The 254,048-nt window shown below is 38.5% G+C and overlaps 1 protein-coding gene across 1 annotated transcript; it reads left to right on the top strand.

Moving 5' to 3' along the window:
• Nucleotides 1-45,776: 45,776 nt before the first annotated feature.
• ret (ret proto-oncogene receptor tyrosine kinase) lies at nt 45,777-223,723 on the top strand. Its single transcript, XM_028794175.2, has 20 exons — nt 45,777-46,041; nt 139,909-140,145; nt 143,289-143,582; nt 149,720-149,955; nt 166,171-166,354; nt 170,077-170,276; nt 174,066-174,345; nt 177,196-177,327; nt 178,236-178,346; nt 187,784-187,900; nt 190,264-190,520; nt 194,711-194,858; nt 197,425-197,532; nt 197,725-197,939; nt 199,982-200,104; nt 200,748-200,818; nt 201,246-201,383; nt 211,397-211,496; nt 215,692-215,839; nt 223,424-223,723. The coding sequence occupies exons 1-20, from the start codon at nt 45,984-45,986 to the stop codon at nt 223,579-223,581; spliced, it is 3,315 nt and encodes a 1,104-aa protein (XP_028650008.2). The 5' UTR covers nt 45,777-45,983; the 3' UTR covers nt 223,582-223,723.
• Nucleotides 223,724-254,048: the final 30,325 nt, after the last annotated feature.

The following is a 254,048-nucleotide window of genomic DNA, read 5'->3' as shown; positions in this document are numbered from 1 at the left end:
AAATATTTAAGGTTCATTTCTATATATTCAATAATGTTTTTGTTTTAAATCTGGATTTTCTAGCACTTTTGAATTAGACTCTAATGGTTACTGGTAATTTGGTATGTGATTATTTGCTACACCTAGTGATTGAGTTCCAATACAATCTGGCTGGAATACAGTTATAACCTAATAAAACTAGATGAAAGGTTAATTAATGTTCAATGATCACAACATTTCAGGGAAGATAATAATTGAGTGCTCATTCTGTGTAGTTGTCTAACTGAATCATAGAGTTGGAGAATGGCTTTAGGGCTTAATCTGCAAAAAGCATCTAGAATATTTCCAACTCAATGATTCTGCTCTCTTGTGGCTTATTTAGAAATGAGAAACGATTGTTTTTAATACACCAGTTTTAACAATGACTCTTCAACCGTACACCCTTTATGAAATATTTCAGATTATGCCCTGAATGTATTTAAACTTAACTCTTATCAGTACTGTTTCCAATATTAAATCATTGTAAATAACATTATTTAACATTCTCAAATCCACTTAATCCAATTCAGGGTCACAGGGTGCTGAAGCCTGTCCCAGCAACACTGGCCAAAAGACAAGAACAAACTGTGGCAGAGCTCCAAAACTTCACAATACCTAATATTAAAATAGGTAAATACTAGCCAACCAGCAGCGTAGCATACGCCGCATAATTATGTATTGATGGGTCAACACTTCCTGAAAGACACAGTTGTCCAAATGGGGTTGGTTTTGAGGATATGACTGTAGGTGAATGAAAAGATGTAACTCTGGAGAGGGCAACAATACAGCATTTTACATGCTGCATACAGCAATTCACATCGAAGTATAGACACTGCTAAGACCATGGAATACCCCTCACAAACTGTTTTACACGCTGCATACAGCGATTCACATCCGCGACAAATATGATTTTTCTTAGATGGTCCTGTCGCGTCCACCCTAGCACTCGAAGCATACACACTGCCTGGTCATGTGCCCGGTAGCAAGAGCAACTGACAGAGACCCGCCCCACCAACTCTAAGACCATGGGATACCCCTCGGAAACTGCTTTACACGCTGCATACAGCGATTCACATCCGCGACAAACAAACTGTTTTACACGCCGCATACAGCGATTCACATCCGTGACAAACATGCCTCTTCTTAGATAGTCCTGCCGCGTCCACCCTCGTTCTCGAAGCATACACACCGCCTTGTCATGTGCCCGCTCGCAAGAGAAACTCACGGAGACCCGCCCACCAACTCTAAGACCATGGTGTGTAAAACAGTTTGCGATGGTGGACGCGGTCGTGCGTCATAACCGACAAAAATACAGTGGAACCTTGGTTCACGACCATAATTCGTTCCAAAACTCTGGTCGTAAACCGATTTGGTCGTGAACCGAAGCAATTTCTCCCATGGGATTGTATGTAAATACAATTAATCAGTTTCAGACTGTACGAACTGTATGTAAATATATATTTTAAGTTTTTAAGCACAAATATAGTTAATTAAACCATAGAATGCACAGCGTAATAGTAAACTAAATGTAAAAACATTGAATAACACTGAGAAAACCTTGAAAAACAGAGAAAACTAACACTGCAATAGTTTGCGCTACCAACCGCTGGCTAAAAACACTTTTTTTTTTAATGAGTTTTAAGCACAAGGAAAAAAATGAACATTTGAAAATATCCGTAATTTAATAAACCACCAAGAAAAGTAACATTGCAACAATGCACGCTACGAACCAATCTCTGTAAACAGAAGTGAAAACAAAATCAAGCCCAGTGCATTCTTTAATTGCCTTCCTACCTTATGAGTCCAGCCCCCTCTCTCTCGCGCTACCTGTGTGTGTGCGTCTGTCTCTCTCTGGCACACCCTGTGTGTGTGCACGTCTCTCTCTCGCGCTGCCTGTGTGTGTGCGTCTGTCTCTCTCTGGCGCTGCCTGTGTGTGTGTGCAGCTCTCTCTCTCGTACTGCCTGTGTGTGTGCGCAGCTCTCTGCCTGTGTGTGTGCCTCTGTCTCTCTCTGGCGCTGCCTGTGTGTGTGCGCGGCTCTCTCTCGCGCTGCCTGTGTGTGTGTGTCTGTCTCTCTCTGGCGCTGCCTGTGTGTGTGTGCGGCTCTCTCTCTGGCGCTGCCTGTGTGTGTGCACGGCTCTCTCTCTCACACTGCCTGTGTGTGTGCCTCTGTCTCTTTCTGGCACTGCCTGTGTGTGTGCGTGGCTCTCTCTCGCGCTGCCTCTGTGTGAACCGAGGTTCCACTGAGGTTAACTAATGAAAAGTCAACGTGGTCAGAGGTGCATGTGGAGTCTAGCAGAGACGAACGTGAATGACGCCCGGTGTTGTGAGTTGCTGCGTCCGAGTTGGTGGGCGTGGCTCTGCGAGTTGTCTTCGTATCCAATGGTCTTAGAGTTGGTGGGCGTGGCTGTCTTGCATGCTTTCCATGGGTGGCTACTTGTCGGCGGCTTAGTGAATTATATATGGTGGGCGTGGCTGTCTTGCGTGCTTTCCATGGGTGGCTACTTGTCAGTGCATGCTTTCCATGGGTGGCTACTTGTCGGCGGCTTAGTGAATTATATATATAGATTTTAATGACAATTATAAGATTTATTATTATTTCTTTTTTAATTGTGTAATATTACATTATAAAAATATAACTCACATCTTTAAGACATTCATTGTAAGTTAGCTGGTAACTCTAAAGTGTGGTCTGAGTGAATGTGCACTGTGATGGATTAGCACTCTATTCAAGGCTGTTTCCTGCCTTTCTGCAACTTTGTTATTACATTAGAACTGGGTTTAAAACTGTGTGAATGGAAACACTTTAAAACAGATTGTCACAAAAGCAGTCTTGGTACCATATCCAGGGCTGAATTTTACCTCGTTTCTAATGCTGTCAGGATATGTATTGTCTTTTTGAAGTTTTGGACTGAATAAAAGAATTTGAAAATAGATGAATGGATGGATGATTGATTGCCAAATAAAATGTATGCTCCTTAATCTCAGGGAACATTAAGCTGGAGAACCTTTAAGAGTGACCATAGTGACTTATCTGATAATTCAACCCAACACTGTAATTCTTTTCTAGCTCAGAGGACATAATGAGAACACTTGATTTATCACCCAGAAACTCTAAGAAAAACAACCTAGCAGGCCAGGTGAGTTTCATTATCAGGGAAATCATGTAAACTCTCACGTAGGTAAAAAAAAAAAAAAGAAGAAAGAGAATTGAAAGACAAAAGAAAAATTATTTAATTTCTTAACAATATATTAATATAAGTGATTTTTTTGTATGTATGGATTAGCAAATCCAATCAACTTCACCTTTCAAGTCATAAGTGACATATGGTGACCTCTGAAAAATTAAATAGATTCATTTATTTTTATATATTTGTGTTTAATTCATTCTTTCATTCATTAATTTTCTGAAACCCATTACAAGAAGCCAGGGTCAATCTCAGATTCAATGAATTGATATGGCAGTATTATGCAAGTCCATCACATGGCAAATAAACTTATACAGGATCAATCAAGCTAACCTGGATATCTTTGAAACGTGGAATATAACGTACCATAAACAAATTTTAAAAACCTGACACATACTTTGGAAGAACTTGAACTTCACACTGATAATGCTTGAGTTGAATCAAGGACTCTGGGGCTAGGATGCAGCAACACTGACCACTGTACTATATACTTAAGACAATCACATAAAGTGCCTAAAGTTAAATGGAGATACCTCTAAGATGTTTGACTGGTAGTGTTTTGCTGTCCTGCTGTTTGAGATGAACAGAACCTTTTTATTGCCTTGTATTGACCTGAGTTCTGCTTTTTTAACCATTAGGGAATTTTATCAGCCATTCTAACCCAAAGCACTAGAGATGAAGGATTTATATCTGTCAATAGGAACCTTTAGTAAGTGCTTTTTTGCTTTAATCCTATTGCTTGTCAATAGAAAAAAAAATTCAAAGTGGCACAAATCACTGACTGTTAAAACATGCATTTTACTTGTGTTAAGTGCTACATAATACTGTAAGTAATGTCTGAAGCTTCTGAGACCAGCTTCATACAAATGCATTAGACACTAATCCTAAAAGCTAACTTTAACTAGCACTTAAAGTTATAAAATTCATAATACAATGAAAATGTGTTAAATTATTATAAAAAATAGTCTGATTGGAAGATAGGCAATTATCTTGTACATTTTATCTACTGAAAGACTGTTACTATGAATAATCATCATACTTAAACACATTATTACATTAAAATAACATAAAACATTAATTCCTTCAACTGAAATGAAAATTAAATAATAAATGATATGTTCATTTAACTTATGGTGCTGTGAAAAGGTATTTGCCTCTGTCTGATCTGACTTACTACAATATAGTATTTTTTGAGGATTATAGCTGTCAGTATATGAAACAGAAAAAGTAACAAAGTATGTTATTTCACTTTTGCTTTGAATGCAAAGTAATCAATCACACATGAAGAAGTAAACTAAACCCAAGGAATAATTAATATCCACTGATTACATATTTAAGTTATTAGTTAATTTATTTAATTTATTTAACCCTGAATAACCCTGGAGCCTAACAGGGCAGATGAAAAGGTTTTGAGAAACATACTATCTAAATGGAGATATTTTTAGGACAAAGAGGAAGGTATAAAATATTATGTAATAAATGAATTTAGGTCAGAACATCTCTCACCATGGGTAGGCTCAGTGCTAATGACATTACCAATAGAATGACACTTGGAAAACATGTAAACCATGGCAGATAGGAAAGCAAAAAACAACTGCTCACTAATACACAGTACGTATGGGGCTGCATAACCACTGACTGGTCAGAGTGCCTATACTGATCCCTGTCTCCTGACGTAAGCACCTATAGTGGGAACATGAGTCTCAGAACTGGATCATGGAGCAATAGAAGAAGGTAACCTGGTCTGATTAATCATGTTTTTTTTTAGATCATGTTGAAGGCCGGGTGAGTATGAATTGTTTACCCGAGGAAGAGATGGCATCAGGATGCACTAAGGGAAGAAAGCAAGCCAGTGAAGGCAGTGTGATACTCTGGGCAATGTTCTGCTGGGAAACTTTGGGTCCCAGCATTCATGAGGGTGTTACTTTGACATGTACCAACCATCTAACAAATGTTACAGACCATATACACCCCTTCATGGCAACAGTCTTCCCTGATGGCAGTGACCTCTTCCAACAGGATAATGCAAAAATTGTTCAGGAATGGTTTGAGGAACATGGCAAAGAGTACTGTATAAGGTGTTGACTTTGCCTCCAAATTTCCCAGATCTCAAACTGTCGAGCATCTGTGGGATGTGCTAGAAAAACAAGTCAGATCCATAAAGACCCCATCTCACAGCTTACATCATTTAAAGAATCTGCTGCTAATGTCTTGATGGCAGATACCATAGGACACCTTCAGAGGTCTTGTGGAGTCCATGCCTCAATTGGTCAGAGCTGTTATGGAAGCACAAGTGGGGCCTACGCAAAATTAGGCAGGTGGTTTTAATGTTGTGTCTGATTGGTGTATTTACTTAATGCTTTTAGTAAACTGATAGTTTTTGTTGGCATCATTTACTAAGAATTTTAAAATTCATTAAAACAAATACTGGCATATACTCATAGTCCACATAAAATGCATACATGAATGTGAATATATAAAACAATTCATGACCATTTAAACTAACAGATTACAAACAAAATGTTCTACAGGTAATACTGTATCAAAGGGTAAAACAGCACTCCTATATTTATGAAACTCTTATCACATAGGAAGGGTCATATGATTGGCTTCTGGACACCATCTATAGCTTCTCCTAGGACAGCAAAAATTATTGAGCTGGTCCTCATAATAAGAATATGAGTGCTCAGCTCATATTTGTCAACATTTCCCTAAAAGTGAAAAGTGGAACTTTTTAGTGAACATGAATCTTTTTATGTTTGAAAAAAAGTTAACACTTGCATTGCAGAAAAGACCATCATACTAAAAGCCAAGAAAGGAGCTGGTAGTTTAATAGGTGAAGGCATGTTATGCAGTATCAAGACCAGAAAAAATTGGAATCATTAACAGAGCCATTAAGAGAATTTTTGACAATCTGTCTATGAGGTGAAATTAAAGCAAAGACAAGTGGCTCACAGGTATAAGGCACAAATTAAGCTGTGTACAGAATGTCAGTTCATTACAGGAAACAAACATATACCAATCAGGCCAATTTAGAGGCAGAATTTCACCAAAAAACATGTGGAGTGTGGGAGCTGAAATGCCGTAAGAAGTACCAGGTGAGCATGTAAAATATATACAGATGACACAGAAAGCAACATTCAAACCTGGATTCAAACACCATGCTACTTTTAATGACAATATTATAAAAATATTTTCCCAAGGGCATTCAATTTGTTTCACACTTTTTGAAAAAAATTTCACACAATTAGAACTAATTATGAACCTAATTTATTTAATAGTAACTACAAAATTAAGTGAAAGATGATGTGACAAACCTATAAACAGCTTTCATTTTTAAAAAAATGGAAAGCACAGCCATTAGAACTTAAAGGAAGCAATGAAGTAAAAACTGAGGGGAATTATTAAAGGCCAGATGAGAAGCACTATACCTCTTATTATGCTTTCAGCATATTGAGATGACAGGATATTATACCGACATTCTCAGTTCAGTTGACTGCTTTCATTAAATATGGTTCTGCATCTGAAACTTTGAAAGCAGTTTTGGCAGCATAAGAATCCATATTTTACATCTGTGCTTTTGATTGTTATTACTTTCAAAACTCTATTTAATTAAAAAGTTCTAAATTAATGACAAATTAAATATAAGAATGCAAATTTAACTTTGATGAGTGTGTCCTATTTTATGAAACTGTCGCATATACAGTATAGTTCTGAGAGTCTTGCAAATATCAGTTGTTCTTCTAAATTTAATTATTTTTTCAGAATAGTGATACTTTTTTCAATGATTTGGAATTTAATTAAGGAATTTTCAGTTTTTATGCATATAAATAAATGTTGAGTTGAATTTTTTAAACTACTGAGATACAAGAACATTTCCTTTCTACTTTTACTGTTTGCATTGCAAAAGCATAATAATTGCTTTAAGAGATGGTAGAAAGAGCTGCTCAATATTATTTATTTTTTCCATCATAAATAAGACCAAACAAAAATTATGGTGCATATGTAAGGAATACAGAAACCTCTTTCGTGATGGAAAATATCGTGTCTTTGCAGAATTTATTGAATAACACATGACAGTAGTCCTGAATACTTCAAGGACTGGAATCCATACATCCATCCAGTTTCCAAACCCACTTATCCAGAGCAGGGCTGTGGGGCAACTGGAACCTATCCCCCTTTCTTATAATTTTATATTTTATGAGGAAACTGTGGAAAGGGCAATGGGCACAGCTATAACAGTAATATAATACATATTAAATAAAATTATAATTCTTCATTAAAATGTCTATGAATTTGCTTATCATGTAATTCTGATAACTGAGACTCATAGCATCTGAGTAACTGAATGCTCAGGGGGTTGTTGACGTTTGAGTCTGTTACCCTTGTATTTGCTGACAAAGTAAAACTGCCAGTTTTACCAGGTGTAACAGAGAATTAGCTTAAAATACTGTCCATTGTATTTAATAAATAATTCTCTTTGTCAACAAAAGCAATGAATGCTGAAATGCACAAACTGCTTAAAGATTAGACCAGTTGTATATCATGCTCTGTAGCTCCCAAGGGAAACATTTCTACTCCCTGAAAAATCTATCTTAAAAGGGCAGCCTTCACTCAGCTTGCATAGCTCACTAAGGAGAGAAGCACAATTTGATTTGCCCAGCTTGACTTTTTTTTAACCCACTGGCGACACATTGTAAGCTTTCACTATCCTTTCAGCTGACATATGCAATTAGTAACGAATGCATCTAATCATTTCTGTTGGATCACCAATTTTAGATGCCATCCATCCATTCTTTTATTGAACTCATTAATCCAACTTGAGGGGTTCAACGAGATGGACTGTTTCAACAAAAACAGCAACGACACTTGTTTATATAGCACATTTTCATACAACAATTTGGCTCAATGTGCTTTACAAGAAGACAAAGAGAAAGTTACAAGAACAGAAAATCAATTATGATAAGGTAATAATATTAAAGAATAAGTAACGACAAAACAAAGTAAGGTCAGATGGCTGGGAGGACAGAAAGAAAAAAACAAACTTCAGTTAGGCTGGAGAAAAAAAGTAAAATCTACAGGGGTTCCAAGGCCAAAACACCACCCAGTCCCCACTGGGCAGTCTACCTAACATAAACGTTCCTAAATCAGACTACTTAGATTTCATGCTTCACATGATAGGATTTAATGAAGTTCATCGCATGGACAGATGAGACGCCAGCCTTCATTCCAAAATCTCAGGAGCTGCATGGTTCCTTGATAACGTGGTGATGGAGCAAAATTACCACCATAGAAGGACCAGAAAAGGCAGCAGAGAATAGCGGGGATTTGTACAGATTGTGGATCCCTGAAAAATATGATAATTCTATGCCCATATGGTTCATTAGGAATACACCTGAAATGTTGCTATGAAAAAGACATATTAACATAGTGGGTTTTTATCCGTTTTTTAAAATGTTCCATAGTATTAGCTTGGCAAATTTCTATAGGTTTAGATGCATAACAAAAGGCAAAAGACCACCTCACCACTTCTTTTAAGCTTGCTCTTGGAATTAGAAGCAGACCTCCAATCAAAGATCTAAGTTTACAACTTGGAGTATAGGGGGATAGGGCATTCCAAAGCATAAGATGGAGCAAGATTATTTAATGCTTTACAAACTATCACTAGTATTTTAAAGTCTAAATGACACAGGAAACCAATGTAGCAACATTAAAAGTGGTTGGATGTGATCACATTTTCTTTTTCTAGTTAAGATTCTGGCTGCAGCATTCTGCACTGATTGCAACCTATTAATGTCTTTCTTAGGTAGTCCTCTTTGGCGTGCATTACAGCATTCTAGTGTACTAAAAACAAAAGTGTGAACTAATTTTTCAGCATTATGAAAAATTGTAAAAGGTCTAACTTTTATATTCCTTAAGTTAAAAAAAATGCAGTCTGCATAATCTGAATAATATGCAATTTAAGGTTTAGCTCAGAGTCAAAGATTACCCCTAAATTCTTTACCTTCACCTTGAAGGTAAACCTAATGACCTCACTATATCCATGTTTTTCAATCATTAAGATTTATGTTTTTTCCTTATTTAGTTTGAGAAAGTTACTACTCATCCATTTGGAAATTCTGCTAAGCTTTGGATCAGAAAGCCAAGAGCATCAGAGTCATAAGGCTCTATCGATAAATAAAGCTGTGTGTTATTTGCATAGCTGTGGTAGCTCACCTTGTGCTTTGAGATAATTTGACCTAATGGAAGCATGTACATTGAAAAAAGCCACGGACCCAGAATAGATTCTTGTGGTACATCATATATAATACCATGGATGTCTGAGGTATAATCACCACAACTAACCACGGATTTTCTACCTATTAAGTAAGACTGAAACCAATTTAAGATACTGCCAGAGGCCCACCCATTGTCTAAAGTGATTTATAAGAATACTGTGGTCTACGGCGTCAAATGCTGCACTCAAGTCTAAGAAAACAAGAACAGATATACAGCCTCTGTCCACATTAACCCAGAAATCATTTACTACTTCAACCAGTGCAGCTTCTGTACTATGATTTGTTCTAAAACCTGACTGAAACTTGTCAAGAAAATAATGCTTATTCAAGTAATCATTAAACTGCTTAATAACTGCCTATTTTAAGAATTTTACTTAAGAATTGCAAGTTTGAAGTTGGTCTAAAATTAAGAAAGACAGAGGAGTTGAGATTATTTTTCTTGCACAGGGGTTTTTAGACAATCAGGGAAGACCCCCGTATCGAATGATGAGTTCACTATGTCAAGTACACTATCAATAAGGACATTGGAGACTTCTTTAAAAAAGCCTGTTGGTACTAGGTTGAGAAAGCAGGTGGAGGGTTTCAGCTGAAAAATTATTCTACAGGTATGTAGTTCGGGTCAATCTATTCCAGTGAAAGAATTTAACTTGCTTAAAAGGGCAAGCTGGAAATCAATTGGATTAACTTTGAGGGGATACACTATATTATTTCTAATATCATTTGTCTTGTGTTTACAAAATATTGAAAAAGATTCACAAGTTTTACTAGAAGTTTTTAGGTGGCATTCTATTGAGTGCGCTGGGTTTAAAAGACGATCAATAGTTGAAAATAAAACTCTTGAATTGCTACATTAATTTTAGAGAAATAAGACTGCCTCAAGGCAGACTGCAATGTTAGATTTGGTTATTTTTGCAGTCAATATTTCATAATGTTCTGGAGGATTTCTTAACTGTCTTAACAGGGGCCTCTAAGTCAACTGCAGCTCTCACCTTAGTATAAAAATTTTCTACTTTACTATTTATGCTATTAGCACTACTGAGGTAAGAACTACAATCGGACTGTTTAGAATATTAACAGACATTGAAGCTGCAGATGTATCAAAAAAACGTTTTTTAAAAATATATGTCCCATTAGATGTAGTTATCAGTACTTCTACTTTAAATAATATATAAAAATTAACAAGGAAAACCCCTGAATTTGTTAATTGGAATTATATCTGTAATTTAATACATTTGGAGCTACCCCAGAGTCTGGATCAATAATATCTACAATATACAATACAATACAATACAATTTATTTTTTGTATAGCCCAAAATCACACAGGAAGTGCCGCAATGGGCTTTAACAGGCCCTGCCTCTTGACAGCCCCCCAGCCTTGACCCTCTAAGACAACCAGAAAATCTCCCAAAAAAAACCCTTGTAGGAAAAAAATGGAAGAAATCTAGGGAAAGGCAGTTCAAAGAGAGACCCCTTTCCAGGTAGGTTGGGCGTGCAGTGGGTGTCAAAAGAAGGGGGTCAATACAATACAATACAAAACAAAGAACAGAATAAATTCTCCATACAGTATAAAATCCATCCATCCATCCATTTTCCAACCCGCTGAATCCGAACACAGGGTCACGGGGGTCTGCTGGAGCCAATCCCAGCCAACACAGGGCACGAGGTAGGAACCAATCCCGGGCAGGGTGCCAATCCACCGCAGGACACACACAAACTCACCCACACACACACCAAGCATACACTAGGTCCAATTTAGAATCGCCAATCCAACGAACCCAGGTCCCCAGGTCTCCCAACTGCGAGGCAACAGAGCTACCCACTGCGCCACCGTGCCACCCACAGTATAAAATAAAAAAATTTTTTTTTAGAAGTAAAAAAAAAAATAAAAAATTTTAGAAGTACAGAGCAGAATTTAACAGTAGATGATAAATTTGGATATTTTTAAAGTCCTGGAGACCTCATCCATCAAGCTGCCTCCCCCATTTGGCCATTCCACGGGTGAAACAGTGATGGGCCAGCCAATCCGATGAAAGAACCCCTCTTTCCCACGATTCCTGCGATCCTCCATCAGGGATGACTTTACCTTAGGCAGGCAAAACAACTTGGCAGGTGGGCCGTGGCACCAAGTGCCACATTTGAGTACCGAGAAGAGATGAACCTGTGTCCAATGAAGGCTTTCCTGATGTGACAGTGGTGCCGGCTGGTTTGAAATCTGAGGATACTGAACTCAAGTATGTACCACATCTACAGCTTGGAATGACTTCCTTAGACGGGGCTAAGGCGAAAGAGCTCTACAGAATATGTGTGTGGGCACATCACAAAGAACTACTGAGCACAACACCAGTGACATCCTTGAGGAGCACATTTGGGAAGGTAGATACATTAGGGCCAGCTTGGTGGAACTTATATATTTCACCATTGAACAAAAGAACTGGCAATTTGCCCTTGCGTGTGCTGCATGACATAATTGTTGTTAATTCTTATGTCTCACTGATTGATCCTTCAGTTAAAGAAAAATGTCCTTTCTGTGGAGAGACAGAGAGACCGTCTTCCATTGTTTTCTTTTCTGTAGTAGACTTAGACCTTTTTTAAATGTTTTTAACTCTGTTTTAAGTTTTCTTAACTTGCCTTTTAATGGGTGTGTATTTATTCATGATGTTACCGGCAATAAGAATAATAAGGAAGAATGTTGAATTGGGAATTTCCTCATTGGACAGGCCAAGCTGGATATGTATATGTCAAGAAAAGAGAAAGTCAAGTCATATAGGCAAACTGACATGATTAGAATTTAAATTTCACAAAATGACCACAAATGTAAATTCCTTTTTGGAAAGATGGTGTGTTCATGAGGCAATTTGTAGAGTTGAGGATAATGAGTTGTTTTTTCTTGTTTGAAATATGAATTAGATATTGGTTTCTTTTTGGGTTGAGTTGTGTTTTTCTTTGTTTGTTTTACTTAGGATAATGTAAATAATTTGTTGATTATTGATTAATAAAGTTCAATTTAAAACACTTTCTTTCTTTCTTTCTTACAAATTTCAAAGTACTGAGTAATCAGTATTTTTCAGTATTCTACAACCACCTTTTAATTTAATTTTTCATGTAATGCATGCTACTAGCATGCAAGTAATAACAGGAATTTAAAGAGTTTTGGAGTTATATTTTGAATAAATGCGTAGTTATAAATTCCTCAAGGAAAAATGCACAAGTCTATTAATTTTAAAGTTCCAACACACTTTTATCGTATCAGGCATCATGATATTAAATTGCTCCACATGTATCCTCTTTGCCTAAAGGTCATAGGTTCAGATCCTTACTACTGTTAATAAGGAAGAGGACCATTACCAGAAACAGTGACAACAAGCTTGCACTGTGTGTCAAGAAGCCCGGCGTTGTTAAAGGTGCTCATGTTGCAGGAGACATAAAACAGATGTGCCATCTGCTCTGGGGACGATTCAGCTCCCATGGCACTTATCAAATGATTTCCTTACAAGGGTTATCCACTTCCTTTATGCAGCAAACATCTTAAGTAGAACTGCATTTAATGCTAGCTGCACACATCAATAGTATTAAATAAAAACAGAATTTTAATTTATTACAATGTACCATTTTACAAATAAAAAAAAAAGATTGTTTGGATCAGCTAGAATACTTCTGTTGTTTAAAAATAAGTAATTAAAATTAAAAATATATCTTAAAATTGTATATTTTTAAAAATAAATACATTTGGATTCTGTCGGTTTCTTTATATTAAATAAATCCATCATACATTCTTAGTGAAAACAACTAATTACTGAATTCAGTCAACAAATTAAAAAACACATACATAATTGGAAAGTAAATAATTCTCACATTGGCCAAGATTAACATTTCAGGTCACAAAATAAAATCCGTCTTTATGCCAACACATTGATGTAGAAAAAATGATCTTTACTGGTGTCAGGATTTTCGATACAAAATAAATTTGTATAGCACTGCTTAACAAGTGAAAACACATAATTTAATTAAAGCCACCCACTCTTGAGAAATTAAATCATTTTTATGAGCTAAATGTATGTTAAGCCTGGATGCAACCCACTGATTTGTTCTGACAACACTCTGCTTCGTTCATGACATCAGCTCACAGTATAGAGAAGCAGTGCTAAATTAGAATAAGAAATAAATAATAATTATTATAAATTATTCAAATCTGGTTCCAGACCATACCATAAAAACTGTACTGCTGCTCAAGAATCTGTAAAATGTAGTAAACATGAATATTTTTACTGAAGTTGAGAGTTACTATATGCCTGCCTGTTTTCTTCATGGATTTAAGTGTTCTGTTTTAAAGCATAGCAGATTAGCTTAGTCACTGTCATTATAAGGTTATTTGAATGTCAACTGTTATTAATTCTTTATGATCTGTAAATACTCTCAAGAGAACAGAACATGCTAGAATAAATATTAACTTTTCCATCCTGTTTGTGGCATTAACTCATTTTTTCAATAATCATAAATAACAATAATTTATATTTTAAATAAATGTAAAATAATTATTTTATCTAGCAGCTAAAGTTTCAAAAGAGGACCTATCCATATGGTTCAATCTGTACTTTCACTGATTACCAAGCTTGACCACCTGCTCTTGTTTAGCTTCAGCAGTGTTCTACCCTGAAATTTAGTTTGCATAAGAGATAGTGAGACTGTAAAAGTGCAATTCTCTGTTGACACACCATTGACTTAAAGGCTTTCATTGAACCTATTGTTAAGAGGCAGAGAGACAGCAGCGAGGTCCTAATGCTCTTACCATTACGCATAAAGTGCATTCAGCAGGCCAATTATTCTTAGCACTCAACTCTTGTCACAGAGGAAATCATTCAAATGTAGTGTGGCCTGTACAGTATCACATATATTATTGCATTCTTCAAGTATTGTATTGTGGGCAAGACTTAAAATCTTCTTCATGTACTGCAATTAGCAAAATGCTGTCTCTTTACTCTAATGTCCCTAATAGTGTGATGCCCATGTAATGAAATTATATGGAAAATTATCCACTGAATGCTATATATGCAGCATTCAGCTACTGTATAGTGCATAAAGTCTGCAAATGCAGCATGAATACATTCTCAAACCCACTTAATCCAACTCAGGATTGCTGGGTATTACAGCCTACCTTGACAGCCTTGGGCAAAGGCAGGGTACAAAGTCTGGATGTGGTACAAGATCAATGCACGGCACACTTATGCATAAATCCTCAGAAAGGGACAATTCAAAGTCTCATATCTTTGAGAAAATGTGAGGAAACCTGGAATACCTGAAGCAAAACCTACACAGACAATGGGAGAATGGGCTGACTCCACAGAAATAAAACTCGGGTATCAGATTTTAAACCAGGATGTTAGATCTATTAGTGGGCAGTATTTATTAATAAATAAAGAATTCTGATTAATTGTTTTTGCATATTTTCATCCAAGGACAACATTTTTAAATGACTACTATGGCTGAGGACTCCATACTCCTGGTGTTAATGATTACAGGTCAATGTTAGATAAAACATTCATGTTTAGGTCCAGGCCTTGAAAATGTACTCAGTTCTCCTAGGGATGACTGCAAACCTCAAGATGCCCACAGCATTACCTGGAAAAGTAACTTTTGGTTAAATATTGTTAGTCCCAAGTAAACATGCAATGAGAGGTAGTACTCAGTTTCTTTGTTGCTACAGTAATATTCAATGGTGATTGTATTTTGGGATACAGTGTTTGCTGGTATGGAAGAAAGGTTGTACACTCTAGCTAATCTGGGTAATTTTGGTGATGCCTAAATGTCTGACATTTACAGAACCCCTTGGTTAAACTGTTTATGTTGGAGTTAATGGCGTAGTCACTGCTCTAGAGCTTTCTAGAGTAATGGAGAGAATGATGACTAAAATAACTGGTGATATTGTAGTTACTATACTCTAGTAGAATTAAATCAGAAAATTACCCAAATGAAAATAATATATTAAATAGCAGCCAGCATGGGTTTATGAGACGATGGTCCTGCCAAACCAATCTTTTAGATTTTTCTGAAGAAGGAAACAGAATAGTTGATAAAAACAAAGCATACAACATAATTTACCTAGACTTTCAAAAAGTATTTGATGCAGTCCCACACCAAAGATTAATTCCAAAACTAAAAGCTGTTGGCATCAGAGGTAACCTACAAAACTGTATCTAGTTGGCTAACTGGCAGGAGACAAACAGTACAGGTAAGTGGAGAATGCTTCACATGGAGTGAGGTCAGTAGTGGAATCCCCAGGAATCTGTCCTTGAACCATAATGTTTCTGATTTATATTTATGACACTGATTCTGCTATAATTAGTAAGCTTGTGAAATTCGCAGATGCCACTAAAATAGGAGGGATGGCAGACACCTAGGTGGCAGCAAAAATATTCAAAAACACCTGGACATATTTCAGAACTGGACAAATGCTAGGAAAATGCTGTTTAATTTAGAAAGGTGCAAAGTGCTATATATAAGCAAAAGGAACATCAACTATAAATACAAGATGAAAGACACTGTCATACAGGAAGCAACCTCTGAAAAGGATTTAGGGGTTTATGTTGACACAATATTTTCATCAAGTAAGCAATTGACAGAAGCAAATAAAATGGTAGGCTATTAAAAAAAACTTGAATTTATGTCAAGGGACTTTATGCTCAAAGTATATAATGCACTGGTATGGCCGCATCTGGATTATTGTGTGAAGTTCTGGTCACCACACTACAAGAAAGACAGCAGTACTTGAAGCTGTGCAGAGGAGAGCAACCAAGTGCACCCCAGGACTTAAGGAAATGTCCTACTCTGACAGACTCACAGAATTAAACCTGTTTAGTTTTGAGCAGGGGAGACTGTGTGGGGATCTAATCCAGGTATTTAAAATCCTCAAAGGCACTGATAAAGTAGATCCAGCACCATGTTTTCAGTTAAAGATGAATCGCATACTTGAGGACATCAGTGGAAAATAAGGGGAAGTGCATTTAAGGCTGCCATGAAGCAGTTCTTTATGCAAAGAGTTATGGAACTCTGAAACAAACTATAGAGTCGTGTAGTTGAATCAGAAACATTGACAAACTTTAAGAGGACTCTGGATGAGATAGATAGATAGATAGATAGATAGATAGATAGATAGATAGATAGATAGATAGATAGATAGATAGATAGATAGATAGATAGATAGATAGATAGATAGATAGATAGATAGATAGATAGATAGATAGATAGATAGATAGATAGATAGATAGATAGATAGATAGATAGATAGATGCACACTTTGGTCTGAAAAATGAATACAATTTTAAAAAAGAATGCAATATATCTGTTTTAGGCTTTGTAATGATAACCTTTTGTTTTTCTGTGTACCTGCCCCGAAAGGAATTTCACCTCAAGCAAAAGGGACATATTTGATTTGTAGCAGGGCATGCTGTATCAGCAGACTTTTGCTATACCATCATAAGTAACTGATTCTGCTCCCTACCCACTATAATAATAGCTAAACAAATATGCAAGAATAATATTGTTTTGTGTCATCATAAAAGGCACTATATGGGGATTGCCTTAATCTGTACAGCAGAATGCTGCATCTGGTTGTACACCAGCATGTGCTTCCATCCCTGTTAATGAAAATGCTTTACCAGAGTGTGACACCAGCATAGTTCATTGTTTAGTTCTGGCAGGAATTATTTAGCCAACAATTTTTTGTTACAGCGAAAGAGTAATAGAATCTACTTTCAGTTTTCTGTATTTTATTTTTTAAGGATATCTACTTTGTAAAAAAGTTTAACAGTAAGTATGGACATTCTCCTAAGGTAGCAATATGAATGCTTAATCCAGAAAATCTAAATTAAATAGAAAGACTAAATCACCTTTAAAATGTTGTGGTGGATTGCCGGCTTTCGATTCCGGCTCTCACCCCCAGGCCGCCAGGAGGAGCTCTCCCAACAGCGTGAACGTCCCCCGAGTTCCAGCAGGGCCTCATGGACTATGTAGTTTTTATACATAGCCCTGCTGGATACCTTGGGGGCCACCAGGCATCGCTGTAGGGGGGCTCGTAGGCTCGCATGTGCCCTATAACCCGGGAGTACGTCACGGTCACATGACAGGAAGGAACGACGTGCTCCCGGGGTGAAGAAAAGAACTGTTTACCCTGACCCGGAAGGAATACGGACTTGTGGGTAATGGAACAGAGGCACCTCCGGGTCAGGGTGTATAAAGGACTCATGGGGAAAGCCCAGAGACTGAGCTAAGCTGGGAGGTAGGGTGGCGAAGTGTCTGGGCGAGGAGGAGTATTGAGTATTTGTGGTGATTTATTGTAATTATATGAGTGTGGAGTGGAGGGTGCTTTGTGCACGGTACAAGAAAATAAAGAAGTCTTGGACTTTTATCCAGTGTCTGGAGTGGTACCTGAGGGTGTTAGAGGTGGCTCCACGCCTCTACTGCTACAATGTCTAAACTAAGACTTTCTATTTGCAGGCTTGAAGCAAAACAGTGTCTTTCTCACAGTCTATGAAAATAAAGCAAAAACTCACAGACCCACACAATGAACTATCAACAATCCCTTGTCAATTTTCCTTTAATTGTACCTAGTAAGAGTTCAGTTTTTAACAACTTAATATCAAAAAATGGTGTGACTTTTCATTTCAATTTCTGGAGGTGGAATACGTAGTAAAAAAGTTGAGTACCCCATCCTACAGCTATTATATGATATTTGACCACACATTTATCAATAGTCTGGTATACTTAAGCATTTGCTTTAAATAATAGGTCTGTTACTATCCAAAAGAATGTTGTGTTACTGATGTTAGCAGAAACTATATTCCAAGATCATGCCCAGATTCACAGCACTGGATTTAAATTAGTGAGGGACCTTGACCTGGTGGTATAACATTTTGTGGGCCTTGATTTTAAAAAGTTTGGAATACCCTATTTTAGGATTCTGGCAGATGAGGCCATGTTTAAGGCATACAGACTTTTAACAATGGCCTTAATCATTTTTTTTTTTTGTTTAAGCAGCATTTCCTGCCTAAGTGTTTCTTATTTGTGTTGTGCAGTTCTATTGCAATTGAAAAACAAGGCTATTAGAGATTCATATATATATATATATATACATACATATATATATATATATATATATATATATATATATATATATATATATATATATACATATATATATATATATATATACATATATATATATATTGTGGAACGAGCCCCGGACACAGACAGGTAGACATGTTTAAGTACCACCACACGTTTATTTACAGCTATTATTTACAATTAAAGTGCCACACAACCACCAAGACTCCCCCAAAGTCCAGGCCTCACATTCAAATGCCTCACTCTTCAGGCCGCCTCCACTCCTCTCCACCAAGCTCTGTCCTTCTCCTCACCCGACTCCAGCCTTGAATGAAGGGAGGCGGCCCCTTTTATAATCACCTGGATGTGCTCCAGGTGCTTCCCGGCAATCTTCCACCGGCACTCTCCAGTGTGGCGGAAATGCCGGCTGCATACCCGGAACACTCCGGGTGTCCCCGATCCTCTTCCCCCCAGCACTTCCGGGTGTGGCAGAAGTGCTGAGGTCCAGGGCTCCAAAGGCATTGGGGCACCCCCTGGTGGTGACCACGGGCCCCTACAGGCTTAAGCCACACAGCTCTGTACCCGTGTTCCCCAAAGCAACCAGGGCGGTCGCCCCTCATGGTCTGGAGGAGGCGCGAACCCTCCTCCGGTCCTCTTGGGCGTCCCGGCTGGGCACCACCCCCAGCCACGTGCCACAATATATACATACACACACACACACACACACACACACACACACACATATATATATATATATATATATATAAAATAAACATATACATATATACATATATATACACATATACACACATATATATATAAATATATATATATACATATACACACATATACATATACAGTATATATTGTAACAGATAGAGGCACTGTCGACCCCTTGAACCCTCAGACCAGACGTCAGACACCAGATAAAAGTCCAATAATAATATTTATTTGAACAAATAAGTGCACAAAGCACCACCACTCCACTATACTCAATAACAAATCAATAATCAATCACCAATACTTAATCCTCCACTCCCAGACACTTAGCCACCCTTCCTCCCAGCTCAGCGAACCCAGCAGGGTTCGGGGCACCTCCATGCTGCAAGGAGGGCTCCATCTGGCGGCTTGGAGGTGTTGGCCGGAATATATGGCCGGCAATCCCTCACATATCCCTCCCCTCAGCGAAGCACAGTGGGGCGGAGCGTCCAGCCCCACGAGGGACGTCATCCTCCAAGAGGATCCGTAAGACGGGCCTTGGCTACGTTGTCTAGCTTCCTCGGAGAGCCTAGGGGGAACGTTGTAACGGGTATCCCTCTGATCCCCTGTCCTCCGAGGACAACTTCACCATACGTGGCCCGGCCGACGACAGTTATAGCAGATTCTCCGTCCTCCTGGTTGTCTTCCTCCATGAGACTGGAAACACCTCAGGAACTCTGTCTTCGCCCTTTTCCCCACCGAGGGAGGTTCTATGGCCGCCTCTGTGCTCTCAGGTCTCTTTACTAATTTGTCAGGAGACCCGCATTTTATTTTTGGGAGCTCCTGCTTACTCTGGTGCTTTCCCACAGTCTGAGTCTCTCTATTAATAAAAGAGAGCCCCTTTACTATTTGCACCCCTCTCGATTTATTTATAATACGAGTCGGGGTCTTCAGGATTGAATCGCTCCGAGAGGCAGCACCATCCAACTGCTCCGGTTCGATCGGTCCTTCCCCCGACCACTCGGTCAACGTTCCGCACTCTCTTGTAGGGCATGCAGTGATTTGGCACCCGCTACTTATTAAATGCGGGCCCGGATCACACTGCGTCCCTGTATGCTGTACGGTACCGGTCACACTCACCTGTACCACCGCATCAATCATGACGGGAGACTCCCGACCAAATCGCTGTACGTAATCCTCTATCCTTTTCATCGGTGCTTCGGCCGTTGCTCCCAGCTCCTCCACCCGTTTCTTCACATCCGCCAATACCTGGAAGAAACTGTGTACGGGCTCGACCAACTTCTCGAGTTCCTGCAAGTCCAAAATGTTATTTACTTCAACCGGAGGTAAGCTTACTTCCTTGTTCGCCTTACCTACCTGCCGGGAGCCAATGAGCACGTCCGCTCCTGACACGTGCTCGGCTGGGTTGCGCACAGGTTCTTGGGAATTGGAGTCTCGCATTTTAGAGGGCCGGGGTGGCGCCACTGGCCGACTGTGATCTGCCTTTTCTAATTTAGCGGCGGATCATTCAGTCATATCCTGTTCCTCATTACCTTTATTTAAGGCTAGCGCTGCTTCGCTTGCCTCCCCCTTCCCCTTTTGGGAGCTCGATTCCGTCGGGGAAATGACAACCTCACCTATGGACAGTTGTTGACCTTCTCCTTCCCATAATCCGTCTGGGGAGATCACGTGCCCAGTTTCAGCGAATGGGAGGTGACCCTCATGGTCATATGATCGGCTATAGTCCTTTAGGTGTTCCCAGCCTGCTCCAGGATAGTCCACGTGACTATTCTAGTCGAATAAGATCCCCAGTTTTCAACTCCTAGATGGGCTAGATTCCTTGTCATCGCGGCCATCTTGCCTAGGTGGGAAGTATATCTTCGACTCGTCGTCAGAAATGAGAAGACAGGCCTCTGAAAAGTAATTAAAATAAGGTCCCGGAGAATCGGACGTTTTTGTCGCACATACATCTGGACTCCGATTGCGTCCTCTTATTTTATAGAGGTTGTCCTGTACGTACGAAGCCCGACAGCTATCCCGCTGCCGTAATGCCCGGGTCCTCTCGGCATCAATCATTGCTCTGTCTTCTTCGTTTCCCGTCAGGTATGTCCATAACCGCTCGGCGTCATTTAGGGTCTGTTCCTTTGGGCAATCCCCATTCTTTTTCCCAGACTTCTTCCCCATCACATACCGATGTTTACAGAGGCTTTCTATTATGCAGCGCAGCCTACTGAGTATGGTGGTTTTCTTGAGCATCCTGACGCTGTCTTTTTGGGGTTCTCTGTCCACAGAAATTTTTTAAATTCAGGTCCTCTGCCAAACTGACGGCCAGAGAATCCTGCCGAGACTACGCCACTGTAACAGATAGAGGCACTGTTGACCCCTTGAACCCTCAGACCAGACGTCAGGCACCAGATAAAAGTCCAATAATAATATTTATTTGAACAAATAAGTGCACAAAGCACCACCACTCCACTATACTCAATAACAAATCAATAATCAATCACCAATACTTAATCCTCCACTCCCAGACACTTAGCCACCCTTCCTCCCAGCTCAGCTCAACGTCTGGGATTTCCCACAATCCTTTTATAGTCCTTGACCCGGAAGTGGTTCTGTTCCTCAGTCCACGTGACTTTCTATCACTTCCGGGTCAGGTAAAAACTTCTCCTTTTCTTCAGCCCGGAAGTATATCATTTCTTCCGTTCCCGTGACTTGGAAATACTTCCGGGCTATACGGAAAGCATAAATCCCTGGGCCTCCCTGCAGCGACTCCTGGCAGCCCCCATTATATCCAGCAGGGCTGTGAAGAAAAACTCCAAGGTCCATGATTCCCTGCTGGCATTCGGAGCACCTCCATGCTGCAAGGAGGGCTCCATCTGTTGGCTTGGAGGTGTTGGCCGGAATATATGGCCGGCAATCCCTCACAATATATACACACATATACATATATATATGTATGGCACGGTGGCGCAGTGGGTAGTGCTGCTGCCTCGCAGTTAGAAGACCCGGGTTCGCTTCCCGGGTCCTCCTTGCATGGAGTTTGCATGTTCTCTTTGTGTCTGTGTGGGTTTCCTCCGGATGCTCCGGTTTCCTCCCACAGTCCAAAGACATGCAAGTTAGGTGGATTGGCGATCCTAAATTGTCCCTAGTGTGTGCTTGGTATGTGGGTGGGTGTGTGTGTGTGCCCTGTGGTGGGCTGGCGCCCTGCCCGGGGTTTGATTCCTGCCTTGAACCCTGTGTTGGCTGGGATTGGCTCCAGCAGACCCCTGTGACCCTGTAGTTTAGGATATAGTGGGTTGGATAATGGATGGATGGATATATATATATTGTGGAATATGACCCGGACACAGACAGGCAGACACGTTTAAGTTACCCCACACACGTTTATTGTGGTCTTCCATCTCTACACAACACTTCTCAACAAGCCCCAATACCCCAAAAGTCCTAGCCAATATACAATGGCTTTCTCTTCTTCTTCAGGCCGCCTCCTGCCTCCTCCCAGACCTCATCCGTCTTCCAAGTCATCCTCTGAAGGGAGGTGGCCCCTTTATATAAGCACCCGGATGTGCTCCAGGTGTGTTCCCGGTAATCTCCCACCGATACGCCGCAGTGTGGCGGAAGTGCCGGCTGTATCCCCGGAAGCACTCCGGGTGTCCCTGCTCATCTTCCCCCCAGCACTTCCGGGTGTGGCAGAAATGCTGAGGTCCAGGGTCCTGCAGGTATTGGGGTTCCCCCGGTAATGACCACGGGCCCCTACAGGGTCAAGCTTCCCAGCTCTGTACCCGTGGCCCCCAGGGTGGTCGCCCCCTCGTGGTCTGGAGGAGGCACAAGCCCTCCTCTGTTCTTCTTGGGCGTCTCGGCTGGGTACCACCACCACCCAGGTACCACAATATACACATATATATATATATATAATATATATATATATATATATATAGTAAGATGCCCCATTAACCCCATCAGACAGACATTCAGGGAACAAAGTAAAAGCAATAAGAAGAGTTTTAGATAGATAGATAGATAGATACTTTATTAATCCCAAGGGGAAATTCACATACTCCAGCGGCACCTTACTGATACAAAAAACAATATTAAATTAAAGATTGATAATAATGCAGGTAAAAACAAACAATAACTTTATATAATGTTAACGTTTACCCCCCTGGGTGGAATTGAAAAGTCGCATAGTTTGGGGGAGGAACGATCTTCTCAGTCTGTCAGTGGAGCAGGACAGTGACAGCAGTCTGTCGCTGAAGCTGCTCTTCTGTCTGGAGATGACACTGTTTAGTGGATGCAGTGGATTTTCAATAATTGATAGGAGCCTGCTGAGTGCCCGTCGCTCTGCCACAGATGTCAAACTGTCCAGCTCCATGCCAACAATAGAGCCTGCCTTCCTCACCAGTTTGTCCAGGCGTGAGGCGTCTTTCTTCTTAATGCTGCCTCCCCAGCACACCACCGCGTAGAAGAGGGTGCTCGCCACAACCTTCTGATAGAACATCTGCAGCATCTTATTGCAGATGTTGAAGGACGCCAGCCTTCTAAGGAAGTATAACCGGCTCTGTCCTTTCTTACACAGAGCATCAGTATTGGCAGTCAAGTCTAATTTATCATCCAGCTGCACTCCCAGGTATTTATAGGTCTGCACCATCTGCACACAGTCACCTCTGATGATCACGGGGTCCATGAGGGGTCTGGGCCTCCTAAAATCCACCACCAGCTCCTTGGTTTTGCTGGTGTTCAGGTATAGGTGGTTTGAGTCGCACCATTTAACAAAGTCCTTGATTAGGTCCCTATACTCCTCCTCCTGCCTACTCCTGATGCAGCCCACGACAGCAGTGTCATCAGTGAACTTTTGCATGTGGCAGGACTCCGAGTTGTGTTGGAAGTCCGATGTATATAGGCTGAACAGGATCGGAGAAAGTACAGTCCCTTGTGGCACTCCTGTGTTGCTGACCACAATGTCAGACGTGCAGTTCCCAAGACGCACATACTGAGGTCTGTCTTTAAGATAGTCCACAATCCATGCCACTAGGTATGAATCTACTCCCATCTCTGTCAGCTTGTCCCTAAGGAGCAGAGGTTGGATTGTGTTGAAGGCGCTAGAGAAGTCTAGAAACATAATTCTTACAGCACCACTGCCTCTGTCCAAGTGAGAGAGGGATTGATGTAGCATATAGATGATGGCATCCTCCGCTCCCACCTTCTCCTGATATGCAAACTGCAGAGGGTCGAGGGCGTGTTGAACCTGTGGCCTCAGGTGGTGAAGCAGCAGCCTCTCCATGGTCTTCATCACATGTGATGTCAGAGCAACAGGCCGGAAGTCATTCAGCTCACTAGGACGTGATACCTTTGGGACTGGGGTGATGCAAGATGTTTTCCAAAGCCTCGGGACTCTCCCCTGTTCCAGGCTCAGGTTGAAGATGCGCTGTAGAGGACCCCCCAGCTCCGATGCACAGACCTTCAGCAGTCGTGGCGATACTCCATCTGGACCCGCTGCTTTGCTGGCATGAAGTCTCCTCAGCTCTCTGCTCATTTGCGCTGTTGTAATTATGGGTGGGGATGTCTCTCCTATGCTGGTATCAGCAGAAGGATGTGTGGAGGGTGCAGTACTCCGAGGTGAGAGTGAGAGTGGGTTAGGGTGGTCAAACCTGTTAAAGAAGTTGTTTATTTGGTTTGCTCTCTTCATGTCTCTCTCGTTGGTGGTACCGTGCTTCGAGCTGCAGCCAGTGATGATCTTCATCCCATCCCACACTTCCTTCATGCTGTTATTCTGCAACTTCTGCTCCAGCTTTCTCCTGTACTGCTCCTTCGCCGCCCTGAGCTGGACTCGGAGTTCCTTCTGCACGTGCTTGAGCTCATGCTGATCACTGTCTTTAAAAGCCCTTTTCTTCTGGTTCAAAAGGCCCTTGATGTCACTTGTAATCCATGGTTTGTTGTTAGCATAGCAGCGTACAGTTCTTACTGGAACTACAATGTTCAACTACAATTGATTTTAATCGCTTTTCTTCTTCTTAACAGTATCCAAAACAAAACAGCCACAATATTACATACAAAAAAACACAATATTTCCAATTTTCTCTCTCTCACTCTCTTTACCTTCTCCTCCACACCTCCCAGCAAGCTTTGTCCACCTTCACTCAACTCTGGCTTGCTTGCTGGGTCTTCAGCAGTCCTTTATATTGTTCTTGACCCGAAAGTGCTTCTGTTCTTCCTCCCACGGGTTAGCTGGAGAATTCAAGTTCTTTTAATCAGCCCGGAAGTACTTTGGAGGTTTCTTCCTCGTGACTCGACAGTACTTCTGGGCTATAAGGGAAGCACGACTCCCCCAGTCCTTCCATAGCACCTCCTGGCAGTACCCACGGCACCCAACAGGGCTGAGATAGTGAACTCCAAGTCCCAGGATGCCCCGTGGGATTAGAATGCTGCATAGTTTACTGTCAAATAATGCAAAGAGTACGCGACATGTGTTTCACCCTAATTCTGGGCTCATCAGGCGTACACACTCACTGCATCCCCTCTCGGGGATTGAACCTCGGACGTCAATGCAGCATTCTATGATCTGCTTCTCGCAACTGAAGAGGGCACCGTGGCAGATGTTTGCCAACTTGCAGACCAACCACAAGCGTTACCTGGTAGGTAACCACCCATACAATCAGATTGTGATTCAGACTACGAATGTCATATATATATATATATACAGTATATATATATATAATACTATACAATAAGTACTATCATTTTAAGATCTCATGTAATGCCAATATGAAGTGGTTCAAAAGATATATAATGTACAGTAATTGCACAGGCATACAGTATAAGACAGATTTTTAGAAATTCAAGATACACATTTTAGTTTATGTATCATATCAAAACCAGGCATTTATCACACATGCTACATACTGTTATAAATGTTTTCACTTTGCTTACATAAATGAATCCAAAGTTTAATGCTTCAAAAAGCGCTGTATCTTCTACTTTTGCTATCTCAATGTAATTCTAAGTAAAATGATGTTAACAGAGTTGAGTTCAAGTTTTCATTCATCCTTATAATGCCAGTCTTCCAATGAGAAATTTTATGTTCTGGTTTTAACAGTTATGGTTTATAGGTGCAGCCCATTTAAAGTGAAGTAAAGACAAGCTGGGTTTGCATGCATTGCAGTGTGTTAATAAATGTAAAATCCATTTAAAATCCGTTTATCCGAGGGGCTACAGGAGGGAACTTGTCATCAATGTGAATGAGGAATAGTGTAAAATGGAGCATATTATAGTTAAAACTACAGTTTGCAATTCAGGCATTGAAATTGTGGCTTACAGAATTCATCCATGTTGTTTGCCCAGGGTGATAAATGACATCATCTGGAGGACGTACAGTGTGGGCTACAGAAAAAGCTGAGTGAAGGAAAGGATGCTTACAAAGCTAAAATCGAAAACAAACTCACTCAGAATGACATGAATCGTGTTTTAAATGGAATGGGTATAATCACGGGACTCAAGCAATCCAGGACTTAAGTGTTAGAAGGGGATGTGGACAAAGCTAACACCCTAAACCAATTTTTTAATAGATTTTCCCTCCCACTGCCACCTTCTTCCAATGACCAGTCTCCCCACACCATCCCTACTACATCAACAACTCCTATCACATCAACTGGAATGGCCAGTTGGCCTGTGACAAGTTCATCTCTGACCATCAGTATAGACTGTCCATAACTCAAGACCAAGTAAGGAGACAACTGAGGAAGCTACACACTGTAAAAGCAGCAGTAACTAGATGTCGAGTCAACACTTGAGTTCTTAAGGCCTGTGCTGACCAACTTTGTGGTATCCTCTGTCATCTGTTCAGTCTGTCCCTAAGGCATCAGAAAATGCTGCTGTTGTGGAAAACACCCTGTATTATTCCTGTTCCAAAGAAGGCAGACAGATGCCTCTTCACCTAATGACAACAAACAAATGACACATCTCACGACATGAAGACCTTTGAAAGATAGGTCATGGACCATATGAGTCCTCTTGTTGACGACCACTTGCACTCAGTATAGTTTGCCTGTTGGACAAAGATTGGAGTGGAGGACGCAATTATCTATCTGCTCCAGAAGGCTTATTCTCATCTGGAAAGCTGGCAACACATCTCTTTTTTATTTTTCCTGCACCTTCAGTACCATCCATGTTAAGGGGCAAACTCAGAGATATACAGGTGGACGAGCCTATGGTGTCCTGGATAAAGGGCTATCTGTTGGGCAGACCACATTTTAGAAGACTCAAGGACTGTGTTCCTGATACGGATGTGAGCAACACTGGAGAACCACAAGAAACAGTCCTGTCTCCTTTTCTCTTCACTTTGTATTCTGTTTCTTGGTGTAAAGAGAATTAACATCCACAAAACCAAGGAAATGGATATTGACATTTGCCACACCAAATAGCTACTATGTCCAGTCACTATTTAAGGAGTGGATATAGAGGTGATCCACTCCTACAAGTACTTGGGGGTCTGCGTTAATAACAGGTTGGACTAGTCTCGGAACACAGAGGAACTACACAAGAAAGGACAGAGCAACCACTTATTCCTTAGGAGACTGTGTTTCTTTAATGTGGGAAGTGACACCCTTCACTTCTTCTATATCTCTGTGTTGGCCAGTGTGATTTTCTACACTGTGGTGTGCTGGACTGGTAACATCACTTCAAGGGAGACCCAAAGAATCAACAAGTTAATTAAAAGGAGAAACTCGGTTACACCCCCTGGATGTAGTAACTAAGGAAAGAATTAAAACAAAACTGAGTGCCACTATGAACAATTCTGTACATCCTCTCTCTGACACACTAACACTGAGTACTTTCAGCCAACAAATTATTCAGCAGACGTGTGTCAAGAAGCATTATTGGGGCTCATTCATACCAACAGCAACACAACTGCATAAGGCTTCATCTTGAGTGTGACAGCCAAGTCAGAACTTTGCTTTCTTTTTAATTTTGTTTTGCTTTATAGTCATTCTGGTGTGTGTTCAGATCAAAGTATGTTTGTATATGTGTTTATTTATTTACTTACTTACTTTTTTAACTATATATGTATTTATTTAAACCGCTTTTGTAAAAAAAAACAAATTTCACATACACATAAAGAACACAAAGTTCCATCTATCTATTTTAATTAGTGTTTATAATATTCAAAAGTAGATGATTTGCAGGAATTTGGCTCAAATCCTATAGCATCTTACTTCCTACAGCTATAATAGCATAACTATCCCTTTTCTTACTTTCCTAACCACCCCATGGAGCGCACCACAATCCTGTTGTGAAAAGTAATGGAGAACAGCTGACTATCAAATATCTTTGATTTTTTTCAGATAATACGCAAACCCAAGTAATAATGAGAAAAATGTTTGATTTGCCAAATAAAACCTAAGGATGGACAGCCTGGTAGACCTCCATCTAACTATCCACTTGTGAGCTGCCAGTACATACCACCCTAAGGATGCTCTTTAGTGCCACAACAAATGGAAAAATGTAATAAAGAGTACTAGTCTACAAAAAGAGCACAGTTTACAGTTAACATTTAAACACTGACGTAAAACAGTCAAAGATGAGATTTTTCTAATTTAATTAATTTACTTGACAAATATTTTTACTCATGCCTGTATTATCCGTTGGCTAAATGGATATTACCCTGTAACACAGCAATTGTCCATTTCCGGAAGAAAAACATTTTCTAACGCTTTTTTTTGTTTTCTATTTTGTTCTCATCTTATCTTGCCATTTTTCAATGCAGACTTTTTACACAAGCTCATTTCATTATGATTCATTTTAACTGATGGTACAAATGTGATTTTCCTAGTCCTCCAGCTTGTGCCAGGATTTTAATGTAATCATGAAGGTACACAGAAGGGAACTGATGAGAGCTTGAGGTCACACAAAACAATATCTATTTAGTTTATTTCAAAATGTACCGCCTACAGTGCACTCAAAGCACATTGTTAAAAAATATGGTACAGAATAAATGGGTTAAAATGTATGCTGCTATCTGAAATTTTTTGTCATATATACATCACTAAAAATAGCCTTTATTCAAATGTTGATTTTCTAAATAATTTACTTTCCCAACTATAGCATGCTATTATTTTTAATTTTAATGTGGATTTCTGCTGCATTGATAATACAGTATACTATAGCTATAAGAAAATAAAAACAGAAAATCTATTTTGTATATGTATACAGTAAATGTTATCATGAATTTGTAGAAAGATTTTCTGTCTGTGTTTTGAGGGAACCCCTAGGTCATTATGAAACAGTAAGAAATTAAATTCCCTATGGTATGAGAAAAGTCTTTTATGTATGACAAAAGACATTTGTTTTGGGAATGGTGTAGTCTGCTTTGGAGGGTATTTATTTCAAATTTGTTTAATTGCCACATCACAGCACCATATTAATTAGTGTCATATACTTATGGTATGTGTTGAGCTTGAATATCTGACACACTAATTATAAGATACATGTTAACTGGGCTTGACAAAACTGAACAGCTGGCTGTTAAAAGTACTGAGAAACATCTCAAAACTCTAAAGAAAAACATCAGATGTACAGTTAAAAGAGTTTTATTTGGATCATGAACACTAATTCAAAACAGTATAAAAAACTACATCTATGAAAAGCTTTAGTGTTCCTGAAGAATGTGGTGTCTTTCAACTTCATTTATTTAATTCAAAGGAAGAGGTGAAATATTTGAATAAACAGTTAATGTGCTTATACCCCACTGAAACATATATTTGTTTACTGAAAAATTATTAGAACTGAAAGTGTCTACTGTTGTTCTGGGTTTCTATGTCTTAAAAAATTAGACCAGTCATTTCAGCTGATGAAGGCCACCACTGGATTTTTGACAGTAGAGATAGTAAGTCTCGGTAGTGTTTTGCTTATTTTCTCAGCCTCAGAATGATGAAGACGTTGTATGGAAAGCCACTTTAGTTTTTTCATTTGAGATATCTTGAATTACACTTAAAATTTTTAGAAATCTAAATGTCATTTTTAGAAATTTTCAAACAATGGCTATAAACATATACCAAAATAAATCCACTGTCTGTTTTAAGATGGATTAAAATGTAATACAATTTCCCAATAATGTAATGTAATGTAAAACAATGCAATTTGGTAATTAAACATTAAACAATTATATCTGATAAAACTTTTCCATCTATTTTGTTACATCCTAAACTGCATTTAATATCCATATTCAAATGAAGAAAATACATTTTTCAGATATAAGAATTTTTCAAAGCTTATTCACTGCAATTAAAGACATTATGTAAACATTTCATATTAATTTTCTCAACTGAATATTAAGATATCTCAGTATAACTTCCTTTTACATATTTCAGTTTAATTTAGTTTTATATTTCAGTTTTAAGACATTTTTAAATGGGCAAGATGTCCCTTACAAATGACAATATATTCAGAGAAAATCATTGTGGGGTATTGTAAAATGCATTTGAGAGTTCTTAAAATATTTTTTTTAGATAAAAAAATCAATTCTATACATTTGTGTGCACTTTATGATTATAATATAAGAAAATCAGGATTCCATATTGCTTTCATTAACTAACTTGCCATTAGGCGATATCATTTGGATTTATTTATTAATAACCCAAATGATATTTTTCTTAGTATGTCATGAATTAAAAGCTTGCATGAGGCAAAGCAGTAGACAAATGAAACTTACTTCTCCCTAGACTTAGATAAAATGAAAATTCAATTAATAGGCTGAAATTCTGCCAAAAGCAATACAATTATGACAACTCTACACTCCGATAGATTGAATTTCACCATGAATGTTTTATTTTTGTTGTGAATTTATGCATTACTTTTCAGAATTATCTATTAGTCCACCACTTTCCACATAAAGTATTGCGGGATAATGAAAAGCTACTTCATTCATTTATACTGAGCAATACTATCTCTTGAAATTATTTTTTGGCTGACTGTTTGAATTATGGCATTTCTATTCTGCAACAGGTGTTATAACTTGAAATAAAATAGGATGTATGTCTTCAGAACTCTATGTTTTTAAGTCTTGGTTTCCAGTTGTACTTTAAACCAATTTAAAAATATTTCTTCTAAGCTACAGAAACCATGTATGGTGCTCCTTTCACTCCAGCTTTACCTTAATGAAATTATTAATTAAAGCAAAGCACACTGTACATTGTAATCACCAAGACACATACCTTCTTATAACTACTGTATAAGAATAAATTAGCTACAATAGTACATAGTGCTCCAGCAATACAAGACGATCTGCTTGCCAACATTAGAGTTGCCCCATTGGCCTTTCCATTTAAATCAAGATTGAATACTCATATATGCATGTTACATTATTGCCTGACTACGTCCTGGTAATCTAGTAATGGAGAAGCACTTTCAGGATTGATAGAGTTTCTTTCCTTTATTATCTATAAGCCTCAGTCAGTTGCAGCACCTTACTTTGCTGGGTATTAAATTACCAATTTACTACTTTTCCATCATTAGAAGGCTTAAGAACCTGAAATAAAATTTTCAAAAAGAATTAGTTTTTATATGTTTTGAAGGAATACCCATACATTTTAAAAACAGGAAAGACAGCTGTACCAATGAACATTTTGAGAAAGACAAAATGAAATAATTAGAAGTGAGGAAGAGAAATAACTATTCAAGCAAACAGCATTAACTGAATAGTTTATGTCTGTATTCACAAACAAGTATTATACAGTATATTAATTTTCCTGTTTACAGTAAACATATTCCACAAATATTACTGAAATGGTAAAGACTGTATCTTAGAAACAGCCTGTTAGACAGTGACTTGAATAGTCTCTAAAACTCACATCCACATTCAAGAGGTAATAAGGAATATCTACAAAGCACCTGTCACAGTAAGTGGCTGTACAGAGGACATCCTCTCGATAAGACCTTTACAGTTTACACTTGTAACTTCTTGATGTGGATCGATCCCATTGCTAGAATTTACAAAATTTGAGTTATTTTAACCATATCAGTTTATATCAAGTGTCACACAAATGAGCCAGAAACATCAAAAAAAGTTTTGGGCAGACACCTGTATATTATTCCCTGGCTGCAAATGGGTAAATGGTTGAGCTTTCCACAGAACAGAGTCCAAAACAGAACTGATTTTAGGATGAGAATATGGCGGCTTTAAAGGCCGAGACTGGAAGTGAAGTCTTTGGGACCGGAATCGGAAGTGGCATCATCATAGGCGCCGGTAACAGAAGTGCCAAAACTGAGTGGGATTTCCAGTGGATGGTCTGCAGAGGATTGAGAGAAAAAGTCAGTGCAGCTCACCAGCCCCTGGTCTGAGATAGTACTACTATTATTCAGGCCCTTTAGCTGTCTCCCAATTGCACGTGTGTGACACATGCTGTGTGAGCAAGCCTCTGCAAAAGGAAAAAAAAAAACAGACGAAATTAAATTCCCCAAAAAATGTTTTTAATATATATTGTGTATTCATCAGGAACAAAAATAAAAGGTATATAAGTGAAAGTGTGGCAAAAAAGGTAAAACAAAGTTTAGAAAAAACAAGACTCCCGTGGAAAGAACTTTCACCTGTTTTCCAATATTAAATGTGCAAATAGTCAGCATTTACTACCGGTATTTAGAGATTAGATCACTAAGTGTGTGTTAAACCTTCAGAGGTTTTCATGTATTATTCATTTTGTTTCGTTTTATTACAGATAAGTACGATTTGATACTAATACCAAGTTCCAAATAACATAAATCATATTTTTCATTATTATGTCTACCTTTGTCAGTACAGAACTCGGGATCAGCATTCACTCTGGATTCAGAGGGGCTTGATATATAAATACAACTATTGAGCTTCATCCACCCTATGCCGTGTGTGCACTGTAATGAAAAGGGGTTCTAGTCAAGATGACTAGAAGCTCAGACATTGCTGATTTAGTAAATATTAAAAATTCCATGTTTTAAAAAAATGTTATCTGAAACGTGCACAACGTATAACCATTTATTTTTTAGGCATACTGAATACAGTATATAGATTCATTTTCTAAACAAACTTACTCAGGGCAGGGTCGTGAGGAAGCAGAAGCCTATTCCAGCAACCACTGATTTCAGAGTATGAACAATCCTTGTACTGGACACTAGCCCAGCACAGGTGAACATAGAAACACACCAGAGGCCAATTTAGTATCACAAATCCACCTAACCCAGGGGTAGGCAACGTCGGTCCTGGTGAGCCGCAGTATGTGCAGGTTTTTGTTCCAACCCAGTTCCTTAACGAGAACTCAATTATTGCTGATGAAGCACATATTGCTTAAGTGACATTTTGATGCTTCATTTTAGTGGTCTCGCTTGTTAAGGTTCTCCAACCTTAATTGCTTATTTCAATCTTAAACTGCTGCATTCAGTGTTTTAATTGCTCCTTATTAGCAATAAGATGTAAAAGACAAAGCAGCCAGCAGTTCTCCAGCTAGCTTTTTTCCAATACATCTGTGTGTGTTCATCATGCACTGTTTGATTTAATAAAACACTTAATAGAAAAATGTGACAGACTGAAAATGATCTGTTTTAGGCTTCATATCATTTGGATGATATCCTTGGAAAGGAAAAAAATCTACGATATAAGAGCCTTACATTGCACAGACTAACAAGCCATAAAATTAAATAAGGTCTGAGATTGGCAATGATTGGTTTCTAATTAAGCAATTGGGTTGGAATGAAAACCTGTAGCCACTGCGGCTCACCAGGACCGACGTTGCCTACCCCTGACCTAACCTTTCATCTTTGGACTTTGGGAGGAAACCACACAGACATGGGAAGGACAATCAAGCTCCCTGTCAGAAGCAACTAGACTTAAACTCCTGTCTCCTTGCTGCAAGGCAGCACTGCTAACAATGTTGCACCCACTGAATATACAGTACTTCAGTAATAGAAGTGTAAAGATTTCTTTTCCCTTTTGATTTACTGACAATAACACTAAGATTTACAGTATTTAAAAATGTTTATGGGTTGCATTTTAAATAATAATTAATGGCACTATAGGCTCTGCATCGGTCTGTCGTGATGAAAAAGGAGCTGAGCCGTAAGGCAAAGCTCTCAATTTATCAGTCGATCTATGTTCCTACCCTCACCTATGGTCATGAGCTATGGGTAGTGACCGAAAGAACGAGATCGCGAATTCAAGCAGCTGAAATGAGTTTCCTCCGCAGGGTGTCTGGGCTTTCCCTTAAAGATAGGGTGAGAAGCTCAGTCATTCGGGAGGGGCTCAGAGTAGAGCCGATGCTCCTCCGCATCGAGAGAAGTCAGATGAGGTGGCTCGGGCATCTGATCAGGATGCCTCCTGGACGCCTCCCTGGTGAGGTGTTCCGGGCACGTCCAACCGGGAGGAGGCCCCGGGGAAGACCCAGGACACGCTGGAGGGACTATGTCTCCCGGCTGGCCTGGAAACGCCTTGGGATTCTCCCGGAAGAGCTAGAAGAAGTGGCCGGGGAGAGGGAAGTCTGGGCATCTCTGCTCAAGCTGCTGCTCCCGCGAACCGACCACGGATAATCGGAAGAGGATGGATGGATAGATGGATGGATGGAACTATAGCGCTGGCTCACATTTGTATGTAGAAAAAAGAGCCAACTATAACAGGAGTGTTACATCCCAAAAATACAAAATGATTCTAACTGAGCAGAACTGCCTGGAAATGGCACAGCATAACGCAAATATGTTATTTTCCAGGAATATCCAGAATATTTTGATAGAAGGAGAAGGTGCACAAATCATTATGTGCAGGTGCTGACTGAGTGCTGTAAACAGGAGACAGCTATAAATACTGTAACAGTTACCAAGCACGTTCAACACTCTGTACATGACAACAATTTATTGTCATATTGTGAAACTACAATAATATAAAATCACATTATACTAACAGATATCTAATGATGTCTATAGTTCACTTTAATTTAATAATAACATAACAAAAATGTTAAAATACTAAGCATAATTTACACATATGTTAAGGAGAATAAAATGACATTCAAAATTAAAGTGAAACTAAATAAGCTTACTTGATAAGAATAGCATTAAAATTGCAATGCAGCTCTTCATTGCTTTACAGTAAATATTTTAAACAAAATGGCATCCTCTCTGGTGAATTACCTCTCTGAACACTTAAGGTATAGCTCTTAAAATGAAAATATTGCTTGATCAGTAGCTATCCATCATAACCCTTCATAAAAGCAATTTAGTCAGTAGGCAGCATGTTCTAAAAGCGCTACCCTGTCAGAAAGAGGTGATTCTGTCAGGAAACATTTACTCTAATACAGCTAATGATCTTTTTTTCTGTTTCTGTCTATTTATATTATCTCATTTTTTTCTTATACTGCATTTCTGTTGAAAGTAACCAAAATATGCTTGCAGCATTCTGTAAGACATTATTATTTGTAGAGTACCAGGAGCTAAAGCATGCCATATTTCACAGTACAGTTCTGTAGCTGCATTAAACGACCTAAATATTTGCTACCTATGAAACAAGGAAGAAAACAAGAGTCCAAAAACTCAAAATATCACAAATAATAATGTCAAGGATATTATAGAACTATGTGTAGGAGAAAGAAATAATCAAGAGAACAATGTAAAGTATGAAATCAATGAATAGAAAACTGCTTCTTCACTGCACCTGATTACATAGGTTAAAGTGGTGTGAAGACAGAATAATACCAGAGAAACACATAAAGGTTTGTGACTCAGTCCTGTATACTGTAGGTCTTGAGGATAGCTGTCTATTCAGAGTAACAAAGACTTCCATGAGACATTGCATGATACAGAGGATTTTTATATGTGATGGACAGGAAATGACAATGACAATTCACAGTGATGTTGAAATGGTGAGCCGGAGGTGATAAGATGGGTTGGAGGTGGAAGTGAGGTCATCTGGAGTGAGCCAGAAATGAGATCATCTAATGGTGTCGTATGTTCGGTACCCGCAAGGGGACTGTTTCTTGGATGGATTTTGAATGGAGTTTCGGAAGGTAAGTCTTCTAATCATCTGTGCTCCTGAAGGATAAGAGAGAGAAGCATTAGCGCTAAACATCAAATCCCCCTGGATGTTGTATTCACGCTGTGTCGGGCCCATTGGCTGCCCCTTTTTGTGCCCAACTGCTCATTATCTGTAATATTGCTGTAAGCACAAAGAAACATTCCCACTACACTTCTGAAACTCTCTCCCTCTCCCGCTCTGCTTCTCTCATTATTCGATGGACTACATCCTGGCCAGTCAAGCCTTTGGTCCTATTTAGTTTCTGACTCTAACTCAGTAAGTAATTGGCAGGCAGCAATGTTTAAAGTCCATGTTGGGCTTCTTTCAGGGCAATCTCCCATTCTAGTTGGAGTGATATGAACACTTACTAAAAGCTATAAACCATCTCCCCACTGGCAGCCCCAGACATCCCTGTATCCCCAAGCTTAAGTGCACAGTAAAAGGATCAGGCAACCCTGATAACACAAGTACTATTTGCCTTCCAAAACATCTAGCAGGACCTGTTCCATCATGTCATGCAGCTCTCTTTGCATTCAGTTCATCCCTTATGACTTCTCTCTGTCAGTTTAGCGCCAACACAATATTTACTTCTGTGGTCTTAAAGCCCATATGGCACACCAGGTGGATTACCCTTCAAAAGGGACTCTACAGTTAACTGTGTATGCTCTCCTTTGCCAATGTAAATTTTATCTGTCTCTGTGTGCTATCTAGTGTTTGCCTTGTGTTCCTTGCTTTTCCTTTCCAGTGCAGAAACCTGTTATTTGCACTGGTATTGTATGAGCATGTGTCTGTGTGTGTGTCTAAGAAAAATACATTTATATAACCAAACACATAATTTTAACTGGCAATAATTACTCTTGTCTGTCAAAACTTAAATGTTTCCACTATAATTTTAGAATTTAGTTTTACAAAGGCAGACAGCTCTTATTTTTAAAATACGCTATAAACTAATTCATTCTCACTACAAAAAAAATTGTTAACTACAAGAATTAATTTAATATATGTAATAGGCTGTGAGGCATCTGTTGGCGAAGAAAGGTTCACTGATCTTGACTTTGCCAACAATGCTATGATCTTCACGGAATCAATGGAGGCTCTGATAGGGGCTCTCAAGGGACTGAGCGAGGACTCTGTCAGGGCTTGCAAGTGTCTTGGATAAAAACCAAGATCCAGACCTTTAATGACATCTTAGGCACAGCCATCAGCAGTGTGTCTGTCTGTGGAGAGAGTGTCGACCTTGTCGGAAGGTTTACTTACCTTGGCAGTGACATTCATGTCTCTGGTTACTCTTCCTATTAAGTCAGTAGATGGAATGGGAGAGCATGGGGGTCAAGAAGTCACTGGAAAGGAGTATGTGGTGCTTCCTATTTCTATGGAAAAGGATGAAGGTCCAAATCTTTAGAGTCCTGGTGCTTCCTGTCTTGCTATATGGTGGTGAGACATGGATGCTATCCAGTAACCGGGAGACAAAGACTGGATTCCTTTGGTACTGTGTTTCTTCGGAGAATCCTTGAGTACCACTGGTTTGACTTTGTATCGAATGAAGGGTAGCTCATGGACTCCCAAATGAGGTACATTACCTGCATTGTGAGGGAGCATCAGTTACGGCACCACGGCCATGTGGCGCGATTCCCCAAGGGTGATCCAGCTGAATGGCTGGATCAGGCCAGGGGAACATCCATGTAACACCTGGCTATAGCAGATAGAAGGTCAATTCTGGAGTGTGGGACTGGACCATGTGTATTCATGGGGGGTTGCCAACCAGGATCCCAAGCTCTTTCACCATGTGGTGGTTGTGGCAACGCGTTATACCGATGAATGCTCTCCAACCAGACCTGACCTGAAATCCAAACATGAGAAATAATCAAAATACCATCTTTAAAAATCGCTCAGGAAATGGTTAACCCATAGCTCATAACAAGCTAACCGTAATATCCTGCAACTGTATTGAATCCCATTTTCTATTCTTTGCCTTTCTCTAATTCTAATTAAATTATAGATGACAATATGCAATCTTGTAAATATAGCAGGGCCAGTGACCTGATTAAGTAGATATGGACTGACAGGGAGAGGATAATGATTTCTGAGTGCTGTTTTTATAATTCTCTGTAGTCTATACAGAACCTTAAAGACACACACAAAAAAATTTGCTCCTACAGGACTGTTGGAAGGTATGATAAAATCATTTAAGAGATTGTCTTCAATATGATTATGCAAACTTTGGATTCTGGCATATACTATTCACTTAGCAAGAGCTGGAAGAAGTTCAGTTGAACAATCATAAGGTATATGAGGGTGCACTTTTAATTCTTTTCCTTGCCAAATATGTCTTGAAACGAATATACAGGGATTGAAAAGCATCAATACCACTACCTAAAATTGCAGGGGAAGTATTGGTCCTTAAAAGAGTGTCAAATCAAGACAACATCAGGATATTATTTCTTTTGTTAACCAGTTAATAATGAATGTGTTTTGTTAAGTCATAGAAATCCTAAAATTATTTTACAGTTGGAAGAATCATAGATACACCAGGTTATTTTTTTTCAGAATGAAGGTACCCAATTTGTATATTAAGTACTAGTGAAATTAATTCAACTAACTCCTTTCCCAATTAAACTAACATACACACTTAGAATTTGTAAGTTTATCTTTAATGGAATCTTATTAATGTCTAATTATTCATTTAAGCCAGATGAAATAAAGTTCTCCAGTGAACCAGAATCTATAAGAACAAATAGATCTGTCTGATTATAAACCCACTAAACTCAACCTCATTTTAATGTTTTCTGCTACTTTGATTTAACTAGCTATAAATTCGTCATCCTTCACTCATTATCCATTACTGAAGAGCAAATCTTACTCTGTCAGAACAAATATAGCCAGTGAAGCAATTATACTGTGTATCCAAATTACAAAACCAATAGTCGCAAAATTCAAAAATGTCTTTACAAAAAAAGTTCTGAAGTATAGAATTGGAAAACATATCAAAAACACAAATCATTTGAAAGTTAAAAAACCTCCCTAATTTAGTAGATAACAGTCTGTTTGTCGAATTGTACACAATTGAATCAGGTCATTCAAGAAAGCCATGGAGATGTTGGAGACAGGTGCTGCTGTATTACAACAATTCGGCTATCTTTCAGAAAAGAAAGAAAAACTGTGCAACGTGGTATCAGGATATAAAATACAGAAATTTAAAGGCAAAATACTTTAATTATAGAAATGAGAAAATGAATAATAGTATGCAGTTTTTTTTTTTTAATTTGCATTATTTCTCGCTTACAAAACAATGGTGCTGAGTTTAAAGAATTAATTTTGTCTGAAACCATTTTTTGAACCTTAGAACAATTTCTAAGTAAAGTCCGAAGCCTTCACAATTAAAACAAAGCCCCTTCTGAAAACCTATTTTTCTTTCTTTTTCTTACTACTTTTTGTTAATTGATGTTCTTTTTAAACATTTACTTTGTGAGCTGTCATTATCTATAATAAAGTGCTCTGGGAAGCTTTTCTTAATTCGACCACTAAGCCTTATATTTCTGCAAGCAGGTGCTGTACTAAACCAGAATGGTTTCCAATCTCTAAATTTGTTTAGTTTCTGACTGTACCAAAATCGTCTTGAAGCCACACATAATCCTACCATTCTGTTGTGGCAGACCCTGAAGGATTCGGATTGTTCATCTGTATTAAGAGAGGAAAAGGACCAGTAGAAAAAAGGTTAAAAGAGAAGACAAACTTACAAGCAAAGTGAAAGAAAGGGTTAAGTTAACTTTAAAGCATGAGATTATTTTAAATTGGACAAATTACTAGACATAGTCACAGCCAAAATAAGAAAATATAATTCTCTAATATAAACTAAAGTACAAGGCACACAAAGTTGTTTGATTTCTATATCCAAAAGCTACAATATCAAGCATGCTGTGCCACCATCTTAAATAGGAAATTGGAGAAGATGTCTCAGGTCAAAATCCACGTAACTAGCATCTACAAAATCGAAGCTATGGTTCACTTACTGTTTTCTACTGTTCAAGTGGAAACAGATGCTACATTTGGGAGCATCTTTTGCCTTGGGCCTTGGGGTTTTGCTCACAAGTGACAAAATCATGAGGGAAGTTTTAAAGCATAGGTAAACTAGGCTTATGCATATGTTATTATATCTGGGGGTCCATCACAGAAATATTTAATGATGGGTTTTATTTGGTACTAACACATTTCTGTAAATAAAGAGGATTATATACAATGTAATAATAAATATAAGATTAATTTGCCTCCTTGATCGGAATCTCTATAATTCAATAGATACCTTCATTAGCATTTTCACTCTTCATTAACCTCAGATGTACCAAACGGAAAGAGAAAGAATATTTATAAACATTATGTTAAACGGCAGAGGATGTTGTGGGACGGTTCATTTTTAAACATCAAGAAATAAATATTCTTATTTAAAAACAAAGGATTCCTTGTGTGAGCTAGCTTCGGATCTTGAGGAGCTTTGTGACCTTTTAATTTCAAATTGCTTTTGTCCTTAAAAGAGTCAAGAACTTCCTTTGAGCAACATTGAGTAAAAACATTTGCATTTCAGGCAACAGAAAATAGCCTTATAACTGCCATAGACTACAAGAATGTTATTGAGGGGTTTGCATGAAAGAAAAGTTGGAAGAAGGAAGTGAAAGGTCAGGGTGAGTTTTTCTGTCACTATTTGTTTAACAGGATATTATTTTTGAAAAGCAGAATGCCTGTTCATGGCCCATAATTCTTCAAATGCTTAATAATTACTGTAATAGTCAATTCATCCATTCATCCATCTATCTATTTTAAAAACAGCTTAATACAATTATAGAACTACAGGGTGCTGGAAACTAAACTGACAACATCAGGTACAAGTCTGTAGTCAACCCCAGACAAGACATCAATCCATTACAGAGAAATTTCATGGACATGACTATGCTAGCTCAAAAAAGGCCAGTTCAGAGTCAGCAGCCAATCTAATATGCATGGCTTCTGGGATGCAGAAGGAAAACCATAGTAATCTGGCAAAACCCGCACAGATCTAGAGTGTGTGACAATAAAAAAATATTTGTGCAATCCAAATTCACAACTGCAAAAGCAGTACATTTGTTACAGTTACTGTCATTACTGTCACATAAAACGAAAATCACTTAGTGATATGATCATCACATTACTTATGTGTAAAGGACTAGCCTTGTAACTGTTGTCAAGCACGTGCGCATGGGAGGCAGCTAAAAGGACCAATAGAAAGTAATTCCACGCCAGGCCAGGGAAAGAAAGAAACATTTCTATGCTATCCCTACAGGCCAAACAAGAGAAATTTTGTCTGATTCTGCCCCGAAGACGTCACTTCCGGTCCCGGGCCCGAAGATGTCAATTCTGGCTCCAGCTTCATTGACATCACTTTTGCCAACCAGCTATAAAAGCCAGACCAAATCCCACTTTTACTCAGTTCTGTTCTGGACTCAACTCTGTACACATCTATACTTAATATTTGCCTTTTTGCAGCCTGGATTCAAGCATACGGGTGGCTGCCCCAAACCTCATGTGTCAAGGCTATTTATTTCACACTGTATTATTTGAAAGATTTCAGAAAATTTGATGACTTTTAAAAATTCAGGTATATTATGTATTTTCCTGTACAAGTATTACAATCAATTTTTGGATTGGGCTCATTGAAATTCTGGTATATATTTTTAAATGTAATGATATAATTTTGGTTAAATATATATTTGTGTAAAAGTTTTCAAGAGCAGTTATTTTGTGAAATTTAGACATTTGCAAATCCACCTAATCCAATTCTGGGTCACAGAACACCAGAAAAAAACATCAGGCACAAGGCAAGAATGATGATTGACTGTGGTGACATTCCATAAATCCACACTCACATGGGACCAATTTGAAATTTTCAATTAATTCAACATGCACATTATGTGGAAGAAAAATCACATGTTGAAATTTATAAATAATATATGATATTTAATTTATGAATACAAAATTTTGTCTGAGTGTACTTAATGTATAATAATAAATGGAGTAACTAAAAAAGCAAATTTGTTTCCTTGCTATTTGTCATTGTATGAGAAACAGATGACCATGAGGTTTACCAATTGGTTGGTGCAGTAGTACCAGGAATCCAGGTGTTGTATCAGATAGTGGAAGTGAAAAGAGAACTAAAGAAAGTCCTCAGACAAAGCTCTTGTTTTTCCACTCAGCCTACATATCCATATTTATGCTTGTGCATTGTGGAAAGTGACTAAAAGAATGTGACAGCAACTACTGTACAAAGGCTGAAATGAGAATTTGCAGCTGTTACAGCACTGGAAAGGAGTCAGTTGAGTGGCTTTAGACATCTAGTGAAGATGCCCCAGGGGGCTTCTCACTGGAGATACAATATGCCAAGCATATCACACTGAGTGGAAACCTGGGGCGGGCCCTGGAATGATCTCTCTCACCTGGCCAGGGAGTGCTTCAAAATTTTCCTGGAACAACTAATAACTATTTCTGTAAAAAGGGAACTCTGATTTTGCCCGTCCAGCCTGTTAATGCCTAAAGCTTACCAGAATAAGTAGAGAGAAAATGAGAATTAGCTCTACAGAACACCGTCCAAAGATGGCATAAGCAAAACAGAAAATAAGCAAATCCTAAAAAAGAAATCACTAAGAATTTTAAAGAAGCTTCCGACTATATCAGGAAGAAGAAATCATCTGAATAAACACAAGAATAGTATCACATTGCTTGGTCAATATTGATTCCTATTGAGCAACATATGGTTGAGGATTCAAATCCGATAAAAAGGCTGATTAGTTTTAATGTCCCTAGAGAACAGAAGAGGGTGTAATTCTGTAGGCTCTGCGTAGCTGGTCACTGCTTTCATAATTAGCAGGCTCTTCTTATACAGTAGTACGAGTCAGAATATACAGCAAAATGTGACATGCAGTTTCTTTGTTTATTAACAATGGGGGTGATAACTTTTTTCCAGAACCATTGTAGCAATTTAATACAATATACAATTCATCTATTCCCTTCCTATATCTCTGGTCATAGCGAAGGTCATGGTCCCTCAAGGCATTTATTTAATTAAAGGAAAGCAGGGAAAAAGGAATGAACACCAAGCATAACAGACAAATAATAGATTGCTATCTGGGCTTAAATGAACTTGTGTCTGGATCCCTAACTGTTTCAGTTGGCAACTGGCCTGCTTTCCCTCATTTTTCCAAATTTAATCAATACTGTTTAGCCCCCTCTACTTTCTCTCTCTATTTTTTTTCTCAGCTTCAGTGTTCTAATCCCTCATTTTCCCTGCAAATGAGCACATAATTGCTACTTCTTATCTACTATATATACAAGCAGTGAACAGCTGTTTATCACATTTTGAAAAGTTTCTTTCTGGGTAACAATCAGTCACTTGTGGGTTCAGGGGTCTGCTGGAGTCAGCAGGTCTAAATCCCTACTGGTAGCATCACTTGCTAAAAAACTGAGTTTAAGAGGAATCCATCTCTGGCCAATGCATAGCACATTCTCAGAATTTAATTTGATGATCTGGGACTCCTTACTAAAAAGATGAAGAAGGCATTGCATTTATATAGCGCTTTTCAAGACACTCAAAGTACTTTACAAAGACAGCGGGTAGCTCCTACAACCACCACCAATATGCAGCATCCACCTGGATGATGCAATGTCAGTCATTTTGTGCCATTACACTCACCCCAGATTTGTTATTAGGTGGTGAAGGAGTGAGAGACACAGTAAGCCAATAAGGGACAGGAGATGATTAGGGGGCCAGAGTGACCAGGCCGTGATGGGCAATTTAGCTGGGATATTGGGAAGCACCCTACTCTTTACAAAAGATGCTCAGGGATCTTGTGTGACAGCAAAGAGTCAGGACCTCAGTTTTATGTCTCATCTAAAGAATGGCACAGATTTTTCCAGCGCAGTGTCTTCATCACTACACTGGGGTAGTGGGATCCACAACCACTGGCTGAACACACTGTCTCTCTAGCCAGGTTACAGGACTGTCCATTTTTCTCTCTTGTCTATTTTTTAAGGGCACTCCATCACTTGACATGACCACCAGGAAATATAAATCCAATCTAAAGAAATAATTACATCCAAGAAGGCTGGACAGTCAAAAAGACAATGCTATTTAAGTGAAAAGATGGTTTCCTGTCAACAGTCCCCCACCAATTTAGGTATGTATATAAATAACTTTGGCTGGCAACAACTGTCATTGTGGTATGTCAACATGATAATTACCATAAAATATACTGCATTTTTGAAAAAAAATTGACACTAGAAATGAGAAGTATCATGTAGGCTAAACAAGGTAAGAATACAAATATACATTAGTTTTATCAAAAGGCATCATAATTGGAAAAATAAATAGTTTTCATTGTCTCATTGACGTATTACATTGTTGACTTTTTAAAGGAGCCAATAAGCAAAATTATTTTTTATTGTAGCTTTCTAGACATTTTAAATCATTCAGTCTATTTCGGCCAGTGAGTAAATTCAATAAGTGACATTAATAATAACATATGCTCACAAATATGCAAAATTTATACAAATGTGTGTGGTTGTGGATGTGCAGGCAATTAGAATGGGACAGAGAGATTTGTACTTTGCTAATTAAAATAATCAAATGCTATGAAGTGAATATGACCCAATAAACCGTCGCTCTGCGAATATTTTAATTGCACATTGCAAGCAGTGGACTGTAAACTCAATGTCTTTGTAATCGGCTATTTCTGTAACCCCGTTACGACTTATTTGTTATCTAGCCCAATCAGGGCGATTAGCTTCAAAACAAAAACTTATTTATTGCTTCAGGCTACTGATAATCTGCAACGTTACCTGGCAGGGCGCTATTCACAGTGAACACTGTCTTCAAACTTAAAAAGTTCATAACGCCAGAATATATGCATCAGAAAATACAGATACATTAGCAAGCGTTTTAATAGTACGGCCAAAAGAAACTTTAAAAATCACACCATGTGATTTCTTCCTTCCTAAAAGTGACTGCTTATTAAACATGTGTATTAAAGCATTAGCAATGCAATGAACAAAATACATGAATCTATGTGTTTAAAAAACTTTGTTGAGTAAAAGCCACCGATACTTTTTACCAGGAAGTAGCCAAAACTGCATAGGAAAAAAACGATACCGCGGACAGTGTCACGTTTTATCAGTAGATAAATATCATCCACCTGTGCAGGGTGGGCTGCTGCTTTCTATTTGGTTGTTTTACTTTCTCTTCCCGTCAAGTTTCATGTTTCCTCCCTCGCTATACTATTTAGGAAAATAACCCCGTAACCAACAGGAAACCGAAAGCAACCCCATTCAAACAAGGGGCTGGCGCTGCACCTGTCAGTTCCTGTGAATCCCTCTGTCTTTCACTCCCACCTTCCTCCCGGTCAGACGATCATTTAGAGCTCCTCCAGCTGGACCGAATGGAAACACATCCTCGTGCAGCAAGGGGGGAGCACCTCCGCTCCCTGTCTACACCCCGCACACAGTGCGAAGAGCGCAGTCCGAGACGTGTGCATGGCGCTACTGGGCAGGAGGCACTGGTCACCCAAGTCAGTGGCACCCCTGGATGTGTGCCGCGCGCCTTTTCGCCCAATGGTCTAAAGAAGCCTGTGTTTCGTGTTGCTTTGATTTTTTTAACTTTTAAACAATGGGGACTGGATCACGTTTAAAACGTGCGGTGGCAATATTTCTGCTCATCTTCAAAGGTAGGCGTCATAATGAGATTATTAGTATTTGTTGAGATTTGACATATATTAGACGGTTTAATTTTATTAATTCGACTGATATACAGAAGTGCACCAAAATATATTTTTAAAAAGTAGAACCTGTTCACTTATCCTTTAAAACGTTGTTTATTTACATTTATTTACATGCCTGCATGCTTCTCCGTTTTTAATATGAATTAGACAAACGGTTGATTAATGAAACAACCAAAGATCTATATTGCTAAACTAAGTTTGGTCTGAAGCAATCATTTGTGATCTTAATAAGCGTTCTGGAGCTGCAGCATGTTAAGGAGTGTGCCATTACCGCATATAGAAGAGCGTGCGCTTGGGTCCGTTATTTTTTTACTTCGAAATACTGTAATTTTAAAGTATGAAATACTGTATGTTATGTACGCGAGTTAATTTCTCATGAGGTTACGTCAACAGGATATATTCTTGACAAGTTAATTTAAAAATGTCAATTAATTTGGATGTTGTTTTTTATCACGTGTTGCTAAGAACGTTTCACTCATTTTTTTACTCTGTTGTTTATATACAAAGGAGAACTTTTAAGATAAAAACGAATGAAATCCCAGGTTGTAACTACACTACACACCGACATTTTTTATGGTGTAAGGTTACAAGGGTCTTCCTATCCAGCCTTTATTGTGGCAGAAATGTGTATTTTTTATTGATTTTTCTGAAGTTAACATTGATTTAGAGTTCCCCCCTGTGCTGCTCTCTTTTGTTCTATAGCGCGCTGTCATAATCCTTTACATTTGTGGTTAACCTGTAAAAATACAGTCACTCATTAGCGTAATTTGTTGATTAAAAAAACATTTGTTTCATTGATAAAGAATCCATTTAAAATAATTTAAAAAAATTTCTTGACCAACAGGTAAGGTGTTTCTGTATACTTGTTATTTATCAGAGACACACACCATATTCTTATTAATGAACGTCACGAAATGTTAAATGGCTCTATTCAAAAACTTTTTAAAGTTCAACCCAGATTATCATATTCTAACCCCTCTGCAGGAGGTTAATTTTACTTGTGTACAATGTACCAGAGATAATGCTCCTAAGAAGTGAATTATTGCTGAAACAGAGCTGCAGTATTTAAGATACTGTGTAGGTCACAGTAAATCTAAAGTTTCCTCATCAAGAGACCCTACTTAATCAATCCTGCATGGCCTCATTGATTTAGTAGCAGTATGTGAACTGTCTGGTTGACACCCTTCAGCTCACTTGGGTTCTAGCTACTAATATGCTTCTCTTCATGGTCAAGTCTCTGTATCCAAACCCAAGTAAACTTGACGTAACCAATACTGTAACAGGAGCAACCTATCCAATCTGTAACCACCATCTTCCAGTCAATTGAATTTCATGTACAAAAAATGCATGGTTTGAAGTCTGCAGATAGACTGAATTAAATATACAGTTCCTTCCACAGTGGTCATTCTTATTTACATTTGAAATAATGTTTAAGGCTATTTCTTATACAAATTATATTGCATTAAGATTTCTTGTGCTGTTCCATTACTTTATTATCTATATTTACATGATTTTGCATGTGGCTAAAATTGATTCTTATAAGATGGAGTATTTTGCTTTTGGAACCCCATTCCTATGTTTCTCATTATGGGAAGTGCTATATGGAAATCAATTTTGATCTTTTGATTTGTAGATGGCAGGAACCAAAAAAATATTGTTTTATAGCAGCATAATTTGCAGTCACATCAAACATTGTTGAACAACTAATCAATGTTTATTCTGTAAATGTGTATTAGTGGTTTCTCCCTTACATTTTTAGTAGTATTTTCAGAGATTTATTTTCTGGATACACAATTCCAATTATGGTTCATACATGACTACCTTTTGGAATAAACCAAATGATAAAAAGACATACTGTATATACTAGAACTACTTTTTACTACTCTTTCAGAAATGAATAATATTCAGAAATGTGGTATTCTAGCTTTTAAACTTTAGCTTATGCTGAACTGTTAGATAATTTACTTTCTTTTCACTTTCATGTTTTCCACCAATTCACTGGCATTTTTCAGATTTGTTTTTTCCATAAACATAAATAATGTAATGTATTTGTCAGTTTTGTTTCTCTGATAATATCCCACAATTAACATATAAAAGTCATTGATCATAGATACTGTTTTTCCATGGCAATTTTGGACTCTTTCACATTATAAGGTTTTTCTATAAAAATGTGTTTGTTAACCTTTGCTTTATATTATTACTTTTACTTTTTTTACCAAGATAACAGTCTGAAATTGCATTATTTTAAATTTATAAGAACCTTGTTTTATTTTTATTAAAAACATATTACCCTATACTTGCTCTAAACAAAGAATTACAAATATCATTGTTTATGATATTCTTGCACATATTGTATTTATGTATGTAGCAGATGTCTCTAAAGTGCAAAATATCTATAATAAAATAACATTATCAAGCCAAGTTAATTCAATTTATATTTAAGGGGGCACAGCCTAATTATCTGTACTAGACAGATTCAGTTATCAAAAAGTAATATTATTCAAAAGTATCATGTGACAAGCATGATAGATTAATGTTAAAAAATATCGAAACTTTAGGGAGATATAAAACAAAAATATGCAATTGAATGAGCACATTATCATTGCAGAATGATGAAACATTAGTAATTTGCTGGGGGCATTATGGATTATGTTGTTTAATCATATTATTTGTTGAAAATATGTTGAGGTGCTCTTTTATTGCCTTAAAATGATTTTAAAGTGATGTTCAAAAAGCAGAGCAGTCCAGAATCAATTAAGACTTACTGTTTAAGTACTCCCACCAGCCCTAAACTCAATAACATACAAAATTGTTGTCTCAGTCTTGTGTAGCTATAAACTATTGTTGCTCTGGGATTTGAATAAAATGCTTTGAATCTGACACCCAGTAGTTGTTTCTCTATAGTCTGAACGTGTTTGTGGTATCTGCACTGGTTTCTCTATACAGTATGTGCTCCAGTTTTCCTTCCATTTCCCAAAGGCATGTAGGTCATTGTAACTGGTAATTCCAAACTGGTTCCCTGACTGCATGTGTTGGTGGGTTCTGAAGTGAACTGGAACCCAGGATGGGGATTTCTACCTTGCATCCTATGTTGCCATATTTAGCTGTGGCCATGTGGTGTCACAGAATTGGATTAAGCAGGTTTGGTATGTAATTCAAACATTCAAATATATTTTGTACATTGTTTGAGGGTACATACACTTCTAGGTGTATAAGAACTATTACTTTTTTTCCCTTTCCATTGATTCTAGCTTAGTCCTTAAGTATTCTATATCAGTTTATTTTTGCCCCTGATTGTACAGCCATAACAAACCTTTTCAACTCTATCAGCATTAGAAAAGAAATACCGTACACTGTAATGAAAAATAATTGAATACCGTGTGAAAATAAGTCCTGGGGTAAAATAAAGTGGCAATAGCTCAGTATTAAAGTGTAGATAATTTATATCGGCAAAAGGTAAATGTACCTAGAAGTAGAAGTACTGTAGTATGAATAAGTACCAGACACATTCATATGTGAAAAGTTTAAAAATTAAAGGAAATGTTCTAAAAAATTAAATGTTTTTAAAATATTCAAATTTGAACTCTGAAATCTACAGTATATGGAGACCTGCATGCTGTTAGCTGCTACCTTACCAGTGCTAAAGCAGAAGCTGTTACATTGCATTCGAAGTTTAAATGTTCACATGAATCTCAAACCAAGCCCTGAACTGGTACAATGATAGCAGAAATAACTTGACAACATCAGAAAATACATTAGTAGTTTTGCAGATTTTTCAGGATTTTTTTTGCAGTTATCAAGAGCTTCTTCCCTTGTTGCATACTCAAAAGTGGCAAAATAATTGTATCTTTTTAAAAAATATATGCAAATAGAAAACCTTTATTATTTAATTGTCTTAGTACTAGACAGAATTTTTTTGATATTTCAAAACTTAAGTACTTGCCAGTTTTACCACTATGTTAGATATATATGCATGTACTACTAAATAAATAGTGGTCCCATGTTTGACATTTAATTTTGGAATTAAGATATTTTTAACAATATAATAAAGAGTTGATAAAAGTTTGTTTCCTGTATTTCCTCACAGAGCTAATATACTGTACATTAGCATTTAAAGTTGACTAAAAATAGGTAAATATACTATCCTTGCATCCCACATCAGGACTCACAAAGCACACAGTGAATAATTGAAGTATCAATGCATGTCTTTAAATGTGCAATAATAGTGTTGTTTTCAAGCAGTATTATATGGAGATGTATAATTAAAGGCAAAGCAACCATTCATTGGCAATCTCCTCTGGAAAGGAAAGCAAAATACTATTTACTATACTGTTATGAGTAACTGAATGCAAGCAATAGAGAAGTACAATCCTACCGATGCAAACTCTGATAGTTGTATTCAGAATATTTCTTGTATAAATGACAAGCTTTAAAACCTCACTTATCTACCTTATTTTTTAAAATGTTTTTTTATTAATTTGTAAGTTTACAAAAATATTTAATACATTATAGAAAGTGCATCTCACTTTCAAAGCTGACAAATAAAATATGCATTCTACACTGTACCCCATTACCTGACTGATATTTGTTTCTGGTAGTATTTTGTTCTATTTTAATTTACTGTTGCTCTCCTCAGTTTTTTAATGAAATTAATACTGCTTTAAAAGTCAGTTTGAAGACAAATCCTGGCTATACTGTATACAGTGTGGCACATTTATACCATTTTTATGTTGGTTGCATAGAATTATGTACACATAAATAGCTCAAAAATGTCTTGGTGTGAACATGTTATAAATTGTTTTATAAAACAAGCCCTTTATGTTTATAAGAAACAGTTGTGCACTTTTGTAAGCAAGTTAGATTAAAACAGTAACACTCATCTAATTTTTCTATTTTGTCGTTAAATAACTAATGAAAACTTACTGGCAAATGTAGAAATAAAAATGACATCAATTTTTACTTTTTGTCATGTCAATGTGCATGGGGAGTTTAATGTCGAACACGCTACACCGGGCCTATTTAATTAATTCTGTGGGATAGACGCCACATGCTTGTGTCATAGGCCAGACAGTTGCTAAATGGTATGCTGACTGGTATCGCAAATACTGTACAATATACCCACAAAAAACAGCAGTGAAACAGCATTTAAGAATGATCAGCTCCAGCTTTAAACCATGAGCATTTACCTTCTAAAACTCATTCACAGCACTACCACTATATCCATAATAGTATCATAATGACACTAGACAATTGTTACAAAGTACAAAAGGGGAGAAAAAGTAATAAACAATGTTCGTTTGTTCTTGAAATTTAACTTTAATTAAACTGATTACAAAAAACAGCAGCTTATCTTCTTACTTAGTGTCAAAATTAAATTTAACAGTTTTATATGTTTAAAAGACATAATCCTGGAATTATCTTTACAAAACCAAACAGTTTAAATTCAATTACAATTTTCATGACTCACTGTTCTACACTGGTACTGTGTGATCAGTTATCTAAATCACAATTTATGTAATCAGTGTGCCACTATGAAAATGATATTTTAATAATTTCCTCACATTACAAAATGGTTTGAGATGCAGACACAGTAGATCCGATTGGTGACTACAGTTTACTATAACCCACAATAGATAAAATGGAAAGCAGTAACCAAAGTAATAACAGTAATAATAGAGTGTAATTACACATGTAAATAGTGTCCATTAAGTATGTTTTTCGTACCATTTTACAATACTATATGGCTAAAACTGAACATGGACAGTCTGTGGCTATTTGTAGTTCACATTTTAAACATTAAACATTTTGCAGAGAAGTATCTGATGGAGGTTTAAATTCTGTGCTGAAATCTCAAGCTAAAGTTGTTGGCTGCGTCCAAATATGACAGATAGCGGATCATAGTGGCTTTAGGTAATGAAGCCATGAGGTTGTTTTTAGCGTAATGGACATACTGAGAACATGTTTATTCACTGTAGCATATAGTGCCACTAAGTCATCTTTAATACATTTCTTTGTAAGCTAAGTTGCTTTTATTTTTTACATTTATGTGTGTGAACATCATGTGACTAACCCATTTTGAATTCAAGGAGTAGTCAAAGTAAATTGCTGCAACTAAGGTTCACGCAAAACATCCTGCAGACACAGAGACGAGCATAGGATGGGTCAGAAGCAGAAGCTGAATTGTTATGACATAACCTACTCTGCATTCTGGTACAGTAAGCGACAGGACTTTCTTTGTAATGTGATAAATAAACAATGTCATTATTACTGTATGAAATAAATAAAAATGCATAAACATCTAATGTCATACCTTCCTTATATGGTAACACTTGATTATCTAACTCTGCCTATGTCTGACCCCACCCCATTCTGTGTCCTGCAGTGAGGTATAGTTGCTTCAGTGCACAAGACTGCAGGTGTTTCACTATTTTGCTTTTGAGGTGGCTGTTGAATAAGTAAAAGAAAAAATTAAAAAATATACAAGCTGAGGTAACTGCTTTCTAGGTAAAATTGACACAGTAAATTAATTTGTAGTTGAAGTTTCACAGAACGTCTCTCTGTTTTGAAATAGATAAGTCTGCAAACTTCCAATGCTTTTTATTGGGAGATTTAGAAATTTCAGCAATGTGTACAAAATGCTATATTCGAGATATCTGAATGAAATTTTTTTTCTTGAAGAATAAGTGTGCCAAATTACAACCAAATTGATCCTCTTGAAGCCAAATTGTTTCACGTGGATGAACAGATGGATGGACACAGCTATCACAGTAGTTGCTTTTCACATTATATGCAAATGCACCCATAAATGCAATATTGAAATTAAAATTTGCCAATTTTGTATTAAGCATATTATACATATTATTCCCTGTTCAAATTACACATTTTCTTAGGATATTTTACTTTAAAAACAGATTATTTGGTTAATATTAAAGGATAAGTTTGCTATTCAATTTGAATTTATTTGTTCAGAATCACTGTATATACAGACTTAGTATATATTATTATATTCTTCTTCTTCTTTCGGCTGCTCCCGTTAGGGGTTGCCACAGTGGATCATCTTCTTCCATATATATTAGTATATTAGTATTAGTACAGTATATAGTGTATCATTGTATATACAGAATTAGTTTGCAGCATAAAATTATGTTCTAAAGTGAAGAATTTTTTTTATAAATTTTTAAAACACCTTGTATATTATTGAAGCTTACAATGGTGTGGAACAGTAATAGGATCCATAACAGAATGAAAAAGACTAAAACTTTTCAAATTCATTCACTTTGAAACAGCAAAGGTTTTGATTAAAGAAAACATGCCTTCCATGTTTATGAGGCATCCTTGATATAACAAAAGAAAACTAGAAATAATTATTTTAGGACAGTTTGTCTGAACTATTTTTCTTGTGCAAATAATACATTTCCTGTTCTTTTGTCTGCTGCATTGTAGGTGTACTTATGACATCCCCCAAAAGCCCCTGTGCAAAGCATATTCTTTTTATAATCCATCTGTTGCTTTTGAAATTCTGTTTTTTTCAGTGGTTGTGTTCTGCCATAGCTTGTATTAACAGATGGAAGTGCAGTCAAATCATATACTTTTTTCCTGAACTGCTTTTTTACACCCATTACAATCTGTAATGCAAACACATCACTTAGAGAACTTTGGACGTACCTCCCTGCTGGAGGAAAGAATGGCATATGGATGCCTCTGATCCCAGTTGAGAGGAGTGAGATGAAGCCGGGTGAGCCAGGTGAGCAGGCAAAAGGACAAAATAGGTGGAAGAGTGTTTCACTGCTGAATATCTGAGCATCCACATTCAATAATGTCAATAACAGCACTTGGCATTTATTTTCTGACTATGTTCACATTAATAGCCTCATTGCTAAGTTCCAATTTTTGCTCAAATCAGATATGCCTATCTTGACAGTTCATATTCTTAAGTACAAGTGACCTGTATCTAACTGTAATGTGAATGCATCAGTCCTCTAAAATGACACACGTGCTCATTGATATATTTGAGCATGCGTTATCTGCGTTACAATCAACAAAAACTTCATGTCTGTGAGACGATTTGTGATATTACAACCACAAAAATGAATGCACTAGCGGTCAGTGTATGCATTGCATTTTCATCTGGAGGATGGCATAATGTTTGTTATCTGTAAATGCTAAGGTTGAGAAGGTGAAAAAAAGCCAGATGGCTAGCTTTTGCTTGTTTCATAGCTATTGGTGACACAACTGCGCCAAGAGATGTGTGGATACATGAAAGCAATAGTGCTAGCAATAGTGGAACTGTGACTGTTGTCACAGCTATAGTTCTCCTCTGTTGTTGTTATTCTGTGTTGCTGGGGTTGCCTGATGACAGCGGTGCTCAGCCCATGCATAAAGGCAAAAAAACCACATGAATTCCAATCTGACCATTCTCATTCATGTCGCATGGCCACAAATCGGAACTATATCTAATCTAGGACCCACATATAGAAGTGACTCTAATCTGATTTGAAAAGATTTGATTCCTGTATCCACACATCCCTGAAAAAAATCACATTTGTGTTACACAAAAAATCAGATTTGAGTCAGCCTGGTTATATGAACGTAGCCTTTGAGGTAAATCCACAAACACTGGCCCTGAAATATCACCACAAAGGAAGTCGAGCGGTAGACTAAAGTGCACAGTCAGTCAATTTTTAAAATTGCTGAATGTTACAACATTTTGCATTTTGCTTTTTGCTTTTTATTTTCCTTCTTAAAACGACATGTACTGCGTTGTAATATGTATTGTCACAAAAACAACCAAAAGACATTGAGAAGGTTTGGGGCAGCCCCCTGTATAATTTTTCCCGGCTGCAAAATTGATTGAAAAGAACAGACAAGTTCACACGACTGAGAGCAAAACAGAACCGATTTACTAGAAACAAGATGGCAGCTTTAAAGGACAGTATGGGAAATTATGTCATCAGGACCGGAACCGGAAGTGATGTCATTGGCTGCCCCAAAGCCGGGCGGGATTTCCCTAGAATGGGTCTGTAAGGAATCGAGAAAGAGAATTAGTGCACTTTGCCACCCCCTGGTCTGGTGTGGAATTACATTTACTCAGGCCCTTTAGATAGATAGATAGATAGATACATACTTTATTAATCCCAAGGGGAAATTCACATAGTTGTCTCCTAAATACGCGTCTGTGACAGTATGTAATCTTGAAACAGGGTTTGATATTAAATAACATGGATTCATTTGATAAGTTTTAAGGCGTTTCTCAATAATAAGACTCTGATAATGTTCACCCTTTTTAAAAGGCAATAACAGGCTAGTTATTTTTAAAAACGTATAGAATAGACTTCACTTTAGAATGCAGTTTCATGTGGCAAATTAATATACAGTATACCATAATTGTGGAAAATAACTTTGATTTTTAAAAGACTGATTAACTGCAAAAATGTAAAGCTATTAGTGAAACTTGTGTGGTTGAATAATAGTTAATTTGCATCAATACCTAGACAATTTTACAGTTTCCTTTTTAGCTGCTCAGAAATTTAATCCTAATTCTTTGACCTTCTTTGACACCTTATTAATCCCGTGTCCTCCCTGTGTGGAGAGCGCTTTGAGTAGTGAGAAAAGCACTATATAAATGTCAAGAATTATTATAATGTTAGTGTCCTTGAGAACATGTTTCACATGATAGCTGAAAAGTCTTGGAAATCAACTTGACAGCTTTCGAATGTGACTTTTTTATAGCCTTCCTTATTTAATGAAATGGTACAGGTGATACACATTAGTCCATAATTTCATTTGGTTGATCTTCTTGGGATACAGCTTCTGGTTCCTGAATATGTTTTTTTTTTCATGATTATCACCACAACTAATCCTACAGTCATTTTAACTAGTACATTATAGAGTAAGGAGTATTACTTTCCATGTTTTGTATTGTTATATTTTTATGACATAATCTCACATTTCACATCAGAAGTGATTACAAAAATGTACTAGTTAGATGTAAATTGTCCCAGTAGTACTAGATGTTATTTTAAGTAGTAATGTGCCTTATAGTAGACTGTATTCTATCTTAAATTCATCACTGTCTTAAGCCGAGTACTGCTCGGATAAGCTCCTGTCACCATAGATCCTGTAAGAGAGTATGTGTGTTTAATGTATTTTGATCCCAAATTGTAATTTTCTATTTAAAAACTCCTTATATTGTACATCTTCTTTACACCTCTTTTGAGCCTGGTGACAAAATATTTTTTGATATATGGATCAATTCTTCATGGTTTAGTCCTTTTTGAGAAAGATGGTTTAAAAACTGTTTACATATTGCCAACTATTGTTACATATACTGTATTGTATTATAATATACCAGTAACAGCGGACTGCATGATAACGTGCAGTGAATACACTTGACTTGAGCATTCCTAGTTTTCATACTCTTTCTCTGTACATTTAGCATTCGTTTGCTCAGAGGTTGATACGCTTGCTGCTTCCTTAGCAGCTCTTCTTTACTCCTCCCTAGCGGCCCACTTCTTCTCTTCTTTCGTTGGCATCTTTTTGCATTAAAACTGATTAAGTCAGTGTTTGTGTTGCAATTACTTAGTACATTTTCTTTAATTTTTCACTTAAGCTGGTACTTAAGTCTTCAATCTGCCTCATGAATGATTTAAGATATGGAGGTGTATGGGAGGTGACGACAAAGGTGGTAGGGATGAGAATGGTGCCTGTACGCATGTGCTGCACAGCTGCCCTGCTGGCCATTGCTGAGAGTTAATTCTACAGTAAAATAAAATAAAAATGAAAAGAAGAATAACCTTGGAGGTCAATCATCATCCCGACAGCGGATAGTAGACGTCACGTAGTGAATGTGTACCAAATTTCAGGTCAATAGGTCAAACGGTTTGCGAGCTACAGGTGATTTAAAATCCTGGACAGACAAACGAACAGCCACAGTAGCGTATTATATGTAAAGAAAATGAAGTGAATATGGTTTTCTTTAGGTGCATTAATTAAACAGGACTCTTAAACCATATGAATGAAGGTGAGAGGCTGGTGTTCAATTCATAATCATTATCCCATGTAAATGAACTTCCTGTTTGTGGACAACTTTTACTTTCTGGAGGTATTTATTTAACATTTTAGCAAAAATATATGTTGTAAGCATAGGGCTTGATGTGTGGATTATGTAACAAGAGTAACATGATATTTTTTCATGGAAATGTTTGGTATGTTGGCTGTTGTTCAGCATTGGTAACCATAGGCTTGCATTCTTTTAGGAACATTTTGTCTGTTCTCAACAAAAACATGAAATTAAAAATGTTTCTTGTCTATTACTACAAACTACTTGAGGTAAGTAACATATAAAAAATATAATTTTTGGGTGAAGTATTCCTTTAAAATATGCTAGTATTATTTCTTGAGGAAAAATATGTTTATTATTGGTGTGTTTTGATGTTGAGATAATGAACACAGTTTAGCTGTCAGATATGTTGTGTATATGTACATTTTTGCTTAATGTCTGTTATGTGCAGCTGAAAAAAGGCCAGATAAATGCATTTAAATTAAATCTTCCTCATACAATAGCAGTCATACTCTATGAGACAGAGGATGGCCAGGTGTTCAGACAGGTGAAATAATCCCTATGCAAACAGTACAAGCTGGTCAATTAAAAAATGGAACAAAGAGTAAAATAATACTTCATTCAGTCTTGTTTAACATTTGCGAAGGTGTCATATTAACCCATGGACTGCCTGATCTCTTTTAAGCTTTTGTATAAGATGTTTTCTAAACTATTTTTGAAAATGGTTTATAGTAAAGATGTAACAATGTATAGTATTGTTTTGCTTCCATATTAAAATTCAATTTTTCCTATCACTATGTAATCAACCCTATTGATGCTCCCCTTGCACCTTATTAAAAAACAATTTTTCTATTCAAAGAATAATCAGACCATTTCAGATAAATAAACTAGTGTAGAAATCTATGTATTTTTTTCTTTATAGCATGGGTATGTTTGACCTACTTGGCTTTTAAGTTTTAGTGTTATAGACATGATTATCTGGCTAAAGGCAATAATTTTGAATCCTATTTAATGTCATGTCTGAACCTTCTCTATTTTATTACATTTTTTTTCCTTTTTTAAAATTTTATTGATTTGATTGTCATCATTCCATACAAATAGATCAATTTAAAAAAAAATAGGATTGAAAACAAATAAACCCCCACCCTTTGTTTTTTTTATTACTGTGTCATAGAGAGCCGAGTATGAGTCAGGAACTAACTCTGAATGGTTCATTATAGTGAACACATCAACTTCTTTATGTGGAGCCAATGGCCCAAAGAAAGTATACATTGACACAAGGAGGTCTTGCAAATTCAACACTGGTAGTAACTGAGCCATCATTTGAAGTCAAGATCCTGAAGTTAGGAGATACCAGTAGCAACCCACAAACCAATGTGCTTCATTCACTTTTTAGATATTCTCTTTAAATGTGTTTCATTGCTGCACTGCAAAGCATCTGTGTTTCTTTTTTTTTCCCGTCCCAAGTGCTGAAGTCTCTTAATAGCATCTCACTATTTGCTGTATCTCTATGGCTAGCCTGTCTCATTTTACCTAAGTGTACTCTCCTTATGTGTTCTAACCATGTCTGTTTTCCCCTTTTTTTGAGCCCAAGTGATTCAATCTGCATGCATAACATTGAGTGAATATAAAGCACTGGTCATTTATTGCCTACGCCTGGCACTTGCCCAAAAGATATTGCCTTTACAGTAACTGGGAATAGTTCCAACACTATAGAACTGAAATAAATACACATAGATTCAACAGATATACCTCACTTGACAAGGGGATTTGTTTTGCAACTTGCTAAACAAAAAAGAAACTCAATAACTTCACAATTGCATAATCAGATAATCCATTTCAGTACATTTCCATGAAATCTCAGATTCCCAGATTTGTTTGTGCAGAGCCTGCTCTCTGCAAAGCCATATGCCTATTTTATATAGAGTCCAAAATCTTACACATATGCAGTATTATCTTTTTTCTCGCTGTGTACAATATTATGAAATTTTAGAGGAAATAACAGGTTATTTTTTTTTTAAATCTACAGGATAGCTGAGAAGAAGCAGTCAATTAAAAAGAAAAGTTTTTTACAACCATTTTGTTTCATATCTCCGCTACTGACTTTCCACCATATATTTGTGCCAGTCACTGTCATGTCAGTAAACATTACTTGTTCTCTCTCTCTCTCTCTGTATCTCTCTGTCTCCATCTGTTTGATTTTTTTCATGTAAGAAACAAGAAGGCTATTGATTTATTATTGCACTAATCTCATCATAATACATATATATGTATATACTTGTAACGGATCTTAATTATTTATTACATAAATATGCGATTTTTATGTCTACAATAGTCTGTAGGATACATGCGGTATCTCTTATATATATTTCTCTTCTGGTTCGTCCTGCTTACACTTCAAAACCGGCCCCGCCCACACGCAGCTGACATGGCATTTCTCGATTCCTATTCGTCCTCTTCAAAACCCTTCCCCATGCTGCCTGCGGCTCCTGTGTCTTTACAACAGCTTCTTATACAGCAAACATCGGAAGCTAAAAATTATCGTGAACACATTCGAGAATACAACTCTTCTCTAGCGTTTGCTTCCATGGGTGCACAGATAACTCAACCTCCTGGCCACGCACCATACTGTTTTAAAATACACGGGCAAATTTATTACCAAATCCCTCCACTATACGCTAACACTTCTACCTCTCCAGGATATGGACAGTTGTATGTTTTTGACACAGCACAAGCAACTGAAGTACGCTTACAAAATAAAGCAAACTCTGCATGCAGCGAAAATTTACTTTTCCAGCTAGATTCCATGCTCAGAACCATCAACCAATTCGCTAAATCATACAAACATATGCATGAAATCGCTCAGTCCAATCCAACAGCATCTTACGAATGGTTTTCAAGGAAAACCCTAGGCAGGATTTACGACGATACAATGCCCCAACATGTCGCACCGATGTTGCAGTGATTTTCGTCAGAGAAGATGGCGAACCGCCTGCCGAAAGGGACATTTGCATCTATCCCATAGGCAACTCCTGTAAACAGATTTCCACACTCAATAGGAATTGCGATCCTATGGTTAACCCACTTTTATTCCTTTACGGAGACATTGGCTGGCACAAGGATTTACAGCATGTTCCCGATAAAAGAACAGCCAAGCGAATAAGGCTTACTCGATGGCAATTTTATACGTACAGATTAGCAATGAGGAGTACATTTAGTATTTTGCACTCCAGCGGCAAACTATTCCAACAGTACATCGTAGAAGCATATGTTAAAACAGAGGGCGCGCGTCTCAACTATCTCAGATTACATCAACAAGATCTGTGCGTGGAACAATACAATTCAAGGACTATCAGATGCACTGCAAGCAAACGCTGAAAATAACAATGTACGTGTAGGCAAGATGATCATATTACCATCCACATTTCCAGGAAGTCCAAGATACATGCAATAAAACTATCAGGATGCCATAGCCATAGTACATAAATTCGGAAAGTCTGATTTATTTATCACTTTCACATGTAATCCTGCTTGGCCGGAAATTCTACATGCACTGTTGGATACCCAAAGACCACAGCACACACCTGATACCAGTCTTCAGCCACAGTCAGTTGTACGTGGCTTTTTATAGGGTTAGATCTTTCGACTCATTATCTGTCCTCTCCACCAAAACACCTATGCACTACTGTGTCTTTCAAGAAGTATTTATTTCTTCCTGGTTTCTGAATTCCTATCTCACAGTTTTCCGTTCCTATTCTTACACCGCCGTATGGTACGGCGGGCTTCGGCTAGTTTATTTTATTACATTTACTGGACAACTCATATTTTACATCAAGTGTTCTTAACAAAATCTTGAATTTTTCTTTCTCTTCTGTATACAGTAGAGATGTACTTAACAGGACTGGCACCAGGGAAAAATCTGTAAAGGATACTTGAAATGCAGAGGAGGACGGAGATGTTTTGGTGGAAAGTAAAGCATTTCATTTTCAATCCCAATAAACAGTAAAGTAACATTTTTCGCTTAAAACTGCCATTGGTATTCCATTATCCTATGACTAACCTCTGCTCAAAAAGTAATATGATTGTATATTTGACTTCCTCCACCTTATAATAAACGTACCAGATTGAAAGAATTTATAATAAACGTACCAGATTGAAAAATAAAAAATACAATCTCATAACGAAAATAAAATGGCCAGTAATGCAGTTTTCCCCGTAACTGATACACGAACATTAAGTAATTCACACGAAAGAAAACTACAAGGGTTGCCGTATTTTATAAACACTTGCAGTGTTTCAATACAGAGTGGAGATGGTATGAAGAGGAGGGATAACAGCATGTTTCTTTTTGTGTGATTTTAGTGGTCAGTGTAATTATCTGACCACTGGCAAAATACAAATGTTTGTAAGTTGCAAATTAAGTACACAAAACTGAATTTTACAATATGCTGTCCCTGCATTTATCATCTCCATCCACCTGCTGATTGTCTGCTCATACCGTATGCAACATAACAGTGACAATTTCTGGAACTTTTCTAAGTGGAGTTGATGTAGTCACACTTATAAGAGTGGCAGAGATTTTATTATTTAACATTCAAAATAAGTTGTGGAAAATCAAATAAACACACTGAACATCGCGGTATTGGCTTTTGCATATTGATTTTTCAAAAAAAATATCAAATAAAAAATTCAATATATTGCCCAGACCTTTTCCAAGGCAGACCATGTACCACCTTGGACACTGAGAAAACTTAGTAATGGCAATATTAAAGAGCAATATGAAACTAACTACAAAAAGTGTATACATAGATTGTCTAAGAGTTTGGGTTCCCTGTAGCCAAAAGGTATAGCAATTTTTTAATCTTCATTAATGTTTTTGATATCTATACACCAATGGTTTGATTCACTTTGGAACAGAGCCACTCATAAGTTCTGTAAGGAGGATCTAATATGTTTACAAATTTACAGGAGGATTTTAAAATCAGTTATAAACTAAACTGCAAGCTATGATTATCTGAGTGTGGAAACGGGATAAATTCCTCTCAGGGCTTTTTTGCAGTCTCACATTACTCAGCTCAGAATGTAGAGGTTTAAATCATCCCAACACTGTGTTGAATCTTTGTTTTGGCACACAAAGAACCTGTTTATTTTGTTTTTGTGATGTTAATCTCACTGTAGTACCATACGGTATAGGTTTTTGTCTCTACAGTGATCCCTCGCTATATCGCGCTTCGCCTTTCGCGGCTTCACTCTATCGTGGATTTTATATGTAAGCATATTTAAATATATATCGCGGATTTTTTGCTGGTTCGTGGATTTCTGAGGACAATGGGTCTTTTAATTTCTGGTACATGCTTCCTCAGTTGGTTTGCCCAGTTGATTTCATACAAGGGACGCTATTGGCAGATGGCTGAGAAGCTACCCAACTTACTTTTGTTTCTCTCTCTCTCTCTCTCTCTCTCTTGTGCTGACTTTCTCTGATCCTGACGTAGGGGGTGTGAGCAGGGGGGCTGTTCGCACACCTAGACGCTACGGACGCTCGTCTAAAAATGCTGAAAGATTATCTTCACGTTGCTACCTTCTGTGTGCAGCTGCTTCCTGAAGCGACATGCTGCACGGTGCTTCGCATACTTAAAAGCTCAAAGGGCACGTATTGATTTTTCACTGTTTGTTTTCCTCTGTCTCTCTCTCTCTCTCTCTCTCCCTGCTCCTGACGGAGGGGGTGTGAGCTGCCGCCTTCAACAGCTTTGTACTGGCGGTGCTTCGCATACTTAAAAGCCAAACAGCCCTATTGATTTGTTTGGTTTTCTCTCACTTTCTGACATTCAGTGCTCCTGACGCGCACTCCTTTGAAGAGATATGTTTGCATTCTTTTAATTGTGAGACAGAACTGTCATCTCTGTCTTGTCATGGAGCACAGTTTAAACTTTTGAAAAAGAGACAAATGTTTGTTTGCAGTGTTTGAATAACGTTCCTGTCTCTCTACAACCACCTGTGTTTCTGCGCAAATCTGTGACCCAAGCATGACAATATAAAAATAACCATATAAACATATGGTTTCTACTTCGCGGATTTTCTTATTTCACGGGTGGTTCTGGAACGCAACCCCCGCGATGGAGGAGGGATTACTGTATCACCATCAGTCTGTAGAGTTTTCTGATGTTAGTGGCTTTCTTTTTTTACCACTAGTGTTACTGACCACATGATCAGATATGATCTTGCAACATAACATATTCCCATCACCCTATTTAAACAATCTTCTTGATTGTAAGAATTAAGAAACCAAGCTAGTGTGTGTTGACCATCTGCTTTTTTGACTTTGACTTTTGTGTTTTCAGCTTTGATGATCAGTTGGGGTTTGCTTCTTCCAGTTTCCTGATTCAAGTCTGTTAAAAGACGATGGATTTGCCAGCTCCTTGTCCCAAATCAATTTCCTGGTCATCCATTTTGACTGCAAATTAAAAACTTTTCACATCCTTCCTTGCCTGCTGTTCTCAACACTTGTAAGGACATTGAACTATGCTATTTGGCTCTCTGGTGTTTTGAAACTGCAGTTTTTGTTTTGCTTCTAAATAGTTTAGGTATTTAACAATAAAAATATCATGATGACATAAACATAAAGACATAAAAAAATCAAAATATTTTGTAGGCATAAACATATGGCACTTAGTTTCTTAACAGTGATGGGAGAAAAACATTAAAAGGAAACACAGCATGAAGTTGAAAGGTCTACTCCACCATTAGCCTGATAAATGGAGCTTTCACTTGAAAGTCTTACTGTAGACCCTGCAGGTATTTGCTTCATACAAGTGACCCTACATATCCAGAAGTGAATATTTATAGGCACTTCCCGCATTTGGGAATCTTTTCACTGGGTTCTTTTTACTGTAAATACACTTTCTGTACTTCTAGTATCTTGTGTATTTCAAATTTAGTACTGCATTTCTTCTGATATAAATTTAATATTCTCTGGTTGATTTATTGGACATAAACAAAGCAAGGATGAACATATTATGAAATTATTTTTTATAAATCAAAAACAGTGTTGTGAAGTAGTCTAATAAGAATAACCTCCCAATACTTTTTCCTTGGTGCTTAAAGTTTAGCTCCAAAAAACAATAGGCTACCAACATTCATTTACTTCAAGCGAAGTGATACATGCAATACAAACATTTTTGTTCCTAAAATACCTGCATATACCTAATAACTCCTAAAAAGCACAAAGACTCTACTGAAAAACTTTGATCAAAATAAAATGTTCATAGTGCAGTATTGTACAGAAGCAAAACCATAGTATGATCTCTTATCTGGTATGTTTTAATTCTTTTAATTCACATTTGGAAAGGTGCCCAGTCGGTCACAATTGCAAACTGATTGGAGTGACAAGTTTCTGTAATAAAATTTCTAAATGTAGCTTCACCATACAAAGCATGGCTCTCAGTCAGACTATAGCACATCACAATTGTGAAAATATAAGTTGAACATCAGAAATATGAAAAGAGTTGTTTAAGTATTGGCAGGAGAGACATATGAATAAATATGATACTCATATAGACAAAGGTATAACAAATCTGTTTGTCACAGAGGTAACCTTCTAGATAATAATAATGTATAAATCAATAAAGCAAACATGCAATTCTCCATAAAATGTGTAGATATTTTCTGTCCAGTACAAGGTTTATTCCAAAACTGATTTGCACCATTGGTAACACTTAGCTTAGGTACTGTAAAATGCAACTATTACTTTACTACAATGTAACAAGGCCTTAAAAAACACTTCCTTGGGTTTTCATAACACATACAAAGCAACAGTAAACTGTTTACTGGCCAGGCTGTACACTGGTACTGTGAATGCTGTGCAGAGTGGAAAAACCTCTGCATTTTTCCCAGTTGATTCTGGGGTTTTTCAGGGGTGTGTTCAATGCTCTGTTCAATGCTTGTATGGACTGGGTTTTGGGCAAGGTCATGGGTTCCAGCAGCTGTGGGGCATCTGTTGGTGAAGAAAGATTCACGGATGTTGACTTTGCTGACAATGCTGTGATCTTCACTGAGTCAATAGAGGCTCTGATTGGGGTGCTTGAGACACTGAGCGAGGAGTCTGAGTGTCTGAGCTTGCGAGTGTCCTGGATAAAAACCAAGATCCAGGCCTTTAATGGGCACAGCCATCAGCAGTGTGTCTGTTTGCGGAGAGAGTGTTGACCTTGTTGAGAAGTTTACTTACCTTGGCAGTGACATTCATGTCTCTGGTGACTTTTCCTATGAAGTCAGTAGACAGATTGGGAGAGCATGGGGGGCCATGAGGTCACTGGAAAGGGGTGTGTGGCGCTCCCGATATCTATGCAAAAGGACGAAGGTCCAAGTCTTTAGAGTCCTGGTGCTTCCTGTCTTGCTATATAGTTACAAGACATGGACTCTATCCAGTGACCTGAGATGAAGACTGGACTCCTTTGGTACTGTGTCTCTCCGGAAAATCCTTGGGTACTGTTGGTTTGACTTTGTGTCGAATGAGCGGTTGCTCATGGAGTCCCGAATGAGGCACATTACCTGCATTGTGAGAGGGAGCGTCAGTTATGACACTACGGCCATGTGGCACGTTTCACTGAGGGTGATCCGGCTTGTAAGATCCTCATTGTTGGGGACTCAAGTGTCTGGACCAGGCCAAGGTGTCGCCAACGTAACACCTGGCTGCAGCAGATGGAGGGTCATTTCATTATAGGGTGGGACTGGACCTTGTGTCTGCCTGGGGGGGTTGCAAACTGGGATCCCAAGTTGTTTCGTCGTGTAGTGGGTGCGGCAACGCACTCTACCAGTGCATGCTCCCCAACTTGACTTGACTTGATGTTTTATAAGTGTTATGAAGACTAAAAGAATCCTTATTACATGAGAATAAATGAGTAATGAGTATGTGTATCTAAACTAAACTAAAGTAGCCATTTCTGGACAGATTAGTTAAAACATTTCAGCACAGCTCTGTCGTGGTTAATCACAACAGCATATTTGGCTAATTGTATATTTGATAATTAGCCACCTGGAAACTAATATGCCACAGGAACAAACATGAAATGCTAGGTTTTATGCGTAGAAAGCAGATCAGTTTTTAAGCCCATCTCATAAAATCATTAGGAGAGAGTAAAATGGGCAGCCTAATGTTTATAACAGTCTCAGGAGACTTGTCCAAAGATTTCATGTGTGGATGTTACAATAAAGTGTCAATATTAGCATTTTGGTGTGCAGCCAGAATAAGATCCCAAAATGTGAATAGCTTAAAAAGAGAAATTTCCTAACCAGGCAAAGATTTATTCTCTTTGCATGTTACTTTTCTGTGTATTTAGCGCCAAGTGTTTTATGCTGTTGATTAATTGACGGTTCTATAGTTTATACCAGTCCAAATTAAGAAATAATACACTCTGATTCTGTGCAAAATAGAAATTAGTTAAGAGTTTTGTGTTTTTATGTATTTTCAATATTAAATAAATGTATGCATGTCAACCACATGTAGTAGCACATAAAACCATTGGGGGAAACTAGTATATAATTTTGGCTTGCAGCAAATACTATACTTTTTAGGTACTTATATTAGTAAATGTGTCATTTTACAATGACTGCTCATGTACAGTAATGATCAGATTCATGATTACAGATAAACCCACATCTATTGTACCGAGTGACAGATGAGGTCTCTAGACATTGACAGCAGCTGATACCAATCTGATGTCTATAACCCATCCTTGGCACTCTGGGGCCAATTTAAAGAGACATACGAACTACAGAGCAGGGAGACTCACAAACATTGTGCATAGAATATACATGATGACACCATTCTTGCTAATAGAAGAGGTACATTCCCCTTCGTAGCCTGGGAGTCTTGAACATAACACCTAGCTTAAAATGGTGGATATCAGTAATGTAAAGAAATAACTTTTAAAATCAAAGAGGCATATTGTTTATCAACAAACCGAATACAGCTAAATAGAGCTTATAAGCCAAACATTTTAGTAGCCTTTGTCTTTAACTGATGTTCACAACCTAGACTTTAGGCACAGACAGGGAATATTCAATTTGTGAAGTAATCGCTGCATTAAGGACTTATATTAAAGTCTTCATATATTCTTTTATTTTTATGGACGTGTGTTTGTTTAATTATATCATTCTAAGGTACAGAATAATAAATAGATTACTTAAAATGGGTGATAGGCTCAATTTTTAGAGAACATCTAATACTTTTTATAACTTTGTAACTTTTATGTAATAATCTGCTCTGTGTAGGCAATTATTGTAACCTAATGTTTTAAGCTGTATAAAGTGTTAGAATGGGACTAGAAGCCCAATTGGTAATACATCAAATAAAATAAACAATCCTTAAAAAATAAAAAAATAATTAAAATACTGGAGCAATCATCCATTCAAATGTGAGATAAATGAAAAGCATGTAATGTCCTGTATGCATATAGCTTTTTATAACTCTTTCAGGTGAAATATTCTGGTTGCTTTACGTTTTTTAATTAAGTGCAACACTTGTTCTAAGGATTTATTACAACTTTTTTTAAGATAATCAAATCCAATCTTATAAAACACCTTTCTAATATATAAGTAAATATTTTATTGAGGGGGAGTTTGAGCAAAGGGAATTCCCAAAGCAAGTGACCTAGTAAAACAGGTGTGACATCACTTAGAATTAGGGTTTTGACTCTGTGCACTTTGGATAGAAGAAATACCTGTGTGATTTACAATTTTGACTTTAGTTAGACAATATTCTTTGCAAATCAAGAAAGAGTGTTTTTCATCTAGAGCTAAATATTATCTAAATATCTAATTAGATGGTTGTGTTCCCAGTATTGTCTCTGATTGTTTAAAGATGCTTCTTTTGACAAAATACATAGTTTGGAAATGCTACCTATATCTTTGTAACAATCTGAAAAAAGATGTTATCTTTTATTAATAAAACTAACTATAACAGGCATCAGTTATAGTTATATAATAGTATGGCCTTATAGTCACATAGCGACTTTCCTTAGTGACTGATCTTGTGTTCTGCTGATGGTCAAGCAAAACACAATGTTATAGGAAACTGTAGTGTTTTGAATTAAAGCAGGTAATTAGTAGGAATAATAGGAATTTGTGATGTAGGGTATTCTGTACAAGTGGTAGCTTCAGTCAGATTTGAATGTAATGCTTTGATATGTAATTTTGTACTGTGTAAAAGGCGCTATATAGGCGCCTGACCTGACACAGACTCACACCTGGAGGCATGTATAAAAACAAAAGAACTTTTTATTTTCTTCACCTGTGGGGCATGTCTTCCCCGTGACCCCCACAGGCACAACGCAGCCCCCAGTACACAAATAAAGCACTAAAAACGCACTCTTCTCTGGCACCACCACTCCTCCTTAAAGCTTCATCCTCCTCCTCCCGACTCTGGCCATGAGTGGTGGCTGCTGGCCCCTTTTATAGTCCAACCGTTCCAGCTGCACTTCCGTGTGTGGTGAATACGCTGCCCATACGGGCTCAGGAGTCCCAGCTGCAGCACCCAACTCCAATTCCCATGGAGCCCTGCGGGAAACCGAGGCACCGCTCCAACCCAGGGGGGCGGCCATCTAGCGTCCAGGGGGAGGTATTGCACAGTCCATGGCTGTTCCCCCTGAACATATAGCAAAGGGCCATCTGCCACAATGGTTACAAAGATTTGGAGGCTTTAAATGAATAGTGATATACAAGTTGAAACAGGGCGACTGTATGCAAACAACAGTTTATTTCAGAGCAAGTAGGGAGGTAGAAATTGGATCCAACAAGAACTGAAATAAACCTCACATAAGCTTACAAAATTGAAAACTATGGAAAGTCAAATAAAAACTAGAGCAAAACACAAATGAAAACTTGCAAAATGCACTGTGTATGTATCACACAATGGTGGCAGCTGTCAAATGTCATCTGGGGACGCAGTACTTTCTTTTTCTTTATCTTCTTATTAGATGTTTACGATTTTTATTTGATATGTCATTCACTCAAGCATTTCTTTTGGTATTTTTTGTCAGCTTTATCAGTTGTATGCTTAAGCTTTGGTTTTTTTTTTTTTAATTGTTTAATTTTATTAATACGTGTTTACCCTTAAAGCCATAGCCAGATAATAAAGTTCTAACACTGAATCATGTTTTATTTAACTTATTAAAATCAGCAATAACATTTACAGGCTAAGAATTACGTGTCCCACGAGATAAATTGTGTTTTTAATTTTGCAATTGTTTCGTCCCTGTAAATACATATGTAAATTATAGTGACCTCTTCTCAACACCTGTTCTCATAGCCACAGTGACAGGTGCCGAGACTTGAGCTTTATAACGCTTACTTATTACATCTTACTTGAGCTTCAATGAACTTTCCTCCTACTCATTCTCAACACCACATACAATGCCAGGTCCCATCCTTCCACCCTATTGCTCAGTGCTGCTCTTTGTGTACTCCTGCTATCCCTGCTGGCAGCCTGCATTTGCATAAACCAAAAAGCCACAAACAGCTGAATGGCACTGTGTCTGTGTTGGCTTCATCTCTGCATCAATAAAGGATGCGGCAAGTTAATATAGCCTACGTAATACAGTATTATTAACAATAAACGTCAATAAATATTGACAAGTAAAAATGCATGTGCCAGCTAATTTGTTTTTCTATGTCACCAAATTCAAAGTAAACCAGGCAAAGCATTTTTTTTTTTTTTTTGATATATCGAAATGCCCTTAGCAGATACCTACTGCCCTAGATATACAACACTACCAAATTTCAGCTTTTTATCTAAATGGGAAATAGTGATTTGTTGATGAGTGAGTGAGTGAGCCATTCAGTCAGTCAAATCTGCAGGCTAAGCTCTGTAATGGTTTTAAAGTAATTTTTGACTTTTGACTTTGATCTTTGGTTTCACACATAAGTTTTCTTTGCCTGGTTACTATAGATCCAATTTTGAATATAAGTACTTATTCCTTGTCAGAACCTATCTCCCTGCCTTATCTTTCACTTTTTGCTGGAAACATTATGGGACATTTAATCTCTTGTCAGGTATCATAACACACTCTGGCAGTGGAGCAGCGGTCATGGCAAACTGGTAACCGGGCAGCGGTGCCCTTCTTGCTTTTTGGCAGCTGGGGCATGCCTTTGAACTCCAGCATGAAGACAGTAGGCCCCCTTTTGGTGACATGATGAAAGTCCTTATAGTGCACCAACTGGGCACTCAGACTGCAGTTCTGAAGTATCACCTCCTGGGAATGCCCATGACCCAAGCAGGACTATCTAAGATTCTTCTTTTGGCTGCTTCTGTTAGAGGTCACCACAGCAGATCATACATTTCCATATGTTCCTGTCCTCTGTATCTTGTTTAGTCACACCTACCACTTGAAAGTCCTCACTCACCAAAATCCATAAACGTCCTCTTACGCAGTGATGGCCAGCCTATGACATGTGTGTCAAAGGTAACACACCACGACATTTTGATACACCAGTGTTCACCAAGACCTGAGTTACCAAAGAAACTGAACGAACAAAAATATAAAAAATAACAAAAATATAAGACACCGTACCACCCACAACTTAAAATGGATTCTCACCAACCATATCAGCATATCATTTGTCATACAGTTCAGTTGACTTCTAACCCATTTTCATGTTGCAAGTGTGATATCTGCAACTGCAGTCTCCAAAATGGGCACACAATGAGCATTTGTGTGAAATCTGCTTTTACATTCGTTGCTAGTGTGAAGTGCATTGAATTATTTTGTGCCGGGAGACAATACAACTATAGAAGCTCTGAACTGCATAGTGAAAAAAAATTTATGGGATATCGCTTATCTTAAATGTATCCCGTATGTATGTGAAAATATCACATACGTACTACGTTTGTGATATTTTCACATACATATGGGATACGTACGAGATAATGGTTACCCCTTTTTTTCAGTTGTGCAGTTCAGAGCTTCCCTAAGCAACACAGATGCAGAGTTAAGGAGGTTATTAACCTCAAAGACTATTTCAGTATACTGTTTCCATAAGACAGTAGTGACATTGTTTTCTTTCCGTGGTTACACTTCTGCAAAGGGCAAGTAGTCTTCATTTCTAAGCGTGAGCTGTTTTACATTTCTCTCAGCTGTCCCTCTTGATCCATCCATCCATTATCCAACCCGCTATATCCTAACTACAGGGTCACAGGGGTCTGCTGGAGCCAATAACAGCCAACACAGGGCACAAGGCAGGAAACAAACCCTGGGCAGGGCGCCACCCCACCACAGTGATCCCTCTTAAAACTGGCTTATTTTCCATGTTATAATTTTGCAAGACATTATTCTAGGCGTTAAACAACATTAAAACAGACAAAAGAAACTGACTGATAGATGAAGTTAGTGCTGCATGCCTGGGCATGAAGTGCACACAATACCTACCTTCAATTTCAGATTTATCTACTAAAACTCAGCAACAAAAAAGCCATTAATTGATGTCAAATCAAATGCAAAGTGTTCCATATTTTTTCAGTTCAATTCAAAATTACTATTAAAAGTAGGGCAATTTTTAGTGCACTATTTTAAGTCCAATTATCAATACACATATAATATTCTCTATTGCAAGTCACTGATTTTTCTTTTACTTTTATAATGTATAGTACCACACATGATTGGGCTGAGATTTTTTTAAATAAATGAATATGTAAAGAATGGTTTCTCTTTTGTTTAAAGAGGGCAACACACTAGCAAAGCTTTTGACACGCTGAGCCCAAAAGGTTCACCATCACTGTCTTAAGCCTTCCTCTTTTCCTCTTGCCTGGGAGCTCTATCCCTAGCATCCTTCTCCCAATATACGTTCTCTGCACATGTCCAAACCAACACAATCTTGCCTCTCTGGCTTTGTCTCCAAAATATCCAACCTGAGCTGACCCTCTAATGTACTAATTCTTTATCCTGTCCATCCTCGTCACACCCAATGCAAATCTTAATATATTTAACCCTGACACCTCCAGCTCTGACTCCTGTCTTTTTGTCAATGCCCCATCTCCAACTCATATATCATAGCTGGTCTCACTATACAATACAATACAATATTTTTGTTTAGCCCAAATTCAAACAAGGAGTGTCGCCATAGGCTTTAACAAACCCTGTTTTTTGACAGCCCTCCAGCCTTGACTCTCTAAGAAGACAAGACAAAAATGGAAGAAATCTCAGGAAAGACAGTTCAGAGAGAGACCTCTTTCCAGGTAGGTTGGGCATACAGTGGGTGTCAAAAAATGGGGTAAACAGAATACAATACACAGAACAGAACACAAGAAATCCTGAATGCAATACAATAGTACAATAGTAATAGTACAAGTACAGAGCAAAATACAAGAATAGATTATATCACTTAATAGGATTCCGATTTTTCAGAGTGCTGGAGACCTTGGCCATCAAGCTGCCTCCCCCATACTGGTAATTCTAGAGCTGAGTCAGTGCTGGGCTGGCCAATCTGATGAGAAGACCCTGTTACCAGATGATTCCAGTGCTCCTCTATCAGAGATGACTTTTCCTTAGGCAGGAAAACAATTTGGCATTAGGGCAGGGGCACCAAGTGCCACATGTGAGTAATGAGAAGAGGAACAGAATGGGTTAGTAACAAATTGTAACTATCATATTGCTTATGTTTTAGTGCTAATGACTAACAACAGGCATGAAGGTGGCTTGCGCCACCACCATCTACTCAAAGCACTGTGATGTTCCAACAGTGATTGATTAAAAGCCAGAAGTCTGCATGACCATCATCATCAAGTCCTTCCGTTTCATCTATATTAGGTAGAATTCCCAGAGGGGACTGGGGGTCTCGTGGCCTGGAACCCCTGCAGATTTTATTTTTTTCTCCAGCTGTCTGGAGTTTTTTTTTTGTTTTTTTCTGTCCCCCCCTGGCCATCAGACCTTACTCTTTTTCTATGTTAACTAATGTTAACTTATTTTAATTTCTTATTTTGTCTTTTATTTTTCTTTTCTTCATTATGTAAAGCACTTTGAGCTACTTTTTGTATGCAAATGTGCTATATAAATAAATGGTGGTGGTGTTGTTGTTGAAGTATGCACAGTTAATTAGCAGTTCTACTCTTGCTATGCTAAACTGAAGTAGTGAGTCTTCAGCTGGGATTTGAAAGCTGTAACTAAAGGGGCATCTAATATAGTAGCAGGCAGACCTATCCCACAGCGTTGGGGCCCTGTACCTAAAATCTCAACCTTCCACTATTATTTTATTAATCCTTGGAATCATAAGCAGAGCGGCATATTGAGATCTTAATGTACGCCCTGGTTTGTAGGTAAAGATAAGTTCATATAAGTTCATATAAGTAAGCTGGACATTGGCCATTTAAGGCTTTATATGTTTAAAGTAGGATTTTGAAATCTGCCCTAAACTTAACTGGGAGCAAAGGAAAGGATTTAAGAACCTGACTTGATTCTTGCAAAAGCATTTTGGATTAACTGTAAACTGTATAAAGTATAATTTGAACATCCAGTGAACACCACATTGCAGTAGTCAATCCTACTAAAAATAAATGCATGAATTAATTTTTCAGTATCCTTTATAAGGCGGCACGGTGGCACAGTGGTAGTGCTGCTGCGTCACAGTTAGGAGACCCGGGTTTGCTTCCCGGGTCCACCCTGCGTGGAGTTTGCATGTTCTCCCCATGTCTGCGTGGGTTTCCTCCGGGCGCTCTGGTTTCCTCCCACAGTCCAAAGACATGCAGGTTAGGTGGATTGGTGATTCTAAATTGGCCCTAGTGTGTGCTTGGTGTGTGGGTGTGTTTGTGTGTGTCCTGCGGTGGATTGGCACCCTGCCCAGGATTGGTTCCTGCCTTGTGCCCAGTGTTGGCAGGGATTGGCTCCAGCAGACCCTCGTGACCCTGTGTACTGATTCAGTGGGTTGGAAAATGGATGGGTATCCTTTATATTTAGAAAATGCCTTAATTTCCCAACATTTTTTAGATGGAAGAAACATGTTTTGGACAATTTTATAATGTGCGCTTTAAATGACATGCTAGAGTCAAAGATAACTCCTAGATTGTTGACGGATTCAGTAAAACTAATGGAGATTCCAACTGAGTTAAATAATGACAAAATATTGTTGTGACCAGCATCATTGCATCCAATAATTAACATATCTATTTTATCTGTGTTTAAAGACAAGTAGTTCTCACCCATCTACTCCTTTAATTCAATAACACATCTAACTAAAGACAACTTTGGAGAAACTTAATTTGGTCTAAAAGAAATGTATAACTGGGTGTCATCTGCGTATGAGTGAAAGTTAACATTACGTTTTCTAATGACAGATCCCGGTGGAAACAGGTATTGTGAAAACAGTAAAAGTCCCAGTACTCCCAGTACTGAGCCTTGCTGGACACCATACTTCACTTCTGTGTATAATGATGGAGTACTGTCAACACAATTCTGTACGTACTGGAATCAATTTGCTAAATAAACCAAGCAACGACATTGCCTGTGAGCCCAATGTCTTTTTTCTGCCTGTGTAGTAAAACAGAATGATCATTGGTGCCAAATGCTGCACTTAAATCTAACAACATAATTACACTGAAGTTTCCTTCATCAGAGGATATCAGAATGTCATTTACAACATGTGTTACTGTTGTTTCTGTACTATGACCAGTGCGGAATCCATACTGGAATTTCTCAAATAAATTGTGATAAGTAAGGTGCGACTGAAGCTGATTGGTGACTACTTTCTCAGGTATTTCAGACAGAAAGAGTAAATTGGATATAGGTCTATAATTATTAAGTGTATCTGGGTCTAGGTCTGACTTTTTAAGTAATGGTTTGATGACTGACACTTTAACTGCATCAGGTACTGTGCCATGCAGTAATGAACTATTGATAATGCTAAGAACAGGTGCTGCAAGATCATACAGTTTTGTTGGCACTGGATCTAGGGAACAAGTATTAGGTTTCATTTTAGAAATAAAAGTTAAGACTTTGTGTTATGTTACAGGATTAATTTCTGTTACAGAATTAATTTTTAAAGCGTTGAATACAGTCTTCCATCTTCCAGACCTTCCCTTCACTCTTGCTGGTACTAGTTTGTCACAAGTCACTTTTCTCCAAAATCTGTATTGTTGTCCGTGTATTGATCTGGCATAATTTTATACCTGATGGCTTTCCTGATGTAACCCTCCCCAGTACCAGGCTGAAGAGCATACACACAAGTCAGAGACCCTCGCTGAGCGGCAAAGGTAAAAAATATACTGGAGACCCAGGAAGTATGACAAAGACAGGAACTGAAGGCTCGGATAGTTCACTCAATACAACATTAAAAAAATAGCTAGAAGTAAACATTTCACAAAACAGCAAGTAGAATGAGAGTGGGTAGGTCGACATAAACAACAGCACATACAGTATTTAAGAGGTTGGCTCAAAGGCTACAGAAGCATAAACTAAGTTTAGGTTTTCAAAAGTTTAGCAAACGAATTCCGGACTGGGGTGCTCAACAACAATGGAGACAGCACAAACAGGAGTGGGTGGCTTAACAGAGAAGCAACATATGAAAGAATAGGCAGCTCAACTGCATAAGAAGCTTGCCTGATAGAAGGTTATTTTAATGAAACAGTGAAAAAATGCTGGAGTAGGTGCCACAGTATTGTACCTGAGTGCAATAGCTGAATCCTTGAGTTTCTGATTGATTCACACCAAATTTATCCACAGTTCACACTAGCTCAGGAGATGCTGAATTTTTATTTGACTTAGATATAAAAAGCATCATCCTTTTCTAAACCAATTATTCAAGATAAAAAGGAAGTGGAACAACTCCTGACTGAAACATATCAATTCTTTTGAACACATAGAAAAAGCTGATAAGGTTATAGCTCAACAAATACATAGAAAATAATTTTAGAAACCATTTAAGTTAGTATGGGCCTTTGAGGCTAGTGTCAGTGAACTCTTAGAAATAACTGACATATTTAAGTAACATGATTTAATCATTTTGCAACACTTTCTCATATTGTTTTAGATACTCTGCCCAATGACGGTGAAGGTGCACTGAGGCATTACAACTTGCCAAAAACACAAAAGCTCATTAGGGGCTCTTTTATCCATCCAAGTCCAGGTTGAACAATACATGTAATGCAAGAAACAAGAGAACTGTTCTTAATGTGCACAATTATATTGCTGTTGTTTTTGTTGTATTTTATTTTTGTTTTTAGTTATTTGTACAGAATTTGGTTTTTGTTATTTCAGAAATTATTCTCAATTGTAGTCTAATAATGAGTGTTGTATTTCTTTTTCCATCAGTGAATCTGATGGAAAAAAACATCTGCTTTTTTTCAGATATAACTGGATTCAAAATTACTCCAGATTCTCTGTCAGTAGTAGAGTAATACCTTTATTAGTACATTAGGGATATCTTAAAGAGCATTGCTTGCTCATTGTTGTATCCTACTTAAAAATCCTAACCCACCCTCCTTAAATCAGTGGCATATTTTATTTAAAAATTTGAGAAACGTTTTAGGTATATTTTAAAGTTTGGAAATAATTTACTAATGCTGTTCTAAAATAAATAAATGGATCTCTGTTAGTCTGTGTGATGCCATTTATCTGTGAAGGATAACATAATACTGGAGTAGGTACTTGATGTTGTGCTGATTATATCCTTAATTGTGTGTCATGTGTACTGTAGTGTAATTTGTACAATAAGTAAAATAATAAGGAAAAATAAGAAATACAGTATTTTCATTTATCTTCTATTTGTTATAAGCATAGCTAAAACTGCCGGTCCATCCACTCATCCATTTTCTAACCCACTTTTCCAGTTCAGAGCCTAGGTATCCACTGGGTACACTCTTGAGCAGGATGTCACTCCACTGCAGAAAACACATACACACCTGCCCACTTTTGTAGCAGTTAAAAGTTGAGTTCCAAACCAGGTTACAATCCCAGCACCTGTAGCTTGTACTCAACAGTGACCAAATATATTGTTGTTTGATCCAAAATAAAATTTGAGGTTTTAAATTTTTCTTTTTGATGAGAGAGTTGTATGGCTTAGTTCACAATTCTGCTTTAAAGCACATTATATGTCATGTGTTAATGATTAAAGCAAGATCACATACATGTAAACAGACAGGCCTACTAAAACTGCTTACTTCACTACTTTAAACAAAAGCAGTGTTTGGAGTAATGAGGGCATTGTTAGGCCACGTGGCACTGTCATTTCAACATGGCTAAAAGGACCACAGTAAAGGCCTTTAGTATGTCTTAGCATAACTGGCTTCGGTAGAGTATAGTAGTTTACATTTATATTTATTTTCTTAGCAGACATTTTTTTCCAAAGTGACTTATAAAAGATGTCAACATAATCAAGTAAGCGTCAGTCTGAGGGACTATTGAGAATCAACAGGACTAGGTTACAAATTAATAATCACAAGTGAAGAGCTCAGAACAAAATTCAATGTAGGTACATCTCCTAGATTACAAAACTCCTAATATTAGTTAAAAAGAAATTCAGAAAACAAGAGACAAGTTGTTCTTAAACTTATCCTGTTATTATAATCCATTTGAAACCCTGTTGGTTCATTATAGCACATTTTTCTTATGTTTTTTAAATATTAGTATTGTTTTGGTGTTGTGATCTTAGGTGCAGGCATAATTGTTACTATTGCTGTGTATAGTTAACAGTCCCTTGAGCTGTATTGGCTGTATCTTACTTCACAGCTTCACATTGGCTTTCTGTGTTACTTTTGATCTAAAAATGCATTTGTCCGATCTTTTAACATTATTAAGTTAGTGATACCTTAAATGTTTTAGTTAATGTTTTGACAAAATTTCAACTATGGATTATTTGGGGTTAAGTGATTGGCTTAGTTTATTTCACAGATTGTGACCTCCTGCCTATCCCTGTCTCCATACTATAAGTCCTTATATTATACTCAGTTTAAAAGAGATAGTACACTATCTAATGAATTTCTTGATTTATAAAAAATTCTCAAACAAGTTAGCTCCCTTATTATTACCAACATTTATAGAAGCTAAAGACAAAAAAAAATTCTACCACAAAACTTTTTGCCAAGCATTAATTACCATCTTTCCTAAGAAGAACAAGGACTAACTACCATGTGATTCATACAGACCAATCTCTCTTCTGAATAACGATGTTAAGATACTCTCCAAAGTTCTAGTCAGAAGGATTGAGAAAGTGCTTCCCTTTGAAATATCACGAGAGCAAACAGGATTTATTAAAGTCAGACACTTAACTTCTAACCTTTGACATTTAACATAACATAGTCACCCATTATATCTAACACCCCACAGATCTTATTATCTTTAGATGCTGAAAAGGGATTTGATGTGGTTGAATAGGACTATCTGTTTACCATATTGCATAAATTTGGGTTTGGCCCAAACATATGTGCATGTGTGACAGGTGTCTGGTCACTCTCTCCGGTTATCTAACTTAGACACCATTAAAATATCCGACTGTGCCACCCAGTTTTATTAAGAGATTGGGAACTCTTGAGATTTACAGAAAATAGCACACATGGTTCTTTAAATTGGATGGTGAGTAAACACACAATGGAAGACTCGATAGTAATTTCAGGAAAAGCAACAGTACAGTAATCCCTCGCTATATCGTGCTTCGACTTTAGCGGCTTCACTCTATCGCGGATTTTATATGTAAGCATATTTAAATATATATCGCGGATTTTTTGCTGGGTCGCGGATTTCTGCAGACAATGGGTCTTTTAATTTCTGGTACATGCTTCCTCAGTTGGTTAGCCCAGTTGATTTCATACAAGGGACGCTATTGGCAGATGGCTGAGAAGCTACCCAACTTACTTTTCTCTCTCTCTCTCTTGCTCTGACATTCTCTGCTCCTGATGGAGGGGGTGGGAGCAGGGGGGCTGTTCGCACACCTAGACAATACGGACGCTCGTCTAAAAATGCTGAAAGATTACCTTCACGTTGCTCCCTTCTGTGCAGCTGCTTCGTGAAGCGACATGCAGCACGGTGCTTTGCATACTTAAAAGCTCGAAGGGCACGTATTGATTTTTGATTGTTTGTTTTTATCTGTCTCTCTCTCTCTCTCTCTGACATTCTCTGCTCCTGACGGAGGGGGTGTGAGCTGCTGCCTTCATTGCAACTGCTTTGTGCCACGGTGCTTCGCATACTTAAAAGCCAAACAGCCCTATTAATTTGTTTGCTTTTCTCTCTCTCTCTCTCTGACATTCTCTGCTTCTGATGCGCACTCCTTTAAAGAGGAAGATATGTTTGCATTCTTTTAATTGTGAGACGGAACTGTCATCTCTTTCTTGTCATGGAGCACAGTTTAAACTTTTGAAAAAGAGACAAATGTTAGTTTGCAGTGTTTGAATAAAGTTCCTGTCTCTCTACAACTTCCTGTGTTTCTGTGCAAATCTGTGACCCAAGCGTGACAATATAAAAATAACCATATAAACATATGGTTTCTACTTCGCGGATTTTCACCTTTCGCGGGGGGTTCTGGAACGCAACCCCCGTGATCGAGGAGGGATTACTGTACCTTCTATTACACAAGACAATAAAGTAAATTAAAAAAAAATAAACGAACATAACAAAAAAATCTAACAATATCAGGTATGAAATTCCTTTTTTTAAAAAGGAAAGCACACAGTCCACACTCTAAAAGTCCGTTAAAAACAAGAATTGGAGGATACAACCTTTAGTGGTGCAGAGTCCAGTTTGCGTACTGTTACCCCAACTGTCAACGGATGCACTCTGTTCACTGGACACTCCTTTCCCAACAGAAGTTTTGTCAAATTGTTGAATGCTTGTCAACGTCTCTTCATCGCTCCTTGTTTTGCTGTAACCTAGGCACACCTCATTTCTCGTCTGCCAACTTTGCTTGGTCCTTTCATGCATCTTTCCTCTCTCGCTGGACCCACAACTGGCGTCTCCTTGTGGAGCTGCCTCTTCCTCCCTAGAAGTAAGTGTTGCCGTCCTTGTGCCTCACGCCGTGGCAGCCAGGTACTCTTGTCTGCCTACGAGCCCCTGTGCTCTGTCCGAGTGTCTTGGCAGCCTTCTCAGTGGACCACCCCTCCTCTGCCTTCTCCTGCCCAGGAGTTTAAATCTCCTTCAGTCCCTGCCGTTGTCAGTCCTGGACAATCAGTTTAAACAATGGCACATCTAAATTTCCTGGGTTTAACAATTAATGAAAACACAAGTTAACAAAATATATTGTTACCAACCATTAATGAGTACAGATCTGCTGATTAGAAACCAATATTGTCAAACATGTTAATTTCCAAGTCAGGTAGATACAGACATCCTCCAAGGAAGGAGCAGTTCTGTTATCACAACTTGGTATTGTTTGTATACTCAACCAGCCAAAAACTTCAAAGCAGTGACTCCTTTGCAATACAGCAAATACCTACAACTGAGGCTTCCTTTGACTTTATGCTTGGTTTGTGCTCTGACATGAACTGTCAACTGTGAGACCTTATATAGACAGGTGTATGCCTTTCCAAATCATGTCCAGTCAACTGAATCTACCACAGGTGGACTCCAATTAAGCTGCAGAAACATCTCAAGGATGATCAGGGGAAACAGGATGCACCTGAGCTCAATTTCGAGCTTCACGGCAAAGGCTGTGAATACTTAAGTACATGTGATTTCTCAGTTTTTTTATTTTTAATAAATTTGCAAAAACCTCAAGTAAACATTTTTCACGTTGTCATTATGGGGTGTTGTGTGCAGAATTCTGAGGAAAAAAATGAAATTAATCCATTTTGGAATAAGGCTGTAACATAACAAAAGGTGGAAAAAGTGATGCGCTTTCTGGATGCACTGTAGATAATGTCTTTGTGTCCTACAAGCAATTATGCTTCAAATACAACTTCTCATCAACACAATTCCTCTACTACTTTCAAGCTAGAAACTTTGCTAAACAGATCGTGCACAATTTTCCTCACCTTCATCTTTGTTCTATTCCAGAAGAATTATTGATCAGTCTTGAAGACTCAGGCAGCATCTCTACAATTTATAAAAACATTATAAAGTCTCTTCCTTTCAAAGACCCCAGAGTACATTGGGGAAGGGATCTATCGCTTATTATTTCAGAAAAGGAGTCTATGGCAGCCACACACATAATGAACTCAAGAACTATATATGCAAAGCATTCAATCATTGATCTTAAAATCTTTTATCGAGAGCATTTATCTTGTTTAAAATTGTTCAAAATGTTTCCAGGGCAAGATTCAGTCCGTGAATGTTGCAGTCTAGCTCCAGCCTCATTGGGTCACATATTCTGGGTGTGCACCAAATTAACAACATTTTGGACAAAAATCTTTGCATGCCTATCAGACAGCTTTAGTGTCACAATCACTCCTAACCCATTAACAGCTGTGTTTGACGTACTCCCAGAAGGCCTTGTATTGGAGAAGGACAAACAAACTGTAATTTCCTTTACTACACTACTAGCATGTAGACCTACCTTGCTCAAGTGGAAGAAGCCTACCCCACCACTCTTAACTCAGTGGGTAACTGATGTTCTGTACTACTTGAAATTGGGGAAAATAAAAGTTTCACTTAGAGGATCTGTTCAAAACATTTTTTAAAATATGGTAGGATATAATCAATAACATTTTAGAATAAGCTTCCATTTTGGGGAAAAGGATTTTTTTGCTACATTTATAGAGTAGCTGCAATTGCTCCTGTCTCTTTCTCTTGAGTGGGGGTCGAATTTTGCTAAATTAGTCTTGTCTGTATGGAATGTTATCTGATTCTAATTAAAATCAATAAAATATTTTTAAAAAATGCACTGTATGAGTGGGTATGTGTGTTAGTTTAACCTGCAGTGGATTTGCTACTGAACATGACTGGGATTTGAAAATGAACTAAATGAATTGAATGAGCCATTTATATTAAAAAAAGGAAAATAAGCCTATTATCAACTGAATGCTCACAGTTGTAAACATTTACATTCTCATTAACCTAAGATCCAGAATTTTTACAATTTTGGTTTCTTTTATTCATATCAGTATATCCGTTAACACAGAAGTAATTTCAGATTATTAAAGAGGTAACCCAAAAGTCACAGTGTCCTCCATAATTTAATTATCATTCTGAGATGTAGTGTTTTAATTACCTCTTATTCATTTGTGCAGACTGATTGATATTAATGATCACTTCCAGGCACGTCTTTTGATGTATGACTGTGTGTCATACTATGTTTCCATGTTTTTGTCATATCTATTCAGGAAGATATATTTCAGTTCAATTTATTGTCATTATAACTTACAGTACAATGAAAGGGATGTAGTTATAGTAGAAATGGTAGCATTATCACGTTTGAATGAGTAAAGTATTTACCTATCCATCTAAAAAGTTTACTTACATTTCTATATGAGGGATTAATAAAGTATCTATCTATCTATCTATCTATCTATCTATCTATCTATCTATCTATCTATCTATCTATCTATCTATCTATCTATCTATCTATCTATCTATCTATCTATCTATCTATCTATCTATATTTTCACCCAGCATGCAACAAGTCACTACTCTCTGGAACCATAATAAACAAGAATGTTTTACTAGTGCAACTGGTACAGAGACATGTAGTGACAATACTCGTAATACAATTATGCTGCAGACTCAAAATTTCAAAGCAGAACAATAATAATTAAAAATAAATAAATATGCATACATTCCTAATTAAATGCACAGTAAATTAATAAGAAACTATTAGATATCAACATAAGGTAAGTACCAACCAGAATAACTAGCAATAAGGTAATAAAGATTGAAAAAGACATTCAGGTTCTTACATATCAGAATATTGGTCACAAGTCAAACAGATTATTTCAATGGGAAAAAGCAATTTAATTGTTTAGGAGAGAATGGCTTTTAATGCCACTGTATTGTTTGTTGGATAGTCAGGAAACCAACAGTTTATTGCCATGGTATTATTTGGATTTAGGGGGCTAAGATGATGGAAAGGGCTTTACTCTGGCATTTCTTGTCATACATTTCCTATTTGGATTGTAGTGTTGCTCTAGTAATAGACTGGGCCACCTGTTGGAGGTGCCACTTTCCAGCTATGATACACGATTGTGTTAGGGAAAGTTAGTATGCCCTCCACTATACTAATTTTAGCTATTTGGCATGACATTAAGTTCAAAACCTGCATACATACGACAAAAAAGGCAAAAATAAAAGTTTTCTTAAGTGTCAGACCTATAAAAATAGTTCCAATTTTTGACTAAACCATTGCAGAGCAGACGGCACCCACAGCAGAATTTAGATGTGCATGTTTTTCAGATGTGGGAGCAAAAAACCTTATAGAAACACAAAGAAAATAAGCAAACACCAAAAGGCAGCATCAAGATTTGTACCCTAGACCCAGGATCTGTATTGTAGCATCATTAACTACTGTTCCACCCCACATTCCATTCAAGTTGTATCTTAATTAAAACACAAACCTCCCAAAAGAATAGAATGCATAATTTGTCGTTCACTGCTTGATTTATCAATTTAAGGGGTCTGAGTCTTCAAGAGCAAGTCAATTAAAATTAATTCAAAATAAATTAATTAGCAGCAAAAACAGGTCACTAATTAAGAAAAGGGTTAGAATGAAAACTTGCAGCCACTGCGGCCCTCCAGGACCAGAGTTCGAGAACCCTGTTTAAAGCATATCGAGCAATGGCATATTTTAAGTTTAACATTTACAGATTTTAATCTCCAAATTCAGGAGCTACCTCTGTGAGCTACCGTTAAAATAAGATTACTGTCCTTTGTGCATGTCATAAAAGACAACCAAAGGAGGTTGGAATCAGGAAGGTTATCCATCCATAAAAATCTCTGCTCTAATACCCTCAAATTTAAGAGAAGGTTGTCTTGGTGAACCCCAAAATTGGCCATGTAAAATTCAAGCCATTGGTAATAGATACTGTATATTATTTGGGAGAAGATAGAAAATCTAAACCAGTACTGGAGTTTTAACAAAAAAGAACGAGTATGAAAGATTATTATGGCTGTTGGATAAAGGAACACTGCAAAAAGGACACTAGCATGCAGTCTGCAGTAAAATACAGTAAGTATATTCATTATTTTTATGTCAAATCCCAGTTAAAAAGAACAATATACAAAATGTAGTTAAAGCTTTAATAATGAAGCTACGACATTATTAGATCTGTTTAACTTACTGATACCTGTGTAAGGAAAGGATGTCTGTAAACATTTATATGCTTGTGAAATTCCTTATTGCAAAGCAGGGAAATGGGAAACTACAAACAGTTATTCTGTCATGAAGTGTGAGCACCACAACACTACCACAGAATGATACTTGGAATGGTCATTGTTAGATTAAAGTATAGGGTAGGATGTCCATACTGTCTGGAGAATCAGTTTGCGATGATGGTAGTGTCACTTCTGGTGTGGCAGGTTGGGCTAAGTAGCCCCAGATCTCATTTATTAGAGAGACAGTCTGCGCCAGTGACACAATGTATGTTACCCGACAGATGTGCACAATACAAAGAAAAGTCAAGGTGAAGCAACAGGATTTTACAAAGTCACTCAAAGGTTTAAACCTTTGCTTTTCATGAACAATTTCTAATTCATCAGGGTCCAATTCTGTGTTATTTACATTCTGTATAACTAGAAACAAAAAGAAAAATCAAATATAATCAGAATATGTTATTAAAACATGGAGGATGTGGGTGTCCCGTTTTGCTTAATACTCAAAAAATGTAATTAATTTCACAAGGATAAGTTGAAAGGTTTTTTTAGAATATGGTCAGTGTTGACCTCAGTTAATTCTAAATGCTGAGCCATTGCTAAACTTTTTAGAATTTCTGTATCTTTGAGTGATTACTTTTCATTAAAGTGTTGTATACAGTGTTTGCACATCTTAAAACATAAGAAATAGACAGAGGTAAACACTAAACAGTGTTAATATCTTAAATGTTTTAGAACTGTTTTTCTCAACAAGTGGGTTGCGAGTGGCTCTCAGTGGGTCGCAAGCAGACAAGGTTAAAAAAAAAAATTGAGTATCAGCTACTGAGATGCACTGAAACACTCCATATCAACCCAGTCCGCCAACAGTGCTGCATGATGTTTTCCTCTGTCTATAACCATGCTCATTTCAACAAGGGGAGTGATACTCCACCCTCCCTTCGCTCTTTGATTGCTGACTGTAGGTCACCATTAATCTTAAGAAATTAAGACTGGGTCCCAAGGCCATAAATGTAGAGAAACACTGTTTTACAAGAATGTGAAAGAAAGTACTTTTCTATGATGAGAGATAAATGTGTAATAATTATTTTTTGAGATTTGATGTCAGTTAAGTAACATTGATAATATTACTTACACATGTATTGTATACTGAAATAGCATGAAGAAAAAAAAAGTTTACAGGCTGGATATGAACCAGTAACTTGATGTCAGACATACTACCATTTGTGCTATTCTTAAATAACACTTGCTTACTTTGGTTGCTGTTAAGGTGTACTTGAAGCTGTTGTTCTCTGGGGAACCGATTATGTAAGCTGTTGACTCTTAGAAACTCCTGATTCTGTTGTGGCTTTGGGTCTGCCAGAGTTTTTGCTGTCAAAGTTTCCAGGTTCCTTTAGATGGTGTAGGAAACTGTACTCACTGACACCTTGGATTTCTTTGCAGTTTCTCTTAAGGAATGTCCTAAACATTTAAAGGTTATAATAATCTGTCTGTCTGTTTTCCTTTGTTAACTGCCCTTTTCTTTTCATTATGATAGTAATATATAGTGCAATATTGTCTAAATAATAATAATGCTATAAAATGTGGGTCCGATTAATAATGTCAAATTCACACAATGAATGATTCACAAATACAGTAATCCCTCCTCCATCGCGGGGGTTGCGTTCCAGAGCCACCCGCGAAATAAGAAAATCCGCGAAGTAGAAACCATATGTTTATATGGTTATTTTTATATTGTCATGCTTGGGTCACAGATTTGCGCAGAAACACAGGAGGTTGTAGAGAGACAGGAACGTTATTCAAACACTGCAAACAAACATTTGTCTCTTTTTCAAAAGTTTAAACTGTGCTCCATGACAAGACAGAGATGACAGCTCCGTCTCACAATTAAAAGAATGCAAACATATCTTCCTCTTCAAAGGAGTGCCTGTGAGGAGCACAGAATGTCACATAGATAGAGAAAACAATCTCTAACAAACAAATCAATACGCTGTTTGGCTTTTAAGTATGCGAAGCACCGCGGCACAAAGCTGTTGAAGGCGGCAGCTCACACCCCCTCCGTCAGGAGCAGGGAGAGAGAGAGGGAGAGAGAGAGAGTTTGTTTTTCAGTCAAAAATCAATACGTGCCCTTCGAGCTTTTAAGTATGCGAAGCACTGTGCAGCATGTCGTTTCAGGAAGCAGCTGCACAAAAAATAGAAACGTGAAGATAATCTTTCAGCATTTTTAGACGAGCGTCAGTATCGTCTAGGTGTGCGAACAGCCCCCCTGCTCAATCCCCATACGTCAGGATCACAGATAGTCAGCGCAAGAAAGAGAGAAAAGTAAGCAATCTAGCTTCTCAGCCATCTGCCAATAGCATCCCTTGTATGAAATCAACTGGGCAAACCAACTGAGGAAGCATGTACCAGAAATTAAAAGACCCATTGTCCGCAGAAATCCGCGAACCAGCAAAAAATCCGCGATATATATTTAAATATGCTTACATATAAAATCCGCGATGGAGTGAAGCCACGAAAGGCGAAGCGCGATATAGCAAGGGATCACTGTAGTGGGTAAAGGTATACTGTACCACTGTTTTTAATACACCACGGCTACAAGAATTTGCCTACTACTGAACAATACAGAGGAGCAAGCAATGCATTGTGCCTTTTTTACTGAAGTAAGTGGAGATATCCATCCTTCAATCTTCCAAATCCACTTTACCCTGAACAGGGTGACAGGGAAGCTGGAGCCAATCTCTGCAAGTATAGGGCACAAGGCAGGAACAATCCCTGGACAGGGAACCAGTCCATCACTGGGTGAGTGCACACACACACACACACACACATACATATACATACACATACAAGAGGGCCAATGTAGCACTGCCAGTTCAGCTAATTTGCATGTCTTTGGACTGTGGGAAGAAACTAAAGCACCCGGATGAAGCATGGAGCACACACAGACATGGCGAGAACATGTAAACTCCATGCAGGGAGGACCCGAAACATGAACCATAGCCTCCTTATTGCAAGGCAGCAGTGCTATCACTGGAAAGGCAAATTTATAAGTGGTTCCAGTCATTTAAATTAAGATACTGTGAGGAAACGCAAGACAAAGGCACAAAATTGCAAATGAATCCCTGACTGCTAAACATGCAGTTCAACTTACACTGTTAGCTGGGTCATGCTTTTTCTCAGTGAAAAACATGCACTGAAAAAATTAAGAGTTTAAAATTATTTATAAATGCCCATGAAGAACCTCCATTCATTAAATTTAGTTTTTCTAATGTAAAAGAAAGGATTGAATGTATCAAAACATATGACAGCAGTCTGTTTGTTAGATGCATTGCAGATGAAATAAAAAAACATACTAAAGCAACACAGGAGTGTAATTATATAGCCATAACAACAGACTGTATCATAGACATGTCAGGAAGAGAGAATGTGATGTGTTTAGCAGGCACCTATTTCCAGGTGTAACAATAAATCTCAGTTGTCAGGCACAAGAGAGGAAGACAAGAATCAGGCAATAAAACAGAAAATAGACCTACAGACACAGAACAAAGGAAATGTTAATGCAAACTAGTTTGATTCCTTATTTTCGTAATTAAAGAAGTTTGTCTGGGTCCTAAATATTTTTTACTGTTAAGCCAGAGGCTTTTGATGAGTATAGATAAAATTAACAAATTTAACACATTTTCTTTTAAATAAAATTTTGCTGGGTGCTTGCCCATGCCTTACAGATTTTCTGCTGTGTGGAGATTTAACAACACCCAAGTTTTACAGCTTGGCAATACTTGATGGCTGAAGTTATGGTGTTTGTATTTTAAGAATATGGATGTAATAAATACAGTAAGTAGACATATAAATAGACAGTTAAAAATATGCCAACCATAAGAAGCAATAAATTTCATAATAATATTACCAGCAGTGCACAAGCCTAACTTTGCCTGTTTATATTTTCTACAAATCCATTATAATAAAGCACAAAGAAGGCAGAAAAAGGTTTGGGGAACCACCCTCTATATTTTACAGTGTACAAATCAAAAATGGATCCAGAGCAATATCTGGTTCCGTGTCCAAAACAGGGACAACTGAATAAAGAAGGAGTTGGGCATTTATAATAGCCAGGGAGGAAGAGGTGGGGTCCAATATTGAAGCTGGACGTGACCTTGGTAGGGGGCGCGGTCATGCAGGGGGAGGAAGGATGTACTTTATGTTGGGTTTCTCTTCAGGGGATCTGTAGGAGAAGGAATGGAAAAGTTAGTGCACTTCGAAAAAAACTTCTCTTGTTTACTGCCCTCTGTTAAGCCCTTAGCTTGCCTCCCAAGCGCACGTATGTGACACCATATATTGCAGATCTGCTGCTGAAATTCATAGAACATCTCTGAGTATTCAAATGGTGCAGGCAATAAAATACACCTCATGAAGAAGCCTTTACATAACAACATAATAACGACAAAACAAAGAAAAATATTTTGACAACTTTTACTCTTTCCAATTTTAAATATTTTTGCATAATACTAAAAGTTCAAACTGAACTAATTTGATCTGAGTTGTCTTGCATATCAGTAGAATTTCTTTCACATTTATGCTTTGGGTGAGGTCATGTTGGAGATATCTGCACATTTTCCATCACTTCCCATATGCTTTGCAGAGAGTTTGAATGAGACTTATAAAAGCTGGGTTAAAAAAGAACATAAAACAGTCCTAATCTTGAATGCAGCATTATATAAGACACTGTGGACTTTTTTGTTCAGTTTATTCCATGGCAGATATCATCCAATGTTTAATCTTCTATGTTCATTGCCCTTAAAAATGTGCTGTTGGAAGTCAGGATATATCAGTTTTGTCAAGGTCCACCTAGCTCAATGCCCTTTAGAAGTTAACACAAATAGCTTTAAAGCTTATATTGTTAACAAAAGGTTAGTTAAAATGTGTTCAGTTTGCTGATAGGTTCCAGCTTTATCGTGATCCTGCTCTACATAGGTGAGTTTGGAAGGTAAATAGAGAGACAGATGGATGAATCTTAGGATCATCCTTTCGATCTTACAAATTGAAAAAGAACGGTTAGCCCCTTTAACTGAATGCTTAGTCTTTACTTTTTCATGATTTGAAAAATGTTTTCAAATGACACAGAGATTTTGTGTATAAACTATACTTTTACTCTTTTACTCTATGCTGGCTGTATTATTCTTGCTACAATAAACCATCTCCCTGCTCCCCAGTTTAGTGTTGCTTATTAACAGTTATCAAAAGTTTCTTGTATGTTATTTATTCTTTATTATTCTTTAATTTTAATTTGCTTTTCAGTGCTTGTAACTATTTCTTTGACATCTTGTAAAGCACTTTGAGTTACATTGTGTGTATTAAAATGTGCTATAGAAAAATTTAAGTAGCTGTCTATTATAGCACCCCACCATCTCCACGAGTTGTGTTTGATGTACTGCTAGTCACCAACTCATTCCACCACGTTGTGATAAGAGGTGCTAATGGGTCTATTATACCTTAATTGATTATCATAAACATAGGCATAATCAATGTTTATAAAATTATATCCTTATTATTGTATTATGTTCAAAGTTTTAGGTTCCACACCTTTGTAATAGTTTGCACTTTGTTTTTTTACTGTTTTGCATTATGTTTTTATGTTCAGTGTTGCTGCTGAAGCAAGTAAATTTCTCTTTGAGCCTATCTATCTATCTATCTATCTATCTATCTATCTATCTATCTATCTATCTATCTATCTATCTATCTATCTATCTATCTATCTATCTATCTATCTATCTATCTATCTATCTATCTATCTATCTTTTTTGTTCTTACTCATGAGGTGATTAGGTCTTCAGTAAGTGTGTAACTTATTGAATATAAATAAACCTGAGAGAAAATTACTGTAATGTATTGTTTCTTGAAGGAATTCCTCTAAAGCAAACAAAGCTTTGTTGTTTATGTTCAGACATCTAAAAATAAAGCAGGACTCAGATCTCAAAGGAAGGTGCACACAGCATTTTTATCAGTTGGCAGTCTATCCGTTTCTGAACCCATTTGTTGCAGTTCACTTTATTGGGGGCTGAGTCTATTATAGTAGCATCAGGTTCATGGCAGGAATCAGACCTTGAGGTGGAGCTTCCACATACAGTACACTCACTCACACTGGAATAATTTAGAGACATCAGTCAACCTAGCACATGTTTTTGGGATGTGAAAAACCAAACCTCTTACCAATGAGAAGAAAATGCAAATTTCACAACATGGACTCAGGATGTGTAAGGGAATAGTGCCACCACAGTGCTACTCTGACAGTCTCTCCTTTTCCTGTGTACAGTATAAAATGTTAAAGCAGAAAACAGATAAAGAGTTGAGGTAATACGGGTAACCCTGTTTAATGTCCTGGCAAAAAAAAATCAAAAGTTTGCAAAAACAAGTATAGTGGAACCTCAGTTTGTGAGTAACGTGGTTTAAATTTTTTTTTAAAATTTTTAATAAATTTTGACTTGATAAACGAGTGACATCTTGCAATACGAGTAGTATGTATACGCTTTGTCTGCTGAGCGTCATGTAATCACAACTGAGCTGATGGTTCTTCTCTATCTCTCTCTGTGGGATTGTGGGCAATCGTCTCCTATTCTTCTGAGTCGGCGTGCCTCACTCATATAGTCAACATCCGTACGAGCGTATACTGTTTACTACAGCATTGTGACTGTGTGTGTGTGTGTGTGTGTGTGTGTGTGTGTGTGCGTGTGTGCGTGTGTGTGCTGTGACATGCAAGTCCCCGTCTTGCAACCACCAGCTTTATTCAGCTTGAAACAGCAACAGCGCGGTTATTTATTGTAGCAGGATCTGCCGCTCTCCTATACATAGACGCAGCAGTCAGGGAGGTTCGTGGCCAAGCAGTACTGTGCCCAGTGCATTTATAGTGTTCTTTGTTCCTTGTATCACCCATTGATGGCAGGCGCTTATAGCATGTCCGCGATCTTTTCGGATTCGCTTTTACGGTGAACTGCTACAGCACTGGGAGACTGCGATTGCTTTGGGACGCTCTTCCGCGTGTCATCCCATTGGGTGGAATCCCACAACAGTTTAGAAACTCACTCACACCAGCCATGATTCTTTTCAAAGGTAAAGTGCAGGTTAATTTGTTTTATGTATTTTTACTTTATAGTTTGTATTAATCATTTTTATATGAATAGTTTTGGGTTGTGGAACGAATCATCCGAGTCTCCATTATTTCTTATGGGGAAATTCACTTTGATATACGAGTGCTTTGGACTGCGAGCATGTGTCCGGAACGAATTATGCTCGCAAACTGAGGTTCCACTGTATATCATCACTAGCAATGTGCTGGTGGTTCTTCCTTACCATAAAAGAAAAGGATTCTTTGGTGGTCCTTGCTGGTTCTAAGTGACGCTAGACTTATTGTGGCCTCTGAATTTGTAGCTGAGGAGAAAAATAAGGTGGGGCTGATAAACCATGAGTGGAAGTGATGCCAGTAGTCCTCCAGGGACTACTGGCAGAGATTTTAAACTGACTCAAAATCATGTAACGTGCTCAATGCTCATGTGCTTGAAAAAAAGTATAGATTTGTTATTTGGTGTGGCTCACGTGGTCATGGCAATCATCTTTAAAATAATGAGCTGTACACTTGCTATCTTTTTTTATAACAAAACAGCAAAATTAGTTAATTCCGGATGATGTATATGAATATTACTTACTGTATTTACTTATTTTCCAAACACACTTTTTGGTTAGGTTAGGTTAGGTAGACTTTATTCTCCCAGAGGGAATTTTGTTTTTTAAAGCAGGAAAGTAAAAAAATTAATAAAATAAAAATATAAGCATCCAGAGCTTTTTCTAACAATACAGGAGAACAGCAAAGGATGAGGCTTCAGTCTAGCATAGGATGCATAAATCCACACTCATTCATACAGCACACATATACAGCACACATTAAGACTTGCCAGTCAGACTCACCTGCATGTCTTTAGAATTTGGAAAGATGACAACCAGACTTCACATGAACTCAGGACTGTGCACCTGCCTGTTAGTCAGCATATGTTTTTTTTTTTTTATTTTAGATTAGAGAATATACACTGTGAGAGCATAGTGAAATTTGAGTGCCACGGTTGTTTAGGGATGTACAGTATACAGTGATTTCTCTGTTTTTTTATTTTTAATAAATTTGCAAAAACCTCAAGTAAACTTTTTTCACGTTGTCATTATGGGGTGTTGTGTGTAGAATTCTGAGGAAAAAAATGAATTTAATCCATTTGGGAATAATGCTGTAACATAACAAAATGGGGAAAAAGTGATGCGCTGTGAATACTTTCCGGATGCACTGTATATTGTACAATATGATGATGTATAAATAAATGCAGTAAATAAATAAAGAGTAGCAGAATATAAATAAATACAGTAAATAAGAGTAGCAGAAAAATGACCTAATGTACATAGTGCAAAACAGAACTGTATTGACATATACAGTACATTGTGTTAAACAGTAGGGTGAAAAAAGTAGATGGTAATACACGTGTAATGCATACTACAATTAATATAAACTAGAAGGCAGATACTGTATAGGGCATGTAAAATCAGATTACCGAGAGTACAGTGACCTTATGGCCTGGGAAATGAAAGTGTCTCTGATGTGGGTGGAATGTGTGGAGAAGTTCCAGCAGCACTTTCCATGAAGAAGTGAAAAACAGGGATGAACTGTTTAGCTGTTATCAGAGATTCAGCTCTCCTCAGATATCTGGTGTAGTAGATGGTTTGAAGCTGTGAAAACTCAACCCCAACAATTTTAGAAGCTATATGGACAATCCTTTTGGAGGACAATCCTGGCAAATCAGGTTACCTAACAACACCATGATACATCCAGTGAGGATATTATCAGTAGTGCAGCAGTAGAAGTTCACTAGTGCTTTGGTTCCCACCACAAAGCTCTTTAATCTCCTCAAACATAAAAGAGCCTTTTGTGAGCCATTTTGAGTTTTAGGTGGTGTTGACAGACCATGAAAGGATGTCAGTGATCTGGACACCCAGGAACCTGAAGCTGGAAAGGGGAGCTATGGATATGGAGTGGACCATGCTTGCATTTGTTCTTTCTAAAGTCAACAACAACGTCTTTTGTTTTGCCAACATTCAGGGAGAGGTTATGCCAACATACAGTCAGGTCTTTTATCTCCCTCCTATAGACAGCTTAAATATTGTTGCTGATGAGGCCAATCACAGTGGTGTCATCAGCAAACTTCATGATGCTGTTGCCCTTATGTTCTGAAACACATTCATATGAGAACTGACTGTATAACAATGTGCTGAGGCAGGAGCCTTGTAAAATGCTGATATTGGTGAACAGCATGAAGGAATACATGTTGCCAGACCTCACAGACTGGGGCCTATTTGTCAGGAAGTGAAACACCCTGCCACAGGTGGAGCTGCTTAGACCAAGGTTTCTGAGCTTCAGCACCAGACTGGAGAGCACAATGGTGTTAAAGACAAAGCTACAGTCAATGAATAGCATCCTGGTATAGATGTCCTAAAACAGTGAGCAGGGCAAGGGAGTTGGCATCATCCAGAGATTTGTTATGCTGGTATGTAAACTGTAGCAGACCCAGAGTAATAGAAATGTTGTGGTTAATGCTGATCACGACCATTTTCTCTAGACATTTCATTACCATGGAGGTTAACGCAATGGGCAGATTGTCATGCAGGCAGCAGATTTCTTTGGCACAGGCACAATTGTGACTTTCTTGAAACATTGCATCACCGTACAGGAACACAGGGACAAGTTGTAGATGTCAGTGTACACCCATGACAACCTTCAGGTTGTGAGACATGGGTCCATCTAGGCCAGCAACTTTGCCAAGTTTAACCAGTTTAAAGGTTTTACTCATGGAAGCCTCAGGTACTTTCAGAATGGTTCCTGGTAGTCCTGGAAATGTTGCAACACTCACCAAGTCGAAGCTCCGAGCTTCAAAATGAGGCAACAAGTTATTCAGCTCATCTGGGAGTGAAACAAGGGTGTCTGTGGGGCACAGCTGGTGAGGTTTTATGGGCCATGATCACTTGACCTTTCCAAAGTTGACACAGATCTCTGAAATCATTGTCCAACCTGCTATCATACTGAGTCTTTGCCACTTTTAATTTCCCTACATAGCTTGTACATTGAGCTTGTGTAGCACCCTGAATCGCTTTTAGCATTGATAGCACAGAGAACGCAGCAGTAAAACTGGGATAAGGAAACAGATGGTGAATTTAGATTAAAACTAAGGAGAGAATCACACCCGGGAATTCTGTAAACATGAAACCAGTGCCACAACACTAAACCTAAATCATAGTCAGAAAATAGAGCAGTCATTTTTAACCAGAAGCTTATATAACAACAATTTCTATTACTAGCCAACCCGCAGCGTAACATACGCCGCATAATTATGTATTGATGGGTGAACACTTGCTGAACGACACAGTTGTCCAAATGGGGTGGGTTTGTGGATACCACTGTGAGTGAATGAAAAGATGGACTTCTGGAGAGAGCAACATACAATTGTCCGTGACTGAAAGCGGGATCGTCTGTGACGATGGAGGCCACGCTGGTGAAAGTTACTTCGTCGGTAGGTATAAGTTTCAGCACTTGTTCATTAAGGTGTAGCGAGTCTTCATTGTTAACGCTTAATATAGCTTGCGTACTGAGTTGTTCCGGAGTCACAGTTGAGAAACACTTTTTTAATGTCTTTTAAGCACAGGGAAAAAAATTAACATGTGAAACATCCGTAATGTAATAAGCCACCAAGAAAAGTAACATTGCAACAATGCACACTACGATCCGATCGCTGTAAACAGAAGTGAAAACAAAATCGAGGCCGGTGCATTCTTTAACTGCCTTGTAGTGCAGTGGTAGTGTTGCTGCTTTGCAGTAAGGAGACTGTGGAAGATTTTGGGTTCGCTTCCCGGTTTCTCCCTGTGTGGATAGCGCTTTGAATACTGAAAACACCGGTATATCAATGTAATGAAGTATTATTATTCTTATGCGTCCAGCGCTCTCTCTCTCTCCCGCGCCTGTATGCGTGTGTGTGTCGCTCGCTCTCTCTCACTCGCTGCACGTGTTCCTGCAGGCATACCAGTAAGTGAATGAAAAGATGGAACTCTGGAGAGAGCAACATACAACTGTCCGTGACTGAAAACTGGTTTTGGCAGATACATGCACATCTTTTTGAAAGTTTGGCCCTGTGCCTTATCAGTTGTCATCGCAAAGGCAAATCTAACAGGAAATTGTCTTCGTGTTAAAGTAAAAGGCAAATTATCCACGACAAACTGTTTTACACGCTGCATACCAACCCGCGGCGTAGTATACGCCGCATAATCACGCCGCTTATTTAATGTTTTTTAAGCAGAGGGAAAAAATGAACATTTGCAAAATCTGTAACGCCGCTTTCAGTAAGTACAATGCACACGCGTTTAATTTGTCAGCCACTTTTTGCCAGCAGTCTTTTCGGGTTTGGGCTGCTTTTGCAGTGTTACCCCTTGTGCATATTAAATCTTGAAATCCTTCGAGTAACTAATTAACTAACTAACACCCACCCAGCTTGTGAGAAAAAAATGTGCCTGTTCTTTCATCATTTTGTTGCAGCCTATCAAAGACTTGCTGATCATGTTTTCTAGACTCAATATACAGTGGAACCTCGGTTCACAACCATAATTCGTTCCAAACCTCTGGTCGTAAACCGATTTGGTCGTGAACCGAAGCAATTTCCCCCATAGGATTGCATGTAAATACAATTAATCCATTCCAGACCATACGAACTGTATGTAAATATATTTTTTTAAATATTTTTAAGCACAAATATAGTTAATTATTACACCATAGAATGCACAGTGTAATAGTAAAAACATTGAATAACACTGTTATAACACCCAGGCTCCCTGCTCAGCTGCATGGCATGTGCAGTGCATGCGCAGGCTCTCTCTCTCAGCAGCACGCGAGCCTCCCCAGCCCCCCCCTCTCTCTCTCTCAGCAGCATGCGAGCCCCCCCTCTCTCTCTCTCAGCAGCACGTGAGCCTCCCCAGCCCCCCCCTCTCTCAGCAGCACGGCGAGCCTCCCCAGCCCCCCCTCTCCCTCTCTCTCTCAACAGCACGCGAGCCTCCCCAGCCCCCCCTCTCTCAGCAGCACGCGAGGCTCCCCAGCCCCCCCTCTCCCTCACCCTCTCTCTCTCAGCAGCACGCGAGCCTCCCCAGCCCCCCCTCTCCCTCTCTCTCTCAGCAGCATGCGAGCCTCCCCAGCCCCCCTCCCTCTCTCTCTCAGCAGCACGCAAGCCTCCCCAGCACCCCCCTCTCTCTCTCTCTCTCAGCAGCACGCGAGCCCCCTCCCCCTCTCTCAGCAGCACGCGAGACTCCCCAGCCCAATCTCTCTCTCTCTCAGCAGCACGCGAGCCCCCTCCCCCTCTGTCTGTCAGCAGCACGCGAGCCCCCACCCCCTCTGTCTCTCTGCTTCGGGCATTTCTCCCCTGTGTAGTGTGTGAGCGAGTGAGGAGAGAGAGAGAGAGCAAGCCAGTACGTTACAGTGAGGGAGAGCAGGCTCGAAGGCAATGTGTTCCTGTGGTATAGCGGGTCCATAGCTCCCCTTCAAAAGGCCATTTTTAATCAGGCGACTGACAGTAGTGGAGTCAGGCACAGAGAAGGTCAGCTGCAGAGAGAGCGTCTCGACTGTTGCAGGGCCTGAAGCAGGTGAGACGCTAATGAAAAAGAGGCACAGGGCTTATTGGTTTTTAAAGACTGCTTCCTTCATTGTGTTTTAACTACAGTTTTAAAGGATTGTGCGGCTCTCTCTTGCGCTGCCTGTGTGTGCCTCTGCCTCTCTCTGTGTGTGTGTGTGTGCGCCCCTCTGTCTCTCTGGCACTGCCTGTGTGTGCGCGGCTCTCTCTATCGCGCTGCCTGTGTGTGCCTCTGTCTCTCTCTGGCGCTGCCTCTGTCTGAACCAAGGTTCCACTGAGGTTGACTAATGAAAAGTCAACGTGGCTCAGAGCTGCAAGTGTACTGTGGCACAGACAAACAGAAATGAGGGCATGTTTTCCTTGGCGTCGCGTCCGAGTTGGTGGGCGTGGCTCTGTGATTCTTTCATCGTATCCAATGGTCTAAGAGTTGGTGGGCGTGGCTCCTTCCTGCGTGCGACATTGGCGTCTTACTTGTCGGCGGTTTAGTGAATCCACGCCCCCTCCGGTATGCTTTCCATGGTCTGCTACTTGTCTTCTGGCTTAATGAATTATATATATAGATACTGTATTTTTTTACAATAAACATTTTATAATCTGTTCACATTGATTGATATGATCATCCATTCAACCATTTTCATTTCTTGGTATTTGTCAATTTCCCCATACCTGTGTGGGTTTTTTCAAGGTACTCTGAGTTTATTCTTGTACATTTCAAAGACGGATGTTCATTGTAATATACTGTGTCTACTGTAAGTCTGAGTGCCTGACAGTGCCTCGTGATGAACCAGCATCCCATTCAGGTTTTCTGATTTATTTCCCTGTTTTCCTAGATAATCATAGCTCTCTGTTTCCCCGAAATGGATACTCTAATTAGAAAAATATTAGATTTATTTCTGCTGTACAGTTTTAAAAGTAGTATGATTGGCAAAAAACCACACTGACCACCTTGCTGAATGTTGAGGCACCAGCTGGGTGAAACCCCTTTTAATGCACAGACAAAAAATAACAGGTGCACGATAACACAACATAAAAGTCAGCTGCTGTAGCCCAAAAATAATGCTCTCCTCAAGCAGATCAGTGAAGGTTTTAAGGAGCTCTGTCGTCTTTAAAGTTCAGGTTCCAAAACAGACACCTCCTTCTGGTTGGCCTCACTCTTTTCATAGTGCCAGGTCCAGAAGGGGTGGGGCTAGGCAGTCTCTCAGTGTTGTTGACAAAAGTGAAGATGTAAGCGACAGTGCTCCCTCTCATCCTCGAGTTGTTTTACTCACCTTGGCAGAGCCCTGAATGTGATCAGGCATGGATTCCCTCCGGGTGCACAGCCATTGTGGAGGGGGCTGATTGGTCACCAGCACATATTACTCCCATACCTAAGGTGGGTTATGGCCCATTTGATAGCCAGAGGTTCCCACTCAGTTGTTGCATACCTCTAACCTGTGTAACAGTTTCCGGTTGAGGTATGTAATGGGATGTTTGGCTCCGTCAATGACTTGGCTCAGGACAACATGCAGGCCAGTGTCCAAGGCGTTGTTCTGGTGGAGTAAAGGTAGAGTAAATTTAAGGGCAATAAATACAGGAGTAGACATAAGGGTCTCCTTTAAGTCACCAAAAACCATATCCATCAAGGGATTCCATACCACATCACTGGGGGCTGAGTTTTGTGTAAATTCTGTTAAAAGTGTAGCCCTTTCTGAGAATCACAGCAGAAACCTTAAGTAGTACCCTGCAATAGAGGTCTGCACTCCTTGGGACCTGCGGGACCCAAAGCAATTGCTTGCGACGCAGGACTGATTTTCAGTATTGCAGGTGGGAGAGGGCGGTCGACACCTGTGTGCAGGCGGGAGCTAGAGTTTGGGAAATTAAAATTAATATATATATTATTATTTTTTTTATTTTTTTTTTCCTTTTTTTATCATCCCGAGGTATTCTGTATTTATTCAACCTGAGGGTCTTCAATTGCAGTATATGCAAACATATATAAACACGAGTGGCAGAAAAAAGGCTCAGAAAGAAACAGAAAAGACAGATAAAGCTTCATCCAAGCCTAAACAGGCCTCAAGTTCAAGCTCAAGGTACAGCCTGCCAGAGACTGACCTGGAACAGATAGGTAAAAGCACAGATTTCCTGGGAACTGATGCTGCTGCATTGTCTCCAGCTGAGAGCGAAAGTGGGAACGAATGTGCAAGTGAGTCGAGCCAGGAGTACTCGCTAATTTCAGAAAGTTCATTGAAACTGAAAATGGCCTTACCTTCCACACTGTCAACTACCTGTCGCAAGCCAGCAACACCGACTCCAACTGGGCTTGCTACTTCACCTGCAGAGCACGGAAAAAACTGAAACGATCTGTCCGAGCTGAAGGTAATGATCACTGCAATGGCCACATCTCTCAGGGGGGACATAAAGGAGCTCAGGAATAATATAAAGAAGGATATAAATGAAATAAGGAAAGAAATAAAGGACATACACAAGACAAACAAGAAGCTGCTTCAGGATATTAAAAATCAGGAGAAACATTTAAGTAATCGCTTTGAGGCAACCTTTAAAGGTATGCTAGAAAAAATCAAGGAAAAAATACCGGAAAATGCCTCTAAGTTTGAGAGTAAATTTAGAGCACTTAGTGCTCAGTTTGAAGAAGCTAAGCAAACGTTCATGACTTCATGGCTGCAAAATCTGAATGCAGAGTGCCCAGAGACAGACTAGCTGCAATGGAAGATTGATACAGAAGGAATAATATCATAATCAAAGGTCTCCCTGAAAACTGTGAAAGTCTAAACCCTGTAAAATTCATAGATCAACTATTCTCTAAAATAATTGGAGAGGACTTCAAGTCAGATAGCAGCAACTTATCACTATATGTGGATTGAATGCCTCGAAACCTAGAAGCCTCATTGTGCGCTTTGACAAATTAAAATTTAAATTAAATATAATGTTACTTCTCAGACGGAAACAAGATTATATTTGAAAATAACCTCATTCATATTTTTCCTAATTTCTCACCTTCAACAGCTGGTAAATGTACCGCATTTAAAAGCATTAAACAACGCTTCCCATCCAACCTGATGGAGCTTGAGAAGTGTTGCAAAGAGGAATGGGCGAAACTGGCCAAGGATAGGTGTGCCAAGCTTGTGGCATCATATTCAAAAAGACTTGAGGCTGTAATTGCTGCCAAAGGTGCATTGACAAAGTATTGAGCAAAGGCTGTGAATACTTATGTACATGTGATTTCTCAGTTTTTTTATTTTTAATAAATTTGCAAAAACCTCAAGTAAACTTTTTTCACGTTGTCATTATGGAGTGTTGTGTGTAGAATTCTGAGGAAAAAAATGAATTTAATCCATTTTGGAATAAGGCTGTAACATAAAATGTGGAAAAACTGATGCGCTGTGAATACTTTCCGGATGCAGTGTGTGTATATATATATTGTAGCAGATACTCGTGTTGTCCACCTCTCGAACCCTCAGGTACCACTCTTCAAACCAGGTGAAAGTACAATAACTATTTTTATTATTGTACAATGCACAAAGCACTCCACACACCACACTCATATACTCAATAAACAATTCTCTATAATAACAATCCTCCACTCCCAGACACATCGCCACCCTACCTCCCAGCTCAGTTCAGTGTCTGGGCTTACCCAGAGTTCTTTTATAGCCCCTGACCCGGAAGTGGCTCCAAGCCAAACCCACAAGTCCGTTTTCCTTCCGGGTCAGGGCAAAGTCCTTTTCTTCATCCCGGGAGCACATCGCTTCTTCCAGTCACGTGACTGGGATGCACTCCCGGGTTATAGGGCACACAAGAGCTCACTAGCCCCCCTACAGCGACTCCTGGCGGCCCCCAAGGTATCCAGCAGGGCTGTGTAACGACACTACAAAGTCCATGAGGCCCTGCTGGAACTCGGGGCACGAATATGCTGTCCGGAGGGCTCCTCCTAGCGGCCTGGGGGTGGCGACCGGAGTCCGTAGCCGGTCGTCTGTCACAGTCCCTCCCCCTTAGCGACGACCAGTGGGGCGGAGCGTTGATTCCCGCGAGGGACGTCCTCCTCCAGGAGGACGCGAGATCCGGGCCGTGGTTCTGCTGTCTAGATCCCCCAGCGAACCTTGGGGGAACGGTGTATCTGCAATCCCACCGTTCCCCCGTCCTCCGGGGACAACTCCTCCACACATGGCCCGGTTGCCGGCAGTTATAGCACCGCCGACGTCCTCCTGGTGGCCTCTCTTCCCGAGACCTGAAGCACCTCGGGAATTCTGTCAGCTCCACCCTGTCCTCCGCCAAGGAGGGGTTAACAGCCGCTTTGCTGCTCTTTGCCCTTGTCTTTTCCCTGTTAGGAGACCCGCATTTCTGTGTGGGGATCTCCTGCTTTCTCTGGGGCTTGTGCACAACGTGAGGCTCTCTATGGAATAGAGAGAGCCTCTTTGCTGTTTGCACGCCCGTTGTCCTATATAAATTCGGAGGCGGCGTCATTAGTACCGTATCGCTCCGGGTAACAGCACTATTCAGCTGCCCCGGGACGATCGGTGCCTCCCCCGCCTCTTCATTAACTAACGGCAACCCCTTTTCCACGCGGGTCGGGCTTTTAACGTCCGCATTAGTCCAGAGCAGCGTCTGATACCGCTGCTCCGGTTCTAACGGACAATTTCCCAACCACTCCGTCATCGTGCCACATTTGATTGTCGGGCACACAGCGCTTTGGCAACCGCAACTAATTAAACGCGGTGCCGATTCACACTGCGTCCCCTTATTATATACGGTACAGAGGGCACCTACCTGCACCGCCGCATTAATCGAGGCCGGGGCTTCACGGCCTAACCGCCGAAGGTATTCATGAAGTCTCCTCAGCGGCGCTTCGACCGTGGCTCCCAGTTCCTCCAGACGTCTTCTCAAGTCCGCGATTCCCTGTAAGAAAGGCAGTACGGGCTCGAGTACCTCTTCGAGATCCCGTACCATATAATCAGTTAAGTTATTTGTCTCGGCTGGCAGTAAGGCTACTTCTTTATTTTGGTCATCTGCCGACCGGGAACCAATGAGCACGTCCACTCCTGGCACGTGCTCTGCTGATGAGCGCAAGGGCTCCTGGGAAATGGAGTCTTTAGAGGAACGGGTAGCCTCCTTCGGCTGGCTGCGGTCTGCCTTTTTACTTTTGCCGGCAGACACTACAGTCACGTCCCGTCCCTTTTTACCTTCATTTGATGGTGGCGCTGCTTCGCTCGCCGCCCCCTTCCCTTTCAGGGAGCTCTGAACTGTCAGGGGAAGACTGACCTCACCGATGGACCGCTGTTGACCTTCTCTATCCCAGACTCCATCGCGCGAGGTCACGTGGATGTTGTCCTCGAATGGGCTGGTAGATTGTCGACTCCTAGCCTGGCCTGCCTTCTGTGTACCGCAGCCATCTTGGGGAGGGATGCGACAGGCATCTAACGCGCCGTGCTCTCTCTGGAGGTAGGTTTCTAGAAAATAGGAAGAATAACAGCCCGAAACTTCGGGCTTTTTCCCAGCACATACCTCCAGATTCGTCAGCGGTGTCCCCACTTTATTCAGGGTTTTCGGCGCGGCCCCTGGCTGGCTGCGTTCCTGCTGTTGCGCCCTTCGGGCTTCTTCAGCCTTTACCAGCTCCCTGTCGCCGGCACACCCAGTCAGGCGAGTCCAGGCCAACTCGTCGTTGGTCATGTCTTTTACCCAGTCGGTGTTATCCTTCTTTTTCCCAGACTTCTTCCCCATCTCGACCAGGTACGAGGCGAGATTCATCAGCGTCACCACCTTCTCTGTAATGGGGGTGTTTGCACCTCCGCGGTTTCAAGCGGGACCTTCTCAGGGTTCTCTGCCACAACAAATTTATTATTAAATGCAGATCCTCTGCCTCCAGACGGCCAGAGAATCCTGCCGACTACGCCAGTGTAGCAGATACTCGTGTTGTCCACCTCTCGAACCCTCAGGTACCACTCTTCAAACCAGGTGAAAGTACAATAACTATTTTTATTATTGTACAGTGCACAAAGCACTCCACACACCACACTCATATACTCAATAAACAATTCTCTATAATAACAATCCTCCACTCCCAGACACGTCGCCACCCTACCTCCCAGCTCAGTTCAGTGTCTGGGCTTACCCAGAGTTCTTTTATAGCCCCTGACCCGGAAGTGGCTCCAAGCCAAACCCACAAGTCCGTTTTCCTTCCGGGTCAGGGCAAAGTCCTTTTCTTCATCCCGGGAGCACATCGCTTCTTCCAGTCACGTGACTGGGATGCACTCCCGGGTTATAGGGCACACAAGAGCTCACTAGCCCCCCTACAGCGACTCCTGGCGGCCCCCAAGGTATCCAGCAGGGCTGTGTAACGACACTACAAAGTCCATGAGGCCCTGCTGGAACTCGGGGCACGAATATGCTGTCCGGAGGGCTCCTCCTAGCGGCCTGGGGGTGGCGACCGGAGTCCGTAGCCGGTCGTCTGTCACAATATATATATATATATATATATGTATATGGGCGGCACAGTGGCGCAGTGGGTAGCGCTGCTGCCTCCCAGTTATGAGACCCGGGTTCGTTTCCTGGGTCCTCCCTGCGTGGAATTTGCATGTTCTCCCTGTGTCTGCATGGATTCCCTCCGGGTACTCCAGTTTCCTCCCACAGTCCAAAGACATGCAGGTTAGGTTCATTGGCGATTCTAAATTGTCCTTAGTGTGTGCTTGGTGTGTGTGTGTGTGTGTGTGCACGCCCTGCAGACCCCCATGACCCTGTAGTTAGGATATAGCTGGTTGGATAATGGACGGACGGACGGATATATATATATATATATATATATATATATATATATACACACACTAGCCGATGCCTGCCATAGCATACAGCGGTGTAAGAATAGGAACGGAAAATGGTGAGAAAGGAATTCAGAAATCAAGAAGAAATAAATACTTTTTGAAAGACGGAGTTGTGAATAGGTGTTTTGGTGAAAACGACAGATAATGAATCGAAAGATCTAACCCTAGAAAAAGCCAAGTACAACTGACTGTGGCTGAAGACTGGTTGTTGTAGATTAACGCAAATCTTTGCAAACGTTTCTCCTTGGGACTTGATAGTCATGGAGAAGGCGAGTCTGAGTGGGAATTGTGAGCGTTTAAATTTAAAAGGGAGATTGGTGTCAGAAGGAAGGAGAGAGATTCTGGAGAATGAAGATTGTTTCAGAATTTTGGATAGCCATCAGTTTGCACTCAATAATATTTGTATGTATTTGGGTAATGATGAGTCTTGCTCCATTGCAAAGACCTTTTGATGGCATAATATTTCGAAGGAACATAACTACAGCTCCCACCTTCAGATGAAGGATATGGGGAGGCATGCCATTTGATGTGAGGGTACGTTAGTTGATCATTAGGATCGTCACTGGCTACTGTATCTACACTCTTGAAGGTCACTTTTTCACCCTGTATAAGATCAAGAACTTTGTTGTTAATATGTAGAGAATCGTCATTTGTGACGTTCAGTATTGGTCTTGTAGCAAGTTCTTGGGGAGTCAAAGTCCAGAAATTAATATCACAGTAAAGTTGAGCAACTGGGTCTTGTTGTTGTGGTAAACATTGAGAAAGTAGTTCTGCCGTGTGTCTAGTTTTACCTTCCCGATCCTGAAGAAGCCATTGAACAAATTAAGTTTCACGTTCGAGAGCTCTCATATTTTTTATGAGTTTTAGGACTTTACATTTCGTTCCACAGCCTGTGTTTGTTGATGGAAGAGACAATGGTGAGGGCTCGAGAACCGCGGAACATAACAGGCAGTATTTGGCGACAATTAGGGATACTGTCGTTCATTTTTTAACAAAGGCTTAGGAAACAACCGTCGCAGTATAACGAAAATAGGAAGGAGCGAAACGAATAGCAAGGAGCGAAACCAATGCCAATGGTCGACAGAATACCTTCCAGTAGCAGGCTACGGATAAGGCTCCCAGGCGCACACATGGCTGAAGTGAAAGGTCACGCGGTCAGGCTAGATATAGGGCGGTGACGTGACACTAATGGGTCATGAGAGAGGAGCGTGGAATGCAGTAGTCCAAAGGAGGAATAGGAATCAAGAAAAGCAGCGTGGGGGTGTATGGGAGGCCTCAGGCAGCGTGGAGAAGTGTTTGGAAGAGTAGGAATAGGAATCGAGAAATGCCGTGTCGGCTGTGTGTGGGCGGGACCGCCTTTGAAGAGAAAGAAGGACGAAGCAGAAGAGAAATATAAATCTTTATATATAATCTCAATTTGGATCTTGATCTTTATTTGTCCACGAATTCACTGCCTTGTGTAGTGTTCATGCTGTGTTCAGTAGAGGGCAGTAGTGATGGAGGAGGAGAGGAAGGGGGAGGATCATTGGATGAAGTTGGAGTGTGGATGATTAAAGAGGATTGAACTAAAGGAGACTACGTGCTGTTTGTACTGGCTGAATACACAACACCTTGGTTGTTACTTTTGTTTACAAACACTGTCGATAGCACTCTTTGTGTTTAGATCTGGCGTCGATACCGTGCTTTGTGTTTAGATCTGGCGTCGACACCTGCTTTGTTGTCGAGACTGTGGTTTTTTGTGTTTCTACCGACCGTCTTTGGCAGCACTTTGTCCAAATCGAATGTTCACCCACTTCTTGGAGTCGGCAGTCAGAGTATATAAGTTGGGCACACTTCTGTGATTTTCCATCAGTCGGCATTTGGAGTTCAAGAAAGAAGCATTGCTTCTTCCTTACTCTTTGGATTACCACAAAGCAACCTGTGAGATTGGAGAAAGGTTGATAAGAGATCGTGACAGGAAACGACAGCGTCATGAAAACGAGACGAACCGTGAACGGAGAGAAGCAGAAATGCTCCTCCACTACCACATAATTACTATTTGGACAGTGATTCCGAGTAGGCCGTTCCTATCGAATCAATGTCCAAGGGTTTTGTTTTCTAATTTTGTTTCCCTTATAAAAAATCATAATGCTCTGCAACGAAGGGCCCAGTTCACGACTGGCAGCCACGTTTAAACAGGGAGCCCTTCACTGACAACTCTAACACGTGCAACGTAGTTGGGCGCACATGGCTAGTATATATATATATATATATATATATTTATATTTATATATATATATCTATACACGTTATCTGCTTATCCATGGCTACTGTTTAACATCATTCCCTGAGTTTACTCTTTCAGGACTGTTTAAGATTATATTTTATTTTTGTAGTATTTGTACTGTATTGTCAATAAATATCTCTATTTTAATCCTTATACACTGCTGCTGGGGGGCTTGTTTTGTTTTGGACATGCTCTGTCTCTAGGTATGTCAGAGGACTGGGTCTTTGTGAAGTGTGGTCCAGCCTCATGGGGGGACGGGGGGTGCTGGGGGGGGGACTTATACTTACAATACTTATTATTGTAAGTGCCAACGTAACAATAGGCTTCATGGAAAAATTGGAAATTAAAATTAAGAAAATTAATTAGATATAAAAAAAGTCTTTATGTTGCCTAATGCTCATTTCCCTAAATATCCCTTTTTCCCATCATTTGTTTTGCTAATGAGTATGTATTATTGTGCAGAATTAAATCCTTATGGCATTTGATTATCAGAAATGTGATGATCTTTTTACATCACAAGACTTTCGGTAAGGTACAGTATTTATTAGCATAGTGAAGATTCTATTGATTGTAATTTTATTTCACCCTTTTCTGCACTTTTAAGTGTTGCCCCGATCATCCATATTCCCATATATCTTCAGCACTTGATGAGAAAGTCACTTTATTTCTCTCATCATTATATGGCATTAGTCATCCGATGTCCTCTTATTAGAACATTTTTTTATTTGTAAATGACTCACCATCTGATTTTTTTCTGAAGATATTGATTTATTTACTGCTACAGTATCCCTTTTACAAGTTACACATTACATTAGACCAAATTCGACCCTTCACCTGTTAATTAATTTTTCGTATCTCCTTTCATGGTCCCTAAAGTCATCCATTGTAAATATGAGGGGACTGTTGTCTTATGATCATTAGAAAATTGATGAATGTCACCCCCTTTTAACTAATAGCCACAAACTGCTGCTTGATGTGAAGTCCATCATGGATCCTGTGTCTTTAATGTATTCATATATCACACTTTGTCAGCTTAATGATCACATTTATGTTTACTTGAATATCATTTTAGATAGAATTTGTAGCTTGTATTCAAAAGGACAAGACCCTCACAGTATATTGTTTTGCTTTTTTATCTTTTACTTCTCCTGCAATTCAAAATCAGTTAGCTATGCCATTCTATTTAAACCATTACAGTTTTTTTTTTCAAAGCTCTCATACCTTCCCCACTTTTTACTGGCCTAAAGTTTGTCATCATGTCATAGTTGACCTCGTTTGTTATATTTTTAAGTTCACGTATCTAGTTTAAAGTAAAAAGAAACACAAACTAGATTATGGTGTTGTCTCAGTCTTCTTATTCACTTTTCAATATTTTAATGTATTTTGTCGTGTCAAATTACACACATATGTCATTTCCAGAGATCCACGTTACAATTGTACTCTGCTTTGTTGGCATATTATGGGTTGGGGGGTGGAGGGGGCCAATGGGAGTTTGCTGTCTTTTGAACTCCCCAAACCCAAGAAGTCAGAATTCTAAAAATGAAAATATTTACTATCGAAAATAATTTACACAGGGTATTGATCATCTGTGTCTGGCAAGATGGCTGATCCACTTATCAAAGCACTTCTGAGGTCCCCTCCTGCTTTCATCTTCCTAATTTTCTCTCATCTTGCTGTCCCTTCTTCCTACTGCCACTAACTCTTCCTCTACTATTGCACATTCACTGAACTTGTGGCTTTAAAGGGCTTTTAAGTCCTTACTATGAATAAGGAATAGATTTTGGAGCTCCTGGAGCCATCCTCCTAGTACTTCTCCTATTGATCCAATGTGCTCCTGCACTCCAGAGCTACTGCAGGAACTTAAATGGGTAGTCAAATCCAAAGTTACATATCCAGCACAGTGGGTATCAGGGAGTCATGTATAACATAGTGGGCCATAGACTTAAAACTTATTTGACTGACTGACCTTGAACCTGTATCGCACTGCCCCGATCACCTACCTTGCTTCTTTGCTCCTGTTTTGCCAGGGCATCTTACGACAATCTTCTGTTCTGAGTAATGTGACACAGTTTATAGCCACAATCTAGACAACGTATTCCCCCACAACTTCTTTATCTTCACTCCTTGTTTTAAGAAATATGACTAAAACTTTGACTTTTTAAAATATGACTTTGGATTCTCTTAATTAGTTTCTTTGCACTGTACCTTTATATTTTATGGCTGTATCATGTCTGTTTATTGTGTGAGCTGTATACATCACAGTACTTAAAAGTTTAACTATAACTACTTACATATATGATTATTACTTAAATTTCCAAATATTTTTACCACCAGTTAACAAGAATAATTACATTCAATTCTGTCGTGTTAACTGCTAATTCCAGATTGGACATATAGTAACTATAAGAGAGGGGCTGTTCTATGCTTTGTACAGTTATTACAGAGATAAGCTTCTACCACCCACAAACATAAAATGGATTAAATGGCATAAGTATGTTATGTTATGTTACATTTTGCTTTAGTTAGTATGTATTGCAGTTTGGTCTGCTGTCTGTCAGCTCCAGGTACTAATCTAGTTATAGTGTATAAAGTTTGTAGTTTTTCCCTTGGGTCCTCATATATTTTTATGTGCTCTCCATTTTCATGCCACATCCTGGAAATGGGCATCTTACATGGAGTAATAAATCTAACCTCCATCCATCCATCCATTTTCCAACCCGCTGAATCCGAACACAGGGTCACGGGGGTCTGCTGGAGCCAATCCCAGCCAACACAGGGCACAAGGCAGGAACCAATCCTGGGCAGGGTGCCAACCCACCGCAGGACACACACAAACACACCCACACACCAAGCACACACTAGGGCCAATTTAGAATCGCCAATCCACCTAACCTGCATGTCTTTGGACTGTGGGAGGAAACCGGAGCGCCCGGAGGAAACCCACGCAGACACGGGGAGAACATGCAAACTCCACGCAGGGAGGACCTGGGAAGCGAACCCGGGTCTCCTAACTGCGAGGCAGCAGCGCTACCACTGCGCCACCGTGCCACCCATAACCTGGTTTGATGTAAATTCTCTTCTTCATCTTTTAAGATTTTGAATTGAAAAGGAGAAACTTGGCCATTAGATGAGAGGGAGAGGTGGACCTTCAAGTTCTAAAGCTCAAACCCATTTGGACAAGCATTCTGTTTCTGCACCACCTTGTTTTTTCTGAAATGTTTATTTAACAATATTTTACTAACAAAATGTGTCTGACATGAACAAAGTAAGCATGCGACTGGATATCTGACATGTGGATTATCTGACACACAGAACTAGAGATTTTTTTGTGAATGTTTTAATATTGTTTGCGGTTGTTCAGTTTTGGTCTCCATTGAAGCCCCTTGTTTAATAAACTTTATGATCTCTGTCCTCATGAAAACATGAGATGAAGAACTTTTCTTGGCCATCCCTACAAACAACACAGGATAAGTAACAGTGGAGTGTTCCATTAAGGCTGTAATTAAAACATGTATTGTGTCATTACAGATTGATGTGGATGGGCAAATTAAATACTGTATATGCTGACTGCTCTCATATTCCCATTTTGTTTATTTCAATTGTATAATACAAAAAATAAATACTGTATATGAGGTTTGTGTACTGAATTCTGCAACAGTTTCTGTGTTTCATTTTATATTATAATTATAAATTTATGAGGTTTTCAGAAAACTGCAACATTCAAAAATAACAGGAAATGTTTGTAACTTAGTCTATAGTTAGTTTGAAATATACTCCTTGCTATGGCATCACCATTCACAGAGAAGAAAGCATAAAAATTGAATGAACTTTAGCCACTATAGTCCAGCTGTTTTATAATACTGGAAAATAAAAGCCAGAGGGAGCATGAGATCACCAAATCTCTGGGCTTGAGATAAAACCACATTCAAAGTCTGCTCCCCGGCATATCAGATTCTGTTCCATGCTTCTCAGTGGCTAATGTCATCAACTAGTCTACTGTCTGCTACTGTACTTCTGGTAGAGCATTCATTCTGTTTCTAATAAGAAAATAATGAAACATCTTGTCCTATTGATACGCCAATGGATTTGATCATTACTGCAAGGTTAAGTCCTCTTCTGGCTTCCTGCTTTTTACAAAATGTAAAGGTCTGTCTTGTCTTGCTATTCTTCAAGAGTTTAAGGGTGCACTAGTTAATAGATAGGCGGCACGGTGGCGCAGTGGGTAGCGCTGCTGCCTCGCAGTTGGGACACCTGGGGACCTGGGTTCGATTCCCGGGTCCTCCCTGCGTGGAGTTTGCATGTTCTCCCCGTGTCTGCGTGGGTTTCCTCCGGGCGCTCCGGTTTCCTCCCACATTCCAAAGACATGCAGGTTAGGTGGATTGGCGATTCTAAATTGGCCCTAGTGTGTGCTTGGTGTGTGGGTGTGTTTGTGTGTGTCCTGCGGTGGGTTGGCACCCTGCCCGGGATTGGTTCCTGCCTTGTGCCCTGTGTTGGCTGGGATTGGCTCCAGCAGACCCCCGTGACCCTGTGTTCAGATTCAGCGGGTTGGAAAATGGATGGATGGATAGTTAATAGATAGAAAATGTTTAAGTTCATCGTTTTGGTTGTTGTTATTAGCCACTTATATTTAGCCAGTTCTGTTTAACAAAAAAATAATTTAGTTTTTTTTTAAATTAAAAACACACTTTCAGCCTTCATAATGAAGGCATTTTAGTATGCATTCCTTAAACCTGAATATTTCAAGGTGTTCTGAGATTTTTTTTTAACAGTACCTTCTATTTACAGTAACTGTAAATTAAAATGGATTAAAGTGTACTGTACACTGAAAACGAAACATTTTTCAGAGTGCATAAGTGATTGAAATAAAAATGGGTCTAGTGAAAAATGTCCCTCAGCATTTAAATGTGAAGAAACAATTTGAGTCATACTGAATCGAAATGTTGAAAATCAAAGAGGTCATATCACATGTAGAACATGCATTTCAAGTGTTTTTTTTAAGTGTAAAGATGTCTTTGACTACAGAAGTCTACACAGCTTCTCTCTGAAATGTCTACTCTTTATTGGTGACACTTTTAACCAGATAGTTTTGTTTAGGTTTGTTCACTGTTCCCTACATTTGAACCTACTGAGACCCCTAAAATAGCTGAGCCAGGACCCCAATCTTTCACTCTCATAGCCTTGAGTCTGCCAAGTGTACGTTATATTTCATAAGCATGCCTAACGCTTATCTACTTGTGGGCTGGCTGCTGTCCCACTGCACAAGAAAATTGTTTATTAAATTAATCAGTCTTCAATGTATGGAGCAGCTGCCATTCCCAATAACCTTATTGTGCTGCTGTCTATTGTTCTCTGAAGCATTACAAATTGAAACTACAGACCTCCTCTTTAACAGATTTTAATTCCCCATGACTCAACTATAAGACTAGATTGGATTTTCATATTGCATCCTTCCCTTTCTAAAATTAGACAGTACATTACAGATCAATGCATTTTTCCAAGTAACAATTTTTGGATTTGATATGACATGTGATTGAATGAACTGAATGACAAGCTGGACCAAACCAAAAAGAAGCAAACAATCTTTAGAAATTGGAAAAGCACTTGGATGTAGAGAATTTGTGTTGCTTTCAGTTTATTAAATCATATGTGATTTATTCATGCCTTTCAGTGCATCTAATTTTATTCTAACATAGCCTTCCAGTGATGTCTATTTTTGTATGCTTCCCTTTTTTCTTTTTTTTTTTCTCCTGATAAATTAGTTATTTTCTCTTTTTTCCCCTAATGTTTCTCCTCAGGCATGAGCTTGGTACAAGTGACACATACACATAAGTCCATTTAGCATACTGACACAGTAGTTAGGGCTCCTCAGTCATTGCTTCAGGGGTCTTGATTCAGTTCCTGGCCTGATCCCAGCCCATATACAGTTAGGTCCATAAATATTTGGACAGAGGCAACTTTTTACTAATTTTGGTTCTGTACATTACCACAATGAATTTTAAATGAAACAAGTCAGATGCAGTTGAAGTGCAGACTTTCAGCTTTAATTCAGTGGGGTGAACAAAACGATTGCATAAAAATGTGAGCCAACTAAAGCATTTTTTGAACACAATCCCTTCATTTCAGGGGCTCAAACGTAATTGGACAAATGAAATAACTGGAAATAAAATGTTCATTTCTAATACTTGGTTGAAAACCCTTTGCTGGCAATGACAGCCTGAAGTCTTGAACTCATGGACATCACCAGATGCTGGGTTTCCTCCGTTTTAATGCTCTGCCAGGCCTTTACTGCAGCGGCTTTCAGTTGCTGTTTGTTTGTGGGCCATTCTGTCTGAAGTTTAGTCTTCAACAAATGAAATGCATGCTCAATTGGGTTAAGATCAGGTGACTGACTTGGCCATTCAAGAATTTTCCACTTCTTTGCTTTAATAGACTCCTGGGTTGCTTTGGCTGTATGTTTTGGGTCATTGTCCATCTGTATCATGAAACGCCTCCCAATCAATTTGACTGCATTTAGCTGGATTTGAGCAGACAGTATGTCTCTGAACACCTCAGAATTCATTCGGCTGCTTCTGTCCTGTGTCACATCATCAATAAACACTAGTGTCCCAGTGCCACTGGCAGCCGTGCATGCCCAAGCCATCACACTGCCTCCGTGTTTTACAGATAATGTGGTATGCTTTGGATAATGAGCTGTTCTACGTCTTCTCCATACTTTTTTCTTGCCATCATTCTGGTAGAGGTTGAACTTGGTTTCATCTATCCAAAGAATGTTTTTCTAGAACTGTGCTGGCTTTTTTAGATGTTATTTAGCAAAGTCCAATCTAGCCTTTCTATTCTTGAGACTTATGAGTGGCTTGCACCTTGCAGTGCACCCTCTGTATTTACTTTCATGCAGTCTTCTCTTTATGGTAGACTTGGATATGGATATGCCTACCCCCTGGAGAGTGTTGTTCACTTGGTTGGCTGTTGTGAAGGGGTTTCTCTTCACCATGGAAATGATTCTGCGATCATCCACTACTGTTGTCTTCCGTGGACGTCCAGGTCTTTTTGTGTTGCTGAGTTCACCAGTGCTTGCTTTCTTTCTGTAGATTTTGCCACTCGTAATATTGTAGCAATTTCTCGGATGGGTTTTTTCTGTTTTCGCAGCTTAAGGATGGCTTCTTTCAACTGCATGGAGAGCTCCTTTGACCGCATGTTGTCTGTTCACAGCAAAATCTTCCACATGCAAGCACCACACCTCAAATCAACTCCAGGCCTTTTCTCTGATTAATTGATAATGACATAACGACAAACTTGCCCACACCTGCCCATGAAATAGCCTTTGAGTCAATTGTCCAATTACTTTTGAGCCCCTGAAATGAAGGGATTGTGTTAAAAAATGCTTAAGTTGCCTCACATTTTTATGCAATCGCTTTGTTCACCCTACTGAATTAAAGCTGAAAGTCTGCACTTCAACTGCATCTGAGTTGTTTCATTTAAAATTCATTGTGGTAATGTACAGAACCAAAATTAGAAAAAAGTTGTCTCTGTCCAAATATTTATAGACCTAACTGTATATTTTACCTGTTCTCCCTAGAGTCTGTAAGGGTTTTTGTTCTGTGGTTCCTTTGATGGTTCTAAATTTGTGAAATACTAGTGATTATGGGTACATGTGCTATTTACTTGAGAGGCTGGTGTCATAAGCAAGCCAGGAAAAGATTCCCAAAGCAAGAAGTGAAACAGAATCAAAAAGACATGCAGTGAATGATAAGTCACTAGATGCTGAAACACTAAAATAAACACAATTAGAAGATATAGCAAAGACAAAAGCACAATGAAAGAGCAAACAATTACACCAGGTTCACCCCTTCATTTTTTTTTCCTTCCTATCATGTGACTTCAGCATGACCTACAGTGCATCCGGAAAGTATTCACAGTACACAAAAATTTTTCCACATTTTGTTATGTTACAGCCTTATTCCAAAATGGATTAAATTCATTTTTTTCCTCAGAATTCTACACACAACACCCCATAATGACAACGTGAAAAAAGTTTACTTGAGATTTTTGCAAATTTATTAAAAATAAAAAAATTGAGAAAGCACATGTACATAAGTATTCACAGCCTTTGCCATGAAGCTCAAAATTGAGCTCAGGTGCATCCTGTTTCCCCTTATCATCCTTGAGATGTTTCTGCAGCTTAACTGGAGTCCACCTGTGGTAAATTCAGTTGATTGGACATGATTTGGAAAGGCACACACCTGTCCCACAGTTGACAGATCATGTCAGAGCACAAACCAAGCATGAAGTCAAAAGAATTGTCTGTAGACCTCCGAGACAGGATTGTCTCGAGGCACAAATCTGGGGAAGGTTACAGAAAAATTTCTGCTGCTTTGAAGGTTCCAATGAGCACAGTGACCTCCATCATCCATAAGTGGAAGAAGTTCGAAACCACCAGGACTCTTCCTAGAGCTGGCCGGCCATCTAAACTGAGCAATCGGGGGAGAAGGGCCTTAGTCAGGGAGGTGACCAAGAACCCGATGGTTCACTCTGTCAGAGCTCCAGAGGTCCTTTGTGGAGAGAGGAGAACCTTCCAGAAGGACAACCATCTCTGTAGCAATCCACCAATCAGGCCTGTATGGTAGAGTGGCCAGACGGAAGCCACTCCTTAGTAAAAGGCACATGGCAGCCCGCCTGGAGTTTGCCAAAAGGCACCTGAAGGACTCTCAGACCATGAGAAAGAAAATTCTCTGGTCTGACGAGACAAAGATTGAACTCTTTGGTGTGAATGCCAGGCGTCACGTTTGGAGGACACCAGGCACCGCTCACCACCAGGCCAATACCATCCCTACAGCGAAGCATGGTGGTGGCAGCATCATGCTGTGGGGATGTTTTTCAGTGGCAGGGACTGGGAGACTAGTCAGGATAAAGGGAAAGATGACTGCAGCAATGTACAGAGACATCCTGGATGAAAACCTGCTCCAGAGCGCTCTTGACCTCAGACTGGGGTGACGGTTCATCTTTCAGCAGGACAACGACCCTAAGCACACAGTAAAGATATTAAAGGAGTGGCTTCAGGACAACTCTGTGAATGTCCTTGAGTGGCCCAGCCAGAGCCCAGACTTGAATCCAATTGAACATCTCTGGAGAGATCTTAAAATGGCTGTGCACCGACGCTTCCCATCCAACCTGATGGAGCTTGAGAGGTGCTGCAAAGAGGAATGGGCGAAACTGGCCAAGGATAGGTGTGCCAAGCTTGTGGCATCATATTCAAAAAGACTTGAGGCTGTAATTGCTGCCAAAGGTGCATCGACAAAGTATTGAGCAAAGGCTGTGAATACTTATGTACATGTGATTTCTCAGTTTTTTTATTTTTAATAAATTTGCAAAAACTTCAAGTAAACTTTTTTCATGTTGTCATTATAGGGTGTTGTGTGTAGAATTCTGAGGAAAAAAATGAATTTAATCCATTTTGGAATAAGGCTGTAACATAACAAAATGTGGAAAAAGTGATGCGCTGTGAATACTTTCCGGATGCATTGTATGTTGCCCAGCTATTGATCCAGAGGAGTCAGGGCAAAATGCATGAAAAAGCAGAGTTAGAGATGAAACTCAAGGCAATACTGACATCCACTGGTCAGAGGTCTAAACAACTAGTAACTCGACTGATAATAACTAGCAACTCAAGATGACTGATGATCTAGCGCTTGTCTATATCTTTGTACGCTTGGAGTCATTTCTGAATTTATACTTATAAGTTGTCTTCAACACTCCTTCTTGTCCTGTCTCTTTCCTTCTAAAATCCTAACAATAAAATGTTGTTAATACCACAGAATATATTAATTTAAAGATTTGAGTCTTGCCCTGGAATTTTCAACTGTTTTTCCAAAGCAATTTTGAGTATTTGAGCATAATGCCATGCTCAGTAAACATGAAGGAGACTTAAAACAAAAATATAAATATTTGTAGATGTTTATTTCTGCCAAAAACAAATCCAGATATCAAACTGATCCTCATATTTAATATTTACTATTTTATGATTATGATTTAAATTCTCAAAGTTTTGGCTTTGTCTCAGAAATTGTTGACTCAGCCTCTAAAAATATCTCCTGATACTCTTTCAGTACTATGATGTCACCCATTTCTGACATTCTGAGTTTGGAGTGCCTCTCTGCACTATTTACCCAAATACTGTATGTATTCCAATTTCTGTCTGTTTCAGTACAGGTTTTGAGAATTTCTCAAGACTCTCAAAACTATCACAACCAGCTAAAAAGAGTGTGCCAAGTTTAAGGGGACTGTTTTCACATTATGTTTCTGTAATATAACTGTTTGCTGAGTTTTGTGTTTGGGCTAATATTATTTATTGTATCAGTATGCTGCTGCTGAAGAATGTGAATTTCCCATCGGGATTAATAAAGTATCTATCTATCTATCTCTCTATCTATCTATCTAAATACTTGTTATTTGACTATGCCATGGAGCATATGTTTTACCATGCCTAGAGGAAATTACAAGGTACATAGATTTAAGAGGTTGGGTTCAAGTTGTAATCTAGTCACTTTGTATGTTGAATTTTCATATTCCTCATGCACCTGCATGGGACTTATTCTACCTATATCCAAAAGATGTGTGGGATACATTGATTTGCAAATTTAAATTATTTTAATATGTGTTGTGTGTATGTGTATATATATGTGTGTGTGTAAATGTTCTCTGCAGTGGAGTGGTACTATGTCCAGTGTTGGTCCCTGCCTGACATTCCTTAAATTAGATTGGTTGAGTAATTGGGTAAGTGATTGGATTTCTGAATGAGTCACTGAAAGTCCTGCAATAATGGATTTTAAACTGAATAAGTAAATATTGCTTAGTAAGGGAGTGTCATGGTGAGGTATTTGACTTATATATAAGATTTAATTTTACTAAACATAAATATGTTTTTGTTTGTGTATTGTAAAAACCCACTAGGTTTAATCTTTGTTTCTGTACTTTTAAATATATTCCATACTTTTAAATATATTTTTGTCAGCCTTACGTTCTTTCATCAGCTAAAGTTTGACAGCTATGCCTGAATGATGTTCAATCCATTTCAGCATACATTTTGCTACGTTTAGTCAGAAATGAAGTCTGAATTATTATTGGCTTGGGTAATACATGAAACCTCTTTATTATTTACTTTACCAAAGTACTTTTGTCATGTTAATAATTGATGTACAGTATATCTAAAGACAGTTTTCAGATTTTAATTAACTCTTGATTTATCAATATGTTGGTTAAATGTTGCCTTCTCAAAAATCCCAGCTCATAGTGACATGTGTTTACATTTTCTTTAATTTTAGCTTTTCCTGAAACTAGAAAAAAGATATTGTACTTCGAAGCTAAACCTTAGCGCATACTGTAGTTCTTCAGTCACTTATATGACTGGGGCCTATGGCTTACTTAATAAATTTACCTTTTTTGTAGTTATTTTACTTTCAACATATACACATTTGTCCCTGATAGTAAATAATATAATTTCAAACACCTTATTTATCAGGTTTGCTCGATTATCTAATTAATGTTTTCTTTATAAACATGCTATATTATGTGTAAAATTTGTTTTTCTTCCCTTCAGTTAACTTGATATTAAGAAACAAAAGTTGTTTATTTTTTCTAATAGAGAGGAATTTAATTGTTCCATTCATAAAATAACATTATTTTTCTTGTCTGAAGCTAACACTTTGTTTACAGGAACAACGTTTACAAGCCAAGGGTCCATTTTAATTTTTGAAGGTTCTATCATGTAGTTTGGTCTTTAGTCTGTTTCCACATCTTTAAATGTAGCCATTTTATTTTACAATGGCATGACGATCAAATCTGTTATCTTTAAATTAGCTATATTAAGCTTTGTATGAATTAGTATGCCCTACATTGGAATAGCATTCCTATCTTGCATGACACAATATGCTTCACTTCTTCATGATCTTGTCTGGATGGATTGAGGAAATGGATTGATACTTTATGATTTTTGAAGGAAATATTATTTTTGTTTGTAAGGACATCTTAATTTTGTACAAACAGGTATGTTCACTATGTTTTCTTGAACAGCTTGTTAAACACTGAAATACAAAAATATAGCTCAATTATAATTAATGTATTACATACAAATATGAAAGTATCATTTTTTCCTTTTTAGCTTTTTTCCTTTTCTATTTGCAATAATTACTTTGTATTTTCCACCACCTCTTCCATCAATGTCAGGACACTCAAATCAACAAAGAGCTTTAGGATGAGTGGGCTAGTCTTCACATTAGTTCAAGTCATAAAACCTGACCTAACAGGTATTGTCAAACTACAATAAGTAATCATGACAGAGTCACCTGCACTTTTCACTCTGTTTATCACAACAGTTTTAAAGGAGCCTTTTCAAAGTTTAGAATTGATAGATTGCAACTATAATGCAAAGCCTATAATACATTTACAGTGTTATTTTACATAATTTTTGATCTATTAAACATAAATAGGTTTAACAATTGTGACCTGTAGCAATGTTTTTAATAAAAATAAATATGCAGGGATTGATAACATAGAAGTATAAATAATAATAATTCAATACAACAAAATAATAAAGGCCATTTCCTATCTACGTTTACATGCCCAAATACATGTAGGGGTCCTAGTTTGGCCTGTGGGTCAATAGGTCCACTTTCCCAATATACTGTATATAATATAAGACACTACTCCTTCTTGCCTCCCCTTCCTTCCCCTACTACCACAGTGACCTTCCCTTCTTCCAGCCGGATAAGCTCCTTTTAACAATTTATAGCAAGCTTAAATGGCCCATGGCCAGAAGGGGCTCAAGGCCCTGCCACATACTACTTCCAGGACTGGTGCAGAGATTGAATTTGTGTTCAGGAATAGTCATGGGAACTCCAATCCTGCTCTAACTGTTCTTGTCTGTCCCAGGTGACCCTGCAAACCTGACATCTGGACCTGTTATAGTTGGCCTCTCATGCAATATGTCACCCAAAACACTGTCATTTTCAACACTGATGATTTTTAATTCCACACAGTTACTAAGGCAACTTAATTTTAAATCGAGCCCTTAACAGAATACGTCACTACTAAATGTTTTATAGAACCAAAATGTTTACAGTACAGTATCAAATAAAACAAGTTAAAAAATGCACACATGGTTTAACTTATTGTTTTGTTTGGGCACTATGTGAACTGAATTAAAGGTACAGCATTTTCATTTTATTAAGCTACTGGATCAAAGAGTCAGTTATCACATTTTTGTTTATTAATTATTTTTATAAGTGAGTCATATACAAAAAATGCAGTGGTACCAGAAAGCAGGTACATGCATTTGTATACTACACTAAATGCATGCTTTTTAACAGTACTATACAATATCATGAAGTTGAAAAAGAAGCCCAAACAGGCCTGTGTTATCTGACCAGCTTTCATGGACAGCAGATTCCAGTTAAAGTGATGTAAATTGACATTGAAAGATGTGTAGTAGCTCTTGGTTGTGGAGGGACTGTGACTAACTGTAGTTCAGGTTCTTAAAGATAACAGTACCTGAGAAAGAATTAAAATCTCTGTTGGCATCTTAAGCTAAAATTCTTGGCTGCTTCAGACCACGATGGATAGAGGTCCTGGAGCTTTGCAAATAAATTATAATGTCAGAAAATTATTGAATGGTAATGTGCAAATAATGCAGCTGTGACATTTTTATTGTAATGAAAATACTGTTTGTCTTACATTTATTTCTAAATAAGTGACTTAAGATAAATTTGAAACATTAAACTAATCCGTATTTGAAGTCACATTGACTGTTTCAATGTTTCATGAGTTTTAGAAATCCGCTACTATTTTTCAATAGGTGATTTTGAAATGTGAAAATGTTTTACAGAACACTATATTCAAGAAATCTAAATGAAAATTAAAATTTATCAACAAATTACCTTGAACACATGCACTATATTTCAACAAAGGTAGTCCACTGGTAGCCAAATGGTTGTTTCATTTGGCCAGACAAACAGACACAGCAGTCACAGTAGGTGTTTTATGCACCTAAAAACTGATCAGTACAATAAAATCAACACATTAACTGTGAATGACAAAAAATACCACACTGACTGAAAACAAGAGGAAATTGATAAATCAGACAGATTTAATAAATGTAGTCTTACAGTTCAAAAACAGGCATAGTCTGGGCGGCACGGTGGCGCAGTGGTAGCACTGCTGCCTCGCAATTAGGACACCTGGGTTCGCTTCCCGGGTCCTCCCTGCATGGAGTTTGCATGTTCTCCCCGTGTCTGTGTGGGTTTCCTCCTACAGTCCAAAGACATGCAGGTTAAGTGCATTGGCGATCCTAAATTGTCCCTAGAAAAAAAAAAACAAAACAGGCGTAGTCTAAAGATACAAAGTGGAATGCCTTGTGAAAGTGTCAGATAAAATAACAATACAGGCTTGTATTAGGCCTTTCAAAGCTGGCAAACGATGTTAATGTACAGTAGTGTCATTACTATCAAATGGCTATGAGAGACTGTTCCACTTGTAATGAAGCAAAAGCAGTTAATAAAACATAAGAAGGTGGATCTAGATTTGAACATCACCATAGATGGAGGATCCTAAACAGATTAAGAAAGACATTTTATGAGGAAGACCTTCAATTGGACAAAGTAACTGGAAATGGAAACTGGGGTTTTTGAAAAGTTAATATTGCTAGCTTTAAAATGTCACAGCAGTCTTTTCAATTTATTTGATATGAGTAGGATGAAAACACTTCCCATATGTTTGAAGAAACAGGTTTATAAGCCAGTTGTAAACTTGTGAATTAAGTACAAACCAAGGCATACAAGTCCACTGAAGAATAATGTGAGTGCAATGTTTGCAGTTCTGGCAAACCATTAGGCGATAAAAGAATAATGATAACATATCTGATCTAGAGGTGTAACCAACTGAGAAAAAAAGTGGTATTTGAATCTGTGAATCTTTGAGTGAGTTTCCTTATGGATCATTCAAATCTGAGCAGGTGTTTGTACAAAGAAAAGGAATGAAAAACATTTAGGCTTCATTTAGATCCTTTATGAGGTTTCAGCAATGCCCAGCCGTTTACTCTGAAGAGTTTCCACCATGGGTGTCACATGTGTGTAACATATCCCAGGTATAATTAAAAAAAAAACATCCTAAAATGCATTACTAAGAAAAACGTTGTCATGCTTTATTTTTCCAATGACAGTCATAATGTAGAACTTTCTTTATGTGCAGAGTTTAAATTTATATTTGTTTTTAAAATTTTCTGTGAATTTTGAAGTACTTAATACAAAGAATTGTTATTTTTATGACTTCATGTAGCAGCATTCTGTTTTGTGCCACAGCTGACACCATTTTTCCTACATGTGCTTAGCAAGTTATCAAGTGTTATCAAGTCTTGTTGATAACACATTGCTGGAGGAAATTCAGAGTGTTACATCATTACTGCACCCTTATTCAAGATGGTGACACATTAACTTCCTGGTCCAAGTTTTTGAATACAGTCTAAAGAACTGTTGTGAATGGTATGGAATAGTAGGTCTGTGGCTCAGCTATTGGTGGCATATCTTAAATAGATAATTGCACATAGGGCTTCAAACAGGTGCGGGTGGGTGTAAGCACACTTTGCTCCACAGTTAATTGGTGTACCTGGCTGACCGCACCACACATACATGTGTGTGTGACGATGCGGGTTTGCTGCATGCTCCCGACTGCTGTCCAGGAGCCCTTAAACCCAACACCATCGGTAATGTTACCGATGAGCTAAGCAGTGAGGCAACAACATAGCAAGGGGATGGTGCAAAAGTATCAAGTGCTTTTATTTAAAAACAACAACAAAACAGTGTTCAAATTAAATAAAGTGCAGTGCTTTATTAAAAAGTCTTCATTAAATAAATAATCCATAAAAACAGTTGTGAAACGTGAAGGTTAAAAAAACAGATAGAAAAATCTTCTAAAAACAATGAGGTTAAAATAGCACAGGAACCAATCCTTTAAAAACACAAAGCCCGGTGTCTTCTTTTTACCATGGTGGCTCCCCTGCTACTCCCATCTGGGCTACTCAACAAGAGAGTCGCCTACCTGCAGGAACAGCTGCCTTTCACTCTGGTCTGGTAGCCCTCCGATCCCTGGCTACGTCGGGCTCCAAACCGGACCGAGACTTGGGTTATTTTCCCAGCGGCCAAGGCGCTCACGCTAGGGCTAAACCAGCCCAAAGCCTCCTCGACTCCCGCTCCTTTCAATGGTCAGTCGTCTCCTCTACTGGTCACTCCAGCTCCTAAATCGCTCAGCTGGAGCGACTGCTTCCTTCAGCCTCACCGAGTGTCGGCCAAACACTTCCCTCATGGGCGCACCTCCCAGCTGCCTGCTTTCTCTCATTCGAGCCTGCACTTGCTCGCTCGCTTGCTCGCTCTCCTTCTTCCTCACACAGGCTCTCTCCACCTGCTTCCTGCCTTCTCTTGCTACCTCCTGTTCTCTTCTTTCTTTCCTTTTCTTTTTTTTCTCTTTTTTTCCTAGCCGACTCGCGCTTCTATTTTATCCAGAGGGCATGGCAGCTGTAGCAAATTAGCAGCCCCAAGAACAATCACGGATGTGGGCAGTCTCTCACCTGTGCACTTAGGTGAGAAACGCCCACACCGCGAATCACCCTGAGAACTGATTCAGCCACACAACCACCACGCCCCCTCGCCAAGCCGCGAGCGTGGTGATTATTTATTTAAAGCTGGCCTTTGATGGGAGCTGGGGACCCACTATATCACAGTGTGGAGGTGTGCAGATCGGTTGGGTGCCTCAATTGCTCCTAAGGTGGAGCGGCATGTCACATCCACATCCAATTAACCTGGCTGGATAACAGGAGCCTGCACAGGACAGAGGGAAAAATGGATATGTGCTTGGGAGAAAGAAAAAGGTCATGATCGGACAGGAGAAGAAGGAAAAAGAAAGAGAGGCGATTTTGAGACAGCCAATACATAGGAGAGGAGGCGGGCAGTCAGAGCCCTACAGAGGAGATAGTGATTGATGCTCCCAGGGCAGATCAGTTTCCTATTGATCAGCTGAGGGGTAGTGGGAAACACTTTAAGATCTCCCTCTAAGGATCCATCAGATGTTAGATTTTGTGAGCAAGGAAAATGGGGGAGCCAGCTCGTACAGGCACAGCAGACACGCCGAAGGAGGCAGCCATGGAGGAGGCTGAGGACAGGACCAGAGCTGCTGTTGCTGCAACCAACTGCCAAGACCAAAAAAGGGGTGAGCTGGGGAAGTGAGATTGGAAATGTGCTGTGCTGAAGGAGAACTGTGATTTGGTGGGGCCTGAACTGTGGTGCCTCCCATGTACGCCACATATGAAAGGTGGCAGGAAACATGTGGAGACTTGAATTTGTAGCCTGCTGGGAGCCATTGCCCAGCAGGGTCCCAGGCCTGTAAAGTGATGGTTGACTTCACCTGTTAGTTGGGCATTTCCTTGGTGGCCAGATCCCGTAAGGAGTAAGTTGAGAGGATGTCTTCTTTTGGAAGGTAGCAGTGGTCTCATGAGTTTTAAAGGAGCAGTCTCTGGTTATTTTAACTTGTAGTTTTAAGAAAATATTTATTGAACTGTTTTAACATCCACCTGGACACCATTTATTTTTATGGATTATTTATAGTAGAAGATTACACTGCACTATTTATTTGGACAGTTTTTTGATTGTTTTAATAAAAGCACTTTAGCACTTTATGCACCTACCCCTTGCTTTGTGTGAGTGTGCTCATTTGCCTGGCTTATCCCTTGGTTACGTTATCAGTGGTGGCAGGTTCAAGCGGTTCCCGGAAGGATCCAGTAACATGGAGTCAACCCACACTGTCATAAATGGTTGCTATCTTAAAGGTGGTCTGGCAAGTTGTTTTGTTTCATCTCCTGATCCTTTAGTGTGCCATTTTTTGGCCTGTCATTTTTTCCATTCGTTGTGAGATCAAAGACAATTTGTTTTAACTCATTTTATAATTTCTTCATTCTCTGTACAGTCCCTTTTTGTCTATACCTTTACTTTCTCCTCTGTCACCTACAGTATATGTAAGCTTGAGTCCAGACCATGCTGTGGTTGATTTTCTATGATTATTATATTTCTTTTAAGTTCCCACAACTAATATAGTATTAAAAGTTTAACCCATGGTATGTGATGATTATTATAAGAACAAAATATTTTTAGAAATAACCAATATTTGCATAACTGTTGTCATAGCTGACTTCATTTTATATTACAATAGATGACTGGTTACTGTAGTGTGAGGGGGATGGTTTTAGGACACCTTTTTTAAGATCAGGTTGAGGTATTTTGTCATTTCTACAATAGAAATTGTTGTAATTGTTATTGTACCTTTTCTACATGTAACCAAAAATGAGTGAATATTATAACAATAAATATAGGGATAAAATATAAAAATTTATGTGATAAGTGAAAGTGAAACAAAATCACATGTCACCAGCAAATGCATACACTTAAACAGAGAGCACACAACTACAGTATATGCATAATTTTACAGCACACAGGATTTAACACATAATCAAAATGAACAGTATGCCATGTTAATGCTGAATTTGCATTGATTCAATGTGATCTTTGTACTAGCAGCAAAATAAACTCAATTGAGTACTTCACTAATTTTTTTAGATTACATTGGCTAAAATCCAATACAAATGATGCCTTAAGTTATTTGAGTGCAGTGTATATGTTGGCCTAGACTATCTGTTCACCACATCTTATTAAACATTCTGAAACCAGCTTAATCCAATTCAGAGTCATGGCTGGTGCAAGGTACAAACCAGCCCTAGATGTGATGCCAGTCCTTTGCAAGGCTTTCCAATGCAGTTATACACACATAATGCCAATTAACTGTAATCAGTTAAACTAACATTCACATCTTTGTGATGTGCTTTGAAAAATGTTGTACCCAGAGAAAGTTCCCCACAGATATGAGGAAAACCTGCAAACTCCACATTAACAATGCCGGTGAAATAATTTGAATCCAGTTTCCTGAAGCTTTAAAGAGACAGTTTTAAAAACGCTGTTCCAAATTGAAGAATGCCAAACATAACAATGTTTTAAAAAATCCTATTTGTCATTCTTTACAGTCAAAGTATTAATCTTTCAGATGCACACTCCCATATTAAGAACTGTGTTACAGTAATTAGGATGTTTTGTTTCCTAGTCTACCATGTAATATATATAGACATACATATATACATACATACATACATTCACATATATATATATATATATATATATATATATATATATATATATATATATATATATATATATATATATATACATATCTACATATATATATATATACATATCTACATATATATATATATATATATATATATACTGTATAAGTTATTTATATGGGCAAGTGAAGCCAAAACCTAACCTGGCATTCAACAGAAAGCAAAGCCAGCACTGGACAGGGCACCAGAGCACCTGAATGGGCACATCAACATTCACTTTACATTAGGGCCAATTTGGAGTCTCCTATTTTTGAAGAATGTTATTACATATAAAAACATTTGCTCAGCAAGAGATCATGACAAGAGTGACATTTAGTCTTTAGTTAAACATATGCTACACTAGTTATTTAGTACATCCATCCATCCATTTCCCAACCCGCTGAATCCGAACACAGGGTCACGGGGGTCTGCTGGAGCCAATCCCAGCCAACACAGGGCACAAGGCAGGGAACCAATCCCGGGCAGGGTGCCAACCCACCGCAGGGCACACACAAACACACCCACACACCAAGCACACACTAGGGCCAATTTAGAATCGCCAATTCACCTAACCTGCATGTCTTTGGATATATATATATATATATCTACATATATATATATATATACAAATTCCCGCGCTTTATAGCGGCGAAGTACTGCTTTTAAATTTTAATTAAGAAGAAAAGAAAACCTTTTTAAATTGAGGGAAAATATGCCAATAACAATTTGTTAGGGATCTGTTTTTTTGTGAAGCTGCCTTTACACAGCCTGTCCGCTGTTTTATAAACGAACGCCATATAAGGCCGTCCTTTCTCCTTGCTTAGCGGTCTGTATTGTTTTTTTGTTCATTTATTATGATTGTTATAGTTATTGTGTAGGTATTTGAGACTCACTTTTCTGTTCAGGTACCCATTTCCTTTATGTAATCCGCGGATTCTCCGCTATTTTTTGTTCGTTTATTACGATTATAGTTATTTATTGATTCCCTTCTTTAGCTGACTGCCTGCTCATATAAGGCGCTCTGCTGTTTTTTTGTGAAGCAGTCTTTACACAGCTTCTCCTCTGTTTTATAAACGAACGCCATATAAGGCCATCCTTTTTCCTTGCTTCGCCAAGGAAGCAGCCTTTTTATTTAATCCACGGGTTCTCCGCTGTTTTATTGTTCGTTTATTACGATTGTTATAGTTCTCTTTGTATACCATGTTGTCAGTTCAGCACTCCGGTTGTAATATGACCAAGTCGTGCAAGCTTACTGTTGAGAATGCAACGTATAGTTGTACAGGAGAAAAGCAATCTTGCCAAACTTAATTTAAACTTACGGTTTACACCGTGCTTTGTTTCCGCCTTAGCTGCACTTATGAATATGCTTGTATGCGTCACTTACTCGCTTCTTATTGTTTTGCTGCCTTCTCAATTGTGTAATGAGTGATCACTCGTGCTGCGTTCAGTCACTTCACGTGAGCCGCTCTTGTGTGATGTTGCGATGTCCACGGCTGTATTTAATGTTTCGCTGCCTTCTCAATTGTGTAATGAATGTTTTCTTCAGCGCTCTTTGGGGCTCTTCCTTGTTTTCTACGTACTGCGTTCACAGTCAGTTCACGTGATTACGTGGGAGGCGTGATGACGCGATACGCAACTCCGCCTCCTACGGCCAGCGAGCTGCAGTCCATTACAGTATATGGACAAAAAAGAGGTTCCAGTTATGACCGTTACGCTTTGAATTTCGAAATGAAACCTGCCTAACTTTTGTAAGTAAGCTGTAAGGAATGAGCCTGCCAAATTTCAGCCTTCCACCTACACGGGAAGTTGGAGAATTACTGATGAGTGAGTGAGTGAGTGAGTGAGTGAGTGAGTGAGTGAGTGAGTGAGTCAGTCAGTCAGTCAGTCAGTCAGTCAGTCAGTCAGTCAGTCAGTCAGTCAGTCAGTCAGTGAGGGCTTTGCCTTTTATTAGTATAGATAAGTTTTGTCCTACCTGTTACCGCCATTTCTATAGTCTGTCAATCTGTTTTTACAGCTTTCTTTTGTAAATCTTGTTATTTGCTAGTAAACATAGTTCACTCAGCAGATCATCATATTGTGTGTGACTTCCACGCAGAACCTGTGTATAAACTTTTTAACAAAAAATATATTTGTACATTATTTTAGATATGCTTTTAGACCATTTCTAATTATTCCAGCTGTTAGATAACAGTTTCTTCCAGTGAGATCCAAGAAATGCCTTTTATTATCTTCATATTGGACTGAAATACTGTAAAACAAGAATGTAGAACAACAAAAAATCCATGTTGCTATTAATATGAGCAAATTTCTTGGCTGCAAATTTTTTTAAATATCTGCTGCTCAACATATATACTACAATATCAGAAAACTTAAGGCAGCACAGAAAAATAAACATAATAAGCAAACGTTATTAAGAGATTAAATTTTTGCTAGCATAACATTTAAATTTCATTACTTACTAACAGAACATTATCTCCATGATCATACTGTTCATATTCTATTTCCAGTCATCTATAAACAGGATTTATCATACTGTAGGTACTGTGGTAATTACATAAATGATTTTCAAAGTGTAATAAATATGTAATTATAGACATGTATCTTCATGGCTTCTGAAAGTAAAAGGTGGCAAACATAAACTGAGATGGCATCAGTCAAAAAAGTTATACAATTATGTGCTATAAATACAAATTAATTTATCATCATTAATAAATAGAAGGAAATCAACATACAATACATAGAGTAATTATTATTTTAAAACTACTCTTTAACATCCATACCATTACAATTTGCTAAAGTTAAGGATAATTGTAGAATAAATGAGAATGTGGTGCAGCTTTTCACCCCTCTAGCCTTTAAAGTACATCCTAGAGTTTTTCTTCTTTATATCGTCACAGAATGCTTAAGAGAGATGGCTCTGTCAATGCTACCCACATGCCAAGCAATAGGAGAGACATAATGAAGCATTTCAGGGTGGGTTTGAAAATTGATAAAAACATCTGTGTGTATTTTTTTGCTGAGCGACAGAGTTTAAACTCAGAGTAAAATGCAAAACTCCAGTATTATAATAATAGTTTAATGTTGTTTCCAAAAGCAAATGTTTTAAAGAAAAAGATTTGGGTACTTTTCAGATGAGCAAGTAAAATGTTATGTACAAAGGTTAAGTGGAAATCAAATATCTTAATGCAGATAAATATTTACAGGACAACACATTATGATCTTTTTGACAAAGGCTTAACAGGTTTAATATACTTTGTGTTTGTTTTCAAAAGTCAATGGTAATATTATATGTAGAGATTATGTGCATTTGAACAAATATGATACTTTAAAACAACAAAAAAAATCAATGATTGAAACCATAGCTAAGCCTTCAAGTGTTTGGGTATTAATAGAAAATTCCATTTTGTTGACTGGTAATGATATTAGTTGCCTCCCCAAAAGGCTGCCCACTGCTTAGATACAGAAACAATGCAGATACAATTACAGATGGATCATGTGGGTCTTTATATTCCAGTCAAGCATAATTCTTCATGTATATGTGATGGCCCAGTTTAATTCAGCACACAATGTAATTTTATCCTCTGAAATTAAAACTCTGGCCATAACACCAATAATGAAACAAAAAACAAATCTAATATTCAATGATTAAAACTTAATAAATATTCCTCCATAATTTCTTTCAGTCAAATACTGAATATAATGGCTAATATACGCAGCTGCATAATGATTGGGCCCACCTTTCTATAAGAGAAAAACAGCTCTCTATTTTGATGGCTAAGATAGCAGTACTTATATAATATAGAGTCTGATGTATCACAATAACTTGTTCATGCTACATTTAGAAAAGAAATTCATTCTATTTATTTTTTACAAACTAGGTACATTTGTTTTGGTGTTAGTTCATCTTTTATGATCTTGCTTTGTTATGGTCACAGTTTCCCATTGTTTAACTGAAATGGGTGCAAATGACATTCAGAGCAGTCTAAACAGTACACCCTGCTTGTAGTGGTATCATTTAAATTGTTGCAAGTCTCATAGTCTAAGGTCGTGCCATTTCTTCTATTCACACTTGTCTGAAGATGCCTGTTAATGAGAACACAGCTGAAATGTTGAAATAAAAATAGGTCAGGCACAGACAGTTTAGAAGATAGCCAGATGTAATTAAGACAACAAACATCAAATGTTGCAGAGTATAAATTATACAGACAGCATTACCAGCAGTGAAAGATCTAAAAGGATCTACATCCCATGTTGTTAATACAGGTAGTTATAACGAAACCCATAAAAATATTTTATTATAACGTAAATTTCATTATAACAAAAATGGGGAAAATATGTGCAGTATTGTGACTGGTCCCATCCGCGATTCACCATATCTAATGGCAGTGGTGCAAGGACAGCTCCATAGCTACTCTACTGTGTCTGGTAAACAGTAAACCAAGAGCAAAGCAATTGGTTGTCCTGTGCAGGATCATGGTTGTTGCACAATGTTTAACATTTAACATTGGACTTTGACCTGATTCTTTCCAAAGATCAATTTACAACAGTAATCCATGCTTTCATTACAACCCGGTTGGACTATTGTAATTCGTTGTATGTTGGTGTTAGCCAGTCCACCCTGTCTCGGCTCCAGCTGGTGCAAAATGCTGCTGCACACCTTTTAACTGGCACGCGAAAAAATGAGCACATTACACCTGTGTTATCCTCACTGCACTGGCTGCCTGTTCAGTTTAGAGTTCATTTTAAGATTCTTTTATTTGTTTTTAAGTCCTTAAATGGGCTTGCTCCGCCCTACCTCGCTGAGCTGCTGCATATGCACTCTCCTTCCCACTCACTCAGATCAGCTGGTCAGCTGTTTCTGGATGTGCCTAGGACTCAGCGAAAGCTCAGGGGGGATAGGGCTTTTTCCGTTGTGGCTCCAAGGCTCTGGAATTCAATGCCGATCCACATTAGACAGGTCTCCTCACTGCCCATTTTTAAGTCTGCTCTTAAGACTTACCTCTTTGGTTTGGCGTTTGATCCTGTGTGAGCAGTTGATTTTACTCTGTTTTAACTCTGTTTAGTTGTGTTTACTAGGTTTTAATTAGTTTCATTTATTGTATTTTATTTTACTTATTTATTATTTTGTTTTTGTTTAAAATTTATTTTAGCCTATGTTCAGCACTTTGGTCAGCGGCTGTTGTATGTAAAGTGCTTTATAAATAAAGTTGACTTGACTTGACTTGACTTTCTCACAATCTTCTGATCTGTCTACTACAGACGGTGTCTTCCACAGCAGTGATTCCAAGTCGCTGCTGACCTTCTCATTTGAAGATGGGAGTTAAAGCAGGACGATAACCCATACTGTGGCTCCTAACAGACTGTATCTGCCTTCTCTATTCAGTAATGAAATACCTGTATTTTCCTTGAAAACCAGGACTAAACTTCCTATCTCTCGTGCAACTCTGTAACCCAAGCTTGACAATACCTGTATAAAAAACAGCGCTTCTTAAACTGCAGAAAATATTTTATTTGAAAAGGTGACATTAGATGTAACTTTTTTTTATAGAAATACAGGTATGAAAATCAACTTTCTCCAGGATTGTTAATTTTTCTTTCAGCATAAACTGACACCATTCAACATGTAACATGAAAGGCAGTTGCAAAGCAAAGAAGTTTATACTGTAATTCACTATAAAATGCACAGTAAAACATAGTAAATTCAAAGAAATACAGAAAAAAACAAAAAAGACATATACTGTTGAAATAGTAAAAATAATGGGAGCAATGTACACAGGTACAATAAAATCCTTTTATATTAAATACAACAGAGGGGTATAAATTACCACCATTGCTCAGGATATATATAACAATCATTACTATTACTTGGTTTAATTTATTCTGTAATTTTATATAGTGTCCTTCTCCCCACTTAGTTGGTATGATATATGTTTATTTAATTTCTTTCAGAAAAGTAACAGTGAAGGATAAATTTCTTCTTCTTCTTCTTCTTCTTCTTCTTCTTCTTCTTCTTCTGCTTCTTCTTCTTCTTCTTCTTCTTCTTCTTCTTCTTCTTCTTCTTCTCCTCCTCCTCCTCCTCCTCCTCCTCCTCCTCCTCCTCCAAATTGGTATTGGTAATGGTTGTGATAGTTTATCTCTGCATTGCAGGTACTAACATCACTAGCAACAGAATGGACTGTGTTTAAAAAGGTAGGCAACGGATGAAGATTCAGACTAGATTTAAATCTTGGGACAAATAGAGTCTCTCAAAAAGACCTACTGTAGGAAAGGATTTATAGAGATCAGGAGCCATAAAGGTGAATAAATGTTTGCCAAGGATGGTGTAATGAAATTGTGGTACAAGTAACAATGTGAAATGAGTGTCAGCATTGGTGTTAAACATGAGTTTATGCTGGTGAGTGTTATTAAAATAGCATTACAAAACATTGGAAGTATTTAAGTGAGGCTATGGAAATCAGGATTCTTCATGGGAGACAACTGAATCCATGCAGAAAGAGACAGCATTGCATCCAGAAGTAGCAGGTTCTTAATACAAGTGCATAATTGATTACACATTCAAAGAGTGTAACATGGTCAGAAGTATCAAAAACAGCTGTGAATTTAAGGTATACATTATTTACAAAGAAGCAGAGCAATCATCAGCTGACGTACACAATTATGAGAAGTGTTATTGTGGCACTTTGACGAGATCGAAATTCAAGCTAAATATTAAAGCTGAGCAGAAACTATGATTTCAAGATTTATAGACAAGAAGGGAGAAGTTATGATTGGGCAAATGTTGGAGATATCAGAAGGGACTGAGGTTTGGCTTATTAAGTACTGGTTCACTTCTTTCAAGTTTGAGAGCTAAGCTGAGGGTTTCCTGAGCCAAACAATAGAGATAAGCTGGGAGTGTATGTAATGAACGGAGCAACATCAGAAAATCAGAACTGACAAACTAAAGGGATTTAGACAGTAAGTAGTCAACCTTTTATGAAAAAGATGGTCAAAGAGAATAACAAGAGTAAGAGAAAGTATCCAAATGGGAGAAACAAAGAATGAGTTGACCTTTGGAAAGTAGCAGTGAAGTACAGTGATTTTACATTGTAAGGACAGGAAATCTTTCAGCATGTCTAAACAGATGAGAAATAATCTTTTATCCATAGTGAAAAATTTTTCTCATGGTTTTGAAAAGGATCCTATGACTGCCTCACTCCTCCCTAATCAAGAAAATGCATTGTTTTTGTTCTTTATAGCAATGTGGAAGGTGGGAAGATCAGATTTTTCTGTAGACTTGCAGTCTGTAGACTTTCAACCTTATTCCGAGGGAGGCAAAGGACATTGAGTCTGAATGGGCCATGTTCCGAGCCTCCATTGTCAAAGCAGCAGAACAGAGCTGTGGCCGCAAGGTTGTAGGTGCCTCTTGTGGCGGCATTCTACGAACCCAGTGGTGAACACCTAAGGTTCGTGAGGCCGTCATGTTTAAGAAAGAGTCCTACCAGGTCTGGTTGACCAATGGGACTCCACAGGCAGCTGAGGGGTACCGGCGGGCCAAGCGTGTGGTGACATCGGCTGTTGCTGAGGGAAAAACCCGGGCATTGGAGGAGTTTGGGGAAGCCATGGAAAGCAACTTTTGGTTGGCACCAAGAAGGTTCTGGCAAACCATCAGGCGCCTCAGGAGGGGAAAGCGGTGCTCCACCAACACTGTGTACAGTGGAGATGGGGCCCTGCTGACTTCAACTGCAGACGTTATTGACTGGTGGAAGGAATACTTAGAGGACCTTCTCAATCCCACCAGCATGTCTTCCTTAGAGGAGGCAGAGCTGGAGGACTCTGGGGGGGGCCCGTCCATATCAGGGGCAGAGGTCGCCAAGGTAGTTAAAAAGCTCTGAGGTGGCGGGGCCCCTGGGGTGGACCTTCCACCTTGGGTTCCTCAAGGCTCTGGATGTTGTGGGGCTGTCCTGGTTGACATGTCTCTGCAACATCGCATAGATATTGGGGGCAGTGCCTCTGGATTGGCAAACCGGGGTGGTGGTCCCCTTTTTTAAGAAGGGTGACCGGAGGATGTGCTCCAACTATAGGGGGATCACACTCCTCAGCCTCCCCGGTAAGGTCTTTTCAGGGGTTCTGGAGAAGAGAGTTCGGTCGATGGTCGAATCTCGGATTCGAGAGGAACAATGCGGATTTCGTCCCAGCCGTGGAACACGGGACCAGCTCTGCACCCTGGCCAGGATCCTGGAGGGGGCATGGGAGTTTGCCCAACTAGTCCACATGTGTTTTGTGGATTTGGAGAAGGCATTTGACCGTGTCCCTCAAAGCATCCTCTGGGGTGTGCTCCGAGAGTACGGGGTACAAGGCTTGTTGTTACGAGCCATTCAGTCCCTGTACAGGAGGAGCAGGAGCTTGGTCCATATTGCCGGTAATAAGTTGGACTCGTTTCCTGTTGAGGTTGGACTCCGCCAGGGCTGCCCTTTGTCACCGATTCTGTTCATAAGTTTTATGGACAGAATTTCTAGGCACAGCCAAAGAGCGGAGGGGGTATGGTTCAGTGACCTCAGAATCTAGTCTCTGCTATTTGCGGATGACGTGGTTCTGTTGGCTTCTTCGGACAATGACCTCCAGCTCTCACTGGAGCGGTTCACAGCCGAGTGTGAAGCAGTGGGGATGAGAGTCAGCACTTCTAAATCTGAGGCCATGGTTTTCAGCCAGAAAAGGGTGGAATGCTCTCTCCGGTTTGGGAACACATTACTGCCTCAAGTGGAGGAGTTCAAGTATCTCGGGGTCTTGTTCATGAGTGAGGGAAGAATGGAGCGGGTGGTTGACAGATGGATCGGTGCGGCATCCGCAGTAATGTGGGCTCTGCAACGGTCCATTGTGGTGAAGAGAGAGCTGAGCCAAAAGGCAAGGCTTTCGATTTACCAGTCGATCTACGTTCCTACCCTCACCTATGGCCACAAGCTAGTGACTGAAAGAACAAGATCGCGGATACAATGAGTTTTCTCCGCAGGGTGGCTGGGCTTTCCCTTAGAGATATTGTGAGGAGTTCAGTTATCCCGGAGAGACTCAGAGTAGTGTCGCTGCTCCTCCACATTGAGAGGAGTCAGTTGAGGTGGTTTGGGCATCTGGTCAGGATGCCCCCTGGACGCCTCCCTGGGGGGGTGTTCCAGACATGTCCCACTGGGAGAAGGCCACAGGGCAGACCCAGGACACGCTGGAGGGATTATATCTCCCGGCTGGCCTGGGAACACCTCGGGCTCCTCCCAGAGGAGCTGGAGGAGGTGGCTGGGGAGAGGGAGGTCTGGGCTTAGCTGCCTAGGCTCCTGCCCCCACGACCTGACCTCGGATAAGCGGTGGATAATGGATGAATGGAGGGATGGACTTGCAGCGCAGATGATCTCCAGCCAAATAACCAAAAATCTCTTTAAAACTAATTAGTGTACTGAGGTTATGACTGATACTTTGGGAACAACCTCCAGCTGCTTACAATGGTGTGAAATGAAAGGCCTTGACACAGAAAAGAGGTTTGGGGCAGCCACCCATATGCAGTCATATGAAAAAGTTTGGGAACCCCTCTTAATTCTTTGGATTTTTGTTTATCGTTGGCTGTGCTTTCAAAGTAGCAACTTCCTTTTAATATACAGTGCATCCGGAAAGTATTCACTTTTTCCATATTTTGTTATGTTACAGCCTTATTCCAAAATGGATTAAATTTATTTTTTTCCTCAGAATTCTACACACAACACCCCATTATTACAACATGAAAAAAGTTTACTTGAGATTTTTACAAATTTATTAAAAATAAAAAAATTGAGAAAGCACATGTACATAAGTATTCACAGCCTTTGCCATGAAGCTGAAAATTGAGCTCAGGTACATCCTGTTTCCCCTGATCATCCTTGAGATGTTTCTGCAGCTTAATTGGAGTCCACCTGTGGTAAATTCAGTTGATTGGACATGATTTGGAAAGGCACACACCTGTCTATATAAGGTCCCACAGTTGACAGTTCATGTCAGAGCACAAACCAAGCATGAAGTCAAAGGAATTGTCTGTAGACCTCTGAGACAGGATTGTCTCGAGGCACAAATATGGAGAAGGTTACAGAAAAATTTCTGCTGTTTAGAAGGTTCCAATGAGCACAGTGGCCTCCATCATCCATAAGTGGAAGAAGTTCAAAACCACCAGGACTCTTCCTAGAGCTGGCCGGCCATCTAAACTATGCGATCGGGGGAGAAGGGCCTTAGTCAGGGAGGTGACCAAGAACCCGATGGTCACTCTGTCAGAGCTCTAGAGGTCCTCTGTGGAGAGAGGAGAACCTTCCAGAAGGACAACCATCTCTGCAGCAATCCACCAATCAGGCCTGTATAGTAGAGTGGCCAGACAGAAGCCACTCCTTAGTAAAAGGCACATGGCAGCCCGCCTGGAGTTTGCCGAAAGGCACCTGTAGGGCTCTCAGACCATGAAAAAGAAAATTCTCTGGTCTGATGAGAAAAAGATTTAACTCTTTGGTGTGAATTCCAGGCGTCACGTTTGGAGGAAACCAGGCACCGCTCATCACCAGGCCAATACCATCCCTACAGTGAAGCATGGTGGTGGCAGCATCATGCTGTGGGGATGTTTTTCAGCGGCAGGGACTGGGAGACTAGTCAGGATAAAGGGAATGATGACTGCAGCAATGTACAGAGACATCCTGGATGAAAACCTGCTCCAGAGCGCTCTTGACCTCAGACTGGGGTGACGGTTCATCTTTCAGGAGGACAACGACCCTAAGCACACAGCCAAGATATCAAAGGAGTGGCTTCAGGACAACTCTGTGAATGTCCTTGAGATGTCCCAGCCAGAGCACAGACTTGAATCCGATTGAACATCTCTGGAGAGATCTTAAAATGGCTGTGCACCGACTCTTCCCATCCAACCTGATGGAGCTTGAGAGGTGCTGCAAAGAGGAATGGGCGAAACTGGCCAAGGATAGGTGTGCCAAGCTTGTGGCATCATATTCAAAAAGACTTGAGGCTTTAATTGCTGCCAAAGGTGCATCGACAAAATATTGAGCAAAGGCTGTGAATACTTATGTACATTGGACATGATTTGGAAAGGCACACACCCACAGTTGACAGTTTTTTGATTTCTCAGTTTTTTTATTTTTAATGAATTTGCAAAAACCTCAAGTAAACATTTTTCATGTTGTCATTATGGGGTGTTGTGTGTAGAATTCTGTGGAAAAAAATGAATTTAATCCATTTTGGAATAAGGCTGTAACATAACAAAATGTGGAAAAAGTGATGCGCTGTGAATACTTTCCAGATGCACTGTATGACATGCCTTATAGAAACAGTAGTATTTCAGCAGTGACATTAAGTTTATTGGATTAACAGAAAATATGCAATATGCATGATAACAAAATTAGGCAAGTGCATAAATTTGGACACTCCAACAGAGATATTACATCATTACTTAGTTGAGCCTCCTTTTGCAAATATAACAGCCTCTAGACGCCTCCTATAGCCTTTGATGAGTGTCTGGATTCTGGATGGAGATATTTTTTACCATTCTTCCATATAAAATCTCTCCAGTTCAGTTAAATTTGATGGCTGCCGAGCATGGACAGCCTGCTTCAAATCATCCCATAGATTTTTGATTTATATTGAAGTAAGGGGACTATGACGGCCATTCCAGAACATTGTACTTCTCCCTCTGCATGAATGCCTTTGTAGATTTCAAAGTGTGTTTTGGGTCATTGTCTTGTTGGAATATCCAACCCCTGCGTAACTTCAACTTTGTGACTGATGCTTGAACATTATCCTAAAGAATTTGTTGATGTTGGGTTGAATTCATCCGACCCTCGACTGTAACAAGGGCCCCAGTCCCTGAACTAACCACACAGCCCCACAGCATGATGAAGCCTCCACCAAATTTGACAGTAGGTAGCAGGTATTCTTCTTCCGCCATGCAAAGAGCTTTTTGTTATGACCAAATAACTAAATTTTTGTCTCATCAGTCCAAAGCACTTTGTTCCAAAATGAATCTGACTTGTCTAAATGAGCATTTGCATACAGCAAGCGACTCTGTTTGTGGTGTGAGTACAGAAAGGGCTTCTTTCTCATCACCCTGCCATACAGATGTTCTTTGTGCAAATTGCACTGAATTGTAGAACGATGTACAAATACACCATCTGCAGCAAGATGTTCTTGCAGGTCTTTGGAGGTGATCGGTGGGTTGTCTGTAACCATTCTCATAATCCTGCGCATATGCCGCTCCAATTTGGTGTTGCAAGTAATCAGTATTGAGCAGTTACATGCATTCAAATCAGCAAAATTACAAGGGTACCCACATTTTTGCACAGCCAGTTTTTCACATTTGATTTAATTTCATAAAACTAAATACTGCTTCACTAAAAATCTTTGTTCAGAAAACACCCCAGTACTCAGATGTTCCTAGGAAATGAAAGACATACCACTGTTATCTTTTTTGTTGAAAGTAGAGTAAATTATTATGTAGGCTGAGAGGGGTTACCAAACTTGAATAAGGCTGCAAAAAAGTGAAGTTTGGTAATACAGCATTGTACAGGTTGAGTCCAAAACAGAACTGAATTCGCAAAAGGAAGTTGTATGGCTTTTAAGTCAAGTTGGCGAAAGTGATGTTAGCGGGCCTGGAACTAGAAGTGAAGTCAGCAGGTCCGGAAGAGACGTCATCGGGTCCAGGCAGAATTTTCAACAGCTGTAGCAGGATAACTACTAGTTTTGAAAAACTCTACTGTGTAATGTCCACCCCAACATAAAATATTTTTATGTTTTAAGTTTTTTATAATTGTGTCTTTTATTTAATTATTTATTTATTTATTGTTTGTTCGGTGTCCTTGAGTTCCCTGAAAGGCGCCTTGTATAAATAAAATGTATTATTATTATTTTTATTATTATTATTATTATTATTATTATCTATCCTTCCAGTGTCGCACCAGTCCCAGCAAGAATACAGCGCGAGGCAGGAACAATCCATGAACTAGCTAATGCTGTGACACCGTGTCCTCACATGTTTCATTATTAACAATATAGATTATTTAAATGATATTGACATTTTATCTGTATAATGTAATAAACATGTTTTGCTGCATTTCATCTTAAAAATGATATCGTCATCATATGTAAATACACGCGTTATAAAGTTGCTCAGGTTGTGCAATATTATAACTGTATCGCAAGTTTACAGTGAGGTAATTGTACTAATAAGTACAAACAGTCCTACAAGGAGCACTTGATGGACTGATTGAGTGCGTTTAGAGTTCTTGGGATGAAATGGTTTCTGAACCCCAATGTCCCTACAGGAAAGGCTCTGAAGCATTTGCCGTATGAGAGTAGTTCAATAGACAGTGCGCATGGCTGAGGCAGCGTGTGCTTGATGCTGTATACCGATAATTCTCTTTCCGATCAGCTGCTGTAGAGCTGTGATTCCACACTCAGATACAGTGAGATAAATAGTCTGAGTGGTGCATTGAGAGGAATAACGCTAAAGCAGCTATGGTATTTGGAATAGTTTGGCTATTCCGTGGACCATTTTATTGTTACAGGTTAATTACAATCAGATGCCTTAAACTAATAAACAATATGCGGTTAATTTCGGTGTATTTATAAAGCCGCATCAGGGATGTGGATCTGTTAAAGAAAGGGAAACCACACTTGAACAGAAGCACTGCTTTGATAATGGGTGCCACCGAGCAGATAACTTGCATACGGCAAGCATTTAGCTAGCGTGAAAATGTGCATGGTTTTACGCCAAGTTTAGGTTTTATACATCGCGATTTTAGCGTGGAAACGGGAGTATGCAACATTTTTGTGCGTACGCACCATTTATACATGAGGCCTCTGGTCTTGTTTATAATTTAAAGCTTTAAAGGTTATTGGTCCATCTTTTATTCACATTACATTACTATTGGGTTGCTATTTTTTAAACTGATACTTATGTGCAAACCTTCTTCTGGAATGTTTTTCTTCTGTTAGGAATCTTTTGTCATTTTTTTGTATTTTTAATTCATCCATTCACTTTGTACATCATATTCAACCATCTTTGATTACATGGAGGCATCTGTTATCAGAGGAGCAATGGTCACAAGGCAGAAAACAAAACTAAAGTCATCCATCTCTTCAGACACTTCCACCTACATTTTAAATTTAGACTTACCATTCAAGCTAGCTGCATCTATTAGTAATTGTATGATTTTCTTGCAAAGATCTTTTCTGTACTTGATATTAAGCATCATTTGTAGATATGGAAATCAGTAAAATTGTTAATTGTATCTGTGTATGGCTAGAGAAGTAAAGAGTGCCATAATGATAAAGTGGCTAGTGCTGCCTCCTTTGCATGTTGGGAGGTTCCTGCATTGGTTTCTTCCTTACATCTGATGTTGCCAGGATAGCCACTGAGCAAAGTGACTCTGGATAGGATATCAGTAAGTGGGTGGATAAATGGGTGGATGGACAAGAAATTGATAACATACATGTTTATTGTTAAATGAACATCTAAATACCTACAATTATATGATTTTTAGATGTGATCCTTTTTGTTTTTAGGTGTATGTGCACTATACTTTACCCAGGGATCCTATGAAGTACGTTTGTATGTTGGGGAACCTATTGGTATGCCTATTTTGCAAGTCTATGCTTTGCCAGAAAGAGACAATGAAGAAGCCCATTTTTGCATCTTTGGAAGCTTTCCATTTGATGTTCAATCATGGTTTTATATAGATGAGCTGAAAGGAATTTTATACCTCAATAAGACTCTTGATCGGAATGACTTTGCATATCTTGGTAAGTAAACTACTTTTCCTCAATTAATATATATAAGAAATTGACTAATTGTATTTGTTCAGAGCAATAATGTTAACTTGGATGTGACTGGAGAGTGCACATTCTTTAAATATTAGACCCTTTTAATCATCTTTTCTATTTTGTTCCACCTTTGATTCTGTTATTTGCCTGTGCAACATTTTCTAACCACCAGATCAATTACATACATGTGGAAAAAAGCATGTGCATGTGTACAATTTCCCTGTTTTTAAATTGACTTATCTGGCACAAAAACAAAAGTATAAATAAAAACGGTGAAATGTAAGTGTCTGCCTAATATTAACCAGCTTATAATGAGCAAAATTAAAATCCATGCAAAATTCTGATTCTCTGACAGCAGCATTTTGAACATGTTAACACATATTCATACTTCAATCAAGAAGTCCATCAAAATGTGAGAGTTTACTCAACAGTTTATAATAGAGTGACAGAATATTTCTGAATTATTACAAGACAGTAAAGTTTGGGAACATGGGCTTAGAGAAACAGAGATGTACATATGAATGATTCCTTTACCTAGAATCAATATCAAAAGAATTAGACAAAAAACATTATATGCATGGTGTGCCAGTCCATCAAAGGGCTGTCTAATGCATATACCCACAATCACACAGACTGCTGATTTTCAAAATTCCAAGACATGATTTTCATACCTCTGAGACTGGTAACAAAAGAATAAAAACCACAGTGATAGCTAAGTGTATGAGCCCTTGTCAAATAAATTGAACAAGAAAACCATAAAAAGGCACCTGCCTGCTATTTTTACATAATTGTTGTAAGATTTGTTTTTTTGATTAATAATCAATAAGACGCCCACCCAGGAGGAAGCCATAATAATGTGGGATTTAAAAAAGAAATGTAACTTTGGTTAATTAATTACCAGTTTTGCCTTTGGCAATACTGATAGTTAATTAAATACTTTGGCAAGGCTTCTACTATTTACTTTACTTTTCTCTGTTGTTGGATGCGGGTGTCCAGCCTTTAGACTTAAATCAAGGTAACTGAAGCCCACTTGTTTTAAGAAACAGAAAAATACAATTTATTGATAAACAGAAGGATTAAAGAAGTATGATAAATATATATATATATATATATATTGACATATAAGGCTGGACTCAGACAGAATAGACAGACAAACATATAACATACAGGGTGGCTGTTTACTGATAATTTAAAGTTCTACTTTATTTTAGTTCAGATAGTTTTAAGATGCCAAGTATTTATGGATGATGTCCGATGTGTGTGGAGTTGTTGCTTTGTTCTTCATACACTGGAGTACACTCTTTCTCTTTGCTGCTTAATCCTTGTCAGTGCAGTGTTTCTCCTTCCTCAGCTTGTCTTTTGCCACTTCATGGGTTAAAGGCTTTAGTCATTCTGTCCCAAGAGTTTAGATGCCAAAGTTCCTTTCTTGACATAATGGCTGCTCTTAAACAGAAAGGGCTAAGTGTTTAGCTTGGCAGGCTGATCTCAGCTCTCAGTCTTGCAAAGAGTAGAGTTTGTCAGTCCAAGGAAGTGGCTCATATCCTTTAGGTTCATGGATCAGGATTCAGAAGTTTTCATTTATTTTTAGAGTTCCCCCTCACTGAGAGAATCACAGAGAGGGTGCCCTGAAAAAATACCTGAATTTCACTTAACATGACATTCTCTCCATCAATTTCTACCTAACAGTTCTCTGTGTGAAAGATGGGTTGTAAGAGGTTTTACAGGAACCTCCTGATTGGATTAAAGTCATCTTCAGTTACAAAATCAATGTCTTTTAATAAGCAAATGTTTCTGTCAATCTTAATTGTCATCCTTTGAATTATAGGTCTTTGTCCTGGCTTTGGTCATTTTTGCGCTTTCTGGCTGAAGAGGTCTGCAGAGCAGCCTCTGGAAAGATGTCACATCACATCTGATTTACACCTTTCTTGTCAGGTGAAGTCCAGGCACATCCTAATACAAGCTGGAGTGCAGTCACTTAGTTTGGAATGCAGATGGAGGTTTTGTGCAGCAGAATGCTTGCATCCCTGTTAAATCTGCTTTCTTAACAGGCCTGGTGTGCCATTAAAGCCTAGCAGAATGGACAATGCCCACATTGTCCTACATTGTCCATCAGTTAAATTCAGTAAAGGGTGTCATGGTGGCTCTGTGGTTAACTGCTTCACAAATCCATCTTCTTGTATTTTAATTTCATGGCAGGTTGATTTCTGTATAAAATTCCACTCTTGTCCCCCATGACCATGAATTGTATTGAATAGGTTTGAAAATATTATGTTAATATATGAAGATCAGTTCTAATCAATTTAAAATTTTGCCCTTATGAGATGTTACAACAGAAAAAAATAATTCAATAAAAATCTTTACTGGGAATAGTGGTAATGCTAAACTGGCCCAGTACATGTAACTGTTACCCTTTTGGTCATTGCTAAAATGAAAGGCAGTGGTGACCCTCCTTTAAAGAGAGGTAAAGAGATGCTAAGAGAAAATGAAGGCAGTGTCAAAGCAGAGGTGAACGTCTATCATATTTGTTGCAACAGCCCGCAATGCTCAATAGTCATATTGGTTGGTACACAATGACATCATAAAATCCAAAGTAACTAGCAAATTAAAGTATTTTTTTGTTATATACATATTCTACAGCTGAAGTACTGGTATCTTATATGACTCTCTCAGGATAATGCAGAGAGTAAATCATGAATAGCAGGCTGGTAGGTTTGTAGCTTTCAGTCCAACATTTTAGCCAAAGAGTCACACAGCCCGTTTGTACAAATAGGTGCCATTGTCTGCTTGCAGTACAGCCAACACATGGGATGCATCTTTTGAGGGTTTGTCATCAGCCATTTTTTGCAGACATAGAAGACAGTAGGATACCTCTGAACCTGGGGAATAGTAAGCATCATGTTACTCTAGCACATTAGTATATGAGTAACTTTTCCCAGAGACTTAATGGAGCTTTGGATATTGCCTATTTATAGGGTTACCCATTGGCAAGTTGCTTATTGTATTAAATTTAGTCTTTTAACTTCTTTTCTACAACTCGAGTGTATGTGTGTGCATGCGTGTGAATTTAGAGTACACATTTGAAGATGTGAAAAATAATCTAATTTTGTTTTCTTTCCTTAAAGGAGGAAGACTAAATTGGGAAGTACTGAAGTTCCATCTATCCATCTGTGCTTCTCCAAAGCCTGTTGGAGACAGCTGTTGTAAAGAAGGCATTACAACCTTATTAGCCTTATATTTATCCAACACCACAGCAACTCCTTGCAGAGAACTGAAGCCACAGCAGCTGTGTCTGCATAACAGTGATAGCAATCCATCCATAAGGGAAAACAAACTTCCTGGAATGTTTTACCAGCTGCAGTCTTTGCCTTTGAAGTATAGGTGTCCAAATTATGCAGTTAATTATACAATAGAACCAGGTATGTTTATCTCTGAAGATAGTTCTTGGAGAGTTTCACATTATTATTTACTAGGAAACACTCAGACCTCTGGTCCTTCAACAAAGGTGGCTCATGATCTTCTTATGAAAAACAGAACCATAGTTCCTTTTATGAGGGTGCTGCCACCATTTGCCACAAGAAGGACCTAAAGCCAAATTAAGTGGCAGAATTAGCCAACACTTCCAGTTCTTGGGTCGCGCTACATGTATCACGTCATAAGCTCTCAATTAAGACCAAGATTAAGGATCAAGGCCTTTGATTTAAAAGTTTTTGCATGACAGACAAACAACCCTTAGTTTTTTTATGAATAGTATACAGTATAGATTTTTATAAAAACAGTATATAGACTAGCTGCACAATGGACATCAGTTATAGTGCCGTTGGTTTTAGGTCTATATATGTAGTATGGTCTGCCTATTCTGTTATGAAGGATTCTGGGAGGAAGAAGTGGGTCCAGGTGGTCTGACCACAGAAGTGATGTCATGGGTGGAAATACATCAGTTTTCCTTTCTGCAGAAGGGAAAGAAGTAGAGAGATCGTTATTACACATTGCCCCCTCATGTCTGAGTGGAGAAGTACATTCACATAAGCCCTTAAGCTTATATATACAGTATATATACTGTGTATACCTGTATATATGTTTTTAAATATTTTTTTAGATTACAGCTTTTCAGGCTGTTGTTGTTGTCTGCTCTACTGAATAGATGTATCCTCAATAAGAGCAGGTCCCAGGATGAAGAAAGACTTCCTGTGAGGCTGGAGTCTTTATAAAGGAAGAAGTTGAGGGAGCGGAGATATAGGGGGAGGAAGCAGAAAGTGACTTAATAAGTCTACCAGAGAGTTTTACAGGAATCAAACAAGTGGTTAGTGCCAGTGGTACATCCAAAACCTTCTCTGTATATACTGTATATAATGTCCAATATTTGCTCTAGTTATTGACTGTTCAGCAACCTAACAGCCTTTGGGTAGAAACATGCAACATGATCTGCAGTGCTTTATAATTGTGAGCTGAGCAGGTGCAAGGATATGATGCAGCCAGTGAGGATGGACTGTACTGAATACCTGCTGAAGTTCATAAGAACAGATGGAGAAATGCAAGCTTTCCTAGCCATTTGAAGAAAAAGAGCTGTTTGTGAAGTATCTTGACAAGAGCTGAGTTGTGCTATCATCATATTGTAAGTGATGGTCACTCAAGAAATTTAAAGCAACTCACCCTTTCAACAGCATCCCGCTGATGCATATGGAATTGTGGTCTGCCTTCTGCTTCCTGAAATCTATGACTGACCCCATGGTTTTGTAAAACTGTTGTCCTTAGACTATTGAGTAAGCAGGTAGATCTCTTTTCAATAAGCTGTCTCATCATTGTTGGTGGACAGGCCCATGATAGTGTTATCATATGGAAATTTAATAATGGAATTGGTGCTGTCTCTGGCTTTATAAAAGTAGATGAACAACAAGTATAGAAGACCTTGTGGAGTACCTGTGTAGAGGATCAACATGGAGGATATACTGTAGTGCCTGCCTATTCATACATAGTGATGTCTTTTGGTTAGGATGACCAAAATCCATTTACTCTGGGTGTCTCTAACTCCTGAATGGAGAGGTTTGGTGGTTAACTTTGCTGGTAAAACAGTGATAACTGCTAAGCTCTAGTCTATAAACAGGACTCTGGCCTAAAACTTTTTATTATTCCAGTTTACCAAGATGCTATGAAATGCAAGAGTTATTGCATCCTGTGAACTGTTTGTAATGATATGCAAACTAGAGGTGATCATGGCTATGGAGTATTTTCTTTATGTATATACTCTGTATTTATAATCTCTATATTCTAAATCTATATATCCCTATTTAAATATTCTGTTTTGTTTTTAAACTACAAATGTGTTTTTGTGAATTAAGTCTCAGTAATACAGTGATTAGCACTAGTACCTTGTAGCTCCAGAGGACCGGGTTTGAGTGTGGTCACTACGTATGTGAAATTTGCACATTCTCTGCATATGGGATTTTAGATAGGTAATCTGCTATCCTCTCACAGCCCACAGACTTATGTGGTAGGTTATTTTATGACTGTAAAATTACCCAGGGTGCATGACTGTGGCCTCAGATAGACTGCCAAACTCTCTAGGGTTTGTTCCTATGCTAGACCAGCACTGACCCAGCATCAAGACTGAGAGTGTTTATGGGATGGCTACAAGAGACGAAAAAAAAAAAAATCCTCTAGGCTGATCTGCATAAAAAATACAGTTTGTGCCGCCCTTCATTCCTTTGTTTGGCATTATCTATCTATCTATCTATCTATCTATCTATCTATCTATCTATCTATCTATCTATCTATCTATCTATCTATCTATCTATCTATCTTGCCTGCCTGTCTGTCTGTCTGTCTATGTGTGTGTGCTAAAGTTTGTCCATCTGTAATGTGATTACTCCAAAACTACTAGGGCTAGAAATCTGATCTTGATTTTCGCCTCAATCGAATGCTTATGACATGATACATTCTGGAAATCAAAAATATCTGAGGTGGCGGCAATCTTTGCAAAGTGACCTGTGGTCATGTGTTTGTTACAGTAAAGTGACTGAGAAAGTAACATAGCAGAAAGAAAAAGAAGCGCAGCAACATATGCTGAGTGGCAAGAAAATTGCAGAAGCATGTCACAGAAGGCAATTAAATGTAAGAGTGGAAATGAAAAAGGACCAATGGAAGAACAGACCTACTTTGTTTTTGTCTGTTAAACTTTTTTCTTTCTTAGCTTTGTTTTGACATCGTGATGATATGTAAATAATTAAAAATTACTGTATTGCAGCCAAATATTCCTCATAACCATCTTGATACAGATATACAGAGCCTTTCATGGAGCATGTCCCAGAGGAAATATTTTATGAATATATTTATACAGACAGGTTAATGTAAATATCTTTGATAGAGTTGACTCTATTTAGAGTATTTGTATTAACATATAGGTAACCTGACACAAGAATAAAAATGCATACATAACTGCCACGCAAGCCACCAGAACAAATAAATTCTACCTTTTTTATAGAATTGTTTTGAAGGAACATGACACTGTTTATTTATGAAAAATTCCTTGAGCTTATGAAGGTGGTGGAAAACAAAGTCTCAAATACCACACCAGAATCTTTCAGTTGAGCTGAGCTTCAGATGAGTTTCTTTGTTTTGAAGTCTGGTAACTGGACTGGCCATGGTACAGTATATTTTTAGATGACAGTCATGCTCTTTACACTATTTTTTGCCATGTAGATAGGGAGGATATTGTCATACTTTAGAATTCCCTAATCATTGGAATAAAAATGGTTTAGCATAAAATGAATTTTATTCTCCCAATTAGCTTTCCAGTTATTGTCATTTATCTTACCCCCTAAGAAATTTAATAAACCAAAACCATGGTATGAAAATGCACCCTACACCATGAAAGAGCATGTAGAAAGCTGCTCTGTGAGAAAGGATTATTCAGGCTTGTACGATTATTTTGATGTGTGTCACAAATCTATTCATACGCTTGTTAAGAACAAAATGAAGGTTGACTCAACTGACCAGATGACATCATATTCTGCTAAAATATCTAAGAAGCTATAATGCTAGCCTGTCAAAAGCAGTTAGGAACTGAAGGCTTTTTATTTGAACCAGTAAAGGTTCACTCACTTGCCACTACAACTGGCCACCCCAATGTGGAGTGTCAAAAGTAGCTATAAAATCAAGGTAGTATGGGCAAATCCACATGGACTCAAACACAAAGTGCAATATAAAACAGTGCTAAAATGGCTTTGCAACCTGAAACACAGCATCTTCATAATCAAGACCTTAGGCAACACAGAGTCATTTGAAAATGTCAGTACTCAAAATGAAAATGTATATGGTGTTATCTGCATTAACATTTCACTTTTCAACAATAACTGTTTAATCTCAAGTTAATGCTATTATACATCTTGGACCGTTTAAAAGTTTCTATGATTACTCTGCAGAATAGTGATCAAACCATAAGAGACATTGAGAGCTAAAATGTTCTTAGCTCAAATATAAAGACAGTACAGAAATATTAAACACAAAAAGAAAGAGGAATGAAATCCATTTATTTCAACAGAGAAGAAAGTGAAAGCACAATACTACACTTAAGCTGCCATATGTATGTATACATATATATATATATATATATATATATATATATATATATATATATATATATAGGAGCATGTTCAGACTATATTATAGGTCCTTTTATAGTGTATATATATTAAAGTAAACACTAATGCACCCCTGCTGTAGATGTAGTATACTACACAACAGTGATAGCCATCATGCTTAGTCATATACCCTGTTAATTCCTAAATATATAGTAACTCAATAATTTGTTCACATATTTTCAGACTGCTTTCTGCCTTCTGAGGATATCTGGATCCATTATTTTATTACTTACATTTGCTTGCATTTTAAGCACCAGTAATTACTCCCTGCTACTAAATGCTTGTGCTCATCAATTGTGTCATAATATACTGAAAGTACACTTTAAGCTAAAATATTTGAGAATGAGTCAATTAAAAGATTAATATATATTTTATTACAATATTTTCTGACTTCCTCTAATTTTATGATCACAATGAAAATGCAACCTATTATGAACTGATTTTTAGATTCTATTACTTAAAATGAAGCTATGTATTTTTAAATCATTCTTGATAGAGAGTGGAAACCAGTAGCATTTTGGTGAGATATGCATATAAGAATTTCACATAACAATATTTCTACTACTATTACTTAATTTTCTGTGCATGCCTTCTCCAGTACAGGACACAAAGAGTTTGAATCTGTACAGGATGGCTATTCACCCAGGACACACTTTTACACCTTCCCATAAGCACACATACTGTACCTGACCATTTTAAAATAGACAGTCCACCCAGCTGCATTCCTTTAGATGATGGGAGCAAACTGGAGTTTCTTGAGGAAATCCAGGTGAATAATATAACATGCAAGTAGCCATGTTGGAGCAGAGTCATTTTTTGTATAACAAAAATGCTTTCATAAAATGAAATAACTTGTAATGGTTTTATGCTTTGATGCCATCAAGTTGCAACAGCAGAGTCAGTGTGAGTAGGACATGCAATAACATCATGGATTTGAATTTCTAAAACAAAATGACTGTAAGTGTTTCTAGAGTGCCAATCGAAATCATGCCAATAGCAAAGAGCATCTCCAACTACCAGTGCAAAGGAAAGAGTGAAAATTAGCTCAGCTACATACATATTTTATATTCTATATATATTAGTAATTTGTCCAGCTTGTCTTGGCTTTACATTGGTGAACTACTTGGTTTAAAGGTGCAGCATGGTGTTTAACCCTACTATGCATAAAAACACAGTTGAGGATCTTTAAAGGAATACTCCACCCAAAAGTAGTTATTCTTTTATCTGTTACTCACCCTGTGTTGCTTGTAGTGGTGGCCATGGAAATGATGGCTCAATCCCATTTGAATGTGCTTATTTTTCTTGCACTGTTCTGATTTTTCCAAAGTATTTATTTAACAATACTTTAGCAAAAAATATTTGTTTTTGGACACTGTAAGCATAGAAGTAGCCCATGTGGCATGTGGATTATGCGACATGAGTAACTTAAGATTTATTTTTTATGAATGGTAAGGTACTGTTTGCTGTTATCCAGTCTCATTAAAGTCTGGTATCACAGATACTGTAATCCCTGTTCTTCATTTAAACATGAAATTAAAAAATGTGCTTGGCCATCACTACAAATAATTTCACGATTCGAAAATGATCATTTCTGGGTAGAGTATTCTTTTAAGCTTTATTATGCAAAATTTGAGCATCATGTACAAAGTAATCTGTCCTTGTCATTTTCTTAAACTGTTTTAACCAGTAATAATTTTGAGGAGCTGGAATGTATACAGCAAGGCTGTTTTTGGGTGAAACACCAGTTCATTGCATGTATCATACATTCATTGGTCTTTGTCTATTTATTGATTTAACTGACCAATATAATGGTTTTTAAGAGTGGATAACTTAATAATCAGCTGCAGACTAGTATCTAAATCATCTTGATGGGCAAAACTCTTAACCAATTTTTCACTGTTTTCTCCGCATTTTAGAGGATTCCCTCCCATTCATATTGAATGGTTCTGAAGTGTATGTGGTGTCACCCTTGGATCGAGAGGAGAAAGAAACACACAAACTCCTGCTGCGATGTACTGTACAAAATGAGTTTACAGTTACACATGTGGAAGAGACACTCACCATCACGGTATACGATGAAGATGACAGAGGCCCCTACTTTCCTAATGGCACTGACAGCACAGATGTAGTTGTGGAATATAATAGACAAGAGGTAGGATTTTATACTTTCTATTTAATTGGCACTCTTAACTAGCTACAGTACTATCTATCATTTAAACTGTTTGCTTTTAAATGATAACCTATGCCAGTATTTATACTCAAACAAAAGCTTTTTTACCGTACTAGTAAAGTGTGCTGAAATGCAACTCTGCAAAGCCAAGCTTAGTTAATGGTATTTACTTGTTTTATTGTGAAAAGTTTTCTGGGTAACCCTATCCTAACTTTGTTATGTAGACCCACAGATATGTCCTTGTAAGAAAGGAAACAATACAGAAAAAGTTTAGGGGCATGTCTGTGATCCCATATAATGTATACAAATGAAAGATGCTGATTACAAAGATGCTGATAACATCTTTTCAGACGCAAGTCCCAAACAGAACTGAGTAACTATGGCAAGACCTTCGGTCACATGAGTTCCAGGCAGGAAGGGTCCAAGAAGATGAACAACAGAAGTGATGTGAGCGGTGGAATGGCTGACAGTCTTCTGTTCTGCAGATGGAAGAAAATAGATGGCATTTGTACAGAGCGCCAACCCTGGTTTGACAGGCAACTGCCATCACCAGAGCCCATATGTGACAGTCCTCCACCTCAACTCTTTCCCTTTAATCTTGGCGTTCACCTGTCCTTGAAGGAGACATAGCCCGCAGCCACAATAAACTTGGGACTAAATGGATCCATTCACAATGGATGGCTTCAACGCTTCACTTATCCTATAAGAAGACATCTTCTGTTTTTCATTTACAGTATACCCCAGGCAACAGGACAGAGCAAATATTAAATGCAAGTAAAAGTAAGCAGGTTATAAACTGTTATTCATTCATTTTAGTCTTTAACATTTCTAAATATTCATAATGAGCCAAAAAGTGAAAGCAAATAAAAAGGCAAGTGTGTGTGGCAAATCACCATATGACCTGGAATATTTCAGGAGCTCTTATAACTATGCTGGCCAACACCCCCAATTTGTGTGGCTTTGAGAGTTTGAAGGTTACGTTGCTGCATGAGTCTCCTTGATGTTCCCTTCTTCTACTCCTTCCTGGTGGTTCTCTTCAATTTGATATATATATTTTTTTGCTTTAAGCTAATGACTTTTTAAAGCTTTCCAGGACCAAGGTGAACACCCGCAGACCCTCTGTGTCCATTGTCATTTTGACAGATCATATTAGTACATGTTCACAAGTTGTGCATACTTTAAGGTAACAAATTGTTCAAGAACTTCGCTTTTACGCATTTGGGAAGTCTAGAAAATGACCAATTTACCATTTAAGTTCTGACCAATGTCTAAATCCTACTTATCTGCAAATGGTGCCTGTCTGCCCTTCAGACTGCAGAAAAAAAACCCCTCTGTATAAAATTACATTCTGTCTGTCACTATTAACACTTCTTATTTTATGTAGCTAGCTAAGCTACTTTACTGAGATCAAAAGTTCAAGAGCAAAACAAAATAACTTAATGTCCTAGGACTGTGGCAAAAATGTTGCTTCTGTCCGTGCTTTATTTTTTGTATTTATTTGTGTTTGCTGATTTTGATTTTTGAGGGCCACTGGTTAGTCATGCTGTTTCACAGCTTCAAAGTCACTGACATATTAGACTGTGACATTCTGCGCTCTCCCTATTTATCCTGCATTACAATGATGTGAATGTTATCATAAACTAAATGGCAATTTTAGACTTGTCCAGTAGAAAAGAGCAGATGTGTGGAGGATTAGAATTTCATTCTTGGTTGTTTTATGCCCTGGGTTCAGTGTTACTAGTAAAGACACCAGCTCTTTGTGAACCTGTGGTGGAACATATCTAGCCATGACTTGTACAATTGATGCTTTACTTGTAGAAAGAGGAACTGACCTACCTTTATTTATGTTTCCTCTTTCCTAACACATCATTTCAGATCTTCGGTTTGATTGGTTAACTCAGTTAATTGCCTATTACTCTGTCACTGACCCACCTAATCCTTCTTTACCTTGATGTAAATCATAGAAGTAAGGATTTTTTTTAACACTTGCACAATTTCTGTATACTGTGTGTATTATTTTGCTCCATGTAGAGTTTCTTTTAAAACAATCAAATTGGTTTAAAGTTATACTTTATTTTAATTAGGAAGAGACAAAGTCTGATTAAATAAGCATTTTGTAGTTAATAAAATCTTTGGAGTTCAAGCTTGACCATATATTGAAATACTTTCTCTTGTTTACTTATCAAACCTTTTTTTATCTTAATCTAATTCATTGTGCTGAAATATAAACTTTCACTGATCAGCCACAACATTAAATCACCTGCCTACTATTATGCAGGTCTCTTTCGTGCCACCAAAACAGCTCTATCCAAACAAGGCATGGACTCCACAAGACTTCTGAAGGTGTCCTGTGGTATCTGGCACCAAGACTTTAGCAGCAGCTCTTTTAAGTCCTGTAAGTTGCAAGATATGGCTTCCATGGATCACATTTGTTTTTCTAGCACATATCACAGATTCTTGATCGGATTGAGATCTGGGGAGATTGGAGGCCAAGTCAACACGTTGAACTCTTTGTCATGTTTCTCAAACTATGTCTGAACAATTGTTGCAGTGTGGCAGGGTGTATTATCCTGCTGAAAGAGGCCACTGCTATCAGCAAATACCATTGACATGAAGGGGTGTACATGGTCTGCAACAATCTTTAAGTATGGGGTATGTGTCAAAGTAATATCCACATGAATGCCAGGACCCAAGGTTTCCATGCAGAACACTGCCCACAGCATCACACTGCCTGTATTGGCTTGCCTACTTCCCACAGTACACCCTGCTGCCATCTCTTTCCCAGTTAAACAACGCACACGCACCTGACCGTCTGCATGATTCATTAGACCAGGCCTCTTTCTGCCATTGCTCTATGGTCCAGTTCTGATGCTCACATGCCCATTTTTGGTTGCTCTTGGTGCTGGGCAGAGGTCAGCATGGGCACTCTGACCAGTTTGTGGCTATGCAGCTCCATATGCAACATCTGTTCTGATGCATTTCTCTCATGGCCAGAAGTAAGTTTTACAGCGATTTGTACCACAGTAGCTCTTCTGTGGGATCCAACCAGATGGTCTAGCTTTTGCTACCCACTCCCATCAGTGAGCTTTGGGTGCCCATTACCCTTTCCCTGTTTGCCTGTTGTCTTTTGTTGGACCACTTTTGGTAGGTACTAAAACTACACACCAGGAACACCCCCACAAGACCTGTCATTTTGTAGATGCTGCGACCCAATTGTCCAGCTGTCACAATTAGGCCCTTGTCAAAATCGCTCAGATCCTTACACTTGCCAATTTTCCATGTTTCCAAAATATTACCTTCAAGAACTGACTTCTCAGTTGCTGCCTAACATATTCCATCTCTTGACAGGTACCATTGTAGTGATCTATACATATTAATAAAAGGCAAAGCCCTCACTGACTGACTGACTGACTCATCACTAATTCTCGAACTTCCCATGTAGGTGGAAGGCTGAAATTTGGCAGGCTCATTCGTTACAGCTTACTTACAAAAGTTAGGCAGGTTTCATTTCGAAATTCTACGCGTAAAGGTCATAACTGGAACATGATTTTTGTCCATACAGTAATCCCTCGCTATATCGCGCTTCGCCTTTCGCGGCTTCACTCCATCGCGGATTTTATATGTAAGCATATTTAAATATATATCGCGGATTTTTCGCTGCTTCGCGGGTTTCTACGGACAATGGGTCTTTTAATTTCTGGTACTTGCTTCCTTAGTTGGTTTGCCCAGTTGATTTCATACAAGGGACGCTATTGGCAGATGGCTGAGAAGCTACCCAGCTTATTTTTCTCTTTCTCTTGAGCGGACTTTCTCTGATCCTGACGTAGGGGGATTGAGCAGGGGGTCTGTTCGCACACCTAGACGATACGGACGCTCGTCTAAAAATGCTGAAAGATTATCTTCACGTTTCTATCTTTTGTGCAGCTGCTTCCTGAAACGACATGCACGGTGCTTTGCATACTTAAAAGCTCGAAGTTCACGTATTGATTTTTGCTTGAAAAACAAACTCTGTCTCTCTCTCTCTCTCTCTCTCTCTTTGTCTGCTCCTGATGGAGGGGGTGTGAGCTGCCGCCTTCAACAGCTTTGTGCCGCGGTGCTTCGCATACTTAAAAGCAAACAACCCTATTGATTTGTTTGCTTTCCTCTGTCTTTCTGACAGACTCTGCTCCTGACGCGCACTCCTTTGAAGAGGAAAATATGTTTGCATTCTTTTAATTGTGAGACGGAACTGTCATCTCTGTCTTGTCATGGAGCACAGTTTAAACTTTTGAAAAAGAGACAAATGTTTGTTTGCAGTGTTTGAATAACGTTCCTGTCTCTCTACAACCTCCTGTGTTTCTGCACAAATCTGTGACCCAAGCATGACAATATAAAAATAACCATATAAACATATGGTTTCTACTTCGTGGATTTTCTTATTTCGCGGGTGGCTCTGGAACGCAACCCCCGCGATGGAGTAGGGATTACTGTATACTCTAATGGAGGAGGCGGAGTCACGTATCGCGTCATCACGCCTCCTACGTAATCACGTGAACTAAAAACAAGGAAGAGATTTACAGCACGAGTCAAACGCGGGAACGAAGGTAAATGACATTAATTTTTGACTGTCTTTTAATACTGTGTAAGCATACATATTAACACATGTGCAATTAAACGTGTGCATTTACGGGGTGATTTTCTCAGGCTTAAAAGCTCGCCTTTTACTAAAAAGGTAAATGCAAAACTGTTTTCAATCATTCTATGATCTGCTTCTCACAACTGAAGGCACCGCGGCTGATGTTACGTCACTTGCTGGCCAACTATAAGCGTTACCTGGTAGGTAACCAGCCACTCACTTCACTCCCTTACGGGAATCGAACCTCTGAGGTTTTCTTTTGTTCTTAATTAAAATTTAAAAGCAATACTTCACCGCTGCTAAGCCCCTCTAGCGCTGACATCCGAGGTTCGATTACCGTAAGCAAGTGCAGTGAGTGTGTACGCCTGATGAGCCAAGAATAAGGGGGAAAGACGTGTCGCGTACTCTTTGCATTATTTGACAGTAAACTATTTCAACCATTCTATGATCTGCTTCTCACAACTGAAGGCACCGTGGCTGATGTTACCTCACTTGCTGGCCAACCATAAGCGTTACCTGGTAGGTAACCAGCCACTCACTTCACTTCCTTACGGGAATCGAACCTCGGACGTCAGCGCTACAGGCAAAGCCCCTAAAATTGCGCCACGGCGTGTGGTTCGTTTATTTGACAACATGTAGATCGGGGTAATTACATTCCGCGCCACGGCGTGTGGTTTGTTTATTTGACAACATGTAGATCGGGGTAATTACATTCACGGCATTCGTAGTCTGATTCACAATCTGATTGTATGGGTGGTTACCTACCAGGTAACGCTTATAGTTGGCCACCAAGTCAGGTCGAAGTGATCACTCGAGTGAAGGCAGCTTCACAAAAAAACAGATCCTTAACAAACTTTTATTAGTATATTTTCCCTCAATTTAAAAAGGTTTTGTTTTCTTCTTAATAAAAATTTAAAAGCGGTACTTCGCCGGTGCGAAGCGTGTGGATTTGACCGACTGACACATACAGACATATTCATGAGTGCAGGTACTTCGGAAAGAAAGCACCGTGTAAACCTAAAGTTTAAATTAAGTTCATAGACCTACAAAAGGTTGCCATTCATTTGAGGCAAGATTGCTTTTCTTCTGTACAACTTATACGTTGCATTCTCAAGAGTGTGCTTGCACGGCTTCGGATATAGATATATATATATATATATATGTATGTATGTCTATATATAAATATGTAAGCTTATAAGTACTGCCTTACTTCTCTTTAAGAAAGGAAGATGTAATGATACTTGATTTAAACGATTCCATGTCTTCCTGGGTTTGCTTAGCTTATTGTCAATATCTTTACACGTTTTTTTAAGACTTATTGACTGAAACGGGCTTTCACGAAAAAGTTAGGGCTTTGCTACAGGATACACCCTCCACAAGTTAAGCAAGTAAAAATAAAATATATATTTCTGTTTTATTTAAACCTTTTAAGTTCGTATGCATAGCCCCATTTGGCTGTTTAATTTTTTTTTTCTTTCTTCAGTAATATTTAATCTCCTTAAAGAAAAAGAACATATCCATTTTACTTTTTTTTGTATCTCTTTAGTAATATTTTAGTGTAAAAGGATAACCAGTATTTAAACCTTTTATGTTACTTTATAAATTTATTTTACACAATGTTGAAAAATTAATAAGAAAGCTACATATTTTGGCAGCTGCTGCTTTAATTTTCAATGAAATGAAAAAAGCTCTCCAAGAGAAAACGTCAATGAAAAAGAAACCGTTTGCACTATCTAAAAAGGAGAAACCCTCATTTATAAAGGTTTGGTGCAGATGACTTAACTGAAAATAAATTAATAGTTCCTATGTGTATAATACATATTTATCTATTTTACTTATGCCTTTATTCCAGCAACTTGCAACATCTGAGGTACAATTTGTTACATAACTTTTGTTTTTTGCAGCACAGGCAGGTGAAGTGACTTCCTCAGGGTCACACAGTGGTGTCAGTACCAGGATTTGAACTGACAAGCTCCGGGTTTACTGAAATATTACTGAAGAAAGAAAAAAAAACGAAAACGGGCAAATAGGCTATGCATACAGATGTCCATCCATCCATTATCTAACCCGCTATATCCTAAATACAGGAGCCAATAAGTAGATATGTATATATACATCCATCCATCCATTTTCCAACCCGCTGAATCCGAACACAGGGTCACGGGATGTATATATACAGTATATATATATATATATATATATATATATATATATATATATATATATATATATATATGTGAGTGTATGTATGTATATATGTATGTCTATGTTTATATCTATATATATATATATGTAGATATGTAAATTTGTATATGTATATATATATGTATATGTGGATGTGTATATGTTTATGTATATATATAGTTACATAACCTCTTTAACACACTACTTCTCCGCTGCGAAGCGTGGGTATTTTGCTATATATATATATATATATATATATATATATATATATATGACAGCAACACTGATAACAATGACAACACAATTACATATATATATATATGTATATATGTATATATATATGTGTCAATCTATCTATGTATGTATGTCTAGATATATATATATGTATATGTATATATATATATATATATATATATATATATGTAGATATGTATATATATGTGTATATATATGCAGACGTGTATATATGTAGATATGTAAATATTTATGTATATATATGTGTCTGTGTGTGTGTATATATATATATATGTATGTATATATATATATATATATATATATATATATATATATATATATATATGTATATATATATATATATATATGTGTGTGTGTGTGTATGTATACAGTATGTGTGTGTTTATGTATGTGTGTATACAGTATATATGTTGATATGTGTATATATATATGTATATATATGTGGATGTGTATATGTAGATATGTATATGTTTATGTGTGTGTGTGTGTGTGTGTGTATATTATATATATAAAAGACAGCAACACTCATAACAATGACAACACAATTACATTGACAATCATATTACGTTATTTTTAAAATGTTTCCTTTTTTTTTTCATAACCTCTTTAACACACTACTTCTCCGCTGCGAAGCGCGGGTATTTTGCTAGTAGAACATATTACTGAGGTTCTTTCACCACCTTTATAGTACTTTAATGGATTTAGACCTATTTTGAATTTGTTTTTGCTTTATTTGAGAGTTGGGCAATGGTATGGTGGAAGGGAGAAGGCTGTGGGACAAATTGCATGATTTTATCAATACAACATAACACCTAAAAAAGGGGAAAACATATTTTCCTATTCAATGAAATTAGCTGAAATGGTTGAATCATGAAAAGAAATAAAATGCTATGTTAGTGCTCCCACCCCTCTCATGGTCTGTTTGTCCCAGAAGGTTCTGTAGCATCCAAATCAGCTCTGCCTGATTCTTCAACAGCTTCAACAATTTAGCTGTCCTGACTCTGTACTCTGTGCTGAACCCCTGCCCTCATATCTGCTCCTAGTAGTTTATCAATATTCAGTACATTGTTGCACATGTTGCTACTGTGTTTTTTTTATTATTAGTTGTTGTTAGTATTTATTACTCTCTGTTTCAAATTATTAATATTCAGTACCTATAGTTTATTATTTATTTACTCTTTATCCATTCATAATATAGTGTAGTTTGTAGCACTGTATGCTGCATTACTGTGCATGAATGGTATGTGGATAGACTAAGACTGTGACTGCCAAGTTAGAAGTTTTCTTTTGTTTTATTTTTTTTCCTTTTTATTCATTCTATTGTGTGTTTAGACCATAGTGTGTGAGTATATATATATATTTATCTATCTGTTTTTGTATTTATTTATTTAAAGAGCTTCTATAAAAAGCCAAATTTCACCCTGTGGATAAATAAAATTCTATCTATCTATCTATCTATCTATCTATCTATCTATCTATCTATCTATCTATCTATCTATCTATCTATCTATCTATCTATCTATCTATCTATCTATGACAATAAAACAACTTAACTTGACTTGACTAGAGCTGATCTTGAAACTTCATAAGCAACACAATTACACTTGAAAGACCATTTAATTAAAAAAAAGTTATTCATTCATTTTCTGAATGTTCATACTTCATTTACATGGTCTTAGGAACCAAGCCTGAATTCGATTGTATTTTTGGTGTTAAAAACTAACTTGCTCACTTTTCTTTCATTATCTATCATAACCCAAGAACAAAAAGAGCTAAAACAGGCAATTTTTCAGACAATGATTATTTATTTATTAGCAATAATGTACTAAAATTTGCTTGATTTGTAGTTGAAGATGTGATATCTGATGGCAAAAACAATGGTGAAGGAGAAGTAAGAAAAACAGTGGAATAGTTAGCACCTTCCACCACCCTGCTTTAGTACATCTATCTCCTCACCCTCCTGCATGATCCTTTTATATATATTAAGTATTTCCATTGAAGTTACCAATATATACTGCATATGCACATATGCTGTATAGTAGTACAGAAATTATCTGCAATCTTTCTCTTAGGTGATTTTGTCTTTAATAATTAGACTACTGTTCACTGTCTATGTGGGAAATGTGCTGAGCTTATATTCTTATTCTTTTTTGTGATTAGTTACAGGTAGAGTTAACTGTTGCTATTGTTTACAGGCAAAATTTACCTTTAGGTAATTTTTTTAAATACTAATATTTCAGTAGAACTAATGTTACTGCTGAGAATCACCTTTACTAATTTTACATTAGCTTATGTGGAATGTGATAGCTCTGAATTTTACAACATCAGGTTCAGCATATTAATGTGCTCCCTTAATGATTAACACAGCTGTCTGTTATGAATATATAAAAAAATGTTACTGAGAAATACACCAACAGTTATTATGTCTGTTATTCTGTTTTGCTCCATCTTTGTCTTGCCTAGGGTCTGGTATGGGAAGATGACAGAACACTGCAAGACACACTAATACCATTTCACTTAATTTTTTTTTTTGGACAAGAAGATAAAAATGTACATATTTATATCTATTACTATCTATGTTTAAAATAAGCACTCATAAGTGCCTGAAATTTTGGTAATTGTGCCAAGTAAATCATAATAGCATGAAAGCTATTGAGCTATCAAGTGTTTACACCTTATTTGCATATGAATAAAAAAAAAAACAAAATCAGAAAATTTATAAAAAGCAAAATCATACAAAAAAATACAAAATAAACTCAAACTTCAATACTATTGGAAATCAGTGGATTCATGTACAGATGGTCACAAACAGCATATCCTCTTTTGATTTCATTGAGCTTGAAGGACTGTTGACTTTTAGAAATGTTAAATGAGTATGATTGTACATTTTTAAATCTTTCCACAGAGAAAGAAAAACGTTCTTACTTTATTATGTGTGTAAATTAAAGAGTGGGCTGCGAGCAGGTCCCACTTGGAGCTTTGAAAGATTGTTGAAAACGTGACATCTGGTCGCCCTTTATATACCCACCAAGCCATGTGTTGCAGCCAGCGTTATGGTATATCGCCGCTGGTACTGGCTGTAACATCTTATATACCATCAGTGAGTCAGTACTTATGCTAATGCTCTTATGCTCTTATCTGACTCTCACAAAGGAAGCAACTCAATGTGACAGTGTAATTGTATCCCCACTTCCTGGCCCCAAAAGAATTTGACACGGATTATAAAATCCAAAAGGGATGACACTAATAAAATTAACTCCAGCCAATAACTGATTGTTTTCTATACAGTTGTGCCAGTTTAGAGGTGTTGAGGGCTGACCTATGCAACAGCAGGAAAAATACTTGGTATGCTTTAAAATGACATGTTGGAGAGACAGTCTACAGCAAACATTATTTTTTCACATAATTAATGTGAAACAGCTGTAGTGTGCTGTGCCCACATTGCAGTACCCTTCTCTTGCTGTACATTTACATATCCAGAAGCATCAACAATTAAAGGCTTGTGAGACAAGACGTTAGTGCTTGCAGTAACAGCAGTGGCTAACCGTTTGTAGTCCGCTGGATCCTATATGCACAAATTACTGTGTGTTTGTCATTTGTGACTCTCTTGCAATAATAACCTTTTGGCTTAAGTCAACAAATATAACTTTGTTTAAATCATTTGTCTTTCCATGCTCAGTTATTTTAAAGCCAAGGTGTTGCCAAATAGGCGAGGCTGATTTTTTCTTAGCCACCCATTTTCCTGTCTGTATTTTACTTAGTCTCAAAGAGCCAGACATGTAATGAATACACCTGGAGACAAACAAGAGTGAATTTTGCCTAAATGTGAATGAAAACAATTAATCGGCACAATGAGTGTCGCATTTCTAAACCAATCCAATGAAGACAATGCGCAAAGTAGGGGTGGTGATTTTGAACTGACAAAGAACAATGATGCTCTTGTTAACTGGGTCTGACCATAGCAGTAGAGTGTTGTACCGTGTTAGCCATAGATTGATACAGGAGAAAGTAGGGTGAAATGACACCTTTTATTGGCTAACTAAATAGATTACAAATGTAAGCTTTTGAGGCAGCTAAGGCCCCTTCATACCTTGCCTGATGAAGGGGCCCCAGCTGCCTCGAAAGCTTGCATTTGTAATCTATTTAGTTAGCAAATAAAAGGTTTCATTTCACCCTACTTTCTCCTGTAATATGGTCTGACAAAGAGTAAGCTTCTGATTGCAATGAACTGTCTACCTAAAAGGAGCCCATTAAACATATAACAGTGTCACATGTATGGAGAGCACACTGCATGTTTTAAAAATAAACATAACTTATTGCAAGGGAAAACAATTTCTGTAAAATCAGATTATACATTGGCATTATAGGATACCAATGGAATAGTAGAAACAGTGAGTGATACATTGTTGCTGTTTTTACAGTTATGACCAAATTGGCTTTAAGCCATATATGTACATGTTCAAAGTTTGTATCATTTGTATTTCATTTTTTTAACTGAAATTTTTTCCAGAAATGTTGCACTGAATATTATACCAATAAAAATAATTGTATTAAAAAATAGTGTTGGTTGTAAATCTGAAAGAATTGGTATCTATGTTCATAAAAAATATGAATTGCAAAATATGCATTCAAAGTAAACGGTGTGTCACGCCTTGTCAAAAGCAGGTGAAAAGGACTACTGTTAAGAGAGCCGATAACGAAAGAGCAATAGGAAATGCAACCTCAAAGCACCCAAATCAGTAAATATGCCAAACAACACTGACACCCTGCCAGCGAAGCCTCAGATGAGGCTGCACAGCACCCAGTTATTTTCGTGACATATCACAATTCGTTACTAATTTTTTTTTTTTTTTTTTTTCACCTGTATTATTATCATTCTTTAATTTAATATTATTTATTGTATCAGTATGCTGCTGCTGAAGAATGTGAATTTCCCATTGGGATTAATAAAGTATCTATCTATCTATCTATCTATCTATCTATCTATCTATCTATCTATCTATCTATCTAATAACAAGGAGGACTCCCAGTGGCTAAATTGAATATTGAATTGAAAGACTCAACATTTTATGTATTTTGTAATGCATGTAATAATAAAATGCATTTCGCTTTTACCTTTATTTACACGCTGCTTGGGAATATACACACAAGATTCAAATTTGTGAAGTCCATCAGCCATACACAGATATCAGGATACAGTAATACAGTATTATATGTTGATACTATTAGGGCAAATAGACTCTTCCTGAAAGAATAAAGGATAGCCCCTATGGGGATTAGGGGGGTTATTGGGGAGCGGAGTCTGGGGTTGTTATGGTTTTACAATGCTGTATACCAGGGCTATTCAATTACAAATTCATTTGGGCCAGATTTTCAAACCAAGAAATTTAGCTGGGCCAGAGATTTTCAGCTGCCCTTAAGCAGCAGATAATGACAAATTTTAAACCAATATAAATGAATGAATTGAAAAACAAGTAATGTTTATTCGTTGCTTCTCTTTTAAATTTGTTCATATCTGACACAATATATATGCTATAACTGAACACAATCTGAGGTAGTAGCAATACCTTTTTCACTTTTGAAATAAAAAAATAAACATTTTGGTCATATCTGACTTAGGTACATCTCAAAGTACATAAAACACAATAGAGCACACTGTTAGCAATAATATTTGTTTCCCTTTGAAATAAAATAAATATTTTGGTCATGTAATAATAATTTACATTTATATAGCATTTTTCTCACTACTCATGCATGGGGGACCAGGACGCGAATCTGTGATCTCTTTACTGGGAGGTGGCAGTGCTGTCATTGCACCACTATGTCTACATGACCCAGTCATATCACAAAGTGCATTTAATAGACTATCAATGCTATCAAAGCTATTGTGCAAAAACCCATAACAAGTGATAAAAGTAGCTAACACACATGAATTCAATGTCTACTGCACACTGAGGGAACATAGGTTCGTTTTTAAATCACCACATGTGTGATTAGGCATGGCTTTGTTACACATCCCACATTATGTTGATATAGTCTCTTTTCTGTCCTTCCGGTTCCCCCCCATTTCTCCTACTCAGACTCCTTTTATACTGTTGTGAGTACAGGTGTGCTAAATAATCTGTGGAGCCTCAAGCAGGGATGACTAAGCCAATGGGTCTTCTGTATTTGAATGCCTAATTAGCCTACTCCCCCTTTAAGTGATCCGCAGCTGCTCAACACTCTTACACACATCCTCACTACCGATGTCAGGCACGCATTATTTTAAAACTATTTGCATTTACTCTAATCTGCCATGGACCCCACACATGCCTCACCACAGAATGAATTCTTCCTTTGATACAATCCATTTTTAAATAGTTTTAAACAGAATATTTAAACATAATATTAAAGGACTACATTTATGTCCCTTTGTACATTCAACATAACACAAAATTTAATTTTAATTTCTAAAGATTATTTGCTTTCAGCTTTACTTTAGTGCACAATTTTTATGGCTCATTGAATGCACTTAGCATATATCATTCACTACTTCTTTCGAGTTTAAGCTGAATCGTTACTCGAGAATGAGTCACAGTTTTCATTGGTTTGAATCGCCAATGAGTCACTTGATTCTAATTTATTTGAATTGTGAACTGCATCAGTGATTCTTGGTCACTTTGTCATGTTTCATGCTTTCCAAGAGGTTAATATTATATTATATGTATCACTAGCATGTTTAACATATAATTTAATAAATATAAATGACATATTAAAGTTAAATAAAAAATAGTTTATCTGCCATTCTTTCAAGGGGACCCCACAAAAGTATTGTTTTGTTATTTATTATTGATGAATCAATTGAATCAATAAATCGATTCACTTAATTGAGCAGTTAGAAGCAAATCAGTAAAGTGAATTAAAATGCCTATCACTAGCACCTTCATATCGCACTTGTATAGGGTCCAGCTCAAAAGCTTCTCTTCATAAATACAGAATATTGGATTGGTCTGATATTGTCTGCTTTATATGTATGTATGCGCCAAAGGACTCTTTCTACAACTTCTTATCTGCTACCATGTCCATGAACTGAGAAGAGAGTCATGGTGAAAATACAAGATGCATTAGTACTTGTAAAAAATAAATTGAGACATCAAAATTGGGCAGGAAATGTGTGCCTGCTCTGGGAAATACATGACATCTGGTAACATTAGATATTATCTTATTATTATACTTATTTTCAGTATCCTTCCATAATGATATCTATGGGTATTCCTATAAACAATTAACCCAGTCCCCTTTTTCAGTAGAGACTATATACTGTATGTTGCTCTCAGAATACACTTGGACATATTATGATGATTAGTGTGAGAATTATTTCAGATGATTATGAATTGATCATTTAAAATAGTTGCGGAAGAAATTATATCAGATTAAAGATACAGTTTTCTGATAATGTAAACAACAAGGGGGCTCTGCCCCCTGCTCGCTTCGCTCGCCAACCCCCGTGTTTGGTTTACCAGATATACAATACAATACAATTTATTTTTTGTATAGCCCAAAATCACACAAGAAGTGCCCCAATGGGCTTTAACAGGCCCTGCCTCTTGACAGCCCCCCAGCCTTGATCCTCTAAGAAGACCAGAAAAAACTCCTTGGGAAGGGCAGTTCAAAGAGAGACCCCTTTCCAGGTAGGTTGGGTGTGCAGTGGGTGTCAAAAAGAAAGGGGTCAATACAATACAATACACAGAACAGAACAGAACAAATCCTCAATACAGTATAAAAATAAAAATTCTAGAAGTACGGAGTAGACTTTCACATTAGATGATATCACATAATATGATTTGGATTTGTTTTAAGTCCTGGAGACCTCATTCATCAAGCTGCCTCCCCCATTTTGCCATTCCACATCTGAAAAACCGCTAATCCGATGAAAGGACCCCTCATTCCCACGTCCCCAGTCATCAGTGATGACTTTACCTTAGGCAGGCAATCTACAATTTAAAGAGATTATTATTTTCTTGGGAATTGTTACATATGCATTATTTTGACTTTTACTTTAAAAACTTTTGCAAAAACAGTACTTGTCCTTTATTTCCGGTCATGTTCGTGGTTACATCTCCGTCTTGCCAGACGTATAATGCTGCTCGTGTTGCGAAGGAGGGGGCGTCTGAACACACACTAAAGATATGTCTTTGGATCATTTGCTGTCTTTCTGCTGCTTGCGAACTGTCTCTTCTGCCTGTTGCATGTCGTTGTTTTAAGAGCTGGGAGCACATGATGCTTGTCTGCCAAAAGCAATCCAATAACTGCTTGGTTAGATGTCTGTGGACTCCTTTTAAATGATGGCTCACTGCCTGGTCTCGCGTGACATTGTAAAAACAATACTTGTCCTTTATTTCTGGCCCCAGGCGTGGTTAAATTCTTTCTTGCAGGACGTATAATGATGCTTGTGTTGTTGGGGGTGTATGGGCTGCTGTCGCGCTGCCCTTCGATCTTTTTAAAGCCTGTACAGCCACTGTCCTTTTTTGCTACGACACTGGGAGAATCTCTTAGCGCCAAGTCTCATGTTTGCGGTCCCCGCGAGACGCACCATGGCAATGTCTTCCGAGAAAATCACGTATCGTCACATTGCTTTTGCTTTCCAGGACAGGATTTCTTTTTATAATAGAGAGGTGTATTAACTTAAATTATAGAACTGTGTCTTTCAATTCAATGACTAATATCCATGTGAAAAGCTGGAAAGTATACCAGTATCACACAAAGAATGTTATTATATAAAACACTTTGTATAGCTCGCTTGGAGTGTGTGAAAGGAGCACACAACTTGCTAAGAAAGCAGTAAATAGCAATCACTTTTGGCAGTTTTTACTTAATTTGTTCTAGTTGTCATTACATGACCCTATGTTATAACATAGTTATAGTATTTTATTATTGTTTTTTAACCAGGAATATGCTGCATGTGTACTGTATACTTTGACATATAAATGGTGTCTATATGTGCTTAAACATTTCATAGACCCTTTGTAGTCTACACATTGTGAGGAGAAATCATTAGTACATTTTTGTGGGTGAGAGTCTGATTAGGAATGCTAGACTGGGTTCAAGTTTATAACTGTACCATACAGAACCTGATTCTGTTTTGTTTGTTAATATCTTTACAGGGTGCTGTACTGGGAACAATACTTGTTTATGATGCAGACATTACACCAAGTGTTGAAAAGATCCGGGATAAGTACTTGAGCACAATGCTCACAAACAATTCATGGGTTAGAGAAAACTTCAAGATTGTTCACAATGTTAGAGAAACTGTCTTCAATCATGTTCGAAGTGCCATTCATGAGTACAGTAAGTATTTCTAGTCAGAGGCTGAGACACTCATTTATTACGTATAATATTCACTTAATGTATTTCGTAGAAATGTTTATGGCACAGTTGTAAAGGCATAGTAGAGACAAGACCATATTCGGGCCCTTTTAGAATTTAGAGCTTATGATGAGGAATTTAAGCAATGGTCATATTGTTACTCTTCATTGCAATACCTACACATAGCTGTATGGCCTTGCTATATATTGTTATTTTCTTTACATCACTGCAAACAGATAAAGCCTGTTTTCATTTAACCTCCTTTGTGTTAGGTATGATTTAAGCTCAGAATTCTATGCGATTATTGTTAACCACAGGTCCACATTTGGGGTGTTGTACAATATAATGATATACTTTATAGTGTTAAGCTCAAATAACTCACAGTACAGTATTCTGCTGCCATCACTGGATAAAAAAAATTATGCTGCAAAACAAATATGAATATTTCCCTGCTTTCTGCCACTTTATGGTAACTCTATGGTAATCTATTAATATTCATGGGAGGGGTGGAGCTGCAAACAAAAACAATGCCAAACGAAAAGCCATAAAGGCAGTTTTAGAACTAACTGAAATTGAACTATCAAGAAATAGTGATGACAATGTGAATTGGTCGTCAGATGTTGACATGGAAAATGAAACTGATGCATGATATGGTACTGTAAGACTGAACCTTTGTGATATACTCAGTGAATTTGGTCATGTAAAGTTTCACTGTTGTGCAACAGCAGCTGTGTGACAAAAAGGCAAAATGATTACGGTCAAGTGCAAGGGCAACAAAGATGTTAGTTCCCTAAACACTGTTCACAATGTGGCAACTGTCTGTGTCTGTGGAAATTGGAAGTCACTAAGCCTTGTGCTGTGGTAGCCTACAATAACACAAAAGGTGTTTGTGGATCATGTGGATCAAGCCCTAACATTCTACCATCTCATGCTTAAGCAAGAGAAAAAAATTTATAAGAAAAGTGCACAAAGAAACATGCATCTACTATCATGTTGATAACATTGGGCTGTGCTTTGTTGACAGTCTCAAAGCATGTTACACGAAGAATGTGTACTAAATCTGTATCAGTACAGCAATGGGCACTAGGCATACCTTTTGTACTGTACTACTATCAACATTTTGGTATTTACATGTTTCTGTTACACATAATAACATTTTATAATATTGAAGAAAATTCAAAGGTTTTAGTTTGTTTGTTCCTGGGGTGGACATAATGCTAAGGAGGGGATTCTAGCACAATTCAAAGCCTCTTCCAGACAGGTAGGTTTGCAAAGACAGTTTTACTTTTTTATCATTAAGAACACTATGCACACATTCCTGCAAAGATATAAATTCCTTCTTAATGCCAAAACACATCACAATACTTTTTCTCTGCTTTGCACATTTAATGTTAATTTTAAGTTAAGCTAAATTTTACAAAGTAGTCATAATTCTGGTTAGCCAAGCAGTGCAAGCTGCTGTTTTGAATGAATCTATAACAACTATTGAGAATGCACCAAATGTATTATTGCACCGGTACTCTAGTTTTAGCTTAAAAAAAGAAGAGAGCGCCACAATGGGGCACACAAATAAGGTCATTAGGCATAGTCTTCAATTTAATGATGGATATACAGTAGAACCAAAAACTTAAAGCAATATGGTGAACTGTCACAGTGAATTGAAGCAATGAAAGATAATATGTTTTTACTTGGGAGTAATTTAGATAGATATTCAGTAAGTACACAGCCTGACAGAAGCTAATATTTTTGTGTCTTGTAGTGAATGGAAAGAGGAATACATGTACTTTGTTTTTCAACTTAATCTGCAGTTGACTCATTTTCAAATGTATTCAAGTCTTTAAATCCAGATACATAAATAAACCAATATCTACATGCTCAACTAACAAAATTAATAGAAGCCTTGGTTAAAAAAAAAACATCCTTTATTAACATATTACTTACATAATCACAACAATGGCCCCACTCTTTTCTAGTTGTTCTTGCTAGGTGAGAAGGTAATGCATATATCTTCAACTTTGTTAAAATGGAAAATCCAGCTTAACACATATAAATGGTTTTGAAAGGACACTGCAGAAAAATGTTGGTTTTATTGAGCACTTGGTACTCATAGAACTGGTTAATTCAGAATGTGGACAACTTTTCAGTCTTGTGGCTTATTTTGAATGGAGTTAGAGCAGGTTTAAATTGTTCATGGACTCTGTTCTTCCAGCTCCAACAGTATTCTTACTCATCTGTTCTCTTTCAGAAAAGTCAAAACTGTGGTTCATCATCCAATATATACCAACACAAGGTTACAGTGACAAATGCACACAGGAAAAATAAGCAGGGCAACAAATGCCCATCTTATCTAGTGACATATATTTTAGTGGATGCTTAAGAACATAATGAAAAAGTGCCCCTGCACATTAGAATGTTATTTAGCTTTAAGTTTTTTAAGAGCTTGTGAATAGGTTTCCTTCAGAACTAGTGGTACCCAAATCAAGATAAGTCTAGCCTAACACTGATACTGTATATGCAAGGGTGTCATATTTAGACTTTTTACAAGCAAGATGTTGCACTCTGAGTTCCACAGTATAGTTGGCCTTTTATGTATGTGGTTTTATGTTTTCACTCCTTTTGTGTATGGTTTGTTCTTGTGTTATATGTTTTGTTTTGTTTATTGTTGTGTTACATGTTTTGTTTTGCCACATTTTCCTTATTTAATTTATAATATTTTTATAACAATAATATAATATAATAATAAAAAATAATATAATATGTGTGTCTTTTCAGTTCTAAAGCAACAATTCACAAGAGGCATATAAATCATAATTGAAATTTTGTCAACCCTTGAGTTGATGTGAAAGCTATGTCATCAGCCTCAACAGCATGTATTTTATGTACACTATTATCATGTGTAATTACATTTTAATATGCGGTTACTTCTTTAGTATGACTCAGTCTTACAAAAATAATCAATAAACAAAATGTACTGAATGTTAACTAGGTCTAAAAAATGTGCCAGAATGTTATGCCATGCGCACAATTATTACTTGTTTACACTAAAAATTAAGCAAATTTCAGTGTTTTCTGTCCCAGACAGTTTACAGGGGCTTCTTAGAGGGTCGCATCTTTGGTTCAGGTAGTGACAAAAATACAGAAAACTAGATTTTCATTTCTATCCTTAACTTTATATTTAATATGGTTTTGCTTCTAGGTTCTCTAGGTGCTTTGTCTACCCCACAATCATGCATTATTCTCCTTGAATATGCAGTTCATACTGTACTTACTGGCATGCACACAGCATCTTTTAGCCACAGTAAAGATTGTTTTAATGATATGCTTGCAAGGCATGTGATGATGATTATGCAACTGGAATTTGATTTTTTGTCTTTACACACACTAGCTACAGTCTGGCTTTTTTCTTTCTTTCTTTTTTTTTTGCTGTCTTTACAGTATTGTCAGCATTGCTTATATTACATCCTTTACAAAATTGTCTATATTAAGTATCTATCTATCTATCTATCTATCTATCTATCTATCTATCTATCTATCTATCTATCTATCTATCTATCTACTTTGCTTCTCATTTATTAATGATATTTTCTAATTTTTCTGTTATGTTTGGGAAAAGTCTATGTTTAAAGAGAAAAAATGTTAAGTCGTTAATGTCTGTTCATCTGTTAATTATCTGAGCTAAATACACTGTCTATTATATTTTACAGAGCTTGTGCTAAACAAAAGCATTTCAACTGTAGAGAACCGGTCATTCCAGCTCCCTGTGCTAATTAATGACACAGAATTTCATGAACCTGAAGGATCAGTTACATTGTTTTTTAATGTGACCGTCCTGCCAATTACATTTCGGTTCTCCAACAAAACATACCAGTTTGTTTTAAACCGGAAAGCAGCACAATATGCACAGGTAACGTATCTGGTGATACATTTTGCTACCCAGTGCTTACTGTACTTTCTAAATGCCATTTTTGTTATACAGTATGTAAAGTACAGCAAACTTGAATTGTATTTTTGTTTTGTTTTGACATATTAATAAGGAACATTTCATTTAAAAAGCATACCCTAAATAAATTTTGTATGATCTCACAACATAGTAACCAATATGTATTCTAGATTGCATTCTTATATCTTCTATAACTTTATTCAAATAAACTTTTGTTTGTTCTTTTGTGATTTGTATGTATTTAAGATGTATTGTGGTGCCTTTTGGATTAAGAGGGATTCTGCACCTCATAAATGGTGTTTCCTCCTTCCTTCTCCATTGTTGTCCCCTGCAGTCTGACTAGACACTATCAGATTTGTTATTTTTAGGCAGAATTTGCCATAGTCTTTTGATAAATTGATTTTTTTTCTTTTTTAATGGGCTATTTGCTTTTGCTAATCTGTGCCGTTAAATAATATTAGTTTAGCATCCATAAAATGCTATAATTGTAATATCTTTATACAATAAGACTGTCAAATAGCCAAAAAATAAGGTTCAGATACACAGCACTTATTAAAAATAAATATATTCAAATACATTCAGACATAGGTTAAAAATTGCTGCATGTATATTTGTACCACACATGATTTTTTAACTTATACTGTTATTATTAATTTTGTTACTTTTATCTCATGGTGCTTTTGTTAAGTACAGAACATTAATGACTTGTGGCACTGTTGTTCAAAAGATGCACATGAAAACTCAGATTTAAATAACACTTCAAAACATAGCTCTTCACTAAAGGTGAATTCATTGTGCACACAAAAGGACTTGAAAATCAGAAATTATAGTCAGGAATGCTCAATATGGCCAGTGTTACACATAAGAAACCAAGATAAAATCACTTGTTATTGCTCTAATACACTAAATTCAGTCTTTTTTTCCCAGCTATGATTACTTTTATTCATAGAATGAATTGGACACAATCCCACTCTTTTTTATATAAATAGAAGCACTGTGGGTCTATACGTGTTAAGTTCACAGCCTGAACAGAGACAAGGGATTGAATTCACTGGACCAGAAAATGAGACAAGGTCATGTTCAGTGAAAGGGTAATTAGCGTAAAAACAAAAAGAAACCCAACACCAAAACCACAACTGTAATCAGACTTGTAGTCAAAAGGGTAAAGCTACAAATTTGAAACTGGAGAAGCAAAGATCAATGCACAAAGCAAAGGTTTGTTTTTAGTTAGCTGTTACTGTATCTAAATAATGGACGGTGAAAGGAACATCACGCTGGTATTTAAATTGTAGCGTCTGTGATGTTGCGATGCATGCAAAAGGGAAACACAGCCTAGAAACAGATCCAATGAAATAGCAAGTGCCCATTACATAAACAAAATATCATCATGAGATGATAATGGGATAATAATGATATAAATAAACTATTTCACAGACAAATGAAAAAAATGACCAAACCCAACTAGAAGCACTCTACAACAGATAAAGCACATATTCCCTTGCATAGTTTCCACTAAGAACATTGTAATATCAAGAAAATAATTTTCCAACTTGTCAATTCACAGCAATACATGTTTAACAAATGAAATGACCGAATGCACTAAATGTTGCATTAAAGTAATCTTTAAGTATTTCTTCCACATTATACTTATTTATTTAGCATATGTTTTTATTCATAACATCTTAGGAAAAACCTTTAAAAATTATTTTGATTGTTTACCAGGAAATCACTGGTTTAAAAAAGCAATGCAGGTCAAAATTCTAAAGAAAAGCATAAGAAGAGTAAGTAGTAGATCAGTCATGTGGGGCCCATTTGATACTTTACAGCGGACAGGAGAGTGCTGCTGGTTTTAGGAACAGGCGGTAAAAGAGTAATGAGATCTAACTACACTTAGCCTTTTTTATACCCCCTCTATATTTGCTGCAAAAATACAATACTTGTGACATAAGTATCTTTTAATTTTTAATTAAACAGAATTTTTCTTGGCAGTTCAATAATAGCTGGAAAGACATGTGAAACTGTATGTTGGCTGAGGAAGCTAAAATGAGCATTCAGGTTTATTACATCCAGTTTCTAGAAATGAACCTGAAAGCTTGCCTAATGCTTATACAATGAGGTTGGAAGTAAATCAGTTAAATTTTTCGCTTTATAAGAATATAGTGTATTGAAGACAATGCATATTTTTATTTGACTTCTTTTTGTGCTTATTGTTTTACCATTTTTCCTTATTTGTGGCATACTCATAGACAAATATGAGTAAAGCATTTTGACGAATTAACTGCACTTTGCTATCAAAGAGTGTTTATTCTTTCCAGTTTGTTTTACGTCAGCAATACTCATGTAAAAAGACAATTATCTACTTATCCTTCCTATTCTGATATGAGGGAGTCAGACTGTATTACATATTCTACAGGTTTATGGCAGGAAGCAATCACGGGTGTAGTGACACTGTATTGCAGGGGTTTCTCTCACACCCCTAGAGTCACTTTAGATCTATTTAAAGTTTATGCCTGTGGGATAATGGAAAGAAATGCATGCTGATATGAGAAGGGTAAGCAAACTTCATACAGAAGTTTTCAGGATTAAGACCCATGAGGCTGAATCATTAACCACTGAGCCCCCCATAAGAATAAATACAACAAAAATCATTGTTGCAGCTGCACGTATGAATGAGAACTTATTGTATGTGCATTTTGGGGGAGTAAGTGAAGCTCATTAAACTGAGTATGTGAATGGTTGTGCAAAATGGAATTTGCTGTGTGAAAAATGTGCAGCTTCATCCATTTTCTAACCACAGCCATATTCATACTGCAGCAATTTAGCATTGTCCAATAATATTATGATCAATTTTTGCTATTTTTTTTCCTGCTACTTAATTGCTAACAGCTAGCAAATTAAGTACTTTTAAGCATGTTACAAGTCTGTTTCAGTTAGTTCAGAAGAAGATGAAGGACTCGGCTAGAACTGCTAACAGTGAAGCCCAATGCTGTCATGGTGAATGTTTGGATAGCACTGGTTAGCTGAAAGCAAAGATAACAGTTTGTACTAAAAAGGAAGTGGTATTTATCATATTCTGAAACACAAGCACATATATTTACATGCTGAACAGTAAAATATGTCATATATTTCTAAAGTATGATTTATGAACAGTATGGGCTGTTAGATCAGTGATCATTTTAAACCTGTGGTTCTGAAAGTTTGAATTTGGTGTTTATCACATTTTGATTGATCTAATCAATTTCAACCACAGTATCAATATTAAAAAAAATAATAATAATAATAATTCTAATACAAAATAATCCAAATGTTTTACCCTTATAAGTGCTGCAAAAATGTATTTATACTTATTCCTTTTTTGTGACTTTCCAAATCATTATTAAGTGCTATTCAAATAAACAAAAGTCTAAAAAACGTCATAACAGTGATCCACATTCTACCATCCCCTGTATTCTCTTGTCTATCCTTTCTTAAAAATGTTATATCCATTAGTAAGTAAATAAATAAATACCTCATTTCATCTACATCTAAAACTTCCCTTTCCTCTCCTTTATCCTCTTGTGGTGTAGCCCCTCAGAAGTCAACATAATCAAGTAAATTAAAAAGAAAATTGAAATGTAAAATGTAAAGGCTATTATAATGCTAATCAAAACTTATTGGAGTATTCCACCTATGTGCAGATAAGCCACTTGTTTTAGTTAGATTAGTTGTGTTTCACTGCATTTCCTACAAATACAGATTTTATTTTGGTTTCAGATTGGCCAGCTTTGTGTTGAAAACTGTAAAGACCTTCATGGAATCAGCATCACGTACAGACTAGCTCGAATGGACAAGAACATCTCCTCAGCAGCAAAGGCCTGCTATCAGGCTGTGGCAGTGCAGGGCTGGAATGGCATCACAGGAATACTTTATGTGAACGACTCCAAGTTGCTTAGAAGGGACGATTGCCGTGAACTTCATTACATTGTCTCTGCCTCTGATAAACTGAATCCTAGGCAAGCTCAAGCCCAAATAATCATCACCTTGGAAAGACCATGTATGTACCACATACCATCATTTATACTTGTCACTAAATTAACTCATGGAAGATGAAAAATATGCTATAAATTGCCATCTTCCTCACCATTCTTTACCAGTCTGTTTTTGTAAATAGAAAAGGAATTAAAAAATAGGAACTTTTAAACTTAATGTTGCTTATGTGAAAAAGATTATAAGTGTAAAATTATAGTGACAGTTTCCTTGCTATGGATACTTAGTTTATCACTTGCTAACTTAATTTCAGCTTTTAACTATGATTCTGTATTTTGTAAAACTGATGAATTTGTATGAGTACTTATGCTCATATTCATTTAAAATTAATTTTAACATTTCTCATAGAAGTGTGTTATTAGCACTGATGGATAATTAAAGGAGGTCAGGTTCTGTTTCTAATATTAGACTGAGTAATTTATAACTGGTTGTCATTTCCTTTTGTCATGTTACACTGCCCTTTAGATTCCGAAAATGTCACTTTTGTAAGCAATGGTCAGTGGGAGAATCTGCCATGGAGCACTGCATGACATGCACTTTTCATTTTGATGTTTTGTCTAAAGTTAACTAAATGGTTTCTAGATAGCCTATTTGAGTCTTTCGTAAACGGCCATAGGCAAACTTGAAAGTGAACAAAACTTTCAGACACCATTCTTGATGCCTTCCTGAGAGGCAGAATTTTTACCGTAAGAATGTATAAGTGTGTACAGTAAGTGTGTGAATTCATTTTACCTTCTAAGAAAATGTATTGCTCATCTGTCTGATGAGATCACCCACAGACTGTATGCGCCACTTGTAACAGTGAAGTGACTTCTTCACTTTCCAGAACAGATTAACATATGTTTTTATTTGATCCTAAAACACAAAGACCAAAAATCATCTTTGTTTATAAAAAGTTCAGACTGGTGCCCTTAACACAAACATTTTGACATGTGTGCTTTGTGGAATGCATAGTTGTTAAAAATGTTATACTTTATACTAACATTGTTAACTTCCAGCCAACTGATTCCAAACATAAAACCACCTATGGCAAAAGAAATACCAAAAAGAAGCAAAACTCAGATGTTTAGAGATTTATCCACCAAGAAGTATATCAACACGTACAATTTAACTAAAAATCAATGAATAGTTATTTTTATATTAAAAAGACACTCCTACTTACCAATTAGGTAGTTTGAGTTTTGTCTGTTTGTTTGCATTTCCCTATGGACTTTCCTCTTCTCCCACATAATCCAAATCGATGTTGTCAGGAGGACTGACAGTTCTTTATTCCACCAGTCTAAATAAGTGTTTGCATACTTGTATCCTGGAATATACTGGTGACCCATCTGGGCCCGTCTCCAGCCTTAACAGTACTTTTCAATGTCTTGTAGTTACAAACATAGCCCAAATAGGCTTGCGATGCTTTAACTTTCATACGCAGCAGGTTTAAAGTAATGTAAAAATGGCAACAGCTGATGTGCTATTATTAATTATTGGTTGTGGAGGATCTGTGACTAACTGTAATTCAAATTTCTTAAACATAACATGTTTGAAAGAAGTACCAGAAGGAGACTTCAAATTTTGGTTGAAGACTCAAAGTAAAATTGTTGGCGGATTTAGAACAGGACTGAAGGCAGGTCTGGCATTTTGAAGATGAATTACAGCATCAGACACATATTGAATCATAACAATGTGCAGTGAATGCATCCAAGAGGCTGCTTTAAGTTTAATGTCCAGTAACTACAGAGTACATATTTGTTCGCTCTATGCTTTTTGCTTTCATGGTTAATTTACCTTAAGTGGCCGCGAAGTGACCAGATGTGTATGCTCCTCTTACATCTTTTGACTGACTTGTACTGGGGATGCGCTTTGCCATCAGGAGTGGCTCTAGTAAAAGAGTAAAAAGAGGAAAATATACAAAATATCACAAGTTTGATGTGACATCTCTCAAGGTAAATTTGGAACAGTAAATTAATCAGTAATTGAACAGAATGTTTCTGTTTTAAGAGAGAATAATATTCAATGGGAGATTTTAAAACTTAAAAAATTTTTTACAGCACACTCATTGCAATATTTCAATGAAAATTTAACTTTCATAACATTTCTCTAGGCTAATTATTCTGGCCATATTTTTACTATATGCTTAATCATTCATTCTTATCGATGTCAAAGGAACAGATCTTGTCAATCTGTCATTCATTGTATATAGTAGGAAAGGGGATGTGAAAAGAGCAACCAGAACACTAATACAAACAAAATGTTATTTTATATAGCACCAAATCTTTGAAGAACTTTTCAATTGCTAGAAAAGAACCCAATTCAGTAGAAACTTGTCTGATTTCTGACATTCCTTAGATTTTTACCTTTCACACATACTGATGAGAAATTACCCATTGAGCCAAAAAAAGTCCAAGACTCAGTTTAATATAATGCATAGGCAGTCCTCCTTTTAATGTCAGTCAGTCAGTCATTATCCAACCCGCTGTATCCTAACACAGGGTTACGGGGATCTGCTGGTGCCAATCTCAGCCAACACAGGGCACAAGGCAGGAACAAATCCTGGGCAGGGTGCCAGGCCACCACAGGGCACACACACACTCACACTCACACACCAAGCACACACTAGCGACAATTTAGGATCGACAATGCAACTAACCTGCATGTCTTTGGACTGTGAGATGAAACCGGAGCACCCGGAAGAAACCCACGCAGACACGGCGAGAACATGCAAACTCCACGCATGGAGGACCCGGGAAGCAAACCCGGGTCTCCTAACTGCGAGGCAGCAGCGCTGCCACTGCGCCACTGTGCCGCCCTCCTTTTTAATGTTTGTCTGACTAATTTTGAATTGTTTCATATCTTTTTTAAAATGCAGTAAACAAAAAGAAGCTGGAGGAGTACTGTCCTCGGTCTTGTGCAGAGAACAAGTTTCAATCAGATTGTGAAGGATGTGGTGGCCTTGGGACCCCGACAGGGCAGTGCCAATGGAGACAAGGAAGTGGCAAAGGTACACAATAAAGTAGCACATTTTAATCCAGCAGTTTATCTTTATTATCTCAGTCTTATTTGTTGAATTTAAACTGAAGACATAAAGAAAACCAAAACCTCAATCATGATATGTTCATTTAATTCAAGTTTAAGTGGAAGAAAAAACAAACACCTAGCAGATTTAAAAATAAATAGACCCTGAAAAAACACACACTTGATTTAATGAGCAGAAAACAAAGTCTGGCAATGGTTCATTCAAGGTTTCTCAAGCATACTACTGCTACATTATTTTAAGGTGACATTTCCTATCATGAAAGTATACTCCAAAAGATACAATTTTACTTTAGCCCAGACTTAGAATCAAGGGTTAGCAGCAGCACTATAACATTTAGAACCATCAAGCATTACCAGCATCCAATGCACCCCAAGCCATTTCTTTTATTTAGAGTTACGGGTTTATAGTATTTGCTGTCTTTCCACTGTACACAACAGAGCTACAGTAATCTTTAACAGATTTAATTTGGTGTATTTTATTGACTCGGGAGTAAACTTGCATACAATCAGTTCTCCACTCCATCTTTCACAAACTGGTCCTTTCTTAGAATCTCCATTTAGAACACCCCAAGGCTGTTCCTATCTAAACACACTGCTCATTGTGATAGCTGCCCAGTCATCCTGTTGAGGCCTACTACTGTCTTGAACTTTTGACCCAGCTGGCCAATCTACCACAACAGGTCTTACACAATACAAATATTGTAATCATGTGGATAAACTATTATATTGGTTAATTGCTGAGTTAGGTACACTGAAAACAGCTTTACAACAATGACTAGTCCACTCTTTTCCCAAGAAAAAAACATTGCATTAATAAACCTATATGATTCAAATGATCTTTTTTTTTTTTTTCTTTTTCATTTTTTTGTTTAGGAATTTCAAAAAACTATTCTACCTGTTCACCAAACCTACAGACATGTCCTAATGGCTATTGTGATGACGTAGAGAGAATGAATGAGGCAATCTGTCCACAGGACTGCAGTAGTAAGTTGATAAAATGTTTTTATCTGAATTCACATCATTGTCAAGGTAATTTCCTGTACAATCAATAAAAAATATACACATAATATAAGCACCTTTAATTTGAAGGCTGAAACTAGTTATGTGCTAAGTGGCACTAATTATTTATGACAGATGCTTTTTAGTGATACATTATATACTGTATAGTGCCAGTTATGGCGGACTATATCAATTAAGTGCTTCTCGTTTACTGTGCTTTTCCAGTACGACTTACACAGTCTTACAGTTAGAGGAATGAGGCGCTGGCCTCTGGATGAGGTCTGCAGTTTCATGTTTTATTCCTGAATCCATCAGACCATTTTCTCTACCTATTTAATCCTTTTATTCTTGATGGAATTTCTAATATGTGTCTGTGAATTTATCAGAAAGAAAATTAGATAGATAGATAGATAGATAGATAGATAGATAGATAGATAGATAGATAGATAGATAGATAGATAGATAGATAGATAGATAGATAGATTGGGTTTTTATATTAATTATGGATTAATTTTGGTGATTATGCTCCAATACTGGGTTTGCTTCTGCCTTGTATGCAGTGTAGCCCAGGATTAAGCTGGTTTCATAAGAGATGGATGGATTGTTTTTGTGACTGTATTCATAGTTTTTCCCTGTTGTACAGTGTACTGTAATGGGACGGTATATACTGTAAATAATGAAAGATGTCTTGAAATCCTCTATTGAGGTATTCCTGTACTGGTTGAGTTCAAAATTTGTAGGGATGACATGACGTTATGGTAAAGGGTTGTCACTTTACAAGATAGCATATTACTATAGCCAGTTCTTGGACATGAAGCTGTATAACACTGCCAAAAAGAGAAAAATCTGTAAGCCAATTATTGCGCATGTGAACATTAAGTCATTTGAATACTAAATATCACATAAACATATTTCTGTATAACATGTTTAAGATGAGACATGTATGACATACTGTATATGACTTTTCTTATTTAATTTATGATCAAAACAATATTATTTACATGGAATATGATTTGGTGAAGTTCATACACATAAAATATTTCTACACATATACACTATAATATATTCAATAAGATCAATATATTCTTCGAAAACTTTGGCATAATCATTTGCCTGTTTATTTTACTTTTGTTATTTTGCTCCAACTGCAGAACTTCAGTCAAATAAAGTAAAAGGTAATGAGTTGAATTCCAGTGCCACAGGCAACTTTACAAATAGGTTTCTCTTTTTCTTCCTCTGCTAAAGGAAGCCTCAGATGATCTATCTTTTCACACTCTGTAACTAGGAGACAAGGGAAAAATATTAGCCGATATATCAAATGTCTGGCAGATTATGGTGGCTCTCTGCTTTTACAACAAAAATGTGTCATAAAGACTGGCAATTTTTCCTCATAAACCTAGCTTTGTGATTAAGGAAATGCATTATCCTGGATGTTGTGTGTGTTGCTGATCATTCTCTATTAGGTGGTTTATTAATTTTAGCCTTTGCACCTCTCCTGCAACAAATCCTCTGCTATTTACACATTAACACATGCAGTTAAAACACACTGTATTTTAGGACCAGGCTGGAAAAGATTCAATGCATAAAAAGTGCTACAATGTATCTGACCAAACAAGCTAATACGAAAAAGTACACTGAGATCTACTGACAGGAGTGTTTGAGTCATAAGTATGTTTTATCAGGTTATTCCATCATGGACAGAGTCATCAATTTGCTGCTGCATGATTTGTTATTTGAATGAGAGCCTTTAAGGTTGGAGTAGAAATACAAAGTGACAGGAGCGAGGTAAATTGATGACAATGCAGGAGTCATCAATTTCTCCACGACACCTCTTTTCTTGTAAATGTCTGTTGTTTCCCCCTCTGGTCCTCTGCTCTTTCCCAAACTCTTTAATTATATTGCACAGTAGGATAGTTTTCTCTGTCTTACTACAAAACTTGATGATATTAGTATTATGGTTTTTAATACTCTGGTAATTGCAGGACCCTGTTACTTGCCTTACAAATAGTCTTTCAGAAGGGTGCAGAGATTTTGTCCCATAATTTAAATTATTTGATTTATGCTGTCTGATTAATCCAGCAGCAGGATTACTTCCATTCTATCTGCAAAAGCAAAGCTGCTCATATATTGATTTTTCTATCATCATCATTCTTCCACCCTACACATTCTCCACCTCCACAGGCTATGTCTCATTCCTTGAATGCTTCTGTTAACACTGCTCTACCGTTTTCAATTATGAGCCAGTGTTTTCAGTTCTAGAACAGAGCAACGGCAAAAATAAACCACAACATAAGCATTGTGGCCTGCTTTGGGCGCAACAGCACCCCAAACCCGACACAGACAGACGCAGACACAAGTTCAGCAACATACATGGCTTTATTTCTGCCGTGGGAAACTCTTTCCAGTTGTTTCCCACCTGCAAAGCTCTCTACACAAGGACAATAAGCATAGTTCAAAAGTACAAAGCAGCACTACTGCAACACTTTGTCTTCTTTATCTCTCTCTGTCTCTCCTTTTCTGCCTCCACTCTTCCTCCAGCAAGCTTCATCCCTCTTCCTCCCGACTCTGGCTCCTGAATTGAAGGCCACAGGCTTCTTTTATACTGAACCCAGGAGTACTTCCAGTGGCCCGTTAGCGTTGTCCGGAAGCACTTCTGGGTGAGGCAGAGTCCAGACAAAATAGGGCTCTGCATCCCTGCAGCACCCCCTGGTGGCACCTATCAAACCGAAAAGGGCTGTACCGAACTCCAACTCCCATGAAGCTCTGTGGGAATTCGAGGCACCGCTGCAACCCAAGGAGGCTACCATCTAGCGCTCCGGGGCAGATACTGCCCAGTCCTTCCTTTATAAATGTGTCCTAGCCAGGTAAGGGCCTTGCCCTTACACCACAGCATATTATTTACAGTAAAAACTTGATAGTGGAGCTGGCTCAGTCAGAGAAATGGTACCGAGTCTAAGGGTCTGCGCTTGTATCTGTAAGGTGGTTGGTTCAAATCCCATTACTGACAGAAGAGATCCTACTCCGTTGGGCCCTTGAGCAAGGCTCTTAACCTGACAATTGGTCCAGGGGTGCTGTACAATGGCTGACCTTGCACTATGACCTCCAACAGTCATGTGAAAAAAAGACAATTCCAAAATTCTTGATGTACAGTCATTATAATTAGGTCAATGTGTCTAAAGACTTCACAGTGATTTTATTGTATGTATTTCCAAGTTGTACTAAGTCTGTCTACCTGAGCCTAAAAGGTGAGAACTGTTAGAGTGAAGGAGACAACAAATCAGTTAACAATGGGATAGTTGGGCATTCACTTGTGACCTTTAGTTTTCTCTCAAAACAGTTTCTTAATTAGAAGTCAGCTGCTTGTTGAAAGTGAATTCATTATTTAATGAACAGCTAGCTTCTCAGTTCTGAATTTTGTTAATAGTCTTGTAATGTGACAGGATGTAAGCATTTAAAATACAGGAGCAGGCTACATTGTGATAGATGTTCATTTATCCATCCATTTTCTACTATGGCTTTATCCAATTATAGAATTGAGATGTGCTCAGCTATAAGCCAGGAGTTGCCCCTGAGGGAGACAGCAGCCCCATTGCTGGGCACATGCATGAACACAGTCATACATACTGACATTGACCAATAAAGAGACCCCAATTACCTCATTTTTATGTCTTTGGGATGTGGAAGAAAACCAGGGAGCCCAGAGAAAAAACCCACTGTGATACAGTGAGAAGGTGAAGAATCAACTTAGACAGTACCTGGGCTGAGATTTGAACCCAGGAATTTGGAGATGTCAGAAAATAAACATTAACAGTTGTACAGCTACATCCCCAGAATCAATTGTATTGCTTCTCAGAATTGTTCTGTTTATTATGTTTTGGTTCTAAATGCTAACTGAATTAATAAGCCATTTATTTGTCAGGTGAAAAGACAGAAAGGAAAGGAAAGGAGTCAGCTGTACCGAGTTGAAGATGCTCTGGAGCTCAGGGCCCTCACTCAGCTGTTGCAGCAAGCTTGTGTTTCTCTTGTCAGTTTGAAGGATTGTGTGCTGCATTGATGGCACTTAACTGTCAAACTGCAGCTGCCAACCTGAACTGCAATACATTCCTTATTTCAAAGACAAGATGAATTTTTTATACGTAAATCTCCAAGAAATTATTACTTACATGGCATCAAACCAAATAAGCTTTTAGTTTTTAAATGTTTAAAGTAAATAATTCATCCTCCATTTCATCTACCCTGCCTGGCAGCCCAGCACATAGGCGGATACCTTGTAATTTTTTGTCTAAAGATTTATGTGTCCCAAAGATTATAATAAATATTTAATATTTATGAGTTGCTTATTTAATTACATTTCTTTGCCTCCAATGCTGATGTATTCTAAATTCAAGTAATTTAGCATTGCTAATTTAATCAGTGCCCATTGTTACTGTTTACTTTTGCTGCAGCATTACATTTATCAGAGTTTAGACATTCTCCTCATGACTGTGGGTGCTTTTCACTGGGTATCCCAGCTAAGACATGCATTTCAGGTTAATTGGTTGCTTTACATTGGTTCGGTGAAAGTGATTGTGGATATGTTTGTAAGTAGTCCTAGCCATGTGTACAGACAGCATGAGGTAGCAGAAGTCTGAGTGGATTTGGAATCGGAGATACCACTAAGTCAGCAATGTAAAGCATTGGGTCAGAAGGTGAAAACTGAAGCAAACACTGCTCAGGATATGTATCAAGAATCACAGTCAAGAAATTGCGTGGAAAAAGCTGATAACAAAAAATAAAAAGAAACATGCAGGCAGAGCCAAATAACGATTTGTAGTGAAAAACTAGTGGAAATACTGTTCCAGCAAATGTTTTTGACGTCCCTTTAATATTAACTGTACGTTAACATCTTCATAAAAATTACATTGTTTTAGTTTGTTTCCAATCTAAATTATATTTACTATGTTTTAATTTGGTCAAGGATGTCTATATTTTGTGTGGAACTCTAAATTGATAACTAGGAATTTTGCAACAAGAATGAACAAAACGGTCTTTTGGAAGAATCCAGTCTTAGACAACCATGAGGTATATGACTTCATATTTATTCCCTTTACTCGATATTGTCACATGCTGCTCACTTCCTATTGACCTTACCCGTCAACAAATAACTCCTTAAATGACAGTACCCATAAGAACAAGTTGTTGAAAAACATTATTTCAAACATCATTAAAAATGTATCAAGTACAAAAGCAAATGTAATCACAAAATTCTAAACCACTCTAAACTCCCTAAAACAATATATAGAACAGAATGTCTATCTGTATGTTCTCTGTATAATCCTGTACTGTTTCGTCGAGTTGGTCCAAATTTTTTGCTCTCTAGGGCCAATACAGACAATTTGTTTTTGCTTTTTACTACAGTATGTACAAGTGAAACACTCAAACAGTCTGAAGCCGGACTAGCAGAGAAAATGACGAAAAGCTTAACATTACTTCAAAGAAGGAGTGTTTTACACTTTTGCAAGGAGTGTTGGATGATGTTTCATCGAGAATGGAAGTGCAGCACAGCACAAAGGAAAATCGAAGAGTTGTTGTTTAACTGCTGCTTTGACTGCTTTTTTCTTAATTTAAGCAATACCAAAAGTCCCTAAACTAAGAGGAAGAGTCAAACAGACCGCATTGGGAGTGTGGGAGAAATACCCCAAAATAAGTGTCATTTTACTTTATTCTTGGTCTTTATAATACATTCCAATACGTCTTGAGTTCCTGTGTATGTGACATCTGCAAGTCTTACTGGGTACAACCATCACCCAGAGCCTTCATGTTCTTAATTATTCACATGATATCTATTCCTGATATGCTTGAACAAGTTTCTGACATTTATCAGCTATTTTATACTACTTTTAACATAGATGCTATATTTTAATGTGGAAAGCACACCAAAACACCCCTAAGTCCCATTTTTCTTCCACAGGAGACAGACAGGAGGCCTGGTGGAGGATGGTAGGTGGGTCCGGGGGATTAATAAAGCAGGGTTCAGAGGGTGTAGGTCTTGATGCAACTGTGAGGGAAGAACAGTTTTTTCATAACTGTGTGCTTCTCATTTGCTACATATTGCCTTTGATTCCTGTATGTCTAACCGTTTTCTTCTGATGATGACACCTGGTAGGTGTTGAAAGCTCAGGAATAAAAGGCTATTGGGGTGCCAATGAGCCCCCAAACCCAAGACACACAAGACCCTGTACAACTCCGGGTTCAATAAAAGGAGTTTTAATCCAACCAGCTGCAATAAACATTCACAAAACCAATGCCTTCTCTTGTCTCTTCTCTCCTCCACTGAGTTTTGCTCGCTGCCTCCCAACTCTCCTTTTAAGCTGAACATGAGGGTACTTCCGGTGGCATGACATGGCTTATTAGAAGCATTTCCAGGTCGTACAGAAACCATGGAGGTCCTCCCCCAACAGAGTCCTCTACCGTCACTCAAGGACCCCTACTGGGCTCCGCTTCTGAACTCCAGTTCCCTTGCAGCCCTGTGGGTGTACAAACTGGGACTAATCTTCTTATTTGTCTTATTATTATAGTTATAATTTCGTATCCTTACTTAGCAGGTGGACTACAATGATGTGTAAATAATGAAGGCCAGCAATTTGAGCACGTACAGGATTGTACCTAAGTACCCTGTGCCACTGTAACATTCTTTACTAAAGTTTATGAAGCTATTGAGTTAATAAAGATATTGTAATAATTATAACGTCTTTTCCCATACAAGCAACTGTAAACCTATTTTTGCTCACCCCTATATGGTTTGGTATGATTTTGGGTTATCAAATGCCACCATTGTTTAATTTTGTCATTATGTCCACTTCCATTGTTGCTAGGGGCATGGCCTCTGTCATAACCCATGCGTAATTAATGCAACGGGATAAATGGATGGCAATGAGTTCAAATCCTTATCTGATCTGTAGATACCAAAATTCTAAAGAACTCAAAGTTCATCATTGTGTTCTTTCCTCGCATGTACTTTTGGTTTTGACCCTGTTGTTCTCTCAAACACAATTCATATTGGGCTTCTGTTTTATTTTCACTTTCTTCCATTTTTTTGTTTTATTTTATTTTTTTATGCATCTCCCAGTTTTTCTCAAATTTTTTTGCTTATTTGCTGACAGAGCAATAGTAGACTGAAGAAGAATTCCCAAGTTAATTCATTAACAAAAACCAGTGGACATAAAGGCATAGGGAGTAAAACATCTAAAGCTATGCCATCTGGACCCTAACTATTCTATGGTGTCGTTAGTCCACTTAGCCCACTGTCAAACATCAGCTGCATCCTTGTCACTAGTTACAATGCCCCCCAGCTCCGAACTAACCAGTGTACTGGTAGAACAGGTTTTTTTAACCCGTATCCAGTAACACTTGTGGATAACCCTTAGTAAATACTTCCAGGTTACCCAGTTGCCATTCAAAGGCCTGTTGGTACCCCAGTAGCCCCAGGATATTCTGCAGGCTCCTCTTGCTTTGGAGTGTGACTGAAGACTGCTAGACTGGCTCTTCTCCCCAGTACTCTTGTGAGTCTAAACAACAGTGTGCTCTAGTGACCTGGGGAACATTTATATCGCTACTAACTAAGTCACTCTCAACAGTTTAAACTTAACCTGCATGTCAATGAGAGGTGGAAGGAAAACCATCTCAGACACAAGGACAGTATGCATTGGTTACATAAGTAGTGATCAGGCTAGTCTTCTGGAGATGTCCGGCAGAAGAATCCCTCCTGCCATGTGCCAACAGTATAAGCTAGAAGAGGTGGAGTAATGATGTGAGGAATGTTTTCTTGTCACAGTTTAGGTTTCTTAATGCCAAATGATCGTCATTTCAGTACCACAGCTTGCCTGGACATTGCTTCAGATGATGCATGTCCCATTATGGCTAGAGTTCATCAATTTTCAGGTGAATACTTCCAGCAGTGAAATTGAAATAATTTAAGAACCACAGGTTCTTGTTCATGAGTGAGGGAAAAAGGGATGGTGAGATCAACAGATGGATTAGGGTAGCAAATACAGTTTAAATGGTTACTATACCGATTCCTAGTGGTGCAGAAGAAGCTGAGCCAGAAGATGAAGCGCTCGATATACCAGTCGATCTATGTCCCTGCCCTAACTTATGGTCATGAGCTTTGGGTAATGGCTAAAAGAATGAGATTGTAGATACAAGTGGCTGAAATGAGCTTTCACTGCAGGGTTACTGGGTTCTCCCTTGGAGACAAGGTGAGAAGCACAGAGTATAGCTGCTGGCCCTCCACATCGAGATGGGACAATTGAGGTGGTTATTACAACTGTTATGGGTGCCTCCCTGTGGAGGTTTTATGGGCATGACCAGCTGGGAGGAGTCCCAGGGGAAGATCCAGGGTTTGCTGGGAGGATTATATCTCCCAGATGACCTGGGAAGGCCTTAGCATCCAATAGTATGAGTTACTGCTGCCCCCTCAACCTGATTTCAGATAAGCAGTGGAATATGAATGAATATTTCCAGCATGATAATGAGCCCTGTCATTGTACACACATCTCAAGTTGCTTCCACAAACAGGACTGAGATTTCAGTGTAATAAATGGCATGGAAGTCCCCATACCTCAATCCAAGGAGCATCTTTAGAATAAGGTGCAGGTTTTACTTGGGTGAGGGTTGAATCTTCGGTTTTTGTTTTTTTTTTGCTTTGTATTTCTATTTTTTTTGTTTTCTCTGTATTTGTTTTGAAGTAAATGGTTGTATCTGTTATGTTATTTTTATATATTTGGTTGAGCAGCATGACACTAATGTTTAGGGAGAGGTTTTGTAGCATGACTGTGTAGCCGAAAACTCAGCTATAGCTGTGTAAGTCACCATAGAATAGAACAGGATTTTTTTCAATGCTTGGTTGAATGCTATTTACTGGCCCTACCCAGTACTAGATAGGTATCCAATAAACACATACAATATGAGGTAAAAACCTGAAGAAATTCTTGTGTAGGTAAAGGTTTGTAAAAAATGCCAACTGGTTCAAATACTAGAGTTCATTACAAGATGCTGAAAAACGTGCATCAAAGTTCTAGGAGATATAATTCTCTGTAAGCTTCCTAAGCACTGAACATGACGGCACATGACATGTCATCCTCACCAGCGACTTACTGTATGGCCGAGCATTTGATTATCCTCCTGCACTTCAATTGAAAATATTCTATGTAGACAGTTGTAATGTATTCTGATCCTGTAAGTCACCTTCGGTAATTGTATCTATTAAATAAATAATAATAATAAAACAGTATTGTTTGTAAAAGTTACAATTCCTCTGTGTCAGTTTTAAAGATCTAATGTATGGTTAAGGAAATCAATATTCTCAAACAGATGGCAATTATATTTCAAATAAAAATATATAATGATTTCAATGTTTGTTTTTTTATTTATTAATTTTTTAGAAGGAGAAGTAATAGGAGGACATGAAAAAGGCCATCCTGAGGGCATCAAGTCTGGCTATGGAACATGTTACTGCTATCCAGGAGACAAATGCTATTGTGAAAAAAATGAAATTCATGGTAAAGTCTAAATCACAACTGAATTAAGTAATAATGGAACAAAATGTATAACTAGTACAGGTGTGGTCATTAAGTAAATGTGGCCAGGCAGCATTTATTTTGCTATGGAGTCAAATGGGAACCAGTAATCTCTGATAGTTACAAAATATGATTTACTTGCTTTCTGTTGTGGACCTGTTTATTAACTATTTATATCTCGGTCATCTTTGTCCAATTTTTCATTTTACCATTTAGCTCATATTCAGATCTCTAGGCTCACTGCAAGGATCTGTTCCATTGGGACACATTTTTTAGAAATAGTTGAAGAGCTCCTTGTCTGTTACACTGCTTCCTTTGTTATAATTTTTTTTTGATTTGGTGTGTGTCCTCTGTGATGGACTGACAGTCTGTCCATGATTAGGACCTGCCCTTGCATCACAAACTCCCCATAACCCAGAACTGAAAAGGCATGTTAAAAAATGGACTGATGGATGGACATTTGTTTTCTTTCCTTCCGATATTAATTTGAATTGTTATAATAATATGAGTATTATTCTGTTATCTTTCACATCATTCCTTTTATACTGTTTCACATATTCACATATTATTCTTGCATATTATGTCTTCCTCCATACCCCTCTCCATTTTACATACTGTACTCTTTCTGGGTTATGATTTGTGTAAGGTTGACATTGTGGGTAGCAGAACACACAAACATGTCTTACCCTTAAGTCTATTCCTTCTGGGACTTTTGCTTTACTGTTTTAACATTTTTGAGGAAAGAAAACTTTCTCTTTCTGCAGATGATTTGTTCTTATGACCAGATGTGAAATGCCAGTGTAAAATAAACATTTTATATTTTCATTTTATTAGAAGAGTCCTGGGAAATGACGTCTTCTAGATAGGGAGGGATCATCAGTAAGCAAGTGAGGATCTAATGGCAAAAATAAAAGAGAGAAAACCAAACATCAAAATTCCATAGAGAAACCAAAAAGCTTTGTACATTCAAGCCAAAAGTCCTAAAACTCAAAATCTGTAGCCCTAATTACACTCAGAAGTAGCTGGATTATATAAGGACTTCCAAAGTTTGGATTCTAGAATATATACTCTGCTGTCTGCATTTGTGTTAATGTACTTGCAATGAAACTTACCCTTTTGTAGGATTATGAATAACTGAAGCCTTCTCTTATGTCCATGTTACCTTCTGGCCACAATTCCATTCTTAAATATAATTTAAGGTAAAGGTCCAAATAGAATTACTAATAGCAAAGAGTCCATAGACAAGAACAAAAAGTGTTTGTTAGTACACCAGGAATTGAGCTACTCCTCTTAGCTACTCGTCCTACCACTGATGACCCTTTGACAGATCAAGATTATGAAATAAAATTGTTCTTTAACAAATCCCCTCATGTCCAGCTTGTTGCTCCACATCCCTCAGCTGTATTGCAGGCACGGGTGGCATTTCTCTAGAAATCTTCTCTATCCATGTCAACCTGATATGGAGCTAATGCACACCAACCAAGACCATGTGCTAGCCACGTGTGTCACTTTTGACAGCAAAAGGAAACTTGCTAATAATATATTAAACAAAAAAAAAAGATTCATAGTCATTGCATGCATGGAGTTTGTACAGTTCACTGAAGAGTTTTTTAGTTTTTGTGTCCCCCAATTTAAAGATGGCCCAGTATGAGTGAATGTGGATGTACAAATGTGGCCTGTGATTCAATTCACTCTTCACTAGTATAGGTGCTTTACTTCTTACAGCTTACATTTACAGCTATAAATTGATAAAAAATGCCACGTCTTACATCTGTTACATACAGATGTTAGGTTAGGTTAAAAGCACAAGGACACAGAGAAGATTCTGTTTCCTCAACACAAAACATCTGTAACTGCTGTAACATTATATTTGAGATACAATGGACTGGCATCCCATCCAAGATTGGTTCCTGCCTTGTGTCCGTCTGTTCTGGAGTTTGAACGAGCACAAAAATATAATCAGGCAGATTTGGTAATAAGGGGTTGTTAACTTAAAACGTTACAAATTATACACCACAGGCTATCCATTGTACTTTTTATATTAAATGACACATAGTAAACAAAGTATAAGAATAATGGAATTAATGGTTTTTATTACTTATTCTGTTGCTAAACATTTGATAATAACTTGGGTATTCATTTAGCTACAGTACAGTGTGGGCCATGTTTTTAGAAAGTAGTTTTATGATGTTTACTAAATACAATGAACTTGAAAATAATTTTTCAGAAATTTAAATTTGTTGTGTTGTTGTGATGTCTACTGTAATTCCAGTTTTAGAATATTGACTGATCAAAGAATCCATTGGCCTTATTTATTTTGCCAAATCTTTTTTTCTTCTTTTCAGAGTCCATTTGTGACGATATATGCAAGACGGTGATTGCAACAGGAGTCCTGTTGTCGTTTGTTATTTCCGTGCTGCTCTCTTTATTTTTCATTCACCGATATCACAAGAATTCTCCTAAACCTCCAATCGCCTCTGCTGAGATGACATTTCGTAGACCAGCTCAGTCCTACCCTATCAGTTACTCTGCTAATAATGTTCGCCGACCTTCAGTGGACTCCGTTGAAAACCAAGTGGCTGTGGACGCTTACAAAATACCTGTAAGTTTTCATTTTTTTTTTTTATTTGTAGATTATTAATCTGTTTGCTTTCTCGTGACATTAGTTTTATGTTGAGCTTTGAAGAAGTAGAATTTGGTGTTAAATTATACCAGACATGTATGATTAAATAAAGAAGATCCATAAAATTTATTCAAATCAAACAGTTTAGTTTTTATCCTACATATAGGATATAAATAAACAGAACGCTGCAGGTAAAGCACACATTGTAAGGTATAGTTTATTTTTTTCTATAGTAATATTCAGACTATAAGAAAACTTTAAATTTCTTCTCAAAACATTTTATAATGACTGTTATTTTTTAATTTTCAGAGCTGTCTTATTACTGGACTCAATATTATTTGTGTTATATATCACCACTGTTATGCTTCTGCCAATTTCATATGACCCGGTTTTATAGTTCAGTGATCAGTTCATTTTGATTTATTTTCATTGTTCTGTTCACTTAATGGTTCTAGAACTGGATTTGAAAAGTGAATGGATAGATGTTTATTTGGTAATCGTATGTAATATATATGTGTATATATATATATATATATATATATATATATATATATATATATATATATATATATATAATATACTGTATATTTATGGGGGTCACAATGCCAGTCATATAAAGCCTTTGGCAAATCTTTTTTTTTTTTTTCCAAATCAGTTTGTGAATTGGAGCCCAGCTCTTTTTCTCAACAGAATTTATTTAATTAGCTGCCTTATGTTACTGTGAGTGCACTGGAATAAATGTCATGAAGACAGGTTAAAAAATGGATGGAACTAAAAACAACACAAAAAACAGAATGTATATTCTACACAAAAAAAAAAATTGGCAAGATTGATGTTTGCCTTTAAAAAATATATGATATTGAGAAATGAAAAGTGGAAGCTTGTATAATAAAATGAGAAATTTAAACTCATCTTGATCATTTGAACTGTAATAAATGGCATTAGACAAAGAAATAATGAAAGTGTGCCTCATGGCAATGGCATTTGTTTTAACCTCATCACCACTGACACCATGTGTCATACTTTACTTTGGGGTCCAGGTTGCTCTGCTGACTTGACTAAGTGTTTGATTTGACCATGGCAGATTTGTTTGTTTTCACTATAGACCAGGGGTAGTCAACCTTTTTATACCTACCGCCCACTTTTGTATCTCTGTTAATAGTAAAATTTTCTAACCGCCCACCGGTTCCACAGTAATGGTGATTTATAAAGTAGGGAAGTAATTTTTCTTATAAAATTTATAAAGCAGTTACAGCAAGTTAAAGCATATAATAATAATTACTTACCAAGTACTTTATGTCGGATTTTCTCTAAGTTTGGCAGAATAAATCTTGATAAAACAACTTACTATAGTTAAATCTATCTTTTTATTTATACTTTGCGTACATAGAAATTACATTAGTTAATTGAATTATTAGTGGGATCCCTGAGGCTGATGCTGGGAAACTAAATATTGAATATCTGGTTCAATTTTTGTGAGGAACAAACAAAGGTCTCCCCTTTTGGAAATATTCAGGCGGTTTCTTTCTTTGGTCATAATATGATTAACAACACTAAATCCTGATTCCACAAGATATGAGGTAGGGAAAGGTATCAATAAACTGAATACCATTTTCCACATATTTGGATATAAGACCCGCATTTTTTTATTTTGCCATAGGTTTTCATATCCACCACTGTCGAATTTATGTTTACTTTCTTCATCATATCTAATTTCTAACAGTTCTTCTTGGCAAGTTGTATCAGCCTCTTCAATATTTGCGGTAAAAGGATTTTTCATCCAGTCATATACCTTCAATTTCAAAATATCTTCAAATCGTTTTTCCATGTCCAATTTAAGTTCGTTGAGGTGGCTACTGAATCTGTCAATATCCTCTGGAGATACATCATCTTTTATAGATGATAATTGAGGAAACTGATGAAATTCTCTCTTCAATAGATTATGACGAAGTAGTTCAAGTTTGTCAATAAATAATAGCACAATACTTTGGCAACCTATAAGAGGTTTATTAGCTCCTTGAAGCTGCATATTGACATCGTTAAATCTCTTGAAAATATCTGCCAAGTAAAAGACATCGTTCTTTACTGTTTTTAACTGTTGACACAGATTGGTCTCATTATTACTTTCAAAAAATTGTATGACACTATCATATAATGCTACAAATCTAACCAAAGATGTACCCTTTGACAGCCACCGAACTTCTGTGTGCAAAAGTAACTTAATAAAATCTTCATTATTGTCCTGGCAAAGCTGCCGAAACATTCTATCATTCTTTGCATTGGATTTGATCTTGTTTAAGGCTCAAATTATTATAGTTAATGATGAATGGAGACTTGTACTTAGATGTTTTCCTACAAGATGTTGTCTGTGCACCACACAATGAATACATAAAACATTTGGCACTTCCTGCTTCAAATAAGCAACAAATCCACGATAGCAACCTACCATTGATGGTGCTCCATCAGTAGCGCATGCAACAATATTATTCAAAGGAATATTATTTTTTGTAAAGTATGTTCTCACAGTATTAAATATAGATAATCCTTTTGTATCTTTGATGAGATTTATTGCGAATAGCATTTCTAGCATCATTATCTGCAATGGTAGATTCGTCCAATTGCATGGAAAATGAAAAGTTTTGGAGAATACTTATAAGTTTGTTTTCAACATTAACTGCCATTTCATCAATTCGTCGCTTTACTGTGCTATCGCTTAGGGACAACGTTTTTGAAATTTGCGGTATATCCTGATGCATTACTGTTGAGATAAATTCTTTTATAGAGGGTATTATTACAGTTTCTCCAATATTATAGCTTTTACCACTTTTTGCAATTAATTGTGAAATGCGATAAGTGGCAATTAATCCATCCTCGTTTGTTGTATGTTGTTTCTTAAATGATGCAACGATAGTTGAACGATTTTGAAATTTTTTATATATTTCCTGAAAATATTCAATGGGCTTGTCCTTGTCATTTGGATGCTTTGTAGAAAGATGTTCTCGCAATCGACTTGGCTTCATTGCCTCATTGGATAATGTTTTATGGCACAATAAACACATTGGATGTAGTTTATTTGCAACAGATTCTATGAAACCCATCTTCAAATACTCTGGCGAATAGCCACGTGCATATTTCTTTTTTTGAGACATGGGCTCACGATATTTCACAATATTTTGTTTGAAGCTGTAAGCATGTGCTTGCTCTCAGAAATCTATCTATGTACTGACTTTAGTTTCGATTACGTAACGATTTAGCTTCACTTACGTAACGTGAACAAAACTTATGCGCTTGAAGTCTATTGTGTGATCGCGACTTTTGGAAGGTTGCGCGCTTTTCCGATCTGGTATGTGAGACGTCCTTCTCATCTGCTGGCGTTGGTCAGGCAGGATCAGGCGTTCCAGTCGCTGGACAGCACAGCGTACATTGGACGTGGATGGTCAGTCAAGGCGCTGGCTATCACGATCCCGTAAGGTTTTCGTCAGACCATAATGTTGAAAGATATGTGGATCCAACAACAGCCGTTGGGAGTCAGGCATGGGATGTAGTAATCGTAGCTCCTCGTACGTTGAAATGATGAATGTGTTGACAGAGTAACAAATGCTGGGTACCTCTAAGTTGAGGATTGCCGGATGTTACAAGTGTTGTGGTTGAGCGAGAGTTTGTCGAGACGAGACTAAGTTAGTGAGTATCCGTGGTTGTGCGTTTTATAAAATTTTATGTATGGGTGTTGGCCAATGGCATCACTTCTTTTGCTCGCGGATGCGGGCCAGGTGGTCGCGAAAGAGGTCGGGTGTGGTCCCAATACAAATGCCCTGTAACAGAGTCTGACTGCTGTCCTGATCTTGACTGGTCAACAGTTAGTCGATTAGTATGTAATTGCAGCGCTGTTTGGTTGCTCCGCTACCGCCCACCATGAAAGCTGGAACACCCACTAGTGGGCGGTAGGGACCAGGTTGACTACCACTGCTATAGACAATGGATTTGCCTCTAAATTGGATAATTTCAGTCTCTTGTAAGTATTTGTAGCTCTCTGTGCTAGCATTTTGAACAGACGGACTGCCTGTAAATTAGAATGATTATGGTTGATCATGGTCTGTTTTGACTTCTTTCTATGTGGAATACTGTCATAAAAGTCAAACAGTAACAACTGCATTTTCACTTTAAAACAGGAGGATCCAAAATGGGAATTTCCAAGAAAAAATCTTGTGCTTGGAAAAACTCTTGGAGAAGGAGAGTTTGGCAAAGTTGTTAAAGCTACAGCATTTCGGCTAAAAGGAAAGGCTGGCTATACAACAGTAGCTGTAAAAATGTTAAAGGGTAAGTTATCATGAGTGCCACTAGTTTCAAGAATGTGGTGGTGCCATACTGTTGGAGAGAAAACATTTAGAAAAATTTTTTTGGGTGAAGTGGGTTAGTGGTTAGATTCCTCAGAGATACAAGTCACAGAGTTCAAACCCAAACGTGATAACTGTCAGTGTGGAGTTAATAATAATAACTCTTTACATTATGAAATGAAAAGCCGCAACACACACAAAAAGGTTTGGGGCAGCAACCCATATATTGTCCCTGACTGCAAAAGGGTTTTGAAAGAGCACTCATATCCATTGTTTTGAGTCCAGAACTGAACTGACGGGATGTTGAAATGATGGCGGCTTTAAAGGCCAAAACCGGAAGTGACGTCGTCCGTGGCACCAGAACTGGAAATGACATCATTCATGGTGCCAGAACCGGAAGTGACATCATTGATGGTGCGTCTGGTAGGTTTTCCTGTATCTAGCCTGCAGACATAACAGAAGTAGGATTAGTGTACTCTGCCACCCCTTGGCCTGGTGGGTAATTACCTCAACTTGGTCCACTCAACTACCTCCTACTCGCACTTGTGTGACAACATTTATGTAGCACATTTCTGAAAACTCTAAAGTGCTCTCCACGCAGGGAGGACTCAGGAAGTAAACCCACAATCTCCTTACCACTGAGCCACCTGTGTGGGATAGCATATTCTCCTATGTGTTTGGGGGCTTTTTTCCATCTACTCTGGTTTTCACCCACAACTTATAAATTGGTCACGTTCGCTTGAGGAGTTGATTCCTGCTCCCTACAGCCCTCCGTTGAACTAAGAAGATTGATGGCTGGATGAATTTTAATAGTATGGAGTACTTTACCTGACGTTGTTCTCATATTCACACTTGTATACTGTACAGTATAAGGTTATCAGCATCACATATGACAATAGGTACTGTGATCTAATAGTTAGAGATATACAAGGCAGCATGTGGAAGCGTGACTCTAAGTTTATGGTGCCTATTTACTGTTATTCACTTCATACAGTATCTATCTATTTCTTTATCATCCTTTTGGATTTGCAGTTGTTTAGCTACCAATAGATATCCAGTCATTATTTTGATTTTTTTTTTACATCTTTTTACCAACATGCTCTTACATTATCTTCTTATATAATAACGCTACCATGGCTGTTCGTTTGTCTGTCCAGGATTTTAAATCACCTGTAGCTCGCAAACCGTTTCACCTATTGACTTGAAATTTGGTACACATATACTATGTGACGTCTACTATCCTCTTTCGGGGTGATGATTTGTATTACTCTTTTTATTTTTATTTTATTTTACTGTTGAATCAACTCTCGGCACCGTGCAGCAGAGCGGCTGTGCGGCGCATACGTATGGGCGCCATTCTCATTCCCCACCACCTTCTCTAATCATTCTTGAGGCAGATTGAAGACTTAAGTGCCAGCTTAAGTGAAAAATTAAAGAAAACTTACTAAGTAATTGCAACACAAAAACTAACTTAATCAGTTTTAACGCAAAAAGATGCCAACGAAAGAAGAGAAGCAGTTGGGCCACTAGGGTGGAGAAAAGAAGAGTTGCTCAGGAAGCAGCACGCGCATCAACCTCTGAGCAAACGAATGCTAAACAGAGACGGAAAAAGAGTATGAAAACTAGGAATGCTCAAGTCAAGTGTATTCACTGCATGTTATCGTGCAGTATGCCATTACTGGTTACTTAATAATAATAGATGCAATATTAATACTCCACCAGTACTGTTGTCTTTTGTATTGCACTGCTTTCCACAGATTAGTGTACAATTTCTGACAATGATGACTACTAACTTTAAACCACATAACAGACTCTTGAACGTTAATTGTGTAGAGACTGCATTTTTTCCTTGTGTCTGCATCTTCTAAAAATATACATGGAGGATTCTTGGCTATTCTGAATAAGCCCAGTATGAGTGTGGAAGTGGATATGTGTAGCCAGAAAATTAGAAAATTAAGTGGTTTTAATTTTCAAAATGGTCATCATTTTTAAAGAATTGTAAATGATGCTGGGTTTTTTTTTTCGATATTTAAAAAAAGCTGATCATAGATGTACATAACAGGTGGCACAATGGTTCAGTGATAAGAACTTCCTTACAAACCAGATTTGAATCCCTCCCTGGTTGTTGTCTGTGTTTGTTTTTGTCCAAGTCTCATAGTTTTCCTCATACCTGCTAGCTTAATAGGTGGCAGAATACATACTGTAAATTGTGCTATAAACTGGCACCCAATCCAAAGTTGGGGGTCTACCTTGCCTTTGTAGCTTCTGGGGTCGGCAGCATCCCAGACAAGCCAGAACTGGAGTGAGTCTGAGAATGAACAAAGAAATGAATGAACATATGTGATACACAAGTCATTATGACCAGTATAGTGGGTGTTGGTTCAACTTAGTCTCTGTAGGTTTAGGTGCTGAAGCAGGGACCACTTTTGTTACAGTGCTCAACAAATTACTAGGTATTGTTTCTCCATCCTATTTTTTGTTACAGTAGTATATTGTAGAACAAATGAGTAACAATTACTGACTCAAATATGTTTTGTAATTCTTCACAGAAAATGCTTCCCAGAGTGAACTTCGAGACCTCATGTCTGAATTTAATCTGCTGAAGCAGGTTAACCATCCTCATGTTATCAAGCTGTATGGCGCCTGCAGCCAGGACGGTATGACGCCATATTAAATTAAACTGAACTTATCGTAATAATATGGAGAATTATTGCTATTTATGAAATAGTGCACTACCTACTTCATGTTCTCCTTTACAATGTTTACACATATTTGTCTGTGATTTATTTTATGTCTCCTCCATCTTTGCCATATGCAGGTCCTTTTCTAAAGCTGTTTATCTTGCACAGGGCCTCTTTACCTGATAGTAGAATATGCTAAATATGGGTCCTTGCGCAGTTTCCTCAGAGAAAGTCGGAAGGTTGGACCTAGCTACATGGGTAGTGATACAAATCGAAACTCAAGCTACTTGGAAAACCCTGATGAGAGAGCGCTGACCATGGGGGACCTTATCTCGTTCGCTTGGCAGATTTCCCGAGGAATGCTGTACCTCGCAGAAATGAAGGTGAGTGTCCAGGCCCACTCTTAAAATTGTTGAGTTGAGGATCCATAGCTAATTTGATTGAGATGACTTAAATGTCAACACTTTTATTTATTTGAACACATAATACTTTTCCTTTTTAGTTTATAAACAGTGTCTGTATTGTTTTATGGTGTAAGCTATTTTTATCATTTTTTTTTTAATTTTATTGAATGTATTGTGATAAAGGCGCTATATATGCACCCGACCCGACTGACAACAAAGGCAGTTTAAAATCAACAAAAAGATTTATTTTTTTTCAGCTGAGGTCCACGTCTTCCACGTGTCTCTCAGCCCTAACACAGTCCCAAAGCACACCAAACAAACTAAAGTAAAGCACACTAAGTATTGCCCTCCTCGTCCCGACTCAGCCTCTCAAGTGGTGGCCGCTGGCTCCTTTTATTAGGCACCCGGAAATGCTCCAGGTTCTTGATTGCCGAGTCCCGGCTGCACTTCCGGGTGTGGCAAAAATACTACCCGCAAGGGCCCAGCAGCACCCCCTGGCGGTGCCTGTGGAAACCCAACAGGGCTGCAACAAACTCCAACTCCCATAAAGGCCTGCGGGAGTCTGAAGCACCGCTGTAACCCAGGGAGGCTGCCATCTAGCGTCCAGGGGGAGGTATTGGGTCTCCCATGCTTGCTCCCCCGGAACATATGCTAAAGGGGCGTCCCGGCCGTCCGCCTCAGTATTAAAATCGAACAATGTTCCATAGAAGCAAGTGAAGTTTTACAAAACAAGGTTCAAGTCAAGTCAACCCCCACCCATGAGAAAGAGAGCTGGGACAACATAGTGAAACTTTAACAGTAGAAAAAATAAGTAAGTAAGTAAGTAAATAGAATAAAAAGGGAAAGAGAATCTGCTTCCTCAATTTAAATGCTTATTCTAAAATGTAATTAATTAGATCCTGACAGGTTTTAAAAAATTTTGCAGAGATTTTTATCATTTTTAAATATTGAAAGTGTACCTAAACCCAAACATACCTTTAAAAGGAATATGCCACCCAAAGATGATGTTGTTTTTATATGTTACTAATCAAAGTAAGTACAAGGTTTTTGTCATATACTTTCTCCATTAAAACATGAGATGAGAATTTTTTCTCAGACACCACTACAAACTACATAGCATATAAATATACCATTTTTGGAGTATTCCTTTGAGGAAAGTAAAATAAATACACAGAACTTTAAAACAGCAAGGTCGAATTTGAAATGTATGGTAACTGAAGTTCTTTGTAGTACAGATAAGCACAAGTCCCAATTCAAAAGTGTGGAGCAGATAATAAACATTCTATAGATGACAAAGGTCTCAAAGGACTCAATCATGGTTCATTAAGTGAAAACTGGTTGATGTTTTTAATATTAATTGGTATATACTTATTTTGTTTAGCAGAGCATGACAGGTTTTCAGTTGTGCCAGTTAATAGTTTTTTGTTTGGTTTATTTTATTTTGCTAGGTAGTGATACAAAATTCAATTGCCAGTTTGTTTTAATTCCAATATTATTGAAGGTGCATCAGTCCTTGTTGGCAATACTAATTTCCACCAGCAGGTGGCAGGATATCATTCTTTATTTAGATAGTCTTTTACAATTCCTCTCTAAAACATCATTTAAAAGTATGGATTATTTAAGGCTCAGCTGTGTAGGTAAATTTGTAACAATTTGAATATTAAAGGTCATGCACTACCTGCTTGTTCGCATTTTTATAACAGAGTGAAAATGTGGCTTAATCTTTGTGAAAAAATAATTTCTTCTTGAAACATGCTAACCAGAGATTTCAGGGTAAGGTTTTGTCGTACAGTGTTTGAAGAAAAACTCTCAAGCTGGCAGCCTATTCAAATAAAACATTAAGAATCAGCACTGTCACTGTTCAGGGATAGCATAATGATCAAAAGAATGTCTTGAAACTTTATTTATATGAACGATTAACTTCCCTAACTCACCCAAAGAAGTTTTATTATTGTGTCATCTCCTGAAAAAATAACAGTAGGCATCCAGTCATTTTCTGAATTGACATCTGTCTGTAACAGCTTGTTCATCGGGATCTTGCGGCTCGAAATGTGCTAGTAGCAGAGGGACGTAAAATGAAGATTTCAGATTTTGGGCTTTCTCGAGATGTCTATGAGGAAGATTCTTACGTTAAAAGGAGCAAAGTGAGTGCATTTTCAGAATAAATTTTAATGAATATTTCTACAGTAAGTGTGCTTTTCTTAAATTGCTTGTTTGTGAAACAGTTGGTGAATGAAGGTTAGTGTTGTCTTTATGTTGTATGTTTGTGTTGATGTTTTAATTGTTTGAACTTTGCTAAATCCAGTTCCATTAAATTGACATTATTGAGGCAATTAAGTAAAAAGTAAAATAAAATGTAATGCTAATTCTGTGAGCTCACAAGAAAGACTAGGCATAAGAAAGCAAAGTGTATAATAAATACATTTTTATTGTAACATGCAACAGTTTATCTTTATTTTTTCACTGGTCACTCAGTCAATATTTACTTTATATAGTGCCTTTCATAAAATACATCACCATCACAAGGTGCCTTACATAGTAAGCAAGGTTATGCTGTATTTAAAAATGAACAATAAATATAAAAGCTTTCATTTACAAATACAATTACAGGCTAAAGTCTACATAAGTAAAGAATAACGTATGTTGTCCACATTGCTTTATGCTCACTTATTAGTACTATAGAAATCAAAAATTAAATTAACATTAATTATTTTATCGCCTTGCATGTATAATGTTTATCTTGTTTTGCTTTATTAATCATATCATCTGTCTGTAAATGTCTCCCAGGGTCGAATACCTGTGAAATGGATGGCAATAGAGTCTCTCTTTGATCACATCTACACAACACAAAGTGATGTGTAAGTATACTTTCAGGGGGCTCAGAAATCTACATTATATTTTAAACAGTTTCTACATGTGGCATTTTCTGCTCCTAAACAACTAGAGTGTAGAAGAAACTAGATTTCCAGAAGTATTGACGAATGTAATTTCTGTTTGAGTCTAACAATGTCAGAATATGCTGAAATATTTACTTTAAAAGAAGCTAAAGAAGAAAAGAAGAAAAAAGACTGAATATAGCCTGAATTTAGCCGTGGTCACGGAGATCTTCAATAAGTAAAACTTCAGTACTTACATTACACATGCCAATACAATTTAGCAACATAAATTTTTTCTCCTCTATTTAATGGTTGATCTTTTTACATTCATGCCACAGTCCTTTTAAAAAATATAAAGACAGGTATAAAATATTCATGAACAATTGATAAAAATATTTCTCTTGCCCAGGTGGTCATTTGGTGTTCTTCTGTGGGAAATTGTGACACTTGGAGGAAATCCTTATCCAGGCATTGCTCCTGAACGCCTCTTCAACCTTCTGAAGACAGGATACAGAATGGAAAAACCAGAAAACTGCAGTGAAGAAATGTAGGTTTGCCTAAAAATGATTTTCCTAATTGATCTTCATATACAGAAATTGCTATGCATTGAGAAAATATTTTTTTATGACAGAAAACTCTGGGAAAACCAGCATATTAATTCTGTTAGACCTTAGTGCAGCATCCCATTCTGTCAAGAATGAAGAACATCCTGGGTGTTTCTGGCACTGCCCTCCAGTGGTTCAAGTCTGGGCAACAGCAGGATAGGCTCAGTGCCAGTTGCACAAGGACTTTCTCAAGGCTCTTATCTGAAGGCCTCTGTTGTTCTACATCCACACACCTCCCCTTGGCCATAATATTCATAACTTTGGACTGGATTGCCATTTCTGTGTCGATGATACTCAGATCTTTTTCAGTCTTAAAAGTAAAAGTTCACCAGAGCTTTCTCGGCTCAGAACTTGCCTCAATGAAAATAAAACTTGAATGGAATATATCTCTAAAAACAAACTGCAACAAAACTAAAGTCATGCTAATTGGAATTAAAGCTCAGCTTAAGAACATGAGGTCTTTCTCAATTATGTTATCAGACCTTCTTCTACTGCATGGAATCTGTGTGTCATTTTTGATTCCTCCCTTTCTTATTCTAACCACAATCATCACATTAAGAAACTTTCTTACTTCCACCTTCGTAACATACCCCTTGTTCGCTCATTCTTCTCCTTTTCCAATTCTGAGAAACTTGTCCATGCTTTATTACATCCCATATCAACTATTGTAATTCCCTGCTGTCAGATGCCCCTTCTAATCTGTTATCACAGCTCCAGTTGGTTCAAAACTCTGCTGCAAGAGTTCTTACATAGACCCATAACAGCAAGCACATAATACTCATCCTCCTCCACCTTCATTAGCCCCCTGTGTTTACAGGATAGAATATAAAATTCTGTTCCTAACCTAGTACTAGGGTGTTGTACCGTGTTAGCCATTATGAATGTAGAGAAAAGCCAAGCAAAATGACACCTTTTATTGGCTAACTAGAAAGATTACAATATGCAAGCTTTCGAGGCAACTCAGGCCCCTTCTTCAGGCAAGATGTAATACAGAAACTGAAGTTTCCTATGTTTATATACACACTCTAGGACAAGAAACAACATTGGTAAATCTTTAAATGAGAGATTTTGTATGTAAAAAATTAATAGATTCATTCAGGCTAGGGTTAATTTAGCAAGAGAGAAAAGAACAATGTATTGTCAAGATCTCTGGATAAGATAACTGTCCAACAAAGTCTTTTGAAGTTTGTAATGAGTTTTTCAAAACAATGTGGGTCTGTAGACAGGTTGTCTGTCATTCTGAGAGATGTAAACAATCCTCATATCTGGCCATAAAACTCTTGTCTTTATTCAATCCATGTTGTAAAGTATTAAATTTTAGCATGAGTTTAACTTCCCATTCTTTTCTCTCTTGCTGTGTTTTGAAGTTGCCCATAAGCACTGTGACCTTAAAGTCCTTCTCACAGTGTCCATGGCTGTTGAAGTGGGCCGCCACAGGAACATCTGTGTTGCCATGTTTAATGTGGAACCTGTGTAAGTTCATTCTCTGGCGGAGTGTTTGTCCAGTTTCTCCCACATAGAGTGCAGTGTCAGGACATTTCATGCAGAAAATTAGGTAGACTACATTAGATGATCTGCAGGAAAATGATCCCTTGATGTGATGTTCGAGTCGGCAGTGTGGTATAACTATACGGTCTGTATCATAGATGTGGGCACATGTTTTGCATCTTTTCTGTAGGCATGGAGATGTGCCATTTTCTGTTGGTTCACTTAGGGAGCCTCGGACAATTAATTGTTGAAGGTTTGGTGGTTGTCTGTATGCCAGGAGGGGAGGTTCAGGAAATACATTTTTCAGTGTTTGGTCATTGTTTAGTATTGGCTGAAGTTCTTTTATAATTTTTCGAAGCGTTTCAAGATGTGTGTTGTAGGTGACAACAAGGGGGATGCGATCCTTGTTGTCTTTGTTTTTATATTCCAGAAGGTTGTCTCTGGGTATGGCAGTAGCTCTTCTTATTTGAGTGTCTGTTGTTTTCGGGGTGTAACCTTGTTTGATGAAATCTTGTCTGAGCTCCTGCAGTTGTTGATCCCGGTCTGTTGGGTCTGAGCAAATACGATTGTACCGTATTGCTTGGCTGAAAATAATGGAGCGCCTTATATGCTTGGGGTGGAAGCTATCATTTTTCAGGTAGGTCCGTCTGTCTGTCGGTTTGTGAAAAATAGAAGTTACAAGGGTGTTGTCTTTCAGTTGAACGGTGGTGTCAAGGAAGCTGACTTCTGTTTTTGAGTAATTCAGCTTCAGCTTTATGTTGGGGTGAAAACAATTATATTCATTATGAAAATGGAGGAGGTCTTTTTCACTGGCAGTCCAGATTATGAAGATGTCATCTATGTAACGGAGATACAACATTGGTTTTACGATGCACATTGACATGAAATCTTCCTCCAATTTTGCCATAAAAAGATTACACAGATTACACAGGTTCCACATTAAACATGGAAACACAGATGTTCCTGTGGCGGCCCACTTCAACAGCCATGGACACTGTGAGAAGGACTTTAAGGTCACAGTGCTTATGGGCAACTTCAAAACACAGCAAGAGAGAAAAGAATGGGAAGTTAAACTCATGCTAAAATTTAATACTTTACAACATGGATTGAATAAAGACAAGAGTTTTATGGCCAGATATGAGGATTGTTTACATCTCTCAGAATGACAGACAACCTGTCTACAGACCCACATTGTTTTGAAAAACTCATTACAAACTTCAAAAGACTTTGTTGGACAGTTATCTTATCCAGAGATCTTGACAATACATTGTTCTTTTCTCTCTTGCTAAATTAACCCTAGCCTGAATGAATCTATTAATTTTTTACATACAAAATCTCTCATTTAAAGATTTACCAATGTTGTTTCTTGTCCTAGAGTGTGTATATAAACATAGGAAACTTCAGTTTCTGTATTACATCTCGCCTGAAGAAGGGGTCTGAGTTGCCTCGAAAGCTTGCATATTGTAATCTTTCTAGTTAGCCAATAAAAGGTGTCATTTTGCTTGGCTTTTCTCTATGTTCCTAACCTATAAAGCTTTAAATGGCCTTGCACCACTCTACATCAGCCATTTCCTCCATCACTATGGTCCTATTCTCCCACATAAGGTCCACATGTCCAGCCATGGCTTTTTGTTAGGCTTTAGAAGTCAGGGTGAAGTGGCAGCTTCCGGGTAACCATTCAAGTGTTCAGTAAAATAGACGGGGAGTGGTCAATACTAGGAAAAAAGCAAAGACCTGAGCGGCATTATCAACACTTCTCAGTTAGCAAGAAGCTTAAGTAGCAATTGTGATGTGAACTCACTTCAGTTCTGGCATAGCCATGAGGTCTTGTGCAAGGGAGTGTCATGGTTACACTGATGGAGTCCTCATCACTCGAGATGGAACTTCCCAGTCTGTAACATCAGTTGTATTGAGAAATGGTTAGTGACCATGGTGACACTCCTACTTGCTTTCTCCTATCACTCACTTAACACTAATAATAATAATAATTATTATTATTATTATTATTACTTAACACTAATGACTTTATGCTTGTTCTGTGGCTGTGACATTGCTCTTTCACCACTACTTTTGAGCTAAGGTGCCTAACAAGAAGCTCTACTCCTCCAAAATATTGTGTATCCCTTGCCCCGAGAAGTGTCCAATTAGAAATTAGGGAGTGTCCTACAGCATGAGTGACCATAAAGCCACTAGTCTCCAAAAGTGGAAACAAAGAAAGAAAAATATATGTGTAGGGGCCTCTTTTTGTACCAACCTTAGGAATGTCTGTAAATTGTGTCTTTGGTGTAGCAGGTTTGACTTGCCTGGTGTTTGGAAACCTACAGCCTTATGAGGTCTGTGCTTAAAACTTATACCAAATATTTTGTTTCCTCTGATGATCAACCTGTTATGAGTCTAATGTAGCCACACCTGTGCTCATTCAAGGAGGGTTAAACTATCAATGTCCACTAGGGATGTCAAGTCAAGTTTACGGTTGTGTACATAGTACAGTCAAATTTGTACATGCATATCTCCGGAGAACATTTGACAAAAATGGAATACAAACAATAAATAAATACAAAGTACATATAGCATAAAACGTACATAAATATACAGTACTTGTTCTTATGATTGACTGTTTAGCAAGATTACGACCTTTGTGAAGACACTGTGAGTGCCAGTGGTCCTGTAATAGCTGCCAGAAGGAAGGAGTAAGAAAAATGACTGTGCAGGACGGCTGAGGTCTATTTATACTGTTTGCATTTATAAGGCAGCGAGTCTTGCATACATAGAAGGCAGTTGTGTGCTTGTAGTATTCTGGGCCACCTTCACCCCTCTGTACAATGGTTTGTATCTTGAGCGGAATAGGTGCCATACCAGCATGTGATGCAGCCAGTGAGGATGGATTCCACTGTGTACCAGTAGAAGTTAATGAAAACAGATGGAAAAATCCGAGCTGCCCTCAGACATTTGAGGTCACACCTAGAAATATAAAAATGGTTGCTCTTTTGGCAGCATCTACTCCAATGGAGATGTCAGTGTGGTGTGCCTTCTGCTTCCTAAAGTCTTTAACCAGCTCCTTGATTTTGCTGACATTAAGGGAGAGTTTGTTTTCCTAGTACCTCTGGGTCAACAGATAAACCTCTTCTCTGAAAGCTGTCTCATCACTGTTTGTAGCCAGGCCCATGATTGTGGTCTTTTCTATGCGTAATCCAGGGGTATTTATACCCTTTAATCTTGGGACCCAAGTAAGAAAATAGGTACCACACTGGAACCCAAGAAGAGGATTAATGAGAGCAAAGACATATACAGACAACTAACAATGGCCATATGATAAAACACAGTAAATGTTTTTGTTTCCATTCAAACATATATCTTACATAAATACTACTAAATGAGAAAATTATAAAGCAAACATATTATTAATAAGAAAACTATTACCGTTCAAAACAGGGAAGACCAATCAGGTGTTTTGTCAACTTCGGTTATAGTTCAATATTGCTCAGACACAGTCAATAGAATGCTGTATATAATTCAAAAATAAAAGCGCCATAGTGCTCCTTCCTCTGCTCATTTTGGTAGGTCATTTCCATGCTTTCCACTCTCCATTTGTGACATACAGTGCATCCGGAAAGTATTCACAGTGCATCACTTTTTCCACATTTTGTTATGTTACAGCCTTATTCCAGAATGGATTAAATTCATTTTTTTCCTCAGAATTCTACACACAACACCCCATAATGACAACGTGAACAATTTTTACTTGAGATTTTTGCAAATTTATTAAAAATAAAAAAATTGAGGAAGCACATGTACATAAGTATTCACAGCCTTTGCTATGAAGCTCGAAATTGAGCTCAGGTGCATCCTGTTTCCCCTGATCATCCTTGAGATGTTTCTGCAGCTTAATTGGAGTCCACCTGTGGTAAATTCAGTTGACTGGACATGATTTGGAAAGGCACACACCTGTCTATATAAGGTCCCACAGTTGACAGTTCATGTCAGAGCACAAACCAAGCATGAAGTCAAAGGAATTGTCTGTAGACCTCCGAGACAGGATTGTCTCGAGGCACAAATCTGGGGAAGGTTACAGAAAAATTTCTGCTGCTTTGAAGGTCCCAATGAGCACAGTGGCCTCCATCATCTGTAAGTGGAAGAAGTTCGAAACCACCAGGACTCTTCCTAGAGCTGGCCAGCCATCTAAACTGAGCGATCAGGGGAGAAGGGCCTTAGTCAGGGAGGAGACCAAGGACCCGATGGTCACTCTGTCAGAGCTCCAGAGGTCCTCTGTGGAGAGAGGAGAACCTTTCAGAAGGACAACCATCTCTGCAGTAATCCACCAATCAGGCCTGTATGGTAGAGTGACCAGACGGAAGCCACTCCTTAGTAAAAGGCACATGGCAGCCCGCCTGGAGTTTGCCAAAAGGCACCTGAAGGACTCTCAGACCATGAGAAAGAACATTCTCTGGTCTGATGAGACAAAGATTGAACTCTTTGGTGTGAATGCCAGGCGGCATCATGCTGTGGGGATGTTTTTCAGTGACAGGAACTGGGAGACTTGTCAAAATAAAGGGAAAGATGACTGCAGCAATGTACAGAGACATCCTAGATGAAAACCTGCTCCAGAGCGCTCTTGACCTCAGACTGGGGTGACGGTTCATCTTTCAGCAGGACAACGACCCTAAGCACACAGCCAAGATATCAAAGGAGTGGCTTCAGGACAACTCTGTGAATGTCCTTGAGTGGCCCAGCCAGAGCCCACACTTGAATCCGATTGAACATCTCTGGAGAGATCTTAAAATGGCTGTGCACTGACGCTTCCCATCTAGCCTGATGGAGCTTGAGAGGTGCTGCAAAGAGGAATGGGCGAAACTGGCCAAGGATAGGTGTGTCAAGCTTGTGGCATCATATTCAAAAAGACTTGAGGCTGTAATTGCTGCCAAAGGTGCATCAACAAAGTATTGAGCAAAGGCTGTGAATACTTATGTACATGTGATTTCTCAGTTTTTTTATTTTTAATAAATTTGCAAAAACCTCAAGTAAACTTTTTTCACATTTTCATTATGGGGTGTTGTGTGTAGAATTCTGAGGAAAAAATTTATTTAATCCATTTTGGAATAAGGCTGTAACATAACAAAATGTGGAAAAAGTGATGCGCTGTGAATACTTTCTGGATGCACTGTACAAAGTCATATTTGAAAACAACACCTAAAGAAATCTCTACTTTCAAGGATTTGCCTTAAATTTGAAAGAAGCGTGTTTGAAGTAAGCATTTTATATAAAGCCCCGATGCCTCAAAAAGCAGTGTCTTTTTAATTTTGTGCAAATAAGATTTTAGGGGCACAAGTAATATTTTGAGACCACAAATTATATATTGTGTGAGTAATATCCGTATGTTGTACACTAAGATATTGTGTCAGATTATTACAAGCCCAATTACTAAAACGCCTGGCTATAAAAATCACAGGTTAACTGGAGAAGGCAGACTCGGGGGTTCTAGTGAGATCTAGTGGCCTGCAAGGGGTCTTGATGTCTCTTGTAATGTGAGAGCTAATAAAAGGAGTGTCAGTTTTCTTTCAAACAAAGATTAGCATTTTCTTTGCTACTTTGTGAATTATGAGCTCGGGGAAAGCTAACAGAACATTGCTCTGATGACCACAATTTACTTGAGCCACAATGACTAAGAAAAACACAGGTGACTTATAAACTGAATATTCTAGTTCTGTGTGCAAGAGTAAACTTTGAGTAGCGATATATTTTATTGTGGTAAATTGTTGGATAATTAGTGTATATCTGTTATTCTGCCATTCACTGAATTACAAAATATGTGACTTTTTTTTCTCTGATCTGTCGTTTATACAGTTCAGGATATTTAACAAAATTGGCCCGCATCCAGAGCATTCTTCAGTAGAACGTAGATTCTCAGATTAGAAATTGCCATTTTATTATGTTGTATTGAACTTTGATTATTATAGTGTACTCTGGCTGTGAAATGTAATTATTATGATGGCTGTGAAATTCAGCATACAGCAATCCCTCCTCCATCGCGGGGGTTGCGTTCCAGACCCCCCCACGAAAGGTGAAAATCCGCGAAGTAGAAACCATATGTTTATATAGTTATTTTTATATTGTCATGCTTGGGTCACAGATTTGCGCAGAAACACAGGAGGATGTAGAGAGACAGGAACGTTATTCAAACACTGCAAACAAACATTTGTCTCTTTTTCAAAAGTTTAAACTGTGCTCCATGACAAGACAGAGATGACAGTTCCGTCTCACAATTAAAAGAATGCAAACATATCTTCCTCTTCAAAGGAGTGCGCGTCAGGAGCAGAGACTGTCATAAAGACAGAGGAAAGCAAACAAATCAATAGGGCTGCTTGGCTTTTAAGTATGCGAAGCACAGCGGCACAAAGCTGTTACAATGAAGGCAGCAGCTCACACCCCCTCCGTCAGGAGCAGAGAGAGAGACAGAGAAGAACAAACAATTAAAAATCAACACGTGCCCTTCGAGCTTTTAAGAGAGCGAAGCACCATGCAGCATGTCGCTTCACAAAGCAGCTGCACAGAAGGTAGCAACGTGAAGATAATCTTTCAGCATTTTTAGATGATCGTCCGTATCGTCTAGGTGTGCGAACAGCCCCCTTGCTCATTCCCCCTACGTCAGGATCAGAGAAAGTCAGCGCAAGAGTGAGAGAAAAGTAAGTTGGGTAGCTTCTCAGCCATCTGCCAATAGCGTCCCTTGTATGAAATCAACTGGGCAAACCAACTGAGGAAGCATGTACCAGAAATTAAAAGACCCATTGTCGGCAAGAAATCCGCGAACCAGCAAAAAATCCGCGATATATATTTAAATATGCTTACATATAAAATCCGCGATGGAGTGAAGCCGCGAAAGGCGAAGCGCGATATAGCGAGGGATTACTGTACTGTACATTTGCGACAAGTGTGATGTGGCATGAATGAGGATCAGAACCTCCAAATCTGAGGCTATGGTCCTCTGTCTCCTCTGTCCTCTCCGAGCAGGAGGTGAGTTACTGCCTCAAATGGAGGACTTTAAGTACCTCTGGGTCTTGTTCACGAGTGAGGGGAAAAGGGATGGTAAGACTGACAGATAGATTAGGGCGGTGAGTGCAGTTATGCAGCCGCTATATTGTTTCGTAATTGTGAAGAAGGATCTGAGCTAGAAGGCAAAACTTTCAATTTACCGGTTGATCTACATCTCTACCTCACCTATGGGTTACAACTGCATAGTTTAGGAAACACTGGACTAATCTATTAGGAGATTGACCAGGCAAGTAGTTAGTAAATCAGTGTTACTCTCTTTATACATGTTTGTTTTTCCATGCTGTTAGGCAAACATCTGATTGAGACACATTGTAACTTTATTTAGTGAATACCAGATTGAACTTTTGAACCGCCAGTTCAATGTCTGCTTGGTCTGCTTTAGTGACCTGACTGCTATTTATTTGTTGACATATTGAAATCAAGGTAAGGCACACTGAGACAGACTGCCACTCTCACTTTATAGGACCAAGTGTACATCTTGCCTGAAGAAGGGGCCTGAGTTGCCTCGAAAGCTTGCATATTGTAATCTTTTTAGTTAGCCAATAAAAGGTGTCATTTTGCTTGGCTTTTCTCTACACTTTTACTTAAAATGGGCCTTGCCAATAGAGCACTAACTTCAACTGAGAAATAAGAACTAACAGTGGCTCATTGTAAAATTTTTCTGTTAAGCAGCTTTTCGTGCCCTAGATATTACTTCATTTATGTCAGTCTCAGATAATGGGTTATTCTGTAAATAAAATAACCTTTTTTTTTTGTTCCTCAGTTTCTAAGAGTGATTTATTAAGATTTTCTGTCTCCTTGTCTCAGTTTCTCTTATTTCTTTGTCTGCTCTGTGTTAAGTGTGACTGTCTCCCCTACTTCTGTTTGTCCCTTTTTACCTCTTTTGAGTTATTTGGAGAGTTTTCAGCTGGCCAGTCTGATGTCCCCTGAGATGGAAGGTTGGCTTTTTCACAGAATAAAAGTGCAGTTCTGGGCTCCATTATCACAAAATGTCCCTGCATTCTTTGAATGCTCCTTCTGAGTAGTCCAGTTTAATAGCCTATTATGTTTCAGCAGCATAATTCTGAAAATAGTGAAACAGTGTGGTTTGGTTTCCAGAGGGATGTAAATTCCAATTCATGGAGTGCATTAAACAACTGGTAGGAGTGTAAGGTAGTCATATTGTTGGTATAATGTAAACAATATGAACTCATACCTTCAAGCGTAGCTATCAAATCTGAATGTGTAAATAAACTATACTAGATGGAACAAAAAATCCTTTGAACCACAACAGATCTTACCTTATTAATGGAAAATAACCCTTCCGACTTGAAATCTGATAATATGAAGTGCTGTTGCCTTGTTTTTTATTAAATCAATTCTGACAGCATCATGCTATTTTGTTTATTTTTATTTTTTTTTGTGATATCTCTGTTTTTAGGTACAGTCTAATGCTGCGATGCTGGAAGCAGGAACCAGAGAAGAGACCTCCATTTTCTGACATCAGCAAAGAACTTGAAAAGATGATGATGAAGAGTAGAGTAAGGCACCTAAATATAAGTGCAAGACCTTTTAAGACTACCCATCCTGCTGCCACACAATTTTTTTGAAATAGCAGTATACTAACAATTTATGTTTTAATGTTATTAATTATTTTGGAATTCATTTTTTCACTGTATATGCGTGAAGGACTACAGTAAATGGAGTACATATAGATATCAGTTGATTGTACTAAATGCCAGGGACATTTTGCCTTCTGTTGCTGAAGAGAACATTAATCTTCCTAATCACATGTTGAATCTAAAGAAATGACTGAGCCTCTGCCCTAACAAGCAGTTTGCCTACAAATGTCTGTACATTAAGACAATGTAAGTACCTATTTACAATGTCACAAATGTGACATACAGCTCAATCAGCCATTAAAGCACATTGTATATAGTTATATCATAAAGAACTGTATTTCAGCAAAAATTAGAATTTCTTTAGTTAGCATGTCAGCCTGACAGTCCCTGGATGCTCAGTTCAAATCCTGGCACTTTCGATTTCTGCGAGGAGTGTGCATGTTCTCCTACTCAGGGCCGTCTTCACAGCATTATAGGCCCCCAGGCAAAGCAGTGCAGTGGGGACCCTACCTACACAACCACTCAGCAGGTCACAACATACATAGATTAGCATGGGGCCCCTATGCTCGTGGGGCCCCCGGGCAACTGCCCAGCATGCTCATGCGTTAAGACAGCCCTGCTCCGACTGTCTAGGTGGGTTTCTCTCCAGATACTTGACATTCCTCCCATACCGTAAGACATGTGTAAAACTAATTGGCAAACGTGAGTTCTCTTTCTACGTATAAATTCTACTCATACTCAGGCTGCCACTCCTCAAAAATGAAATGGACACAGTGAACACAAGGATGGGTGTTGCATTTCTATGTTCACTGTACGCCTTTCTTAAAGTCAGGTGTTTCAGAAATATTCTGTTTTGGCAGACGCCTCAGTTAATTGTTCAATTGCTATTAATACCCAGTTCATGAAACTTGTGCATAGGGAGTTGTGATCCTTGACTGTGTATTTGCACAAATTAGGTGTGCATATAAACATGTAGAAATCCACTTTTGAGCCTGTTTCGGTTTAACAAAAAAATATTATCTACACATTTTGAAATATTTTATGTTGAAAATATCAAGTTGGTTGGTGTTGATAAAAAGCAAACAAAGAAAAGAAAAAGTGTAATGTGGTAAGGTTTATAAATTAAACAGAGTACAGATGGGTTGATGTTTCACAGATTTTGACTCGTCACTCATCATATTCTTGCTACCTTTTGCATTTAGTAACTGACATTTCTTAAAATGGTATTGAGCAGGTTGCAAAAGCATCCGCAGGTCTTGTAATTTCCTTCTTCCTCTTTGCAAGTACAGAAAAAAACTCCCATGTCAAGTGCGGCTCTGCCAAGGAGCACAGTGTTTGGTAGAATTAGCCTTCCTAACTGGGCCAAAGTCTTTTGTTATTTTACTGAGACGTTTAAAAATTCTTTCAAGTAATGACAATTTTGTCAACGTTTGTAAAAGTATTTCACTATACAGTACGTTACTTTCCAGCATTACATATATTATATGAAAATTGTATGTTTAAAACCTGGAGTTTGGGTGCATGTTACTAACCATGTCAGAGTAGGCCTAACCATATTTAAAGGAGCTTGAAATGTCCTAGGAGACACAACATACATTATTAAAATCTACATAAAATGCAAAGAAAAATGTAAGAGTGCTCTCTGTAAGCAATGGTTGTGTTCAGGGTGGCACAGAGATCAGTGCTGCTGCCTCAAAGCTACAGAGTGTGAGGTGCAAATCAAGTCCCAGCATGGACATTGTTTGTCTGTGAAATTTGCCTGTTCTGCCTGTGGTTGTGTGGACTCTTCTCCCGTGTTCCCCCGAAAGGCCTGACTCTCTGCCCAGGACTGTGCCTGGCAGTGGATTAGTGTTCTATTCAGAGGTGCTGCCTGCCTTGCACCCAGTGCTACCACGATAAAATCTGGACCCTGTGATTCTTTACTGGGTTAAGTGGATCAAGTAATAGATGGGTGTTTTTTAATATGTACAATAGATGGAATTGTAATTGATAACAGACATGTTGGTTGGAATTTCACTGTACTCCGTATGTGACATTAACGTGACAATACATGCTGTCAGGATATGTAGATCAATTCTTTAATTTTGGATTCATTCAGAATAGACAGTTAGTTTAAACACTTCCAGAATATCTGACCTGATAACTGTAATTCTTCCATTTCTTTTATGCGTGTTGAAAAAAGGAAACTCCAGTGTTGGGTGATTAATGTCTTCAAAGGAGTGTATGCACTTGCTAGTGCCTCAAGTAAATTGCTAACTGAATCATCCCACTATTCCTCCTTTTAATTAGCCCCAAATTGTATAATCAGTCACCCTGAGGAAAATGCTAAAATTTAGCCTGACAGCCCACTCAAGAGAAGCATGCAGGTCCTACTAATGAGCCTGCATTACACGAAAGTGAAAGCAGTGCAGGGGATTTGGAATTCAGCAGCGGAGCAGTCCTGTTTCATACCAAATTAAACAATAAGGAGATGAAATATACAGCGTACATCAGCCGTGTAAGCCTATCTAAGATAAATGGGTTTAAAATACAGGTGAAACATGTAGTTTGTAGTATATTCCTCTACAGTTAAGCCAAAATAATTATATCTAAGGGCGGCACAGTGGCGCTGTGGGTAGGTGCAAAGACATGCAGGTTAGGTGCATTGGCGATCCTAAATTGTCCCTAGTGTGTGCTTGGAGTGTGGGTGCGCGCCCTGCCGTGGGCTGGCGCCCTGCCCAGGGTTTGTTTCCTGCCTTGTGCCCTGTGTTGGCTGGGATTGGCTCCAGCAGACCCCCATGACCCTGTAGTTAGGATATAGTGGGTTGGATGATGGATGGATGGATAATTATATCTGAAAAGTTCAGGCAGTTACCATGTCATGTGTTTATTTATGAAATGAGTAGGGGTAAGTGAATAAATGTGAAATTAGGAAAAGTCTGTATAAGGAATTAAATATTTCTTTTATTGGTGTTATCTCTAAAAATATGAATAATATGCTGTCTGAGTGCTCAGTAAGGTGCAGCCTAGTAATGCATTAGTAACTTTAGCATTATAGCCACAGGCAGCAGGGTCCACCTGGCAGTAAGGAACTGCTGCACTTTTAATAATATTTACAATCAAGCCCCAACTATAAAATTGTCTATCAATTATAAAGTGTAAAAGAAATAAAACAAAAACACAATTCGTATAAAGATTGGTTACTTTCATATAATGCAGTGCCTGCTAACTGAAGAGCCACATACAGTTGTCCTATTAATTACCTCTTTCCCTAATTTAATCAGTCAGTCAGTCATTATCCAACCCGCTATATCCTAACACAGGGTCATGGGGGTCTGCTGGAGCCAATCCCGGCCAACACAGGGCACAAGGCAGGAAACAAACCCCGGGCAGGTCGCCAGCCCAACACAGTAATTTAATCATTAGATGCATAAACTATTGCAGCTTCATCACGGAGGTTGCAGTACCATGATTCTGTGTTTTCTAGCTTGAATAGTAATGTGAAAGTTTTCAAAAACTTTTTGGAAAATCTGCATTTACATCAAGATAACACAGTGGTTAGTGCTGTCCCCTCACAAATCTTCAGCTAAATTCCCGCATCTGGTTGCTGTGCTTGATCAGTCGGTGTATTTGTCCGTGCCTACACTGATTTTCTTCTCCATTATTTCTATCCATATCCACCTTTATGTTAGGTTAATTGGAGATTCAGAATTGTAAGTGTGTCCTATAAGGGCCTGGTGCTTCACCTACTGCCTTGCAGTAAAAAATGAGCTACTCTGGTCAGTAGATAATTTAACAATTTTCTTCTGTTCCTGTGAACTTGAAATCATTCTGCCCTTCTCATTGCAAAGTAGGAGTTTATCTATCCATACATTTATTTTATTCCAAGTCTAGGGTCGCAGGGAGCCATCTTCATTGAGTGTTAAGGCAGGAACCAAGTGCTAAGATGGCACAAAGACTTCTGTGTATAATTTAATACCCACTGCCATTGTACTGCACACCATATTTTTTGCATGCCTATATTAAATGAATCAAAATATCATGACTCACTATTTATTACATATTGCTCCTTGAAGATTCTTTGCCCAGTTATTTACATGTTTGGTTTTGTATTTTCATTTTGTTTTTATGACAGGACTATCTGGATCTCGCAGCTTCCACGCCTGCCGATTCTTTACTCTATGATGATGGGCTTTCAGAAGAAGAGACTCCTCTCGTGGACTGTAATAATGCGCCCCTCCCTCGCACTCTCCCTTCTACTTGGATTGAGAACAAGCTCTATGGTAGAATTTCAAATGCCTTTACTAGATATTAAGAACATTCTAAACCTTTTACTCTGTCTAGTGCCAGTTTCCTGTAGCCAAACATTTATGTCATCGTCTTTCTCCTTTTCCTTTTTCGCTTGTATTCTGTGTTATGGTAGGTTGGAGAAACTGCACCAGGTCCTGGTTCAAGGGTAGCAAATCTTCACATATCTGCACTATTTAAAGTTCACAATATCTTTATTTCAAGAATGAATACAGCAATTTCAATCAACTATGCATCTTTGGCATTTTTGCTCTGATAAAGCATTCCTGATGTAAATGATTGGCCGGGTCTTTATTAATTTGCATATATTAAAGAGTAAAATGTAACATCATAATGTAGCACCAGTAATGTTAATTATGGGATCATCTGAAAATGGAAAAACACTGCAACCCATATCATCAGGCAACATAACCATCAGAGATTTTGTATATTTTAAGAAATAAAAGTAAGCATTGTAGATATGCAAATAACAGAATGACTGATTGTTATGAAGCTTTCTTTTTGGATAAAGCAGTTGGGTTTTGTCCTAGGCAGGTTCAGATATGTGAGCAAGTTGCTTGGACCAGCTTGGCTGTTTATAGAAAAGTCATCTCCTCCTCACATCTTTTGCCTACTGGTAAACATACAGCATAACATTTTATATGTTAATCTGTTTATGAAAGAAACAAACAAATAAGGTTCTCATGGAAAACTAGCTTTTGTATAATTAATAGTTTGTCTAACAAGTTTAACTCAGAGTCCCAAGGATGCCAGGAAGATATCATCTTATTTACAGCCTTAGAAGGCTACAGTATATAATTTGGTGACTGCAAAGCTTGTGTATTTCTGGAGAAAATTAAATGTATGTACCTTAAAAGACCGGCTGTGTCATTAGTGTGACCTGTTGGTGCATAAAGCATGCAGAAGAACGTGACATCCTTTGAAACAATTAGACATAGAAAAGTCAAAAGTATGACGAGAGCCTCTTTGGAGACTGTTCTGTCTCTGTATATTTTATATTAGAAATGTGTTATATTTTGAATTCAAAATGACTCTGTTTGCATTATTAAGGACCAGGGGTTACAGTATACTGGAGAGGGCATTAAATACAGTGTACAGATTATAGATCATGCCATGTTTTGTAGTACTTTGTCATTTTAATTCAATTTGCTAACTATACTAATGTTTAAAACACACATTACAGATTGTATACATAACTTATCATTGATTACTCCTAACACTTTTTTATGTTAAATGTGCACAAAATGATCTGTTTGCAAATATTTTCACTCCGTGGTAGTTTGCACAGTAATAAGTTGTGGTAAAAACTGTCAGTATTGCCTCCAGATGTCGCCCCCCCCCCCCACACACACACACTTGCCTGCCCCTCCTTTGATTTGTGCCAACTGTTTTTGATAATGTCAGCTGAATAACAACTAATTAAGAAAGTCTGGTTGACAGACATTTAGGGGACATGGTTAGTAACAGGCATGACATGAAAAGAGGTGTAAGAAGTAGAGCCGAGGGCCACAGCTCACTTAGTCTTTCTGTGGCACTGTGGGGGCTAAAGGGGATTCTAGAAAAGGGTGGATGGTTGAAAGATGTAGATATCTAATTCTATTTTCAATTGCATCTCAAAACAGATGTAGAACAGGTTCACTATGTCAGATGTGGAAAAGTGCCTTCCTCATTGTTACGCGAAAGTGCTTAAACATTTGATCTGAATGATTTGAACTGATGTGGACAGGATGAGTCTCACATTCTCAAGTATTTCGAATAGCCTGCCAGGACATTTTAGAGTGAACTCGTCAGTGGCTTGATCACATGGCACTGAGCGGTAGAAGTGGGCCTCAAGTGTGCATTGGCTGATCGTGAGTTTTGTAATAAATTCTCCAATCACAGTCCAGTTTTTGAAAGTCTTCAAAAACACATAAACATCACTGACGGCTTATCTCTCACACCAGGATATGAACGAGGACTTTTAATGTCTCAGTTAGGCACATAACAGTCATTGTGACCTGCTGCTGTGTGCGTGTTTTGTGAGCATTAATTAACCAAAAATGTCTTCAATATATAATAGGATATAAGCTAGCAAGAAGACAGGGACTAACAATGTTTATATATAGAGACAGAAATACATACTTACATGTGTAAATATAAAATGTATTATTTGTTTACTTGTTTGCAAGTGTGTTTGCTTCTTTGTTTATTAATTGACATTGTGGAAGTTCAAAAGGAATGATTTGTTCGAGTGTTTCTTTGTTTATTAAGTTATATTTTGGAACTTCACAAGGAGTGGTTTGTGATAGCAGATAACTTATTATCTGCCCATCTCCACTTATAAAAACAGTTATAAAGTAAATTCTTACTATGTATACTGGCACAAATGGAGAGACAGTATTTTGAAAAAATGGACCAAAAACAAAACCTCAAAATCAGCATCAAAAAACATGGGCAAAAAGTCAGGAGTATGAAAAAGAAAGAATAGTACTAAGTATTTTTAGGGAAATATCTGCAAACATCCATGAAAACACTTTAAACACATTGCATTAACAAAGTCAGGTATCGTGACCACCACACCCACCTGCAGCCAGGAACCGCATTTTGGCAATAGGATTTGGGACAAAATCCAAATGCCATCAGAAACAGCGCAAATGTATTTTTAAAAAACTTAAATAACCTCTTTGTACTGAAAAACTCCTAGCAAACATTTAAATATCAGAAAAAGCTCTAAATGTAGGCCGAGAAAAATTAACAACAATGAAACATAATCATGGCAGTATGAGCAGATAGCTTACAATTCTCGATTCCCAGAATATGTCAAACTAGGGTCTTTGTACTGTTGTAGGGTTATTAGCCAAGATACACATAGACAAAAAAAAGAATAGTGCTACTTCTTCTTCTTCTTTAGGCTGCTCAAAAAAAATGGTAATATTTGATAGATAGCCGAAAAGCAAGATAAGCTTGTATGGACAAGGGCGTTCTATATTTTATTTTTACCTAATTTATACTTCTGTACTTTTTATGCATCATATTAAAATGCACAAATGTACTTTCTTAATATTGCAAAAATGTCCAAACAAAAAAAATAAAAACGTTATTGAAAAGCAGGCAGGCTTTGCTTAGGTACTGCAGCTGGACATTGGCTCCTCTGTGGTGTCCTGTAACATCTCATTGACAGAAAGTAAAAATATAGAACAATAGAAGCATTGTCTGTTGTGTGGTGTCATTCTTACTTCAAACTGATGTTCACTTGCCTGTTACATAAGGTTCACTACCGGGACAGTACTTTACTCGTATAACACACAGAAAAGATCTCTTTGAGCCTCTGGAAGTCAGGCTAACAGTGTTGTGTGGTTTATGATGTCATTCATTTCTTTGTTTAAATCTGGAAATCTGGGGGATGCAGAAACTTCTTGTACTTGTGTGTGATTGTACAAATCCATTATCTTAGTTTCATTTACTCCAAAATGAAAACATTTTATATTTCACTCAATCTGAACATGTTAGTTGTGCCAGGCGTCTGTCTTTCAAAATTCAGCCTTTCAGGGTTGAACTTCAGTGATTCATTTCAAATGTGCACACTCAGCTCATAAAGGCCGAAATGTTCTGTTTCAAACCTTCTTTTTATTATATTAATTGTGGAAATAACTCTGCCTTTTTAAACACGTTACAATTACTCATCTTGTCAGTATATGCGTGGAAAACACATCAGACCCTTAAAAGTAAAAGTAAGAGCACTCGAATCTCAGACTGATTCAATGGTACTGAAGCCCAAAACCTGCAACTGCATTAACTTGTGGCACCAAAGTGTCAAAATGTTCAAGTGAAGTGTGCCGCCTCGTTTTTTTTTTCTTGCTAACCAAACAGTTTGTCATTCTGCTGCTTAGCCTAATGTACTTTGGACTCTTTAACAACTCAATTGCTGTGACAGGAAAGCTTCCTCCCCTTACACTTTTTTGTGCTTCCCCATTATTTCGTAATTCTAATAGAGCTTTGCTTATGTAGCTTTCAAATATGGAGAGGAAAATAATTGTTGTGGCCATGTGCACTCAGTAAATTTAGGAAGCAGTTGTAACCACCAGTGTAACTGTAGGCCTTAGCACCAGTAGACATCAAAATCCTTAATAATATGTATAATTAATATTGATAACTTAAATTTTTGTTCAGTTTGCGCCTGGTTTTATTGTAATTTCAAGACATATGACCAAATAAAAAAATGTACCTTGGATATACAGTACATAATCCCTAAAATGTCAGTCTCTTTGCAATTAAAGGGCACGACTTTACTCAAATTAAACTATTTTGCAATTAAAGGGCACGACTTTACTCAAATTAAACTATTTTGCAATTAAAGGGCACGACTTTACTCAAATTAAACAATTTTGATAAGAACGGGTCATTCAGCTCGACAAAACTTACCAGTCATATCCACCTAATTTCTCCAACACAACATGAGCAGTTTATTGTTATCTGACTATGGGATAGACACTGTATGTATTCCTGATCTCAAATTCTAACTTCTAAACAATCAACGTTCATAAAATTATCCATGAATCCTTACATTTTCTGACACACCTATTCTGTTTCTGGTCATGGTGAGCAACCGCGAGTTCTGGCAGCACTGAGTGCTGGATGTTTGCCAAAAGTCAGTAAACATTTGTAGAGAGTAAGCATTTATTTTAGGCCAAGCCGTTCTGAAACAGTCGATAAATCCTGATGATCAGGTATCTGTAAAGTACCATGAACATGGTGCGGTCAGTAACAGTTAGCATCTGGACAACAGCAAGCTATCTAAAATATCAGGGAAACATTGTTATGATTTATAAAGAAAAGGCAGGTAATACTCACTAATCATGGCACCAGAGAGTGGCAACGTGTTGCATTTTGATTAGCACATGCACATAAGAATTTCCTCATGCTCTGTACACGTGACACTAGGGAAACCTAGAAATAATGTTAAAAACATTGTTACTGAGTAAAAAAGAATGAGGAGGACTTGGGTAGGAGTTAAAACGGAATAGCTGAAGCTTTGACTGGAACTGAAGATAGTGTGAAAGAAGAGAATAAGCTGGTGATCAAATAAAACAACTACAATGAAGAATGATAATATATAATTTAAAAAATGTGCAATAAAGGGAAAAAAAGTTAATTTTAAAGGAATACCCCATTTTGGGGAAACAAAGTAAAGAAAAATATGAAATATGTGGTTTAGCGTTTGTTAAGTTTTACTTTTTAATATACCACTACTCAGTAGGGGAGCACAGCAGCTAATACTGCTGCCTCATCCCTTCAGCAAGTAAGGGAGCTACACATTCTCAACGTGTTCATGGGGGTTTCTTTTCAGGTGAGACCAATGGATGTGAATGAGTGTGAATTCGTGCATGAGAGCGCCTAATTATGGATTGGTTTCCTTTTGGTAATAGTGCTATGACAGACTTCCATTCCTCAAAATCCTTGAAGGCCTTTATGGGAAACTGGAAGAAGTTATCGAGCTATGCAGTTGAAACAGAAACCTTGACAACCTTTAAGAAGTGAGATATTGGGACATCTTAGCTATTAGCCACACAAACAAACCTGATTGACTGAAAGGTCTCCTCTCGTTTGTCAAATTTCTTATGTTCTTATGTCAGATAGTAGATGCAAGGACTGCTAAAGTTTCTGTAACCTCACTCAAACATATAAACAGGAAAATAAACTTTAAAATAATTCATTCTTCATTCAGGGCACTGTGGAGAATTGTAGAATAGACTAAATTAGCTCAGTTTTCTTTGGTGGCACCACTGGTTTGCATTGCTGTTCCATAGCTGAATTCCAATCAAGCTGTGGTCTGTATGGATTTTGCACGTTTTCTTTGTTCCCCTACAACTACTACTCCCAGACGCACACGCTGGGCTGAAACGTGACTCTAAATTGTCTCAATAGGAGTTGGTACAGGGATGAGCATGAGTGCGGTATGCAAAGGACTGTCCAGAGTGGATGCCCTGTGTTCCTAGGATATGCAACCCTATAATTGGATTGAGTGAGTTCACACAATGGATGTTTTGTTCTTCAATAATTTATTAATACATTTCTGATGAGAACAGGCCATTCAGCCCATATTTGCATAATATTTCCAAAGGAAGGTGTGATGGCGGCAAATGTACTATGTAATAAAAATCGGTATATTTTAATTAATAAGACTAGGGGGCTTTGCCCCCTGCTTGCTTCACTCCCCAACCCCCCCTCCCAGCCTGCACTATCTGCCAGCCACTTTGCATCTCTGTCACTCGTGTATGTGAATTTCACATTCACCAAACGACAAATCTTTTAATTCTCGCGGATACACCTCTTCATTGGGAAGAAACACTACTTTTCCCCGATAGCAACATGAATTAGATGATCTACAAGTCTCCGACTTAAAGTTTAAATCCGAACAACATATTCAATCTCTTTTCGCTGTTCAGTTATTTCACCAAGTAATAGTTTCCGTCTGTTTGCACTAATGTGATCTTTACTATGATTTTTTTGAGACTTATCTCTTATCTCTAACCTGCTCCGCATGTGTATCGCAACAACATTTTTGAATTCTTTACGAAGTTCTACTTTGTCATCTACACTTTGCCTTTTATTTCCGGTCCCAGGTGTGGTTAAATCTCTTGGCACAAAGTCTCGTTTCGCGGGATGTGAAAGTATCTCTCTGAAACAGTCACGTCTCATCCCAGGCTAAAAAGTCTCATCTTGTCCCAGGATTTTTTTTATATTCATATGGAGATATGTATCATGGCCCTCCCAATGAAAGAATCTTTGCTATTATAATTTTTGGAGACGTCTTTCATAGTGTTGGCACTAATTGTGGAGGCGGTGATTGTTCAGTTTGCTCTACTGCTTTCATTCCTTCACCTCATGGATGTTTCAATCCGTCTGTAACTTGACCAGCACATCCCTAAATGGCACCAGTCAATGCTTATGCTCCACGATACGCTAACCAGTCAGTCTTTGCAAGATCGGGGCTCAAGATTTGAACCCTTTAAAGTCCAGTACTTGCATTCTTGCCACTAATTTCATTTTTCTTTTTTGTTCGTACATTAATGTGAATACTGAATGTGGAATAATTTATATACTGTAGCTTAGAGGTAGGAAAAGGCCAGGTTGTTCTTTATTTCTTTCATTTTTTTTTACCCTAATCTTAATAATGGAACCATATAGGTAAATCAAACAATAGATTCCATTGATTTTAAATATCCTACTGCATGAAGGAGCCGAGCAGCAGAATCTCTGTGAGTACAGAATGAATGGAGCGGCAGTTCACGATGCACTCGATGGTTGAATATTTCCTTACTGATGCCTCTTTGTATCTGACCTGCCCTGACAAGGCGGTGAACGCAACCTCATCTGTGCGCTGATGTTTAAGCTCCTCTCTAGCTCTGCTGAGGTGGGACCTGCAGTCTGCCACCGTACTTTGTCATTTCCAGTTAAAGCTTACAGTTTTCCTGAGAGCCTTGTTGTCTGCACAGTGCATTCTGGTTTTTTTTTTGTTTTGTTTTGGTTTTTTTTGTTTTTTTTTCAGTGCAGAAAAAATTATCTGTTTTCGTTTTTAGGCATGTCGTACCCGAACTGGCCTGAGAAGAGCCCCGTTCTCCTCACAAGACTTGATGGCACTAATCCTGTCTTTACAAGATATGCAAATGATAGTGTTTATGCAAACTGGATTGTTTCACCCTCAACAGCAAAATTTGCGCACAAGTTTGATAGTTAAAGTATTCGTGCTGTCCATGTCTGCCGACTGAAGAAGGGATACGACAGACATGAGGTGTGATGCTTGGTTAACTCCAGCTAAAGGCATTAGCTTTTGCTCTGCTCTTAGGCACGCTGTACTCAATCTAACTTCATACTAAATTTTTTTGACTGATGCACCTCTAGATTTGCTCGTTTTCAGAGTATCTGTAAGCTATAATTGCTATTGGGATTTTACGAGGAGGTGTTGCGGGTGCACTGACAGGAAATTCTTCAAGAAGATTGAAGGAAATTCATCTGCTAGACCAAATTGTGTTGTTTTTTTTTTTTTCTTGAATATTGTAGGACCTTTAGACCACAGATTACTACTTGCATTGACAAGACTGGAATAAAAACCATAAATGTACTTGTAGCTGATTTTTATTTAAACAGAAATCACGTTTCTGCTTATTTTTTTAAAAAGAGGATTCATTTTTTGGTTCCTGGATTCTGTTATGGTTGTATATTTTGTTAATATTGACGTTTTTCCTGTGTCTTTGGTCACATCACTGTTCAGTTTGTATCAATGTGCTCGTTTTTGCTTCCAGATGTCCTGGTGTGAACTGGTGAGGTTTCTTTTAAATATGTTTCCATAACATGTTGATGAAAGAGAGTTTAATATATGCCTTATTAACCACTTGTCCAGTTTATTGTATAAATGGCTTTTTGGTTAATTCTGTTTTGTGTTTTAGAAACTTGAGTACTTACAGTACATTTTTCAATATATTTTGTTTCTGATGGCAGGAAATCAAGCTGTATTCTTTGAAAACAATGTCATGTCACATAGCTTGAGTAGTCTTTTTCAGTTTTTGTTTGAGTAGCAGATCTTCTCTATGTTTCTTTATAAATTTGGCACATCTTATGTATTTACCTGATGTCACATTTTGTAATTTTAAACGGTACTTAAATTAAAAATTTTATGCCGAATGCCTAAACATGTTGTCGCCAGGTCTGTGTAATGTGCTGGTCAGTCTAAATAATCAGGCCAGCTACCTCCCAAAAGGAAGCTTTTGTCTTCATTTACGAATCGGTTGGCTGAACGTGGTGTGTTGTAAATGTTCCTAAATGCCACATGAAGAGTCTTGCCAACCGAACAGCAATGGAAAGGAAATTCTTGCAATGATGATTATGTAAAATCAATAAAGCAGAAAATCGTTTTGCTTTCAGTGTCAGTGACTGGCTTTTCACTCATCAGAGGAATGCAATGTCAATGTGTTTCTTTTCCTTAAAGTTGTAATAAAGAGTTAAATTCATATAATAACTCAAAACTGTTTTATTTCACACTGAATGAATGTCCGTATTTTCAAAATGATTGCTTTACATTTGTTTTGGCCAAATACTGTTAAATAAAAATAAAAAAAATGTCTTTTAAAATATAATAAAGTTAGTCTTCTTATAATTTCTCTTAAGTGTTTCGTCTTCTTGCATTTAAAAAAAGAAAGTTGGCTTTGAAAATGTTTTATTTTTTTCAAGAAAGTAGCATAACAGAGAAAGAACAAAATCTAACAAAATAAGAATTAAACCCCACCTGAGAGAAATTGGGCGGCACGGTGGCACAGTGGTAGCGCTGCTGCCTTGCAGTGAGGAGACCCAGGGTCACTTCCCGGGTCCTCCCTGCGTGAATTTTGCATGTTCTCCCCGTGTCTGCGTGGGTTTCCTCCCACAGTCCAAAGACATGAAGGTTAGGTGCATTGGTGATCCTAAATTGCGCTGTGTGTGTGTGCCCTGCAGTGGGCTGGCACCCTGTCTGAGGTTTGTTTCCTGCTTTGCACCCTGGGATTGGCTCCAGCAGACCCCTGTGACCCTGTGTTGGGATATAGCAGGTTGGACAATGATGACTGACTGAGAGAAATTGAAAGACAAAGAGAGGAGAGCCAGAAAGCAGAAAAATGAATGCTGATTTTAAAATGGTTTTAATTACGTCTTGCCATTTTAAATAAAAACAGTTTTGAATGGATCCTCTAAGCAGGAATTAGATTTTTTCCAATTTCAAATTTCTTCCAGTTGAGCCACATAAGTCTACGTGCTAGTAGTGAGGTAAAGACAATGACAGTTTGTTTGTCCTTCTGCACTTTAAGCCCATCTGGGAGCTGTTAGTGGATTAGGGGAGATTGTGACGCCAAGGCTGGCTGAGAGACATTCAAAGATTTTTTGTACAAAATGTTGTTAATGTGGCCCACTGAGGCGGGAGCTAGACTGTCACGATCACAGGTCGAATCTTGCCCTGGATAAATTCTGGACAATTTTAAATAAGATAAATGTGCTTGATAAAAGATTTTGAGTTCAGTTATTGAGTGCTTAGTAGATCTAGAGCTGGAGTGTATTCTATGAATGGCTGACTTCCACTCCTTTTCTGAAATGTTAATTGAAAGGTTATTTTGCCACCATATCCTAGGATTGTTGAAGGGAAGAATTTTGAAATGTTTTTAAATATTGTTGAGATGCTACCTAAGAGTTCAAGACTGACCAGTATTGTCTCCGGGATCAAAAAAAGGGTGGAAGGTGTAAAAAATTTGGGTAGGTTTCATTTAACAAAATTTCTAATTTAAAAATAACAGAAAAAGTTTGCTGCTGGAAAGTTAGAGTGTAACTGTTCATAAGATGTAAATACAGTGGAACCTCAGTTTGCGAACATAATTCGTTCTGGAAACGTGCTTGTAATCCAAAGTACTTGTATATCAAAGTGAATTTCCCCATAAGAAATAATGGAAACTCAGATAATTCATTTCACAAACCACAAATATTTATATAAAAATGATTAAAATAAAATCGTCACTCTAACTAATGTAATCCCTGCTATCTGTTGGCTCACTGGAATCATCTTCTTATTTTGCGACTTTAACAAGGAAACCTATCCAATGACAGTTGCTTTTACTTGAAGAGTCACTACACTTGGACACAAAATAAAAAAATGCTTTACGCACTGTAGGGTTTCTAAACTCTTTTGGAATTCCCCCCCCCAACGGGACAACACGCAGAAGAACGTCCAGAAGCAGCCGCAGGCTCCCAGCGCTGTAGCAGTTCGCCGTAAAAGAGAATCAGAAAAGATCGCGGACATGCTATAAGTGCCTGCTGTTGATGGGTGTTACAAGGAACAAGGAACATTATAAATGCACAGGGCACAGGATTACTTGGCCATGACCCTGCCTGACTGCTGTGTCTCTGTATAGGAGAGTGGCAGATCTCACTACAATAAATAACTGTGATGTTCCTGTTTCAAGCTGAATAAAGCTGGTTTTGTACTGAGCCTCAGCCTTGTGTTTTGGGGTGCATGACAGGGACTCACACGTCACAGCACACACACGTGGTCACCATGTTGTAGTAAAGAGTATACGCTCATACGGATGTTGACTATATGAGTGAGGCACGCCGACTGAGACTAAGAATGGGAGATGATTACCCACAATCCTGCAGCAAGAGAAAGAGAAGAATCATCAGCTCAGTTGTGATCACGTGACACTCGGCGGACACAGCGTATACGTACTACTTGTAATGGAAGACCTCACTCGTTTATCATGTTAAAATTTGTTAAAAATTTTACCTCGTCTTGCAAAACACTCGCAGACCAAGTGACTCGCAATTCAAGGTTTCACTGTACATTATCTGTGTACAATTGTCTTTGTGTCTTAATCCCGAGCAGTTTCCAAAGATTGAATACTGAGTGGGTTTGAGATGGTAGAATAATTATTGTGTAGAGGAGCAACAAAGAGACTCTATGTCCAGTCACTATTCAGGGAGTGGATGTGGAGGTGGTCCACTCCTACAAGTACTCGGGGGTCCACATCAATGACAGGTTGGACTGGTGTCAGAACACAGAGGAACTAAATAAGAAACAGCAAAGCAGGCTCTTCTTCCTTAGGAGACTGAGTTCCTTTAATGTGGGAAGTGACATGTTCTTCACATCTATACTAATAAAAGGCAAAGCCCTCACTGACTGACTCACTCACTCACTGACTCACTCATCACTAATTCTCCAACTTCCCGTGTAGGTAGAAGGCTGAAATTTGGCAGGCTCATTCCTTACAGCTTACTTACAAAAGTTAGGCAGGTTTCATTTCGAAATTCAAAGCGTAATGGTCATAACTGGAACATATTTTTTGTCCATACACTGTAATGGAGGAGGCGGAGTCACGTATCGCGTCATCACGCCTCCTACGTAATCGCGTGAACTAAAAACAAGGAAGAGATTTACAGCACGAGTCGCACGCGGGAACGAAGGTAAATGACGTTAATTTTTGACTGTCTTTTAATACTGTGTAAGCATACATATTAACACATGTGCAATTAAACGTGTGCATTTACGGGGTGATTTCTCAGGCTTAAAAGCTAACCTTTTATCAAACGCGGGAACAAAGGTAACTGACGTTGTTCACTGTCTTTTAATACTGTGTAACCATACATATTAACACATGTCCAATTAAACGTGTGCATTTACGGGGTGATTTCTCAGGCTTAAAAGCTCGCCTTTTACTAAAAAGGTAAATGCAAAACTATTTTCAATCAGTTTATTGAAACGCTCCCGTTAAGGATTGCAATAACATATTTGCGAGATAAAAGAACGAAGTAGGGGGAAATGGAGGAACAGCCGCAAACAGCGAAGACCAAAAAATTAATTAAACAATTGAGAACGGAGCGACTTAAGCATACAAGCATGTTCATAAGGGAAACAAACCACGGTGTAAAACGTAAGTTTAAATAAAGTTTATAGAAACGCTCCCGCTGCGGATTGCAATAACATATTCGCGAGATAAAAGTTTAATGAGAAGACACGAGGTATAAACGAACCACACGCCGTGGCGCAACGTTAGGGGCAACAGTTTCAAACATTCTATGATCTGCTTCTCGCAACTGAAAGACGGCACATGGCGGATGTTAGCCGACTTGCTGACCGCAACGTTAGGGGCTTCAAGTATGGCGCTGACGCCACATCTCAGTGCCAACACTTTGCAGACTGTACTTAAAAGACACGCCCTCCTCACTGGACAGTTAAAAACACCAATCAAACTAACGATGACATCAAGTATTACCCAATCAAAAGTAGGAAAGGAGGCATCTTCATAAAATGCTTGTGGGATGATTTGCATGAGACGCTGCTTTAAAAAAAAAATGATTAAAAAAATACGGGATAAATCCCGTCCAGTATTGATTCAAAACGGGACGCGCAATTTCATTGTCAAACGCGGCACGATTCCGTATTTTAAAGGACGGGTGGCAACCCTACAGTGCCAGGTAACCACCCATACAATCAGATTGTGATTCAGACTAGGAATGCAATGAATGTAATTACCCCGATCTACATACAAGGCGAAAGTCTTGCAACATTCAAAGATGATGGTTTGGGATAATTAGTACTTATTAAGTACACCATGGAACATAAAAGAGCTTATGAAGCCTTGAACCGAAAAAAGCAACATCTCAGAGATCGTACAAAAAAAAAGGAGGTAATGTCGTTTTACTCGCTGTAGATTTTAGTGAAACATTACCAGTTATTCCACGAGGGAGACCAGCAGATGAACTGAACGCTTCTTTAAAATCCATGCTTCTCCCACGGTCGGTTATATGTCGCGTGTTCTCGGGTAGGTACACCAAAAAATGTATACATTTAAGCATGTAATGGGCAAAGAAAAAATGAGGTATACCTGAAGGCACTGCAGTAGTACTCAATGTAACTTTACTTCTTAAATGTTAATGTTTTACTGTTTAATAATTTATACGCTTCTTATATATTGTTCAAATTCTTTTATCAAAATACCAGTGACAGCGCAATGCACGATAACATGGAGTGAATACACCATACGCATCTGCCCACGGCCGCCCTGGTGTGCGCAGATAAGAGTTGATTCTAAAATAAAATAAACATAAAAAGAGTAATACAATCATCACCCATAAAGCGGATAGCAGACGTGACGTATTATATGTGTACCACATTTCAAGTCAATAGGTGAAACACTTTGCAAGCTACAGGTGATTTAAAATCCTGGACAGACCAACGAAAAGCCACGGTAGCAAATTATACAAGAAGATTTTACTGTTTAATTATTTATATTTATATGAAATGTGCTTCTTATATATTACTTCATATTCTCATATGATAATGATGTTAATGTTGTTTATATTGATTTCTATGTTATTGTAAGTGCATCTATGTGTGTATATGTATGTATGTATGTATGTATGTGTGTATATATATATATATATATATATATATATATATATATATATATATATATATATATAAAAAATATATGTGTATATGTATATATAATATATCTGTATATGTGTGTATATGTGTGTGTATATGTGTATATGTATATATATATGACAGCAACACTCATAACAATGACAACACAATTACATTGACAATCATGTTACGTTATTTTTAAAATGTTTACTTTACTTTTTCATAACCTCTTTAACACACTACTTCTCCGCTGCGAAGCCCGGGTATTTTGCTAGTCTTCTATAACTCTGAGATGATCGGTGTGACTTTCTTCACTGTGGTGTGCTGGGTTGGTAACATCACTTCAAGATCAGCCCAATGAATCAACAGGCTAATTAAAAGAGCAGGCTCAGTTATAGGAAACATCTGGACCCCCTGGATGTTGTAGAAAAGAAGAGAATTAAAACAAACCGGAGTGCCATTATGAACAATGCTGCACATCCTCTCTCTGACACACTAACACTGAGGAGTTTCAGCCAACGAATTGTTCACAAGAAGTGTGTCAAGAAACGCTACTGGGGCTCCCATATACCAACAGCAATACGTCTGTATTATGCCTCACTGGGACTGGGACTGACAAGTCAGAAGTTTTCTTTGTTTTTAATTTTCTTCCTTTTTAGTCATTCTAATCTCACTGTGTAACAGATAAAGGCTTCTCTGCCTTGAAGAGCATCCTGCATTGGGTCCGTATTCTGAGTGATTAGGGTACAACTGGTTTATTAGTATATTGATAAAAGTTCATATTTAACAGGGGCACAAAGCAGTGCAATAAAGAAGAAGTAAAGTAAGATTGGATTTCCATTGCTTAATTGTTGCCTTTTTTTAATAGTGCCAATTGTGGAAAAACCTTTTCTTGTGACAGACAGGATTAAGAGAGGCAGCATGGAGTCACCTCAGAGCAGCAGGTATCAGTCATTATGTGTGTGGAGTCTGCACACAGCCTGCTTGTTTGTCTGCAGGCACTCAGATTTTTCTCCCTCATCCTAAACACGTGTGTTATGTGAGCTGGTGCTCTGCGATTGACTCCAGGCCAGACTCTTTGTTTGTGCATAATGTTACTGGGATAAACTGCTTCCTCTGGAACCCTGAAAAAGGATGAGTGGACAGAAACTGGATTAAGATGTTACAAGAAAGACAGAGCTGTACTAGAAAAAGACCAGGCTGATTCTGGATTTAGGGGTAGGAGCTATGAGGAGAGGCTGAATAAGCTGAGCCTTTTCAGTTCAAGCAGAAGAAGATGAAGAGCAGACATGATTAAAGTGGGACAGCGGATTGAGACTGATATTTTAAAATGAGCCCATCAAGAATACAGGGACACAGTTGGAAACTTATTAAGGGTAAGTTTCGCACAAACATTAGAAAGGTTTTCTTTACACAGAGAACCACAGGCACATGGAATAAGCGACCAAGTAGCATGGTAGAAAATAAGACTTTAGGGACTTTGAAAACTAATCTTGGTGTTTCTTTAGAAGTGGATAGGACTGACAAGCTTTGTTTGGGCTCAATGGCCTGTTCTTGTCTAGAATGTTCTAATGTTCTGTAGTAAGTGGATGGATTATTTTTTATGTTTCATTCTATGTGTGACATATCATAAGTAAACAAACTTCCAGCATATTAAAGTTTTCTTTTTTGGTATACTTCAGGGGTCCTCAATCACAGTCCTGGAGGGCCGCAGTGGCTGCAGGTTTTTGTTCTAACCTGGTTGCTTAATTAGAAAGCAATTCTTGCCAATAATTTAATTTCATGGCTTGTTAGTGCTTTAACTCTGCTATGTCAGGTCATTCTTATATCCTGGATTTTCTTTCCCTTTCTAAGGATATCATCCAACAAGCTAAATGGAGAAATGCTGGTCTCTTTTGTCATTTGCATGTTATTGCTAATTAGGAGCAATTAAAAGCCAAGAATATGGCTGTTTAAGATTAAAATAAGCAATAAGGTTTCAAAATCTTAACGAGCGAGACAACTAAAGTGAAACAGAAGTGTTACTTGAGCAATAAGTGCTTCTTATTAAGCAATTGGGTTGGAGCAAAAACCTGCAGCCACTGCAGCCCTCCAGGACCGTGACTGAGGACCCCTGGTATACTTTATTAATCCCAGAGGGGATACTGCATTTTCATATGACCTTTGCAGGTCAGAGCGCAGGATCCACCCATGGAGCAGTTCTTCAGGTTAAGGGTCTTGCTCAAGGGCCCAACAGTGTAAGTTCCTGTCTGTCAGTAACAGGATCTGAACTGTCAACATTACAAATACGATTGTAGACCCTTAGCTTCAGAGCTACCACTGTGCCTTAAGAAGATTTAGTACATACCTCAAAATAAATGCAGGTTCAGAAAAAGGAATGCACATTTATGAAGATGTATAAACTCAGGAGTCAACTGCATTTATTTGTGTAGCATATTTTCATACTACAGTAATCCCTCGCTATATCGCGCTTTGCCTTTCGCGGCTTCACTCTATCGCGGATTTTATATGTAAGCATATTTAAATATATATCGCGGATTTTTTGCTGGTTCGCGGATTTCTGCGGACAATGGGTCTTTTAATTTCTGGTACATGCTTCCTCAGTTGGTTTGCCCAGTTGATTTCAAACAAGGGACGCTATTGGCAGATGGCTGAGAAGCTACCCAGCTTACTTTTCTCTCTGTCTTGCATTGACTTTCTCTGATCCTGACGTATGGGGATTGAGCAGGGGGGCTGTTCGCACACCTAGACGATAAGGATGCTCGTCTAAAAATGCTGAAAGATTATCTTCACGTTGCTATCTTTTGTGCAGCTGCTTCCTGAAACGACATGCTGCACAGTGCTTCGCATACTTAAAAGCTCGAAGGGCACGTATTGATTTTTGATTGAAAAACAAACTCTGTCTCTCTCTCTCTCTCTCTGCTCCTGACGGAGGGGGTGTGAGCTGCCGCCTTCAACAGCTTTGTGCCGCGGTGCTTCGCATACTTAAAAGCAAACAGCACTATTGATTTGTTTGCTAGAGATTGTTTTCTCTATCTATGTGACATTCTGTGCTCCTGACGCGCACTCCTTTGAAAAGGAAGATATGTTTGCATTCTTTTAATTGTGAGACAGAACTGTCATCTGTCTTGTCATGGAGCACAGTTTAAACTTTTGAAAAAGAGACAAATGTTTGTTTGCAGTGTTTGAATAACGTTCCTGTCTCTCTACAACCTCCTGTGTTTCTGCGCAAATCTGCGACCCAAGCATGACAATATAAAAATAACCATATAAACATATGGTTTCTACTTCGTGGATTTTCTTATTTCGCGGGTGGCTCTGGAACGCAAACCCCGCGATGGAGGAGGGATTACTGTATAGATGTACCACAAAGTTATAAGCAAAGAAAAAATGTGCAGCTTAGCAATAATAATGAATAAATAGCATACAAATAAATAAATAATCCACACTTAAATAAGATCGATATATAGAGAATAGTGATGAGTGAACCCCATTGAATTCACTTGCCTCAAGTTCAGCAAAATACAAACTGCATTGAAGTCAATGGGGAAGGAGGACCTGAAGTAGTTCTGAGAAAATTTAAATGGTGCCATGGTCATTGAAGAGTTCCTCTGGGGTAAAGCTTTGGCAAACCTGCTGGCCCAATTATTGTGCCCTAGTACACAGTCCCATATGTGATCTGAGCTGTGAGGCAGCAATGCACCACCGGGCCTCAAACAACAAAAGAGGCTGAGAGAACGAATAGCACAAACAAAAGACTTAAAGCTGCATCAAACTAGCAATGAGTAAATCAAATAAAGATCATTGCGCTCACATTGTTCCAGTCTTGGGGCACACACTGGCCATGCCACGAAGCGATGATGACGTTCTGGCTAGTCCGGTCACAGCTGGATTGCCTTAAGTTTTTTCCCGTGTAGATGCTTTGCACTTTCTTCTTTCATTAAGATTAAAGAAAAGCCTTTTAAGTAGTAATAAATCTTTTATTTTCAATTTCAATTCACAGGGTGTCCTGTGTTTTCTGAACAAGGTTGGTTGTGCTCCTTTAAGGCTTGTTTTGAGCTCGTTGCTGGGCACATGGCTAATTTGTATGCATAATTAGCCATGCAGTGCTGTTATTAATCTGGTGGCAGCACTGGTAATACATAAAGTGATCCCTCGCTATATCACGCTTCAACTTTCGCGGCTTCACTCTATCACGATTTTTTCTCATACACACTTATGTCACTACGCATGCACTTTCTGAGAACTTTTATCTAAGCCCCACGATGGCTCCTAAACGTGCTTCTTTTTCTAAGCCTTCTGACAATGAAACTAAGCACCAGAGGAAGATGCTTACCATCCAGGAGAAGGTGAAATTCTTGGATATGATCAAAGATGGCAATACCCTACAAAAGCCTCCTCACGCATATGAAAAGACAGCGCCAGCAACTGCCTATCAAGATGTTCTTCAGCCGCGCACCCAGACACCCACTGCCTATTCCTAGTACTCCTTCAGCGGAAGAAGACAACGACGCACCTGCTGAAGATACTGCACCACCTGAAGACTCTCCTACTGAGCTCGTGCCTTCATAGGTTAGTGGTTGTGTGTAAGAACTGTGTGTGTGTGTAATTAAATTTACAGTACAATAATAATAATGTGATATTTGTAACATCTAATATGTCTTATTTTCTCTTATTTTGTCTAATATATTGGGTAATACGAGTGTAATGGTGACTAAAGGGTGTTATTTCATGTCTAGAGGGCTCTAATAATGTTAAAAGAAATGTATTTTGAAGGTCGTAAACAGGTTTTCTATACTCTAACTGCGAAAATATTCGATTTATAAATAAAGAATCCTACTTCGCAAAAATTCATTTATCACAGTAGAGTCTGGAACGGATTAACCGTGATAAACGAGGGTTCACTGTATTATTTTTTTTAACACATGCGACATGGAAATCTGGCAGTGTTTCTGAACTTTTGTGGCTTCGGGACCCAATTTTACCTTTTCAAGTTCACTGATGAACCACAGACCCACCTAGAGATATTCGGAGAGCCCTGGGGTTTGAAATGACTGAAAGTTGAAGAGGCTAGTGCGGTTATAGACCAGGAAAAATAAAGCACAACACTGTCAAGTGCTTTGGTTGAAACGGAGGATTTAGCACATCTCAAGGGGCTGAAACAGCATTTTTTTTTTCCCCAGCTATGGCCATGTTGGTAACGATTTTACAGTAGACATGCAAGAAAGTTGTGCTCATGGATATTACAGCTCTGTGATCTCACTCTGGCCTCACAAAGCATCGTAGGGTGCTTGGAAAAAATTTCCAGGAAAACACTTGGTGAAAGAGGTTTACCGTCGAACACGGCATATTAGCTGTGAAAACGCTTTGGTGATTTTTGTCAATGTGGTAGCAGCTGGCATCTTAATTAAAGAAAGAATCTTATTCTCTACCCGGACATGTCTGATAAATCCTTTTTGAGTCAAAACCAGGCAAAAGAAAGCTTGTCCATCTGCGTCCTTTATTACTCTTGCAGCACCATGTTGAAGACGAAGCATCCATCGCAGCAGACTGTTACAGCATGGTCAGAATGGTCAAATAATACAGGTAGAGGGTAATATTTAGAGACTTGAATTGCTTACATTTCATATTCTGATTGGTTAAAAGACATGACGTGCTTTTGCATAGAGCTGCCTAAAATAAATGTCTCCATTATATCCTTGTTCTTGAATTCAGCTCTTATTCTGTTATAAAAACTGTATATGTGCCACCTGATCAAATCTTACTAGGTGCATGAAAGAACATTACAGTACATCAGCCAGTTTGTTGAACCATCCCTCTGGAACATTCTGCTCATTTACTTGACCATTTCAGCAGTCTCTTCATGACATTTCAAAGACAAATGCTTATATATTTCACTGTGCACTGCAACCCAAAATTCTTAACTACTGTTACCTCGAAATTATTCTCTCACGCTGATCAGCACTAATAGAGGATTAGAGTCCATAAATATACCTGCTGGTCACAAACCATTTGCCAAGAGCCCACATGTTAAACAAATGGAAGTAGGAAGAGTATTGCTTATTATAAAACTGAAAATCAATACAGTATGGGACTCCTCAGTTCAAAAATATCTGTATTTAGCAGGTTTGAATTTAAAATTCTACTTATTACGCATGACTGTGGATTTCATAAATAGACATTTTTCTAAATCAGTATGGTATTATATGAGTAAAATGTCAAGTATGTACATAACAGTAGATTGAAATCCCAGAGGTCCAGTAGATGTGTCAAAGTGTTGGAGCAAGCAGGACTGCTTTGTCTTGGTGACCATTCAAAGTATTGCTGCTCAGCTTTGGACCTTTTGCTGTCTGCTGTTGGTTGACCCTCTGGTCCTGTGTGCGTCACAACTCTGTTTTTTGCACTTGCACACACACAGAAATAAATGGGACACTAACACAGAGGAAGAACCAGAATTGCAGTGAAATGTAACGAGTGGAAGAGCATGGCTGGACTCTAAGGAAAGAGGCTTTCACTTGTGTGACTACCCACTCCATTGCTATGGTCTATCTCTCTTTCTCATTCCCCGCACTAATCTTTCATTTTGCAAAATCTGCAATTGTCAAGAAAATTCATTTTTAGTGGAATCTTCAGTCTGAAGCTAATGACTTTTTGGGAGCAGTGCATAGACCTTTTTTTGCAAGGAAATGAACTAATCATTAAACCCCTAAGCATTCACGTGTCCACATAGATTAGGAAAAAGTCCTAAATGGCTGACAGTGGCAAACCTCCCTTATCAATTGTCATTACTTGTTGTCCATCGTGCTTCTTGCGTTAAGTAACAGATGAATGGTTTTTCAAAATGAAGGCATTGTTAACCACAGAAGACAGTTTATGGGAATATCAGTTTAAAGAAACAATCTGTGAACGATGATTACCAATTCATGTGTTAACAGAAATATGATTGGATGTAAACTTCACATGCCTCTCAAAATAATGACTGCTGCTTCTCAGAGGAGAAGCTGTGATTTTTTGGAATGAGAAGAGCCTGTAGAATTCATTTGGACACACCATTACAAAACCAGACAGGGTCATCTCAGGAGAGAACTAAGAGCAAGGATTACATGTTTCAGGTGGCCCCAGGTAGAACCGGGCTTGTTGGTGAGTGATTATTAGATAAGTAGCCATTGGTGGCTATTGGCTTACATTGTGAGAAAGTCTTTTGTTGTGCATTTCTCCATTGAGATGAAGCTGAATGAACCATGGATTACACTTGAAATAATACCATCAGCTATCACCCCTATAAGTGACCAGCTACAGAATTTAGTGCTTTTTCTGGACACCCTTCACTAGCTTTAAAATGCCAATATGCTAGAAGAAGAAGAATTTCTTTAGCAAAATAATGGCATGACATGAAAGTCACAGACATCGTTGCTCAACGTTCTTGCACAAAGGGCAGTGAAAGAAGAATTTCTTTCCAGCTCAATAAAGAGACCATGAAGTACAACACATACATTTTCAGAAATAACTACATAGCAAAATGGTTATGACAAGCTATTTATGTATGAAGAAAACATTTGTTTTGTGCATCATAAGATGATATGACTTACGTGTTTCCAAGAAACGTATGCATATATTTTTATGTTCTAGAATTTTGAAGAGTTGTAAATGTAAAAATAAATATAAAATGTATAAAGCTTCGGCTTCCTTTTGTAGAGTTAAAAACAGAAAGCCTCTTTGTTGTATCTTAAATATGCTTTCTGAGGGTTCTCAATGTTTGCAAATTGAATTAAAGGGGAAACAGAGAGGGTACCATTCTGCTGACTTCAAGAGAGTGTCAAGAATTAAGGCAGCCGGGATTTGCAATTTGTGTTATTTGAGCTTCTATGTGTCAAGTGCAAGTTCAGGAGGTTTTTGCTCAGACTTTTCATTAATCCACTCCCATCCTGGACAGCTTGTCCCTCAGTAGCAGGGGGTGGATGGTGTTGATGTCACTGGAAAAGTCAAAAAACATGATTCTCACAAAACTTCATATTTTATCCAGATGCAAGTGGGTCTGGTGGAGAAGGCAGAGATTGGCATCATCTCCACCCACTTTCTCTTGATAGGCAAACTGCAGGGGCTCTAGTACGTGATTCACCTATGGTCTGAGGAGATGAAGAAGTAGTCATTCCAGGGTCTTCATGATATGACAGATTAAGTCATTGAGTTCACTGGATCTCACCTTCTTGGGAACCGGGATGAGACATGAGGTCTTCAACAGTATGGCACAGCCTTGGCCAATGACAGCTTCTTCATAAACACAGGATGATCAGATACCTGTAACAGTGATATTTGACATCCAGAAAAGTCTTCATATTGGCACAATTTGTGGATGAAATACACGAGTGTGATACCAAAAGCAACAACATAACATGCAAGGTCAATCAAAACAGAAATAAATCCCAGCTGCCTCTCTGGGCCAGACCTCCCATGGCTTTTCCACTAACCCCAGCTGAAAGTACCACACCAAAACACTTTATTGTCCTCTCGGTCTGTTACTCCAATGCGTTTAAACCAGATCTTCAGGTCACTTTCAGCCAAACCTCCTACCATCAGCGCCACCTTATGTTCCCCTTAGAGACGGTAGATTGGCACTTTCTTTGGTGGTTCCTGGTAACCCTGAGTCTTTAGTTGTCCTTAAAGGACCAGATCTTCAGAGTAGCCTCTTTACTGTCCTGTCCCTAAAATGGCCACCACAGGCCTCTGTTCTACTGTAAGTCAGCATCACAATCCTGCTGTTGGCTTCTCAGAAAACATCACTTCAAGATGCAGGGTTCTTTATTGTTGTTTGCTCTTTCAAGCGATGGCATTTTCCATCAATCTACCTACCTACGTTTTTGTTTTTTCTGCCCAGCTGAAGTCATCACAACAGTTGGTGGAGTTTTTTTTTTTCTCTTTTTTGTGATCAACTTTTTATTAAATAAAGAAAAAATGACAGGCTATAAAACAATTAACAAGCATACCATTACAAAAGAACCCACACCTCCTTCTCCCACCTGTACAGCAGCTGTTCTACTCTTTGTCTTTTATTTCCGACCCCAGGTGTGGTTAAATCTTTTGGCACAAAGTCCTGTCTCACGAGACGTGAGTTCTTGATATTTTTTAGTTTATAATTTAAAAACGGAGTAAGAATCTGAAAATCTAACAACATCACATTAAAGTTTGATAAATTCTGAAAGGAATGATACCAAAAATATATGTGTATATTTTAAAATAAGCCTGATTTAAAATGTGACATAAAAACGTCACCGTTTTACTTTTAGGCTTAGGATTTTATATACAGTATATAGAGTAGATTACAAAAGATTGTTTTTCTATTAAAGACAGAATTGTCTTAAACAGCAGAAACTGGTGCCTTGTTATTGGAATGGGCCAAATTAAAATTTCATTGTATATTTTAGTTGTATTGTTAGTAATGCCTTTATTTTATGGATTGGGAATGTATAGTAGTCTTCAGCACAGATACTAAAGACTAAAAATGTTTTGGGATACTGTATAATGTTTTTGGTAAACTGCCTTTGTTCTCCATTAGCTGGATGTAATGTACCAGCATGATGGTTAATCCCACCATTAATCCTAAAACAATATGGGTGAAAACCTGACAGCCAGATTAATGTAATGTTTTCCACAAAATGTTTTGAATACATATGGAGTCCGGTCATTAACTGTTGCTAGCCCTTACATCCTTTCTTTGTGCTTCTTGCTGTCTCTGCTCATTCAAACTCATCTTTCTTTTTCTTATTCCACTCTTTGTTTTTTAACTTCTTTCTTGTGTTCTAATTGCTTTTCATCCAAAGAATAATTCATTTGAAGTTGTATTAATACCCAAGGGAATCCATTCAAAGTAACTATTTTTAAAAGATATTCTTGTGGAAGTCAGATGACATGAATGATGTTGACACATGTAAACACTGATATGTTACACACAAGCATGGACAGACACCAGACATTTTCTCATTTTATCTATATATAGAGAGAGATTTTTCTTATTCTTAGTATTATTTTTTTTATTATGATGTTGCATTGCTTGCTTTTAATTTTTTATGCATTCTTGCTCATTATTATGGTGAATCAGTCTGTGAGAAAATAAGTTCTGGGGCTTAGCCGGGAGATGTGCTGAGAAAGGTCTGTGGACGCTGAAGTCGAAAACAACGGAAGACAAACACCAATTTAAAGTAAAAAGCAATTTCTTTATTCTTGGTGAATCAAAGAGACTGCAGTCAGTCAGAACAGACAGCCTGCCTAAAAGAAAAGATTCCTCTCTTTTTATTACCTAGCTTATTCATTAGCCAAAGAGAAAAAAACATGGCAGTTCATTTTGAGATCATACATACTGTAGATTGCTGTAAGTTACGGTTACATCCTGATTTATGTATGGGGTACCGGCCCCCCTGATAAGGGCTGTTCAGTCCCTGTACGATCGGTGCCAGAGCTTGGTCCGCATTGCCGGCAGTAAGTCAAACCCGTTTCCAGTGAGAGTTGGACTCCGCCAGGGCTGCCCTTTGTCACCGATTCTGTTCATATCTTTTATGGACAGAATTTCTAGGCGCAGCCAGGGTGTTGAGAGGGTCCAGTTTGGTGGGCTCAGGATTGGGTCACTGCTTTTTGCAGATGATGTTGTCCTGTTTGCTTCATCAGGCCGTGATCTTCAGCTCTCTCTGGATCGGTTCGCAGCCGAGTGTGAAGCGGCTGGGATGAGAATCAGCACCTCCAAATCCGAGACCATGGTCCTCAGCCGGAAAAGGGTGGAGTGCCCTCTCAGGGTTGGTAGCGAGATCCTGCCCCAAGTGGAGGAGTTCAAGTATCTCGGGTTCTTGTTCACGAGTGAGGGAAGAATGGAGCGTGAGATCGACAGGCGGATCGGTGCGGCATCCGCAGTAATGCGGGCATTGCATCGGTCTGTCGTGGTGAAAAAGGAGCTGAGCCGCAAGGCGAAGCTCTCAATTTACCAGTCGATCTATGTTCCTACCCTCACCTATGGTCATGAGCTATGGGTAGTGACCGAAAGAACGAGATCGCGAATACAAGCGGCTGAAATGAGTTTCCTCCGCAGGGTGTCTGGGCTTTCCCTTAAAGATAGGGTGAGAAGCTCAGTCATCCGGGAGGGGCTCAGAGTAGAGCCGCTGCTCCTCCGCATCGAGAGGAGTCAGATGAGGTGGCTCGGGCATCTGATCAGGATGCCTCCTGGACGCCTCCCTGGTGAGGTGTTCTGGGCACATCCAACGGGGAGGAGGCCCCGGGGAAGACCCAGGACACGCTGGAGGGACTATGTCTCTCGACTGGCCTGGGAACGCCTTGGGATTCTCCCGGAAGAGCTAGAAGAAGTGGCCGGGGAGAGGGAAGTCTGGGCATCTCTGCTCAAGCTGCTGTCCCCGCGACCCGACCTCGGATAAGCGGGAGACAATGGATGGATGGATGGAAGAGTGCACAGAGTTTCTTACCAAAATAAAGAGTTATCAGGGAACTCGCATTCCTAAGAAATACACCCTTATCAGCACAAGATCAGTTTAAAGCAGTTCCTTATAGTTCAGTACATTAGTTATAAAGACATTACATTCTTATAGCTTTAATATCTTCATTAGATTTTGTTTGGTTAGATTAATAAATCCTTATTTATTAATCCATAAGGGACATGTTTCTTATAGTTTTAAGCAAGAATTCAGAAACTATCACATTGATTTATAATATCACAGGGTGTTCTTTTAGTATCAAGAGGTCAGCATTTTCTCATAAAAGAATGCAATTTAATCTAATAATTCTGTGCACAAGCTTAATTCTTTTTCTACCTAAATGAAGAATAAACCATATAGAAGTAAAAAATCATATAGCTCTCTGCAGCATGATTAATACAAAATATAGCCATTGGTATTGTGAGTTAAATACTTAATAATAATAATAATAATAATTCATTACATTTATAAAGCGCTTTTCTCAGTACTCAAAGCGCTATCCACACAGGGAGGAACCGGGAAGCGAACCCACAATTTTCCACAGTCTCCTTACTGCAAAGCAACAGCACTACCACTGCACACCTACTCATAGTTACTACAGTTAATAATGTTTTTTCTTCCTCCGTTCCTTGCTATTAGAAATTTCTAGTAGAAGGATGAAAAGCTCCTAATTAAACACCAGTTAGTTATTTCACCAAAATCCTATTATCCTAAAGATAAAAATGTGTGACTACACCCAGGCACATGAGACCTCCTCAATCGCTGGACCCCAGATGGGCTGGAGTACCACAATTACTGACCTGTTCAACCCTGGGACTTCCATAACTTAGCACTACCCAAACTTCTGAACACTTTGACAGCACATGGAGAAGTTAACAGACAATACTGAGAGCACATCAGCTAACTGTGAACGACAAAGAAGCAAAGAGAGAGCAAGGGTCCTGACCGCAGCAGCAACATTTACCCTGCGAATATTCAAAGCGGGTCTCACTGCAATGTGCGACAAGGCTTGTATAATGAATGAACCTTTAATATAAGCCATGTGTAAAAATATTATGTGTGCCACGAGTGTGTTGTGTTGTTATTGTTGTGTTTAGTTAGTCATTGTTGTGGTTGTGAGGTGGTACTGTAAGGAGAACCTGGTCTATTTGAGCTCCAAACGCTATCTCTGGCACACAGCACATGTTCTGTTCCAGGATGGGTTTTGTGCAATAAAATGGTTTTCATGGCCTCACAATGAAGTAATCAATCATCACATCATATTTAAAACCATATGCTTTACCATTTCCACTGTTACAAAGTAAATTAGAAAGCAAATTCTAACATGAATATTGTGTAGCATGTACTCATATTATATTAGCAACAAAATATTCCTTCCAGAAGATAAATACAAAGACTGTCAAAATTACATTTAATTTTAAAACAGTTCAGAAGGTAATGAGGCTTCGGCCTACACTGGAGTATTGGCATCAAAGTTGCTTAACGGACAAACCCTGACAAATGCTGGGGGACACACACCACTTGCCAAGAGTCTGAAAGTTGAGGTTCAAAAATATTGAGTACCTCCCAGGTTAGTCCATTATGGGTGTGTGGTGTTATCAGTTATCACTTTGTTGGATTTCCCTCCTTTTCCTTCTGTCTGAAGAGGAGCCACATTATATGCGGTATGACTAGATCTGTACTTATCATATCTGCAAAAACAAATATAATAGAGCAAATAAGCAATTAATTAACAAATTATCTAACAAGCATATAAAAACAATACACCCTGAAATGTGAATTAACTCCTAGTAACAATAACATTCTGGAGATTCATAATCCTCAATCATTCCAATTTCCTACTGCCTCCTGATGTCAGGCCCACACTCAGTTAGATCTGGCAGGTTATGGTGGTGCATGATGAACCAAAAGTGTTGTGCTGTTCATCCACCTAAGAGCTTATCACTGTACATTTGTTAACCGAGTTATACCCTCCATTATTAGTTAATTTGTAACTAATAATAAAATTGTGTTTCTTCTTACTGCACTGCACACAGCGCACAAACCACCCGCAAGTGCTCAGTCCTTTCTTTTTCTTTCTTTTCTTTTCTTCTGCCTTGATCTCCTCAGCAAGCTTCATTCTCCTCCTCTCGACTCTGGCTCACCGAGTTGTGTCTGCTGGCCCCTTATATAAGATACCCAGAAGTTTTCCAGGTGCCTGGTGATGAACTTGCAAGGGCATCCACGACACTGCCGCTCCCTCACCTAAGCCTTGTGATTTTCTCCAGGACGGGGAGACAATTTCATGTGGTCCACAGCACTGCCCTGAAAAGACACAACCAGAAATGGACGGGGAGGTGCTGTACCGATGTTGTCTCCTATCAACTCCCGACGTCTTCCATGGACAGCACCTCCAGCCATGACCATTACACTCATAACAGCACCGTTCCCCTCCAGTTGACACCCTGCAGGAATGGAAGCAGGATGGAAGCTTCATTCTGTGCCCAGCTGAGGTCAGTATGTCTGTCCGCCCCCATGCAGGGAAGCCCTCCTCTGCCTTTAAGCCGATGGGCTCACGCTGCACACTGTTAGGAGACACAGTCTTACTTTTCCTGCCTTCTCCTTTTATTCTGGAGCAAAGCGACAGTATGGGTCTTGCTATGAGAAGAAAAGAGACCCTTTGCCGGCTGCACCCTTTTGGATTTAAGTGAGACGGCCTCTGGCACTTGGGGCAGAGCGCTCAAGCAGCCGGCACTTACCAGCTGGCCCCTCTCTCACTCTGTTGTTATTTCCGCCCCCACCACACAGTCGGTCATCTCATTTGCATCCACTGTCGGGCTAGCGGCTACTCCGCATCTGGAACTGACCGATACTGGCATGCTTTCGCTTTGCACCCCTCTTTTTTGTATGGTACAGGTAGGTACCACTCTCCTCGGCAAGCTTCGTCCTCCTCCTTCCGACTCTGGCTCATCAAGTAGTTTCTGCTGGCCCCTTATATAAGGCACCCAGAAGTGCTCGGTGATGAACTTCCAGCAACACTTCTGGGTGTCGTCGAAGTGCTGTGCTCCAGGGCTCAGCGTCTGCTGCAGCACCCCCTGGTGGCGCCCATGGACCCCAACAGGGCTTTATCAAATTCTAACTCCCATGGAGCCCTGCGGGAGTCCAATGCACCGCTATCATCCAGGGTGGCTGCCACGTTGCATTCCAGAGGAGGTACTGTTCTGGCCACATCTCCTCCCCTGCTTCTTCCGGTTTGGAGGCATCCCAGCCGGGCAAGTGCCCCGGCCATTCATGACGATAGATAGAACTTTACTTCACCCTAGGGGTAAATTTAGCTGTCTACTGTGTACATGTTACTGTACGTATGCCAAGAACCTGCTTTGATGTTATTCTTTGCAATTCCAGCTTTTCTTGCTTTTGCATGTGCCCTTTCTCAATCATTTTGTGAATGTATCTGTCACGCCCAGATGTGAACTGGCAAACACAGACAAATGTACTGCCCCTGGTCCAATTATTCAGGGCCAGACAAAAACAGTTCACTGTGCAAAGTGTTATAAACCTCTTGATATGTGCTTTGGCTGCTAGGCCATATTTTACAAATTAGTTTTTGAATTCTTCTTGTCACATTTAAAGTCGTAATTCCTTTAGCTCTGTCTTACCTTACATAAGCTATTAGTGCCTATGCTTCAGGGTGCTCATTACAATGTCAACATACAGACCTAATTAAAATCAGGTCAGGTCAGGTTGGAGATGTTGCCGCACCCACCACATGACGAAAGAACTAGAGATTCTGGGTGGCAACCCCCCAAGGCAGACACGCGGTACAGTCCCACCTTCTGGAAATGAATCTGCTGCAGGCAGGTATTACATGAGTGTCCCCTTGGCCTAGTCTAGCCACTCGAATCATCAACAATGAGGATCCTGTGAGCCAGATCACCCTTGGGGAATCTCACCACATGGCCATAGTGCCGTAACTGATGCTCCCCCATAATGCAGGTAATGTGCCATATTCAAGACTCAATGTCAAACCAGCGGTACCCAAGGATTCTCTGAGGAGACACGGTACCAAAGCAGTCCAGTCTTCATCTGAAGTCACTGGATAGTGTCCATGTCTCGCAACCATATAGCAAGGCAGGAAGCACCAGGACTCTAAAGACTTAGACCTTTGTCCTTTTGCATAGACAACCCTTTCCAGAGACCTCATGACCCTCCATGCTCTTCCAATCTGACTTCATAGGAAGAGACACCAGAGACATTAATGTCACTGCCGAGGTAAGTAAACCTCTCGACAAGGTTGAAACTCTCTGCAGACAGACACACTGCTGATGGCTGTGACCAAGAGGTCATTAAAGGCCTGGATCTTGGTTTTTATCCAGGACAATCACAAGCCCAGACACTGAGACTCCTCGCTCAGTCTCTCGAGAGACCCCGATCAGAGCTTCCATTGACTCCGTGAAGATCACAGCATCATCAGCAAAGTCAAGATCAATGAATCTTTCTTCACCAACAGATGCCCCACAGCCACTGGACCCCACAACCTTGCCCAACACCCAGTCCATGCAAGTATTGAACAGAGTAGGAGCAAGAACACACCCTTGACGAACCCCACAATCAACTGGGAAAAATGAAGTGGTTCTGCTTCCACTCTGCACATTCACGGTACCAATGTACAGGCTGGCCATGATATCCAGCAACTTTGAGGGGATCCCGCGAAGTCTCAGGATGTCCCACAGGGCAGCTTGATCAACTGAGTTGAACACTTTACAAAAATCGACAAAGGCTGCTGGGAAACTCCGATATTTGCATTTGTGCTCCATGAGAACCCTCAGTGTCAGGATGCAGTCGATGGTAGACTTCTTAGGCATAAAACCAGTCTGCTCTGGTGGCTGGTAGGTGAGCAAGTGATCACGGATCCCATTGAGGATGACCCTAGCAAGGACCTTACCTGGCACAGAGAGCAGTGTTATCCCCCTGTAGTTGCCTAAAGCCAGGAGATCACCCTTCCTTTTCAGGCACCCGTTTCCCAAATGGAAGCAAAGATTGCTTGCAATGCCAGGAGGACAGCCTTACCACCAGCCTGGAGAAGTTCACGCAAGACTCCACAGATCCTTGCAGCCTTCCCTACCCTCAGCTGGACCACCAACCTGTGCAATGTCAGGGTCCACAGCTAATTGGAGGGTCAGCCTCAAGAAGCATAAATCGAGATATCCAACGTCCTAGCCGGAGGATCAGCTTTATACAGCTGCTCAAAGTAGCCAGCCCAGCGAGTCACAACTGCAGTGCCATCCGTATGGACCGATCCATCAGCCACCCTGACTACAACTCTCAGTGGAACAGATTTAGATGTGCATAATGCTTCGATTCCTCTGTAAGCAGGACGTGGATCACTAGACTATACTGTAGATGGTGTGTCACTCACTCACTGATTCCTCTAACAAACGCCTCTTTATCTGCCCTCAGAGCCCTCACAGCCATCCTTCTCAGTTCCCGGTACAGACCGGAGTTGCCATCAAGCCGTGTGCCACGACTCCTCTTGATAATATCCAGAGTGCCCTGCAAGATGATACACCTCCTTCTGGGAACACGGGTAACACCAACACAACCCTCAGAAACCTTCAGGGTCTTGTAACAGAAAGTCTCCTACATCACATTAGGATTAGCAGTTGCACACAAGTCCATAAGTTCCTCACACAAACTATGTGCAAACTCGTTAGAAACAGCCTGATCTTGGAGTCTGGCCGGGTCCAGCCTCATTTTCCTAGTAGGTGGTAACCTATGGGACCTAAGCTGGATCTTCTTACTTCACTTCACTTAAAATCCCAAGAATAAATAAAACTAGTGTGGGAGGCTGATGCCTTTAGCTGTAGGGAGCTCAAACTCTGGAAAAAAACAGTACCCACCAGTACTAGAAAAGCCCTGTCAGTCTCACCATTGAAATGAAGGCGGAAGACTTGTCACTTTGTTCCGTATCTTACAGTATGTTGCTTTTTAACAGATTGGCTGTTACATAGTCTTTTCCATTTTCATCCTTTTCTCAGTTTCCATGATCTGATTTGGACAGGCTGCATCCTCTTATATAATAGACCTACTGAACTTTCAGACATCTTCTACCTGAATGAAATTGTCACCTTTTGTCTATGGTATGATCATTTTCAGAATGTGGCTGATCTAGAGTTTAAGGCAGGTACCAATTCAGTATTCAAATATGATAGAATTTGTTTACATCAGCAGCATGACTACATTCTGCATTTATAGTGTTGTATAGTAGAGTTCCCAACAATTTATTTCCTTTATAGCCCAAAATGACACAAAGAATGCCTCAATGGTCAAAGTTTTTTGACAGCCCCCCAGGCTTCACTCCCTAAGAAAACAAGAAGAAACTCCCAAAAAAATTTCCTTGTAGGGAGAAAAAATGGAAGAAATCTTAGGAAAGGCGATTCAGAGAGAGACCCCCTTCCAGTTAAGTTGGGCATGCAATGGGTGTCAAAAAATGGGGTACATACAACACACAAAACAGAACACAAGTAATCTTCACGGAGCTAAATGACCAATCTATCATTGCCACCTCAGAAATATAATACAATAGTACAAACTACTTTGTTCTTGCACAGCGCTCCTCACCAAAAGCAGGCGCAGAGCATCACTTTAATGTTCAAGGCAGTAACGTGATGTTGATATTACAGCGTTAGCTTTTCTCCTCTTCTGATTCTCACTTATGTTGGTAAGTCTGAGGATGAATGTTCTTTAGTGTGAACATGAGGACAACCTGTTATGCTGGTGACTCTAATAGATTAAGCAGTTTTAGAAAACAGAACGATGGATGAAGGGATGTGAAAGTGACAGAACTTGAAAATGTTTGTGGAAAATAGAACGAGACATAGCTAGAAAGGCAACTGAGAAATTAGAAATCCAGGGCTTTGGAAGCCTACCACTTGCTTAATTTAAATATAATGTTTTAAATCATTATGTCCCAAATTTGAGATAGTGATTAAAGGGGAAAGTAGTGAAAGAATGGCATATATACATGATGACTACAATAGGTTACCATGCATGGCCCAAAAAAAGCAGACTATAATAATAAATATTGTGGAGACTGGCTCGGACACAGATAGGCAGACACGCTCATGTCACCCAACACACGTTTCTTTATTCCACTATTTACAAAGTCCAAGTGCCCACAAACCCCAAAGTCCTGGCCACACAACAATGCCTTCTCTCTCTTCAGGCCGCCTCCTTGCCTTCCTCCTGACATCATCTACCTTCCACCCGACTCCTGTCCATCTCTGAAGGGAGGCGGCCCCTTTTATACACACCCGGATGTGCTCCAGGTGCTCCCCGGCACTCCCCAGTGTGGCGGAAGTGCCGACTGCGTACCCGGAAGCACTCCGGGTGTCCCCTCTTTTCTTCCCCTCAGCACTTCTGGGTGTGGCGAAAGCGCTGGGATCCAGGGTCCCCAAGGCATCGGGGCACCCACTGGCAGTGGCCACGGGCCCCTACAGGGTAGAGCTTCCAAGCTCTGTACCCGTGGCCCCCAATATAACCAGGGCGGACGCCTCCTCGCAGTCTGGAGGAGGAATAAGCCCTCCTCCTGTCTTCCTGGGCATCCCGGCTGGGCGTGAGCCCCGTCCGGGTGCCACAGTGCCCCATCACCAGCAAAGACATGTCGGTCTGAGCGACACAACCCGTGAGGGCGGTTCAACCCCGAAGTGGGTCCTACTCTTTGATCAGGGTCCAATCCGGCACCCTAGAACTCTCTTCTTCGGCACCCCCTCTGAGGTCTTCGTGCCCCTCTGTTCTGCGCCGCTCACACCTTCGTAGCCTCCACCGGTTGTGGGGCTGCCCCATCGCTGCCAGACGGTCCGTCCGATGAGGGCCGGCTTCCCACAAAGCAGGTCCTACTGCTTGTCCCGGGTCCAGGCCTGCAACACACAGAAACAAGGGGGCAAAGCCGCTGCCTGGACACCCTTCCCTGGCGTCCCTCTGTGCCGCGCACTGGCAGCGCTCCCCCCTTTGACGGGAACCCCAGAACTTGCCTGTTCGGCACCCCCTCCGCGGGTTCTGTGTCCCTCCAGATAACGATACTGACGGGGCCACCTGCATTCCTTTCTTTTCCAAGCCCTGTACCCGTGGCCCCCAATATAACCAGGGTGGACGCCCCCTCACGGTCTGGAGGAGGAATGAGCCCTCCTCCTGTCTTCCTGGGCGTCTCGGCCAGGCGTGAGCCCCGTCCGGGTGCCACAATATATATCACTTCCTACCCAGTAAATGATCACCATACACAACAAGGGCACAGGAGTGTCAGAAGACAGAAACAAACAAAAATGTACAACTAACAATCAGAAAGGCACTGAACAGCATTGATGAAATGAGTAGAAAGAGTCACAATACTAAATGAAACACTTGAGAAACGTATTCCATTAAAGAAACACATGCCAGATGTAAATGAAAATGAAATAATATTTTTATTTAAACAACTTGCTGGGAGCTCAGGGGAATCATTGGAAAGGCTGTTGAGAACTCCAGAGCCATCTGTGCTGTTCTGCTTCTTCATCAGCAAAGGGTCAGAAGTGTAACAGGTAGGACACTCGACCGGGGGTCATCTGGGAGTTGCAGGGAGCCAAGCCAACAAAAGAAAATCAGGAAGCCAGAAGAGGCCTGCCCTTCCAGTCACATTATACTCCCTCAGGAGGGAATAAAAGGGAACCAGGAAAGAGAAAGGGCATTTCGGTTATGACCCTCAAAAGAGACACTGAAGGCTTCCGACATATGATTGATTTAGGAGCCTCACTCTGCTGACCGGGTAATGGGCACAACGGACACTGTACATTTGGCTTGATGTACTGGAATGTTTGAGCTACAGTGTTAGCTGGGGAAACTTCAAGGTTAACCTACTCTTTTATTTTGAGATTTATTAAATAAATGCATTCAGCAAAGCGGGAATTTAAATTTGATAAAGATGCCTGTTTCTTGGATTGCTAGACATCTCCAATCTGTCAAACAGTTTACACTCCAAATAAAATAATAACTATTTTAAACTTTGTGTTGAAAAAAAATAGCATATGCGAACTATTTATTTGCACCAGCAGGCCCTTCATATGCTAATCATAAATCTCATTTTCAACACCTATAGGGATGAATGTAACATTGCTACGTATTTTACGGATTTCTGCTTATTTAGTTTGCATATCCTGATCTTGAAGAAAGTAACACAGTGCTCAGCTTAGCAGCTGGAAAGCTCCACGGTCAGGGCTCGAATTTCAATTCAGCCGCCATCTGTGTACAGTTAGCACTTTCCCTCCATGTCCGTCTAGTTTTTCTTTCAGAGCTACTCCAATTTCAACCCTAAAATGTGCACATGAAATGAATGTAAACCCTGAACTGGTACAGTATGAGTGAAGGTGCACGTAATGATGAGCTGATGTCCCAATGTCCATTTGAAAAGCATGGAAAATTATAATATTCTTGCCTTTTTTCCTGCACATGTAAAATAAGTAGCTTGTACATTTATGTACAAAACACAATGGGAATTAATCATCTGTATTTTTTATTGATTACTACTGAATTTCATGATTTTCTTCATGATCCCAGTGTCACATGTAATTTACAGCAGTTCTAATGCAAGGCCAATAGGATATTTTTATTTTATGTTGGGTTTCTTTCTTTTTTATTTATTTACAGTATATGAATTCATATTGCGTATTCTATGACTGTTGTACATGTATTACTCCATATTAAAACTACATTTCATGGTTACATCAGTGTTTGTAACTCCGGAGTTTCTGCTCCTTTATATTGGATATCAAGTTAAATTTCTTAAAAATTCCTCCTGGATATTTTGAGGTCGTTGGGTTTTCATTTTACTCTTATGGATCTGCATTATTGTCTACAGTTTTGCTTTGAACACAGTTAACCACAGTTCAGGTCAGGCTGGGGAGCATGCATTGGTGCAGCACATTGCCACACCCACCACACAATGAAACAGTTTGGGATCCCAATTGGCAACCCCCGAGACAGACACACGGTCTAGTCCCAGCCTCCGAAAATTTTTTTTTTTTGTTCTTTATTTCGCCTTATACAATTTCTTGTATTAGGAATTTGTTAGTTTTCGCATACCCCTTGGAGTCAGAGCGCAGGGTCAGCCATTGTACAGCGCCCCTGGAGCAATTACAGGTTAAGGGCCTTGCTCAAGAGTAGGATCTCTTTTGGCAGTGACGGGGATTCGAACCGGCAACCTTCGGGATACCAGCACAGATCCTTAGCCTCAGAGCCACCATCTATCTGTCACAGCCAGGTGTTACATGGGCGTCCCCTTAGCCTGGTTCAGCCACTTGGATCCTCAACAATGAGGATCCTGTGAGCTGGATCACCCTCTGGGAATCATGCTACACGGCCATGGTGCTGTAACTAACGCTCCCTCTCAATGTAGGTAATGTGCCTCATTGGGGACTCCATGAGCAACTGCTTGTTCAATACAAAGTCAAACTAGCAGTCACCCAAGAATTCTCCGATGAGACATAGTACTGAAGTACCACCCTCACAAAGTTTGATCAGCTGGTGACATGAGTATCAATTAGCCCTTGTGCTGTTCTTGATTTGATTTTCTTTCTAATAAGAAGCATGCAGTGAAGCTAAAGACAATATCTCTAAGCACATCACACCAGGTACGGCCGCTCACATGACTGAGTCTTATAACCACTCCTTTTAGGTTGGGCATGAAAAACTGGATTTTGGAACTGTGGTCTGTTTGCTGATGACACCCACCTTGTGAAAATCATCTAAAAGTTTGATGAGAATGCATAAAGAAGTTAGGTAACCGAACTGGTTAAATAGTGTTACAGAAATAACTCGAAATTAAATGTCAATAAAACTAGAAATTGGTGCTGCACTTAAAGTACTGCAGAATAAAACTTCCACCATTATACATTAACTAGCTGTGTAAGCCAGTGCTGTAACAAGCCCGGGCTCCTAGAAACTATTGAAATCATCAGAAAAAAAATTGAAATGCAGAGTCGACCCCCTTGTCTTATCAGCGGCTAAGCGAGTTTATCTCTCATTTGTCTTTCCTTGGCAGTTTCACTTTGGTGAGGGAGTCACTTTCTCTTTCAGCTTCATGCTGTAGCCTCGTACTTCTTTCTTCTTCTGACTCATTAACTTGGGGCCGCCTTGCCGGCTCTTTTAGCTCAAGCTGCAGCCTTGCACTTCTGGGCCGGGCAGACAGACACACACACTTCCACGCGCAGACATTTATATATAAGATGGCTGGGTTGTAGACGCTGCAAAAAACATCATGTTTCTTGGTATCACCATCTGTACTGCTACAACATATAATGTTAACACGTCGATGATGGTCAAAAAAGCTCCTCCAAGACAGTTAAAGAAGCTGAGAATGTCCCAGGTAGTAAGTAGTACTAGGGTGTTGTACTGTGTTAGCCATTATGAATGTAGAGAAAAGCCAAGCAAAATGACACCTTTTATTGGCTAACTAAAAAGATTACAATATGCAAGCTTTCGAGGCAACTTAGGCCCCTTCTTCAGGCAAGATGTAATTTTTAACCCTAACCCTAACCCTAATCTTTTTAGTTAACCAATAAAAGGTGTCATTTTGCTTGGCTTTTCCCCAGGTAGTAAGAAAACTTTTCTTCCAAGTTTTTTCTTGAAAGTACTTTGACCTTCTCCATCACTATAAAAAAGTGTGGTATGATCAGCAGGCAGTTTTTGTTCATTTATTTCTACATTCCCCCCGAATGAATGCTAAAAATTTATAAATTTGTTTAGTAGTTAGGGCGGCACGGTGGCGCAGTGGGTAGCGCTGCTGCCTCATAGTTAGGAGACACGGGTTCGCTTCCTGGGTCCTCCCTGCATGGAGTTTGCATGCTCTCCCCATGTCTACATGGGTTTCCTCCGGGTGCTCCGGTTTCCTCCCACAGTCCAAAGACATGCAGTTTAGGTGGATTGGCAATTCTAAATTGTCCCTAGTGTGTGCTTGGTGTGTGTGTGTGCCCTGCGGTGGGCTGGCGCCCTGCCCGGGGTTTGTTTCCTGCCTTGCGCCCTGTGTTGGCTGGGATTGGCTCCAGCAGACCCCTGTAACCCTGTAGTTAGGATATAGTGGGTTGGATAATGGATGGATGGATGTTTAGGAGTTTAAAGTAACAATTTTTTTTCCAATTTATAACAATTAGTAAAAGTTGAAAAAAACACAGTATTTAGCATTATGCTGCAATGCCATTTCAGTTTTGCTTTAGAAGCTGACATTTCAGGACAAAGTTCTAGTATATAAGGTTTCTCCAAAACAGATCTAGTCCTTCAAGAGCAAGGATGGAACCTTTATGCATCTGTAATGGATATCATGACATGGGTATGGGAATACTTTGGTAAACCTTTGTCATTCAATAACATTTGCCACTGCATCCACAGATGCAAGTTAAGGTTTTACTGTGCAAAGCAGTCATCAACACTGTCTAGAATCACCGGTGACAACTCTGGCCTAGGTCTTATTTGATGTGAAATGTTGTACAGAGGAATCTTATTTATGGTCTAACATTTCAAATGGATTTTGGAAAAAAACAGTTTTTGTGTTCTCCAGGCCAGAGAGGAAAAAGACCATCCAAACTGTTATCAGTGTCAGCTTCAAAGCCAGTATCTGTCATAGTATTAGGGTGTGTCAGTGCCTGTGGCAGGGGTAACTTGAACATCTGTGATGGCACCATTAATGCAGAAAGATATGTACAAATTTTGGAGCAACATATTCTGCCATCCAGACACCATCTGTGTCCCTACATTTTCCAGCAAGACAAAATCACACCACATTTATGCCAGTGG

The sequence above is a fragment of the Erpetoichthys calabaricus genome, chromosome 2 (genome assembly GCF_900747795.2).
Source record: "Erpetoichthys calabaricus chromosome 2, fErpCal1.3, whole genome shotgun sequence".
NCBI classification, from domain to species: domain Eukaryota; kingdom Metazoa; phylum Chordata; class Cladistia; order Polypteriformes; family Polypteridae; genus Erpetoichthys; species Erpetoichthys calabaricus.
Note: the sequence above shows the minus strand (reverse complement) of the source record. Positions and strands in the feature narration are given on the sequence as shown.

Excerpts from the sequence above, each read along its gene's own strand:
- ret (XM_028794175.2), top strand. The coding sequence starts at position 45,984 with ATGGGGACTGGATCACGTTTAAAACGTGCGGTGGCAATATTTCTGCTC. Across the intron at positions 177,328-178,235 it reads GAGACAAGGAAGTGGCAAAG|GAATTTCAAAAAACTATTCT; the intron begins GTACACAATAAA and ends TTTTTTGTTTAG. Across the intron at positions 187,901-190,263 it reads TGAAAAAAATGAAATTCATG|AGTCCATTTGTGACGATATA; the intron begins GTAAAGTCTAAA and ends TCTTCTTTTCAG.